The sequence below is a fragment of the Abramis brama genome, assembly GCF_963993115.1.
Source record: "Abramis brama genome assembly, chromosome: 12".
NCBI lineage: Eukaryota > Metazoa > Chordata > Actinopteri > Cypriniformes > Leuciscidae > Abramis > Abramis brama.
Genome location: NC_139974.1, coordinates 26457272 through 26701064, shown reverse-complemented (window position 1 = coordinate 26701064; position 243793 = coordinate 26457272). Strand labels below are relative to the sequence as shown.

The 243793-nt window shown below is 36.9% G+C and overlaps 7 protein-coding genes across 9 annotated transcripts; 3 read left to right on the top strand and 4 right to left on the bottom strand.

Moving 5' to 3' along the window:
• Positions 1-14991: 14991 nt before the first annotated feature.
• ctdp1 (CTD (carboxy-terminal domain, RNA polymerase II, polypeptide A) phosphatase, subunit 1) lies at positions 14992-115607 on the bottom strand. Its single transcript, XM_084130062.1, has 13 exons — positions 115136-115607; positions 113626-113709; positions 113307-113400; positions 110955-111083; positions 108197-108347; positions 107018-107108; positions 103938-104104; positions 102229-103176; positions 94981-95122; positions 93146-93370; positions 84640-84796; positions 55142-55356; positions 14992-16984 (listed from the first exon to the last, which is right to left on the bottom strand). The coding sequence occupies exons 1-13, from the start codon at positions 115405-115407 to the stop codon at positions 16834-16836; spliced, it is 2826 nt and encodes a 941-aa protein (XP_083986188.1). The 5' UTR covers positions 115408-115607; the 3' UTR covers positions 14992-16833.
• A 295-nt stretch (positions 115608-115902) lies between these two features.
• On the top strand, positions 115903-129021 carry adck5 (aarF domain containing kinase 5). Of its 2 annotated transcripts, XM_084130060.1 has the most exons (15): positions 115903-116707; positions 118710-118801; positions 118929-119078; positions 120238-120313; positions 120463-120663; positions 122043-122183; positions 122426-122539; positions 124080-124211; positions 125191-125274; positions 125359-125440; positions 125567-125645; positions 125755-125846; positions 126616-126868; positions 127083-127199; positions 128196-129021. In XM_084130060.1, the coding sequence occupies exons 1-15, from the start codon at positions 116684-116686 to the stop codon at positions 128296-128298; spliced, it is 1740 nt and encodes a 579-aa protein (XP_083986186.1). In that variant the 5' UTR covers positions 115903-116683; the 3' UTR covers positions 128299-129021. The 2 variants fall into 2 exon arrangements, with proteins under 2 accessions (XP_083986186.1, XP_083986187.1); XM_084130061.1 differs by lacking the exons at positions 115903-116707; positions 118710-118801 and having other exon boundaries at positions 119016-119078; positions 120468-120663.
• Positions 129022-130228: 1207 nt separating this feature from the next.
• On the bottom strand, positions 130229-157840 carry cpsf1 (cleavage and polyadenylation specific factor 1). Its single transcript, XM_084130059.1, has 38 exons — positions 157675-157840; positions 157195-157372; positions 154423-154450; positions 154197-154330; positions 154021-154101; positions 153777-153928; positions 153061-153207; positions 152089-152228; positions 150704-150814; positions 150507-150600; positions 150320-150407; positions 150065-150196; positions 149196-149247; positions 149018-149109; positions 148793-148867; positions 147290-147370; positions 145976-146068; positions 145737-145850; positions 145453-145594; positions 145181-145359; positions 144108-144247; positions 143826-144012; positions 143210-143416; positions 143033-143122; positions 142798-142941; positions 142150-142302; positions 141834-141950; positions 140960-141050; positions 140792-140876; positions 140051-140192; positions 133904-134056; positions 133627-133803; positions 132673-132739; positions 132541-132588; positions 132288-132443; positions 132002-132131; positions 131398-131536; positions 130229-130517 (listed from the first exon to the last, which is right to left on the bottom strand). The coding sequence occupies exons 2-38, from the start codon at positions 157336-157338 to the stop codon at positions 130470-130472; spliced, it is 4353 nt and encodes a 1450-aa protein (XP_083986185.1). The 5' UTR covers positions 157339-157372; positions 157675-157840; the 3' UTR covers positions 130229-130469.
• Positions 157841-163670: 5830 nt separating this feature from the next.
• Positions 163671-173435, bottom strand: parp10 (poly(ADP-ribose) polymerase family member 10). The gene is made up of 12 exons (XM_084130220.1): positions 173328-173435; positions 173032-173099; positions 172307-172479; positions 171943-172185; positions 171062-171292; positions 169976-170976; positions 168994-169209; positions 168777-168906; positions 167686-168633; positions 166832-166965; positions 165173-165347; positions 163671-164298 (listed from the first exon to the last, which is right to left on the bottom strand). Coding segments are annotated over exons 2-12 (3552 nt in total). The 5' UTR covers positions 173034-173099; positions 173328-173435; the 3' UTR covers positions 163671-163999.
• A 59-nt stretch (positions 173436-173494) lies between these two features.
• polr2k (RNA polymerase II, I and III subunit K) lies at positions 173495-174734 on the top strand. The gene is made up of 4 exons (XM_084131361.1): positions 173495-173601; positions 173937-174000; positions 174151-174243; positions 174583-174734. The coding sequence occupies exons 2-4, from the start codon at positions 173940-173942 to the stop codon at positions 174603-174605; spliced, it is 177 nt and encodes a 58-aa protein (XP_083987487.1). The 5' UTR covers positions 173495-173601; positions 173937-173939; the 3' UTR covers positions 174606-174734.
• Positions 174735-176881: 2147 nt separating this feature from the next.
• On the top strand, positions 176882-199452 carry spag1a (sperm associated antigen 1a). The gene is made up of 8 exons (XM_084132070.1): positions 176882-177393; positions 178810-178909; positions 179422-179574; positions 180184-180338; positions 185714-185855; positions 189994-190120; positions 190314-190440; positions 198708-199452. Exons 1-8 carry the CDS (start codon positions 177036-177038, stop codon positions 198710-198712), a joined length of 1167 nt encoding a protein of 388 aa, XP_083988196.1. The 5' UTR covers positions 176882-177035; the 3' UTR covers positions 198713-199452.
• A 2229-nt stretch (positions 199453-201681) lies between these two features.
• Positions 201682-237269, bottom strand: rnf19a (ring finger protein 19A, RBR E3 ubiquitin protein ligase). Of its 2 annotated transcripts, XM_084131511.1 has the most exons (11): positions 237082-237269; positions 221727-222570; positions 215076-215284; positions 214642-214786; positions 214296-214458; positions 211281-211395; positions 207497-207658; positions 206071-206284; positions 205447-205590; positions 204306-204906; positions 201682-202719 (listed from the first exon to the last, which is right to left on the bottom strand). In XM_084131511.1, the coding sequence occupies exons 1-11, from the start codon at positions 237110-237112 to the stop codon at positions 202639-202641; spliced, it is 2709 nt and encodes a 902-aa protein (XP_083987637.1). In that variant the 5' UTR covers positions 237113-237269; the 3' UTR covers positions 201682-202638. The 2 variants fall into 2 exon arrangements, with proteins under 2 accessions (XP_083987637.1, XP_083987636.1); XM_084131510.1 differs by lacking the exon at positions 201682-202719 and having other exon boundaries at positions 204061-204906; positions 237082-237242.
• Positions 237270-243793: the final 6524 nt, after the last annotated feature.

Below are 243793 nucleotides of genomic sequence, written 5' to 3'. Positions count from 1 at the left end.
TATATGCTAAATATATGTTGTAAACAGCACGTCTTTAATGTACAAAATGCATAATTTCAGTGGGCAGAAGAGGGGAAAGACCTGAAATACATGCTTTTTGTGTAATTTAAGCAGTGGATTGATAACAGTGCTTCTGATTCATTAGTCCATTGTCCTTTTTTTTTTCCAGGAAATTACAGCCGTGGGCCATTTTCACTATCTTTATGAGTGATGGTGGGGTAATTGACTTTCACCATTATTTCTACTCTCGGTTGTGAGTGAGCTACTGCACAATCTATTCAATGTTTCTGCAACTTTATGATCTCCCACAGCATATCTAAAAGCTCTGCTCATAAACCCTCTAACACAGGCACCATTAAATATCATGTGCAAACATTCGTCGTATATGTTTGAATAATCACACACAGAGACTATCAATAACACTACAAACACAATATGACTTTCCAATGTCCTGAATGGGACGCTAGCCCACCACTTCGTGATGCATTTTTCTGCCAGTTGCATCTGATAAACAGAGAGAGTTGGTCTGTGGATGCTGGATGAGAAACCCAATTTTTTTTTTTTCATTTAGTCATATTTAAACCAGATTCAAACAAACAGAAAAACCTACAAACACACAAATTATTTCTTACTTCATTAAATCATTTCTAAAGCTAGGGTTTTTAAACGATAGACCGCGCACACCTAAGGCGGTCATTGTAAATTAAATGATCACAGATAATAGTTTTGATATACTCTGCCAGACTGAAACCTGGCTTAAACCAAATGATTATTTTGGTGAGTCTACTCCAACAGGCTACTGTTATTAAGCATGAGCCCCGTCTGATTGGTCGTGGCAGCGTTGTTGCAACAATATAGAGATATTCTTAATGTTTCTCAGAAAACAAGACACAGGTTTTATTCATTTGAAGTGCTTGTGCTAAATATTACACTCTCAGATATAAGAAAAAAAAAAAAATCCCTACTATCTCTTGCTTTGGCTACCATGACCTCCAGGGCCCTTTGTTGATTTCCTAAAAGAGATTGCAGATATTCTCTCAGACCTATTGGTCAACGTCGATAAAGCATTGATTGTTGGAGATTTTAACATTCATGTAAATAATACAAATGTTGGGTTAGGGGCTGCGTTTACAGATTTTCTAAACTTCTTTGGGGTCAAGCAAAATTTCACTAGACCCACTCATTGTTTTAATCATATACTAGGCTTAATTATATTGCATGAAACCAATCCTACCGATATATATATTCTACCGCAAAGTGATGATGTCACTGATCACTACCTTGTAACGTGCATACTGCGTACTGCTGATATTTGCCATATTGTGCTGCGTAATCTACTAGGTAGAACAATTATCCCATCCACTATAGATAGATTCAAAAATAACCTGCCTGATCTGTCTCAGCTGCTCAGTGTACCCAAGCACACAAATGAACTAGAGGAAATGACTAGCAATATAGGCACAATTTTCTCTAGTACATTAGAAACTGTTGCACCAATCAGATTAAAAAAGGTCAGAGAGAAAAGTTGAGTACTGCACCATGGTACAACAGTATTACTCACGCTATCAAGAGAGAAACTCGTAATCTAGAGTGCAAATGGAGACAAACTCATTTTGAGGTCTTTAGAATCGCGTGGAAAGACAGAACTTTCCATTATAAAAAGGCTCTAAAAGCAGCCAGGGCCGAGCATCTCCAAAAACTCCAAGGATTTTTTTTAATCACCTGAATTACATATTCCATCACAGTTTAGTAGTAATGACTTTATGAATTTCTTCACTGATAAAATCGAAAGTATCAGAAATATAATTGTAAATGTACAACCTTTGACAGCATCTTATGATTCAGGTTCAATTATCGCCCCTCAAGAACAATTGCAGTGCTTTACAACTATAGGACAGGAAGAGCTAAATAAACGTTTCATTGCTTCTAAACCAACAACATGATTATCAGATCCAATACCCACTAAACTATTGAAAGAGTTGTTACCTGTTGCAGAAGAGCCTCTTCTAAATATTATTAACTTATATTTATCTCTGGGTCATGTCCCAAGACCGTTCAAGCTGGTAGTTATTAAGCCTCTCATTTATAAACCACAATTAGATCCAAATGAATTAGCAAATTACAGACCCATTTCAAATCTTCCATTTATGTCTAAAATACTAGACAAAGTTGTGTCAGCTCAATTGTGGTCCTCCTTGCAAAAAAATAATATCTATGAAAAATTTCAGTCAGGCCCCATCATAGCAAAGAAACTGCGCTCGTTAAAATGACTAATGACTTACTTTTAGCTTCTGACCAAGGTTGCATATCAATACTAGTTTTACTTCATCTTAGTGCTGTGTTCAACACTATATATCATAAAATACTCTTAGACTACAAAATGACACTGGTATTCAGGGACAGGCATTAAAGTGGTTTAGTTTCGTACCTATCAGAGCGCAACCAATTTGTCTTTTTAAATGGGGAAAAATCTAAGATAACATCAGTAAATTATGGAGTGCCGCAAGGATCTGTGTTAGGCCCACTGCTATTTTCAATATATATGCTGCCACTTGGTAATATTATAAGAAAACATGGAATTCGTTTCCACTGCTATGCCGATGATACCCAGTGATATATTTCTTCACGACCAGATGAAATCTCTAAATTATCTAAATTGACAGAGATTATCTAAGTTGTTAAAGATATAAGATACTGGGTGACCTGTAATTTTCTTCCATTAAATTCAGATAAGACAGGTATTGCTTATTGGACCAAAAACATAGGTGTTAGACCTAGGTGTTATATTAGAAAGCAACTTGTCTTTCGAAAATCATATTTCATGTGTTACAAAAACAGCCTTCTTCCACCTCAGAAACATCGCTATGCAATGGAACATGCTATCTGTTACTGATGCTGAAAAGTTAGATCATGCATTCATGACCTCTACACTAGATAACTATAATGCATTACTAGCTGGTTGTCCTGCATCCTCAATAAACAAGCTACAATTAGTCCAAAATGCAGCTGCTAGTTCTTACTAGGTCAAGAAAATATGATCATATAACACCAATTTTATCATCTGTACACTGGTTACCTATTAAGTTCCGTATCAGTTATAAAGTATTGCTATTGAGAGGCCCTAAATGGTTTAGCCCCTGTGTATTTAACTTAACTTCTATCGCCCAACAATCCATCACGCTAAACTCAGAGGCTTCTGGTAGTACCTATATCTAAGTCCACTAAAGGAGGGAGAGCATTTACACATTTGGAATAGCCTTCCTGATAATGTTCAGGTCTCAGACACACTCTCCCAGTTTAAACCTAGATTAAAGACGCATCTCACTAGCCATGCATGCACATAGTGCATCTCATAACCTTGTACTCCAGTTATATCAGATCACATGCACACGGTTATCTTTGCTTAATGTTATGAACAGCAGCTATGCTAATTATTTTCAATTTGCTATTCTGTTTTATCTCGGGATGCCCAATACCTGTGTAGAGACAGCTCCAACTCCTGCGAGGACTACAGATGATGCAAACTCTGAATCAACATGCACCATTTTTCTATACATCCTAATAATTTGTAACACAACATGTATTCTTTACTTCAATGAGCTCATTGTTTTTTACTTAAATTAATACATTGTTTAAATTAATATTGTTAGCTAACTGCATGATTTGTATATGTACATTTTGAAAATACATAACGAGGACAGTTACCTCTGATAACAGATCACTCTAAATTGTAATGTAGACACATGGATTTTCTGTAAAGCTGCTTTGAAACGATGTGTGTTGTGAAAAGCGCTTAAACAAATAAATTTGAATTGAACATGAAGTCTCCACACCCCAGTTAAAACAGCTGTTTTTTTGTGATGTAAAAAAATAAACAAAGATAAACCATATCAGAACTTTTGCAAATAACTTTTAATTACAAAATGCCTATGCAAAGCCAATGGAAACCAGTGACACATTTTAAAGAAAAAAAGACAAAAACTTGTAATAAATAGCAAATAGGGGGTTGCCACCTTTTGTTGTCTAAAACACATACCACTTTTTGGATCCAACATATTATTAGTATTTTTTTTTTTTTTAGAAACTTTCCCTATTAAAGAGTTAGTTCACCCAAAAATGAAAATTCTGTCATAATGTATTCACTGTCATGCCGTTCCAAAACCTATAAGACTTTCGTTCATCTTTGGAACACAAATGAAGATATTGTATTGAAATCTGAGATATTTCTGTCCGTCCATTGACAGTCCATGCAACTACCACTTTGACTCTTCACAAAGTTCATAAACAGATTGTAAAAACTAATTGTGGTTAAAACGCTAAAAGTGGTTTAGCCCAAAGTTTTTGAAGAGACACGGTCGCTTTATATGATAAAAATACTTAATTTAGGCTTTTATTCACATATAAACATTCTTCAACACAGTTATGGCAAACGGAAGCTCAAGCATGTTCGCATGACGTGCAAGAACCAATAATTCACACTATTACTGTTTTATTGTATTTTTGATCAAATCTGCATCCTTGGTAAGCATAATAGACTTCTTTCATTTTCACTTCTTTATTTTGGTGAAATGATTAGCTTGAAAAAATACATTATAGCAAAATTCAGCAATAGAAAATCAGACAGCAAAACATCTGCCCAGTCCTAATAATTTCTGTTCCCATCAGGGAATTGCTACAATGCCAATTTACATGCCAGAAGAGTCGGCCCTCACCTGCCAATCAACAACACAAAAAAACACTTTATTGGCTTTTCTAGATTCTTATATTTCCCCTGGCAAGCTTACATGGCAGAAAATCAGTGATGAGAAGAAACAATTCACAGAACTCCATTCATACAGCTGTCAGTCAAAATATAAAGCAGCTGTTTCTGCTGGACTGTGCTGACCTTTCTCACAGCAAACCCCAGAGATCAGACGATGAGAGAGCAAGAAAACAGCAAAAGAATGGGTTCATGCAGACTCACATCTCTGAGAGCCAAACAAAGATCCATGACAAAGCATATACATTTTTATAGCATATAGCATAGTTTTAAAGCATATAAATATGAATTTATTATGCTAAATTGGTGAAAATACAGATTCACCAGCTAAATGAAGCTGATGAAATATTTCAAATATTATTTGGATACTTAAGCTATACTCTTAAAATATCTAAATTTCATGGCATTGGATCAAATATAGCATCTACAACGGTTTTTAACACTGATAATAATAATAAATGTTTTTGAGCACCAAATCAGCATATTAAAATGATTTCTGAAGTATCATGTGACACTGAAGACTGGAGTAATGGCTTCTGAAAATTCTGCTTTGCCATCACAGGAATAAATTACATTTCAAACTATATTAAAATAAATAAGTTATTTTAAATTGCACTAATATTTCACACTATTGGTGTCTTTTTTTAATCAAATATCATGCATCCTTGGTAAGCATAATAGACTCAAAAACATTAAAACATCTTAATACCAACCCCCCCTTTTTTTGTGGTAGTTTACATAGTTCTTAAGTTATTTAGGTTAAATGATTATAGCTTGAAAAAAAAACATTATCCTTCTCTATATATTACAGTTTTTCTCAATTTGACACATTTCTACAAACTTAGGCAACTGCTTTCAAAACAATTAATACAGTGATCTGAACACTTTGTAATTGTCCTAAACAGATCATAAATTATATATTTCCGATCTAAAATATATCTATAAATATATCTCTATATATCTATATATATATATATACAGACCCTTTCCAAAAAATTAGAATATCATGAAAAAGTTTATTTATTTCCATAATTCGATTCAAAACGTTAAACTTCCATAGATTATAGATTCAGGGCCCACAACTTGTTTAAACAAGTTGTTTATTTGTACATAATTTGGGCTTCCAGCTCATAAAACCCACGAAAACAGGATTTCAAAAAATTTGATTATTACATGAAATCACACAGTAATTACACAGTGATACCATGGTCATTGAACCAGGTTTTGGTTCTTTTGGCAGTGTGGGCAGGTGCAAATCCTGCTGGAAAATGAAGGAAGCATGAAGTGCTCTGAAAATGTCCTGGTAGACGGCTGCGTTGACTCTGGATTTAACTCGCAGTGTGTGTTATCCAGCTGATCTGGGCGTTCACAGGTTTGCCTGGATCACCTCAGATTATTTGCGTTTGAATAGCGCGCGCTCTCCGTGGGCGGGGTCACATTAAAACATAATGAGATGAGATGAGAACGACTGACATCTCTCTCTTTTCATACATATTACATAAACTGAGAATATTTGTTTTTTATAAAAATTACTTCATTTAAAAGAAGAGAATTCAAGCTTCATGCCTGTGTGTCTGTATGCCTGTTTGACTGAGTATTCGCTGAGTTATAGTTCATTTTCGGACGCGTTTCAGAATGGACTTCACTGACAGAGAGAAAGCAGAACTCACATCATGTTTATTTTTTTTATTTGGCAAAAAGCAAAACACGTTGTTTTTATTGTGAGTATACACAAAAATAATACACACTTAACAGGATGGATTGATGTATAACACAAGCATGTAAGATAAAAATCAACAGATTATTTTGAATCTCTTTTGCACTGATAAGGGAAAAAACGAGCAGATCACGCCGGCGTGATTGCCGACCCCAAGGGGTTAATAAAGCACAGTGGACCAAAGTCCTCTTTTCTGATGAGAGCAAATTTTGCATCTCATTTGGAAACCAAGGTCCCAGAGTCTGGAGGAAGAATGGAGAGGCACACAATCCAAGATGCTTGAAGTCCAGTGTGAAGTTTCCACAGTCTGTGCTGGTTTGGGGAGCCATGTCATCGGCTGGTGTTGGTCCACTGTGCTGTCCACTCAACGCAGCTGTCTACCAGGACATTTTCAGAGCACTTCATGCTTCCTTCATTTTTCAGCAGAATTTGCACCTGCCCACACTGCCAAAATAACCAAAACCTGGTTCAATGACCATGGTATCACTGTGTAATTACTGTGTGATTTCATGTAATATTCTAATTTTTTGAAATCCTGTTTTCGTGGGTTTTATGAGCTGGAAGCCCAAATTATGTACAAATAAACAACTAAATACTTGAAATCGTTTAAGTTGTGAATCTATAATCTATGGAAGTTTAACGTTTTGAATGGAATTATGGAAATAAATAAACTTTTCCATGATATTCTAATTTTTTGGAAAGGGTCTGTATATACAGTGAGGAAAATAAGTATTTGAACACCCTGCTATTTTGCAAGTTCTCCCACTTAGAAATCATGGAGGGGTCTGCAATTGTCATCGTAGGTGCATGTCCACTGTGAGAGACATAATCTAAAAAAAAAAAATCCAGAAATCACAATGTATGATTTTTATTTGTATGATACAGCTGCAAATAAGTATTTGAACACCTGAGAAAATCAATGTTAATATTTGGTACAGTAGCCTTTGTTTGCAATTACAGAGGTCAAACGTTTCCTGTAGTTTTTCACCAGGTTTGCACACACTGCAGGAGGGATTTTGGCCCACTCCTCCACACAGATCTTCTCTAGATCAGTCAGATTTCTGGGCTGTCGCTGAGAAACACGGAGTTTGAGCTCCCTCCAAAGATTCTCTATTGGGTTTAGGTCTGGAGACTGGCTAGGCCACGCCAGAACCTTGATATGCTTCTTACAGAGCCACTCCTTGGTTATCCTGGCTGTGTGCTTCGGGTCATTGTCATGTTGGAAGACCCAGCCTCGACCCATCTTCAATGCTCTAACTGAGGGAAGGAGGTTGTTCCCCAAAATCTCGCAATACATGGCCCCGGTCATCCTCTCCTTAATACAGTGCAGTCACCCTGTCCCATGTGCAGAAAAACACCCCCAAAGCATGATGCTACCACCCCCATGCTTCACAGCAGGGATGGTGTTCTTGGGATGGTACTCATCATTCTTCTTCCTCCAAACACGTTTAGTGGAATTATGACCAAAAAGTTCTATTTTGGTCTCATCTGACCACATGACTTTCTCCCATGACTCCTCTGGATCATCCAAATGGTCATTGGCAAACTTAAGACGGGCCTTGACATGTGCTGGTTTAAGCAGGGGAACCTTCCGTGCCATGCATGATTTCAAACCATGACGTCTTAGTGTATTACCAACAGTAACCTTGGAAATGGTGGTCCCAGCTCTTTTCAGGTCATTGACCAGCTCCTCCCGTGTAGTTCTGGGCTGATTTCTCACCTTTCTTAGGATCATTGAGACCCCACGAGGTGAGATCTTGCATGGAGCCCCAGTCCGAGGGAGATTGACAGTCATGTTTAGCTTCTTCCATTTTCTAATGATTGCTCCAACAGTGGACCTTTTTTCACCAAGCTGCTTGGCAATTTCCCCGTAGCCCTTTCCAGCCTTGTGGAGGTGTACAATTTTGTCTCTAGTGTCTTTGGACAGCTCTTTGGTCTTGGCCATGTTAGTAGTTGGATTCTTACTGATTGTATGGGGTGGACAGGTGTCTTTATGCAGCTAACGACCTCAAACAGGTGCATCTAATTTAGGATAATAAATGGAGTGGAGGTGGACATTTTAAAGGCAGACTAACAGGTCTTTGAGGGTCAGAATTCTAGCTGATAGACAGGTGTTAAAATACTTATTTGCAGCTGTATCATACAAATAAATAGTTAAAAAATCATATATTGTGATTTATGGATTTTTTTTTTTAGATTATGTCTCTCACAGTGGACATGATTTCCAAGTGGGAGAACTTGCAAAATAGCAGGGTGTTCAAATACTTATTTTCCTCACTGTATATATGGTCAAGACAATCTCCTGAACTCCAAACTGAATGTCAGAATGGGAAAGAAAGGTGATTTAAGCAATTTTGAGCGCGGCATGGTTGTTGGTGCCAGACGGGCCGGTCTGAGTATTTCACAATCTGCTCAGTTACTGGGATTTTCACGCACAACCATTTCTAGGGTTTACAAAGAATGGTGTGAAAAGGGAAAAACATCCAGTATGCGGCAGTCCTGTGGGCGAAAATGCCTTGTTGATGCTAGAGGTCAGAGGAGAATGGGCCGACTGATTCAAGCTGATAGAAGAGCAACTTTGACTGAAATAACCACTCGTTACAACCGAGGTATGCAGCAAAGCATTTGTGAAGCCACAACACGCACAACCTTGAGGCGGATGGGCTACAACAGCAGAAGACCCCACCGGGTACCACTCATCTCCACTACAAATAGGAAAAAGAGGCTACAATTTGCACGAGCTCACCAAAATTGGACAGTTGAAGACTGGAAAAATGTTGCCTGGTCTGATGAGTCTCGATTTCTGTTGAGACATTCAGATGGTAGAGTCAGAATTTGCCGTAAACAGAATGAGAACATGGATCCTAGAGCCCTGCACGGGCCTCAAATCTAGGCCCGAGCCCGGCCCTGGCCCGAGACGCTCAGGCCCTAGCCCGACCCGTGTCCGACAGCTCATCAGAATTATCAGCCCGAGTCCGACCCGAGCCCGTTTTTTTTTTTTTTTTTTTTACAGCGGCAGACTGCCATTAAAATATGTCTGTTTTGTTAGTTATGTTTCTTTTCTTTTCATTTCATTTCTTTATTAAGCTAATTTAGACAAATGTTTGAAGCATTTAAAAAAAAAAAAATGACGGCCAAGCAAGCCGAGCCAACAGCGAGTAAAACATGTTTGATCAATTTAGCCTCTCAAATCAACGCTAATACTTTACTTAGCTACAATAAAATCCATAGATATAAAACACTACAAGCATATCACACAGACAGTTAGTTTAATGTTTATTTATTAAACCACAGTGAGTAATTTTTTTTGAAATAGCCTACTGAGGCAGGCTCAGGCTGCTCGCAACAGCGCTCGCAAACGAAATGAGCAATAGTCAATCTAAACAAATTAAATTAAATAAATCAAAAACAAACTTGCAGGTTATCTTACCTCAAAAATGCACCACAGAACATGGCCATTCTTTTTTCCAGTAGTTTCCAACAGTTAAACGAAAATAAAGTCCAATCGAACGAAAAACGAAAAACATCAGTAGTTTCCAACAGTTAAACGAAAATAAAGTCCAATCAAACGAAAAGTTAGAACAGTCTCTTACAGAGCATCGTGGAGAAAAAGAATAGCATCCACAGTGGAAGAGTTTAACCCAGTCCTCTCTTCTATCACTTGCGATTTTTCTCTTAATATTCTCCATTATTTGCACATGAGGTGAATCGTTGGTTCCGCTGACGGGAAACCTTCTGTGTGTGTGTGTGTGCGTGCGTGCGTGCGACTGTCATGTCAATCATATGTCAGTGTGTGTAATTATAAGATTATGAAAGTTATGAGGTTATTAAATGTCTTTCTATGTTTGTTTTTCTATCGTCGACGTCAACTTCTCATATTTTTTTTATTAATGTCTAAAAATATAAAAAGAAGGATAACTCAAAAGAGGCCCGAGGCCCGGCCCGCATGTGAACTATGACGTGAAAATTGGCCCGAAGCCCGGCCCTAGGGGCGTAAAAAAGTCGGGGCCCGTCGGGCTCGGGCTGAAATGCAGGGCTCTAATGGATCCATCATGCCTTGTTACCACTGTGCAGGCTGGTGGTGGTGGTGTAATGGTGTGGGGGATGTTTTCTTGGCACACTTTAGGCCCCTTAGTGCCAATTAGGCATCGTTTAAATGCCACGGCCTACCTGAACATTGTTTCTGACCATGTCCATCCCTTTATGACCACCATGTATCCATCCTCTGATGGCTACTTCCAGCAGGATAATGCACCATGTCACAAACCTCGAATCATTTCAAATTGGTTTCTTGAACATGACAATGAGTTCACTGTACTAAAATGGCCCCCACAGTCACCAGATCTCAACCCAATAGAGCATCTTTGGGATGTGGTGGAACGGGAGCTTCGTGCCCTGGATGTGCATCCCACAAATCTCCATCAACTGGAAGATGCTATCCTATCAATATGGGCCAAAATTTCTAAAGAATGCTTTCAGCACCTTGTTGAATCAATGCCACGTAGAATTAAGGCAGTTCTGAAGGCGAAAGGGGGTCAAACACAGTATTAGTATGGTGTTCCTAATAATCCTTTAGGTGAGTGTATATATATATACACATATATACACATATATACATATATATATAATTGCAGCTTTTTTTGTCGGGGTACACAACTGTTATTTTTTCAGTTGCACATGGTATATGTTTTCAAGTAAGTCCCAAATTGATATCTGCTTAATTAGTAATACACACAACACAGGAAATGCTATTTTTTTGTTTTTAGGATTAATAGATTGTCTCAATTACAACAATAAAAGGGTAAAAGAAAAACAACAAAGAATAATAATAAGACGACGAAGAAGGGTGAAAAGGAAGAGGTGTAAAAGTGAGTGGTGGTAGAGAGGGAAGAAGAGGGGTATTACAAGGTTTTCTCAATCACTTTGGCTCAATTCTCAAATTATATATTTTTTCTCAATAGAATAAGTTCAGATCTCTGAACAGTTAGTTTCTTGTTCACATCAGATTTGAATTTCTTATTGATTTGGATCTGGATTACAAAAGCTCAGTGATACACAAGAGCATTCAGCTAGACAAACCTGACATTCTTGTATAATGTAAAAAACAGACAGCGTCAACTAAATGTAGAAAACATTATATTTGTATATAACATCTAAACATGAAAAAAACATCTAAACATGTTGAGCAGTGTGGCTCACACGATGATAAAAACACTTATTTTGGTGGCATTGGCCAATTTACAACTACATTTTGCAGACATGCAATAGAGTTCTGATGTTCAAGCAAACAGTTGTGACATTTGAATTTACAGTTTAGGGAATGTTAAGACTTTCAAAAAATGTGCCAAAGCGATTGAGAAAAACTGTAATGAGAGAGAGAGAGAGAGGAACAGTGAAGATGAGAGATGAGGGGACAGGGATAGAGGGTTTAGGACGAGGAGAAGGAGCAAGAATAGTTTACATTTACATTTAGTAATTTAGCAGACGCTTTTGTCCAAAGTGACTTACAATTTAGAACTAAATTAAGCGAGTCATCGTGAAGAGGCAAAAACAACGCAAGAAGTGCTCAAAATACAAAGTTCAGGCATTGTTCAGAGTAGCATAAGCCCGATAAGGGAGGATTAAAGGAAAAGGAAAGAATTCAGTTGTCTTTTGAATGCTGTCAGGGATTCTGCATTCCGGATGAGGGTGGGGAGATCATTCCACCAGCATGGAACTGTGAATGAGAATGTTCTGGAAAGTGATTTTGTGGCTCTCTGTGATGGTACCACGAGCCGTCGCTCGTTGACCGATCGTAGGCTTCTGGTAGGGATGTAGACTCGTAGGAGTGAGTGAAAGTAGGAGGGAGCTGAGCCTGTGATAGATCTTTAAGCAAGCGTCAATGCCTTGAACTTGATGCGAGCAGCGAGTGGTAGCCAGTGCAGAGAGACAGAGGAGTGATGTGGGCCCTTTTTGGCTCATTAAAGACAAGACGAGCTGCAGCATTCTGAATCATTTGTAGAGGTTTAGTTGCACATGTTGTGCTTTAGTTGTGCTTGTTCAGTTGCATTATGTCTTTTCCACCCTTTTATCTATACCGGGTCGTCCAATCCGGCTCCTGGACTTACTCTGAGTAGGCCTACATGTATATTAACGAAGCTGGCTTCAATCTTCACAATAACAGGAAAAGAGGGAGAAATGTGATTGGCCATCTTGCCACAGTCAATGTCCCTGGACAACATCACTATGTGGGCCGTAATTTCAACCAGTGATGTTGTGGCAAACAATGTTGTTTTGGGGCCAAGTAATACTGAAAGGCTCCCAAATGTTTCCCCTCAATAATATCCTCTTTCACCAGGGTGATCAGGACCAAATGGAGCAACATTTTGTAGTTTTTGGTACAGGTACAGGTACAATGTCCAATTCCACCATTCATCACTGGCGCAAGAGTGGTTTGAGCATCACCCACATTTCAGGATGGTGTTCTTTAATCTCCTCTCCTGAATCCAAATGAGTTCTTCTCCTCTTGGAGATGGAAAGTAAATGATCGCAACCCTTACAAACAAAGTAAGTCTTCTTCAAGCAATCAAAGAGGCCGGTGGAGAAGTTGAGGATGTCAATATGGATGTCATGGATGGATCCAGCATTCACAGTTTTTTGGGCAAAATCTCAATATACTAAACTAAACTCCTCATTAAAGAACTTCACGATAAACATGTATTTTCATTCATGTATTTGTGTATCTACAGTCGAATTTGTTATCAAATAAACAGAGAACACAAAGTTTTGACGTTAGTATTTATTTCTAATAAATGCATTACTAGAATAAAATGCAGTGCTTCATTATGCAGGGAATATTGAACTGTTTTGCTAACATAAGAGTGTGGTTAGTTTGCTGTGTTAATTGTTTTGTGAGCAATTACATTCATTTGTAGAAATGTGTCAAATCGACTGAGAAAAACTGTAAAGGCAGCACTTCAATTGGAAGACGTTTGAAGAGAAAAAAGTTGAGATTTCACATTGAGCTTTTAATTACATTCAAACTGGGACAAAATACAGCTAATATTAATCACATTGATGACAATTTAAAGATTAGTGGTATTACGCGGATTATTCAAAGAGGATGAGCTGACTGAAAAGCCCACTGAGGTATCCAATCCTTAATCTCAGGATTAATTCAGTGCCGTGTTATGAGATTTTCACACAATCTCAAGACATGCAGCAGTGTAGCTGTGGGATCTGTAATGATTCAAACATGAAGACAAGTCAATGAATCTTAAGCGCAAACCTGTCACTAGAGTGTTTTCAGAAACTCATCCACTCAACTGCAGTATAAATCAACATCGGCATTCCAGATGTAGTAGTTGAGAGTAAAGCTGAGTTCACCGCACTGAAATACTATTAAGTGTGTTTTATTGAGCGCTTTCAAGCGGGTGGATTAAACAAGATTAGACAGGAGGTGTCCAGACTGATTTCCCCCTATTCAACACAGCGGCCAGTTGAATCACTACTGAAGCAATACCTAATGAGCTTTCAGCTAATTTTACTTTAGGGAAATCCAGCAGAAACTATTTGTATTCAGCATTAGTTTTTATTATTGATTTTCATTTAGTCCTAGTGAATAGCTGTTTGTAAACAGGCAAAAATCAATTCAAAAAGTAAAAAAAACACATCCAGTTAGTTTTTATTTATTTATTTGTTTATACTTTAAAACCCCCTTCTTTTTTTATGTAATACATTGTAAAAAAAATATATACTTTTTTCCACAAAGTATTATGCTGAAAAAATACGATTTTATTTTATTGAATATGAGTAACTTAAAATATTAAATAGGAAAAACTTGCAATGTCATTTACTGACATAAATATTTGTACTTAGTAAAAAAGTTATATAATAATAAAAATAACTATATTAGCCTCTACACCAGCAGACAATATCATTCTGTTTATTCGAAGCACGTGCTGCAGTTTAAAGCAGGATGGATTCTGATTGGCTGTCAATGTTTTTATCGTTGATCAGATGGAAAAAAATCGTTCTGAAAGTGAGTGCAGTAGTTGTTATCGTTATAGTTGTGGTGTGGACTCTACTATTCTTTTTATTTAGAACATTTTTTTTAACTATATAGTTATTGTCCTTAATTCTATAAAACATTTCCAGTTTGCTCAACAAACTGATACATAAAGTTAAACAAACTAAGAAAGTACAACAACTTTATTATGTAATGTAAAATGCAAGATTATTGACCTTAGATCCACAAGTTAAAACATTATTATTTCTACGTTTTTATGTTTGATGTTTGCATAGTAGATAAAAGTAGATTAGTAGATTAAGTAGATAAAAATAAGTTAAAATAAGTTGAGACTAATCAAAGTCCCGAAGCTAGTTTTCTCAAGTTTTTGGAGTTCTCTTAACTTTTTTTTTTTTTTTTTTACAATGTAACCTAGTTCATCAGTGCTACTGCATGATTTTTTTAATTGTTGCTATAACACAAAACACTGCATTCAACAATACACAGAAAAAAACCTGAAAACACTGGTTTATAAAACAAATCTTTATTAAATGAAAAGCATTTTCTTTGTCAAGTACGAAATAGAATGTACAAATACTTTACATTGTTGAAAACAATCATTGTTGAAAACATCAACACGATGAAAATGAAAGAAAATATCAGTCAAAAACAACACAGGTTCCATAACTGCACAAACCTCTGAGAAACATTTGAAACTGAGTTAGATCTGGACGTCTAGTCGTTCAAGCAGCTCAGCGGAAGAAAACCACCTAGAACCAGTATAGTATGGACTCAAAAAACTGGACTTAAACAAGTAGTCTTAACGCCTACAGGTCCAGATCTGATCAGTGTGTACAGTGATGGTTCAGGGTGGCACGAGAGCCAACCAAACACCCGGTTTAACGCTGCCACAGTGTTCACTATCAGCACCTGAAGCCAAATGAAGACGATGATATCTGCACACTGCGACATCATCACAGAGTAAAAAGTGGCATTTCAATGTCATCTTAGGACCAGGAAAGGTCATGAGTATCAATTTGGAGGTAGTTACAGGAAGAGTTCACACAAACATTTACTCTCGCTCATGCCGTTCCAAAGTGTTATTTCCTGTCTTTTGTGAAACATGAATGAAGATGCAGAATGTCCGAGCAGCTCAAGTGTAACAAAAAACATCTGTAACAACATTGGATCGTGAATTGTGATGTCAAGCTCCAAAAAATAACAAATGCATATGATATTTTAGTGTGAGTAACAAACCGATAATATTCCCCTCCACAAAGCTCTGAAATAGACTACAAAAGCCACATGGACTATAAAAATGGTGCGTTGATATAACTGATGTCTTGTGACCAAACGCCATGATGTCAAACCTGCATCAAAAGCCTTAAATATTAAGTAAACAATGATTTTCCTGCATTTTCTTCATCTAAAGTGATCATATGCCTTCAGGAGACCTGAAATATGGATGCTAGTTTTTGGACTATGACATTATACCATTATTACCATCCACTTTCATTGCTTAAACATTTTTTTTAAGGCATTTTGATATCTCATTTTGTGTTTCTTGAAAATAAAAAAAATAAAAATAACACAGGCTTGTAATGACATGAGGGTGAGTAAATGATGACAAATTATACCTATTTTTTGTGAACTATTTCTTTAATATGCAAACAATTGTAACAAGCCAATCACAAACGGTAAATGGAAATTTTCTGTTGCAAATGCATTACCGATGAACTCATTTTACAATTCCTATTCTCACCAGTTTCTCACACTTTCAAGCAGTTGTGAGTTTTTTGGTAATAGTGGCTGTGGGCGTTTCTAAAGGTGCTGGTATTCTGGGATTGGTGCAACACAGTGTCAGTCACACACAGAGGCGTCAACGGCACTGGACGACGCACAAAACAAAAAGGAAACAGACAACACAGGACACATTTGGACGTCTGAGTTTGACTGCTGGTGAGGAACACAAACCCCTCCAAACGTCTTCTGAGGTGTCCATGAGCAGAGGTCTCAGCTGCAGGCCCGCTTCAGACTCTTTGGCATTCATCACCAATTAGTGGAAATATTTCTTTTCATTTACATTTATATAAAAATTTGTTTTGAATCGGGAACAAAATAAGTAAAACATCAGACACAGAAGCTCTACTTCCCACACCGCTATGTACTGTAAATTCACAATAAAACGACTTTGTGTTGAGCCCGTCCTACTAAAACTCTATCTGTACATGTCTATCTACTTAGTAAACCCCTTTGTTTTATTCACACACACACTTACTTGCGCTGTATAACAGCGACACGAACACACGTTTTGTCTCAGGTACCTTATGAGAACAGAGTCAAGTTTATAACCATCGGCGTCCAATCAGCTCACATGAAATCATTTAGCTCCGCCTCCAGCGCGGCAGCCATCTCATCAGCCTCTGAGCTGCTGCCCTCCTCATTGGAGTCTTTACTGGAGCCGCCACAATCATCATCATCATTGTCATCTCTGGCCTCTTCCAGTTTTCTTTTGCGGCCCCTAAAGATAGAAAATACAGAGGCGTAGGTGAGTGATGCTCACTAGTCAAAGAATTTTAGAGAGAAATGCTCATTGGTTCATAGTGGTCTGGTTGCCAGGGTTATGTGTTGAGCATGGTTGAGTCTGACTGGTTGCCTCTGCGCATGAATACTGCTCCTGAGTAGATGAATCATTTAAAATGTGATGGCCTATTGACCAGGCAAAGAATTCAGGTTTAATGCTATCTGACACAAATAGCCCATCAATCATTGCTCTGCCTGGAAGAATATACACTACGTTCAAAATCTGAGGTCAGCAAGATTTTTTAAAAGAAATTAAGGGTACGTTTATACGACAACGATATGCTTAAAACGGACAAGTTTTTCCTTTGAGTTTTCCCGTGTACAGGCGACACCATTGTCAAAACGATCACCATTCACATGGATTCGCGAAAACGACTAAAAACGCTGTATTCTGCTGCCAGGCCAGTAGATGGCGATGAAACACTATAGACTGAACACGTAATACGCATGTGCATGACGTCATCGTTTTCAGAGATTAATGTTTTTGTTGTTTACATGAACACGGGTTTCAAAGTGCACATTTTTGAAAACGGTCTCCCAGTTTGCGTTTTCAGGCACCCAAAACGCCGTTGTCGTGTAAATGAACGGCCAAAACGCACAAAAAGTTTTACGTTTTTAGTTGAAAACGGTGTCAAGTAAACAGCCCCTCAAACTTTTATTCCGCAGGGACACATTAAACTGATGAAAATTGACAGTAGACGTATAATGTTACAAAAGATTTCTGAAATGATGTGCTTTTGAACTACAGGTTTGGAAAGACTGAATGAATTTTCATTTGTGGGTGCACTAACGTGTTAGATGAAAGCCATTCGTATTGACACTGACATACACACACACACAACTACTTTGTAAGCCAGTTTTGAAGAAGACATAATAATGCTCTGCCAGAGCTAATTAACCGATGGCTGTCATTATATCTGCTGATAGTACTGACAGCTGTTTTGATCATGGACAGTATATGTCTCTCATTTAGTGTAATGATGAATCCACTACCACCTGCTGATAAAGAACCAGTCTGACTACATGAATAAAAGATAAAAGCAAAAGAAGGACAGAAAATGGAAACCATCAGAAAAGAAAGTCAACCTGACAATGGAACAGTCCATGCGTTTAATATTATGGACCGAATATGGGGGAAAAGAAGCTCAGCATTGCGTTCACATCACCTAGCATAATTATAAGAAATAAAAGCAAGAAGTTTGTCTCACAAAGTTTTTAAAGCCTTTTGAGCATTGCAGTGTTATCATGCAAGTACACTGTGCATGTACACAAACGGCAGACTTTAGTTTAACAGTGATTCATAGCACCACACAAATTTGAGTCTTTCATCTTCGATCAAACCACAGACCAAAGCACAATGCTGTTATTCAGACTGCCATTATTCCTCAGTCCTTTTCTTTATGTGATATTTAATGTGGGTAAATGTGAAATCGGCTATAACTCCAGGAATAAAGCAGAATATGAAGGTAATAAAAAAACTGGTGAAAACTGCACATGGGAGCTCATTAAGGTTATCATCATTAAATAAAACAATTATGAAAGCGAAAACAAGCCAACAAAAACATTCATTAAATGAAAACTAAAAATGGGTTTTCAAAACTACAAAAAGGACTTGTTTGTCATATTTTCAATCAATGCTTGATTCCTCTCTCAAGTTGCACTTGATTTTTTACCACAATGAAATGAAAATAAAAAATAAAAATAAATACAAATTATGCCCCAGTAAAACTAAACTGCAAACAAAATAAAACAAAAATAAAAAATATAGTGATGGTTTCCATACGGAAAATATGAATACATTATAAATCACAGAATTAATCAAGTTTGAAATTATGCTCTTGTCTAGCACAAAACAAAAAGTAAATTTACTGAAGCCAGTGAATAATTTCACCTCACGCACATACACAAACATAGTTTAATACACATGCATTATGTTTTACTTATAACGTGACAGTGTAATTATTCTGGGAAATGCACAAGGTCAGTCTCTTTGGCAAAGCTTGAGATTTTTACATTCTTTTGACGTGCTCATTGTAGCAGGTTTGAAAACATGACTTTTCTGGTGGACTGATAAACCTATACAGTCCTGACTCCTGGAACTTGTATAAGAACTTGTATAAGCATTTGGCAGAAGTTTTTTTTTAATCCAAAGCACCTTACACTTCATTAAAGTTATGCATTTTATCAGTCCAGGCATTCACTGGGAATCAAACCCATGACATCGGCATTGCAAACACCACACTCTACTGTTTGAGCTACAGGAATCCGTGAAAAGAAATAGCAACATTTTTTATTTTTGTGCAATAATGCGCTCTCGTCCCCATAAGTGTGCGAGCGCTCTGTGAAGAGCTTCAAAGGTATCTATTTACAACGTGTTTTTGCAGTGTTGAGCATTGTAGCCAATCATAGACATGTTTGTTGAGCATGTAAACGCAACGGCCAATCAGAAACATTTAAGTTAGTCAGAATCTGCTCAATAAACTAGTTTGTTCAGTGTAAGAAAATAATATTTTGGTTATAAAAACACGTTTTGTTATAACCAAAAAAAGTATAAACACAATGCAAATAAGAGATCCATTGTGCAGACAGATTTTTTGATTATAACGAGAGTTTTCACTCACTCATTAAGCTTGCAATGTGGCTGAACTTCGCTCTTTGCTTGGTTTCTATATATACAAATTTGCTTGTTTTCTGTATATATCCCAAATATACAACTGGGAATGACAACTGTATTAAAATTCAGAACTGAAACAGAAATTACGATGTTTGACAATGTGACCATAGCAAAGGACAGGACAAAATAAATAAATAAATCATAATCTGATGTGCCAAAACAGATCTGTGCATTAAGGCTGGCAGTGTACAAAAGAAATATACCAGCCACTTTTTCTTTTACCTGTAATGCGTTTCTTTTTTAATTTTATTGCTAACTTTTCATTTGATCTTTTTAATGCAATGTTTACTTACTGTAATTGAACAATATCTGAAGGCTACATGCTAATGTTTTAATGTATTATTTAACAGCAATAACAATTAACTAACTTCATGCATTTTATTTTTATTTTCAAATAGTTGAATAAATAAATTTAAAAAAAACAATTGAAATAAAATAGTTACAATAGTTTTGCTATGGTTTGGTACTGAGAACCACAAAGTTTTACTGGTATTGGTGGTGACTATTGAAAATGTTGAATTGTGACAACATTACTTCAGACTACAGAGAATTGCTGTGTTCTTGATTTGACTGGAGAGTTTTCCGACAACGCCTCAACTCTCACCCACCAACTGACTGTGACCCTGCTGACTCAACAACACCCCACACAGCATGTCTGAAAATAATATGCATGTTTTTGATGCCTCAAGAGTCAAGAAAGACCAATTTTCCCATTGGGAATAATGCTGTCAGGCTGGAAAACCAGCAGGACAGATGGAGGGTTTCTTTTTAAACTGCAAATAGACGCTAATGGCGCAACGGCATAAAAAAAAATAAAGGAAGGAATATCCCTATTTTCAAACAAGCTGTCTCACTCCCTCGGTCTTTCACTGTCTACAAGAAACAGATTACATAACCACAAAGGCTCTGAGAATGAGAGAATGGGCTTGTGGGAGGAGGATGTGACTGCAGAGCTGTTGAAACTCGGCCGGCTCAGAGTTTGTTCCTTCTGAATGCACCTAAAAGATTTAAACAGGACAGAGCTCTCACAGCCAAGAGAGAAAGAAACAACTAGAGAAAAAACAGTGCGGTGGCGAGGAGAGAAAGACAAATAAGGAAGGACAAGACAGAGAGAATGAAAAATGTATAAATAAAGAAAAAATAAATTCTCTTTCATCTGTAGAACTCAAAATAAGATTTGTGGAAAACTGAAGAAAGGTGAGTAAACGATGACAAGCGGGGGTTTTTGTTCTTGTCTGAACTATCCTTTTAAAGCCACAAAAGAGGCATTCAATAAACCGTGGAGGTTTAATGATGCGTGTTCGATTAAACCCACATGGCTTCATTCGTTCTCATACAGCCACGTGTTAAGCACCAGGATGGGGTGTATTGATTGAAGATGGAGGGAGGGTAATTGATGGTCGTACATGCATGTACTGTAACAGACAGCGCTGGTCAATAAGTGTCACATTTTGTCCTGATGCATCCTATAATTGTGAAGATGAGTTCAGAACGGGCGAAGATCAGCCTAATGTGTGAATGAGGCGTGAATGTTCCCAATCACCATTCAGAAGATCATTTCAGACATCATGGATTTTATTTAAGACAGACCGCACACACTCTTGAGTACTGTGGCCCATCAATTACTTGGAAAAAGCTTCTGTTGGGATTGTAGCTTGAACCAAAAAATAGATCAAAGAGAGCTTTTGTGTCAACTAAGCACACACTGCAAAAAAATAAAAAGAGTTTAAATGTACCCAAGCATCATCACTGCATCACTGTGTTTCCTCTGTGAGCAGCCACCAAAATCAATGTTTGTAGCTTTTAGTCCGTGCGCGTTTGTTTTGGGGTCATCTACACTATTGTTTAAAAGTTCAGGGTCAGTAAGATCTCTTATGCTCACTAAAGCTGCATTTATTTGATCAAAAACACAGTAAAAACAGTAATAATGTCACATTATTATCATTTAAAATAACTATTTTCTATTTGAATATATTTTAAAATGTAATTTATTCTTGTGATGGCAAAGCTGAATTTTCAGCAGCCATTTTCCAGTCTTCAGTGTCACATGATCCTTCAGAAATCATCCTAATTGGTCAAGAAACATTTATTATTGTAATCAATTTTGAAAACAGATGTGCTGCTTAATTTTTTTTTTTTTTTTTTGTGGATACCGCGATACATTGAGTTTTACAGGATTCTTTGATGAATGAAATAGAGATATTTTGTAGCATTTTTGTAGTCACTTTTGATCAATTTATTGCATCCTTGTGGAACGTTTACAAAAGAAACCAAATATTGATGACACATTTAAGTACAGAATGATCTTTGATGCAACATTCTGTGTGAATAGGATACATGTCAACACAGGACAATTTTTGTTCAACTATTTCATCTTATACTTGCCCTTGTAACAGATTTAAGGCTCAGTGATTTTACAATTTTTGTTCAACTATTTCAATAAAAAAAAATTCGACAATTTTTGTTCAACTATTTCAGTGATTCAGTGATTTTAAGATGGCAACCACACTGTGCAAAGCCAGAGCTTCTGATTAAAAATAAATAAATAAATAAAGAGAGAAAATAGAGGTATTGCAATGTAGCAAAAGGACAGTATGAATGTTTTAGGTAAGTTTAGTTTTTCAACAAGTAACTGCTAGTAGATAGAGGAAGTTGGTATGGAAGGGGCATGCATAATGGTTGTTTACTACACACTTTTGGAAATGAAATGCCACTTTCATTTATGGCTCTATCCCTCTCCATCACTCTCCCTCCTGTTATTCTGCTAGGAGGCTTCCTGAAGTGGATGTTAAGCGAGTATAATGACCAAGTAACTTTTTTTTAGTTAAATATTTCTATGAATACACTACCGTTCAAAAGTTTGGGGTGAGAAAGATTATTTGTTAAGAGAAATTAATACTTTTATTTAGAAATTATGCATTCAATTAAATTAAATTGATCAAAAGTGACATTAAAGACATTCAGAAATATTAAAAAAAAAAATATTTCAAATACAGTAAAATGCTGTTCTTTTGAACTTTCTATTTGAAGAATCGTAAAAATATATATATATAAAAAAATAGCACTGTTTCCACAAAAATAAGAAATGTTTCTTGAGCAGCAAGTCAGCATATAAGAATGATTTCTGAAGGATCATGTGACACTGAAGACTTGAGCTCAAGTTCGTTATTTCAAATGTAGGCGCGCGGCAAGCATGCTCATTTTTCCAGGTGCAGCGAGATGAAAAAATCTCAACTTTTCAGAATGCCGCAAGTGTACCGCAGGTCATGTAACAAGAACCAACCAATCAGCTTCGCCCCTTTCCGTAATAACATTGAAAGCTCAGTCAACATGATGCGGAGAGTGCAGTTCATGGTTGCATAGCAACGGCAGAAGCCACGTGAGCGCAAGCACTTTGGAAAAAATTAGACAGTGACACAGTGAATGGGCCCCTTAGTCAGCATAAGAAACTTCTTTCAAAAACACAACAAAAATCTTCACAGCCCCAAACTTTTGAACGCTAGTGTATATAATTCTAAGCCTTAACCGCTGAAAATCAACTTTGCACTAAACAGCTTAGAGAGAAGGGACCCTGAAAAAACATCCCGTCACACTTGACATGCTGCCAGCACTTATTAATTTAAGAAATTTAAAATAACAAAACTTTCAAGCTCATTATAAGCCAATTAAACTCCAGCCCTGAAAAAATAAAACACACATAATTAACCCAAATGCCTATAAAAGTCAAGTTTCTTGACACTGCTCTCATTAGAGTTTAATGTAGGACAAATGATTGTTCCAACATTACCCCAGTGTGACCTGTAACAAGCAAAGCGAAGATTAAACGAAACAACAGATGAGCCGCATTCCATAACTTCTAATAAACATGTATTGGTGAGTACTTTTCAAATAAAATTTGCTGGCAGATGACAAAACAGGTCATAAATCCTATAGATTAGTCATCTTATATTGCCAGACAGAAATGTAAGTCATTGTTCTCTATAAATTTAGAACAACATGAGGGTGAATAAATGATGATAGAATATTTTTTTTTATTGTTGGGTGAACTATCGCTTTAACGCAGCGCGAAATTTTGGCACCGTTTTGTTCATATCGTGCTTCTAAACAAACATGTTTGCAGAAATGTAGCTCCTGCTCAGAAGTACAGTACACAGGGAAACAATAGAGAAAAAGAGAAGCAGATATGAGAGGGAGGAAGTCCATGCACCTTCTCATCTATTATCTCAACAGCCGTTCACAGTGTTTAATCTATCAAAGGTCTGTTCTGGGAGGACATAAAAAGAAGCTGGCCCTATTCAAAGATCATCCATTTACCCAGAAGCCCCCGGACATAGCGGCACTGATACATCAATTACAGCATGCATTAGAAATGCTGCTACACTCATCTACAGTAAGGGGAAAAGTCACCATTTAACGACAATTACAAAGTAACCAAGGAGTGATTGCTGTGGAATTTCTCATTTATCTTTATTTAACCACTGGAATAAAATATGAAAATGTACATCCACAAGGAACCTTATATTTGGAGAGCGTTGCTCACGAACACCTTCATTAAGCAGTCAACAGGCAAATTATTTCTGCCTCATTAACTTCATTAACGTGCCATTCATATTTCACTCTAGTGAAATGATCATTAGTGAGGAAATAAGTGAAGTGGAAGGATCTTCCAAACGGATCCCATGGAACATTACAAATCCATATCCATTTTAAACTACGCTCACTTCATCCATTGTTTGTTTCCATGGAGAATGGACCCAAGACAAGGGTAGCAGTAATTAAATTAGATTGGCAGTATATCATACTCTTATTCTCACTCTATATGCCTTTAAAATCATGCGTGGCTATTTAGAGAGTTCTGATGGATCCATTAAGAGTGCAATAATGGGCTTCTTCTGTGTGTTATTTCACAGCCCATAATATTCACCAGCTGAGGAGATTGAATGTAAAACAGCACCTACAGGTCTGTTGCCATGGCATTAAGTGGCCTTACGCCTCGAAAATCCTCTGAAAGCGTTTGGAGGAACTATACAGTGCAGATGGGTGAAAGCTTATGAAGCTCAAGGAAATCCATTAACAGCAATGTTCTAAAAGCACCATCTTTAATACAGGTTTGACAAAGAGGAGAACAACTTACTGTATGGTGTATCATGCTGTATGGTGATGAAAGGGATAGTCCATCCAAAAATTAACACCCTCATGTCGTTCCAAAACTATAAACCTTTATTCATCTTCGAAAATTCATCCCTCCACTGAAAGTCCATACCACCAAATCTATAATCCAAATGAATCGAGCAGAGTCCCTCATGAAGTCCCTCATGAAGAGCCCCTCAAAGTCCCTCATGAAGTCCCTCAAGAGGCACGAGCGCTTTATATAACGAACAGATTTAATTTAGGCTTTTATTCACAAATAAACATTGATCAGTGTACATAGAACATATCAAATATGCGTGCTTGACAAGCAAGAACCATTGAGGTTTGTTCTTGTGTGGTAAGCAAGTATATTTGCGCATCCATTTACGGTATTTGATGAGCTCTATGTATATGTGTTGATCATTGTTTACTGTATATTCTATGTTGGAATCAACTGCGTAATTGATATGGATTTCTTTTACAATGTCTTCATGAACTTTTTGACCTGTCAAAGTTTTGGTTCCGTGGACTCTCAATAGAGGGACAGAAAACTCTCAGGTTTCATTAAAAACTTCAAGATGAACAAAAGTCACACAGGTGACAAAAAATGATGACAGAATTTTTCGGAGGTGCACCAACCCTTTAATGCCTTTTAATCTTCACAGCATATAGTTTTAGTTAAATGGATTTCTTTGTCAAATTATGTAAGCACAATTCCTTTAGATAAAAGATTTTTAAAAGGATTAGAAAAGTGTGTTCAAGTTAAGTATCCAAATTTTCAACTACTTTAAGACATACAGTAGTATCCAATACTGGATTTAAAATATGAAATAGTATAATTTAATATATTTGTGCAAGCATACATGATAGTGCTGCTCAGCAGTATGCATCGATCTACAAGACTCGTGCGCATTTCTCTAGTGGATGAGCATTGTATGCGTTTATGAGCATGTAAGCCTAATTTACATGTACTAATTGACACTTTATCAATAAAGACTTACAGTACAGCAACCGGGACAATCCCCATGGAGCAACCCAGGGTTAAGTTCTTTCAAGATCGCCATCCAAAGAGCAGCATGGACATTCCGCCTCCTTTTGTCGCCATGGAAAAAATAACAGCAAACGGACTTGCAAAGACGTGATGGTGAGTAGATGACAAAACATTACATTTTGGGTGAACTATGGGACTCATTTTAAACACTTCAAAACAAAACACTCAAGAGCCAAGGTTACGTTTGGATTATTAAAAAAGGGATTTCATTCCCCAAAGCAAAATGTCTAATATAGTACTGTTGTTGTAAAACATTTCAAAATGTTAATTATCAAGCTAACAGTCTGCTGCATATCCCATAGTGTTCCCGAACAGTGCTCTGTTCAGACTAATAATGAATTAATGAAAGCTGATGATGAGCACTTTTGAATACTTGATTCTGTCCCCTTTCTGAACAAAGCCGTCAGCGTGAAGAGTCAGGGGAGGAATGCGTGTACACTTTCGGTGATAATTAAGTTAATATGGTGACTGGGGCCTTTTCACAGACAAGCAGCCAAAATTAATGCCCATGAATGTGTGTACACATACACAAAAAAACACACACATAAGTATGGAGAGACAACAGTTTTCATCTCTCCTCCCACAGAATGCTCTAATTGGCCCTCAGGGAACCGCTACGCTCCGAATCCACGCGACGTACACCACACATTTAATTTGCAGGAAACGCGTCTGAGAATCTGCAATCCACATGCAATGTAAAGTGAGACATTTGTTGTCCGCATGCATTTATTTAGCAACATGGCATCTGCAAAAGCATGATATTATTGTATATTTATATTAGATGAGTGGTAATTACTGGTATTTACTAAGACAAATGTCTTAATTACTACAGCTCATATTTACAGATTTTGACATTTCATAAGTGTTGAGGCTAAATTAGAATATTCTTAAACTTTAGTCAGCATTTCACCATTTAGTCAATATTTCATCAATATTTCAATTTAAACCATTTTACTACTTTCATTATGTCAATTTTTCATCTCGTCTAGGGCTGTCACTTGATTATTTTTGGCGATTAATCAGGTAATTGGTTGATTATTTTGATGATTTTTGTAGTAACAAAAATAGAACAAAGAGAACAATAGGTCTTTAAAATGACTTAAAAACATATATAACAACAATTGGGTAATAATAATTGAATCAATAACTGTTAAAATACATAATTTAATAGAGAGATAAATATGCTTTTCACACAAACTAGTCGTCAGAAGTTTTTATTATAATATTTATGTGGATGAAGTCATTGCATTTGGAAACAAAGATGAAGTTCTCAAGGTGAATGCATAACTCTTTAGGGGTCAAACAACTAAAAATCAAGTCAGGAATCTCGGTGTGATTCTGGAGTCAGACCTCAGTTTCAGTAGTCATGTCAAAGCAATAACTAAATCAGCTTACTATCATCTCAAAAATATTGCAAGAATTAGATGCTTTGTTTCCAGTCAAGACTTGTTCTTGAAACTTGTTCATGCTTTCATCACCAGCAGGGTGGATTATTGTAATAGACTCCTCAAGACAGTTGCAGCTCATACAGAACACTGCCGCCAGGATTCTGAGCAGAACCATATGAACACATCACATCAGTCCTCAGGTCTTTACACTGGCTCCCAGTTAGATTTAGGATTGATTTTAAAGTATTATTACTGGTATATAAATCACTCAATGGCCTAGGACCTCAATACATTGCAGATACGCTCATAGAATATAACAGATCACTAAGATCATCAGGATCAAGTCACTAAGAAATACCAAGGGTTTCACTCAAAGCAAGGAGAGTCTGCTTTTAGCTGTTATGTCAGCCGCAGCTTCCAGAAGAGATCAGATGTGCTCCTACAGTAGTCACATTCAAATCCAGACTCAAAACACATCTGTTTAGCTGTACATTTACTGAATGAGCACTTTGCCACTGTTCGTCCGACTGTTTGCACTGTATTTTATTTCATTTTTATTCTAAACTGTTCTTATTTCTTTTGATTATTTTAATTTCTTCTATGTAAAACACTTTGAATTACCATTGTGTATTAAATGTGCTATATAAATAAACTTGCCTTGCCTGAACATTTAGCTCAAAAGGTCCCATCACTGTCATTCAATATTTGAACCCCCTTATAAAAAATAAATGCTACAGCGACTGTAATTTCTTCAACATCAAACATGCAAACTCAAAGGAGGGTTTGGACTTTTTTTTTTTTTTTTATCAAGATGAACCTAAATGCATATTTAGAAACTTGATGTATTGACACATGATGACGTATTTCTACGAAAGATAGACTCTCGTCTGTGGAATGTGTCACTTTTTTTATTTTTTATTAATAGTTAATTCAGATACATTTTTTAAAACCAAGAACTCAAATTTAATCAAGTAATTGTGACATCCTATGCTTGTCTTTGTTATCATTGAGGGAAAAAAAATCCATCATTAATCCAGTAATTGCCAACCTGATAACAACACCAGCATTGCAGTTTTACAGTCAAACAAACTCACACTTTTTTTTGTTTTGTTGAAAATGTACAAAATCTAGAATTATACAAAGGGTTCAAAGGATAATTTGTTCTTCAAAGCCAGATCTTGAAGCATTAGTCAACTCCGTCTCAATTTAAATCTCGTCTGGCTCAGTCTCCAATGGCTTCAACTTCCAATAAAAAGTAGCCAGATAGGCTTCATAGACTGAAAATCAAATATAAGTGTTAGGTTGCCATAGAGATAATGAGTACATGACAGATACTTTTCCTGGAATCGATCACAGGATTTGCCGTAAGAACAGCAAGAGTAAGAGTCAAAGACCCAAGGGCTCTTTATTCACATGTGTCAGCCCTGTTTCATTAGCACCGAGCACAAACTCAAAACCACCACTACAGACTTCGTCCCTCAGGTTTCAACCTGACGATCCAGAAAGATAAAGTGAGAGAACTCCCAAAGATCTGCTTGGTTTCCTGCGGTTGTTCAGAATCTAAAGATGATGGAGTGTGCTGCGGACAACTTTGGTCTCAGAGATCATTAAAATCCTAAGCAGGCAGGCAGCCTCATTGTAGTTTAAATTATGAGATCTTTATGTAGAACAATGCTCTCGCTCCCTAATTGAGAGGTCCTAAATCCAAGGCTGCACTTCTAACTTTCTCTTGCCCTGAGGACACAAGATCAGGAATTTCCTGTCGCTGCCATCCTGCCAGTGTCAGAACAGGGATACTCCTGATAGGATGTAAGGGGACGTGGCAGAGTTTGGCACTCCAGGGAGGAATGACGCCTCTGATCACTGCACAGTCCTTCATGAAGCGAGTCCTGCCCTCAGGCATCTGCCAGCCGATGGTTCAGAGAGAATCTCCCAGGGTTTAACACGGTCAGTGTTTGGGAGGAGGACACAGACCTAACTCACGGCTGCTTCGTAACTGTCTGCTTTACAAAATCTGTGTGGGTTCCTCGAATAACATTTTTCAAATATGAATAACATAACTATGAATAACATTTTTCATGATCAAGGGTCAAATGATTAAAAATTATTTGAATGCAAAAAGGACAGAAGCTCTTTCTACATTTTAAGCACGTTTTAGTAGTTCACATTGACAGTTCTGCAGTGTGTTTTATATTAATTTCAACAACAACAAAAAAAGTTTTCATTTAAATATATTAAACTACAATTAAATAAAAACATTTGTTTCACTATACAAGAAAAATATACAATGACCAAGATTATTTCTACAATAAACATAGGTGTGATTGGCAAAGGACAAAAAAGCAGGAAAATATATGGCGCACCTACCATGACCTACGCACAAAAAACGTTGACAGCGGTGAGCGGTCATTATGTTTACCAATACCCGACCTGTGCTTTGCTCATTGACCCGCAAAAAAAATAAAAATAAATAAAAAAGCCGATTTGCATGATTTACGAGAGCATCATTTTCGGCCGGATTTCCGGATTTATCCGGAAAAATCACACCCCTGAATAAAACAAGAACATTAATATTTATATGCCAATAAAATTGTTACCAGATATGTGAGCCATAAATCCTGGAAACAAATTTTCAAATGTTTTGTGTTTCACCCCCCTCTTTTAACAGCAGTTCTACAATATTACATGAGAAGCTAATTCCCTATAACTTTTAATGGACCGTTCAATGAAATCACTTATTGTTCAATAAAATCTTATCACATGGGTTTGACATATTCAGTCCATTTATTTAAATAATAATAAAAAAATAAATCCAATAAACACACTAAAAGAAAACCGAAGTTGGTAACAGTTTATTTTACACATTGCATAGCTACTATAGTAATTACTAGTGTTGCACGGTGTACCGATACTTCAAAAGTATCGCGATACTCGGAAATTAAAAACGTCACGATACCTAAATTTATCAGTATCGATACTTAAAAAACAAAACAAAAAAAAAACCAACGCCTCCCTATGGACGTCTGTGTTTTTTTCCTGACGCACGCAGCAAAGAACCTGCCGCTGTCAGTGTCATGTGACAAAACACTACAGCGAGATGGCTGCATGTGCGAGCACAAGTGGTCCACGACTCGTAGAAAAAGATGACGCGGGGAGTGACATATGGAAGTACGTTGCCTACCTTGCTCTGTTGCACGGTGCACCGATACTTCAAAAGTAAATCGGAAATTAAAAACGTCACGATTCCTTAATTTATTAGTATCGATACTTCTAAGAATGACCGCGTTCCAGATGGCCGGCGACACACTGGCTGCGTGTCGTGTCCGTTTTTATTTCGGCTCCCATGTTAACTGCCTGCGTGACACACGAGTCTGGGCGCAGCTCGAGACGCGTGGAAAACGCGTGCATTCTAGAAATAGAACCGACGCCTATTTTTCACGCGACACGCAAGCGTGTTGGAAGCGTTTCCAGGCAAAATAGAATAGGAAAAGATGTTTCTATGTCATTTTGACACGAATACATATTAATAAATGACATTTTGATGTTTGAAAGTTTTGACATAAATACAATATAAATGTAATTTAAAAAAATATTATCGATTTTCAAATATTGCACCTCTTAATACAGAACGAATTATTCTGTAGCCTATTTTGCCGTCAACACTGCCGACGTTGTCTTTGCTGCTATAAATTTATGTTTAACATGAAGTATAGGCCTTCCACAACTCTCTCCCCATATGCCAAATATATCACCAATGAGGCTTATCATATGTTACCAATATTAAACATTGTTTAATATAATCACTGTTCATATTTTTATTCAAAGTTCAGAATCAAGATAAAGCTCTTATGTTTCTTATGATAAATGAGATAATGCTGCTAAATTTATAAAAAAATGTACCTTGAATGTCATTGCTCTAATTTATTTTTTATATTTTGATATTTCATATTTTGTTCAAATGTTTAATATATCTGCTGTTCATATGTTCATTTATTAGTGTGTTATATGATTAGAATGTTGTCCCGGTTTAAAAATAAAGCACAGCAATGATATTTGAGAGTGTTTCTCCCTTTTCAGGAAAAGTATCGAAAAAGTATCGAAATCGCAATTTTGGTATCGTGACAACACTAGTAATTACTATAAATTGTGCCTAATTACATGCAGCTAACTTTAACCACACCCTTAATACTACCCTAACCCTATAGTAAGCACATGTAGTTAATTATTATTACTCAGTACTTAAATATATAATTACACTGTAACAATGACACCTTAAAATAAAGTGTAACCCTCAGTACTTAAATGTATAATTGCACTGTAAAAAGGACACCTTCAAATAAAGGGTTACACTTTATTGAAGGTGTCCGTGTTACAATGTAATTATACATTTAAGTACTACTGAGCAATATGAACTACATGTGCTTACTATAGGGTTAGGAATCGGGGTTGGTTTAGAGTTAGATACATGTAATCATGCATAATTTATAGTTATGACAGTAACTACATGTAACGTGTAACAAATACACTAAAATAAAGTGTTACCAAATAAAGTGTAACCAAAAACTTCAAAGAAAAAGAAAGGCTTACATACATAGTGTGTAATATATCTATCCATTCTTGCATTTTAAATGATTTTAAATAATCCGTATATAAATATGATAGTTTTAAACATGATATAATGTCGGGAGCTGGGATTCGCACAATTCACTACATGTCGGAATGCTTCTTATGAGGCTATTGGCTGTGACAAATAATTCTTTAAATGATGGCATACAAATAGTTCAGATTCCTCCTTCAGAGTAATTCAGTGTTTTTTGTGCACATTTTATTGTCTCCTAAGCTGTACAAGTTACTCTCGGAGGTTTAATACTGTACTTGGGAGTAATAGTATGCATATTAGTGATGCGCATTTTTTTTAAAAAGGGGAATAAAATATGAAAACCGTTTGAGATGAAGCACATAATGCCATACATTAACACCGCTGTGACATGTCAACTGTCCTGCTTGTCAGGTGACCACATGATGACAGGATCATATGGCACTAGCAGCGAAATTCATTCTCTCAGAGGATCAAAAAACAAGGTGGGTTGGTTGATTTAATTAATCAGCATCCCACATGCACACATTTACATCACTGCAGTACTCTAAAACGCCCATAATTCAATCTGTTCCCGGTTCTTTGTTGAAACAGTAGTCACATCAGCAATATGCTTATAAACAGGAAGACTGAACTAATTTAATGTGTTGCAGAGACGACGACTCGCAGCACTGTGAAGACATGAGGGCATCCTTTCACTCTTACCGCAACAAAAACAAATACATGAAGAAAATCAAACTACTAACATCCCACAGCATTGTTTGTGCAGCTCTGTGATGCGAACGTTAATTAATCCAAATTTGATCCTTTTCACGCTTAGATAATAATTAGCAGACATAAAAGGACTATTTTTCCCACTCAAAATGTAGTTGATAGCTAATAGTTATAACTTTTAACTATACTGTATGACTTGTGTCATCAATTCTTCCTTCTTTCTTGTCCTCTAATGTCGCTACCCATTTTTATGCTAGTCACAAATAGATCAATAGTTTTTTTTTTGACGAATAGTTCCAATAGTTTCTAATAATTGATATTTAGAACCAATTTTGTTTTATTCCTTATTTATGACACAATAGCTTTACCAAAATAACACTATTTACTATAAATACTTATTATATTAATTTTGTTATTATTATTATTAATAATAATAATGAAAACCATTACAATTTATTAATACATTTTTGGTGTGTAGCATTTATCTGATGTTCTGTGAATGTGGACTATATTTGTAATTATTTTAATTTTTCTCAATATTATCAATAATGAAAATTACAATTATTAGTTATTTTGATTTCCATTATTATTAACTATTTTTAAACAATTTTATTAATAATAAATCATCCCTTTTTAATGTAAAAGTGTATCTTTTTATTATTATTATTATAAAAAATAATAATAATACTTAATTTTAATAAATGATCTATTTTGTGTGCAGTATCTGATGTTCTGTGAATAACAGGCTGTGGGTTGATAATTTATTGATAAATTGGTGGTTTTTGTGTGCAATCTGATGTTCTGGGAACTGTGGTTGACCTGTGGATCTTGATGGTGAATGGGTAGCGAGGGCGAGGCGTACTGTATAGAGAAAAATGCTGGTCTGTGTTTGTTGTCTCCACTGGACCTGCTTCAGACTAGATTTAATGATGAGAACATCCCCTCTGGGGAAATGATAAATACTGGGCTGAATCAATCCTGTCATCGATGACTGAACAAGATGAGCATCGAGAGGTCAGTAAAATGTGCTCTGCTGCGTTTTATCTCGACTGCAGCTGAAGACAGTTTAACTGAACTAGGGCTGGAACTAACAATTATTATTCAATTAATCGAATAGTGTAAGGAAGAAACTTGGATTTTTTTTTTTTTTTGAGTACCATCAGTGTGACAGGACGGGACACAGGGTTTGAGGGGAGGGGGGTGTTCATATATTCTCAATTTTCAACATAAATTGGTTGTAAAGAAAACAATGCAGTCACATATTTTTCAGAATAACTCTTAATTTAAAAATGTGTGACACATGGTCCTTAAGCACATGACTTTATATTACTTTGCAAACTTAAATGCCTGTAGAACAAGCAAGCTAGCTTGCAATTTACATAGCGTTAGGATAATGTTATTAATGTTAAATATTTTCCAAAGGTAAGCAAGTCACACACACCTTTGTGCTATTCCAGTTATGGCCATTTTTTAGAGTAAACACTGGTCATAATCTAACCACAACTAGGACAAAACTCATTTACTGTATGAGTGTCTTTAATTTTTTCATTCTGCCAAAACCCAAAACACTTACTACAGTACAGTACAGTAAAACCATGGTCAATTTTCGTAAGCATTGATTTATAAACGATTCTGATTACAAATCAGGGGAAATGTTTGAGCATCTTGCCAGCAGAGCTAGTGACAGCAAGAAAGTTGATATAAACTGAGGATGAGGGGCACCATGGTACACATTAGTGTCTATGACAATAGCGTTTGCATAATGACTTGATCAGAGTGCTTTAACTACTGTACACTTAATCTAATAGCTTTAAAAGCGCTCACTTCAGTGTGAGAGAACAGGCTTTAGTTACGCAGTAGTCAATTAACTTTTTAGAGCTTTTCATTAAAACAGTTTCGGCGGCGGACGCTAGCCTTTTGCCTTTAGAGCACTGATGCACCACTAATGGAGTGTCTTCAGTGTTTACAAGAGCTGATAAAAGCCCACTGGTATTTTCCTTTTGGTAAACAACATTTTAGTCAATAGCGTGAAACCCCTTCAAGTACGAAAAAGAATCAAAATCTCTGAATCGCTACTGCATCATAAATCACAGAAGTGAGCAAAAACAGGTCAGTTTATTTAGCATCTGTGTATTCTGAGTAAAATGCCGCAGTCAGTGTTGGTTATCTCTGTATTATAAGACTTATAGTGCAAGCTACAGCAATGATCTAAATTAAACAAAGTATATGATTAACTAGAGAAAAAAAAAAAGAAATCAATAGGTTTGGATACAATTATTTATGCTTTTGCATTTAATTTCAGTTTGAAATAACCTTTTCCCCTAAATATTTCCCCCATTTTTTTTCTGCATAGGCATTTGAAAAAAAGAAAAATCTAATCTAATCTAAGCTATGAACCAAACCATCCAGCTTCAAGATGAAGCATAACATTATGCCATTTGATTCAATCATTTAAGGTAAATACAAAATTTAAACAAACAAATGTTAATACAGGCACATTTCATGAAAATCTAGGACTTCCAAACACTTTTTCCAGGACCATTTCCCCCCCAAAAAACTGAATTGACTATTTCACGCATTCTCTTCACCCTACATAGAATATATAAACAGAATATAATATACTAAATGAACACAGATAGACAGAATAAGGAATTAACTAATAAATAAACTAAGGAATTATATTAAATAATATTATATTTTTATTATATAAAAAATAATTATAATTAATATTTAGATGTATTATATATTTAGCTATTATATGTATTAAATAAATACAGCCTGTTGGGCTTTGTATTTCATGTATTTGTATTTCATTGACAGCCTTGAACAACATGTGATGACATGAGATAAATTCTACTCTTAAAAAAAAAAATGCAGTACTTCAAATGTCAAATGTAAAAGTTCACATTTACTTCTATTGCACATTTAAAACAACCTTGGTTGACCAAAGTGCTGTACATAAAATAATACATAAAAACCGTTCCAGAGGGTTAAAAGCACAAGAGATAAGATGAGTTTTTAAGCATAGATTTGAAGTCGGACACCATGGGAACAGCTCTAACATATAATGGCAAGCTATTCCACAGGTTTTGGCCAGCCACTGCAAAGGCTCGGTCTCCTCTACACTGCAACCTGGATCTTGGGACACACAAAAGATACCATCTAAACCACACAAACGAAGCCATCTAGATGGATTATGGATAGAGATTAAGTCTGAGAGGTCTTGGGTGCTAGATTAAAGAGGGCTTTATAAACAAACATTTATAAATGCACATCAAATTCATGTGCCCTCATAATTTTAATCTAAAATATGAACTTCCCCTCCCCCTTGCAATGAGAGGGCAATAATCCATCCACTCCAGCAACCTGTCACTCACACAAGAACGCAGCAATGGCAAATGACAACGATCCAATCAATTCCCAACGGACAAATAAAGCCTATGTTTTTTCTCAGATATACATCACAATATGGAAGAAAAGACAATCAAAACTTCCATTTTATGCCAACTCTAAAACAATAACTACAGTCAACACTCATAAGTGTCCACAATTCAGAGATGAATACATCCAGTTTAATTCCTCTTTTACAGCATTTTATACAGTGGCTCACTGCTGATGTAATGACTCAGTCGGCCACTCAGCATTATATCCTGTTTAATGACGAGAGAAAGATAGCATGAATGTAATGGATACTGATAATTGCATAATATAAACAGAGCTGTAGAGGGAATCTGGGAAGCTCTCTTGAGAATTGCCTTCATCTGGACCCATGTGATAATGCTCACAGTAATCCTCAGCAATAGTGGGCCTGTGCCAGATCTAAATGGCTACAGTCTGAGAAATAGGCTCGCTGCGGTAGTAGGTGTTACCGGTGTTATATGGTGTTCGGCCGTACACAATTACATTACTGGGCCACCATGTCCCCAACTGTCGTTTTGCATTTTTATAGAAATACAAAAAAGTTTCAACTACAAAAAATACTTTTATTAGTTTCAAGCAGGAGATAAAAATAGTACAAATGTTTCGGCTACTTGCCTTCGTCAGGGTTTTTATAGAAATAAAAACTATTTAGGTCAGTTGGACAACGGACGTTACAATTATAAACTGAAAGCGTCTGCTCCATATAGAGCAAGCACAGTGCAGCCGGAGTCAGATTTCACTTATGTGAAGAGAGAGTAAGGAGAGATGACTGACAGGACGATGGCAGAGGATTTGGTGCGCAACCGATCCGGAGCGTCATTGACAAATATCTTATCTTGTAAAATCTGCAGTCAGTTCTGCCACTCCCCACACACAGAGTAGCTTACGCCTGATCACAAAAAAAAAAAAAGGTAATTGCAATTTTTTTTTCCTCAGATTTGCGAGATATAAACTTGCGATTGTGTGTTATAAAGTCAGAATTGCGTGTTATAAAGTAATTGAAAGATATAAACTAGCAATTCTAACTTTTTTATTGCAATTGCGAGTTTATATCTCGCAATTCTGAAAGAAAAGGAGAAACTCTAATCATGAGTACACTGTTTTCTCTCCTCAGCACACAGAAGTGGAACATTACTTGTGTCGTTTCATCCTAGTGTATGGAATGGTCTCCATTTATGAAAACTCTGGGAAACCAAAGACATGTAAGACGCAAGATCCAAATTTGAATAATCTTCCTCTGAACAGCAAAATGCAAAAGCCCTGTTCTCTACAAAGGCATTACTGGAATATTCATGAAGTGGGTGTCAATTTTATGCACCGTCCTCGTTTTGTCATTCAAATACAGGCCGTCTCCACAGGAGCCTGAGTCATAACACAACATGGTATTTGCAGTGTTTTAAAATAAAATGTAATAAAATGTGACTGTAAGAAAGACCTTTTTTAAAACCTACACAAATTAAATTGAAAACCATATGTGCATTTTATACTGGAAATGTATATAATAATGTGTTTAAGAAAAGCAATAACCAGATTATTGTGCTTATATAATGTTAAGTCTAATAATATTTTAATAATGTAGTCTAATGTAGTAGTTTTAATTATATACAAGTCTGAAATGCACAGAGATTCTTATTTTGAAATATTTCTGCATTTTAAGACCCTGGCACAAACAAAACAGCTCTAAACACCATACTGATCACATCCTGTGTGTAATGATATCATGTTATATTTGAACTGCTTTTTGCTTAACCACAATTTTTTACATTAATACACACACGCACTGGTCATTGATACAGGTAGCATCAGGAAACCAACTACTGCAATTTTGAAGCATTTCTTACACTGCAATCAATCCCTCATCCATAGTAATATTTATTCCTCAGCAGTGACTTCGGTATCCATCACCAAACATGGCCTCCATCTACAAATATGGCTTCATCACCAATCAAATCGTCCGTCACCCAGTGGCTGATTGATTTTCTTGTGAAAACAGCATCCATCACCTCAAGCACATTCACAAGCTCTACGAGTACTGAACAGCACAACGCACCAATTCTGACTCCATCTGCTGAGATCTGCTCCAATTCCACTTTTTGCTCTTTCCAAAATGTTATTAGCCTGGTTTAGCATTATTTTAGGACATTAATGAGCAGGATTGATTCAAAATGTTAAGGCACAAGGGAATGAACTCATGCCATGTCCCATTTTTTATAAAAAAAATCTGGGTCCTTTTTCTCCACTAATGAGCACATTATGCCTCCAAATGCGTAAAAAAAATTAGACAAACATTAGACAAATAAATCTGACAGGACTTACACTACTATTCAAAATTTTGGGTCCATGAGATGTTTTTGAAAGAAGCCTCTTTTGTTCACTAAGGCTGAATTTATTTGATTAAAAAATACAGTAAAAACCGTAATATTGTGAAATATTATTACGATTTAAAATAACTGTTTTCTATCGTAATATATTTTAAAATGTAATTTATTCCTGTGATGACAAAGCTGAATTTTCAGCAACCATTACTCCAGTCTTGAGTGTCCCATGAGCCTTCAGAAATCATTCTAATATGCTGATTTGCAGTTGTGCTGCTTCATATTTTTTGGGGGGGAAACAGTCATAATTTTTTTCTGTCCCCTGATGAAATAGAAAGTTCAAAAGAACAGCATCTATTTGAAATAGAAATCTTTAAATCTGTTAAATTTAAATGCCTTTGTTACTTTTCTTTGCTGAATAAAAGTATGAATTTCTTTCATTAAAATGTTGCTGACCCTAAACTTTTGAATGGTAGTGCAGTTGCATGTGATGTAGTTGTGAAGTACAAGACTATAAGAGAACGATCAAAGTCTAAAGGTTTAACTCTGGTTGGAGCAGTTTTTAGAGCACAGACTAAAAGACAGGTCCCTGCATTCTGCTGACATCAACTCTATTACTAGTGTTCACTAAAAACTGACCAACAGTTCATCCAGATTGCTTGGGGGGTGGGGGGTCCACCATGGCTGTAAGATAATGACTTTAAACTAAAAAAAACAACAACTTGAAATTAAACTCCTGTGATAGAGTTATTAAAGACTGTGTGTGACAGGAGGCTAGTGAGACTGCAGATTTAAGACATGGCTGACATGACTGCTATCACTGCAAGAGGACAGTCTAACATTAACATCCCAGCACAGGAGACAAGAAGTGACATGTGGACAGACTGGACCAAACACTTGAGCAGCTCCATCACTGCAGTAATCCAGCTGGACCTGTGACAGATAAGACCCTGCTGCTCAACAGTCACACACTAACCCACCCAGAACACCTGATAATAAACCATGGAAATTATATAGTAAAATATATATGTGTCAAATAAAGTACATTTGCTTTACAGTACACTCAAACTTCTATAACTTTTTATATGGTTTAATTTTTTGAAGTGCTACTTCTGCAATAATCTGCTGAGTGTCTTGATTCAAAAGGACCAACCTTAGGTCTGTATTCATAAGCATTCATAAATTATAACCATATAAGTTCAGGTCTATGCTTTAAAAGAGGGGTGAGAGTTAACAGGTTAACCAATAGATGGCTGGTGTTAAAATTCTATACCATTTGGCTTTAGATTCATCTCTAATAATAATGATAATAATAATCAATTTGATCAAATATCTATTGCCTGCTACAGATATTCAGTACTTCACCTGATCTTCCATTATACATGTGAGAGGACACACAACTAATAAAATGGGATCACTTGAGAATCCATAGGTTTTTCCAAGCTTGAAAAACGATACTTTTCCCATATCCCGCAGATTTTGTGCTATAGTAGGGTTTTGCAAATGAATAATGCAATACAATTTGCATTTTTATCATTACCCAAGGGTGTTATAATGGACATTAGCATAAACATTTAATCTTGGGCCATTCATCTTGTAGGTCAACTACAACAGTTTAAAGTCAGTTCAACAGAATAACACATTAGGTTTAATTGCACAGTGAAATCAATACTTTGCACTGAGCTCAAGTATTGTGTCGCATCTGTTTAGTAATTGGAACAGATGCGATTCAATCATTGTTGGTTTAACACATCATGCATGATGAGAACACATTGTTTGGATCAAGACAACACAGAGATTTTCTAAAAGAAAAAAATAATAATAATAATTCGCATATTTTGAGAAGTACATATTTCATTATCCAATTGGACTCTGTGTGCTTTGATGGCTGAATCTGACATGACTAGCAGCAGATTGTCAGTCGCCTGGAGAATGATACTGCATCATTACTGCTCTGACAGACAAGTGTGAAATCACGATGTCAATATTCATAAGAGGAAAAAAACAATGAGCACCATCCTGGGAAATATCAGCAGGTGTGTGAGAGCACTGAGCTTGTTTCTGTGTATTTGGTGTAAAACCCCCTGCTGTACACGAGTAATTAGCACACTGAAAGACAAATTACACATGAAAGTTTGAGAACAAAATGGCTGGTTGGAGGTCTATCTTAACAGGCCTCTTAAGCCATACTGTAATGTTTAACAGTTTGTAAAACCATATTTTGTGTTTTAATGATATTCATCTGAATGCATTCCTTACTGCAATACAAACAGCAGACCTTCTCTAGACTAGTAATGCACCAATCATGATTTAAACGGCCAATTCTGTTTGTCGACTTTTTTTTACAAGCAAATGGGCCAATTCTGATACTGGTTACCATTTTTTCTTTTTTAAAGCAAATATATGTGTTGTTTATTTTCGCTATTACAGGCCAAACTGGCCTTAAAGGGTTAGTTCACCCAAAAATGAAAATTCTGTCAGTAATTACTCACCCTCATGTTGTTCCAACCCCGTAAGACCTTCGTTCATCTTCGGAACACAAATTAAGATATTTTTGATTAAATCTGAGAGCTGGATCACTCCTCCATAGGCTTCTAAAGACGTTATAACTTGCTGGCCCAGAAAATGCATTAAAGACATCGTTAATATAGTCCAAGTGACTACAGTGGCTCAATTTTAAGTTTATAAAGTGACGAGAATACTTTTTGTGCGCAAAAACCCCCAAAAATAACGACTTTATTCCACTATTCATTTCCTTCTCTCTGGGCCTCGAGTTTTTTCACGTAGTGTTTTAGCGCAGCGCTTCTGTGACGTGCAACACAGACACGCTGTGCTATTATAACGTCTTTACAAGCCTATGGAGGAGTGAGCCAGCTCTCAGATTTAATCAAAAATATCTTAATTTGTGTTCCGAAGATGAACGAAGGTCTTACGGGGTTGGAACAACATGAGGGTGAGTAATTACTGACAGAATTTTCATTTTTGGGTGAACTAACCCTTTAAACAAAAATATCTGTAGCCATTTAAAATTAGATTGCATTTTATTCACGAAACAAACAAAGATGCTACACACGTCACATGAGCAGTTGTTTTTGATTTAAATTAGATTGTGTAATTTCAAGATTTAAAGCAAAAACAGCCTGGTCTGACTTTAGCTTTGTGAAATTATGCTACATAAAACATTCCTGCACAAAACAAACTCATATTCACTCTCTGCCAGTAGGTGGCGCTTAGAAGCAGCAATTTAGTGTTTCCTTGGTTACCGCTGTACACAAAGCAGTGCTGCTTAATAAACACTACTTTAATAGTCATTATACGGAAGTAAGAGGAAAAGGAAATGCAATCAGAAATTTTTTGAAGATTCCCTTCAGAGATACATTCATATAAACCCAGACCAATTCAATATTTATATTTTTCTTCCAGTATTTCGAGCATCACAAACAGTGAGCTTGCTGTGTCTGGTACAGTATTTTCTCTGCAGTCGGGTCTTTAGCGTGTCCCGTCTCTTGGCCTGTGTTAACATCCTATTTATAGACTTCTCAATATTTCCACACAAATTACATTTTGGGAAATTATTGCAATGCAGTTGTGAAAGTCCGGAACAGATATTGACCAAAATAAAAAAGAAATAAAATTTTTTTTTAGGATGGCTAACCGGTGCATCTCTACTCTAGACCCTATATCAGGGGTGCCCAACCCTGCTCCTGCCGATCGACTGTCCTGCAGAGTTTATCTCCAACCCTAATCAAACACACCTGAAGCAACCAATTAAGGTCTTCAGGATCACATGAAAATTAAAGGCAGGTGTGTTTGATTAGGGTTGGAGATGAACTGTGCAGGACAGTCGATCGGCAAGAGCAGGGTTGGGCACCCCTGCCCTATAAGCTACAAAGTGGACTAGACTTTGTCGTTGGCATGAGGATAGCGATCATAACTCTCTCTCATTGATCTACACTCTGATCCATCTGGCCAAAATGAGCTCAGGTTAATATTTTATATCAGAGCGAGAGCCACAGGTCCTTTAATATACGCAACCTTCAGAGAGCAGAGCATGTCAACTGCTGTCTCAGGAGCGTGTTTGTAATGATCCGGAGGAAACTCATTCCCTGCTCAAACCATATTTCTATGGCTATTTCCTCATGATTTATGCTGACTTCCAGTTTCCCATCCAAAAAAAGCACCGACACAGAATTCCCAATGTATGGTAGATGAATTCGCATTGATTCTGCCAGCGGCTGTTTGCGTGACTGAGGAAGACGAAGCAGTTATGGAAAGGAGAAAAATAAAAGACGACAAGCTCTTCAGAGGTTTTGATCTTTGTTCAGAGCCTGCAGGGTTTTGCCCTGTAGCATTTGCATCTGTCAGCACAAATGTAGTACAAGTTTCCCCAGAGAATTACCACCAGAAGCTGTGCTACAAACAATCACTATTCCTCACTTTGATGGGCTGAACGTTTTCTGTTATGCTGTACTTTTAACCCGTCATTATTATTATTTTCCTGAAAATTCCATAGATGTTCACTACTGTGGGGTTGGTAAATATTTTTAATGTTTTAGAAAGAAGCCTCTTATGCTCACCAAGGCTGCATATATTTAATCAAAAATACAGCCAAACAGTAATATTTTGAAATATTATTCGAATTTTAAAATTATTTTCTATTTGAATATATTTTAAAATGTAATTTATTCCTATGATGGCAAGTTGAATTTTTTTACATTACGTGGTGAGGCTTAAATTAACTTGGAACATTTTGTATTTATTTAAACAAAATAGCACTGAATTATCATTCTGGCAATTAGATCACCTGATTTGTTGAACATTATTACATTAATTAGTTTTCCCATTGGTCCTCACTCACATCTCTCATTCTCTTGGTCTGCCTTCATGGAGTGCTTTAAAACTTTATTTTCTCTAAATTTCTTTACTTTACAAAACTTTTTCTGTACTTTTCTATTTTCTTTGCTATCAGGATTCAAAGCCATACCCCTTGACTGTATATTGCTCTGGGCTCCATACCTTTTTAATATGTAGACACTGTTCTGAGATCATCTTAACCCATAACTTCACCCTGCTAGCTACAGCTCTGATCCATATTAGCATATTCTACTGTGGTAATACCTAGGGAAAGGTAACAGACCAGGTACCTTACTGTTTATCTGTCAAAATGATGCATTTTGAATTATATTTTTTACATTTGGAGATTTTCGTGTTAACTCAACCTCTGTATGCCACAATGTTGTAAATGAGAAACAGACACACTACACCTCCGGCCATAGTGCTCAATTCCTCGATTAATAATGGGTCTTGTTAATCCAGTTCAGCTTGTATAAGTAAACAAGCCCTTTTTTTTTACTTTTTTTTTAATGGAAACATTAATATTACCTTTCTGTGTCAAAGTGATATGCTAAACAGGTCATCTGCCATAGGCCAGAGAACTGTAATTCCAGTGAAGGAGGAAGAAACACAGGCCTAATTAACCCCAGCTTGAGCGTGATTTTGCTCTTGGCAGTTCTGTAAACTGGTTGTTGTATCTTTCTCTCTCTTTAAGGTAGAAGGAAGTTCTTCTAAAGTGGAGGACTACAATGCTGCTATCTCGGCAGGGGTGGGAGGAAGAAGTCACACTCTTGTTTCATGTCCTTTATGGGCTTCAAGCTGTGGAGCTCGACAGAGGTTTAATCGCATCAAACCATTACCCAACTGCAGAGAGCCTCCATGCAGCCTGTGTTTGGCTCCCTACCAGTTATGGAATTATTTCACCCAACAATTTTTTTTAGTGGTGTTTAAGGCAAGTATCACTATACTATTACTTATACTTAGGGATAGAGATTTAACTCCAAATTAGGGCTGTCCAAAGTGCAATTTTTTCTGATAAAAATCACGAAACGTCTAGGTGTGTAAGCCACAATTATGGAAGTAAAATAATGCCATATTATTTTGAAACAAAAAAGCTAGTTGAATTGCACTACTTGAAAAAACATGCATTGCATTAACCATGCTTGCATTTTTAGGGCTTACATTTTTATGGGCTGAAATTCAACATGGTTATATATTTAAGCTATGAATATTTCAATTCAAAACATTTCACACACATTTTTCATCATTATTAAAAATTCAATAATCCATATTCACCTTTCAGATTTCCCTTCCAAAATATTAATTTCGTTTAAAAATACAACCTATAATATTCGACAGGCAATTTTCGGTCCATTTTATTTCGCTTTACAAATTTGCTTCCACAAATTCAGTGGTTCAAATTCGACAGAAAATTCAACATTTCACACCCAGGAACTGCAGGAATAGCAGTAGATTACCAATTCATAAACTCCATCTGCTATTAGTCGACCTCACCAACAGGTTGTCCAAGCGGTTGTTAACTAAGACCAGAGCAACAGGTAATGAAACAGGTAACATTCATTAAATGTTAAATTAAAATGTATTCAATGAAGTTAGAAACACGTACACCAATGTCGTACGCAACTTTAGAGACAGCCCCTAAATGTGCGAATATTGAACGTTCAATGTCATTGTCAAGCCAACTTTATGCCAGTATATCACTGGGAAACACTTAGAGTGAAACTTTGCGTGTTACGTTCATATTCGGAGTCCATCTGCTTACCTGTAGCCCACAGCGCCGCGATATAAAATTAAGGAAACTAAACAACCGAGAGAAATATATGCCTACCGCAGATGTAACGTTTGATCTGTACATCCGCATCGGGGAATAACATTATAATCTCGTTCACGGTAGAGAAAGCTGCTTACAGTACAAAAGTAACCGTGAAGACTTTATCAGCGTTTCCAAATATACACTGGCCCTGATAATCATCACAAATATGCTTGCTTGTGATTTCAAAATAAAAGTTTAATCCCACTCTCTGAGTTTGCATGTTTTGATGTCCACATATTCTTGTTCAAGAAATTACAGTGGCTGTAGTATTACTATCATAAAGAAGTGTACAAATATGAAAATTAAGTGAACATTTGAATTAAATGTCGTTTGGCCAATATTAAACAAGGATTTGATCTGCTCTAAAGTGGGACAACAACAACAGGGATTTGGCCCCCTTTGCGGGGATTAGTTATAATATGTAATACGTTGAATAAATAAGTTGATTGTTTAATTTATATTATATTATATTATGTATTTTAACAGTATTGTTCTATAAAACCATATGATTACTTGCTTTAGTTTTAATACTTTATTTGAACCAAAAATGATTGCCTCGTTATATATATATATATATATATATATATATATATATATTTTTTTTTTTTTTAAGACATTATTAAAGGCTATTGTTTGCTTAGGTCTATTTTTCTTACAAAAAAAAAATATCTGAGTACTAGATTAATTGTCAAAATAATCGACCGATTACCAAAATAATCGTTAGTGACAACCCTAAAGACAAGTTAAGTTTATAAGAGATTATTATTATTATTGTTATTATTATTATTATTACTATTATTACTACTACTACGCTGCTTTGCTTGAACCGAGGTGCTACAGCAATCTGTCACACTGCACTGCAGTCGTGTGTCAAAACGACTGTTTGAATTTCATTATAAAATTTACAGACTTTGTTACTTTTGATACAAAGCAATGTCTGAGTTTTCAAAGCACAACTCTTATTGTGATTATTGGATGGTAGACACACTATATATTGTTTAGTGAAGTTTTGTTCACGTGTCAATAGAAAGCCGCATAGACTAAAAGATCTGGGCTAAAAAACCTTTCTCATTAAAATCGAGACATTTAAATTGTCAACCCAGTTCTACCAGCTTCCACACAGCTGACACGTTTACCTGATGCATCTTTTCCATGATGTGAGAATGAAATAGACCATGACAGTCAAACCATGGCATAATCACTAATAAAGAAATACATTTTTGGCCGCCGAAATGTTGGTGCATCACTAATGGGAACCACCCATAACACCTTAATCTCGTAGGTAGGCCCAGATAACCACCCACAACACTAACATCATGACGGTACATTGGTTGCATAGGCCAACACTTGCTAACACAATCTTTCTTTCTGTATATTTGAAAAAAGAAATCTTGTTTTGCTGAAATCATGTCTTGTCTTTTTCTGTGAATTGCATTTGGATGCCTGACCCTTTGCGGCTCAGTCGAGGTGTTATTGATCTGCGCATTACAGGCCACGGGAAGAACTGAACGCAAGCTTATGCAACAATGCAACACTGTATAAACATGTATTTCTCAAGAAAAGTGAGACGTACTGTTTGAAATAACAGTAAGAAAAGTCTTTTTTAAATCTATATATATTTTTGGAGATGGAGTTTATCGCACCTTTAAACAAAATATTAATAAAAAAAAAGAGGAATATATTACACAAAAGGTTTAAGTACCTTACATTAGACTTTTATGGCTCATATAGTATGGTATAGTGAGAATATGGAGTTCATATTTGAGGAGTAAAATAACACCCCAATTTATTCAAAGGCTCAAACTGAGCAAAAATATGCAATTTGGTTATTTATTTGGCAAAAAGTAAGATGAAATTCTAACAGCTTATCATGTAAATCAATGAAATTACCAGTATAACGGACTACATACATAAATTGCATTTAATTATCAGCTCTACTGTATATCTCTCTCCCAATAATATGTCTTATTAAGATGATTTAAATCATTTAGTGCTTAGTTTTATGATCAAAGCTATGTATTTGTTTTTTTGTTTTTTTAAATGTTTACAGTTGGGTCAAAACAATGCAAAGCAACACAATGAGGATTGAGAGATGCATCATATTTGATCATATATATTAAAAAAAATCGTCATTTATGTCACGCGCACCTTCATGCTCGTGCGGATGCAGAGAGTATAAACCAGGCTTAAGGGTCTTACATCAACTTTATCAAACAGCATTCCTCCAGGACATGCAGTGAATGGATTATAACGACTCCAGTCCAAACGATGATAAAAAGAGCTTTTTAATGTAGAGTAATTGGAGGTTTGATCAAAAATGCATTGGGAAATAAAAGCAGCAGATTAAAGGGGAAAAGATTAGATATCTAATATACAACAGATGAGATTTCAGAGCACAACAACAGGGAGAATGTAATTAAAGAATCAGGGAGGACTTTGTCTAATCATGCTAATTAAGAAGCATGCAAACTGGGACCTACAATCGTCTTTTAAGCCGGATCTTTTATTGCCCTTCGGGTTTGTGAATGCGGGGCAGGGTTTGAGGTGTGATCTCTGCGGTGTGGAGATTATGGCAGATACATATTTAATTCTACAGAAGATATTCAGCTCTTTGGAGGGCTGACAAAACAGCATAAACCAGCTAAATGAGCATTAACTGACCAGCTTTTTTATTCTTAACGAACAGAATGCAAACAACATTGAAACTTTGAATTATTTAAAAATGATTATGACCAATAACAATTTTTATTTAATTTTTTATTTAACACCCCTATTGTCTCTTTGAATCGGTCATTTATGTCATTGTGGTGATGCTCATTTCTTAAATATGATCATTCTGACATGACTTGGGGGGGGAAAAAAAACAAGAAATTAAGGAAGGGAGGAGAGAAGGAATGACTAAAAGACTTGGGGAAAAAACGTGTTTGAGGAACGTGATTTACTGTCCTTCAATACTTCCCTCTACAGAAAAAGGAAATCAAAATGACATTAGCTTCAGTAAATTACAGGGGATGTCAGGCAGCAAGAGAGAGGATAACATTTTTCCATTACGTGAAAATTTTCATATCAACATGAGATGCCTGGATTGAAGAAAGTGATCAACATGATTGATATTCAAAATGGTAAGCAAACGCTGCTTTGTTTACAGTTTGTATATCTGCAGTCCTTGTTTCAGTTTAACTTTTTTAATTGATGAAAATAGACTATTGATACCTTCTGAAATACAGTTATTTCTTTACATGCAGGTGCTGGACTAAAAAGGGCCAGACGCAGCAGACGCGAGGCAAAACTTTTCAGCATTGTTACTAGGGCTGTAATCTCCCAGTCGATTAGTCGATTATTTGGTCGATACATTCTTGCTCGACCAAAATTCTGATTGGTCGATTTTTTGCCGCGTTCATTTCATCAGTTTTTACCTATTTTTTTTACAGTCTATGGTTTTGCTGCGTTCATTTCATCAGGTGGAAAGCACTAATTACTAATGGGGGTGTTTTCAGAGCACCCCTGTTTCACAGGTAATAGTCTGTCTTCAGAACACCCCCCTTTGTTTTCACTTCTTTTGGATTAACCCAAACCACTGGAGAAGAGAGACAGATTGAAGAAAGTAGGCTACTAGAAGGTTTGCTGAATATTACTTGATCTGGTTTGTTTAATAAACATTTTTTTTTTTATTAAAGTGGACGTGCCTTTTGTGTTTAAGAGTAAAAGCTTTAAGTTAATAGTCTATTCGTGTCTCAGCCGCGAAGCTGAGCTCCTATGTTCAGCCTCGCTCTGTGCGAGCTACAATGAAATGATAGTGTCTGTCAGTTATTATAATACATATGACAAAAACAATTGTCTAAATTATGTTGCATATTCCTCAAAAGTTCTTGTGATGATATCACTAGTTGACAACAGTACAGTACAAAAAAAGTTTACAACTGGCAGAGAACGCAATAAACAACAAAAGGAATCAAGATTACAGGAAAACAAGACCGCATGCCGTGTGTTATTACTGATTTTACAGTTTAGGGTACTTGACTTGAAATATGACATGAGTGAACGGTCAGCCTATGTAACAGCAGCTGCAGTGTATTGTTTATCACTTGATTATGCTGTTCATGTCTCCGCCTGGTGATATTATTTTAATGACCATCATATAAGCAGTGGTTTTAGTGCCCACACACACTGATCAGCAGAGAGCCCTACAACTCAACAGTCAAACCTTCTTGACTCTCTACAGCCACCAATGACGTAAATCAAATCATCTCAACCGCACATGACAGTGAGTGGAGACTGATTGCAATTGCAGGAGCTCTGAAGATGCAGAGGAGGAGATGTGAAGGAGAGCGCAGAGGTGGATACAATTAGTTATGCTTCATTCTTTTAAAAATTGGTTGTTTCTCAATGCGAAAAACGGACTTGCATTCTTGTGGAAATTGGTCTTGCCAGGTTACCTTGAAAGAATGAACTCGGTATAACTCAAGGACACAGAACGCATCAACTGATCATCCGAGGGCATTAGAATCAGCGGCCTACGCACAAATACAACATAACATCACAAACAAATGTCATAACCTATTAAAACATTTATTTCATATTATTATCTATAGACATTTTTTCATATTAATTTATATCTTTCTATTTTACCTTGTGTATTTGTGAAAATGAGTTTGTATGCTTTGTCAATGTTAATATTCTTTTTAATATGGCAATAAAAATACTGCAGGACTTCTCCAGGTATTTATCAAATTATGCACACACACACACACGCACAAAAAAAAGTTTACTTTTACATGCAGTAGCCTATTTGCAAGCTTGCAGCGGGAATCTCTTAAGCGAAAACGAGAAGTTTAAAGAAAATATGATCATATAACACCGATTTTATCATCACTACATTGGCTACCTATAAAGTTCCGTATTAATTATAAGGTATTGCTACTGACTTATAAAGCCCTAAACGGCTTAGCTCCAGTCTATTTAACGGATCTTCTATCGCCCTATAATCCATCACGCTCTTTAAGATCAATAAATTCGAGGCTTTTGGTCATACCTAGGATATCCAGATCAACCAAAGGAGGGAGAGCATTTTCACATTTGGCTCCGAAACTCTGGAATAGTCTTCCTGATACTGTTCGTTGCTCAGACTCGCTCTCCCAGTTTAAAACTAGATTAAAGACGCATCTTTTCGGCCAGGCATTCATATAATATTGTTAATCTTACAGTTCAAACTACAATCCGGCCTCTAGTTCATAAATGCCAGAGGAGAACTGGCCGCTGACTGAGCCTGGGTTCTCCCAAGATTTTTTTTTTTCTCCATTAGGTCACTTGATGGAGTTTTTTCGGTTCCTTGCCACTGCTGCCTTTGGCTTGCTCAGTTGGGGATATTTTGGGGATATTTAATTTTTATTCTATCAATCAATAAATTCCACTAGAAACAAACCTTGTTGTATTATTTTATTTTAATTTAATACTGTGAAGCTGCTTTGATACAATCTGTATTGTGAAAAGCGCTATACAAATATACTTGATTTGATTTGATTTAAAGACCGTATGTCGACCACCCGCAGAGTTTTCTGGGATTTCTAATGGTTGATGTCAAGTACACATCCGGGTACTTTCATGCATCTTATGTACAGTACTTGCGCTCATGAGTATTAGAATGGAACATCAACGGTTGATGATGACGTAGTACGAGAACACAAGGACTCAAGATCTCTTGAGAACGCATGAGAAAAGGCCAGAACCGTTCATCCTGTTCTCAACCAATGGGCCTTCTCCATCCCTCTATCCTGGAACTCTTTTAAAGAGACAGCGCACAGATAAAGACGGACTCTCTTTTTAAAACAGTTCAGAACACCTGAACTAGAGGGGGATGACTAACAACGAAAGTCATGAGGCTGCGTAAACAACACTATGCAAAAACAATTTAAAAAAAACATCATAACACTATTATTGATGACTCATCAACACTGAATACTGATGACTCATCTTTTTTGCATAGCAATTTTTGACCAACAAATTGACATCTAGAATGAAAATGTCCCTTACCCTACTTCCACCAGCCATGATACTGAAAACTGTTTAGCTGTCATAACACTTATGGCTTAATTTCCTTTGCCAGCCATCAACTGGTTGCAAAATAAGTAGCTGGAATAATTCATTTTGAAAGGGACTTTATTGCTTTTGTCTTTAGATATACTCAATACGTACCACATTTGTTATCAGTCAACACTAGAGATCAGTATTAGCTGATACTGGACAGATTTACAATTGCATAAAAATACTGATAATTTCATAACTCTGTTAAACGTAATCTTTAATTACATTTAGCAAATCTAATTTTATATCTATTTGTCACCATGTACATTAAAAGTTAAAATGCCTTAATTCTCTTAAATGTTTGTAAAATTCATTAAGACAAATTAGGGTAGAATTTTATTATCCGCCATTTATCAGTTACTGGACAACATAAATATTTAAATCAGGCTTATAGGTCTCAGACACATTTTTCATATCATGCTTTCCTACTTTTGTCCATGTTTAAACAGGAAAAAGGAGAGAAAACTGTGCTCGTCAAACATTTCATGCAATGAAAAATATTTGGTGTAGGATTTACTTTAAAAAAAAATTACTCAAAAATTGCAAGTGAATTTGAATTAAATACATCAAATTAAACAAGAGAGAAAAACTGAAATAGTATATTCTTGTAAAAGAGATTATACTCCGATAATCTTTTTAAGCTCTAGGGTGCATATGTGACTAGCTGTCGATTATCAAATACAATGATTATGACTCATATCTTACTTCGTAAAAAAGAACAGGAATTGAAACTGATTTCTTATTAGATACATCCTACAGGCCCAGTGACTGGAAAACAACTGAAAAACAACAACAACAAAAAAATTATCACAAGAACACAAATTATGCGCATATTCTGAGAATAAATAATTCATAAACAGGATTTGATTATCTCCAAAAGTGCCGTTTGTCTTGGCGGGAAAAGGCGCTATTTACGGAAGCTAACCTTTGGCCGCCGGGCAGAGGAATCAGTCTCAGGTGGGCTCTGTGTTTGAGATAAGCGGTTTTGCCCATCTCTATTATTCAAAAAGCCTGCAGCTGCCAGTGGCTCTTCTTCCATAACCACTGAGCATTATCTCTGCCAGTAAAACAGATGCTTGAGTTGAGACTGGTGAGCCATTCTGAGGAACAACAGGAGTGATTGTGACTATCGGATGACCTTATCTACATTTGGCAGTAACTTCAGTTTTTCCTCAACATGGCAAAGGCCAGTTCATAACTGCGGTCCACCAGACAGACAGATGTTATCGCTCAATCAGTATGAAGCTAGACGATTACAACCGCAGAGAAAAGACAGGCTTGAATTTTGCCACCAAAAAACATGATCATTTATGATACACTGCAGTAAAAATGCTGTAAAGGTGCATAAAACACAAAAGAGACACAAAAACCAATTACATACACGAGCATGACTGAAATATGAAAGCTGTTATAGAGGATATAAATCGAGTTAGATTTTGTCACATTAAATGTATGGAAACAAGCAATGTGAACACTCTCTAGAGATCTCCTTTTACGTTCCACAAAATAAATAAATAAAAAGTCATTCAGGTTTGGAACGACATGAGGGTTAGAAAATAATGCCATAACTGTTGTTTTTGGGTGCAAAACTACCGTCCAATACACACTGATACGGAAACCAAAACTGAAAGAACTTTCATGAAAATCCGTCAAAATAAAAGTTAGGTTTAACTTCAAGAAATTATGACTAAAATATATCACTACTGTATAAAATGTATTTCTCAAAATGATAATAATATTATTATTATTTCCAAGGAATATCATACAACCAAGATATTTTTTCATCCATGTTTTAAACTTATACAGTTCTGTTGTGTGCAAAATGCAATGTTTTGTTGTAAATTAATGGTTATACTTTCATTTGTTTACATTTTAAAAGCTTGATTAAATTGTTAAAGTTTATAGGATTTTAAATTAAATCATAAAACACAGCATCTCGAACAATAAAATGGAAAATACAGAATTTAGAGAAAAATAAAATGGATTTCATGGGGCCCTTAATTAAAAGAAACAAAAAAGTTTCTTGTTTACATTCATTCTCAAGGTCTAACAAATATGTGGAAAGCATTTCCTTCTCCATTAATAGTAAATTAATATCTTGATCAATTTTGATATTGTATGATTTGGGAAAAAAATATTGTGCTAATATTTTTGACCATATCGCCCAGCCCTAGACTAAAGTTAGAGAGTTGTGAGTTGAACTGCGACTAAATTCATAGTCATTGTGATTTTAAATTGTTGCTTTTTCCTCCTAACCCGGCAGTATCTCAGTGCACATTATTTTTTATTCACAAAGAAAATGTGCTATTCACTCCATCACTTGAATGAGCTTGCTTCATGGAGGGAAAAGATTTAAAATCAGACTTTAATGAAAATTACATTTCTCCATCACGAAGCAACGAACACAAAGAGTTTAGATATGGAGTGTTTCCATGGCATCAAATCCTGCTACAGCGACCATTTCCTGCCAATTTTAAGGAAATTGGCAGGCCAACTTATTAGAACACTGTGGACTGACAAACTTTATATTGCTCCCAAGTGAAACTAATGGCAATTAAGGCAAATGTATGTGCTTTCTCTGAAAGATGAAACCAAGGGGTTCTCTGAGTTGAAACTTTTTGTTTAAAGAGCTAATGTAAGTATGGTAAAGACAAGACTAAATTGTATGGAGTAGGAGGATGTTGCTGTCACCCCTGTTACACAATACATACATAACAGAGCAAAAGAGCTTTGCTAATGGTGGAAAGAGTTGCTGTCATTCAGCCTTTCATTTCCATCCTAATGAACAGACACATGGCTAATAGCTAATGATTTATATATCATCTTTATGTACATCAGTTGTCACTTTAAATCAAGACACTGTGGTGAGAAACCAATCCAAATGCAATGCACTGACGGACCAAGCTGTATCATAATTCATAACGGGAAATGTGTGATGTAAAAATAAACTTTAACACTGACAAACTCGACCGCAAAATGGATTACTGTAGGCAAATACAAGCTAATGTTCAATGACAAATGGAATGAACCCTAATAAAAAAAAAACGGGCCGCAGACGAAACTGAGTGTTGCAAACATCTGGTGCCAAAACCTAGCAAACTCTGTAAAAAAATCCAAGTCCAAGTTTTTTTTAACTTGTTCAACCTGACTTGAGAAGCAAAAATTACAACTCCAAAACAAATAATGGGTTTGTCATTGAGAAAGCAATAAGTACAAAAACCTTTACCACTTTCTGATTTCACTGAAATGTTTCTCAATGGAAATGGTAAAAAAGAAAGAACACGAGGAAAACTCAGCTGAGAAAACCAGGTTCTTCTGAGAAGCTGTAATCACTGGATGCAGGACATCCTGAAGCCAAACAGACAGTCTGAGACACTCAAATAACTTCTTTTTCTCCTTCACTCATCTCATTGTTCACCGCTCTGAACTCCTAACGATTACACTACTGCATTCATTCAGTTGACACAGGTGGTAGATACAACGCTGTGGGCTCTGAGTCACTGCTAATGACTGCTGGAGAGTGGAGAAACTAGATAAAGTAGGACAGGTCTAATATTCCAGTGGAAAATTGGTTGCAGTATGAGCCATATGATAAAAGGCTAGCATGCTTTCCTGTCCGTTTAGCTCCTCCAGACAAGAGCAGGCCGGCCCAGAAAGCAGCTCTCCTCACACATGCTGATCTGACAACATCCTGCCGACTACACTAATGTCGGACAGAAGTCTGGGCAGCGGGTGGGGCATTTGTGCTTGGACAGGAGGATGTAAGAGGACGTGACCCCACCTTCTGCTAGATATCTGCTTCCAGACATTGCCATGACAACTGGCAGTGCTATTTGCTGAAGACAGTGGCAATTTCGGGAGTACAAGGGCCTGCTGGAGATCGGGCACAGCAGTGTGTTACTAATCAACTCTCCACACCACTGAAGCAAGAGGTTTAAAGCTCAATCACAGAGACCAATTTTGTGCGTATTATAGGTGCTATTATACAGTATGCTTGAGTTTCGCCAATTTGAAAACAAAATTCAAATTTCCCTTTACTAGTACTGGAGATTTAATACCTGAACATGTTCCCTGTTACAGAGACGTCTTCTCTGGTTGATGTTTGGGCAGTTTCCTCAACAACAGTGGCAAGTGGCGAAACGTGATCTGATGAAGCCTTCTGCTTGCTCGTGGGGGGCCTCTCTTCCTCTTCCTCCTCCTCTGCCTCCATCCTTTCCTCTTTCCCTTTTCCATCGCTTTCATTGTCACTCTCCTCCCCGAGCATGTCATCCACCTGCCCAAAAGAGGAGTTCAATGCACAATTAAAGGATCTGTTTATACAACAGAGCTAGATAAGGTTTGCCATATGGCAAATTAAGTTATGCTGCACATTTATTTTATTTATATACTAGCAAAAAGTCAATTTAGCTCAAGACCATTTTCCGCTCTATCCAACTCATACTTAAATAAGGTGTTTTTATTGCTTCCAAAACTTTAAGACTTCTATGTAAAACAGCCTCTTTGCATGTGAAATAAGAAACGTGTAACAATAAGCCTCTTAAAAAAAAAAAAAAAGCCACATTACATTGTGAGAGAATTTAAAAAAAAAGATTACCAGAAATTAAAGGGTAAGACTATACGTACAAAAGATTCATACCCCACCATCCAGAGAGAGAGAGAGAGAGAGAGAGAGAGAGAGAGAGAGAGAGAGAGAGAAATATATATATTTATTTATTTATTTATTTTGAATATAAATTCAAGAATTTGGTCCAAATTTAAGATCGATTTCAACTTTCAACTTACACAAATTAAGGTGAAATTAAGAAATGTACATATCTTTTTATTTACAGAAATTAGTGTTATCATTAAATACAATTTCAAAAAAAAAAAACTATTCTTTCACTTTTCTGGGTCAAAAATGACAGCGAACAGCCATAGTTTGAACATTTTTAAACAGCCTAAGAGGGTTAGCCTTGAACTTCTATCCTTAGGTTCTGAACACCAAAAAGTTGTTTAACATGTTAATGTGGGATTTCACAAGTTAGTATTTATATCAGATAAGCCACTTAGTTTGGTCTGGGATTTTGACCTACGAAAGTAACGATGCGTGTTCATAATAGAACTCTTCCAAAAAATGTAATTTGTCATGATATGACCCCTTTAACGTGTATGAATGTTAGCACTCAAGTGTTTAGCCTTGGTCTGAGCTTTCACTGATACATGTTAGTGCTTTCATAAAGGCAGACCAGGGGGCTCAGATCACCCCAATTATTCTTAGCAAGAGTTGTTAGACAGGCACTGGCAAAAATGATCAGCAACTTCACATACGACTGATCTCTCAGCTAGCCTAGTGTAATTGCTCTCTCCTCCTCACACACACACACCATTTCTCCCCTTCCTTTTATTATTAGAGTGAATGGAGCATCTGAAAAAGCCTGCAGGAATATGCCGAAGCCCCGTACACAGGTTATAAATGAGCTCAAGGAAGGATGTTTAAAAAAATAGACCCACAGAACTTTTTCCAGTTTAATCTGACAGATAAGCATAATGAGGGGGGAAACATTTAATTAAAAGTCGATTTTTTGTGAGGAGCGTTATCTAGAAGCATCTTAGTAGATGGAACAATCCCCAGGCACCCATGGGATGCAATTATGAACGGCACTATATTAAATCTAAAAAGTGAATTAAAGTCATACTTTACAGCAAATTCTAACGTTGAAGGAGTCATTTACTTTACCTTTACCATCAGACATTTGTGTGACAAAAAACAATTAAGGATGGGACTTAATGGATTATATCCATTGACTGGATAGTGAAATATAAGCGACACTGCTCACTTCCGAGGAGACTTTTTGAATAGGATGTGGAAATTGAAGGTTAAATTCACCCTCAAGAGAATCTCAACGTATCCAAATGTTAATGTTTCTTTTCAAACATATTGTAATAAGTTGTTAATGCCATTAACATTACATTAATGTTAACTAGCATTAAAATGACTGAATAACCCATTGGCACGAATTAAAAAAAACCTGTACCAATCCACAACAACCAGTACTTAAACTGGCTATTGGTTTACATTATTTATTCCACCTAGGTTACGTCAGCCAAGAAGCATAATGTATTTTAGAGGGGGTGCATGTTATTACATCTCAAATGTGCACCAACAAATCATGCATAATGAGAACAGCAATGTGTATTCAGAAATAAATCGGCTCAATTTTGATTTCATGTTTAATTTAAATTACTACCATTACTGCTGGCTTAGTTCATAATATACAATATCCCAGCGCACAAGCACATTCAAAAGAGATTTCTAAAGCTCACTCAATCACTCAGAAGTCAAATGACATTTAAACACTGCCCCTACTCTATTTGCATGGCTTCTCACTATGGGTGTCGTAATATACGGGTATTTGATTTTTAAAAACTGAAATATTGATATCATGTTAATGCTACACATATGATATTGTAAATAATTTAGCACCATTACAGTGAGGAAAATAAGTATTTGAACACCCTGCTATTTTGCAAGTTCTCCCACTTAGAAATCATGGAGGGGTCTGAAATTGTCATCGTAGGTGCATGTCCACTGTGAGAGACATAATCTAAAAAAAAAAATCCAGAAATCACAATGTATGATTTTTTAACTATTTATTTGTATGATACAGCTGCAAATAAGTATTTGAACACCTGAGAAAATCAATGTTAATATTTGGTACAGTAGCCTTTGTTTGCAATTACAGAGGTCAAACGTTTCCTGTAGTTTTTCACCAGGTTTGCACACACTGCAGGAGGGATTTTGGCCCACTCCTCCACACAGATCTTCTCTAGATCAGTCAGGTTTCTGGGCTGTCGCTGAGAAACACGGAGTTTGAGCTCCCTCCAAAGATTCTCTATTTGGTTTAGGTCTGGAGACTGGCTAGGTCACGCCAGAACCTTGATATGCTTCTTACAGAGCCACTCCTTGGTTATCCTGGCTGTGTGCTTCGGGTCATTGTCATGTTGGAAGACCCAGCCTCGACCCATCTTCAATGCTCTAACTGAGGGAAGGAGGTTGTTCCCCAAAATCTCACAATACATGGCCCCGGTCATCCTCTCCTTAATACAGTGCAGTCGCCCTGTCCCATGTGCAGAAAAACACCCCCAAAGCATGATGCTACCACCCCCATGCTTCACAGTAGGGATGGTGTTCTTGGGATGGTACTCATCATTCTTCTTCCTCCAAACACGTTTAGTGGAATTATGACCAAAAAGTTCTATTTTGGTCTCATCTGACCACATGACTTTCTCCCATGTCTCCTCTGGATCATCCAAATGGTCATTGGCAAACTTAAGACGGGCCTTGACATGTGCTGGTTTAAGCAGGGGAACCTTCCGTGCCATGCATGATTTCAAACCATGACGTCTTAGTGTATTACCAACAGTAACCTTGGAAACGGTGGTCCCAGCTCTTTTCAGGTCATTGACCAGCTCCTCCCGTGTAGTTCTGGGCTGATTTCTCACCTTTCTTAGGATCATTGAGACCCCACGAGGTGAGATTTTGCATGGAGCCCCAGTCCGAGGGAGATTGACAGTCATGTTTAGCTTCTTCCATTTTCTAACGATTGCTCCAACAGTGGACTTTTTTTCACCAAGCTGCTTGGCAATTACCCCGTAGCCCTTTCCAGCCTTGTGGATGTGTACAATTTTGTCTCTAGTGTCTTTGGAAAGCTCTTTGGTCTTGGCCATGTTAGTAGTTGGATTCTTACTGATTGTATGGGGTGGACAGGTGTCTTTATGCAGCTAACGACCTCAAACAGGTGCATCTAATTTAGGATAATAAATGGAGTGGAGGTGGACATTTTAAAGGCAGACTAATAGGTCTTTGAGGGTCAGAATTCTAGCTGATAGACAGGTGTTCAAATACTTATTTGCAGCTGTATCATACAAATAAATAGTTAAAAAATCATATATTGTGATTTCTGGATTTTTTTTTTTAGATTATGTCTCTCACAGTGGACATGCACCTACGATGACAATTTCAGACCCCTCCATGATTTCCAAGTGGGAGAACTTGCAAAATAGCAGGGTGTTCAAATACTTATTTTCCTCACTGTAACTATTCTGGTTGACACTCTAATGGCGCTTTTCCACTACACAGTACCAGCTCGCCTTGGCTCGGCTCGGCTCGGCTCGACTCGGCTTTGTTTGGTTTTCCACTGTGTAAAAGTTGTACCTGTACCTGCTTCCAGGTACTTTTTTTTCGTACCACCTCCGGCGAGGTTCTAAGCGGGCTGAGGCGAGCTGAGGCGATACTAAAATGTGACGTGAAAACACGACAGACTGCTGATTGGTCAGAGAGAATCATCACTATTCACTGCGTCATCATTGCACGCGCCAGACGGAGTATCCTGAATAAAAAAACAGCAAAAACAAAAACATCCAAAAACAGCATACACTCGATTTCCTCCATTGTCCTGTGTGTGTGGGTAGCGGGTGCGTCTCGCGTAGAAGATTAAGTCACGGCAGTTTCCTGCGGTACTATTGTGGAGGTACTATCTGCAATGGAAAACGGAGCGAAAAGCGAGCCGAGCCGAGCCGAGCCGAGTCGAGTCGGTACTGGTAATGGAAAAGCGCCATAATATAATAGGTAACGGTATTGCACCTTAACGCTGTTTCTCACCCGTTATAAACCGAAAAATAGAAGACAGTGTGTGTAGCTACTACTGCCGAATACTGCTGGATAACATGTAATAAAAATCTGATATTGTGACAGCCCTACTTCTCGCTACTTACTAATACATAAATCAACCACAGTCCACATTCACTAAAAACAAGAATAGCATCCAAATAAAGCAAAAGCCAGTGATCAAATAGACCAGCACCTCTAAAGTGACCTAGCGCTGCAGTAATGCAAAGCCATAAATAAGCGAGGAAAGTGATAGGACAAACAGATGGAGCAAAGAGAGAGGCAATTCCCCAAAAGCCCCATCACACAGATGCACAATCAGTAGCTTGTTAACACAGCATTTTGCTGGCTTCACCATGGCATGAAATGTGGTATAAAAGCACTGCGATTCTCTCTGAAGGGTGCTAAGGCAGTTGGTTTCTCATTATTGAGGTCTAATCTGACAGCAAATTTGTGCCAACACATATGGACTTGAACATACAACTTGCATTAGTCATAAAAAAAAGCAAACGTTACATGGAAGATTTGGATTTGAACACTGGCTCTAGGTTGCCATTACCAGAACATATTTAGGTGAGGCACCCACATATTTGGAGGCGTTATATTAAAACGTTTCATCACAGTATAATTACACAAAGATGCATGACTCTATAAAGATTAAGGTCATAGCCTTTCAGAAAACCTCATTATACAAATACAAACAAATAATCTTCCAAATGCATATGCTTCCGCCTTTGCTTTGTTGGAACATTATGACTTAGCAGATTCCGGTAAGCCATGGTCTACATAAACAGGTGTAAAATCATAAATTGTGAAAGCGCAAAGGTGAAAACATTCTTTATGACAGAAACACAGTATCAGGGTGCTAGTAGCTTCAACTTTTTGGTCAGTCAGCCGAACAGCAGACATTTATCAATCAAAGTAACTGGGAAACAGTATTACATGTCTTTGCTAGGGAGCCTTATATGTTGGCAAAGTATGAAATCAAAGCCTTTCACTTCGTATGGGCCACAAAACAAACTCTGTCAGCGTCATTCACAAGTCAATAAAAGCAGAGACCCACCAAGTCAATGAAATGTCCCCAATTCACTGTCAGGCAGAGAGATATTGGGGATGTGATGGTGTTTGCCAAGGGAGCTTTTTTAATATTTCAAGATTTACTTTCAGACACTAGACTCTGACAAGAGTGCAATCAAACATAGATCTGTAAAGTTAAAAACCTCACTTATATTACATGTCTTCTCCACCTTGAGTTTGGTCTTTGATAAAAATGTCTCACAGTGACAGAACAGCAATGATAATCTTGGTCTTGGGATGGAAAAGCAGAACAAAAAGATAAGCTCACATTAATGCTGTCATAATTTCTAGTGGGAAAGGTTATTAATTACTAAAATTTGTCTCAATGAGCTAGTTTATATGATGATAGGCTTGCACAAATCAAACTACATTTCCCATGATTCTCTGTGACAGTTCACAAAGGGTAAAATAGATAAAGCTCTTCACAATATTGCAAAGTACTAAAAGTCAGGCTTCGTTATTAAGTTAAAAAGAGAAAAAATTGGCACATTTGGAAACGTCATATTTCATTCTAACAAAAACCATATTATAATTACAATTACACTTCATAATTACAACATCCGTGTTTGTAAGCATGAACTTCCCAGAAGGATGTCGGCATCTTTTAAGAACACTAATGTGATGTCGAGGGAACAGGAAGCTCTCCAGCACACTGGATTTCTCTCTCTCATTTTCAGCTCAGCAAGGAGTCAAGCACTGATATATTAAAAAAGGTAATTCAATTACATGTCTCATCACTCTTTCTGGGTAAATGCATTACATGCTGTCTGCGACTGTCTGAAGTTTAAGGCGGCTGCTTAAGAGGGCCACCAGAATCAGCACAGCTCCATGCTGACACATGGCTGGAGTAAAGTTGGTATATTTGAGATCGCTGCTGTGCTCTCAACCGAGTTCACACTCAAAGGCTCTGCTCAGATGTGGCCACGGCAAAGCACTGTGGTAAAAATGAAGTAAAAATAAGAAATATCCCAGCAATTAGCACATTTGCTCCTTGTCAAGCTGTGATCTTTAGTGCTTACTTTAGATGTTTGCGAGTGTAATGTGATGGGGATGAGGGTCAGCACTTCCAAATTTGAATCCATGGTTCTCGGATGGAAAAGGGTGGACTGCCAACCTTGAGTAGGGACTGAGTTGCTTTCCTGAGGTGAGGAGGTTTTGTTCACGAGTTCACGAGGACAGGTCAGGGAATGACGTCGATAGGAAAATCAGTGTGCCGGCTGCAGGTATGTAGAAGATGAAGAGGGAGATAAGACTGAGGGCAAAGCTCTCAATTAACCATTCAATGCATGTTCCGACACTTGTTGTCATAAACTTTGGGTAGTGACTGAAAGAACAAGATTGCTGGTACAAGCCTCACCACAAGGAGTCTGGACTAGGACACAAGGTGCTAAGCTCTGACAGACAGGAGGGACTTGGAGAAGAATCACCACTTCTCTGTGTCAAAAGGAGCCAGTTCAAGTGGTTTTGGGGTGGGGAAGCATTCTGGATGGCTTTCTGGGGAGGTGTTCCTGGCCTGTCCAATTGGAAAGAGACCCAGGAGCAGACCCAGGATGCGCTGGAGAGATTACATCTCATAACTGGCCAGGGAACATTTTGGGATCCCCAATTAGGGGCTGTAGGAATTTGCAAGGGAAAGAACATGTGGGCAGGCCTACTTAGCTTGCTGCCACCACAACTCAGTCCCAGATAAGCAGCAGAAGAATGAATGAATGCTGAGCTGTGGTGTTTGTGTAGGAAATCCAGGTTCTATTCTTGTCCATGTTGAATTCTGGGGTCTTTTTCTCTTCCTGTTACCAAGATTTAACACTTGTAATCATAAATATATGGCAACACGTGACCATCTGACACAGGCTTCATGCCTGTCAGCATGTCGGATGAGGGGTGCCTAATTAGTATGAGCATATAACATTAGCTATTAAGGGGTGAAAAAAAGTTCATAAGTACGTTTTTGTACTGCCTTATAACTCATATATTCCAATTGAGTTTGACTCTGAAATAAGGTCTGGATGAGACTGACAAGGGTGTCTGGCAAGACAGCATAACTTAAAATTTCCCAAACTAGTGGAAGACTAGTGCATGACTACCCTCACTTCCATATGCACATATCTTGCAGAAAACAAATTAGTGAAGACATTTCTTTGCCCGGAGCATGAGGGCATAAAGGCTTAAAATGAATGCGGTGCAAAGTGTCAAATAGGGGGCCATGCAGATTTGCCTGCCAAAGCCTCGCGTCCAAATAACTGTCACCCCCACTAATTTGGAATGGAATTTTTCATAATATGGCAGCTGTCTGGGTGAAAACATGAAGGCTGACTAGGAGAGTTTCACAAAGTGCCGCTGGAGAGGAAAAAGCATTTGGACACATTACATTATTCATAACCTATAAGGTAAAAGATATTGCATGAACTCAGTCATGCTATGTAAAGTTCCCCAACACCAAATGTTAAAAGTCACCTCAAGGCTGAAGTCGAGCTGACTTACTGTACAGCCCATCACAGCACAGATGAATTATTTATTACAGCTCCAGTGAAATATACAGCACATATTTGGTAATATCTCAGGTTCCTCTGAGTCCACACAGTTTCTCACTATAAAAGACGAACACCAAGAGCTTGAAAGAAGTCTCAGGAGAGAGAATATGATGGAGCTCCTGCTACATTGAGAGCTATGAACTGTAATATGAGGCTTACATGCATCATTTATTTTAACACAACCAATCTAAGATAATATTGGTCTCCTTAAGACCAAATCCAAAGAATAAATATTTTTTTTGAGGCGGAAAATGTGTATCATGAAAAAGATTAAACCTAAATAAAAACATCACAATATATTATCAATGCACAAACAATATTTTTAAAAAGAAAAATCTATAAAGAATATGATTGTTTTAAATAATCAAATCATAGCCAGGCATTTACCTGCTTGACCTGAATCTAAACAGTGAATGAACACTGGTAAACTGAAACACCTTGCTAGCGGGTTAATAAATAAAAAAAATAAAAAAAATCGCCCTAACACACTCATCACAAATACCCACAACATAAAGATCTTCCATCTACACAAAATGACATAAATGCACAAGTAAACATAGTTAAATGGCTAGTCTGAAGGTATAAGTCTCTCTTTCCATAGCGCACTAAAACACGGAGAAGATTGTAAATATTATGAAGATGAAATACTCCAAGGCACTCACATGGTTAAGTAAAATGCCTTTAATTAACTGGGCTAAATCATTAAAAACAGTTTAAAGTGTAGATCTACGTGTTTCGGCAATACGGCCTTTTTCAGAATCCCGTGTAACCGAAACGCGAAGATCTACACTTTAAACTGTTTTTAATGATTTAGCCCAGCTATGTAAAGGTTTTTTACTTCACCACGTGAGTGTCTTGGTGTATTTCATCTTCATAATTTGATGTCTACCTCCAGTTTATCCAACGAGCACCAGTGGCTAAGTAAAGACACCTGTGTAGCAATGTCTGCTTCTGTTGTTTTGTAAGATTGTACATATATTATTTTCATTATTAATACAATTCTATTATATATATTATGTATATGCATGCATGCACACACACACACGGATGGGTTTCAGCATTCAGCACATCCACTAAAACACAGCATATTTATTGCAATATTACCAATAGAAAAGAGCAGAGAAGGTCATCTATTATTATTTTATCACTGTTTGCCGTGTGAAAGAACACTCACAATGAGACAAGGTCGACAAAAAGTACACTACACTCACTGAGAGCACAATCAACCTTGGTACCCCATTCAGTGGCCTGGAATTGGAAATATATGAGGCAGTTCAGGTGAGGTTTTGGAAGTGTGAAGAAATAGAGGATGTTACATAAATCTTCTGGGCATAGAGTTTGTTTATCTGCTGCAATTTGCTGGAGAGACAAGACTAAGTTATTGAGCCTGGACTCACGGTCAGGTTTACAAATTCTCTTTTGTTTGAACAAAGGTCTGATGTGAACTGGCGGGGTTGGCTGCAATAGGGAAAGCTATTGAGCCGAGCCAAGCCAAGTGTATTGGGCCGATTTAAGCCATACATGGCAACAATGAAGCCTTAGGAATAAAGGGAAAGAAGAACACCAACTTCATTGTTTTTTTTTAAAAGTGTATGTTCAGCCCTCCATGTGGAATATTTTAGGGCTTCTACATCTCACAATAAAATCTTCAGAAAAATCATTCTCTTTGAAGCCACAAGCTCAAGCTGTCTTCTGTGTATGCTATGAGCATATGTGGGATAAATGGAGAGCTTCAGTACGCCCTACAGAGACAGCGGCATAAAGACCTTTAGATCTTCAGCAAGACCTGAAGCAGCACTGCAAACATTCAGGCCATCGGGTTTATGATTCTGGTCACGTTTTTATTAAAAGCCTAACAGCTTTGTCCACAGAATAATAAAAAGAACACGAGTACGACTTACAGAATTTAGCAAATGGATCACAATTCAGTGTTTTTTCTCTTGCCAGTGGGGTGCAACTTCATGTGGAAAAATTGGATATACACATATCTCTAAGACATGCACACATAAAATTAACATTGCATATCCATACAAAACAAACCCCTACAGACAATTCACATATAAAGTTTAATAATCGCGTTAATCCATATCGTGAATCCTGATTTTCCACCCCCCAAATTTAAGGGCTCTTAAAATGATAATTTCAGATATTTAAGACTTTATATTGACCTATATTGATCAAATGGCATTTAAGACATTTAGACTTTAAGGACACGCAAGAACCGCCTTACACAAAGCTATAGTGTGGCTTTAAAAGATTTATTATAATGTTTATTATAAATTATGGTAACATTTTACTTAAAGCCTTTATGTATAATGCATTATAAAGGTATTCATAATGTACGTTATAATGCATTATATCTGGTCATAAATAATTGTAGCCAAAGTTAAAATGCATTATATTTGCTGATTCCCTACTACATCTGAAATTGGTTGTTTGTCATGCGTTTTAATGGATTATACTTTCTAAAGGTGTAACATGAGTATTACAATGTACTATAACTGTGGTTACAATTATTTATGATATCAAACAATGCATTATAAGGTGCATTACAAGGCATTAAACATACTTTTACAATGTATTATATTTAAAAGCTTAAAGTTTTACCATTATTATTAATATTATTAATTCAAATTATAATGGAATTTATGTACAGATCAGGGGGCAAGATTAACTCTTTTTTTTGTTTGTTAATTTGATCATTCATTTTAACATTTAAATCTTACTAAATTTACCTGATGAACTGACAACATTGATTGTGGATATTTGATACAACACCCAGCTCAAGAAAAGAGCACAAACATTGTTAAAGATTTGGGGGTTTGAAACAACATTAGAGAGAATAATGACACCATTGAGAAGAATGTCATAACAGGGACATGTGAGCCAAGTCACACCATCAGACATCAATCTGACCCTAAATTTCATTTCTGAAACTGTTCTGAACAAATCCAGATCAGAACACTAAGACCAAAGCAGTTTTAATTAAACTGAATCTATGACGGAAAAAAAAGATGGCAAAATTAAACCTAGACCAAAGTCTCCACTCCATTTATTTTGCTCAGCATTGATAGCTGAAAAATGTAAAGAGCTGAGAGACAGAGAAAAAGAGTTTCCAATCTTCTTCCATGTTGCTCAAAATGACAACTTGAGAGGATAATTTCATTCCTGTCTGGAAATCAGGCTTTTTAATTAGAAACAGTAGAGCTTTGGCTTGAGGAGAGATGACGCATTGATGACAATGGCGACGATGATTACAGAACCACACAGTGACCTGAGTGACAATGTGCACTGTTCCACAGAGCTTCCTGACCGATGCTTGAGACATCCTGACATTTTCAACACTTTCAGCTACAGTGAAAAGGACATTTTTGTCACTTAAATGGGGTGGAAGATAAGATAAAACTAAAGAATATGCAAATATTTATATGAACATCATAAATATTCATAAAAAACTGATTAGTTGTTTCATAATAGAGTTGCAAAAAGAAAGAAATTTTAAACAAGACTTGAGTTGACCGCGGTTGAGCACCGCTGAACTAACAAAAAGGGAACAGTGAGAGGGATCACCGTGGCATTTGCAAAGTCCTTTATGTCGTAATGCAATGTGATGTGTGGCCAGTGCTGAAGATCAGATTCACATATGAATCGTGATTCTATGTTCTATCGATTTACATCGATTCACAAATTTCAGTGTTACACTTCTTCAACTTCGTAATACTAAAAGTTACTGACACGTTAGAGTGTTAATCACAAGCCATGAATAAGGACACGCGGTGACAGACACACAGCATATTTTTTCTATTGTATTTGTCCTATTTTTTGTAATTTGCTTCTTTGTTCCTATTTAAATATCAAAAATAAAATAAAATTGCCTGCCTTGCTATATTGCAAAAGCCTGCCAGTCATGTGAGTAATGATTGCAGTCAGTTTAATAATAATGGTTTGACTAAAATAGGAAGAAAAAACAAAATAAATTTCAAGGTTTACATTTAATTCAGTGAAATTTCTTTGTCCAAAACTGTCTACCATAGTCAAATAGGAAAAGTAACACAAAACAGTAAGCTAGAATCACATCTATACGTATATCGAATTGAAAAACCGATTTCAATCGAATTGTGAGGTACCGAAAAATTATAATACCGAAAAGGTGCCAAAGTTAACTAAATCTCACTTGCATTCATGTAAGGGATAATCGACGGCTAGCCATGCATTAAAGGATTTTAATGCACGACGTAGAGGCGAAGAACCACCCGACGCGAAGCGGAGGGTGGTTGCCTCTACGAAGTGCATTAAAATTCTTTAATGCATGGCTAGCCGTCGATTATCCCTTACATGAATGCAAGTGAGATTTAGTTAACTTTGGCACCTTTTCACCTTTTTATACCCGCTTATACCTTGGTTATTTGCCAAAGTTAAAAATAAGTTAAAGCTGTAACTGATGTTTACAGTGTAATTTTTTAACAGACGTGTAAAAATGACGGTTACTTCTTAAGTTAAGGCTTGTCAGTTCTTGCACTCCGTCCGCTTTAAATAAAGTAGAGCCATCGGATTGCTTTTATTTGAATGAATTCACATTTATTTAAATTCATTATTAAAAGAGAGAGACAGATAACTGAAGGAGAAGGAACAGAGAGAGAGAGAGAGATGCGTGCGCGAGTTACCTGTGTGCGTCGATCTCTTCTTTAAAGTCTAGCAGCTACAGTCCCCTCATTGCTTAAGCATATAGCTAACTTAATGATTCTTTAATGGATTTATTACAATTATTTATGAATGACAGGCAACACTGATACAAATTAAACGATATTCAAAAATCATCCATTTAGCCTACCTAAACGTTTTCATATGCGTCTCTCACTCTGCTTGCAAGTGTATCTGTGTTACTATGGTTACCAATGTAGCGGATTAATTTCGAACTGTAATCAAACTGACTGGAACTACCTGTGCATTAAAGGTTTTACTGCACACCTTCCAGCCAATCAGAATCGAGTATTTAAACAGCCCATGGTATAATGATAAATAATGCACAAAGATGCTCTTAATCGACAATTCATTAAGGGAACCCAGTGGCCAAAATGGACACCAAATTAACCAAATGCAAATAAAAAGTGTAAATCTGCATTTGGCTTGGAGCAGTTAAAAAAAAAATGGCGCATAGAATTTTTAAAGAAAAAAACAGCTAAATAATCCTATTGTCTTAAAACATTATAAAACAATGCAAAACACAATTTCATGACTGGAAAGAATAATTGATGGCTGGTAATTTCTTTCACCCACCATTGGACCCTTATCAGACTGGACTTGTACGGTGGAATTTAATCATCAAGAAATACATATTTTCTTCAAAGATGTTAAATGGCTAGTTTACCTAAAAATAAAAAGTCTGTCATCAATTACTCATCCAAAACTAAATGTATTTATTGACACACATACATAGATAATATCAAATATGGTCAAAGGCAGCTCAAACATGTTTTCACAATGCGATAAACCTCATTGATTCTTGTGCTTCAAGCGCACATGTTTGAGCTCCAGGCTCCCATTTACTATAAATAATGTGCTCTATGTATGCGTATTGGTCAATATTTATATGTAAATAAAAGCCTAAATTAAATCTGCACTTTTTGAAGTTTTTGTTGCATGGACTCTCAATAAAGGGACAGAAATCTCTCTAATTTCATTTAACATTATCCTCAGTTGCGTTTCGAATATGAATAAGTGTTTTTTGGTTTGGAGCGACATGATGGTGAATAAATGTTGACAATTTTTATTTTTGGGTGAACTAAGATTTTAATGTCAAAATTTTGCACTTAAATATTAGTTTGACCTGAAATGCAGGACAAAAGAACTAAATTCTCTGAAGAAATACATGTTTTTTTTTGGACACAGCTTGCTTAATAAAATTAGAGGCACTTGTGGGTGTACAGGGCATCTTTGAACAGCCTGTGATAGAAAAGCCATTAGCTGTAATCAAATTTCAGAATCACTGAACACAAACAGACCTCTATTATCAAATCACTGCTGACTGGACCTTAGTGATAAAACAAGGAAAGAAGCCGTGTCTTCGAAAAACAGCAAATTACATAAAGATATAGTTCTTGGAACTGTTTTTCTGAGAGAAGAAAAGGCAAAGGCTGGTATGAAAGCATTTCACAGCTGATGTAATTTCTAATGTAATATATATCAGCAGTGGGTGTTTTCTGAGGCAATGGGGTGATAAAGCCTTATCGATCACACATTTCACTCTCGATGTTAACTGATGATCACAGAATCAATGCCTCCAGGTTTGTTAAAAACATTTGGTGTCAGTCTGGATAACAAGTGGGTCTCAGCCTCAGACACCACACTCACAAACTGCCTACGAAGTTCACTGCTTCTCTGATGCACATAACTCAAATTTGCAAACAATTTTCTAAATCACAAGCTCTGATTTGACTGGCTGGCATTATGCAACTTATCTATCAAGGCCACGAAACTTCAGAGCTAAGACAAACTTTGCTTCTCTAGTTACAAATAAGCAAGGTTAAAAATTGAAGCCTACCTTTTCCCCAAGAAAGGCACATCTAAGTTGACATTTAAGTGAAAAAATTGCTAAAGTATTACGATGATTTATAGGCCTACTTTAAACTGTATAAACTATAATAAACAGATTATTGTGCTGACACTAGTAAAATCAATATACTGAATAATATGTTAAATAATGTTCTTAGTCTTTCCTTCCAGTGATGGAGAAGACCAGAGAGAAGCAACAAGTGTTTACTTTGGATTAAATGCCAGATATAGATTGTTGTGTAATCAAAATAACAATAATAATTGGACTTTTAATTATTTTAATTGTTTACTATTGTCGGCTACTCATTAAAAAAGAAGAGGGAGATAAAATACGCAGCATATTACATATATAAACACCATAAAATAAACATTGTCAACCACCCATATTTGATTCATTTAATTTAATCACAGCCTTAATAATCACATTAGGCCGTAACGCAGATTCCTGTTTTTCCATTCCCAAATTTAAGACCTCTCAAAATGATGTCATCTGTTATACCATATCAAATATTTAAGAGTTATGACCTTAAATTACATCAAACTAAATTTTAGACCCACAGAGACTTTTTTATTCGCACATAAGCTCCTATTTTACAGTTTGCACACATAATTTTAGTGGCAAATGCAAGTGAAACGCTTGCACTGTCGAGCCCTGCATTTGACAAGCTCTCCTTCTTCACTTTATACTTACTTTCCTGCCACTTCATGCCCTACTGCATCATGCAAATAAGAACATCCCGTGACAATTATATTCCTCAGCTCCACATCCAACTTCATTTCAGAGCTTGACTACTGCAACACCCTCCTTTACCAGCCTGAATCTACCATACGTTTCCATGAGTGCAGACACAATGATTGTTTTGAATGTATAGAAATATCTTTATGTCTCTCAGGTCTCTGCACTGACTAATGGTTTGGATAATATTCATTTTATGACACTGTTAGGCCTGCGAGGAAGGAATGGTAGGAGCAATTGACCTCCATTAGGCACTATAATCAGCCAAGTATCTTTTCACATGAAGGATTCCTGTAGGTTCAGGCTGAGTACCTTCTCCATCGTGAACCTCAAAGGTTGAACTAACAAGATTAAGACCGTTTCTCGTCATGTGTTGATACTTATTGCTTTTTCATGTCATAATGTCACTTTGTTATGCAAAAAACACACAAAATGTGCTATAAATATAATGTAACATTTTAAAATGTTCGATTCCTGTGATCGCAAAGCAGCCATTACTCCAGTCTTCAGTGTCACATGATCCTTCAGAAAATCTATTTAAAATGCTAATCTGCTGCTCAAGAAACGTTTCTTATTATCAGTGTTGAAAACCGTTTTATTTCAGGATTATTCAATGAGTAGAAATTAAAACAGCTTTTATTTGAAATAGTAATCTTCTGTAACATTATAAATCACTATTCATTTTGATTCAATTAATATGTCCTTGATGAATAAAAGAATCCCAAGATTTCTGAAGCATCATGTGACACTGGAGACTGGAGTAATGTCTGCTGAAAATTCAGCTGTGCCATCACAGGAATACATTACATTTTAAAATATATTTAAATAGGATACAGTTATTTTAAATTGTAATAATATTTCATTACTGTTTTTACTGTATTGTTGATCAAACAAATGCAGCCTTGGTGAGCAAAATAATTCTTTCAAAAACATTTAAAAATCTTACTGATCATGTTTGAGTCCAATTGAGCTTTCAAAACAGCCTTCAGTTCACACTCATCCTGGATGAATCTGAAAGCATGTGACGTGTATCCATCACATCAAATAAGAACCACTTACTCTCAGCGAATCATAAAAACGGTTACCAAGAAGGCTTTTAAAAAGTTGAAGCAATGTTGCTCTTAAAACTCCTGAGACGAGTATAAATCTGTATCGTCTATTATTTCAACTGGTTTTGTGTCATACAATTATCATCAGCTATAATTATGCACTGCTGCCCTATATGGCCCTCTAATGTCACTCTGTAATGCAATCCTACAGTTGCAAAAATGGCCCGTATTCTTGACAACTTAAGTGCTGCGTGTGAAGTGGGTGGGTTTATGGAATCATTTATATAAAACCATTGCTTAATTATATGAAAGTGAATATATTTTGCGGAAATCATGCATATGAATACAGACCTTTAACACCCAGCATGCATGACTTAAATGACAATGCATTTGTTATTCCAGGTTTGAGGTTCCATGAAAGTACTTAATTTGCATTTTAAAACATTTGAAAGTGACAAAATAAATATAGTGCAACTCTGATGGCATAATGCAGAAAAGAAATTCTATGATTCCGTTTCATTTTTGTCGCTGAGGACAGGCGACACTTAGCTTTGCTAATAGCAATCTTTCATTTGGAGCAAGGTGAATTTAACGCCCCTCGGTTTTAACTTTCAGCATTTACTCACTGAAGAGAGTTTTTCCAAAGAAGAGGCAGAGTTGAAGTGGAGATAAAGGGCAAAAGACAGAGAAGACAGTGTCCTAATTTCTCAACTTGTTAGCACTTAGCGTGGTGCTAGCAGAGGTGAGGCGGGTCCTAATGAAAGCTGAGGTGTGAAATGTGCAACGAGGCTGACAACACTGTGCTAGAACTGCAATCAAACACACTTCATCACACAAAGAACGGACTCACAATAACAAATATACCAGCTCACTCCTGCTTTCAGAGTAAGGCACGATTCGCATCACAGACACAAACACAATGTGACTAGGTTCACACAGACACACACACACCAGACTCACGAAAAAAGCAGCAAGAAATGTCTTAGGCGTTGTATTAATCTCAAAGCCACAATTGTCTGAGAGCTCACCAATCCTAATCCGTGGTGCCACAAAAGAGATACACAACAATATGAGCTAGATTTTTACATTTTCTAAACCAAAAATGTGAGTGGCAGAAACAAAACTCACCACCGCAATACTTGAGATTTGTGGGTGGCTGCCAAGGCCATTGTTATGCAGTTGCTAAGGTATTCTCAAGGTTGATAGGGTGTTGCTTTATACTATATACACCCACAGCGTATATTTATTTGATAGCAAACTTCCAAAATAAAAGTTTAACATTTGAAAATGAAGAAATTAAGACGTTAATATTTATATTGTAATTTTCATTTCATAATTTGAATCCCAATAAAATCATAATTACTATTTTATCGTTATAATTAATGAGTAAAAAAACTGGTGAAAAAAAACTTTGACTATGACTGAAAGGAAAAAAAGCTCACCACTAAACCGCTACTGCTTTTCCGCTATCTCCGTTCTCATGCAAGAGACAGTGATTGACCAGTGCAATATGGGATTCTATTGCGAACGGATTTCAACTAACCGTTTTAGCTTATTTTTGAGAAAACCAGACGGCGACGTAAAGTATTGCATGGCTGTGGCAGATTGCCCGACTGGAGCTGGTGTTCAAACTTTCTTTCCATATCTCCTTGTAAACTTTTTATTTTTTTTACTTAAAGTCCACAAACATCACCAGGCCTAATGTGCAAAATCCCTTTTCACATGTGGGATGCCTTGGGTAAACTCCACACTAGTTTGGGTAAACTCCATCACAAATTCGCATCCGATCTCATCACGAAGCAGCAGAAACCATGAACACATTTCTAATGCACCCCAACTGCCAATCCTCTGGGTCACAGCACACAACTCAACTGATGCAATCAGACAAGTGTATGCAGCGGTTGTTGTTCGGAGAACGACTGCCAATGTGTGGAAGTGTGTATCCGACCGAATCTTTGCCTCCCACTGAGAAAACACCAAACAGATCTGATAAAATATTGCCCTGAACATATCTCTTCCCCCCACATGGCACAAGGACATTAAGCCATAAAGAAATGACCATTCAAAACAGCAGGCCAATAAATCTTTGAACGTTGAACATCTAATACAGGACTTAACATTTGTAGATGAGATGTCGTATTCCAGAGTGAGGCCACGCTCCTATCATACACTATTGTGTTAATGCAAGCTGCTAGACAAGATAGTAAGACGTCTGGATGAGAGTCACGTAGGCCACATGCACATTATGGTCTCACAGTCCCAAAATGCTTCATGGCAAACCAGATTGTGATTTCAGAATGTGGCTCATTGGTGACATTTCAATGCTGGGTTTCATACCAGAGTATAACTGCCAGACAGCCAATTAGGGCTTTTTTTTTCTTTCTCATCCAGAGCTTTCCAAACATTTGAGAATGCCAAAAGGCATTTAGGCTGCGGAGCTAATAGAAGCAGATTGACATTTGAAAACACGCGTTTTCTCCCTACCTCAAATTTCTCAGAGCGCAAGCATATGTGCAGCTTTTCCCTTTAATGGTAATGTTTCAGGACCAAACCAACCCGGAGTAACTGCTATTAACTCGGAATAACACAAGGATGTTGTTTCAAATCTTTAAATTAAATGAATAAATACATATCAAATAAAACAAAATGTTTTTTAGTAGCCCAAATGAAAAGAGCCTACCTAGCACTACCCAAATTCACAGCATTCAGGGTTACATGTACATGCTCATTGTCATTTACTTTGAAATTGTAACTTTTCAGGACCAACCCAACCTGGAGTAGCTGCTACTAACTCTTTGTTATTAAGAAGATTAATTTGTTCAAAATCTCAACTATAAATAATTCTGTAAAAAAATGAAATAATAATTACATACAGTATTTAGTGCAAATGTTGATCAATAATCAATATCATAAGAAAAGGGAATCCACTGATTTTAGTCAAAATTTAGACTAGTTGGCAAAATGAACTACACTACTCTGAAGTCCAGCGAACAGCTTTGGCATTTAACTGGAAACCTTTTGATCTTAATGTATCCTTTAGATCAGGAGATCCCATGAGACCGCAGTTCACTCAGACCCTGAACTTATGTGAACTTTATGTTCCAGACATGGAAAATGTCACATTAGCACAAAGTGCTCCAGGTGTCCTCACGAATAAAAACCTTGGTCAATCTGTCAATCAATTTACCAATAGATTGATGAGATGCTAATACAACAATTGTGGCATAAGCTGGATGTTAAACTAATAGTTGATGAAAAAATTAACTCTGTTGGATGTTGGACACCAAGGAAGGTGTTTAGTTGCGCATTAAATGATTTTAATGCACAACGTGGAGGCAAAGAACCACCCGACACAAAGCAGAGGATAGTTGCATCCGCAGTGCATTCAGATCGTTTAATGTACTCTAGTTTAATGCAGCTGTGAGTTTAATTACTTCAAAAACAGCTATGTTACAACCTCCCTGCTGAGTGATATAATGTAGTGATTCAGTAGCAAAGATAATGTTTCTGTGTGCACAGCGCTAGAGCCCTGCATTTCAGCCCGAGCCCGACGGGCCCCGACTTTTTTACGCCCCTAGGGCCGGGCTTCGGGCCAATTTTCACGTCATAGTTCACATGCGGGCCGGGCCTCGGGCCTTTTTTGAGTTATCCTTCTTTTTATATTTTTAGACATTAATAAAAAAAAATATGAGAAGTTGACGTCGACGATAGAAAAACAAACATAGAAAGACATTTAATAACCTCATAACTTTCATAATCTTATAATTACACTGACATATGATTGACATGACAGTCGCACGCACGCACGCACGCACACACACACACACAGAAGGTTTCCCGTCAGCGGAACCAACGATTCACCTCATGTGCAAATAATGGAGAATATTAAGAGAAAAATCGCAAGTGATAGAAGAGAGGACTGGGTTAAAATCTTCCACTGTGGATGCTATTCTTTTTCTCCACGATGCTCTGTAAAAGATTGTTCTAACTTTTCGTTTGATTGGACTTTATTTTCATTTAACTGTTGGAAACTACTGATGTTTTTCGTTTTTCGTTCGATTGGACTTTATTTTGTTTAACTGTTGGAAACTACTGGAAAAAAGAATGGCCATGTTCTGTGGTGCATTTTTGAGGTAAGATAACCTGCAAGTTTGTTTTTGATTTATTTTATTTAATTTGTTTAGATTGACTAGTATTGCTCATTTCGTTTGCGAGCGCTGTTGCGAGCAGCCTGAGCCTGCCTCAGTATTTTAACAAAAAAAATTACTCACTGTGGTTTAATAAATAAACATTAAACTAACTGTCTGTGTGATATGCTTGAAGTGTTTTATATCTATGGATTTTATTGTAGCTAAGTAAAGTATTAGCGTTGATTTGAGAGGCTAAATTGATCAAACATGTTTTACTCGCTGTTGGCTCGGCTTGCTTGGCCGTCATTTTTTTTTTTAAATGCTTCAAACATTTGTCTAAATTAGCTTAATAAAGAAATGAAATGAAAAGAAAAGAAACATAACTAACAAAACAGACATATTTTAATGGCAGTCTGCCGCTGTGAAAAAAAAAAAAAAAAAAAACGGGCTCGGGTCGGACTCGGGCTGATAATTCTGATGAGCTGTCGGACACGGGTCGGGCTAGGGCCTGAGCGTCTCGGGCCAGGGCCGGGCTCGGGCCTTGATTTGAGGCCCGTGCAGGGCTCTACACAGCGCAATCTCTGTGTGTGAGTGACATGTTTGTGTGTGAGCTTCAATGAAAGCAGCACATTAATATAGAACGGCGATTAAACTGACTTGAAACTACCTGTGCATTAAACGGTTTAATTGCACACCTTCCAGCCAATCAGCATCAAGTATTTAGACAGACCATGGTATAAAGATGTTAAATAGAACTTTTCCATACAACCCCTTTCTCTTTTCAATACAACAAAAGGGATAAAAAGTAATAGTTTCATAAACTTCGTCCATATGACTTGTGTGCTATTTTTGAAGTTATATGACAAATATACTAAAATATATTTTTATAATGCTTTTTGGACGTTTTGGAGGAAACTACTACAATATATGCTGGTGAAAAAGAGCAGTGTACAAATTTGGTAACACTTTATTTTAAGGTGATGTAGTTACATGCTACTATAATGTACTTACTATAGTAATAACAGTAAATTATGCATAACTACAAGTAACTAACCCTAAACCAAACCCTAACCATAACTCGAGAGTAAGTACATGTAGTTAATTAATATTACTCAGTACTTATGTGAGTAAGTAAGTGAGTTTAACCAAAAATAATTTTGTGTTGCATGGTCAAAACAGTTTGGGTAGGTAAATAATGCCAGAATAATTTTTGGGGTGAACTGCAACTTTAGTAAAAGGTGCTAAAAGGACATAAAAATTAAATATTTACTGAAACGGAACATGAATAATTAGCAAACTGATTAGCGTTGCGTGTGGATACTTCTTAGCACAAACATTTATTGTGTGCAAAACCCACACTTCCCAACAAGTGAAATCACTGTTGACCTCCTACATCTGATATGGAGGTAACAATTAACATAATTAACCTTGCAGGACTCTCCGCTTGAGTGGAAGTCACCGCTGTTTCAAGTCAAGACTATGAAAGAGAGTGAAAACAGACTGAGGAGGACGCCCAATTAGGGCTGGGTTGATAGACTTGTAGTCAAGACCGCCTAAACCGAGACCAAGACACTACCAAGACCAGAGGGTATCGAGACCAAGACAAGACCAAGACCAAGACAGACCAAGTCAAGACCAAGACGAGACCAAGACCGAGACCAAGTCGAGACCGGAGGGAAAAAAAAACAGACTAGTCTTGAAGCTAAGCAATAACTTGTATGAATTCAAGAACAGCAGCATAGGGTTCAGCCGCAGTTTACATTCAATGCATATTAGACGGTATTACTTCAACTACACAGGCAGAACAATACAGAGACAGACCATGTCATGTGTGTGACTGTGAGCTCACTGTAAATGTTTTTGCAGACTGGGTGAGATCAACTATGTGTAGCAATTGCATGACGGCTGTTACTGCACTATTAGAGGACTGAGACTCCCTTAACTTTTGTGTACTGTTGAGGACTGACATGACTGGTACTGACTGGTTCATCTGACAAAACATCAAACACCTCCAACACCATCTTGCTCCTCCAACAACTGTCTAAAGAATGAGAAATATGTAACCAATTGAAATTATACTTAATGTGTAGATGAAATTGTAACATCAAATTAAAGATACACAATTATAAACTTGGATTAGGCCTAATGTTTAGTCAACACAACGGAGATATGCAGATGATATTTAAAAGACCATTTATTTAGTCTAACACCATCTTAAATATACTGTAATCAAACAACACACACACACGCACACACACACAGAGAGATTTCAAAGACACAAATTCATCTAAGCAAATGCCTGCCTATCTCTGCCGATTTCAGAGTCTCCAAATGAATCCATTCTGCAACTTTTAAATACATAATAAAATGTTTAAAAACGAAATTATAGGCTTAAGTGCAGGATCCGAAATTTGGTCGTTTTGTCGTTGTGGTTACACACACACACACACACACACATACACACCGTTGGTGGTGCGCTCAAAGTCATCTGTCAGTTGTGCAGTTACCCAAAATCTCCTGAATGAAGTTAAAACCCATCATGTCACTGATATGTGTTTTTTAAACCAAGTGATCAAACTGCTCGTTGCCGCTGCGATCAGTGGCCGCGGATACAGTGTTTTCTCGTGTGGCTCGAGCACACGCCGCACTGTCAGCACTCGGACGCGCGCTACTTTTTCCGTTGCGGATAATAATGTCGCATTATCGAACGTTGTGTCGTCGTGGATATTGTAGTATTGTATTATTGCTAAATCCCCCGACCACTATGTCGGTCTGAGACAGCGAGACCTAGACAAGACCGAGAGGTCCGAGACCAAGACAAGACCAAGACCAAAGACCGTCAAGGCCGTGACAAGACCGAGACCACGTAAAAACATACATCACTATGGGTTGACAATGAGCATGTTTACATGCACACCAGTACGCTGACAACTCACAAACATCATCTTGAAATAACCTGGGTCTGGGTTTACATGCAAACCAATAACCCAACAAGGCAAGTAAACCACGTTTACAAGATTTTAAATCCTAAGAATCTTCTAGTCTGCTGTTTTCAGTCGAGTGAACCAAACTTCACTAAACATTATTTATAGCACGCCTCCCATCCAATAAATCACAATAAGCTTTGGGATTTGTTACTTTTTATATTAAAGTCTTTGCTTTCAAATTCTGTCAATTTTATTACAAAATTCAAACATTAAATGTCATTTTGACACTCTTTAATCTGGCATGACAGATCACTCTCGTACTTCAGTTCAAGTGGCACGTGAACTCTTCCTCCTTTACTGCTTATAGTATGAAATAAACACGAATGAACATCAGAAGGTATGTTGAAAGATACAGTACAACTTACTAAAATGCATCATTTGCAGTATTTTAACCACAGAAAGATGTCAATAAAACTGCTTGTAAATGTCACATAATGCATAGCTGAATACAGTATATGCACTATATTACATATTCATTATGTTTTTACTTAATCTGTTTTTCAATATTTAATGCACATTTTAATAAATATGGCAAAAACAGCCACTGTTTAAATGTTTATTTTAAAAAAAACTAATTGGAGTATAAGCAATTATATCAATCAAAAGTTATGGTTTCACTTTATTTTGATGGTTCCTTTAACATTCTGCTGACTACAAATAACGTTGCACCTACATGTCTACTAAGTCTCATTAGAATGTTAGTAGAGTATTAGTAGACTGGTAGGGTTAGAATAAGTTGATATGTAGTTGCAAAGTTACGCATAGTTAGTAGAATGTCTGTTGGAGGACCATCACAATAAAGAGTTAGCAGATATTAAGCAGACAGTCTACTAATACTCTATTTAGAGTTAGCTGACGTGTGTACTTATTGTTAACAGAATGTTCAAAAGGTACCATCAAAATAAAGTGTTACCAAAGTTATTATTATTATTTAAAAAAATAAAGCTTTATGTGCAATTTAAATGTGTGTATACCAATCACATTAATATTAAAGTAATGTACCAACTGACAGGGTTCCCTGTATAGTTTATGGCATTAGTTTGTCAATACCCAGCCCTAGCCGCAATTAACAAACCATTCAAACATTCTCAGAGTGATCAATTAACATTTGCTTTCATTCAGGTCAACATGCTCATCACTTCATTCACAAGGTCCTCCCAGAGCCTGTAATTATTTAATTTGTGTGACGAAAAGCTGTTCTGCAATGTATGAAAGGAGAACATAAGTGCTACCAGTGTCCACGCCAGAACCCCAGCCATTCAACAAGTTAATTCCTACTTCCTCCGAGCAACCATGCAAAAAAAAAAGTACATATGAATGGATCCCTTTAAAATGTGACACTTCAAATAGCAATTTTCGTTCAATCAAACTCAGCTTTGTCATACATTATAAGCCTGCTAGAGCTCTCTCCACGTGCTAAATTTAGAAACGATTCTATTTCCATTCAGCAGGTTTAATGAACAAAGGACAAACCCCCTAGATATCCCAATTCGCAAAGTCCCAGAATAATAATGCTGTGGTTTCCTGCACCTCAGTTGGGATGTTATATTTAGTGAGTAAGGGGGGCTATTCAACAAAACCCCTGTTATGCTGATAGAACAATGGGGCACAAATTGAGCATTGGCAAATTGTACCCATAAGTGACAAAGGGAGAGAAAATGAGCTTAGGAATGGATCCAAAACAGGTTTTTACAATAGTCTGACTGCAGTCTCCCTCTGAAAGTGCACAATGTGAATGACATTTTATAGGATTTCCATTTTGGGATATTTACGGCCTTAAAGTCCTAAAATAGAAGGTTGCTATAAAGCTGGAGGTTGTTAAAGCTTGAGGTTCCCAGTCATCTAAATATTAGCTGCCACATCTGTCACCATTGATACTTCTGGTAAATAGATAAATCCCACATCATCATGAAACATGACCTTTTAAAAGTTCAACATGCATTATTTCCATACAAAGCCACTGTGCATTTTAGTAACATATAATCCACACTACTGTTCATAAGTTTGGGGTTGGTAAGATTTTTTAAATGTTTTTGAAAAAAGTCCCATATCCTCACCAAGGCTGCATTTATTTGATCAAAATATAATAAAAACAGTAATATTGTGAAATATTATTACAATTTAAAATTACTGTTTGCTAAATGATTATATTGTAAAACGTAATTTACGTTTTACAGCCATTACTCCAGTGTCACATGATCCTTTAGAAATGATTCTAATATGCTGATTTGCTGCTCAAGAAACATTTCTTATTATTATCAATGTTGAGGAATACATTTCAAAAGAAAATCATCTATTTGAAATAGAAATTATAACAGAATATAAATGAAACCAAATTTGCTGTCACTTCTGATCACTTTTAATTTTTGAAAGAATTTAATTCTGTAAAAAAAAAAAAAAAAAAATCGTACTGACCCCAAACTTTTGAACGGTAGCATATTAACGTATTATTTTTCAGATAGGCTAAATCTAAAATTTGACAACATAAGAGTCATATCAATGGCACAAGCTAATATGTATGCTCAACGTGAACCTGTCAACGTGTCATGTTTTCAATTGTGAAATTAAAGCTTTTCATTTCCTTTTATAGAATAAATGAACTTTATCTTGTGATGCTGTCAAGCTCTTAGGTTAAACTTTGTTTATGTCTGACATATTTGTTCTGACATGAAGCACTGCAGACTGCATGTGCCCTTCAGAGGCGTTGAGAGGTGTTTATACTTTATCCGTTGACCCTGGCATGACTCTCAGAAGTGACAAGCAGCAGTGTGGAGAAAATATAAGCTGAACCAGCAAGAGTAGTTTGCCAAACTTTACCCTACCAAGGTATTATATTACTTGTTTAAAGGGAAGTTTACATGTCCCATACAGGCATCCCTAAAGCTTAATTGGCAAAGCATGACAACGTTCAGGTCATTGGTTTGACTCCGAGAAAACACATGTAGTATGTCATCAGTTGTCATTAGTCATTGTAAAATAAATAACTTAAAATAATAATCATACACTACTGTTCAAAAAGAGTGGGGTTAGTAAGATATTTTTCATGTTTTTGAAAGAAGTCTCTTATGCTCACCAAGGCAGCATTTATTTGATCTAAAATACACAGAGTAATATTGTTAAATATTGTTAAAATTGAACTGTCTTCTATTTGAATATTTTTAAATGAAATCAATTTCAATTCAAATTTAAAGCTGAATTTTCAGCATCATTACTCTAGTCTTCAGTGTCACATGATCCTTTAGAAATCATTCTAATCTGCTGATTTGCTGCTCAAAACACATTTCTTATTATTATACATTTTAAAAACAGTTGTGCTGCTTCATATTCTTGTGGAAACTGAGCTACATTTCTTTCAGGATTTTATGACTAGAAATAGAACATTCTTCAATCAATTCAATTCAAAGAAGTTGTCAAGAACAACTGAGCAATGGGACATTTCTAAATGTCCCTATCAATCATCAAATCCCTTCACCTGCGTAGAAGTCACTGCTGAGTTAAATGGTAAGACGTGGCTTTGCTTCAGCTGTGTGTGTGAGCATGAAGGTGAACAGAAAAAAAAATGAAGCTATCTGACCCTGTGAAGCGCAACACCGCTGTTATGAACAGTGTCAGCAATGACAGGATTTTTGACATGGACTGCTGAGATGTTATAACTGCTAAGCGGAGAACTGAGACAGGCCTGACAAATGAGAAAGAAGTCAAAGAAGCTCTGAAGCGATGTTTCTAGGTCAGTGATTTTAAGAGGGAGCCATGAGGCACATCTTCCTCTTTCACACTTCAGAGAAAAAAAAAGTGGAAGACAAGACAAAATGTAAGAGGAAAAAGCTGAAGGGAAAAAAACAACTCATTCCATTTAAAGCCTGACGCAGCACTTTGAGCTATGAAAGTGTAGCTTATGGCAACAGAATTGGGATAAAAGAAATAATACATGCAGGGCTAATAATTTCATGCACACAGTTTTCTTTTTTCTTTTTTTAAATCACACACCCATGACCAATTTTTAAAGAAATCATTAAATTAAATCATTAATAAAGCAGAGCCAGCCTGCAGGAAGATGACCTTAAATGAAAAGCAGGGTCAGAAGAGGAAGGCTGGGTGGAGATGTGCTCATAATACATAAGCAAAGCAATATAAGGGCAAAGATTCATATAACACAGCAATAATACTGATCCAGTATGCTGGCAGGAAGATAGTGCCCAGTTATCCTATAGTCCTTTATATCCGTGTATGCTCATGAAATTGTTGTTCCAGGGAAAGGTACACCAATAAATATGTGTTTATCATGGAATAATGTCTTCAATTTCACTCACTAAATTAAAAAAGCAAACATTCGCTTGCATGAGCTTTACATTAGCTTTAAGGAGTAAGCTTTAGTATTACATTCTTAACATCTATTGAACTTTCTATTTAGCAAATGCATTTTTATTTGGCAGGAACTTCATTTTAATTTTCCTTTTTAAAATTCTTAGCAATTCAATTTGCGCTTTGCTATGATCACAGTAATTTGCTTCTTACATGTCCTCTTCAAACAGTCTTGGTATTAATATTCAGCAGCTTCTGATCTCAGAGGGTGATTAACATTGGCTCACCATCAGGGAATGTCTTTGGGATATTTGTTCAGGATTTTTAATTAGCTTTTATGAATCTTAAAAGCTTTGTGTGGGGGGAGGAATTTAACTGTGGCTGTCATGATTTAAACATGTAACGCCACAGTAAACAATTCAGTATATGAACTATCAACACAAACATCAAGCAGGACAACAGAACAGCATTGAAACAAAAGAATAAACATTAACAGGAAAACCAAAATTGAAAAAAAGTTGAAATGTCTTTGTGTCTATATATATACTGCCCGGCCAAAAACAAAAAGCCGCTGTTTGGATTTAGGCAAATGGTTAAGAGGCAAATAGGCAGATGCTATGATTGGATCATTATGTTTCTAGAATGTTATGTTTGGCAACAGTTTGATTGTAGATTGTACATGTACCTAGTACTTGATTGATGAGTGTGTAGCTTTTCATTTCTTAAACAACCATGTAGGAAGACACATCATGGCCATATTCCAGAATGACAGTGCCAAGATTCATTAGGCTCAAATTGTGAAAGAATGGTTGGGAGGGAGCATGAAGATTCATTTTCACACATGAATTGGCACCTCTGCTGCACCTCTTGATGGAAATAACATTACAACATTTATTTCCTTTAAGAGGTGCATCAATTTTTGGTCAAGATCTTGTATTGGCAATGCAAGAGTCAAGCACTCAGTAAAGTCAACTCCAGTACATCCCAAAGACTTTCAATGAATTTAAGTCTGGACTTCAGGTCTGGATTTGCCAAATTCATGTGTGAAAATTATTCTATTTTTGGCCGTGGCTCCTAGTAACATCTGTACTTGCATGTGTGCAATTTATTTCTTTGTATTGTGTTTGTAAAGTAAAAACATACGTAAAAATTGTGTGTTCCAACTTTACCATATTTTGGGGACAAATCTGTACCCAGAAGTGAGCTAAATCTAACAAAACCTCCATTTGGAGAGATTTAAAATTGTAAAAATGCAGAAAGTTTTCTGTTAGGGTAACTATATAAATTATTATCGGTCAATAACGATCGGTGGCTGATCAATCGGAGCACCCTTAGACAAAACATTCTGTCAACAGTGCAAGTTATCGTAATGCGCAGCCGTCAACCACGTGTGCTCGCACATAAAATAGAGTATACTTTGAACAAAGTATACTTTGGGCTTTAGGGTTAGAGTGTGGGTTATGGTATAGTAGTTATAACTAGCTATTTATAAAAACAATTGAAGTTTTTTAGATAGCTAAGAAAACGTGTGTATGCGTGTTTGACCTCTTTGTCCATGCTGTCCAGATCTTCTTTGCAGAGTGTGTAGAGTGGCATGGATTCAGACATGCTGGGCTGCCGTTTCCTGCGTGAAGGTCCAGGCTGCTCGTCGTCAGCACTCGATCCTGCAGCCTCGTCCCGCTGCTGAGACCCCTGAGCTAACCTGAACAAACACATCAACAATCAATCGCTCAACATTCATACTCCAGATCAGCAGCTGGTGAAGCAAGTTACAGTGTTATCAGTCACTGGGTCAAATATGTTTCTCAAGCGCTACTGGCAGAGTTTGCTCTGACGGAACAGCAGCTCTCTCAGTCCGAGCAACACTTAAATAAGCAATCAAACATACACACACACAGAACAAGCCTGTCCACAGCACACAGCAAACATTCAATCACATCTTCTGTCAGAGGAGCCACAACATGATAATTATGATAACTCAGCACAGGGAGAGATGGTCAGAGCAGACAGCTTGTGAAATGAGTAACGTCATTACACATGCTCCTGCTGTGCAGTCTGTTTAAACCAGTGGTCACTCACCACCCTTTTCAAGCCCAAGATCCCTTACCTCGGCCTTGATAACAGGCAAGATCTACCTATTAGGGATGTCAATTTACATAAATTCCCATATTTGATCATTGTAAAGGTGCTGTATGTAAGTTTTTGACTGTACTAAAGCATAAAAATACCATAATTTGCAGATATTTAGGAAACATGCTGAGTTCACATGCTGAGTTCGTTTCTCTGAAAAACAATGTGCAATACCGCACATTGCCAGTTCACCCAATAATATTTCACCACCACAGGTTGCCAGGTGGCGGAAAACACAGCATATTGCAGCCATGGAAGCCAGCGAACAAGAGATGGGTCAGAGATCGCAGATTCTACCCGACCTAAAAAGCCTCCGCACCAATCTAAAAATCTCTATGAACGGGAGCATATTAAAATGTGATATCAACTCATCATAAATCAAATCAATCAACACAAAATAGATGTTGTTTTAAAGCTTAGCTATACAGTGAATATAGAGAATGTGACCACCACTTTTTTTCTGTAAATTTTAAGTGCTTTAAATTTACTGACTTATTAGAAGTGCTCTATTTTAATAGAGTATAAAAAACTGCTTTACATGAAAATGTGATCTGTAAAATCATAGTACATAACAGACAGACTTGGCATATATCGTTGAAAAGGTCTCGACCGCAGAATACAAGCATATTTGTTTCAGTTACATCGTGTTCCAAATTACTATGCAAGTGACATATCAGTAGGATTTCAGTACAATAAACATTCAGATATTTTAAAGAAAGTGTTTGTTTTATTTCTCATATCTTTTTAGATAACTGGTATCAATCTCAGACAGGTTTGTTAAATAGTTTGCCAGGTCTTCTTAGGTAAATGGGAAACCTACTTAAAGAGGTTGTTCCACATCATTAAGCAAATCACAGATCTAATGCAATATGGGGAGCAAGAAAGAGCTTTCTGAAGATGAAAATCATGATTTAGAGCACAAAAGAACTCGGTCAGATAAAGGTTTAAGGAAAGTTTCTGTCAAACAAATTAATAGTTTAAAAAGGGAAACTATCAAAAAGCCACTGTTGAGCAGGTAATTTGCTTCTGCTGGTGTCTCTGGAGTTTCAAGAACCTCTCCAAGAGTTTTCAGCCACCCCTAGCCAAAGCTCACTAAGAGAAACGTTTACAGTACAAACATTTTTGTTTGTAACATTAGTATACCATAGTAGATCACATATATTTAGAGCAGTTGGTCTCGAGCGATCCCAAACACAACATAAATCTATGTAGCCTATAAGCTATAAGACCTTCGGGATCCGATCGTGTCGAGATCATGACGCAGTGTTTTCCAACACCATTTTAAAGTCCAACCAATGAAAACTGGATCTCGGGTATGGTGGCCTGGTATAGTGGGTAAGGACAATGTATAGAGACCAATTGGACACTGTTTTACAGCTGGAGCTTGGATTGGTTTGATTGCTCAGATTGACAGGTCTTGATTTACCAGGCGCCGTAGAATAAGAGCGCACAGCTGATACAGCGCTGGAAGATCAGTCATCCACCAGTATCTTCACTGTAAAAAAAGAAAAGTTGACTTAACTTAAAATTATAAGGCAACTTGCTGCACAGATTTTTTGAGTTGACTCAACTAAAACATCTCTGTAGTTGAGTTGACTTAACATCTCCAGTTGAGTAAACTCTATTAGTTGAGTCAACTCAAAAAAATCGTTGCAGCAAGTTGCCTTATAATTTTAAGTTAAGTCAACTTTTCTTTCTTGTTTATTCTATGCACTTTTATTGTAGCATTTACGCAAGCAAGTAGTTCTTATGTTCAGTAAAATCACTTGTTTGGAGGGTTTTTTGGACCCTTGACTAATTATGTTTTGAAATAAACAGCTAGCCTGCCAAATCCGTTGCATGGCTTATCCGTTGCATGGCTTAAAGACATTAATACATTTAGAATACGTAACTGCAGGGCACTCACTTCATTTGTCCTTGTGTGTCTGCTGCATGTGTTTTGTGCATGAGCCGCACACACCTCAAAACTACACACTTGCTTAATCAACCATTATCATTATCAATCATTATCAACAATTAATTGATCATCGGTCACCTATTGAAGAATAGATATAAAAATACAGCCCAGATTGTACTTCTAATTTGCAGCCTTTTATTTAGTATTTTAATTGCATTTGAATTACATTAAATGTTTTGGTTGTAAACTTTAAAATTGATGCTGCCAATAATTCTCTGCATCAATTTAACAACACTTCCAGTGAGCAGATCATTTGAAGTGCCACTGTTAACAATAAAAAATGCCATCGTTAGCAGTAAAATGCTTATTCACTGAAGCTTCTGAAGGTACCAACTACCCATTGGCATTTTATAAATTAACCGTAATAAAATTAACAACAAATCAACTGCATTTCTATGCACCTTCTTATGCAGCATCACTTTTCACAATGCTATCAGAAGACAAAACTGCTGCAGTGATTTTACCGCCATCAACTGGTTGGCGTCCTTAATATTTTTCAACAAAAACCATATTGCTTTTGATCAATAATTTGATTTCTCATTAATAATAAGTGAATATGCAAAAATGTCTGTTTTGAACACCACCATGTTATTACATTTACCCATTTTGAATTAATTAAAATGTAAGAAAAATATATTATTTAGTCTGTATTCATGGGAAATTTTATTTCAATGTCTCATTAAATTGAAAAAGCATAGTCAGTACACCACGGCTACAAAAATATAGAAATGTATTGACAGACTCTCACAAAAGTGACGTTTCGAGCACACAGGCTCTTCACCAGATAAAATGAGCTCATGAAGAGCCTGTGTGCTTGAAAATTCACCTCTGTGAGAGTCTATGAATACATTTCTATATTTTTGAAGCCGAAGTGTGCTTGCTTTATACTTTTTTATTTTTTTTTTATTTTTGGCTAAGCACCCACTTTGAGCAATTTGCAAGTGACGTGCATGCTTTTGCTTTGCTGAATATATCATTATATGAAATTAATATGAACATATTATATAATAATAATAATAATAATATGAGAATTACACGTTTTAACTATTGAAATCAATGTATTTAATTCAAATCTAACCTTTTATCTCATTACTGCTCAAACAGTACAACATTTTTGAAACCTACGTATACATTTTCAAATAAAACAAATATTACTCTGAAATGTTTTCAAATTAAATATATTAAATTATATATGCATAGACCTTCAATTTCATTGGTTCATCAATAGGCATGCATATTCATGTTATCTATCTATCTATCTATCTATCTATCTATCTATCTATCTATCTATCTATCTATCTATCTATCTATCTATCTATCTATCTATCTATCTATCTCATGTATAACATCATGTGTAAAACCCATTTCAAAACATAGTAACAGTAGACCTAGATACCACATGACCTGTATATCTCAACAGCAGTCTTGGAAAGGTCAACATGTCAGCCCATCAGAAATAATCACTAGCCAACCTACTGACAAATCACACCTACGGTACAAACCAGCAAGACATAGACTCACTCAAGACATTGATGTTCACAGTGTAGACAATGTACACTGATGCATCATGGTAATTAGCAACAGCCTCTAATGCAGCACATCTATGCTTTGAAATTTCCAATCAAACGTTTAACTTCCTGTACATTCTAGAGCTGTGGAAGGCCCAATGGTTTCCGTAGAAACAATCTAAAAAGGTCCGGTGGGAAAGCTGTAGACTTGGCTGTAAAGCAAACAATCTCTGAAAGCACAAAGGAGACAGAGGGACGATGGAGCTTAACAAACCATGTCTTCTGCTGATATGAGAGAGACTGTGACTGACACTAGACTGCACTGGGAGCTTTGCTGGACAGAGCAGCTTCAGGGATACAGGTGTGATGACTCTGTTTCCTTTTGTGCATGGATATATTTTATCGGGATGCTCCAATCAAGATTTTTTCAGGTGATATTGACAACAGATTTCTAGTCATTATGATTGGCCGATACCGATCCCAATCATTCAAGTTGTATATAAGATCTCTGTTGGCTGTTACTTTAAACCTCTTACATCCTAAGGGCATTTTCATGTACATTTGACAGAAAACCTTTAAAAAAATTAAGAAAATGTTTGGAGGTTCTTATGTTACAACACTGGACACACAACATGGATAAGTTACAACAGGTAAATGTCAGCTCTGTGAATTAGGTTGACAAAAACCATTTCTCATTGTTAATCAATCTTTATTTTGATGAACCGATCTTTTTATCTATGCTTTTTTCATTTGATGTGTGAACAAAACTTCACCAAATATTATTTGTAACATGTCTACCATTCAATAATCGCAATACGCTTTGAGTTTTCTTATTGATTTGTTATTGTTTTGATATAAAACAAAGTCAAATCATTCAAATTCTGTTAATTTTATAACAAAATTCAAACCATAAATGTTATTATGACACTCTTTGACACTCTCACAAAGAAAATCTAGTTACAGATCTAGCGGAATTTCTTGTTATCCTTGAAGAGCTTCAAACTCTCAGGAGAGCTTAAAGAGCTGGTCCTGGATCAGGGTCAGATATTAAATGCTCCGTCAACCACAGTGAACATCCATACTAAATCAGATAATTCCCATTGCCGTAGTTCAGCACCTCATATGTATGATGTTGTGCCGTGTGACAAGGCCCATATGAAATCTGCCACCTTTTCATATATTTTTATATTTAAAATAAAATGCTGAAAACTTAGGGAATGAACTTAAGCATGGTTTAAGTTATATAAAACTGGGAGATTTACACTTTGATAGAAGAAAGCATGATCAAATGATATTTCTCTGATATTTACAGGTTTCCCATGAGCATAGAGACTCTGACAAATTGGCAAAGTTTTTAGACATCTGTCTTCCCATTCGCCTAAAAACATCTTTCAGTGGCATATACAGTCCTTTTCTATTTTGCTACCTAGCAACAAAAGACAAACATGGATGATTTTGTATTGATGCTTGTGTCCTCTCATTTTCTGTTCTTGAATCATTCAACAAGGCCTGTTGCCTGGAGACATCCTCTCGACAGCAGCACAAGAGCACTCACTGCCAGCCTACATGTGGCGTGCCGTAGCAGGGCATCGTGCAGTCCAGCTATTCATTCAACATATCAGGCCAGCTGTAAAGTTGAGCGCTCATTATGATATATTAGTTCAGCTTGCAGATGCCCAGAGTGTATCTGTCTGGAGAGTTAGTCAGGTAGAGCTGTGGTTTAACTATTAAATTTAGCTGTGAACTCTTGTAAATGGCTCCTAGAGGACAGAGAATTGCTTTATTAAATCTGCAGCCCCCTACATGGACAGCAAGTGCAAGGATAAAGCAGAAACAAGACAAATGGAAGGAGACTGTGATCAAGCTAAGAGCAGTAAACAAATGTCTTAACACAAGATCAGGAAAAGTGTGCCCAATCCTTCTCCTGCAGAGTTGAGATCCAGCTATAAACCACACCTAAACCAGCCAATCGATTTCTCCAGGTTTATTTCAAAATCACAGGCAGGAGTGGCACTACGGGTGTCCGATGGACACAACTGGCCAAAAGTTTGGAATAATTTTTTTGAAAGAAGCCTCCTTGCTCACAATAGCTGCATTTATCTGATCAAATATATAATAAAAACAATAATATTGTAAAATATTATTACCATTTTTCTTTTTTTTTTAAGTCTGTTTCAAAACATTTTAAAATGTAATTTATTCTTGTGATGGCAGCAGCCATTACTCTATTCTATATTGTCACATGATTCTTCAGAACTCATTCTATGGTGATTTGGTGCTTAAAGGGATACTCCACTTTTTTTGGAAATAGGCTCATTTTACAACTCCCCCGGAGTTAAACAGTTGAGTCTTACCGTTTTCGAATCCATTCAACCGAACTCTGGGTCTGGCGGTACCACTTTTAGCAAACTTGACTCTTCTGTAGTTACATCGTGTGCTAAGACCGACGGAAAATGAAAAGTTGCGATTTTGATATGATATATCAAATGATATGACGCAGCGCCTGAAAATAGGTCTAATAGGTTAGACAAACTTAGTCCCGGTCACGTTGGAAGTTACCGAGCTGGGGACTATTTTCAGGCGCTGCGTCATATCATTACGCCTGCTGGACTCATAGTACGGCAGCAAAGTTTCTTGATTATTACGCAGGAATGGGAGTATAGTTCCTAGCCATATCAGCCTAGAAAATCGCAACTTTTCATTTTCCATCAGTCTTAGTACACGATGTAACTACAGAAGAGTCAAGTTTTAAATAGGAAAAATATCGAAACTCTTTGGTCATTTTTTTGAGAGAGATGCTAATGGTCTTGTCCGATTCAATGATCTATGCTAAGCTATGCTAAAAGTGGTATCGCCAGACCTGGAGATCGGCTGAATGGATTAGAAAACGGTAAAACTCAACAGTTTAACTCTGGGGGAGTTATGAGCCTATTTCCAAAGAAAGTGGAGTATCCCTTTAAGAAACATTTCTTATTATCAATATTGAAAACATACCCTCAGGAAAAAAAAGGTGCAAAAGCTGTCACTTGGGATGAGGTACCCTTTCAAAAGGTACTTATATGTACTATTTAGGTACTAATATCAAAGACTTTAGATATACAAAGACGGTGCACTCAGATTACTATGAATGGGAGAGAGTGCAACACGCAATATGGCATAATAGTCCCGCCTTCTAAATAAAAGAGCCAATAGCTGATTGTTAAAATTATTGCGTCACTGAAGCTTCCGTTAGACACTCCAGTTGCTAAAGAAACAGTCAGTGTTCCGAGACGTGCTCTTACGATTGTGCATGCGCATTGGCTACTCCAGCCAGAAAAAAATATTTGACGTTTTTTGTCATGCTTTTGAAACAAAATTTATGAGACAGTTGTCAGATTTCATTGGTGATTTCAAACACGAAATGTAATGGTTAGATTGGTGAACAGCTTTAGAGAATTTGATGTTTCCCCAATCAAAGAGATAGGAACTGCACTTGCATGACTGAATTTGTTGAGCACAAAATAAGACGTTTTTAATTTTTTCCATAAATTTAAAATTAATGGAGCTGGAGCTTAGCACCAGAAAAAGCATCCTTAAAGTATCATAAGTGGTCTATACGACTCACGCATTTTATTCCAGGTCTCTTTTGAAGTCATAAAATATCTTTGTGTGGGTAACCAATCAAAATATAAGTTTCAAATATAGAAGTTGTATAGACCAATTTTTATGATGTTTTTTATAGTAATTTTGTATTCATTCACATTATACTAAACAGCATGGGCAGGACATTTTTTAAAGTTCTCATTTTGTGCTCCACTGCTGACAGAAAGAACTCATGAGTAAATAATAACTGTTCCTAAGGTGAACCATTTCTTTTCTAATTTATTTCTCTCTTCTCAGATGCTGACGCAGTGCTGTTTTTTTCTCCTCTTTTTCGATCAGCATTTACAAGCTTGTTTTTATTATTCCCTTGTCACAGCAATGACCAAAGGTGCTGATGGAATTTGCTAATAATTTCTGTTTCACAATCTCAGAGCTGCCAAGGCGCAATGCTTTATTTCTCACAGATTTTATTTAGAGTTTAGAGATTAATGTGAAATATACTGCATGAGAAATCCAATAGGAGGTGGGGAAGAAAAAGGCAAGCACAGCATACGGGCCTTCAGGGAAGGTCTCACTGGCCAGGCACATTTCCCACTGGCCTTTCATACAAATGCCTAATAAGTATAAAATCAAACATCATATATCATTATATTCCCTTGCTCTTTAAAAATAAGAAGTTTTATGTACTGTGCCAAAAGTGTAAAAGTAGACCCATAAGATAGATGCATGATTCTGATACAACCATGAGTTCATTAATATGACTGTTATATTTACACATCAACATCTATCTGACATTCAGTGACAGGTTTGAAGAAAATCAGTGTGAACTGCCAAACATAAAAAAAAAAAACAACATAAAAAGTACATCAAGTACCTGAGGGTGGACATATCTCCCTCAGTCGACATGGACGATCCATGTGAGTGCAGATAAGAGGGCGGACGGGAGGCCTGGGGACCCCGGCGGATCAGTTTGCCGGTGACGGGGTCATAGGTCCGCATTTCCGGTGGTGAGAGGGACTTGTGCTGAACAGGAGGGGCCTGGAAGAGAGGCCTCGGGACGGACCCCTGGAGGTCTAGAAATGCGGCGGGACTATTGCTCCTGAAGGACAGTGAAATATGTTACACATTTTCGTTTGTTCAGATTGCATCAAAAAATGTCACCAAGTTATGAACCACTCAGATGGAAACTTTTCTTTTTAAATTAATAAACAACAATAATAATAATAATGTCAAATGAAATCAAATAAAAAATCGTATAAGGGGTTAAGTGGATGGGTTACATAAAAAATAGGTTACTTTATATCTTAAGTGGAACACAAAAGGAGAAGTTTTGAAAAATGTTAACAATGAAGTGAGTGAGGACAGATGCTCCCATGGTAAAAAAAACACACCATAAATGCACAGTCGCACCAATAACAATAACTATATTAGTGTACACGTCAATGGACAATAATTTTCTGTTTATTATAAGCTTGAGTTGCATTTATGTCATTTAGATGTTTAAATGCTCAAACTCTTTAAAATTAATTCAACTTAATTTTTATTGTCCATCAGCTATAGCCTAGAAATCTAGACGCACCCTAGCGGCAGCAAAATGTATTTTGCAGCCAGGTGGGTCTAGGCACTCTCAATAGACCTTCTAGCTGCAAAAACCTAAATTGGGTCAGGCCAATCACGTCGCTTATAGAGTAGGCGGGGCGGGCTTAACATATGACGACAGAGTTGCGACGGTTACCTGCCTGCGACTTGAAAACAAAGAATGACAGCTGCTGGAGAACAGTCTTTCGAATCGGCTTTGTCCGCGACTCTGGAGGACATGGAGTTAAGTTTTTCTTTGAGAAAAGAGCAAAGAACGGCATTAAGTCATTCTTTAAAAAAGGAAGATGTGTTCGTCGTTTTGCCGGCCAGATATGGCAAAAGTTGAATGAATCTATCAACTAGCTCCGCTGTTGGGAAAACGCTCTGGTTGGTTGAAGCGCTGTCCTATTGCGTGCAGAGGGAATTTGAAAGACAGCCGTTTATCCCGCCCCTCGGAGTGAGCGTGTCTATGGTGAGTTGCCAGACTAAACATCTTGATGTAGTCTGGCTTGCCAGGCTACATCAGCCAGGGAAAAACTGGTCAAAGTGATTCCAACGATACTATTCCTCTGTGTGTCATTATCATTATAGTTGTGGTGTGGACTTCTCTGTTCTCATAGAATTAGAACAATTATTAAAACTTTATAGTTATAGTTATCATTTTTGTTGCGCATGGCCTTTAAAGGTAACAAAAGTATTTGATATCAATAGTTCAGTTGTGTGCAATATTTCAAGTCATCTGAAGCCATATGATGACTTTGTGAGAACAAAGACTGAAAAATCACGCTTGACAGTCGTGGTGACAATTCACTTTCCATTGACATCCTTTTATGCGCCACGAGGGAAATTCATGTGCATTTGGAACAAAATGAGGGCCATTTTTAACTCAGTCATTTAAAATTCTTTAATACTGCAAAAGTCAGTAAACGCTGAAAGATTTCTTGGCAAATGTGAGAAGTTCAGTGTTTCATATTCTATGTATGAGAGTTGCAGTTCAGCGAGTGCAAAACACAATGAAAATACTGATAAAACGGAATGTTGTTGTTACAGTCTTAATACTGCAAGGCCCATTGAACAAAGGATAAAAGAAAAGCAAGAAAGACAGAGGCGAAGCCTGCAAGAGATAAATACCTGTGAGATTTGTTATAGTCCTCTTTGAGAGGAAAGAGTTGCTCCTCTACTCGCTCCCAGCGCTCCAAGCAGCCCCACAACCAATCAGGATTTACCACATAAAGATGTTTACAGTCCTGAGCTTGACGAACTTTCTCTGTACCTAGACAGAGACACACACATATAGAAACTGAGATAAACAACACCACACTTTCAATGTGCAAGTTTCTTGCCAGTGTCTCTCACTCCACTATCAACTGAGAGGAATGTACAGAGCCACAGGCAAAAGAAAACTACCAACTGAACTGAACATGTTGAGAAAAAAAAGTTTACCAAATGACCAATCACTGCTACTGGCTATCAAAAATACAGTAATAATTTGTCAAGCTTAAAAAAAAACTAAACCTTTGGAATCGAGAACTGATGTGATTCTCGAATTGATCTGTACATACGATACAACAGTAGACAAGTGGAATGAGTAACATGCTTCTCTAGATAGCGACTAACAGCGGTAACTAAATTGGCACAGCCATATTATTATATATCACAGTCATATATTAAAACATCAAACTATTGTCTTATATTGCTGCCATTTTATAAAAGAATACAGTACTGTTCAAAAGTTTGGTTAGAAAGATTAAAAAATATATTACTTTATTCTGCAAGGACACATTAAAATGACCACAGTAAAGTTACAGTAAAAACATGCAACAAACAATTTATTTTTCAAATAAATGCTATGTTTATCTTTCCATTCATCAATCATGAATTAATACAGACCAATTAATACTAGCACTTACCTTTTCTATTCCATTTGCTTTGTTTTTCTAATAAAAAATAAAATAAAAAAAGTGTACTGTGCTAGACTAACTTGTTACAGCACTTGTACACTGTTGCCCTCTTGCTGGCCTAATTGCTTGTATTGTTCTCATTTGTAAGTCGCTTTGGATAAAAGTGTCTGCTAAATGATTAAATGTAAATGAAAAAAATTATTTAAGCAGCAAACCTGTTTTTAACATTGATAAGTGTTTCTTGAGCAGCAAATCAGCAAAATTTCTGAAGGATCATGTTACACTGAAGACTGGAGGTATTTCAGCGTCGTCATCACAAGAATAATTACATTTTAAATGATATATAAATAGAAAACTTATTTTAAATTGTAGTAATATTTCAGAATCGTAATGGGTCTCATTCACTAAACATGCAAACGCACAAATTTGGTGTGAAATCTGTGTACCAACGTTATCATGAACAAATGATTCAAAAACGTTCGTACTAAAATCTATCTTAAACTTACGCAAAGTGTACGCAATTTCATCTTAAATATATTCCATCATATACTGTGAAAGAGTAAGAAAAGCTGTGTTATAGCTTCAGCTGTGAGCTTTCTCTGAATAAAGCAGCAGACATACGCAGATATTTGAATCTGGGTCTGTATAAAATATGAAAGCCCTTATATGGAAATGTTTTGGGTGTGTTTTGCGTTGGTTTTATGCAAACGAATAAACTCATGCATGCGGCCGAATACTTTTGAATTGTAGTGTATAATTTAATGAAAGTTTCTAAAATATCTGCAATAAAAATAAAAAAAACATTCAGAGAATCAAGACTTGACATTTGAAAACACAACAGCATTAAAACTTTCTACAATAGCTTTTATGACGGAATTGAATTGTCGAAACCCAGCAGCAAAAACATCTTGATGAAGTGATTGGGTTCATAAAGTATTATTATATTACAGGAGATTTGTATCGATTTTATTGTTTTCAATCTCCTTGCATTTTGATGCAATTTAATGCATTACATTGAAAATGCAATCAGAGTGTTTTGAGCATGTGATGAGTAAAGAACAGTTACACAACTCTACCTCTGCCTGCTGTCTAGATCTATGCATACATATTTTCCTACCATTGTAGTCAAAATTGTGTGTTGCCATGCGCAAAAGTTATGCTTGTCTTATCAAACACCACTAATCATGTTGGTCCAAATAGGACATGAATAAAATCTGCTCACATCCACCTACTGACTTTCATTATGGAACGTCCTGTTTCGCAGCTCTTGTCTGAATTGATCATGTGTGAAGTTGTGTCTGTAAAAGCGAGGGATTAGAAAGCGGGAAGGACATCCACGCAATTACACAATCCAGCCACCAGACAAATAATTTGGCATCAAAGGCTGAGATCTGTAAAAAGCTGTCAAAAAAAAAAAAATACAGTACAGGGAGAGAAAATTTGGCAGCTCTTCGCTTCTTTTTTCTCCCGTATGGCTTTGTGGATTTCCTTCCACTCTTCCTCTCATTAGCCGTTCAACATTTTAAACTGTCTTGCGGTCGCTGTGTTTGGCAGAGCTGAGGCTGCTGTCGGACAAATGCGAGGGGGGGGTGTGTAACAGTTTAATATGGCAGTGTGGTGACATTGGAGTGTGGAAATGTTTGCTTAATGCTTAATGGTGACCAATTAGACAGCACTCGACAGTAATTACATTTGCACTTGATCGTCCAAGTGTGTGTCTCAGTGTGTGTGTGTGGGCTTTTTCGGGGGTGGATAGTGTCAAGATGAGCACAGAGGAACATTAAACTCATTTGAGTTTGAATAAATAAAGTTCATGAAGCTCCAAGACTGTGTGTCAGACTTGATGTTGACCTTCGGCTAATTCCCGTCCTGTTATTTACACTTTAAAGTGAAACAGCAGGTTATGTCATCTAGAAGCCAGAGAAGAGGATGACGCTAAAATAATAAAGCATCATAAACCGCTTGATCTGCATGATGCATAATTCAATAGATATGTGCACATCCAAAGTTGCGAAGAAGAATATCGCATAAAACATTTGCAAATAAAGCACCGTTTCAATTCCACGTGTCCAAGAAAACAATCTTCACTTCCTAGGATACTGGCGCAAAGCATAAGTAATAAAAAGAATTCAAATTTGCTGCAACCAGGAAAGGCTGTGAATCTTTTTTCCCTACATAATAAATGACTTGCACCTCTGAGCATGTAGATGAAACGCAATAAAAACTCATGTTTGTGACGGCAATCATGAGACAAACGAGTATGACGAGAAACGTAATTATACCAATTTTTGTTGCACATCCAGGAATTTATTTGGTAGACGTGTTTCTGTTGTAGTTTATGTACGTTTTGTTACCGAATAAAAAATAATAATATCCGAATAATAATAATATAATATTTTATGTGCATCTTGACCTTTCCACCCAGTGTTTTTAAAATTCACCAAAAAATATGTGGATGGAAATCTTTAGTCATTAGCAATTTTTTGTTTTGTTGCGAATGACAAATAAGACAAAGGTAAGAACAAAAAATCGAGTTTAAAACATGCATACATACAGCCTTGAAATTTTTAGTCTTTGTTTCATATAGTTTTTTAACTTTAATTTTATTTTCAATAAAAATTTCATGTCATGTGGTTTAATTTAACTATCAAGTAAAAAGTAAAGTTTTCAGTAAGTAAGAAAATACCAATTGGTTGCACCACATGACTGATTTGGCATACTTTTTTTCTAATTATAATAATTCAAAATAATTATTTATTTATTTAGCAAATAATTGTTAAAGATCATTCCAAACTACTTTTTATCTTTTCAAGAATTTTGATGTTTGTCCGCCAAAAATATTAAATAATAAATAAATAAAAACTTGTATAAACTCTAAAAAAAACTTTATAGAAGTGAATAAAAACTGTGCATCATGTCATTGATCCATATCATAGTGCAAACTACATAGACTGTATAGTCATGATTGTAGGGGTGTAACGATACCCTCATGTCACGATTCGATACATATCACGATACTGAACTCACGATACGATATTGTTTTGATACTCCAAGACATATAGTAGAAGGTTAACAAAAAATGTACTGTTGATTAAAATGCTAAATTTAGTGTTACATTGGGGGTGGAAATGAATAAGCTTGGACTTGGTGCTGGTGCACAGGACAATAGTGACACCAGAATACAAATATTCATGATTCTGAAGCTGAAAATACAGAAGTATTTTAGACAAATATGCTTGTACTCTGTCACTGACTAGATATATTAAAAATAATGCAGGCCACTTACTGGTAACATAAGACATTTGGCATTATAAGGACCCACAAACATTCCCCCATTGCATTATCATACATTATATTCAACATTAGGCTATATGTAGTAGTTTAATGTAGTACTGACACTAAAACTCTGTAAACTTTAATCTTTTCTCACAATAATTTTAATTTTGGGTGAACTATCCACGATAAATAGTTGCATTTTTGTATTGCGATATATTTTGACACAATATATTGTTAGGCTACACCCCTACATGATTGTCAGTGTCTCATTCGAACACCCTCACGGACACACACAATTAAAATTGTGGCGTGCATATAAAAGAAAGCCATTGTGCTACTGCTGGAAATGTTTTGTCTGGAAAAGAAAAGGAGCCTGGAGTGTCTGCACTCTGCAGTCAGTCATGACTTGACAAAAGAGGGCATCATAGTAACAGCGATCTCTCTAATGGTGCTGTGGTACACCTGGACTGATAAAGGACTGTACAGGAACTGTCATTCAAATCCTGTCCTGCTACAAACATCAGATTCAGGTGAGAAAGGTGAGAACTGACAACTTTTTTTTTCTCTTACAGATAATGAGCAATTAGAGAGAAACAAACACAGCGCTAATTATTTCACTATGCCAATCATTTGTGCTGACCTCTCTGATTAGCACAGAGTTGAGACAAAGTTCATCTCCACTGCTTATGACACAATGCACCAATCAGGCGAGTCAGATATATCTCTTAAAAAATTACCAATCAACACCTCTATGAGATCTGCTCATCACATTAACAAAAGGATCAAAATAAAGCACAACTTCACAGAGCACTGTGCGTTTAAATATAACACAGATATGAGTAAGCAGACAAACCTGTCAAAAACGTCTTTTTTTGAGGACTGTGATCAAACCCTTTTGAAAAACTGCAATTAAATGTCTACTTATCAGTAAGACGTGTCTGATCGGTGTCTAGTGAACAGCTTAATTATACAGGACATTGGGGCTGCATGACTTAATAATTGTAATCTAATTGTGATTCTTCTGATAAAAATTGTGATTACGATTAAAAATTAGCTGTTTGTTTGAAGGGCTGCACAAGTTGGCCAAACATTTTATGATATCATATATAATATGTATAGGCCTATACTAACTATAATATAATAATAATGATAATAATTTTACAGTACAAACTGTAAAATTACCATACTGAAATTTACGCCTGTTCATTTTCAAACATTAAATCTTTGATTTTGCCAGAAAACCTTAGGAAGACCTTAAAGCTTCTATTTTGTTGACAACAGTCAGTTTATAAGCGCTTCTCATTACAAGTATGGGTAGATGGTCAGCGCATTTTCCCAAATGCACATTATAGCGACCCAAACTCAGATGCAGAGTTGAGGCTCGTGTGGAGCAACATTTATTGTGAACCGAGCGGCTGAGACACTGAAAACACTGGATCATGAGCGACACACGTGCAAATGAATAGAACTACGCTTTGCTCTGAAACACGAAGCACATATATTTATATTTATTTAATCAAATCACAGCTTTTGAGATTTGATAATCGCAATAGACCATAACCCCAATTTCAGTTTTATTTGGATTAATCATGAAGCCCTTCAGGACTTACCTAAGGCCAACTAGTTGTTCAGACAACCCGCTGACTAGCAGTGCTAGGTAGATTACTTACAAATTGTAGTCAGTTAATGATACCAAATTACATGACAAAAATTGAAGTTAGTAACATAGGCTAATCCATTCCATTACATATTTAAGGTAATATAATTTGACTACTTTATAGTTTTAGATTACTTTTGACCCAACTCATTTTTCACATTGATTTGAATAGGATAATTTTCTACCATATTGATATAAAATACAAAGATAAAGAAAATATATGACATTCTTTGTTATCAACAACATAAAGTGCATTAAATATTACATTACGTTAGGGTTTCCCACAAAGGGGTTCATGATGTAACTGCAAGAAAGCATAAAAATAAAAATATTTATGTTTACCTGCATGTCATGTGACCTTTAACCGACATCAGTGGACCGCAAACTTAATTTTATTATTTAATTAATTTTATTATTGACTTAACTTGTTAACTTAAAATCTCAGTGGGTACTTTGTGTAAATATATTAGGTCAAAGAGGTTCAGCTCAGCTGACAAAAAAAGTTGGTGAATACCTGCATTGCATGTAAATATGAAATGACGTGAATTTGTGCATTTTAATGTGTTTGAAAGACAAAAGCTTTCCTAAGACTGTAAACATGGCTAAATGACTCACTGAGTAATAATTTAAATAATAATGAATGTGTTCGTTAAGCGCTGATTAGATATGCAGTGTTGAGAAAACACTTCTTAAAAGTGAAATGATTTCTGTGGATCTCAGTTTTCAGTGATAGGCTCATGACTAGTGGCTGGTCTGTGTATGCAATTCCACAAACCTGGAAGACCTTCTGAACCAATACAAGTAGTAGGCTTGTTTAGAAAGGAAAATGGAAAAGATAATAAATAAATAAAAAGTAGTATGGAGAATCAATAAATTATGCATAATTTACTGCCACTGTGAGAATAACATGTAATCAATAAAAAAGTAACAGAAGTCGGATTATTTTAAAGTATTTTAAAACGTAATCTAATGAGCATTTCACTGTCCAATGGTCATGCCTTAACTGCAAATTCAAGTATTGCATCCTTCTCATGGGCATTTCACAATTTTTGACTTTTCAGTGTTAGTTAAATCTCTTTTTTGGCTTATTTTATCTATAAAAGAAAACGTGCCTAATAATTCTGCACACCCGAATATAAGGCGTTTTTCATGTCCAGCCTTCATGAACAAGTATATATCACTAATAATTATTAATGATTAAATACAAAATTAATAGTAGTTATTAAGATTAATGTGGTTTGGAATTGTCAAAATGTGCCTGAAAAAAAAATATGATCAGAAAATCAACGTGCCTAATAATTCTGCACGCACTGTAATTATAAGTACTTAATCTTTAGAATCTGATTATGTAATCCAGATTACATGTAATCCGTTACTACCCAGCACTGCTGACTAGTCACTTTTGAAAATATCCCTTCTTTACTAATGTGTTTTTAGCATGCGTGACTGTTAATATTTTCTTATATCTCCAGCTTCCACTCATTTTGACTGATATCATCAAGACTTAAGATAGTCTACCAACAAATGAATCTAACAGTGACTCACCTGCACGTGCAGCAATAAGGTGGGTGGTGCGGTTAGGGTCTTTGGCATTGAGCACCAATGTCTTGCCAAGCTTGGCACCCAGTGCCTTGGCATGATACCACTCTCTCGTGCGCTCCATTGGGTAGTTGGTGGGATACAGGCCGCTGAAAATGATCGTAGTGCCCTCCAGCGAGCGGCCTTTCAGTTCCGGAACGATTTTTCTAATGTCCGGAGTCTCTGAACTTTCTTTCCTAAGGAAGGCCTCATAGCGTGAGTAATACTCAGTGTGGATTCGAACCAAAACCTCCTCCAAGTAAATGAGGTGGTCGTCCTGGTCAGTGTCTTCATCTTCCTCATCATCCTCATCCTCCATACTATGATCTAAAGACTCCTCACCCATAGTGACACCGGACTGCTCACTGTTTTGAGACTCTGTTTCAACTTCCTTCTTGTCGGAACAGCCGTTGCCTAAATCACTGAGACCCTCGGGATCTGTTTCTGGGACATCATCCCCCTCTGTCCTCGGTTTGACCCCATCCCCATCATCCTCTTTGCTTTTACACTCCTCTGTTTTTGTTTGTTTGGTTTTCCCAGCGTCCACTGGCTGTCCTTCGCCATCACTGTCAGATAATCCCATTTTACCCTCGCTTTCACTGTCGCTCGAAAGGTCAAAATCCAGATCATTGGCAGTGGCGTCAGGGGCAGCGTTTGGGATGTCAGTCTCAACTGAGGTAGATGTCACACCTGAGCTGCCCTCGCCCTCCGTTTTCAAATTACACTTGTCATCTCTGCTCTCACTCTCCCCTGTGGGGTGAGTCCTCTCATTGGCTGAAGCTCCCTGAGTGGTGGTGGCAGAGGACAACTCCTCATGCCCAGTTTTTCTGTCTTTGTTGGATTTCCTGAGGCCGTTTCTCTGTTCCTCCTGTCCTGATGATTCCAAGTTCTCTGCAGGTCGCCCAGCCTGGCTACCTACAGCATGGTAACAGAAGTAATGCTTGGTTATCATTAATATAACAATTAGTTCTTTCAAACATTCGCTCTAGGGCTGCACCATATTGGAAAAACTTTTTTATCCTGAGATATATTTTGCAATATGAAAAAAAAAAAGTCCAGATGACTTGAATAGTTAAATTTGTAAAAAAAAAAATATATATATATATATTTATACTGGATTGATTGGCGTGATTTTTTATGGAAGTGAATCTGCATAGAAAATAATAAACAAATTACTCTTTAAAAATTTTACTATAAATTTGTTTTACTACAAATTACTATAAATTTATAAGCATAGATATATACAATAGAACCAGAAGAAAAAATCTTTTCGATGAAATCTAAAGGGACAGAAAGGACTGAGGGACAGAAAGCTTTCAGATTCCATCAAAAAGATAATTTGTGTTCCGATGATGAACGACAGACTTACGGGTTTGAAACGAAATGAGGGCGAGTAATTAATGACAGAATTTTCTTTTTTGGGTGAACTAATCCTTTAATAGAATGCTAATCAACATCAAACTCTACTGGAATCAATTGCATGTCGAGTCTCTTGTGCATTTCATATGAGCAGCACTATTGCTCTTTGAGATGCTCTTGTCACAAGTCACTTTAGGTTAGGATACGGTCTTAGAAGGTAGCCTATATAGACAAGACAATAGGGCAGGTCACTTTGGCTAATTTGCAGTTCCCCGAGCTATTACGTTAAATAGAGTCACTGGGAAAATGAACATTACCTTTTTTGGCCATCTGGGCCTCTCGTGAGCCCGGTGGGGCGTTGATGTCACCGGTTCCCTGGAAGTAGATATATTTCTTCACTGTGATGAGGTTGGGGGCGAACTTCCACACATCCTCTCTATCGTCTATGATGCACACCATGGAGTCTCCACAGGGGAACAAATTTCTACAAAAGGCACACCAGTTTTTATACTGACATTTGTATATGCTCATATTTAGCAGCTGGTGGTCGGTTATGACTAAATGAACAGAACCCAGACAGTGCCAGCCTGCCAAGACCAAAATGTCAATGAGCATTTTATAACATTAACATAATACCAAAAATAGGGTGTCCAAAAACTGTTTGGATAATTAACTGGTCTCAAGGTGATTTCTAGTGGATATATGAATTCAGTTCTTCTCAAGTTTACACAGGTGTCCTAGCAGAGGAACCACAGGTGTAGAGAATGACATTAACTAATGTGACCCTGGACCACAAAACCAGTCACATGGGATTTAAATTGAGATTTATACATCATCTGGAAGCTGAATGCACTGATGTATGGTTTGTTAGGATAGGACAATATTTGACCGAGATACAACTATTTGAACATCTGGAATCTGAGGGTGCAAAAAAAAAAAATCTAAACATTGAGAAAATCGCCTTTAAAGTTGCATTCACTCACAAAAATAAATGTTTTATATATTTATGGTAGGAAATGTACAAAATATCTTCATGGAACATGATCTTTAATTAATATCCTAATGATTTTTGGCATAAAAGAAAAATCGATAATTTTGACCCATACAATGTTTTGTTGGCTATTGCCACAAATATACCCATGTGACTTGTGATCCAGGGTCACTAATGTTAAATAACGTTTGACAACCACAAAATGTCCCAATGCACTGGAAAATTATTTTTGTGCGGTCTCCCCTTCAAATAAATACCTTGATAATTTGTTATTCAGACATCTTGAAGTATCTTGAGCATCCAAACATGTTTGGGGCCACTGGGTATGCACAGTAATGAGTATAGATTTATCTGTAAATGTCTGGTACATCTAAACAGCCCCTGAACATCTTTCTAACAGCTTGAGTTTTGAAATGGCAAACAACGCCATTCACACTAATAGAAGCATTGGGCTGCAGAGACTCGGCTTCTGTGGGTTTTATCGACCTAAAGAAAGTAATCTGTGAGCAGTTGAAGTTTTTGTATGACACTGGCAGCTCTGTAAGACTGTTCTTCCTTCAAGGTCAGTATAAGAGCTCCATATGAAGCCCACACATATTAAGAGTCTGTCCTGAGGAAAGTGAACTGGATTTCCTTCAGTGTAGTTAATGCATAAAACAAGAAAAAACAGACTGTGCCTGGAAGCCTTCAGATGTTTTTGTCGTCAAAGCAGGATAATTCATGCTTTAATACTATGATATAATATACATTCAATGATTAAAATGTTCAACATTCAGCTTACAAGGTTTACGGAGTGTTTCACCTCAAAGGAAATAACATGAAGGATGTACATGAGAGATGGGATATATTTTCAGAAAGAATGGAAAAATACACCTAAAAATGCCAGGTTTAAAAAATATGGCGCTTGAAAGCAGTCTCAAGTTGAGTCAGCTGTTCTCTTCTGTGAACGTGCATTCGTGCAGAGAAGCTTTGTTCACACTGCTGGAGTCAAGAAAATAACTGGCAGCATTTTCACATGAGGTTGACTAAGCTTTATATTTAACAAGAAAACCTCTTTGGATGCTTGGCTTTTATAATTTAAGAAAGAAAGAAAGAAAGAAAGAAAGAAAGAAAGAAAGAAAGAAAGAAAGAAAGAAAGAAAGAAAGAAAGAAAGAAAAAGAAAGAACAAACTTCCCTTGCCTTTAGCAAACACCACTAATAACATCACAGCCCAAATCAAACACTAAAAACAAATAAAATCAAATATCACATTGGGGAACTTACACTACCGTTCAAAGGTTTGGGGTCTGTAAGATATTTAGGTTACACTTTATTTTAAGGTGTCCTTGTTACAGTGTAATTATACATTTAAGTACTGAGTAATATTACTTAAAGGGATGGTTCAACGTAAAATCAACCTAGGCTCCTTTGCACCATGACATCAAGCCAAACACCCCCCAGAAGCCTTATTTCGAGATATCAGCCGAATGGCTTAGTGCAGGCGCTATTGGCTCCAAATTTGTATATCATAAATTACCACTAATAACGTTTTAATAATGGTTTGGCTCGATGTCATGGTGCAAAGGACCCTAGGTTGATTTTACTCCGAACCATCCCTTTAATTACATGTGCTATAGGGTTCGGGTTAGGATTAGAGTTTGGTTTAGTGTTAGTTGCATGTAGTTATGCAAAATGTATAGTTATTGATATAGTAACTACATGTAACATATGTAACAAGAACACTAAAGTAATGTGTTTCCGATATTTTAATGCTTTTGAAAGTCTCTTATGCTTAAAGGCTGCTTTATTTGATAGTGAAAACAGGAATACTGTGAAATAGTATTCCATTTTTAAACTGTTTTCTATTTGAATATGCTTTAAAATGTAATTTATTGCTGTGATGACAAAGCTGAATTTACAGCATCATTACTCCAGTCTTCAGTGTCACATGATCCTTCAGAAATCATTCTAATATGCTGATTTGCTGCTCAAGAAACATTTATTGATCTTTTGTAACATATAAATGTCTTTACTGTCATTGTTGAACAATTTAATGCCTCCTTGCTGAATAAATTTGGTAACACTTTATTTTAAGGTGATGTAGTTACATGTTGATGTAGTTACATGTACTTAGTATAGTAATAACAGTAAATTATGCATAATTACAAGTAACAAACCCTAAACCAAACCCTAACCATACCTCAATAGTGAGTACATGTAGTTAGTTAATATTACTCCATACTTATTTAAGTACAGCGTAACTAAATCACCTTCAAATAATGTGTAACCAAAAGTGAATTTCTTTCAAAGACAAACTTTTGAACGGTAGTGTAAACGAGTTGAATTTGATGCTTCATATCAAGAAAGACAATGGAAGCTAAACTACTCCAGAAGTGTAAGACTGAAATGAGTGAAACATATCTCACCTGAGGTTGCCGGTCTTAGAGTAGGGGTCGATACATTCATCTCTAGACATGATCCGATGAGAGAAGAGTTTCTTTTCAGGGTCTAAAAAACCTTTTTTTTAAAAGAGAAAACGTGGTATGAGTGAGAGAAAGAGAGAGGAAAGGATAAAGTGTAAATTAGAGCTGGAAGCAGAGCTATAAACACGGTGATTTCGCTCAGACCGCATTGAGACTATTTACAGCTATAATAAAAGGAAAAACAGGAAAAATAAAACGAATCAATGCTTTTATGTTTTCAAAGGTGCAGCGCTGATAAGCTTTCAATCTCCTGTGCGCGCTTCCTACGTAAATCAAGACTTTAAATCAGAAAAGTTGAGCCATTTCCTTTATTCGGTTTTATCTACTGATGTTGTGTCCACAACCAGACTACAGAATCTGGGTTTATGGGAAGTACTGATGCCAAGATGCCCAAAACTCGAGACCTCTTTAGGTCTCGTTCAAAAGGTGGTACATACACCTGGAAAAGAGAAACCTGAGGGGATCTACTGTGCCAAATAAATCCTGCAAAATCCGACCTGAACTAAAACCAGACTGTACACTCTCCAAGCACACCAACTACACGTCCCATAATAAAATCTCTGAACTAGATAAGAGAATGAATGCGTCACACATAACGATTGCCATTATAGCGTATAGTTTATATTAAAGATGCCAATAGAATGGAACATCAGTTAACAGATTTTGTTTATTGGTCATTAAGCAGATGCTTTTATCCAACACAGTTAACGGGACACTGAATGCTTGCAGATGACACTTTTTCTGTGTTTGTTGTCAATTTGTTGCACTAAATATCCAAACACAGCAAACAATGTACTTATCCTCAAACTCAAAATACTGAGAATATGAACAAATGCTGCCACCTGGTGTCATAGTGAATTCAATCCTGCTGTCATAGACAATTCAATCTCTCACACAAACACTATTATAGTTATAAGACTGTTTTGCATGTTTACCATTCAAAATCCAAAAGTCTGATCGCATAGATAGATCACAAAGATCGCTTCTTAAGCCGCATGAATTGAAGCATCATGTTTGTAGCACAAATGGAGCAGGACAAGTTCCACATCTAAGTTTAATACTTAGGGTTAGGGGTTTCTTTGCACTGAGCCGTACAGCGTCCGTCACATCATAGTTATGTACCTGCAATGGTGTGAGCGTATAAACGGCTGCCAAAGGTGAAGACGTGCAGCTCATAGAGTTTGGCGATCTTTTCTAGAAAGTCTTTGCAGTGAGGCCGCAGTCGTGTATGAAGCATAGGCTCCCCTCGTCCTAGCTGGAAATGAAAGATTCCCTGGGGAAAAAAAACCCAATGCAAAGCAGTTAGAGAAAGGAAAAGATCAACACCGTTAGAAAATTATACAATATATACAACCGTTCAAAAGTTTGGGGTCTGTAGGATTTTTTTTATTTTATGTCTCTTTTGCTCACCAAAGTTGCATTTGTTTGGTCAAAAATACAGTAATAACAGAAATAATAACTCAATTTAAAATGACTGTTTTCTATTTTAACATATTTTAAAATATAATTTATTCCTGTGATGGGAAAGCTGAATTTTAAGCAGTCTTCAGTGTCACATGATCCTTCAGAAATCATTCTAATAGGCTGATTTGCTGCTCAAGAAATATTTCTCATAATTATCAGTGTTGAAAACAGTAATGCTGCTTAATATTTTTATGGAAACCGTGCTTTTTTTTCAGCATTCGTTGATGAAAGAACAGTATTGCATCTGCTTTAGAGTGAAAAGCAAGAATGTATGAATATTCTGCTGCATTTCAATCCTGTCCAGCTGTAGCAGGGGCTTTTAGGAGCATTCATTTAAAAAGAAATGTTCTGGAAGCTTTAAAAGCAGCACGCTGACAATTTTTCTGAAAGCAGACATAATGCGTTCTTTGAGGAAACCATTTGAGCATTTGATAGCTCAGTTAATGGTCTGGTAATTGTTGGGTATAAAGATCTGAAATAGATTTTTGTTTGAGCTGATCTACTGAGTGAATGCACGCCGGCAGAATGAAAGTATTACTCCTACGAGAAGAATGAATCGACAATGGAAGATAGCAAAGAAAAGGAGCATGATGCAGTCATTTAAAAGAAATCAATCAATGCTCGGATGCATTTAACAGGGTTCTTGCAGGTTTCAGTAAGTCAAATTTAAGACTTTTTTAAGACATTTTAAGACCATAAAGATTGAAATTTAAGACCTACACGACGCATTACCAAATAAATATTCAAATCAAAGAATTAATTTTATTTCAATGAATTCAGTAATTGAAAAAGCATTAATTTAATTTACAGATAAATCACATTAGTAACCTTCCACACCCAACAACGCGTGTCAGAGAAAAGAACAGAATCTATTTATTTTTTTTATAGAAAATTGTACTTTGCATATTATACTGTAAAAAACACATAATTAGTTGATTTTAGTTGATCATAGTTGATCATGACTAGAGATGAAATGGCATGAACATTTAATTTCATGATTATAGTGACAAAAATGATCATGGTTATCACAGAATCCTGTTCAAAAAGTACAAATACTACACAATGAAATCAATTCACCATGTTTTATGTCGAAAACCAGCAAATAACAAATAAATTTCCATTAAAAATTAATATTTGTGTCTTGCATGTTATATGCTAACATGTACAAGTTAAAATAAAGGTTTGAAAAAAAAGGTTTTATAAAAAGATAAACCTCACATATTTCAGACTTCAAATATTTTTTTTATAAAAAGAATGAGTCCAAAAGATAAATTACTGACATTTACAATGTACTTTAGCTTATCTTTTATTATTAATAGTAAAATTAGGTCTGATTTTCCCGTGGCGTCTGTCGTTGCTATGCAACCATGCCCTGCGTCTCCACAATGACAAAGAAGTTTTAGTGGCTAATGGATTTCCCACCACCGAAAAACACTTGCTGTAGCTCTGCTACAAGATTTATTTACGGAGAAGAGAACACCACCCGTAGTGTTTGGGTGCACCCCCATCATTCCTGTTGACTGAGCTTTCAGACAGCGCCTGGAAAAAACGAGCGCGTCGCTTCTATTATGAGCACGCTCATAATTTTAGACTTTTTAAGACCCCGCGGGAACCCTGATTTAAGCTCTTCACAGCAACGCTTCTAGTTACAAGCACAATCGCTTGAGTTCACAGAAACATGCAAATTAGATCACTAAAAAGTCTAAAGAAAATCATACGGCTGTCTATATTTTCTTGTATTGCTGTTGTTCGTGTTAAACTCAAACAAAACAAAGGTACAGTGGATAAATCTGTTGAAGCCATCATAACATACAGTAGCACATCAATGACGGGTTAAACTAATGCCTTAAAAATGGCATAAGAGCACAAAATAAATCAATGGATGAACCAAAAGACAATCAATGACACTCGGAATAAATCACTAAAACCAGCTAAAATGGTACATGATCCATGAAAAATAAAATACTGAGTAATATCATTCATGATTTTACAAAGTTTAACAAAGTTTTTAAAAGTTTACAATCAGCAAGATTTATTTCAATTGATCAAAAGGGACAGTAATTATATTTATAATATTATAAAAGATTTATAGTTATTTTTGCTGAATTCTAAAAAAAAATAAAAATATTTATGGTTGAATGAAAAATTAAAAGCATGGTTTCCACAAAAACATGAAGCAGCACATAATAAGAAATGTTTCTTGAGCACCAAATCAGCATATTAGAATGATTTCTGAAGGATCATGACACTGAAGACTGGAGTAATGATGCTGAAAATTCAGCTTTGCCATCACAGGAATAAATTACATTTGAAAACATATTCAAATAGAAAATAGATATTTTAAATTGCAATATTTCACAACTTTTTTTTCCTCCAAACATTTGAATGCTAGTTTAATGTGATCTTTTACTGTTACCTTGTTGGACATACGCTGGCAGTGCTGTTCAGTGGTGTGGATCAGCGTTTGGTCCAGATCCACCATCAGCACTAACTTCCTGTTCCTGTGAAGTCTTTGCTGGTCCTCTCGGCCAAGCTGCTCTGCTTGCTGCTCACAGAGAAACAAGGACAAAAAGACACAGAGTATGTACACCGGACACTGATGGTGCGAAGTAAAGGTTCCGTTCACAAACCGTTTTATGCCCCATTGAAATGGATTTGACCTCACAAGCCATTATTACAACACCCAGCTTTCTGTATTTAGACGCACACGTCACTGCCTAAAATACAGCAACACTCAAACATGAACTTGAGAAAAAAGTTTGTTGGATCATAATGCTTTCACTTTTCATCCTTAAAAGTAGAGCTGCACATTTCTGGATAAATTGAGAATTTGTTTTGCTTAAAATAGAGATCACTATTCTCCCACGATTCTGAATAGACAACAAAACAAAATAGCATGTAATTTAACACAGGTTCTGACTAAATGTTTATTGCTGAAATCTATGAAAAAATATTTTATTAATTTAAATTACTTTTAAAAAATCGGTTTCAATGAATTTTGACTCAATAATTCACTCGTAAAGACCTGTTTAATTAGCATTTTTGAACAAATCTCTTAATAATTCAATGACAAATAAAATTAAGTCCCTTGTCGCCACCTACTGGTGTAATGATGTAATTGATCATTTTTTTATTTGATGCATCAAGTTACTTTCAAAAGGTGATTTACTCGATTTTGACCGCTACCGTAGACATCAGTGTTTTGTTGTCTATAAAGTTGTCTATAAACTTTTATCCTAGTGTTTCTGTAATAATTTGAATTACTGTAATACAGAAATAATTCTGTGTGGACACTCAGTGGGAGTCTCAACGGATTTGAATGTTCGCAGTGATCATACTAGGTTTAACAGACACAGACGAACCGTTTAGGAATATGATCGTGTGGGTGTTTGAATCGAGATCGCAATCTTTTAACGATTAATCGTGCAGCTCTACTTAAAAGCTGAAGTGTGCCATTTTTAAAAAGCTCAAAATACTGCCCTGTTTGTTCGAGTTTCCTGACCAGCCCAACACAGCAACATTGGCTCAACCAATGGTGTGAGTTTGGGACGGGACTATCTTTTTGACTGACCAATGGTAGATGAGGGGTGTTTTAACTCTAATTAATAGAGAGGAACTGTCAGGTTCTGGAAAGAATCGACTGAAATATCCATTCATTTCTCCATTGGAAAATTTATTCTTAATGATAACTTTTAGATATTTTCAATAAACATTTAAAGACAGCCCTATTGTGAGATGAGAGGTTGTTAATCAATGGTACATGCTTTTGTTAAAGCCATCAGCCTGCATCATTTCAACTTATTTTAAAATAATCATGTTTAACAAAAGAATTTCTGGTGAAAAACTACATTACCCATGATGCTGTACAGAAAATTCCACCAAACAGAATCACGGCAATCAAATTGCACCAAAAGTGCTCTGCAGGGACAGCCCATTCGCATTAATGATTCAATCGAGTCGACCTCCCTACGTTCTCAAAGTAATTAAATATTGGTATAAATATGCAAATTTTGCAATAAACGTAAAGTATATTGGCCCTCATTTACAAAACGATTGGGAGGATAATGGGCGTACGGTCGTTTCCACACAAAACGTAGCATTTATCAATATGGACGTGAGCAGTCGCTATGATCAAATCTCACATAAGGTCTCAGCTTGTGTAGCACTACACAAGTTTTTGAGTTAGCGTGACCTTGTGTGCAGCATAGAAATCTGGTGGAGAATTTAGATAATTTCGATAATTTTTCTGACTGACAACCGAAGCTCATCAGTCGATCATTAACCGTTAAGATTAGAATGTCAAATTAAAATCAAATTAAATTAGAATAGATGGGTGTCTGTGACCCATTAAAAATAACACAATTATTTTTGGAAGATATTTTGAAGAATGTCGGTAACCAGTCCATTAACTGTTTGGTTACCGACATTCTTCAAAATATCTTCTTTTGTATTCAAAAGAAGAAAGAAATTCATACCGGTTTGAAACAACTTGAGGTTGAGCAAACGATTGACAGAATTTTCCATTTAAATTAAAGTTTTTAAGTACACAGTGTTGTACCTTTGTCTTTTTCTGATTTTCATATACGTTTTTACTTCAAATAAAAGTTTGTAATGTAATTCACCTCACAGCTGCTTGATTTGGTTCATAACGAAGACTTTCTAAAAATCCCTATGAAAAAAATTAATGGAAAAAATACTTCTAAAATCTACCATCTATCTGCACTCTAATACACACCTTTCAGAATCTCCTTTCAGCAAACTCACTCACCTCTGAGCTGACCATCAGCTCGGGAACACTGTGCACCATGGAGACGGTCGCTGTAGAGATGGGCACCTGCTGCTTTCCGTTCTTGCTCTGTAGTCTGGAAGGCAGAAAAAAAAAGGAAGTGCATCTTCAGGACCATCTAGTTACTTAAGCACACTACCAGAAATATCTCTAAGAGCTGAGACTAGATAAAAACAGGAAAAGACAATAATAGCTTCTTCTGAAGGTCACCTGACAGACGTCATTTCACTTTTTTAAGGTAAGAGGAGAGAAACAATTCTGTACTGGAGATTAACAGTGCAACAACAAGATGTAGACTCACTGAGTTAAGTCCTGGCCACATTCTGCACACAAGCCCTTCATTACAATGGGATGACTGCATTCTTCCACTTTTGCTATCACACCCCTGCCAAAAAGACAAAAATGTGAAGAAATAAACAATACAGGTACAATAAATGCACTTTATAGATTATGCTTGTTAACAAGTAAAATAAATAAAGCTAATTTTCAGTAAAAAAACAAACAAACATTTGACCAATGTCTAATGATCGCAGCACCCTCTACTGTTAAAGACGGCAAAAAAGCAATCAAAAACGACATTAATTGTCATTAAATAAGCTGGATCGAAGGACTGGCTACATTCAAAAAGAAATTAATACTCAATAATAGGCATAATTTACATCACACCCATGAACCATCACCTAACTGCTAGTCGGTCATAGGCAGTAAGCTATTGGAGAAGGCAATCTTTAAACTGTGATGTTGAATTTTTGGTTAATAACATTGTGGTTTTGGCCAATTATTTTATACATAAATGCAGTTTATTTTTTACTTTCACTTTTCCAGAAGGACCTGGTGATCATCTTCAAAATCCTTACAACTTACGCATAACAAAAAATACCGTAAGCTGTGTAATCATTTAGCAGTGTTGGCCTAATTTTGATGATTAACCCCCTTGTGTAAGATTTTTCTGTTCTTTATCTTTATTTATTTATGCATTTATTTAAAAAGTCGTTATGTTTTGCTGTTATCAGGATTTGTTGTAATAGTATTAAGTTTTGTGTTTATTGAGGCATGTTTTGTATTTCACTCAGCAATACTTTTAGTATTAATACTAAAATAGTAATAAAAAAAAACATTCTCAAGACACCATTTGAATCTAATAGACATGATGAACTAATATTCACAAAACTCATTTTAATATAAGGGGTCTTTACTCCCACAACTTAAACATTTCTGCAACAAACCTGCTGCTGGACACGTAAACAGTACGGTATCTTGTGGAAAGTTGATTTTACGTTTCTCTTCCACTACTAGACTTGGCTGAATTATTCCGCCTGCATGCATGCGTTCAACGACACACCCTCTTCCAAAGCCCCGCCCTGTAGAGTCATGTCAGCCAATCCGACGGCCGCAAAGAACGACGAACAAGATGATTGACTGGCAGAGAACGTTTCTGATTGGCTAAAAAGGGCGGGCCGCTCCCCCAACTCTTGTTTTGCTGTTTTCAGAGCATAGGGCTATCAGAGCTTATCTATCTCTCAAGAACACTGTACAGTGGTATATGTCAGATAATACGAACAAGTTATTGATGATATTAAAACAGTCAATTCCAACACCTTTACATGTCATTAAACGTGTTTATACTAGACGCGTGGAAGTTTAGCTGCTGCTGTCACGAGCCCAGCGTGAGCGCCAGTGCGCGTGCCACTTAGCTTAGCGCGAGCACGCTCAGCTAATGAGCAAAGGCAGCCAATATAAACGTAAAACGATATGTCAACTGTTAAATCGTGGTGTGTGATGGCCAATAGAGCCATGAGAGCGCGACTTACCCGGGCGCGATGACCTGCCCGAGTTGACAGCACAGTTCCCGCACAACTCCAGCGCGGTCCGACTTCAGCTTCCTCTCGGGCGCTCTCGACTCGCTTTCGGCGGGTATAGGCGCACAAACCGCGATGACAGAGTCAACGTTCACCAGAGCTCCGGGTTTCACCTTCCACTCGAGCAGCCGCAGGGGACGCGCTCCAGCGGGGTAGCGGATCTCCGTCACCTGCACCGTGGGGCCCTCTGGTGCCGCACCGCCGGAGTCTACAGACTCCTCCATCACAGCTTCACACTTCAGCCACACACACGCGGCGGACCGCAGCGAGCGCGTAATGACAATTAATAAAAGGAGTAAAAAATCTCTAAAATAATCCAGAGACGTGCAGGACGATAAAGCGATGAAAACGAGCTGTAATGCAGGACAGGCTGAAGCGCAGGTTCACTCTTCCCGCCCGTAAACAGGAAACACAAGGCTGCCGCACGAGCGAGATTTCTTCCACTTCCGGGAGACTTTATCACTCTTCATCTAAAACTAAATTCATATAAGAGTATAATCTCTATGATTTAATAAATATACTAATAACAGTTATGTACGTATAATAGAATTGTATATAAATATAAACAATATCAATTTATTAAATAATGCATTAAATAGGTACAGTCATATCAAACTGGTGGTTCAAAGTAAATCTGACTTGAGCATTTGTACCAAACTGTATTTATGTATCCCCTCCCCCTTCTGAGACAGGCAAACCCCTGCTTTGTGATGTAATCTGATGAAATATCATGATCATACCATCTGTCAAGGGATTAAGCAGCGCGTCATCGCAACGTCTAAACATTTTGGTTTGGGGTATATTTTCACTTTGGTTTTACTTTGGTTGAATTTCAAAGCTGGATAACATCATCACTAAATCATTTATTCAAAATATGATCGAAGAGGAATGCATCTGTTATGTATGCATTTGGCAGACCTTTCTATCCAAAGCGGTGCTTTTAAGGTGTACTTTTAATCAATACAAGTGTTGCCATTTTGCACGGTTCTAAATCTAAATATTATCAATATTCTGAAACACTGGAGAGAATTACTCCAAAGTAAAGAAAATGCAGTAGAGTCATCTTTGCAGATTAATTTAACTTACTCTTTTTATTTAAACTTAGTTTAAATTTAGTTTAAGTTTACTTATATATGATGTACGTATGTAGGTTTATTTTTGTAATTCTGTGTACTGTCCCTTTAATTAAAGGCTTAACAGTTACACTGCACTTCACGTAAACATTTTTTTATTTAGAATTTTTTTCTGTATGTTAATATTTTTTATTATTTAGTTGTTTATTGAATTTGAATGCTTAAGTTTTTTCAAAAACACCATTTTTTATGAGGTGGAGCGCGATGTCGCGTCAGACCACTATCACGTGACTGATGATGTCACAGCAGGCTCTTTCCCAACTGTCCAATCAAACTACACGCGTGCGTGATCTTGAAGCGCGAGGAAGTGTCCGCGAGAGCGGACAGTCACTCATGCGATCATTATCAGCCCGACCGGACCGGACACATGGCGGCAGAGACATTTAGATCGGTAAGCGCAACATCGTCGTTAGCCGCTCACTTCTGCTGTTGTTCAGTCGATCAGTGAGTTGCCTGATCAGTATGATACAGTCAGATTCTCTATGAAACAAAAGGTCACTGTATTTCGATTTTACACTTCAGGATTTAATACAGATGCATTTAAATGGAAGATATATTCCATGTCATTATCCAGTCTGGAAGTGCATGTCTGATCCTGAATCAGCAGTCAAAGCCAGAGGAAATGTCAAAGCATGCATTGTTCTTTATCACTGTAAGCCTTAAATCCCAAACTAAAGACTAATTGTTATGTCCAAGTATAAGAATAGAAGTATAAAGAATGCCTGTCCTGCAGTGGTGGCAGCTGACAGCACCAAAACATTACCATGGTAGCCATAGTTTAAATAGCATAGTTACTACTGTTACCGTTTACTATTGTAACAAGTTCAGAAACTTCATTATGATGAATTTAATTTTTGATGACAATGGTGACTAATAATACCATAGACTTAAAGGGACTTTGCTAATACCAAGTTTTACAATGGTAACACTGTCTGTAGTGCAGTGCTTCTCAACCAGGGGACTGGGGCCCACTAGGGGGCCTCAAGATGACTTACAATGATATAAAGTCGGCATGTAACCGAAGTTGCGATAGTATTTTCTTCTCTATTGTGACAAATATCAGAGTGAAACGGCTTCTCGAACAAGAAAAAATGTAGGGTGCGACATTAGTTTATCAAGTTTACTATGGTTTGCTATTGCTGTGATGTCATGTGAGTGTCAGGTTGTTCTGCAAACACGCAGCAAGAGAGAGGGGAAAGTCATTTAAATGAATACATTCTCCATGGCCATTTTTTCTTAAATAACATATCTTTTTCTAGCTATGTCAAGCTCTAAAATATTTTATTGGGTAGAAAATGTCATTAAAAGTAGTTTTAAAAATCCTTATTATACTATAAAAAAACTATACAAATCATGGGATTTTGTAGTGGACAATGAGTAAAAAAGGTTGAGAACTACTGCTACACTTAACAAAAAAGTACCATGGTACTACTGTGTTTCATTTAATTGTGTCTTTTACATGTGCCATAACAATCCCACATATTTTTGATATGCAACACAGTTGTACCATGGTGTTTTTTAAGTACTTTGTTGTGGCATGTCATTACCAGGGTACATGAATAGTGTAATTTGCCCATCAATCCTGAAAATGTGCTTTCATTCATGTACTTAGTTACCATCTGATACCATGGCACTGTCATGGTACTTTTGTCAAGGTTACAATAGTATTTAGGCTGGATCTGTTGTTACCTAGAACATTTTTGGAAAGGGATTGATTTAAAGTCTCTTTCTTGGACAGAAGCTCTCTGTTTGGAACATTGGCTCGCAGAGATTTTGCCGACTTGTGCAGTTGTGTGTAAGAGAACGGGGGGGCTATTGATGGGCTGTTGATGGGCTGTTGTTTATCATACTCTATAGAGACCTTTAAGCTGGAGCACATCCCTGACCTGTCCACAAATCAACCCGTCTGAGTAAAAACATTTTGTTCCCTGCTTCTATAAACATTCCCCCTGCTTTCACATTTCCCGCACGGCCTTGATGGGGAAACTCTTGTGTTACAGTGTACAAACTGAACCGAATCAGCATTGAACTGAATTTAGCTGAATAACGACGCTATTGTCTTCTGTAGACAGCTGAATTTGAACTGGCCCCATATTTGATGATAAAGTTTGCATCATTGATCATTATTTTCCTGTTTATTACTGTGAAGCTGCTATGAAAACACACCACACAGATCATCTCCGAGATATTTTGACATGCTAGCAGGTGTCAAATGTGAATTTTCTTCCCACAATTCGCTTGAACCTTCAAAATCTAATAATCTGTGTCCATAGAGACTAAATGCAAATTTTACCTAAATTATTATGTTTGTTGTTCTCTCAACATGTAACGCATTACCTGAGTGAACATGCAGTTTGACTGGTGTTTAATTTTTTTATTGTCTTTGTCTTCAGTTAAGGCTGTGTCGGCGTCATATGTCTCTGTTACGGAGGTGTCCTCGGCTCATAGGTCCACAAGAACATCAGAAGTTCTTCTCCTCACACAGGTTGGTTTCGTTTGCTTTATGGGGTCTGACTTCATTTTAAGGGTGAAAACACTCTGGATGTTATAGTAGGTACTGTATATGAACAAGATTTTTGCCAGTGATGCTGGATTGTGTTCTGTTCCTCTAGAGTTGTAAAGAGTCACAGGCTCTTTAGGAAGCTGTTGTTTGGCGTCTCGGCGGGGGTGCCGCTCGTGGTCGGGGTGCGATATGTGGTCTCAGAGCCCAGAGAGAGGAGGAAGATGAAGATACTAGCAGAGGGAGTCGGCCGCTTCTGCAGGTCAAGCTCTTTCTTGTGTAAAATAACATTATTTAATATCAGAAATCTGCTTTGCTAATATTAAATTCTGTTATATACACACTACCATTCAAAAGGTCAGTATTTGTTTTTAAAGAAATTAAGACTTATTCAGCAAGAGTGCAATAAATTGATCAAAATAAAGACATTTATAATGTTACAAAAGATTTCAGTTTCAAATAAATGATATACTTTTTAACTTTGTTTATCAAATAATTTACTTTTCCACAAAAATATGAAGCAGCACAACTGTTTTCAACCTTGATATTAATAAGAAATGTTTATTGAGCAGCAAATGCTGAAAATTCAGTAATAATAATGTAATAATGCTGAAAATTCAGCTTTGACGTCACAGGAATACATTTAAAGGGATACTCCACTTTTTTTGGAAATAGGCTCATTTTACAACTCCCCCAGAGTTAAACAGTTGAGTTTTACTGTTTTCGAATCCATTCAGCCGATCTCCAGGCCTGGCGGTACCACTTTGGCGGTCAATACTATGCTGGACTCATGGTACGGCAGCAAAGTTTCTTGATTATTACGCAGGAATGGGAGTATAGTTCCTAGCCATATCAGCCTAGAAAATCGCAACTTTTCATTTTCCGTCGGTCTTAGTACACGATGTAACTACAGAAGAGTCAAGTTTTAAATAGGAAAAATATCGAAATTCTTTGGTCATTTTTTTGAGAGAGATGCTAATGGTCTTGTCCGATTCAATGATCTATGCTAAGCTATGCTAAAAGTGGTACCGCCAGACCCAGAGATCGGCTGAATGGATTCGAAAACGGTAAGACTCAACTGTTTAACTCTGGGGGAATTGTAAAATGAGCCTATTTCCAAAAAAAGTGGAGTATCCCTTTAAAGTTGTACAATATATTTGTTTTGCAAACGGTTATTTTAAATTGTAATAATATTTCACAGTATTGCTGTTTTTGCTTTATTTCTGATCTGATAAAAGCAGTCTTTGTGAGTATGAGACTTTTTTCAAAAACATCTTACCAACCTTAAACTTTTGAAAGTTAGTGTATGGCATTATATTACCCATCAGGCTCTCTGATCTCTAGATGTCAGATTTTGCTTTTGGTTTTGACATGCCTGTATCGTGGCTGAAATTGAGATGTCTGATTCTGCGTCACGTCAGGTCTCTCTATGTCGGGCTGATGATATCAGCAGATTACTGGTGGACATCCAACATTGTTCTGCGTGGCTTGGATGAGGTAGGTTTATACCCCCGTAAAAAAAACATTTATTTTATGACGTTTTCTGCACAAATATATCCAGTGCGAAACATTGTTATAAAAACAAGTAAACAGTAAAAATGCCAAACACTGTGAGCTCTAAACTCTGTTTCCGTCCCTGTCGCCAGAGCAGTCCAGAGTACGAGGAGCTCATGTCAGCGTGTCATCAGAGAGCAGCCAGTAATATGGTAGATGGGGCCATCCAGAACGGAGGCCTGTATATTAAGCTGGGACAGGGACTGTGTGCATTCAACCATCTTCTACCTCCAGAGTACATCCGCACCCTGCATGTGCTGGAGGATAAAGCGCTCAACAGAAGATACAAAGAGGTGAGCAGCTTCAGGTTAAAGGCACACTATGCAAGATTTGTACCTTAATATAACAGCTTCGAAGTCATTTCGATCACGACTTGCTTTACGGCACGACGTCACGTACATCAACAACATATGAAGCAGCCTCTATGGAAGACACTAGCACGTATTTCAGATGTGAATCATGGCAGAGTCGATGAAGAAAACGAAGAAAGGGCGGTCGGAAGAGTGCAGAGACGGCTCTGCGTGAGTGGTATTTACGACAGTAACGTTAAATACAAGTACTCCACAGTGACTCTAGAGGTCGCTGTTTGAGAAAAACGGAAACTGCATAGTGTGCCTTTAAGAAGCAGAAAACATTAAAGGTTTAGTTCACCCCAAAATGAAAATTTCCTAATAATTTACTCACCCCAATGCCATCCAAGATATCCATGTCTTTCTTTCCTCAGTGGGAGAGAAATTATGTTTTTTGAAGAAAACATTTCTGGATTTTTTTTTCTAACAGTGGACTTCATTGGTTACTATCGTTTTTAAGTCCAAATCAATGCAGTTTCAAGAGTCTTTGAAGTGTTTAAACGGGCTGTACGCGATCACAGCTGAAGAAGAGGTTGTTATCTAGCGAAACGATAGGTCATTTAAAAAAACAAAACATATAATTTATAGACTTTTTACCTTCAATAGTTTGGATTGAGCTGATCAACAAACGGACAGGGAACTACGTCATCATGTTGAAAGGTCATATTTGAACTACTATTCATATTCATCAGAATGTTATTCATATACTATTCATATTCACTGAATACTATTACTATATATATAATAGCAAACAATACTATTTGAACTATCCTCCTACATATGGTCGCATTGTAAACAGTGGGGCGGTACTTCTGCCGGCGCCAGCGTGGCCTTTCAACGTGATGACGTAGTTCCCTGTCCGTTTGTTGATCAGCTCAATCCGAACTATTGAAGGTAAAAAGTCTATAAATTATACATTTTTTTGAAAATGACCTATCGTTTCGCTAGATAACAACCTCTTCTTCAGCTGTGATCGCGTACAGCCCGTTTAAACATTCAAAGACTTTTGAAACTGCATTGATTTGGACTTTAATACGATGGTCACCAATGAAGTCCGTTGTTAGAAGAAAAATCCAGAAATGTTTTCCTCAAAAAACATAATTTCTCTCCCACTGAGGAAAGAAAGACATGGATATTTTGGATGGCATTGGGGTGAGTAAATTATTAGGAAATTTTCATTTTGGGGTGAACTAATCCTTTAAGATTCAACTGGAATCTCTATCTATCTATCTATCTATCTATCTATCTATCTATCTATCTATCTATCTATATATATATTTATCACTTTTATATCAAATCCATCTCGATCCATGTTGTTCTAGGTAGACGCTTTATTCCAGGAGGACTTCAGCATGACTCCAGATAAAATGTTCAGGACGTTTGACTATGAGCCTGTGGCTGCTGCGAGTCTGGCACAAGTACACAAGGCCGAACTGCATGATGGGACACCTGTGGCTGTAAAGGTGTGTTAGGGCTGCACATGATGAATGTTGATAAAATACAGTTTATGTGCATTTTACTTGATTCATCAGTTTGATAGATATTATTTTAATTGGTTTAACGTGATTTGATAGTCCAGTGCAGTATTGTACTTTTTTTTCAGTATTTGCATGAACAGGTGATATACAAACAGTATGAAGAGATGATCCAGTGGTTATTGATGCATTTATGTTGTTACGAGGATCTGTTGATGTGTGTTGTTCAGGTGCAGTATATCGATCTCAGGGATCGCTTTGATGGTGATATCAGGACTCTGGAGATTTTGCTGGACATAGTGAAGTCTATGCACCCCAGCTTTGGCTTCCGCTGGGTCTTGCAGGTCAGTGCGTGAAATATAATGCGTTTAAAACTGCATGAAATCAAAACTTACTCTCAAAACTATAGACTGAAAGGAATGTTAAATCATCCCACCGCTGGCCAGATGATACGCAAACTACGTTTCATGACTGGATAAAGCAAACCAGCGTCTCGCTAGTAAATTTTTGATGGATGCGGATTGTAATCAAGTTAAATACAACTGCGGTGATGTACAGGAGTCGTACAGCACACATGAGTCCGTTATCAATGCGCAAACAAACCGTGTATGAATAAAAGTAAAAAAGAAAGAATAGTTAGAAAGAAAGAAAGAAATGTTAGGAAAAAATAAAGAAAGAAATGTTAGGAAAAAAGAAAGAATAGTTAGAAAGAAAGATAGAATAGTTAGAAAGAAAGATAGAATATTTAGATAGAAAGAAAGAAAGAAAGAAAGAAAGAAAGAAGGAAAGAAAGAAAGATGGATTAGTTAGAAAGCAAGAAAGATGGATTAGTTAGAAAGAAAGAAAGATAGAAATGTTAGGAAAAAAGAAAGAAAGAAATGTTAGGAAAAAAGAAAGAATAGTTAGAAAGAAAGAATAGTTAGAAAGAAAGATAGAATAGTTAGAAAGAAAGAAAGAAAGAAAGAAAGAGAAAGAAAGATGGATTAGTTAGAAAGCAAGAAAGATGGATTAGTTAGAGAGAAAGAAAGATAGATTAGTTAGAAAGAAAGAAAGAAAGATGGATTAGTTAGAAAGAAAGAAAGATAGATTAGTTAGAAAGAAAGAAAGATAGATTAGTTAGAAGGAAAGAAAGAAAGATCAGTTAGAAAGAAAGAAAGATTAGTTTGAAAGAAAGAAAGAGAAAGAAAGAAAGAAAGAAAGAAAGAAAGGAAGGAAGATTAGTTTGAAAAAAGAAAGAAAAGTGAAAAAGAAAGAATGGTTAGAAAGGAAGAAAAGTAAAAAGAAAGAAAGAAAGATGGATTAGTTAGATAGAAAGAAAGAAAGATAGATTAGTTAGAAAGAAAGAAAGAAAGAAAGAAAGAAAGATTAGTTTGAAAAAAGAAAGAAAGAAAAGTGAAAAAGAAAGAATGGTTAGAAAGGAAGAAAAGTAGAAAGAAAGAAAGAAAGAAAGAAAGAAAGAAAGATGGATTAGTTAGATAGAAAGAAAGATAGATTAGTTAGAAAGAAAGAAAGATTAGTTAGATAGAAAGAAAGAAAGAAAGAAAGAAAGATTAGTTTGAAAAAAGAAAAGTTAAAAAGAAAGAAAGAAATGTAAAAAAGAAAGAATAGTTAGAAAGGAAGAAAAGAAAGACATGGCAAACCGGGAAACAAACCGTGTATGTGCGCTCTCGACGCACTGATCACACGTATTTATGCATCGACACATTTCAGTACATTAACGTTGTTTCCACACACATTCAGGATAATGTTTTATTTGTCATGTGTATGTTTCTGTGTTTAGTAATTCTGAATGGATCCGTGTATTGTAGTAGATAATGCAGTCAGGTCAAGGCGGATGGAAACAATCTCTCATTGCTTCTTTATTTTTCTCCATGATGCTGGTAGGACTTGAAAGGAACGCTGGCACAAGAGCTGGATTTTGAGAATGAAGGCAGGAATTCTGAACGTTGTGCAGAGGAACTCAAGCATTTTAAGTTTATAGTCGTGCCCAAAGTATTCTGGGATCTGACCAGCAAGGTGAGACTTCATATGACGGTGAAGTCTTTCTTTGGTCTCCAGCTTTCACACATGCTCTACCAGTCAAAAGTTTTGGATCGATATGATTTTTAACGTTTATAAAAGAAGTCTCTTCTGCTCACCAAGCCTGCATTTATTTGATTAAAATACACAAAAAACAGTAATATTGCGACATGTTATTACAATTTAAAACTTTGAATTTTCAGCATCATTACTCCAATCTTCAGTGTCACATGATCCTTCAGAAATCTTTCTAATATGATGATTTGATGCTCTCAAGAAACATTTCTCATTATTATCAATGTTGAAAACAGTTATTTACATTTTTATTTCAGGATTCTTTGATGAATAGAATGTCAAAAAGAACAACATTTATCTGAAATAGAAAGCTTTATTAACACTACCATTCAAAAGTTTAGGGTCAGTAAGAATATTTATTTTATTTTTGAGGGGGAAAAATAAAAGAAATCAATACTTTTATACATCAAGGATGAATTAAATTGATCAAAAGTTACAGTAAAGACATTTATAATGTTACAAAAGATTCTATTTCAAATAAATGCTGTTCTTTTGAACTTTCTATTAATCAACGAATACTGAAAAAAATTGTACACAACTGTTTTCAACATTGATAATAATAATTAATGGGTTTTTTTTAGCATCAAATCCACATATTAGAATGATCATGTGACACTGAATACTGGAGTAATGATGCTGAAAATTCAGCTTTGAATTTCAATTTTAAATTTTAAATTCAACATTTTAAAATATATAAAATAGAAAATAGTCATTTTAAATTGTCATAATATTTAACAATATTACTGTCGTTGCTAACTAATTTTTATTTATTTTTTTAATCAAATAAATGCAGCCTTGGTGAGCAGAAGAGACTTCTTTTAAAAACATTAAAAATCTTACCGATCCAAAACTTTTGACTGGTAGTGTAAATGGATACTAACTATGACTTGTGCCCATGTAGAGAGTCCTCACAGCAGAGTTCTGTGATGGATGCAAAATCAACGACGTGGAGGAGATTCAGCGTCAGGGACTGAGTCTGAAAGACGTGAGTTCAATGCCATCTGTTATAAATGCACGGGCTCACATCACATCCATTAAATGTCCATGATTTCCTCTGGCTGAGTTTCAGGCAGCTGATAAACTCGTCCGTACATTCGCAGAGCAGATCTTTTACACCGGCTTTATTCACGCTGATCCTCATCCTGGAAATGGTGATTACTGTCATTATATGGCTCTATTTCTTATTGGGAATGAATGAATACATATAATGATGCTAAAAATTATGACCCAGACGTTCCTTCATGAGTGTCGCCCATGTGAAATATTGCTCATTTTAGTACTGGTAAGAAGAGGTCCAGATAAAAAAGCTGAGTTAGTCCTGTTGGATCATGGGCTGTATGAAAACCTCAGTAAAAGGTGAGAACATGAGAAACAAACACTTCAGTCACTGGAATCAACGTGAAACAGAAGGTGACTCACACTCTCTCTCTCTCACTCTCTCTCTCTCTCTCTCTCTCTCTCTCAGTGACAGAGCGGCTCTGTGTCAGCTGTGGCGATCCATAATCCTGCGGGATGAAGCCGGCATGAAGAAATATGCAAATCAGCTCGGGGTCAAAGGTAAAGCAGTTTTTCCTTACATATTTTATCATGACAAAAGGCAGTTGTTATGTAGTTATTAATATGTATACTATTTAAATTCTGATAACTGAAACTACTTGAAAATGTTTGTTATATCACAGGAATAAATTACATTTTAAAATATATTACAATAGAACACTAAATTGTAATTGTATAATTGTAATAATATTTCACATTACGGTTTGTAAAAAGTAGGGGTGTAACGATACCCTCATGTCACGATTCGATACATATCACGATACTGAACTATTATTTTGATACTCCAAGACATATAGTAGAAGGTTAACAAAAAATGTACTGTTGATTAAAATGCTAAATTTAGTGTTACATTGGGGGTGGAAATGAAGAAGCTTGGACTTGGTGCTGGTGCACAGGACAATAGTGACACCAGAATACAAATATTCATGATTCTGAAGCTGAAAATACAGAAGTATTTTAGACAAATATGCTTGTACTCTGTCACTGACTAGATATATTAAAAATAATGCAGGCCACTTACTGGTAACATAAGACATTTGGCATTATAAGGACCCACAAACATTCCCCCATTGCATTATTATACATTATATTCAACATTATATAGTAGTTTAATGTAGTACTGACACCAAAACTCTGTAAACTCACACGGTAATTTTAATTTTGGGTGAACTATCCACGATACATATTTGTATTGCGATATATTGTTACACCCCTATTAAAAAGTATTTTGATATTATCATATTCAATGCGTCTCACTGGACCTTCCCAGAATACTTCCTGTTCAGTGAGATGCTTCTGCAGCGGCCAATCAACATGTGGAAAATGGGCCTGGGTAACATCCTGACTCGAGAGGAGACGTCGTACATGCGCGACATGGCCATGAACCGCTTCGATCAAATCATGCAGGTGTTGAAGTCTATGCCGCGGCCCATGCTGCTGGTGTTCAGGAACATTAACACGGTCCGCTGCATCAACATCACTCTGGGAGCTCCAGTCGACCGCTACTTCATCATGGCCAAGTGGTAGGGGACTGGGAAAGGACTAGCACCTGCTGGGCTCTAGTATTGACCCAAAAATCTTTGTATTTATATTCTTTTCATTGTCCTATTCCTTCTTGAATACTGTAGAATAACTGCTGCCCCTTGTAAGTTTTCGTATTTATGGTTCTGTTTAGAATTTTGATCTTGTTCACCCTTCTGCTATCCATCTTTTTAATATAAAATAACTTTGTTTCAGTGCTGTGAGAGGATGGGGCAGAACTCTGGCCGATGACACCAGGATTCTTCCCAGACTGTCGGTCTTCCGCTGGTTCTGGTCCTTTTGGGAGGGCGTCAAGTTTGAATTCGCTTTAAGGTGATGACACTAGAAACTATGAAATCTGATTTATTTTTTTCCCAAAATTTGTTTTATTTAGTTATTTCTAAAAAAGTTAAATTTCTGGATTCCATTTTAATAGTTAAATTCAATTTTCAGTAATCAAAAAGCATGTCTAATTAATTGAAAGCATAAACATATACGATTGAACTATTTATTAAAAGTTTAACAAAAATTACATTTATAGGGGAAATAATTTTTTTTTTTTTCAAACATTTTTTTTTTCATACATTTTTTTATGGATTCTGTTTTAATAGTTTAATTCAATTTGAATAATTAAAAAGCATGTCTAATTAATTGGATTCATAAAACTTTAATAATTTAGTGATTTATTAAAATTATATTTATTTTAATAATGTTTAAATGATGTTTGAATTTTTCTTGATTTATAATTTAATACAAATGTATTGTAAAAACAAACCAAAAAAAAGATATAATCAAATGAAGGCATGAAAAATGTAACTGTTCTTTACATTTTTTGGCAAACAAAGTGATGAACAACAGTTTTAAAAATTAAAACTTTAAAATTGATATTCCTTAAAGTTGTAATAGTTTTATTATTATTATTGTTACTTTAAATCTACTCTACATTCTACTGTCGTAGTTTCTTCAAATTAAACCAAACTTTTATTTTGGTGAGTTGTAATGAAGACCTTCACATTAAATGGTGAAATGACTTTCAGAGCAGCTCTGGAGATGAAGCTTGTGTGTTCATGAGACGGCAGACGCTGAAACACAAGCATCATGCATAATTGAGTTTGTGTGTACTGACTGTACCACTCTTCAGAGACATAGAGAATAAGCAGACTTCATATTTAAATGTTTTTTTTGTGCTTCAGTATTCACAGACACTAGTCCATATCATGATTTGATGAAACTAATATTAAACTGGAATCAAGCTTGCAGTTTTAGCCCATATGGCAACCATATTGTTTGTGTGTAATAAGCATCAGACGTCATTCTGTGTTCCTCCAGGTCAGAGATGGCGCTCATGAGTGTCACTCACTCTCTGCTTAAGCTGCTGTCTAACTGCAATATCATCACGCTGGACCAGGACGTGTATCAGTTTCTGAAATGAAGCGTCTCCTCTGAGCCTGGTTTCACTCATGTTGGATATGGCTTTGCTCTCAGTGCTGTTTGTTCTTTTAATGAGTTTCACTTGAGCTTGGGCTCTCAAGAACCCCTCTCTCTCTTGTGGTTTGCTTTGAAATAAGCGCTGGTGAGCTGCATTTCACAGAAAGCCAAGCACTTTTTTAATTTTGCTTTTACCAATTACGATGTTCCAGCATTTAAAAGACCTCTTTCATTCAAGAAGCTGTGAGACCTACATTAATTTCTTCTGTAAGCCTCAGAAACACTAAAATGGTTCATGATGATCATTTAATGGTGGCAATAATGGACGGAAAAATCACTTTGAACAAAGTAAATGTTTATGCTTAAAACCTTTTACCTCATGAGGTTTAACAATTTATTGCAATGGCAATTATAGAAAACTTTTTACTAATTACAGTTAAAAAATTGTGCCAGGTTGTTTTGTATTTATATGGATTTCACTGATTAAATTGATGGCGAATATGCAGTTGGAGCTGAGAGGTGTTGCGCTGTCAAACAATTGTGTGTAATAATCTACAATGCAATGTATTTTGAATATAAATCATTTATAAGAGGCTATTATTTCAGTTTTGTTTGTGTAATGTTTGGATTTTCCAGAGTCCAAACTGAAGCTCTTGTATCTCCTGGAGTCTCCATTACAATTGAAATTGGATAGTTAACTCAAAAATAAACATTTTGTCATCACTTACTCGCCCTCAAGATGGGGTCAATCAATCAAATCATCTGGATGACAGAATGGTGACGTATGCAGGTCTCCTCCACATTCGATTGCAAAGCTTGCATTCATTTTTTTCGTCCTTGCCCTACTTATTTTTTTTCTTCTTTTTTGATAATCTATTACACTCGGATGTACGTCCCAATACAGAAGAAAAGATTTGTCGCTACTTCTGTTTCGCAGGAAACAAATGGAAAACCATCTCTTTCGATTCCCTTATGAACACTGCCAAACAAATTACATGGTTTATGGATTATATTGTTCTTTTGGCAGTTTATAGTAGGGGTGCGCCAAAATATCGATATGGCGATATCTCGCGATATTTTCTCCCGCGATCGATTCTCGATGCGCTCTTGCCAAGTATCGATCTTAAAAGCCGTTAGGGCGGGCGTACACGGTGCGAGTTCGGACACTCGGGAGGTCGTGAGATATTGCACACGTTGCGAGTCACTTTAATTGATAATCGCTCAAAGCAGCTGGTACACGGCACGACTGTCCTGCATGAATTTTATCCCGAGTCGGCAGCAATCACGTGGGCTTTCGAGCTAAACCGTCATGTTGCGAATGGGAGAGAGAGAAAAGTGTGTGTGTGTGACAGTGTATGCGCACGCTGTATGGTTGCTGCCACTGAGGTAGCGCCATAGACGTGGTTGTGTATGATTTGGCAATAGGGGACAGCTGGTGAAAAAACATGTTTAAAAATTATCGGGAGGTCGGGAGGTGCTCGTAACGTGCTCGGCTCGGCTTGTAATTCCTCTCACACGCTGCGAGCATCGATTCCACTTGATTTCTCCCGAGTGAAAAAAATCATCTGCAGCAAAACAAAAATAGTGTCTGTGACTGTTTTGTTGCAACTGATAAGACAAGTTGTTTTTGTTATTGTTTCATAAAAAAAAATATAAAAAAAAATTAGCGCTTTCCTAATTAAAAAAAAAAAAATGTATTTCTTAAAACATGATAAATTGTGAGTTATTACTGATAATATATCGATTATCGCCATATCGTGATATTATCGGTATCGTGAACAACGTATCGTGAAGTACCCAGTGATTCCCAGCCCTAGTTTATAGTGTTTTTGACAAGGAAAGTCTGAGAGAAATCTGCTTCTTAGTTGTACCCTTCTAGTGGTGCAGACAGAGAAGGACCCGTGTCTGTAGGGAAGAATGACACTGAAAGCATGTTTGTCTGTTCTGAATGTCAAGATGCAAAGTATGTTCATTTTCTTTTGGTTTTTACTTACAAAATATTCTATGAAATACAATACCATTTACTGCATTTCATTCTTTCACTCAACAAAAAACAACAACAGTATGACAAATTTTAGTTTTCTGATTTTCTATCAAAACACTGAAATATAAAACAGCGGGCAGAAAGGGAATCTTCAGGTGACGAAATACATTGAGAATGAGAGCGGAAGCTCTTCAGAAGTGAGCAGTTACTCTGTCAATCTCCAGAAGATCATCCAAGATCTGAAACAAAGAGAGAGCAGAAAAGCTCATGAACAGGAAGGAAGCACATGTGGAGATTATTGCTGTCATTACTGTAGTATCCGAACATTAAACAACGGGTCTAGTTCTCTCATTTGATTGGCTGAGTGGCATTCAGTGATGCTGATATTTAATGCTGCCTTTCATATGCAACCGGAATTACTGCAAATATGGAAACAGATCATTTTAATACTTGAATTTCCAAGTTTGAGGGCCAGTTTTTATGGTTAACAAACTTTTATTTTATTTTTATAAAATTAAAAGGGGGGGGGGCGTAAATTATAAAAATAATTCAATATTAGAACAAAATTTGATGCATACTGTATGCATTTCTAATAGTGAGAATTGCATTTATTTTACTTAATTTCCAGAATCATTAGCAAGCTCTTCCCCAAGAAATAGGCAAGAATGAACCTTGCACTCCATGATTCCTATTCTTTCCAACAACAAAACACTTGGAACGCGACAAACTCATAATAATTCCGATTTCAGAAGTGGGAAGTAGGACAGTTCTGATGGCAAATGAAGACAGCATTAGTGTTTGTAACAGTATGTGACCGTTGTTTGGTTTTTGGCCAGGTTCAGCTTAGTGCTTTGGCTTCTTTAGGAACTATTTTCATTCCCAGAGGAGGAAAAAAAGCTGAATTTATCAGAAGCACGGGTTCATTTATATCAAGTTCTTGTTTTTTGAATATAAAAAAGAAGGCACTAGGTTCCAGCACAATGCAAGTACTGCTTAATTATATACAATGATTATTCAATATATTTCCATCACTTCTCCTCTGCCCTGCACTGAGGGTGTATCATTCACTGCTCACTGAGGTAAAGTGTGACAGTGAGTGTTTTAGAGTTCAGCACTCACAATGTCTGACGTTGTGCCGATCTTCTTGGCCAGTTCGCTTCGCTCCATGGTGCTGAGGTACAGGTACTTATTCAGCAGCTCTCCGTCCAGAATGTTCTTCACAGCGTTCTGCAACGTCCGCCGATCGTAGTGCAGCATCCTGCAGCAATACACAGTAGGAAATGCTGAGAGGGTACAAAGAAGTGCACTAAAATATGCAACAGAAATGTCAAATGTGGCCTGGAAATGTCTTACTGAATATAACTTTTTAGTTATGCTCTGCCCTAAAATATTTATTGGCTTTTTATGAAATGCTCACGTAGAGTAAAATGTGCTCGCACGTCTCTCCATTGAGGGTCTCATTTGTAAAATGTTAAGTATTAATTAATATTAATTGTTTAAATCTGTTCCAAAGACAATTCCAGAGATGCAAACAAATTCCCTGAGATGCAACTGGAAATCTACCCCAATCTCTAAAAGCAATTCCTAAAAAGTTCATGGAAATTCATTGGTCAAAAGCGTTGAATCCCAAGAAGTGGTGTAATGTGATAAGCTGGAACGTTGTGGGGTTTCGCTGATTCGCGTCTCTCAGGACGTCAGCAGAACTAATGAGAAGAATCAGTACCTGAAGGCCTTTGGGTTGAGCCCAGCATGATGTGGCAGCATTGTGGTGAGGGCGTTCTGCAACATCAGCAGTCGGCGGTACGTCTTCTCCTGCATTGGCAGAAGCAAGCCGACGCCACCGTCCAACGTAGCTGCACAGACACAGAATCACAGTTAGGTTTCTAATGAACTGGTTTAACTAGGGAATTCTAAAATAATGATGGCTCAATGATCATGTTTCATGAATGTTGGTTGCTAGGGTGCGAAGGTGTTCAAAAGCCTCAAGAGAAGCAGGTGAAGAGACCCACCGAACCAGGTGATGTGTTTGTTATCCCAGGTGAGCGCTTTTTTGCTGGCCGTGTCCAGAGTTCCGCGGCATGGCATCCTCCATAAGGCGTTCACGTGAGCGCCCACGTTGAAGTCTGCTCGTCGCAGCAAACGCATGCCCCCGAAACTCTCTTTGGCTAAAGATGGTACAATGAAGGACATGCGTTTGATGTGGGACACTGGGAAAGAGCATAGTCTAAAAGTATTGCAGAAAGGATCAAATAAATGACTCACCTTCAGGCAGGTACATGTAGACCAACAGGTTTTTGTCTCTGTCTGAAACTAAGAAAAGGTTTAAGAGCTCAAATGAGTGATGTTAACAAGAGTGTTTAATCATAAAACAGAAGAAGATGGTAAGTCACTTACCTAGAAAGCCAAGCTGGTTATTGTCCACCATAAATTCAATGCTATAAACTTCCAGGGGCTTTGCATCCTATGATGAAACAAAAAGAAACATGGGACAATCAGACCTAGTGTTCACATCTAAGTATTTATCAATTTGTCACTATAAGCTGCATAAAGCTGGTGACATCTTTGCGTTCAATTGACTCCGTCTGGCTGGTTCCTCAAGTGAGGACCCTTATAAGAAGTGTGCTTAACTGGACTGAATGTGCACTTGTAGTGTACTTCAAATCTTAAAAGTGTATTTAAAAAAAAAACGGACTTACAGATAACATGATAATGAAATAGGCCATCATTTTATCATTGAAAATATGCCATTCTAAATATATATTTAAATAAATGACAAGTTTCAATAGAAATAACATTAAAGTATATTTTAGTTTTAGTTAAGTAACTGTCAGTACATTCGGCAGTATACTTTAACCATGTCAAAGACAATAGAAATAATTTTGAAATAACATATAAATGTCGGTAAAAAAAGCACTGTAAAGTTCAGCTAACTATTAAAATCTAAATGTAAATATAATACATTTTCATTATATTGTAAATAACATGCAAATAAGTGTTTGAAAACATGCCACGGTCACAATTAAGTATATTCTTTTTAAGTACCGGTATATTATTTACGTAATGAGTACTCTTTTTTTTAAAGTATGCTAAAGTGTATTTCTGGACTTTTATGATCAAATTTACAGTGCTATTTTGTTTGACTGCTTTCATCCTCATTCATTTTGATTGTATGAAAAGTAACAGCGAGAAAATTCTGTTAAACTTACTTTGTATTCCACAAAAGAAACGTATGTGTTTGGAACTTAGTAAATGACAGCATGTTAATTTTTGGGTGAACTATCCCTTTAAATCCAACTAAATCAAAAAAGGAATTGACTGATATTTGACTGCAAACTCATGACAGGTTACCCTGCTGACGAGCGAGAGCGTCTTGCTCTCTTCCTGGTAGCGCAGCAGAGAGACGCTCTTCATGACATCAGCAGCGAGGATGAAGTTCTTGATGCTGTGCATCTGATGGATGTAGAGCTGCGTGTCGATGAAGGCCATGCCAGTCAGGTCATTATCCCTCAGGCTCCATAAGAAGATCTGCACACACACACACACACACACACAACTCCATCATACAGAATGAACAGAAATGGCATTCTATTTCATGTGATGCAGCACATGTGAACGTGTGTGGTACCTTCTGTCCGATGGCAGACACCAGGTATCCACTGCAGTGACAGAGAGCCGTAACAGGTCCTTTCTGCTCCTTCTCATACAGCACTTTAAACTTATTCTTGGTGAGGGGCTGACCGGGCTCTGGCACGACCTCAATCACATCCACAATCAGGATCTGTCAGACGGAATGAACCCAGATCAGAAGCGGACTCTACGTTTGCTGTGCTTGTTTGCAGGGCTGCACAATTTTATAATTATATATCATAATTATAAATAATAATTATTAAATATTAAACAAAATAAGAAATATTACGGTTGCAATATTGCACTGTAAAATAAAGTATTTAGGAAAAATATATAATATTTTTATTTTTCAGTACAATAAAAAAAGAGAACTGTAAAATTACAATACTAAGATTTCGCGCTGTTAACTTTTAAGCTGCTTAAAGCACAGATTTCTCTTTTGTTTATAAGCCTTTCTCATTACAATTATGGAAAGATGATTGGCTCATGTCACGTTCACAGTTGCACGTTAAAGCGACTCAAACTCGTATGGAGTTTGTGTGGAGCAGCATTTACTGCTTGTGTATAAATGAACGCAGTACTGCGCTTCACTCTGAAACACAGCTGTTGCAATTCATTATTATATTATAAATATTTTATTTTTCCCAATTTTGAGATCACATGATCTCAAAAAAATTTTTTTTTTTATATATATATACACAGTGAGGAAAATAAGTATTTGAACACCCTGCTATTTTGCAAGTTCTCCCACTTGGAAATCATGGAGGGGTCTGAAATTGTCATCGTAGGTGCATGTCCACTGTGAGAGACATAATCTAAAAAAAAAAATCCAGAAATCACAATGTATGATTTTTTAACTATTTATTTGTATGATACAGCTGCAAATAAGTATTTGAACACCTGTCTATCAGCTAGAATTCTGACCCTCAAAGACCTGTTAGTCTGCCTTTAAAATGTCCACCTCCACTCCATTTATTATCCTAAATTAGATGCACCTGTTTGAGGTCGTTAGCTGCATAAAGACACCTGTCCACCCCATACAATCAGTAAGAATCCAACTACTAACATGGCCAAGACCAAAGAGCTGTCCAAAGACACTAGAGACAAAATTGTACACCTCCACAAGGCTGGAAAGGGCTCCATGCAAGATCTCACCTCGTGGGGTCTCAATGATCCTAAGAAAGGTGAGAAATCAGCCCAGAACTACACGGGAGGAGCTGGTCAATGACCTGAAAAGAGCTGGGACCACCGTTTCCAAGGTTACTGTTGGTAATACACTTAAGACGTCATGGTTTGAAATCATGCATGGCACGGAAGGTTCCCCTGCTTAAACCAGCACATGTCAAGGCCCGTCTTAAGTTTGCCAATGACCATTTGGATGATCCAGAGGAATCATGGGAGAAAGTCATGTGGTCAGATGAGACCAAAATAGAACTTGGTCATAATTCCACTAAACGTGTTTGGAGGAAGAAGAATGATGAGTACCATCCCAAGAACACCATCCCTACTGTGAAGTATGGGGGTGGTAGCATCATGCTTTGGGGGTGTTTTTCTGCACATGGGACAGGGTGACTGCACTGTATTAAGGAGAGGATGACCGGGGCCATGTATTGCGAGATTTTGGGGAACAACCTCCTTCCCTCAGTTAGAGCATTGAAGATGGGTCGAGGCTGGGTCTTCCAACATGACAATGACCCGAAGCACACAGCCAGGATAACCAAGGAGTGGCTCTGTAAGAAGCATATCAAGGTTCTGGCGTGGCCTAGCCAGTCTTCAGACCTAAACCCAATAGAGAATCTTTGGAGGGAGCTCAAACTCCGTGTTTCTCAGCGACAGCCCAGAAACCTGACTGAACTAGAGAAGATCTGTGTGGAGGAGTGGGCCAAAATCCCTCCTGCAGTGTGTGCAAACCTGGTGAAAAACTACAGGAAACGTTTGACCTCTTTAATTGCAAACAAAGGCTACTGTACCAAATATTACCATTGATTTTCTCAGGTGTTCAAATATTTATTTGCAGCTGTATCATACAAATAAATAGTTAAAAAATCATACATTGTGATTTCTGGATTTTTTTTTTTAGATTATGTCTCTCACAGTGGACATGCACCTACGATGACAATTTCAGACCCCTCCATGATTTCTAAGTGGGAGAACTTGCAAAATAGCAGGGTGTTCAAATACTTATTTTCCTCACTGTATATATATATACACTCACCTAAAGGATTATTAGGAACACCATACTAATACTGTGTTTGACCCCCTTTCGCCTTCAGAACTGCCTTAATTCTACGTGGCATTGATTCAACAAGGTGCTGAAAGCATTCTTTAGAAATGTTGGCCCATATTGATAGGATAGCATCTTGCAGTTGATGGAGATTTGTGGGATGCACATCCAGGGCACGAAGCTCCCGTTCCACCACATCCCAAAGATGCTCTATTGAGTTGAGATCTGGTGACTGTGGGGGCCATTTTAGTACAGTGAACTCATTGTCATGTTCAAGAAACCAATTTGAAATGATTCGAGCTTTGTGACATGGTGCATTATCCTGCTGGAAGTAGCCATCAGAGGATGGGTACATGGTGGTCATAAAGGGATGGACATGGTCAGAAACAATGCTCAGGTAGGCCGTGGCATTTAAACGATGCCCAATTGGCACTAAGGGCCCTAAAGTGTGCCAAGAAAACATCCCCCACACCATTACACCACCACCACCAGCCTGCACAGTGGTAACAAGGCATGATGGATCCATGTTCTCATTCTGTTTACGCCAAATTCTGACTCTACCATCTGAATGTCTCAACAGAAATCGAGACTCATCAGACCAGGCAACATTTTTCCAGTCGTCAACTGTCCAATTTTGGTGAGCTCGTGCAAACTGTAGCTTCTTTTTCCTATTTGTAGTGGAGATGAGTGGTACCCGGTGGGGTCTTCTGCTGTTGTAGCCCATCCACCTCAAGGTTGTGCGTGTTGTGGCTTCACAAATGCTTTGCTGCATACCTCGGTTGTAACGAGTGGTTATTTCAGTCAAAGTTGCTCTTCTATCAGCTTGAATCAATCGGCCCATTCTCCTCTGACCTCTAGCATCAACAAGGCATTTTCGCCCACAGGACTGCCACATACTGGATGTTTTTCCCTTTTCACACCATTCTTTGTAAACCCTAGAAATGGTTGTGCGTGAAAATCCCAGTAACTGAGCAGATTGTGAAATACTCAGACCGGCCGTCTGGCACCAACAACCATGCCACGCTCAAAATTGCTTAAATCATCTTTCTTTCCCATTCTGACATTCAGTTTGGAGTTCAGGAGATTGTCTTGACCAGGACCACACCCCTTAATGCATTGAAGCAACTGCCATGTGATTGGTTGATTAGATAATTGCATTAATGAGAAATTGAACAGGTGTTCCTAATAATCCTTTAGGTGAGTGTATATATATGAATGTACTTCCATTTCATTAAAGGGATAGTTCACCCAAAAATTTAAATTAGCCCATAATTTACTAAGTCTATGTATATGACATTCTTCTTTCAGACGAATACAAACGTTCGTATTAAAAGTTAAATTAAAAAATGTCTTGGTTCTTCCAAGCTTTATAATGGCAGTGAATGGCCGTTTCTATTTTGAAGTCAATAAAAGTGCATCTGTCAATCATAAAAGTGCTCCACACATGGCTCCGAGGGGTTAATAAAGGCCTTCTGAGGCGAAGCGATGAGTATGCAGTCTCAGCAGTATGTCACATTACGCATAAGTTGCGCTTTAGGCTTAAGTCGAATCCATATGTTCATTTGGCCGGAAGCTAGTTATTTCACTTGATAAAGTTTTAAATATGAATATTTTTCTTACACAAACTCATCGCTTTGCTTCAGAAGGCCTTTATTAACCCTCTGGGGACCAAGCTGTTTTTGGGGTCCTTGAGATGTTCTGACATGCCTTGACATTTGTGCTTTTTTCAGTTATTTATAAACATGTTAATGGCTAAGGTGTAAATTCACTCTATATAGCACAAACAGGGCTACCATAATATGCGAGCAACGTGTATGTAGATGTTTGTATTTTTAAGAGAATAATGTTTATGCGTGGTTATTGGAAAAAATAAGAATGAAAGTTGCTGAATTAAGACCACAAACCACATATTAAATATGTGTCCACAAGACTTTTGACTAATGGATGTTGTCCCTTTGAGTTCTAGCTTCAAAATGATGTGAAAATAGTCTTGCTTTATCGTTCACAAAAAAAAAATACATTGATTTAAATGGTGTAAAACAGGTTTTGCTTGGAAAGCCAATATGCGAGGGGGGGCGTGAAGGAGGAGTAGTTTACACCTTAGATTACAATGTCCCACCCACTCTGCATAATGACTCTGCATAATGAGCCATTCATTCAGGTGTGACACTGACTGAGCCACAATGCAAGGACAAAAGATGTATTTAGAAGAAGACTTATATTGACCATTTAAGATTTCGCTTACATCTCTCTTGTAAATATGTTTTGCTATTTTATTAAAAATGTTACAATTACAACAATTACAATTTCAACAATATTTCAAGTGTACTCTTTCTTTGTAAAAAAAAAAGAAAAAAAAGAAGATTATAGGCCTACATTTTATCATATGTATTCATTAGTTTGAATATAGCCAACATTGGAACATCTAACATCTTAGTCTATGACTTTATTTTTGACAAAAATAGTATCACACGGGGTACGGCAGCGTCTCGCACACCTTCTGAAGCTCGTTCATATATATAACGTTAGATATGAGCAGAAATTGCTAAACAAAAGCTTATTTGATGTGGCAGTATATTCTACAGTAGCCTAAAAACTGTACCCAAATAGTCAACAAAATGTTGTCTTTCATACTTCGCCTGACTGTAACGTTGTTTTTATGAAATATTAGGGCATATAAATGCTAATTTGCAGTTTAATACGTTGCTTATACAAATACATTTTATTTCAACATATTCCAGTTGATTTTTACTCATCTCAGTAGGCTATAGCAAAGCAGTTTATTCTTTCACACGCAGGCGCGCGATTCATATAGGCTAAACAGTCTTTACAAATATGTACCCTTCATTCATCTCACAGAAAGGCGAGTCATATTATAGAAATGCGATTCATCTTTTTGCGGTTTACATAGGCCTACACTAACGTTATTCCATAACGTTATTCCACATCAACATTTGAGAAAAGAAAACAGCCTACCTCACTCCTCAGCGGGATCTGCTCCTCATATCAGGAGATATTGCTCCTCATATCAACACTGTTCTGAGGAATCTTTTCTCCATAAGGTAGGCTATATTATGCCTCACTCGCGGCGCTTTGTTTACAGCTGATGTGGGCGTTTCACAGGTCTGAAAGGGTTCTCAGAATTTGCGTTTGAATAGCACGCGCTCTCCGGGGAGTGGTCACATTACTTTTGAATGAGCTCGTAATGAGCTCGACTGGAGTCGCTCTCTTTTTATACAGATTACAGAAGCTGAGAATATTTGTTTTTTATATAAATTACTTCATTTAAAAGATGCGATCTCAAGCTTTATGCCCGTGGGTCTGTTTGCCTGTTTGACTGAATTTTCGCGGAGTTATAGATCATTTTCGAACGCGTTTCAAATGGGAGTTTACTGACAGAGAGAAGGCAGAAATCGCATCATGTTAATTTTTCTTTATTTGTCAAAAAGCAAAACACTTTATTTTTATTGTGAGTATACAGAAAAAAAATAGAAACTGAACAGGATCGATTGATGTATTACACGAAAATGAAAGATCAAAATTAACAGAGCATTTAGTGTTTATTTTTCATTGCTAAAAAAAAAAAACGAGCAAAACGCGCGGGCGCGTTTTTGGTCCCCAGAGGGTTAACCCAGAGCCATGTGGAGCACTTTTATGATGCACTTATAAGTTGCACTTTTATGGACTTCAAAACAGAAACGGTCTTTCACTGCCATTATAAAGCTTGGAAGAGCCAGGTAATTTTTTTATATAACTCTGATTGTATTCGTCTGAAAGAAGAATGTCATATACACCTAGGATGACTTGAGGGTGAGTAAATCATGGGCTAATTTAAATTTTTGGGTGAACTATCCCTTTAATGTACTACTACTTACTGCACCTGTCAGGAGTGTTTACAGATGTATGTAAGTGAAGACTCACTCTGCCCCTACAGGTGACCTCCTCTCCCTGCAGGAGGCACGTGCCCACGGCCACGTATCCCTTCAGCCCTGATACGGTCTCCTGACTCTTCAGAGCCACTGTCTTCATGCACGTCACATGCTCCCACTCCTCCAGGTCAATGCTGACAAAGACAGTTCAACAATATCATACAGACTGTTCGGTTTATTTTTCATGATAGTCATCATTTACTCACCCTCATGTCATTCCAACCTAATAAGACTTTTGTTTAACTTTTCTGTCCCTCTAATGAAAGAACAAAACTTTATGCATCATAAAGAGACATCAAATATAGTAAACTGAAGCTCAATTGTACTTGCTTGACATATGAAAGCCAATGAGAGGTTTGAGCTTCCGTTTAACATATTGATGTGCGCTTTGTATGTGTTGATCAATGTTTAAATGTGAATAAAAGCCTAAATTAAATCTGTTGTTCGTCATATAAAGTGATCGTGTCTCTTTAGAAGACTTGAATGAAACCAATATTCATATGGATTACTTTTATGATTTTTATGAACTTTTTGAAGCTTGAAAGTGTTTACCTGGTCTTTCAATGAAGGGACAGAAATCTCTCAGGTTTCATTAAAAATATCTCCATTTGTGTTTTCGAAGATGAACAAAACTCTTATGAGTTTGGAATGACATGAGGGTGAGTAAATGCTGACATAATTTTTATTTTTTGGTGAACTATCCCTTTAAGTGAAACATGAAGGTGGTTCTCACCGTGTGTTTGGGATGGCCTCCCAGCTGACCGGAGAGATAAGCTGAATGGAGAATTTGTCCTGCTGAGGGTGGATGTACCGTTCATCTGAGAGAACAATTAAACTATTAAGACCCCATCAAATCAGACACTTTCACTTTCTCCATGTACACATCCAAACAAAGTGTCACCTCTTTCAATGGTCTCAAACTCCTTCTCTTCTCCAGTCATTCTGGGAATACGAGTGCACTGATCTTTAACACTGCTGCACACAGCATATACCTGAAACACACACAATGGACCACGTATGAACACATGACTGCACGCATTTACATAGCAACACTCATTTAATGCTGAATACTATTGTTATTCATGCAAAGAGCAATCATAACAGATCTCATTTACATATGAAATATTAAAGGTACAGCAGCAAAAACAGCCAGCCTAATTCTAAAGATGCAGTCACAATAGCGAAATTTTGCAGTCACTGTCCATTGCCAATAGAGTAGCGATGCCTGAAGCTCCGGCCACACAGAAATAACTTTCAAACAAAGCAGCTTTCTGTTGGTCAACACAGCCTTTTTTGTGCGACTAACTGGAACACGAGTGAAATATGCTAACTTTTTCACCCTAATGTGAATTTTGTTGAAATTACTGGATTTCGCATGGCAAAACTTTCGCAGAGCGGCGATAAATGTGACTGTGCCTTTCTTTTTTCTGCGGAACACAAAAGAAGATATTTTGAAGAATGTTGGTAACCAAATGGTTTCTGTTCCTATTGACTTCCGATGTATTTTTGGCAATACAACGGAAGTCAATGGTCACCAAAAGTGTTTGGTTACCAACATTCTTCAAAATATTTTGTCTTATGTTTCAGCGAAGAAAGAAAGTCAAACAGGTTTGGAAAAAACATGAGAGTTAGAACATGATGACAGAATTTTGATTTGTGGGTGAACTGTCCCTTTACGGGTCATACATAGTTTAAAGTTAAAAGTTTAAAAATGATGCTAAATTATGACTACATTCAGTGAACTCCTTATGTACATCCCACAGCATTTGTACTACCTTGGATTCCATGTGGTACGACACATAGTGGACGGTACACCTGAGTGGAATCTTGCGGACAGGCCAGGGAGCATCGTATGAGAGGTAAGTGGGTAACACACTAATCCTCAGCTCGCCCTAAAGAGGCAAATGCACTTCAGTAACACATTTAACCTGTCAAAATCATCTTCCCAAGATATCCTGATACATTGGAGGGTGAATAACACTTTTAATATAATATTAAACGCACATTATATTATTTAATATAATAACAGTCATTAAAGTCATTTAACATCCAATACCAAACGCTAATGTACATTTTAGAACTTGTTTGTACCTGTTTGTTGAAGTAGAGGAATCCTTTGGGGCAGTTGATATTGTGAAAGGGAGAGAAGGACTCGATAGCGCCATCTATTGTCATGGGGTGGAGCCGCATTGCCCCACGAGAGGTCACCAACATCCAGTGAGGAGACGGCCCGCAGATAAACACCTGAAAAATAGCGCCAACCTATATGTAGTGCTTATTTTACAAATTTAAGCTTGGCATTAGAAAGAAAAAAATTGGATAAACTGTTCAAATCGGTGCCAATGTATTGTATGCCAGCTCTGATAACTTGCCAGCAGTTTTGTTATTGTTAACAAAAACTATTGAAAATAATTTTGGGTAACTGAAATTAAGCTGAAATAAAATAAAAATATATAAATATTAGATATTTTGCCTTGGCAACTAAGTACTAAAGTACTAAGAACTCAAATTACTAAAACTGAAACAAGAATTAATTAAAACTAAAAGAAATGTAAAAAAAAAAAAAAAAACAGATAAAAAAAAAATACTATAATAGTATGAAAAGAATACAAAAATAAACTTTATTACCTTATATACATTTAGAATTTAACACAAAGTAAAGGCACCGATAAAAAAAGAAAAGAAAAAGAAAATGACCAGAAATATACAGTTTTTAAACCAAGTCACAGACAGACGTACCCCTGCGTATCCTGAGATGTCCTGGAAGTATCTGAATCTGGCCACACGACCCTTGACCACCAGAGTCTCCTCTCCCTGACCCTCAGGCTTCTTGTCCTTTCTAATTTTAGACTTCTTCTCTCTGAAGTTAATGTTATGAGGCATCTGACAGGAAGAAAACAAAGCCACCACTCTTCATCATTCAAGCATCATTAGAGTAAACGTCCAGAGGAGAGTATTTAGTGCTGGCTTGTACCTTCTTAAAGCGCACTTTCAGGTTGCTCTGAGCTTGCTGCTGGTCGTATGGAAAGGCCTCATATATCAGAAGCTCTTGATCAACATGTGCCTGTTAGGATTTGATTGACAAATTTAGTCAAATTAAAACCGTAAACTTCATCTCATCCAGAGGAGCAGGTTTCTGTGATAAACTTACCAGCAGGTAAGGACGGCTGTGGTTGTAGCCTAATGACACAAGAGAAACTTCTTTGACCAATGGGATGTCTCCCTGCCTCGTCACTTCCTCCTTTTTGAGCTCCCCTTGAGTAGCCGATTGGCTAGCAGAGCTGTCAACCAAAACACGTTGACCAACAGGGAAATTTTTCACCAGGAAAACCAAGCGCCAGTCGGGAATCTGGTAGATCTGATTAAGAAACGACAAAAGAATCTTAACAACCGATAATAAGAACAAAACACTAATTTTATGTTTTACATGTGCTATATATGAAAGCTTATACCATGAAACAGCCTCTAATCACTAATTTAGTGTCATTGATGTATCATACTAAGCAACCATAAAGGAAGATAAACTTTTCATCTTTGTATTTTTGGGTAAATTATATGGATTTTAGAGTCATAAAAAGGGACATTTTAAAATTTAATATGAAATAATAAAATATTAAAAAAGTAAAAAAAAGAAATATATAACTATATATCACTTATTTTACTTAATTTTTTAATAATTACAAAACATTCTTTTCACCACAAATCCAACTTAAATCCATACAGCTCTTTCAAGGAAATCTCTGTGAATCAGTGAGTATGTTTGTCACCTCCATGACTCCGTTCTCTCTGACCAGCAGGCACCAGTGTGACGGCTCCAGTCTGCTCTGGCCGCCCTCTCTTCCAGTCTGAGACGAGTTCCCTGCTGCAGAGCCGCGGCCGGACTCTTCTTTACCAGGGCTGGTCAGAGGGTGCGACTCCCCATACAGCATCTCCTCCTCATCATCCAACGCATTACTGGCACAGAACATGAGGGAAAGAAAATGAATAATTATAGACAAAAGTCACAAGACTGGAAATAATAGCATTTTAAAAAATGAGTGTGTGGATACCTGATGTCCTGGATAATGGTCTCTGTCTCTGATTGGGTTCTGATGGGAGCTTCCTCTTTGGCCAGGAAGTTGGCCTTGTTCTCAGTGGTAAACATGCCACTGACATCACGGTATGCACATAATGTAATAACACGTGATTGCTGAGAAAAAAATTGAATTGGTCATATTGAGAACACTTTAAAAAATATTCAACATTTAATATATTTCAGTACATTACTGTATTTCAGTACATTACTGTATTTCAGTAAAGAGAATCTAATGAGATTAATGGCAATTACAAAAAAACTTTTTTTTATTTGTATTATTGTGCGTTTATATATGTATACGTGTATATGCATATATATATATATATATATATATATTATTTATACTATTACCATTTGCTACTATTTGAACCAAATAAAAGCAAGAAAAAATGTGAAAGAAAGAAAATGTGTTTGTCATGAAAAAAATTAAAAACAATTTTTTTTAAAACTTCGGTCCTAAAAATAGGAATCATTTTCTTTATTTGCTTTAGATTTAAAGTTAAAATACAGGTTTTCAGAAAATACATTTCATGAGTTCAGCATAAAATACACTACTGTTCAAAAGTTTGGGGGTTTTTTCAGCAAATATGAACTAATTGGATCAAAAGTGATGGTAAAGGCAATTATAATGTAACAAAAAATTCTATTTCAAATAAATCTTTTTTTTTTAACTTTCTTATTAAAGAATCCTGAAAAAAATATCAGTTTTCACAAAATTATTAAGCAGCACAAGTGTTTTCAACACTGTTTTGTTTCTTGAGCAGCAAATCATCTTATTAGAATGATTTTTGAAGGATCATGTGACACTGACTGGAGTAATGATGCTAAAAACTCAGCTTTGTCATCACATTTTAAAATATATTTAAATAGAAAGACACAGAATGTATTTTAAATTGTAATAATACTTCACAATATTTCTTTTTTAACTGTATTTTTGATCAAATAAATGCAAACTTTGGTGAGCATTAGAGACTTCTTTCAAAAGTATTTTAAAAAAATCGTAGTGACCCCAAACTTTTGAACGCTGAGATATCTGCATGGACTGACCGTGTGGATTTGTGGTTTCTGCAGTGCCAGGCGGTGGCTCTTCCCCATGTACGAGTCACTCTTCAATACAAACATGGTGACCACTCCCTCTGCTGTCATGATGACCACGTAAGGATCGGCCACAGAGCAGTGCACTATGGGAGAGCCCAGGTCCACAGGTATAAAGTGGAGCTGTGTCACTGAGTTCAAGAAGAAACAGAGACCAGATGAAATACAGGTCATCCATCACACGGTCATAGTTAAAAAAATACACTGATGATGTGCTCCCTTACCTCCCTCTAGCAGTCTGATGCCCATAGGAGACACCTGGATGATGTATTTATTGTCTCCGATGTTGCCTGCATACACAGTGGGACCCTGTGTGGCGAAACCACTAGTGTCCAGCTCCATAATCTCCTGACCAGTTTGCAGGATCTGAACACACACAGCAAGAGCAATGAAACACTGTAAAGCTGAGGTCACATTAGCAATATCTCCTGCAAAATATATACTGCACACAGTCAACACAGTAAAAGTAATACGGTAGTATGTTATACAGAATATAGCCTGTGAATACCATAGTAGAGTCTTCTCTACTGAGGATGAGGAAGCCGTGTTTGTTCTTGTCATCCTCCACTGTGGGCTCGTGCTTCTCCTCCTCAGGACCCTCACTATCGCCCTCTGCTGGAGACTGCAGACATGGAGAGTTTCAAAGCAAAGCAGTTAAAGTAAAACCGCTTAACAAGACTACTATTTGTGATTTATCAAATAGAAGACATAAGAAAAGTGAAATGTGGCTGTCACCAAAAAAATCACCTTTTCAGGTTTCTCCTCACAGTATATGACTGTCCACATGTCATGGCATCCAGGAAGTTCAAACGTTGTGACCACCTGCGGTCTGATGCTTTTCTATAAACCAGCAAAATATATCACAAGTTTAATATAATAAAGTAATAATGGTTGACATATGTACTTTTCACTTGCCAGTGGCCAATATATTGTCAACATATATACAGTATGTGAGGCCTATAATGCCAACACTGCAAAAAGTGCTTTTTTTTACTCCGTATGTCTGTGGTTTTGCAGAACGAATATATAAAACACTCTTAAATCAAGACATTTAATTGAAATGCAAAATGACATAAGATAAGAAGCCTTGTTTCTGAGAAATGTATTATTAAAAGTGCAGTAAGCAATTTCTGAGAAACGCTGTTGAAAGTGGATTGGACCGAGCACCACAACACAATTTTAGCCAATCATCAGAAGGGGGCGTATACACTTATGATGGAGGAGAGAGAGAGAACAAGAGGGAGATTTGAAGAAAGACTGTAGAAAGACAGAGAGACATTACAAAAGAGAAAAGGTCAAAATATCACGGGAAAAAAAAAAGGGTTATGATCAGGCAAGAACTTTAGGATCCGTGTTAATATTAGAAAATACTCAGCAAATGACTTTTGAATTTCACATGGTTTGTCTTTAAGCATATTAAAAACATCACATAGACATATAAACAAAATAAAAAAAACTTGATCGCCATTCAAATCTGGTCTCCATATGAGTTTCATATGCATCTCCTGAGACTTGCCATCAGATTTTGAAGGAAGGGACACACCTTTTCATTCTTTATTACCGTTTTCCACATTTTAATAGTAATAGTAAAATTATTAAAACTATATAACATAAATAGAATTATGGGAATTATGTAGGAGACCAAAACTATCTTATGTTTCTTCGTCAAAGTCGTTTTTAAGACACATTTGAGATCAAAGCACCTGAGATGCATGTTAATACCAGGTGTAAATGGGGCCTCATAATGAACGCGTTTGCACTTAACACTTGACAAATAACACTAGTTTCATGCATCCTGTGTGAAATGCATGAGCAGTGCATCAGCAGTGTGCCTCTGCTGTATCTCGGGTGTTTTAAAGGCCTCTCCAACCATCTCTGAGGCAGCCCTGGTAAAGCCCAGACGTCACTGTAGCACCCGCACAAACCTGCGGCAGACGAGCCTCACCGCCGCAGGACAGAGTGCTGTGCATTTCTGCTTCAAACATGCAGCACATGCAATTGCCATCCATGTTTACAGGACCAGGAGTACACAGGTGGCAGTGTCTGCAGTAATAACCATACCTGCAGTACAGAAAGAGCTCCATTCTTGCCGTATCCTGAGCACACCACCACCTCCAGATCCGGCTCTGGGTTACTTTGAAACTGATGGAAGAATTGACATTGTATCACAATTAATCAGAAAACCAATATTTTTTCCCAACTCAACCGTTAAATGGAACTAATAATGTTTGAGACTAAACATGTCTCACTTTTCATGCTGTGTCTCAGGGTTCAGTATTAAATACCTCAACTCAACTGCAATAGAGTGCCAAAATCAAGCAATGAGATGCAGTTTGGCACTTCCGGCTCCATCATCCTGAAGTCAGTAGGTTTTTTTGAATGAGTTTTTAGTTAAATGCCTGAAATAGGGTCTGTGATTAACTAGCTGAAGGTATTTTCTTGTTTTATACTACAACATAAAATACATCAGTAATACCTCCTTGTGATTTTTTTTTACTTTTAGGGTTTCTAACAAGTGTCTAAATGGGACTACAGAGGTTGTCGGGGACATTAAACTTCTTCATGCTGAAACTCATCTAGGCCCTAGTCCACTTTCACAGCCTCAATGGTTTTATAATCGCACTCTTGCAATTCTAACTCAAACTTTCGGGGGGAAAAGTTTTTAAATAAAGCCTGAAATGCCATGTACATACTGCAGTTAAATTCGGTTGTCAGTTCACCTTTTAGTGTTCCCATTCTGACCACACACAGTTCAGTATTTTACTGGAGTGACAAACCCTTTCTACAACCAAATGAACTCCTGAAAATGCAGGTAGTGACAACCGCCTTTACAAAAATCCTGTTTGTACGGAATTAAAATTAACAACTAGTTGTTAATATCATATTTAAACATGAATCAGACATGTGTCTCTCATCTTTATGTGTGTGGTACAAGAAAACCACAGGGAAAATGGTCTGAGCTTTGATTTGTGTTGCCAGATCTTGCTAGAAAAAACAGATTGTGTCTCTTCAGAAAACTAAACCGCTCAATTCATTTGGATTAGTTTCATGATCTCTTTATGAACTTTTTGAAGCGTCACATTTTCAGTTGTGTAGCTGTCAATGGAGGGACAGAAAGCTCTCAGATTTCATCAAAAATATCTTCATTTGTGTTCCGAAGATGAACGAAAGACTTACAGGTTTGGAACGACATGAGGGTGAGTAATTAATGGCAGAACTTTAATTTTTGGGTGAACTAACCCTTTAATGGTGACGTTGAAGTCATGCAACCATGGTATAGTTCGTTTAGTATCTGTAATTTTCACCTTCATTCAGCTTTTTACTTCTGGTGATTGAATTTTGGCTTCAAAATTCATAAAAGTTGTGTTCATTTGTGAAGATTATCATGATGATTATCATAAACTTTAGTTGGTCACAGAGCTTTATTTTCTGCAATAATCCAAACAACAATGGAAATATCCTAATGGGTTTTTGTCAAGGGAACCAGGGTGATGTGAACTTACGAGGGTTAGCTTACAAAAATACATCATCACTGCAGTACTCCATAGAGAAAATAAAAGGTACCTCTTCAGACAGGAAGGCCGGTTCTCCCATGGAAGCGCTGGCACAGGGTCCAATGTTCAGTATGCTGTCACAAACCTGGACATAAACATCAGATGGCCCGTCAAATCAAGTTCAATACATCGTTTCGTACAGGCAACAACATTTGAAATGTACATGCGTTGTATTCACAGTCCCTAATATTGTAAATGAAATGTGTTATAGAGATCAGATTAGATAGGACCTCACCTCAAATGAGTATGTAGCCAACTGAGTGCCTGACTGAGCCTCACTCCCGTACACCTCAATTTCATCAAGCTCATCAGGTAGATTCGCCTTACCTGAACACAGCAACTCACACACATATATCCAAAACACACTAACACAAATATCTGTTCATGTAAAACACTGAGATTAATTACACTACCTGCCCAGTTAGTCGTGGAATCCACACGCTTCTTTTTATTTGGAGGCTCTTCCTGGAAGATAGAGGCATTTAATATAAGGAAAGAAGCTTCAGATTTCTTTTTACAAAAGATTTTATATGTTTAAAGGGGACATTTCATGAAAATGTATGGTGAATGACAAAACTATCATTTGGCTGGATCTCAGCATTAGAAAAAGAGTGGCTAAATCTTATTTTAATATATAATTGCAGATATTAATGAAATAAAAGGCCACAAGTGTACTTAAAGAGAATTCAATTTCATGACTATGTTTCTTAAGACACTTAAGTACACTTTTACAAAGTGCACTTTCGAATAATGTAAAATTAAAAGTTTTGTTTTAAAGTACATTTTAAATCAATGTCCTAATCTTTTGTCATGCTTTAAAGTACACTTATTTCGATGTGTTGACTAACATACTAAAGCACATGTAAAGAGCTTGATTATAATTTTAACTGTAGTGTAAAATGCAATAAAAATTAATAGCCTTTAAATGTAGTAAATTGCAACATTATCCTTACAAATGTGTAATTACAAATATATTAATACAATTCATGATATTAAAGTATATGTTAGTTTCCCATAACTGCTTTCCAGTACATTCAGCAGTACTTTAACCAGATTTCAAAAATACAATAGAAGTAATTATGAATTTACATATATTATAATACATTTTCATTTGCTTGCAAATAACATCAGATGACCTGTCAAATCTAGTTCAATTAACATGCAATTAAGTGTAATTTAGTTTGCACTGGAGTATATTCTATAAAAGTATGTCATTTCCGTAATAAGAACTCTTTTAAAAGTATGCTAAATGGATGTTTTCTTCACAAGGGATCACACACACCTGTTTCTCTTTATCCTCATTCTCTTTGCCCTCTTCTATAAGTGTTTCCTGAATTTTCTCTGTGTACCTGAGCAGCAGTGAGTTACCCAGACGAGAGCCTAAGAACAGATAACCGGCCTCCATTGTCATCATCTGAGAGGAGAGAGATGGAAGGAGCGTGTGAGTGTCTGTGAGCAAGCACAGAGGATTGAAGTCTGATGATTTCTATGACTGTGAAGTATGTTTTAAGTGGTTTTGACACAGCGAAACACTCACACAGGTGGTCAGGACACTGGCGGCAGCCTTATCGAAGTGGAACGCCCGCACACTCCTCATGCCATCTGTGATGAGCGTCAACACGTAACTGCACACACGAAAAGACACTCAGTCAAGAAACACTCGAAATAAAATGAAAATGTTTACACCAATCCAGTTTTATGGTCATAAAAACAAAAGATCTCACATTTCTCCTCCTTTTAGTGAGATAACCATCTTATCGGAGGTAATGAAGGATGCTTGAGAACAATCCAGTGTGATCTTCACTTCCTCCTGTGGCTCTAAAGAGCAAAACAGATTGAATGGAAACATCAAAGTGAATAAAACTCATCAATTAGGGTAGTAATCATAAAGACTTAATGAAAAAGTCCCAGAAGTACTTACTCAAGGGGAAAGCTGTGGTGCCATTGGTCTGACTGTTGAGTGACACTCCAAACGGAGGAACACTCTGGTTTAGATACAGCAAGGAATTCACAGCGAACACCACAACTCCACCTGAAGAAAAAGAGCTTCACGGGTTGGATGCTGGGATGTTTTGAAGCAGTATTAAATGAGTTTTCATGTATACTGGACACTGACTTGCTGTTCCTTCATTTTCTGGTAAAAATCGTCTAATTTATACATGTCTACAAAACTCAAAATTTCAAGCATTTAAGCAGGACCATTTGAATCAGAAGGTCTTCATGTTCCTGCTGTCACATTTAAATGTTTAAATTATATTAATCATACTAATGCATTTAGAGATAATATTGGTTCAAATTCATATAGTTGAAATACAGGCTTTTGAAACATTAAAAGTTAAAATAAGACTCAAAAATGTAAACATTACACACGAAGAACTCTAAATATTATTTTTCTGACATGATATAGTAAAATTTATTCATTAAGTGTAAGGAAACTGTTCCCAATCTCTATAAAATACAAACTGTCACCATAATACAGTGGTTCTCAACCAGGGGTCCGGGGTCCACTAGGGCCTCAGCAAACTTCCAAGGGGTCCTCAAGATGACTTACAACGAATTAAAATACGACAAAATATAAAATATTTCAAGATGTGTCTTATTTAAATTCACCCCCATCAACAACTGTTTGTGTTCTTTTGAAGAACCAGAATTCCAACAGTCGTGGAAAACTTGGGTATATGAGGAAGGCTAATTTAAAAAGTGTGATTTCTAGACCCATAAAAGTCAGGTCAATTAATACAATTTTATAATGAATAAACATCTTACTAAGTAGTTCTAAAATATTTTATCGGGTGGAAATTAAGTTTAAAATATTCGTAAAACAATCCCTAATACTTATCCAGTAAATAAAGGACGACTGGTAGAGTCCTAAAACTCCTAAAACTTCTTGAATCCTGAAAATGAATTATTCTAATGATTTTATTATTAATTAACAAAAACAAGGGGTGCAAATAACTGTAACTTCCCAAAATAACTGTAAAAAGGACGAACTGTACACTTTACAGTTCAAATAATACCTTCTGAAGGTTAATAATCACATTAAACCATATCTCAATTCCTGTTTTCTGTTGCCAAATTTAAGACCTCTTAAAATGATAATTAAGACTTTTCTTAAACCATTTATATTTAAGATATTTAAGACTTTTTATTGCTTTAAATTTGATACAACTGAATTTAAGATTTTTTTAAGGACCCACAGGGACACTGTGGGGGAGTCAAAAAGGTTGAGAATCACTGCCATAAAACCAGAGATTAATGTCTACATGAAGCTCTTGCAGGTAGAGGCAAGTATGGAAGACATTTTACCGATGGGTTTGGGAACAGCCATGACCTGAGTGCAGTCAAAGGGCAGGTTACTCAGCGACCAGATGACTGGATGAACCTTCTGCATGATGTTTAGAGAGATTGCCACGATGCTGCACGTGTCCTGACGAACTGCTACACGCCTAGCCACAACAAACACATCTGTTTATCAGCATGTGGAGAGGTGCCTCAATAAAACTCATACCCCTGGATTTCACAGACAAGGCTTAAGCCTAGTCCCTGACTGAAATGCATGTTTGAGCTGTTTTAAATGAAAGCAACTTGCACTGACATATTTTAAAATATGTTAGTGTCATTGTTTTGTCTCAAGATGCACACCAATAATTCTAAGGCATGTTTATAAAAGCTACTTAAAGCAACACTATGGAACTTTTCCTCTGCGGCCCCCTTACAGTTTGGAAGCGGAATTGTCCATTACCGCTGTCGTAAATCATTTAGCCTACAGCAGCCTACTGTAGCACGCACGCCCTCTGTTTATCCAGCACTGGCTTTGGAATGAACGACGCCAACAGACAAGGTAGAGTATGATGCATGATTTCATGAAAGTATGATGTATTGCGACATCAGAAACGAAGAAAAACTAAATAATGACTATTGTAACGCTTGCCGTAAAGCAAGTCAAATTTGTAGTTTTCTTATGTCTCATTAGAACTACAGAAACGCGACCCGATCTGGCAATCTTACATAGTGTGGTTATAGAAGATAAAGGATCGCAAAGCGGAGGCATAAGTGCCTTTCACCCTGTTACGACTTGATGAACCACTGAAACGATTTTGGAAACATTATTTTAAGGTAAAAAATGTTACATAGCGTTGCTTTAAATGCCCTAATTGAACTAAGGCCTTATCCTGGCTTAATCAAAGCCCTGTCTGTCATGCTAAAGACTCATTGCATATGATTGAGACAGGAAATGTATATGTAATGAAGTGTTGATAAGCAGATAAACAGTCATACCCTGGCCACGTCTGATTGGGCTCAAACAGAATAAGAAGTGTGGGCTCGTAGTAACCATGGAGAAACTTCATATCGATGATGTTTAGGAGCTTCTCATCCAGTTCACGAACATCAATTATGTAACTGGGTAGAAAACTCGATTTCTGCCTGAAAGAAGAGAAACATTGTCATTGAAATCATGCTGCAAAAAATTACTAGTTTCATTTTAATAGTGTCTGATACACTACTGTTCTTTCAGTCTTTTTTGAAAGAAATAAAGCATTAAATTGATCAAAAGTGACAGTGAAGACATTTATGTTACAAAAGATTTCTAATTCAAATAAATGCAGTTCTTTTGAACTTTCTATTCATCAAAGAATCTTGAAAAAAAATCAGGTTTTCCACAAAATTATTAAGCAGCTCAACTGTTTTTAACATTGATAATAAAAAAGAAATATTTCTTGAGCAGCAAATCAGCATATTAGAATGATTTCTGAAGGATCATGTGACACTGAAGACTGGAGTAATAATGCTGAAAATTCAGCTTTGCCATCACAGGAATAAATTACATTTTAACAATATATTAAAATAGAAAACGGTTATTTGGAATCGTTATAATATTTCACAATATTACTGTTTTACTGTATTTTTGATCAAATAAATGCAAATTCATACAATAACATAAATCGCAAATTTTGGAACGGTAGTGTAAAAATTTTGAAAATATTTGTTTGTACCCCTCTCCCACAATCCCTTCTTGATCATCAGTCAGCGTGTCCCTCCTGAACGGCAGAACCACCAGGCAGGTGCCGTACACCAGCATGACAGCGCAGCGGTTTTCTGGGTCCACTCGCACCATTGGAATGTGCACATTCTGAACAAACCCTTCCTAAAGTGATCCAGAGATACACCACAGATCAATCAAAACACACATCTTCGCAGAACAGCAGTTCAAAACATGCTCATGAAGGCAATACACACTCTCAACTCTGGTTCCTCAAAATAGTGCAGTGACAGAGTCTTGAGGTCATGTGTGCCTGGATCATACTCCACAATTGAGAGCTGAAACGGGGAAAAAAACATGTAAACATTAGATTGACTTATTATTATTTAAACTCTTTTTTTGCAGGAAGTAGCTTTGATGTAGTCAAACACACCTTGGCATCTTTGAAGCTCAGAAGCAAGGCGTCTCTGTTGGTGGCCGCGAGCTGAACACTGGCCATGGACATCACATTTCCAAAGAGAGAGAAAGACGCCACCTGCTCCAGTTTCTCTTTACGGCTCTTGCCATCTACAAGGTTTATTATTGAACATAATAATAATCAAATCCATCTTAATCTACAGAATACTTTATTATGGACAATAAAATTAAAAGATGGCTACCTGATGGCTTTTCTGATTTGGAAGTGCTCTAGAATGAAATTAGAACAAATGATTAATATTTACATTAATGACTCATATATTTTAAAATCAAAGAAAACCAAACAACATTTATTTTACAGTAAATTCAAACTCACACTTCAGGTTTAAAATGTTAAAAACAAATACTCGTAATAATTGCGATTTTTAAAAATGTTTTTGAAAGAAGTCTCTTATGCTCACCAAGGCTACATTTATTTTGTCAAATACAGCAAAAAAATGTATTATTGTGAAATATTACAATAAGGCTATATATGGTGGTCATTGAGGAGATTCCCCCTTCCATATGTAAAGCGCTTTGAGCAGCCAGAAAAGCGATATATAAATGTGACGAATTATATATATATATATATGTGTGTGTTACCCTGGATCACAAAACCAGTCATAAGTCGCACGGGTATATTTGTGGCAATACCCAACAATACATTGTATGGGTCAAAATTATCGATTTTTCTTTTATGCCAAAAATCATTAGGATATTAAGTAAAGATCATGTTCCATGAAGATATTTTGTAAATTTCCTACTGTAAATATATAAAATATTTATTTTTGTGAGTGAATGCAGCACAATCGCGAACATAAATGGACAACTTTAAAGGAGATTTTCTCAAAGTTTCGATTTTTTTGCACCCTCAGATTCCAGATTTTCAAATAGCTGTATCTCGGCCAAATGTTTTCCTATCCTAACAAACCATACATCAATGGAAAGCTTATTTATTCAGCCTTCAGGTGATGTATAAATCTAAAAAAAAATGAGATTTCTCAGAAAAATTATTTAAGTTCAGTAATTTCACTTAAATGTCAATAAAAAAATGACCTATTAATTGACATTTAAGTGAAATTACTGAACTTAAATATACGAGCTTGATAAAAATGATCATTCTAGAAGAAAATTTCAGATGGCACTTAGAGGCTTTTGCATCTGAACTCTTTATATACAGTGAGGAAAATAAGTATTTGAACACCCTGCTATTTTGCAAGTTCTCCCACTTGGAAATCATGGAGGGGTCTGAAATTGTCATCGTAGGTGCATGTCCACTGTGAGAGACATGATCAAAAAAAAAATCCAGAAATCACAATATATGATTTTTTAACTATTTATTTGTATGATACAGCTGCAAATAAGTATTTGAACACCTGTCTATCAGCTAGAATTCTGACCCTCAAAGACCTGTTAGTCTGCCTTTAAAATGTCCACCTCCACTCCATTTATTATCCTAAATTAGATGCACCTGTTTGAGGTCGTTAGCTGCATAAAGACACCTGTCCACCCCATACAATCAGTAAGAATCCAACTACTAACATGGCCAAGACCAAAGAGCTGTCCAAAGACACTAGAGACAAAATTGTACACCTCCACAAGGCTGGAAAGGGCTACGGGGAAATTGCCAAGCAGCTTGGTGAAAAAAGGTCCACTGTTGGAGCAATCATTAGAAAATGGAAGAAGCTAAACATGACTGTCAATCTCCCTCGGACTAGGGCTCCATGCAAGATCTCACCTCGTGGGGTCTCAATGATCCTAAGAAAGGTGAGAAATCAGCCCAGAACTACACGGGAGGAGCTGGTCAATGACCTGAAAAGAGCTGGGACCACCATTTCCAAGGTTACTGTTGGTAATACACTAAGACGTCATGGTTTGAAATCATGCATGGCACGGAAGGTTCCCCTGCTTAAACCAGCACATGTCAAGGCCCGTCTTAAGTTTGCCAATGACCATTTGGATGATCCAGAGGAGTCATGGGAGAAAGTCATGTGGTCAGATGAGACCAAAATAGAACTTTTTGGTCATAATTCCACTAAACGTGTTTGGAGGAAGTAGAATGATGAGTACCATCCCAAGAACACCATCCCTACTGTGACGCATGGGGGTGGTAGCATCATGCTTTGGGGGTGTTTTTCTGCACATGGGACAGGGCGACTGCACTGTATTAAGGAGAGGATGACCGGGGCCATGTATTGCGAGATTTTGGGGAACAACCTCCTTCCCTCAGATAGAGCATTGAAGATGGGTCGAGGCTGGGTCTTCCAACATGACAATGACCCGATGCACACAGCCAGGATAACCAAGGAGTGGCTCTGTAAGAAGCATATCAAGGTTCTGGCGTGGCCTAGCCAGTCTCCAGACCTAAACCCAATAGAGAATCTTTGGAGGGAGCTCAAACTCCGTGTTTCTCAGCGACAGCCCAGAAACCTGACTGATCTAGAGAAGATCTGTGTGGAGGAGTGGGCCAAAATCCCTCCTGCAGTGTGTGCAAACCTGGTGAAAAACTACAGGAAACGTTTGACCTCTGTAATTGCAAACAAAGGCTACTGTACCAAATATTAACATTGATTTTCTCAGGTGTTCAAATACTTATTTGCAGCTGTATCATACAAATAAATAGTTAAAAAATCATACATTGTGATTTCTGGATTTTTTTTTTTAGATTATGTCTCTCACAGTGGACATGCACCTACGATGACAATTTCAGACCCCTCCATGATTTCTAAGTGGGAGAACTTGCAAAATAGCAGGGTGTTCAAATACTTATTTTCCTCACTGTATATATATATATAAAAGGGCGTAGAAGCAATTTTGAACCTGGGGGGGGACAGTAAATCCTCTGATCGGACACCTATGTGAACTGACTTCACTTATCCACTTTCTTAAATGACAGTAGCTGTGTCTAAATATCTTCGTCCATTTCATTTGACACCTTTACTTAAGCAGAGACATAAAACACTCTCCAACCTTACCTCCACATCATAAATGATCCTGTAGACATAAAGCTGAGATGTCCCTGCCACCACCAGGTTTTTCTCCTGGCTGGAAATGAAGTTGCAGTACACGGCAAACTCCACAGCAGTGGGCGGATGAGCCTGACGGTAAACTGCATACATGATGAAGAGCAGCTCCTCTCAGAGTCAGCAGCACCTTACGAACCAAACACAGTGTGAAGACTAACGTTACAGTTGCATACTAATGATGTGTGCTTCATATCTGACTCTTTACAAGCTGTACAGTGGGACTTTATATTCTCTAACACTAACACACAACCGATAATGCGCTAAATATACACACTCGCTGATTTATTTGATCGGTTTAATGATTTCTACGCATATTTTAACGTTTTATTGACATTATTTGCATCTCAAGCATGTCCTGCTAACATGCTAGCTAGCTGTTTTTGATCATAATAAACAATTTGTAGATACGCAAAATAAACTCTAACATACCTGCGAATTATTATGCAAATTTTCAAATGAGCCCTTTGACCAATGGGTCTCATGAATATAGATATTTAACACCAAACTCAGCACAGTGGACAGCACTTTTTATTCATTACACATCCCAGAATTACTCGCGCCAGCAGTGCTGCGCTGAAATGTGTCCGACATGCGCAATGTGCGCAACATGAGTTCCTGCCACTACGAGGAATAATCTATGGGAATAATGCGCATTTTTATTCACCCTACTTTGAATTTATCGATCGATAAATAGAGTATTATTAGTAATTAGTAATTATTAGTAGTATTTTAATAAATATAAAGTCAGGTAAACAGTCAGTAATAAAATAAGAACAACTGAACAAATTACAAGCAATAGCACAAATAAATACAACCAGTCCTGTGACTGAGGGGGCTGGGGGCCCCTGGGCTTGAGTTTATGTTGGGGCTCTGCCTACGCTACAAATGATCTCAACTAGGACATTATGGAGTAGCACAAAATAAACTATGATTTGAGATTCCTAGAACAATTAACATGCAAGTTTAGAGGTAATATTAAATAGACATTATAAAATACAGGATGTGCTCTCTCAGTTGAGAAAAGATAAAAATCCTGAAATAACACTGAGCAATAAAGCCAGAGATGAACAGTTTAAAAAAAAAAAATGTATTGTCATATCTGTGTCCTCTTATGTCAGATTCTTACATTTAATCAATAAATTCAATCCGAATAAAAAGTATGGCTATTACCAATCAAATCAAATCAGTATTAACAAAATCCATCTTTGTATTTACACTTAATGCAGCTCAAACAGAGCATGAATGGACTTACACTGCAATCATAATCGCATAATCAGTGTTAATGCATTAATAATAAATTAATTCATTAATTACTGTTTTTTACTTTTCCTCCAAAAAGCAAAGGATTACTCATAATCTTTCCAATTACCTACTTCCGATGTAATTCCTGTATAGACTACATAACAATTCTATATACACTGAAAAAAATGAGTCGTTGGATCAAAGTTAAAAAAAATACGTCAACTTGTTACATGTAATCGGTTTACTTTAGCTCAACTTAAAAAATTTAATTTACACAAATCACATTTCTATAGTCAATTGAAAGTAAAAATACTCTTTCAACCAAATAGATTTGTTTAATTAGCATTAAATTATTATTTGGATTAACTTAATTTTTAAAACTTTTCTATATTAAATATAAAAATAAATACAAAACAAAATTACACACAACATGAAATATCACCGAATTTTTGTCTGAAAAAAAAAAGCCTTTTACACTCTGGAATCAAACATGTAACTGTTTATTTAGTGCAATCTTCCAACAAACTCACAGAAACCAGAATTTCCACTTTGTTCTAAAAACATTTGATGAAGAATTCATTTGATTTACAAAAGTCAATACTGAAACCGTTTTAGTGCATGACTTAATAATAAAAAAAGATACATTCAATAATAAAACCGTCAACAATGTCATTTTGTACAAAAAAAACAAAACATCCATCAATAAATGTATACATCAATTCCATTTGCTACAGTAAAATTGTCACTCGGACATTTCAGATTATCTTGCATTAAATTTAGGAATGTAATTATTTATCATCAAAATTGTACATGTTAAAATGTAATGTAACCTTCTTCCTTTAAATACTTTGGTCAGTTCAAGAATAATTTCTGCAATTTTATATTAATTATTTGAAAGAATTAAAAGAGCAGTTTCATGTCTAGCTTTACATTATTCAACTGCTCAAGGTTGATATGGGATTGGGCAAATAATTAGTAGGCTAACAAGTAATGGAATTCTTTTGAGAGAGAGTAATTAGTAGTAATCTAATTAAACTGTTGAAGATGTTATTAGTAGCTTGTAATTTATTACTTTTTTTAGAGAAACTTACCCAACACTGTGCATAAATTATGTTTTAACAGATTTGGTATGGGTATGGGTATTATTACAAAAAAATAATGTCCAATAAATGACATTATTCCACTAAAAATGTATTTGCCCCTCTCTGATAAATGTAAATGTAAATAATAATTATTATTATTATAAATATTATAATAAATAACAATACACTTATACACCATTGCCACTAACAGTAATAATACAACAAAAATATTATATAAAAAGTTTTTTTGGCGGAAGCATTTGGCGGAGGTGCAGTGGTAGGCGGAGTTTCCTTTGCAGCGCTAGCGCTACAGCAGTTCGCCGCGAGTCTTCAAACTACACGGCCAGCAGGTGGAAGACAAGTATATAAGCTAATCAGGGACGTGCGGTCAGGGTAGGCAGGGTAGGCAGTGCCTCACCAAAGGAAATGTTGACATTACATTTATTAATTCCAAGAACTTTATTAATTCACCACATTATTAATTGCATTTATTTTATTCCAAATATTATTTTTTGTAACAAAAATTCTCAGGAATACACATATAATATACTCATTTTGCCATTGTTTGCTCCTAAAACCATTGTTTCATGCAGGAAATTCAAGGCCATGACCATTGAGGCAGAGGTTAGCAGTGCCTCTTTGGTCCATAGAACGTAGTTTACGTAGGTTTGCGCATGCGCAGTCAGTTCTCATGCTGTCTTGAATTATCAACATTGAGGCAGAGACCGAGCTTGCTTCATGTCACGTGATCCACTCGCTCTCACTCAATCCGCACTTCCCGATCTAGCGGCGCCTAGCGTTGGCTGTCAACAGGCCCGGGGTGGGTAATCGGGAGAATTCCCGGTGGGCCGCTTCACTTTTGGGCCGGTCGAGGATTTTTGTTTTTTCACATTTGTCACGTTAGTTACATTAGGCTACACACGTTCCGCATTCTGACACCGCAGCGCGCAGCCTCTGCATAGGTTGTACCATGTGAGGGAGTTCTCCCCTCCCCTCCTATAGAGTTGGTTGGGTCCATAGTAGCCCGTCTTTTCCAAAATGTTTTCTCAGGAAGGCTACCGCGGCACCGCCGGCGCCTACCGATAGCTGGGCCGGCCCGGTAGCTATGCGTCAGGGAGGATGGATGGGAGGAAGAGGCCAGGAGGTGTGGAAGCTTGTTTCCGCCACAGAATAAAACATTTTAAAAGATAATTGCGACTTTTTATCTCACAATTGCGAGTTTACATCTCGCAATTCTGTCATTATTTCTCAGAATTGCGTGAAATAAAGTCGCAATTGCGTGTTATAAAGTCAGAATTGCGTGAAATAAAGTCGCAATTGCATGTTATAAAGTCAGAATTGCAAGATATAAAGTCAGAATTGTGTGAAATAAAGTCGCAATTGCTTCTTATAAAGTCTAAGTGAATTATTATTTAACCTTTACATTATTTTTTGAACCATGGCATTAATACAAACTACACAATAGTGACTAGGCTGCTTGTCGGTTCGCTGACACCGCGCCGCCTCCCTCTCTTACTGTGTCCCGCACAAAACATTTGTTTGTTGTATAATATATATCTATCATAAGATAGATGTGTCAATTAATTTGATTATTAGATTTGATTGTGCATTAGCCTCACATATGACTTTGCTGTATGCAGGCAGCGATGTGATGATGACTGATATGAACTTGGGTTGCTTCATTAACTGAATGAATATGAACATATGCCACATTGATAGGTCACAGCCTACCCATGACAAGATTTCACCGCACGTTACTGAAGCTAATACTAATAATAAAAATAAAACAACATTTATCCTACAGCAGGAGAAGTATATAAGTTAATACTAATTTAAAAAAAATATAAAAAAATGTATCCTACCATGCTATTGTAAAAGTTGCGTCAGCATGCGAGTTATGCTTAATAAAAGTAGGTATAACTCGATGTCAGCCGCATTCTGAGTCTGACAATGTCATTCGTTTCTATCCAAAGGCCATGCAAGTGTTATTAGCTTGGGGAAATACATCTAGTGAAAGGAAATTTTAAATCCATGTCCAACTCCAAATTGTAAGGAATTTAAATCTTTGATTTCATTGTAACACTTTACAATAAGGTTCATTTGTTTATTATTCATATTAACTAACATGAACTAACCATGAGCAAAACATTTGTTAGGCTACTGTGCCTATTAATAATACAACTGTAAATTGTTTGTTCATGTTATGTTACAGTCAGTGCATTAACTATAGGTAACAAATACAACTTTTGATTTTAATAATGTTTTAGTAAATGCTGAAATTAAAATGAACTTTATCGAAAGACTTTTGAGACTTTCTGCAGATATCGACGACAAACATTGAATTCAATTGCAGCATTCGGTCTCCTGGCGCTGTTTAGCAGTGTATTTAGACAACTGTTTGAGTGTTCTGCTCACTTGTTTCGCAGAGAGTGGACACCTCAGAGAGCACAGCAGTGTGCAGCGCAAGAATTAGCGTGAGTGTGAGGCCTTCGACGCCACTGCCAATGACAGGAAGTGCAGGAGGAGACGCCACAAGGTAGTCCACAGTCTGGAAAAGTTAATGGAGGGAGGAAGTGAGCTTAGGGAAGCTAGAGAAAAGAAAAGGAAGGAGAGAAAACATAAGGAACGGAAGATCACAGAGCCAGTGCCACTTCTTGTGGAGGTCAAACCTCTGCACTGTAAAAAATTTCTAACCTCTCCAAGTCAAAATTTTCTAGTGACTGAACACATCTAAATTTTTTAATTGGCCCAAGTGCAATTCTTGTTGCAATAGTCTGTTAACATTGGCTCAATGAGAAATAATACGTCAGACTAATTGAAAAATTTAGATGTTATCAGTCACTAGAAATGTTTGACTTGGGGATGTAATTTTTTTTACAGTGTGCCTACTACAGTCAGATGTTCCTTCCTGCCGCCAGTGACTAATGGCGCTTTTCCATTACCAGTACCAGCTCGACTCAACTCGACTCGAGCTCCAGCACCTGAGGATGTGTTATCCCTGCCATGTTCTCCGCTTCAAGTGGATCCTCCCAAACTGTTGGCGGTTCCTCCATGTCCTGATGAAGTTGTTTCCCTCCGACACTCTTCATCCCAAGTACATCATCCCAAACAACTTCCTCCAAGCCCCACTCCTGCACATGATGAAGTCGTTACTCTGAGACGTCCTCCCAGCTTGAAGCCTCAGCCGTTCACTTTCCTGTTTGTTTCACCTTCACAACTCAGCCTGGTGGACATAGAGGATGAGGAGAGCAAGTATGTGGAGTACACAGGGAAGACCTTGTTCTGTTCACCTGGGTGGAGGAGAAGGACAAGAAAAGGAAGGAGAAGAAAATAATCAAGGAGAGGGAGCGAAGAGAAAAAGAGTTGCTGCTTGAACGCATGAACGATCCGAAACTGAAGCACTTGTGGATCAACAAGCACAACCGCAACTACAACTCCTCCTAATGCAGATCTTCGTCCCTCTTCCCCTTTAATCTGTGTAAATAAAAAAGTGTGCAAACTAAAAGTTTAAAGATCCATGACTCTTCCTGACAATTAAAACAAGTGTAATATGAAGGGAATCAATTTGAACTAATTTGAATAATTGTTTAGAACAGCAGCAGAAAGTGAATCATTCAATGCAGTTCATAACAGTGGAGTTCACAGATCATTATATTCTCTCAGATGTGGATCCATCAAATCCATCACCTCCATGCTCATCTTTTCATGTTTCTTGTCTGCTGTTGTTTTGGGCAACAATTGTTTGTGTATATATTATTTTTTTACGCTGTCTTATTCAGAGTCAAAGACTGCACACTTCATGTGATCAAATAAATCTATATGAAAGTAAATACATTTAATTTGTCTAAATAAAAGTTGTGTTAATGAGACAAAAGAATGTTTTACATGAAAAACAAAGGAGGGGGCAGCAAGTCACTGCTTAAATGAGTGAGTTGAATCCTTCATTCAACTGATTCGTTCAAAATAGGATAGATAGATAGATGGATGGATGGATGGATGGATGGATGGATGGATGGAAAGATATAGATAGATAGATGGATAGATAGACGGATGGATAGACAGACGGATGGATAGATAAACGGATAGATAGATAGACAGATATTTACTTTGTTCCAGCATTTATTTACTTTATTTTTGACATTCAAAAAAACATTAATGTGAGCATATCTTATATCTTAATGTCAACATATCTTATGATTTAATACATTTATTTAAATCCAGCAATGTATTTCACTATATAAGAATTAAAAATGTTCACAAAATTAAAGAAAACAGAGTGAGTGACAACACTCAACTGTTGTTAAGACAAAATCTTAAAGTACAACAGTCCATCCTCAACAGTAAAGTAAGAGCAGATCAGTTTAATGATTAGACATGATTGCCAGTGATATCATGAATGCATGCCAACATAAGCATTTGAAACTATGTAATTAACGATAGATCTTCTTGCATGTGATCAGGTATTGTGGATAAGCTTGTGTGTCATTGAAGATGACAAATAAAGTCGGGGAGTCGATCTGATCTGTCACGCTGTGGTATCTGACCGGTACGCCAGAATTCTCCTTGAGCGGAGCTGTTTTCATCTCGTGTTTGCCCACGGTGAAGTCTCCGGTGAGCACTTTGGCCACAAAAATAAACTTGTGCCCATCTGCATTGGGTGGGGAGTAGGTGTCTGACACAGAGAGCACAGCGTTTACCGCAAAGTAGACACCCTGACCATACACAGTCGCTGTGAGGGAAAAGAGAAAATTCATATCAGTGATATTTTAGTATGAGTACAGGTCATGTTTTGAATTGATTTTATTGTTAGATTTTTTTGTTTTAATTAAAATGTCAAAATTTCAATCATTTTGTTGTGTTTTTTTAATGTCTATATGTTTTTATTATTATTAAGTTTTTAGTTTATTTAGATTTACTTATTTTAGTACTTCTACTTAAACTAAATGAAAATGACAAACAATGCCTTGGTATGAAATAAAAAGCTGAAATAAAAAGGTTAAAGTTTCCTATAGAAAACGAAGGGCATGTGCTTTTGATAAAGGGCATGTGCATTTGTACATCTTTCCATTCCACAAAAAGTTATTTATAGTGTAATTTATTTTTTTAAAGTTCTACACAAATTTTGGTTTCACCTTATTGAGGTTTTATCAAAAAGTTTGAAATCCTGAGATTTTGAGACTTTGAGATCCTTCTATATATTGTTTTGCTCACAGTTTTATTTTAATTTCTTGTCATATTATATATTTATTTTTTATTTAGTCTTATGATTGTGGGCAGATCTTGGGCTTTGTTGTAAACAGTTATACATATAAAATGTTTAATAAATAAAGAATCACAAAAAAAAAAAAAAAGTTCTTCACACTTAGTAAAAATGGTTCTTTTAAGAACTGGTCACTTAAAGGTTCTTTGGGGAACCAAAAATGGTTCTTCAATGGAATCGCTGCAAAAAACCCAAAAAACTTTTAGAATCTTTATTTTTATGAGTGTAACAACCTTCTATGCATTTGGATGATTAGAATGTTCCTGGTTAAATCCCAATGTATGAGCAATTCTAACAGTAATGCTTGGCTCAGCAAACTCTAGCATACTTAACAGCATAATACCATTTTTCCCACAGAAGCTCCTGTTGAATCCATGAATGCATATCTCCTTCACACTGGTTTCACTGGTTCCGTGGTAGAGGATGCGTTCCACTTGTTGCTCTGAGGAGCTCCGTTCAATGCTGGCCTTTTTCAACCTGTACTGGTCATTCAGAAGTTTATTCATGAGCTTCTCAACCTGAAAGTCAGTGTGAGAAAACACAGTCAATAGTGGACATCCAAGAAGATTTCCAAAGCAGATAATCATTCCTAACCAATAATTCAATGTGCAAACATTTTGATTCTGAAGAGAATTCACAGGTTTTCACCTAGAAAACTAAAAGAAAGATTTGTCTTGTCTTGATGTCTTGCTCATAGAAAAAAAAAACCCTCTCAACTGCACATGCACTGACAGATATCAAGGTGTGAGACCAGGGCTCGATTTGAAGGGAGATGGCATCCCTCTTGTTGAAAAAAATGACAAAAAACATCCCCTCTGCAAAATCACCATCCCCCCCTTATCATCCCCATTACATTAAAAGTGTTGTGTATAATGTAACCTTATCATGCAAATTAAATATTAAAATTATCTACATATGATAATTAACAAACTATAAATAACAGCGACTAACCAATCAGAACTCAATATACGAGCTGCGCACTCTCAAGCGAGCTTTCATCATTTTTGCGCTGTTCAAAATGGCCAAGAGAACGGTTCAAGTGCACCTTTTGATGAACTTAAAAAGAAGAGAACAGAAGGTATGACATTGCCCTGACATAACATTAGAAAGAATAATGAACATAGCTAGTGTGTTGATTTAGTAAGGGGTCGTTGTCAAAGTTACATTTAATTATTGAAAGTGAATGCAATCACCGAGGTGATAATAAACATATGCATAGGTTAGCTAAAGGTATGTGTGTCTATTGTGTATGTATTTTCTAAACAAGCTATGAGCTATGTAACTACACCAGTGAGAGGATGAGTTTCATTCAGAAATTATCACCCTGTTCTTTTTGTCTTTACCATTCACAGTTAAAACTTTGGATCCTAGAAAATTAAGGGGCTTAAAGGGATAGTTCACCCAAAAATGAAAATTCTGTCATCAATTACTCACCCTCAAGTTGTTCCAACCCTTTATGAGTTTCTTTCTTCTGCTGAACACAAAAGAAGATATTTTGAAGAATTTTGGTAACCAGTTGACGGTAGCCATTGACTTACATAGTATTTTATTTCCTACTATGGAAGTCAATGGCTACTGTCAACTGTCTGATTACCAACATTCTTCAAAATATCTTCTTTTGTGTTCAACAGAAGAAAGAAACTCATAAAGGGTTGGAACAAATTGAGGGTGAGTAAGTAATGACAAGATGTTCATTTTTGGGTGAACTATCCTGTGGCGAATTATTTTTGTTTAAATAAATCTGTTGATAATGATTAGACTATAAACAGTCACACAATACTACAGTCATATAAATTATTTCATTAATACTGCCTATGTAGATTTTTATTCTACTCTTTAATCCTAAGTAAAATGTTTTAAAAATTACACAATTAATCATTGTAATTATTAGCCTTAACCTGTAGTAATCAAGGTTAGCCCCCATCCACCACAATGGGGTGAAAAAAGACCCTTGAATTTCTTTTACCATTCAACCTCTGTGTACGTCTATGTTGAATCGTACCTTAATGATTTTGATTTTGTTGTGGTTGTCCTGAAGGGTGTCATAGAAGTCTTTGACCACCTCTTGAAATTCATCAGAATCTACATCCACGGTAGACACTTCAGGCATGTTGGACAGCAGGCTGTAATCTTCATCTAAAAAATAAACATCAGTAACTAAATAATATCATTTCTATTAGGGATGCCAATTTAACATTCATTTAGGTGTTCAATTTTTAGTTTTCACATTTTTTTCACACTAAATGAAAATGAGGCATCAACAGCAAAAATGGCGGATAAACCATTGAACTGGACTTCACACTTCCACATTTATGCCGCTTTTCCATTACCAGTACCAGCTCAACTCGACTCGCCTCGTCTCGTCTCGGCTCAGCTCGCTTTTCGCTCCGTTTTCCATTGCAGATAGTACCTCCACAATAGTACCTGGTCGTAATAGCGACGCTGCAGGAAACTGCCGTGACTTAATCTTCTACGCGAGACACACCCGCTACCCACACACACAGGACAATGGAGGAAATCGAGTGTATGCTGTTTTTGGATGTTTTTGCTGTTTTTTATTCAGGATACTCCGTCTGGCGCGTGCAATGATGACGCAGTGAATAGTGACGATTCTCTCTGACCAATCAGCAGTCTGCCGTGTTTTCACTTCACATTTTAGTATCACCTCAGCTCGCTTAGAACCTCGCCGGAGGTGATACGAAAAAAAGTACCTGGAAGCAGGTACAGGTACAACTTTTACACAGTGGAAAACCAAACAAAACCAAGTCGAGGCGAGGTGAGCTGGTACTGTGTAGTGGAAAAGCGCCATAAGTATTCTCCTTTTTGGGGATTTCATAGTGTTTATATAATTTGTACCTGTAGCATCCGTGTACAAGTCCTCTGTGCTTATCATTTTCCGTTTAATAGGCACAGATTTCCCGGATGCCAAACTATGCTCTTCCATCTTCTCCAAGTCAATGCTGTATGGCTGATTGTTGAACAAAATATCAATCTTCTTCTGCTTTACTCTCCAAGCATTTTCAATGAACACAGTAGCATCTGGTGGGTACGGCATCGCCTTAGATGACCCCTGCTCGTACCACACCCACTGTACAGCCTTTACGATTTCAGCATCGTTCATCATGTTCTCTGTCCGTCTCAGGACATTCTTTAGGTCAATCACGGCCTCAGAGACGTAATCTTTAAAGCCAGAGAGGATGGCGGTGGTGCCCTGGATGCTGATTTCTACGGCATGCTTCCTCTTAATGAGCTCTATGCATTTCTTCTGATGGGAGGAGAGTTTCCTCAAGTTTTTGTTCTCGATCTTCTCCTCACACTGTCTCATTCCAACCTTTTTGCCCAATGCAATGTCCACCCTTACAAGATCATGGTTGTAGTTAGCATATACGAAGATCTCGGCTGTATTGGATGACTGGATGGCGTCTTGCAATGACATTTCAAATGCTCTCTCCAGCTGCATGTTCTCCTCGGTTGGCATGGAGTCTCTCTTGGAAAGTTCTAGAGCCGCCTGGATGTCCTCTGTTTCCGTTCTCTGGTTGTTCTCCATTGATAGCTGAATCGCCAATAAGAGGCTTGCGTCTTCGTCTAGACTGCAGGCGTTCATGGGTGTAGAGGAGCTCTGGAGGTCAAGGGTCTGCAGTGAACGGGGTGAGTCGGCCTCATCTTCTGCCACTGCTGAGGTATCTTGGCTCGGGTCTGAATACAGATCTTGAGATTCTATGTCCATGGATCCTAAACTTGAAGGTTGAGGGTTTATATCGCTGCCAATAACTGCCAACATCTTCTTAGCTTCTTCAATACGAGCTGAAAGACAGAAAACCTTCAGTAACCATTGGGTTCAACAGATTACCATTGTATTTTATTTCATAAAGAAAAGAACTGAAACAAGAGGATCTCCTAATTCAAACACTGGTAAAGAATTAATCAGGACAATGATCCATAATGACCTGAAGTACGTGCATCAGTAGAGTTGCGCCCATTCGGTACTCCAACATTGGATTCCTGAATGAAATTTGCACAAGAACTTCTCTGGAAGTTTTGAGAGTTTGTCATTTTCCATGCCAGCTCCAATATGTCCTGTGGAAAACACAACCACAATCAACTATAAAGTATTATTGAGTATTTGAGATACATACAGATAAAGAATGAAGCTGGATACATTACATTGTCTTCTAGAGGCTCCCAGTGCACTTTCGACATGTCTATGTAGACTTCGAATTTAGCTGTCATCTCTGCCAGTATGCTGACACCCTCCTCATCCTCCAGAAGGAAGCGGGAAATGCCAGGCTGCTTGATCACAATGTTCTTTTTAAAGATTGAGCCAATAATAGCACTTAATAATTCTGCCGCCGATTGACACACAGTCGAATCTCCCTGAATCTGCCAGTGAAATAAAGAGATTATCAGATGCATCTGTAAGCATTATAGAAGACATTTAAAGACAACGATCGCACAATTCATAGTGGGATTGATTGTATATGTAAAAATTATAATACACTATAATAGAAATGAATACACATAGGAAGGAATTATGAGTAAAACAATTATATTAAATATATGAGTTGAACAAAATGTAATACATATAAATATATATAATATAATTACTATACTTTAATTCTATATTGCATAATTTAACTTTATTATTTCAATTCTTTCTTTTGTTTCTTAATTTATTTACATTTATTTATTTATTAACAAATTATTTTGTGAACATCCTAAATAAATTCTACAACATAGCTCAAAAGTTTGGGATCAGTAAGATTTTTTAATGTTTTTGAAAGAAGTCTCTTATGCTCACCAAGGCGGCATTTATTTGATTTAAGTAAAACAGCAATAATGTTAAATATTATTACAGTCTTCAGTGTCACATGATCCTTCAGAAATCATTCTAATATGCTTATTTGCTGCTCAATTCATTCTTTGTTGAATAGAAAGTTCAAAAGAACAACATTTATTTGAAATAGCAATCTATTGAAACATTATAAATGTCTTTGCAGTCATTTTTGATCAATTTAATGCACCCTAGCTGAATAAAAGTATTAATTTATTTAAAAGAAAAAACAATTTTTTTACTGATCCCAAACCCACCACTAGTACTGCAAATGTCAATTAAATAAGTCAAACGAATGCAAACTTGGTAACTAACACTTAATCCATCTCCAGTCTCCAGTGGGAATAAGATGACCTCTCCCATGTCTGCCAGTAGATCTCGATGATGGAGTTGCAGAAATTTGAGCATTCCTGGTTCCATAGACAGGACTGTCTCCTTCTGGTGTGGTGTGCTGAGAAACTCAACGATCTTGTCTTTTTTGTCCTTTTCCATCCCTGTCAGGGTAACCACAGTAATCACTCCACCAGTGTCGGATACTTTGACACAGCAGAAGTCCAGAGCCACCAGAAAGTCCGACCACTCCTCTGAGAAGACCACACTCTCGTATTCTTTGGCCATCGGCACAGTAAACTCTGCTATCTGGGACTTTATCAGGTCTTCGGCCTGTTTGGCTGCGCTACGGGATGAAGATGTTATAGTGACCATACAGTCTGACACACTGAAGGTTGATGCTATATCTTTTAAAGACAAATTTAACCTCTTTTTTACATCCTCCCTCTTAAGAAACTCAGCTTTGAGTTTGTCATATGTCAGGTGCTCCTGCGCAACACCAGTCAAGAATTCCAGAACTTTGTTCTTAAGTCTTTCAACCTCAATTTGGTCAGGGCCTTTGATTTGGATGCCATCTTTTGCTAGACTGACATTAAATTTCGGGTGAGCCTTTGTGAGGTTCTCAGGCAAATTACTCAAACTGAGCAGCTGATGTTTAGTGGCATCAGGCACAGATATAAAGCTAACACATTCCTTCTGGATAGATGGCTCAGTAGCAGACACGGTAGTTGTATTCGCTATACTTGTGGTGTCGTCCGTTAGAGCAGCGCCGTGTGCTGAGGTGGTGCTCGCCACTGGGTCAGAAACAGTAGGACTTTGGGATGAGACCGTGTCAATTTGGTTAACCCCTTCCATTAATGTTCCCTGTCCGTCTTGAGCGCTCACAGATGACTGATCCACCACAGCATGCAGGAAGTCAAAGTACGGCTTGACTACTAAATCGGTACCTTCCAAATTATGGGATTTTTGAAGAATGCAGTCCACAGCTGTAAAAGACAAAGCTCAATTGAGATTCAGAACTGTAAAATAGGGACTTCAAGAAAGTGATTAAAGAAAAACATCTTGGCTTACATTTCACATCCTTGAAAGAAACTTTAGCACATCCGTTAGACAGCATGCTAACTCCGAGAACATCTGCCCCTCCACCACGACTACTCCCAAAGTAGAGCTCCAGTATGTCCTCTGTGTGGGCAGGGGACAGATTGGCCACCAAAACCGAGTCTGTAGATTCTACCTGCTCCAGAGTGACCTTTGCTCCATTTAGACTCTTCTTGGAAACTTCGTCACTAAGCATCTGAAAATCTATGGAATCACGTACACAATGACAAAATATTTAAGACAGATTATTATTATACGTAATTATTATTATACATTCATTGGTGAATTTATTTGAAATGGTTCTAGATATGTCACATGATCCTTGAGAAATCATTAAAATATGCTGATTTGCTTCAAATGTTTTGGTTGCACTTTATTTTACAGTACATGCACTTTCAATGTACTTACAGTGTATTTAACCACGAAAGTACTGAGTAATGTAAGGTTACTACATGGGTTAAGGTTAGGATTAGGGGTAGGTACAGGGTTGGTAACTAGTTAATACTCAGTTAGTGTTATTACTATAATAAGCACATAGTATGTACATGCAAAACAGGACCGTAAAATAAAGTACTGCCAATGTCTTTCCTGTCACTTTTGATTAATTCAATGCATCCTTCCTGAGTAATTAATTTCTATTCTTTTTAAATTTAATTTGAGACAATTAGATTGATACTTTATCTTTTAAAACCATAGAAAATAAATGTTTTGCCTGAAAAGTAGCTTGTGCAATATTTCTTTTTTCCTTTTTATATTTCTTTCCAATTGGTTTAATATTTTATTATCTACCATAAAGACACATTTTAAGTGTGGCTAAAGTGTACCTATATACTGTACAATGTAAAGCAACAAACCTTTAGGCAAAGGTCTTTTTAGGTGTACTAGAACCAGGTCCTTGTTTAGAGATGGATACAAGGTGAAGTCTGTTTCAAAGGTCATTCTAGTAATGTTTTCCATAAAAAGTTCCACATGGTCCAGGGAAGTGTTTGGACTGAGCCCTCTTAGCAACAGTTTCCCAGGGTCTTTTGGTGGTTTCCTTCGCAGTGTCAGAGGGGTCTTGTTGAGGACATGGGACCTGGAGAGAACTCTCACAGCAGCTGGTGTAAGAGAAACAAGTTCTTTATATGTTTCACTTATATATGCCTGTAATACTGTAATTTTATAGAATCCATACAGAGGGAACTCAATATCTAAAACAGTATGGTGATGATGTCTTACTCTCAGCATCTTCAAAAACTACCAACGCTTGGTTTCCACGTCTCTCCAAAAAGACCACGTTCCCTCCCCCAGAGCGTCGCTTGTTGTCAAAGTAGAGATTGAGAAGGTCATCGTCCAAATCATCAGGAATATCAAGAACATCCAAACTCCGCTCCTCCAGGCTATCAGCCATCCTAATAAAACAGTAAACACACAGGAAGTATGAAGTTGAGCAGGTTTCGGATAACTGACATTCCTGCCACAGTTACCAGCAAGACCTTATATGGTTTTATTTCGTTATTTTTTTTAGTGAAATGGGCAGATTTTGTGAAATTTACCTACCTACCTATTGTGTAATGTCTACTATTTGTATTGTTTTGTGATTTTATTTATTGCTACAGTGTGTTTACGATAGATAGATAGATAGATAGATAGATAGATAGATAGATAGATAGATAGATAGATAGATAGATAGATAGATAGATAGATAGATATCAATAGGTAGTATTAGATTATTATAAATAGTTGGTTATTGGATGTTACGGAAATTGGATAATGGAAATCTTATGTAGTGTAAGTCCAATGCCGAGAAAGAGAAACTGAAAGGCTTACGACGGATCATGACATACGGTAACTCAAGAGTATAATACAATATGAATATAAAATATGCACGAAAATGTTTGACAGTAAGTACATAATAACAACACTGAATAATATATATTGACAGTTAAATTGAGCAGACTCACATGAAAACTGCACATTCGCAGGCCAACTGCCGCGACTCACTAGCGTTACTTCCTGCTTTGAGACAACACTGACACAACAAGTGACACTTTGAGAAAAAAAACTTAGATACAAATACAAAAAAATATATTATAATAATAATAAAAATAAATGTCTATTTGTAAATAAATGTTTATCGTATTGTAAAAAAAAAAAAGTACATTTAATGACAGTGCTATTGACATATTCTTAACAGTCAAATTTTCAAATAATTAATCAAGTTAAAAATACTTCATCAATATCTACACAAAATACGTACGGTTGCCGATTAATGGACGTTTAATGACGTCGCCGCGAGTTTTTCGCCGTGACATCGGGTATAAAATAAAAGTTCCCTGATAGACCAGTAACTGCGTATAATTATAAGCTCCTCCCACTACTGTATGACGAGCCCAGCTCGGGCGTTAAATTTTGTGTCAATCATCCGCTTCAACCAATAGCAGCGTGTGTTACTTTGATGTCGTTCTATAAGTAATGCGCATGCGTGAACGACAACAGCGTTTTGTAGCAAACTGAGACCTCACGCGTGAAAGGTAATGCTTTTAATGTGTACTTTAAATAGTTGTAGATTCTGATAAATGAAATGAATACTGATAACTTAATATTCATATGAAGAATAATACAATTAGCTTTGTGTGTGATAGCAGCACGTGTACATACACACATTAGACAGTCCATCAGCACTGAATAGAATACATCTCTTAAATGTTTTTTGGTAAACTATAGGTCATATAATTTATATATACATAATATAGTAAACTAATAAATAAATAATATAAAAATAATAATTTATACCTAATAAATTCATATAATTACATTTGATAGCACATAAAATATGTAAGAAGTGAGTTGTGTATCTGTGTTTCAGGCAATGGATCCTCCGAAGGATATTCAGCCTCCCAAACAACAGCCAATGATCTATATTTGTGGAGGTAATAACACTCTTCATGCATTATGTCTGTCATGTGTTGTGTATTAGTCATTTTATATATATAACCATGTCTTTCATAACTATGCAAACACAATTCCCATCATCATACAATATGTCTGAGCAGTTGTGTATTTTTGCTCTTGTGTTTCAGAGTGTCACACAGAAAATGAGATCAAAGCTAGAGACCCCATCAGATGCAGAGAATGTGGTTACAGAATCATGTACAAGAAAAGGACCAAAAGATGTATCCTTTAAACTAAATAATGCTTAGTGGTTGAAATAATTGTTCACCCTAAAATGTCACTCACTTACCCTCATGTTGTTCCAAACCATAATTGTCATAGTTGTTCCAAACATCATATGTGCTTAAATATATATTTTCCCATTAAAAAAAACGAGAGAATTCTGATAAGTTTTTTAATAATATAGGGGCTGATCATTTAAAAATTGAGCTCTTGGCATGGTTCTGTGAATCTGATATGCATGCCATTATTAAGTCAATATATTATATTTAGTTTTACTTTTTTGTGGTCTTGGTTTATGCCCGATGTTCTTTATATTTACCCTTGACTCCTGTTTCCAGTGGTCGTATTCGATGCCCGATGAGATGCATCCTGCTGTTTTTTCTATTATGATTAGCTTTTTTTTTTTACATCTTTGATTATGTAAATACATGTATACAATTTGAATACGCAGTAATCAAAATTGAGTAAAAAACTGTTTACAAAAAAATTCTTCAAGTGTTTGTATTTACATTTTTGAGTTAGAAATTGATATTTTGGGGAGAAACCACTGATTGAATCATGTGGAGTGAGTTGTTCTTGTAAGATTTAAAATGGATTGAGGGTTCTTTTCATTACAAATAGAAATATTATGAGCCATCATTAAGGTGTGGTTACATTCGTGAAATATCTTGAGCCAATAATAAAAAAGTTGCCAATAGTATAGAAATGATATGAAGCACAGCTCACACAGAAGTCACTTTCAAATCAAGTAGTTTTGTGCAAGTTAACATGGCAAATTTGTGCGACCAATTTGATCCGGAAGCGAAATCTGTGTGGGAAAATCTTTTGCCCTTTTGTGAAATTCCTGATCACGTGGAATCTTACTGAAATGACTGGATTTGCCAAGAATGATAAATGTGATTGCACCTTTATTGGATTGTAAAGTAAATATTGGATTGTAGAATGTAATAGTATTTGGTGTCATTATAGTAGATTCCACAAGTTTGTGTGAAACGTGATGATCATGTGATCCAGCGTGATTTCGGAAAAGAGTATCTTGTGCTTCAGTGGAAGCAAAAACAATTGACCACCTGTACAACTGAATTCAGATGATTAAAATTGCTAACATTTGGACAGTTAAATGTTTTGAAATCCAATATTTTTTATTTACATGTTCTTGATGTGTCTGGGAAACATTTACTACAGTAAGTTTTACTAGCAACTAACATTCACTACAATATTACAAAACTATCTATCTATCCAATGTAAACGCACTGTAGCAATAAATCAAACCACAACAACAATACAAATAATAGACATTGCACAATAGGTAGGTAGGTTAATCTCACAAAATCTGATTATTGGAGTGTTTTACAAAAAAAATACTATTTCAGTCTTTCCACTTAAGAGATATTGTGTTTAATTCAATGTGTTACTTTGCTGTTTCTTTGTAACTTCTTACTAGCAGATTTTGAGTGAAAATTGTTTCTATACCAATTTTAGTTTTCTGTGTTTGGCAAATTTAAAAATTACTGTGATCAATTTAATATTTTTTTGTATTTGAAAACGACGTGTTCTAGCAGGTCTACACAAAAACAAAGTGAATAGTGTCTACAGGGGTGTAAATACAAGGGACAGTGAATAAATTCAAGAAGATAAAAATATGAATGAATAAAACAAAAACGTAAATTTTTAAGTCAAGCACAGAAGAGGAAACGATAACACACCATGCTTGTAGACAGAGGTGTAAAGTCCAGGTTCAGAAAGTAAAATTCCTCCTCGGTATTTTGTTCCAATCACCTGGATTTGCTAATTAGCACAGTTTTTCAGCCAGGAGATAGAAGTAAGAACTAATTAGTGAAATCAGCTGGCTGAGTTCATGGGTGGAATAAACATATGGCAGGACTTTTACTTTCTGACCCCTGGACTTTACACCTCTGTTTATAGATATGTATGTGATTGTACTCACATTTCTGCTCTCTCCTATGTGATAGGTTGTAAATTGGTCTCTATCTTGCATCAAAAGTATTCAAATAAAAGTGATAGTTCACCCAAAAATGTTTGTCATTATCTACTGGCGCTCAAGTTGTTCCGAACCTGTATGAGTATCTTTCTTCTGTTGAAAACAAAAAGAAGATATTTTAAAGAATGTTGTAATCAGACAGTTGATGGTAACCATTGACTTACATAGTATTTTTATTTTTTTTTCCTACTATGGAAGTCAATGGCTACCGTCAACTGTCTGATTACAACATTCTTTAAAATATCTTCTTTTTGTTTTCAACAGAAGAAAGAAACTCATACAGGTTCGGAACAACTTGAGCGATAGTAAGTAATGAAAAAAAAAATCTTTTTGGGGTGAACTATTCCTTGAAGTCTAAGGGAATAAGTTATTTGTTTGCTGCTTCGGTGAGAATGAACAGCGAAGAGCTATATTTAGCTTTTGGATGACAGTATAAAGCACGGAAATGGCATCATAAGGACATTCAGGAGCCATAAAATAAACTCAAGTCTTCGAGAGCACAGAGATCCTAAGCGGTGTCGGCTGATTTTCTGCACAGTGAAATCCAGCAGGGCCTTTTGAACTCCCCTGGCTGCTGTTTCACAGGACACCACCCCCACTCTGCAGCAGCAGCGCAGCCCCTCCCCCTCAGTGATGTCACAGCTCGGTGCACCCGGCAGGAGGTGTGTCTTCCTACTTCTGGCTTAGCCTGTACAGTTTGCGCAGGGAACAGGAAGAGAGGGAGAGTGTGTATGAGTGTTTGCGTGAGGACGAGAGATCGCTTTACTCTGGTAGGGACTGAGGGCAGCCATGGGGAATTCACAGAAGAAGGCCCCCGGTCACGGAGAGGGAGGGGGCCCGCACTCTCAACCTGGGACCCCGGGGCGCAGGAGGAGCCATGGAAACAACACAGCCAACTCAAAGGAAGTCCAGGGGAAGAACACGGCAGTGAATGGCAACCTTCCAGCCGACAAGAGCCAGGATGAGCCTCAGGGCTCTGGTACTGCGTTCAGTGGTGGGCAGAGCTGTAATCTGGACGCCCCGTGTGGGGCCCTTCCTCCTCCATTGGCCAGGCTAAAAAATGAGGGCAATATGTTGTTCAAAAATGGACAGTTTGGGGACGCGGTGGAGAAATACACGCAGGCCATCGACGGATGTATAGAAGCTGGTAGAGTACAAATATTCTGTTTTAGTATTTTATTAAAATCATGCATGACATACGTGTTTAGACAGTAGATGTAACAGTCTTTGATGTTACCAAGATTATATATGTGTTTTGGTAAGGTGATTGTTTTGGCAAGGTGATTTTCTAGCGTACAGACTTAAAAGTACTGGGTTTTAAAAGATTAAAGCATTTTGTGTTTAATTATCTTGAAATAGTACACCCTATGCTTGTTAAAACAATATATTTAACAGGTTTTGGTGTTAATAAACTGTCATTTATAGTATAGTATAACTTAAAGTACTGGATATTTCTAATTAACCAAAATATTCCAAACATTCTGGTGGGGTAAAAGTATTTATCTAAAAATTATATATATATGTGTGTGTGTGTGTGTTAAACAAGTATAACTTTTTTTAATATTAATGTTAACAAAATTAAAAAAATTTGGCAAGGTGACATTTTATTGTATATATTTTCATATTTTTTATAGTATACTGACTTAAAAGTGCTGGATTTGTCTAATTAATTAGCATATTTCAAAGATTCTGGTGGGGTAAAAGTATTTTGTGCTTATGTACCTTGAAATATATGATGTGTGTATAGTATATTTAACATTTTGATGTAACCAAGATTACATTTTTTGGTAAGGTAATTGTTTTGGCAAGGTGACCACTGTTTTTATAATATACTGACTTAAAGTATACTGTGTTTTTCCAAGTTAACCAACATGTTTTAATGAATCTGGCATGCTACTTAAGTATTTATTGGGAAATAATATATATTATCTGCATGTTAAAATATTATATTTAACAGTTGTTGGTGTTACCAAAATGGCACTTTAGGCAAGGTGACAGTTTATAGCGTGTATTTTCATACTTTTTATAGTTTTCGATTTTTCAAATCAACCAACACGTTTTAATGAGTCATTTTGCAATCAAAAGCATCAAGTGCGCAAACATTGCATATATCCTGTTCAGCAGCGCTGAGTAATACAGGGGTAGGTTTCCAAAGCCGGTTCATTGAGAGGCTCAGCTGTTCAAATTTCCCATGGAAAAGGTTTTGAACTGGGGTTCATCGATCGAGCGACTGCATTTTAGGGACAAGAGCCGCATTTTTATATTAGAAGTGGAAGTGTTTCACAAGACTGTTGCTCACTTCCGCCACATTGCATTGTGGGTGTGCCCACTAGTTACGTAATGGGCCTTTTGAAAGATGGGATGTACCGTCTTTCTAAACTCAGCTTCCCCAGAGTGTTTTTTCTATGACTAGTTGGGTTTGTAACATACTATTAGGTGACTAAACAAAATGTTTTCCAAAATGAATGGCTGCCTGCACTATGAACCCTTCCTCCCACGTGTATCCATGCAGAACTAAAGCTGCTTTCTTGGTCTATTTTCAGTGCTGTGCTTGTATTTGCAGGTATTGACAGCCCAGAGGATCTTTGTGTTCTGTACTCCAATAGAGCTGCATGCTACCTCAAAGATGGAAACAGCACAGACTGCATTCAGGACTGCACCAGGTTAACCGCACATTTCTATGCACACACTGTTCAATGGCCAATGACCAGACTTTCACCAAATAACAAGAGCCACGATGCTGCGTTTAGCTTGGATTTATGTGTGAGGTAATACTGCAAGTGCGTGCGATTGTCTCAGTAAGATTAACACCCAACGCAGTTATTTGCACTGTAAGGAGCTTTACCAGCAGACTGGTTAACCGGCATAAAGAACATCGGCAGTCTGTTACCACGTTCTGCTCCGTTGGAGGGAATTCAGGGAAATAATACTATTATTTTCATTCTGACAACGAGTCTTGTAATCGTACTGTACTTTCCACTGTCCTACTAAACACCATAGAGGAAAGACACAGGACAGTTTCAGATTGCTATTCTATTTTAACAGGAATATTTCAAAACACTCAAACACATGCAGCTTTATGAATGGCTACCAATGTAGCGTTAGAGAGTTAATTGTAGGGCACAGGATCAGAGAAAGACCTTGATCCTCTGTGTCTCATCCTGTTTATTTATAGGTCCCTCGAGCTCCACCCCTTCTCCCTGAAGCCCCTCCTCCGGAGAGCTATGGCGTATGAATCTCTGGAGCGCTACAGGATGGCGTATGTGGATTACAAGACAGTACTGCAGATAGACATCAGCGTGCAGGCGGCTCACGACAGTGTGCACAGGTATAATTCATTGCCCACAGGGAAACGTACATTTTCTGAGTATTTTAATGTTTAAAAATGCAGTTTATTACTGTCATTATACTTTAAAATAAAAACCTAAACATCCTTAAGAAGACAAATTGTATAAGAAGTTAGATTTGGAATGTTTATGCTTCTTGTCCCATTTGTAGTTTTTTCTAAGAACACTGTTAATGTGAAGACATTTTCCTTCTAGATTTTTCACGTGTTTTTTTCGTATTTTGCATTATGTTGTGTTTTAGGGTTACATGAAATGTCTTTAAAATGAACAGATAATGTCCTGGCAGAAGCTTAGCAGTATCTTTTTTTTATTTTTTTTACAGAGTTGTTTTCATTGTTAAAAACAAAACAAAATAGGCCAATAGGATATCAGCCAACAGGATGAAAAGCAAACTTCAATATTCAAGATGTATTGTCTGTAAATAAGTATTTATATATTTTTATAATTTTTTGTCCTCAAGTCAATAGATCACATTTCAAGGATGTTTAGATATTTTCAAGTACTTAAGGAATTTTTTTTTAGTTTTTTTTTTTTAGGTGAAATGGTAAAAATTCCAGTTATGTCTGATTATGTTTGTTATGTGTTCTCAGAATCACAAAAATGCTGATAGATCAGGACGGTCCTGACTGGCGAGAGAAGCTTCCGGAGATTCCAATGGTTCCGCTTTCTGCCCAGCAGCACCGTAAAGATGAACCCAGTGCAGAGGTTCTGCAGGCCCGCGCAGACAGAGCAGAACAGGACAAGGGTGAGTTTAGATCGCAACTGAACCATAACCAACACCAAAAGATAACAGCGGCCAGATAGAACAGTTTTGTACTCAATTATGAGCAATAGTGATGCTTCTCTTTAGAAAGCACAACCCTGCTGAAAGATCCAGCTTGGGATGCCGGTGTGCTGGTGGACCAGCATATGTTGTCTTTTAGGGGCTAATATGATCCCAGACAAAACAACACAAAACTTGTGTATTTGTTACATAATATCACATTTTTTAGTGTGTGTTCATAGTTAAAGGGGTGGTTGATTATGATTTCACTTTTTAAACTTTAGTTGGTGTGTAATGTTGCTGTTTGAGCATAAACAACATCTGCAAAGTTACAACGCTCAAAGTTCAAAGCAAATGGAGATATTTTCTTTTAAAGAAATTGCTTTTTAAGGACTACAACAAACGATAGGGACTAAACGAGCTTCCTCTCTAAAATGTACATAAACCCCGCCCCCGAGAACTCGATTTATAAATGATCAAGACAGAACATGCTAATCAATGACTAGAAGATAACTACACATAAGCTACCTAAATTCATCAACTAACAATTCAGAAATGTTGTCTACATGTCTTCTTGAGTCTCTCCATCTTTGTCCGACTCCAGTTTGGACATAAAAGGCTAAACGTTTTTGAAATTTTCAGTGTGTGTCTGTGAGGTAATCGAAGCTGCTAAGGACACAAGCTGTTGTAGCTCCGCCCTCTGTGCCGGGAGCAACAGCTCATTTGCATTTAAAGGAGCACCCTCACCCTCAAAAAGTAACAATTTTAACATGCTATATAAAAATATGTGTTGGGTAACTTCACATACACACTCTGGGGACATCAGAGGACTTATTTTACATCTTGTGAAAAGGGCATTATAGCCTACCACCCCTTTAAAGACCAAGGAAAGTTTGACTGACAGCTGGATTTGACTTCCCAAATAAGTATTAAAGTCTTTAAAAACAGTAACTTTCAGTTTAGAACTTTCATTATCAAGTTGTTATTAACCAATCCCATTGAAAAAGCTCTTCTCATAACCCCTGTTATTGAACAAACTGCTTATGATAATGCTTTTATTGGGCATTTTTCTTGGTTTTCATATCTCTAAATGTTTTTGTTATGCAATGTACACAAGTTCCTTTTAACTTATTTTAACTGATTTGTGTTCAGATCTTTTGAAACAGGAGACAATTCCTTTGCTTTGAAACGTTTTACCAGTTTACCACTGACATTGATTAATAATGTAATCTTAACTAAAATAATTAAAAGTTTCAGTTCTACTTTCAGCAGAGGGAGTTATAAGGGTTATAATCATATAATTCAATAAATATTTATTTTTTACCTTATATTGTTCTTTACATCATTAATATGGAGGCAAAAACTATGCAAAAAACTATGCAAGCAAAAACAATGCCTGTGCCCAAAAAACTGCTTGCATACAGAGAGCTGGCCTACTCACACTCAACCCTGCAAGAGCATGCTGGTGAACCAGCTTCACCAGCTCCGTTTTGCTTGAGATCAGCATGCATATGCTGGTTCACCAGGTAGACCAGTATCATACCAGCATAAACCAGACTGGACCAGCACAATATTCCAGCACTTACCCTCACTATACCCTCACTAATCAGCATAAACCAGCCTGGATTTTTCAGCAGGGAACTAACTAATAAGTGTAAACAGTACAGATTATAATTTAAAATTGCTAACTTCATTAGCAATCTATAAAGAAATTAGGTAGGCTACAATACTGTCTTTCACATCTGAAATGGTCCATTACTGAACATATATCTTATTTGCATATTTACAAGGTTGATAAGAGCGGGTCTCACCCATTGATTTGTGCGTACGAACGTTTTCACAATTCACGATTCAACAATGATTCATCAATAACTTTCCTACTTAAAATTATTCAAAATTTCTGTTTTTAGGAAACAACTGAAATCACATGTACGCAAAAATCACATACTGGCCATATAAATGTGTTGGGATGATTGTTATTTAATCTTGAATATATTTCATCATAGTAAAAGAGTAAGGAAAGGTGCAGTACAACTCGAGCTGCAAAGTTCCTCTAAGTATGCAGATAAGCATTGCTTGGCTAATGAGGCCTGCATCTGGGTCTGTATAAAAGATGTTTATTGTGTTTGAACTGGTTTTGAGACTGTGTCCCAATTCAAAGGCTACATCCTTAATTTGATGCAAAGGTAATATAATACAAAGTATAGTGTTATAAAAGTACATCATTTTTTGCAGGATTTATAATGCTGTTGACCATTAAAACGCGTCATCACAGTCTGTGAAAAGGGTCCATTGGGACATCCTTCGTTGTGCCGCGGTGAGGCAATCGGCCTTTGAATGCGGCCTTTGAAGGATGCAGCCTCTGAATTGGGACGCAGCAAAAGAGTGCAACAGTGCCTGCCCCCTTTTAAGCAGCGCTGGTTCCTGAAGTATTTTTTTCACTAATGTTTCCCATAGGGATTTTAAAATAGTCTTCCTTAAATAGTTATAACCCATGAACCAAACCCTTCAGCTATGAGGTGAATCATAACACTATAAACTTTGATTTGAAGCAAAACAAAGTTTTTGAAAATCGGACAAAAATACAAAGGTACAAGACTGTGTACTTAATGGTTTTAGTGAGGGAAAAAACTACAATCCCATGAAGCATTGCAAACAGCATAATCGAATTAAAAACGATGGAGCATTATAAAACTACTCATTTACAAATGTTGATTGTATAAAAACAGTATATTTCAGGTTTATTGCAAAATATGCATATATATATATATATATATATATATATATATATATATATATATATATATATATATAGGCCTATATATATACACAAACATTTCAGTATTTTAAAAGCATAGGGAGATTGACTCAATTACGTCATTCACAGTGCTTCATGGGAGTGGGCGGAGCTAAAGAGATATTTTGGAGCATAGAAATATAAATAAATAAAAATTATTATGCCAATTCGTGTGTCCTGGCGCCAACAATATCTATATCTGCAATAGACTTCAGCAGATGATTTTGCTAAACTTACTCCATCCAACAAGACGAAGGCGTCAGCTAACACAACATTAAAAAGCTACCCTAGTTTAAAAACCTGTAATATTGAATTAATACATATAAAAACACAAACCAACACATTCTCACCTGTGAAAGGTTATCCAATTTCTTTGGGAATTGTAATTTTGGCGGCTTCACAACCAGAAGCTGCGCAATGTTGTGGCATCATTGATTCTTACTGTGAGTGACGACACACTGACTGTTCCAAGATGGCGGTTGATGTGGATCTACGTATACATATCTATGTTTAGGAGCGTGTTACTTTTTTCGACACTGTGATTTGTGTAATTTTTTGAATGAGGAATGTAGTTTTCACCAGAAATTCCACTGTTAAACATGACTATTTAAAAGCTGAAATAATGCAGGCTGACGGCTTCAGCGGAAGCAAATACCATGGATTACCAACCTCATAGCTCATATTAGGTCTGTCTTTAAAGGTTTATAAGATACCGTTCAAAATCTTCAATTCAAAATTTGAGTTTTTACTTCCCGAACCCAACTGCTGCACTCTATTGCTTGAGGATTTTCCTGCACAACATGCTTTCAGTTTTAAGAGCGTCATGAGTTTTCTGAGAGTGACGAAAGACTGTAAAGGAAAGGTTGTGCGGAAAACCTTTATATATTGTTTGGGAGTGTTTTATGCAAAATACTATCCATGGGTATGCAGTCGCTCGTTTAAAAAATGCAAATCCATTAACATTACAATAAGGTTAAGAACAAGTTTATTTGCATAGACATAAATGTTTCGTGAGAAGTTCTCCTGTGCATATAAATATGAATAATCCACGCAATTATTATTGAATGAGATGCACTGATTGGACAAGTACAAGATGTAACAAGCACGGTTTTAATAACTCACAGTGGTTCAACGCTAACCAACATAAACCAGTCTCAACCTGCTAGGATATTCATGCTGAGGTTATGAAAGCTGGCTGCATGGATTAAACAATGCATTTTAAAAACAAAAATCCATGCCAGAACACCAAAGAACTGCAAATGCAGGCCGGTGCTGATGAATAATACAGTATGATGCTGACAAAAATAAAACTGAACAATGATAATAGACATCTGCTGGAAAAACATTATAAGGTTTAGCATAGCATGTGGCGTTTACATTTTTGCTGTTTCCATGTTTATAATAATTATGTTCAGTTTCAGTCACAAGCAGCATCTAACAGCATTTGTCAGCATGTATGTACAGCACTAGATGGCAATCAATTATGTAAAGCTGTAACATAGTCAGCTTTCATCGTAATGGAACCAGACAGCTCCGGTTTCATTCTGAACTGAGAAAGGAAAGCCCACATGATCACACAGCACACATCAGCACCTGATCACATTAACAATGGGGTGACCTTTGCTCTGTTGTACTATGAGCCAGATGATGTCATAATAATGGGAGTATTCCCACAGCATTTGCTGCCTTTACTGGAAATGAGAAGAACTATTGCAAACTAGCCAAACATTCTACCACATAAGCCTGCACACGTAGTGAAGTGCATCTCTTTTGTGCAACTCTTACGATAACATGTCCAGGTCTCATTTTAACCTAAAACCAAAATAAAAATTCCCAGTGTTAAAATTATTTCTGTAATTGAAATAAATACTGCTGAAATAAAATAAAATACAAATATTAGATGAAAAACACGTAAACAAAATTATAAATGTTGCAATGGCAACTAACTGAAATTTGAAGTTTTTAACTGAAGTTTTTTTTTTTTAGGTTCAACAATTAATAAAACTAATACTTAAATAAAAATGCTATAATAATAAAATAATATAATAATAATAAAGCTAAATACAAAAAAAGACAAAAGCACACAACAATATTAAAATGAAAACAAAAAATATACAGATAAAAGCTCATTCAAAATATCAATGAATACTGTAGTGCAATAGTATATAAATATTACTAAAATAACACTGGAAATTAAACTTTTCATAAAGAAAAAATTAAGCCTATTTGTATGAGCCTTAAGATTTTATGCATTGTGACATTATTTCCATGACAATTCTCACTACCTTAATACAATAACTTTGATCTTTGATTTATTTACATTATATAAAAAAGAAAATTGATAATTCTCAACGATAATGAGAATTTGACTGGGATATCTGCTTAAAAATCATGAAAATGTCAAAAAAAAACTATTTTGAGTTGACAGGTTTCGTTACATCCGGCTTTTTAGAGTGGATAATGCTAATTTACTGAAGAGGGACATAAAAATAAGGTGACGGCTCTCTGTCTTGGGACGGAAGTTGGAAGTTTAATTCTACTGTATCTACTTTTTCCACAGCCAGAAAAGCAGAGGCTCGATTCACACTGATGAAACAAGAAGGAAATGAACTAGTGAAGAACAGCCAGTTTCAAGGTGCTGTGGACAAATACAGTGAGTGTCTGGCTATCAAATCTGACGAATGTGCCATCTACACCAACAGGTAAACATGCCCAATTGACCAGGTGAAAACAGGCTTCTATTTAAAATGCTTTACAACTGTTTTTAGTGAACTGTGTTCAGAAATGCACACCACATTGCACATACTATTTCAGCAATATGTATATTGTACTGTGTGCAGTATGCACGTTTTGGTATGCATGGAAAAGCCAAATTACTGACTAAGTGACTTACTACTTGCCAAAATGTTAAGTAATAACACAGCACACTGTGCAGAATACTGTATCCCACAATGCAATGTGCATGAATCAACCTTACACTTGACAAATATTCAGTCGGTGTGTTCAAGAATGGTCCAGTATGACGACTTATCAAAAAATTGCTAAACAAATGTTTAATTTTGGAAACACTGAATTAAACATGGAATTGAACATACAGTGAGGAAAATAAGTATTTGAACACCCTGCTATTTTGCAAGTTCTCCCACTTAGAAATCATGGAGGGGTCTGAAATTGTCATCGTAGTTGCATGTCCACTGTGAGAGACATAATCTAAAAAAAAAAATCCAGAAATCACAATGTATGATTTTTTAACTATTTATTTGTATGATCCAGCTGCAAATAAGTATTTGAACACCTGAGAAAATCAATGTTAATATTTGGTACAGTAGCCTTTGTTTACAATTACAGAGGTCAAACGTTTCCTGTAGTTTTTCACCAGGTTTGCACACACTGCAGGAGGGATTTTGGCCCACTCCTCCACACAGATCTTCTCTAGATCAGTCAGGTTTCTGGGCTGTCGCTGAGAAACACGGAGTTTGAGCTCCCTCCAAAGATTCTCTATTGGGTTTAGGTCTGGAGACTGGCTAGGCCACGCCAGAACCTTGATATGCTTCTTACAGAGCCACTCCTTGGTTATCCTGGCTGTGTGCATCGGGTCATTGTCATGTTGGAAGACCCAGCCTCGACCCATCTTCAATGCTCTAACTGAGGGAAGGTTGTTCCCCAAAATCTCGCAATACATGGCCCCGGTCATCCTCTCCTTAATACAGTGCAGTCGCCCTGTCCCATGTGCAGAAAAACACCACCAAAGCATGATGCTACCACCCCCATGCTTCACAGTAGGGATGGTGTTCTTGGGATGGTACTCATCATTCTTCTTCCTCCAAACACGTTTAGTGGAATTATGACCAAAAAGTTCTATTTTGGTCTCATCTGACCACATGACTTTCTCCCATGACTCCTCTGGATCATCCAAATGGTCATTGGCAAACTTAAGACGGGCCCTGACATGTGCTGGTTTAAGCAGGGGAACCTTCCGTGCCATGCATGATTTCAAACCATGACGTCTTAGTGTATTACCAACAGTAACCTTGGAAACGGTGGTCCCAGCTCTTTTCAGGTCATTGACCAGCTCCTCCCGTGTAGTTCTGGGCTGATTTCTCACCTTTCTTAGGATCATTGAGACCCCACGAGGTGAGATCTTGCATTGAGCCCCAGTCCGAGGGAGATTGACAGTCATGTTTAGCTTCTTCCATTTTCTAATGATTGCTCCAACAGTGGACCTTTTTTCACCAAGCTGCTTGGCAATTTCCCCGTAGCCCTTTCTAGCCTTGTGGAGGTGTACAATTTTGTCTCTAGTGTCTTTGGACAGCTCTTTGGTCTTGGCCATGTTAGTAGTTGGATTCTTACTGATTGTATGGGGTGGACAGGTGTCTTTATGCAGCTAACGACCTCAAACAGGTGCATCTAATTTAGGATAATAAATGGAGTGGACGTGGACATTTTAAAGGCAGACTAACAGGTCTTTGAGGGTCAGAATTCTAGCTGATAGACAGGTGTTCAAATACTTATTTGCAGCTGTATCATACAAATAAATAGTTAAAAAATCATATATTGTGATTTCTGGATTTATTTTTTTAGATTATGTCTCTCACAGTGGACATGCACCTACGATGACAATTTCAGACCCCTCCATGATTTCCAAGTGGGAGAACTTGCAAAATAGCAGGGTGTTCAAATACTTATTTTCCTCACTGTAGGTCATGTGACAACCAGTGTTGTTATTGTTGATTAAAATTCAGTTTGATTTCGTTAAATGAACTAAAGCTGAAATAAACATAAATATTAGATGAAAAACTTAAAGGGAAAAAATTGGAAATGTTGCCTTGACAACAAACTGAAATAAAATGTACAAAGTTGAAGTACTAAAAGTCACATGAAACAGAAGTTGCGATTTTCTTCCCTATTGTGACGTATATCAGACAAGAAAAAATGTAGGGTGGGATTTGATTTTGTCCATAGGGAATTGATTGGATCGTTGTGGTTTGCTATTGCTATGATCTCATGTGATTGACAGGTTGTCCCTAGCCTGACTATGTCAGACTTCGTACTTCCGCTCAATTTCATTTCGCTTCTGTACTCAGTCTGAGACAGCGTCATAGCTTTACGTTTTCCTCCGGCCTGAAAACAGCCGGCCAATCAACGGAGGGCGAGCTGAGAGCCGTGACGTAGACGCTGATTGTACCGTGGATGCGTAGATTTACTTCACATAATCTGCAAAAGTCGTTCACAGCCGTGTTCACTCCGGTATTTCGCTCGATGGTTTTGTTTTCGCATCATACATGTGTTTACAGTGGAAGTTAGATGCGGCTGAGCATGCGCATAACACACGCCATAACCAAACGTTATGTGATTGGCTTACGGGTAACCAATGATTTTAAACTTCAGACTATAGAGAGTCCCTCTATAGAGAGCCTAAGTCCCTCCCCTTCCGGTTGACCACCATGGGACCTTACTTCGGAAAAATATTGTATGGTAGTCAATGGCGCGAGACAACAAATATTTTGATCTCGTTTGAATTGTGCCCTGAATTACACATATGATGTTTGTCAATTTAAAAGATACATTTTAAAGTCAAGAAAGTCGCAGTTTGATGTAAAACTGTTGAGGTATAAGACTGTGAAAATACGTAATTACAGAGACTACAAACCCAAAAGGCGCACGTGTGACGTCATACCTTTTCTCTCAATGAATGAAGCTAACTTTACTGAAGCTAACGTCTGTCTGTTTCTATAGTCTTACGTTATAATCGTAACGTTACGCCGTCATGCCTGAGTGTTTTGTACCAGATTGCACACATACGAGCAACGGATCTTGTGACGTACATAGTGCGAGACGAGAGATGTAGTTCATTGAGCGATTTTCACATAAAACTAAATGTTACTCTTCTGTTTTATGACAAACTGCGACTTTCTTGACTTTCATAATTATCTTTTAAATTGACAAACATCATATGTGTAATTCAGGGCACAGTTCAGACGGAATAAAAAGATAAGTTGTCTCTCGCCATTGACTACCATACATATTTTTTCCGAAATAAGGTCCCATGAGCCGGAAGCGGAGGGGAGGGACTTAGGCTATCTATTACGCCATGCCAGACTCTGTCTACGAAGCAAAGCGAAGTAGCAGAGTTTGGTATTACCAGACTAGGTTGTCCCATCCTCGCACCAGTAAACACATAATGATGGAGAGGAAGTTATTTTGATGAAATATTGAGGGCACATGATTTTCTTTTTTTTTCTTTTTTAAATGATGCGCACAGATAAATGATTTATAATTTAAAAAAAATTGTGATTTCTTGGTGACTTTAAATCTAAAATTTTAATCTAAATTCAAAAATTGATAGAAAATTTGACAAAAAAATGACAAAAGCACATAAAATGACAACAAATTAAATCAATGTAATAAAAACTTAAAATATATAAATAAAATGTACTTAAAAATATAAAACAAATACTATAATTGTATATAAATAATACTAAAATAGCACTGGTGAAAACCGTATGCATATGAATGTTTGAAATGTTGCATAATGCATACTGTCTGACATACTGTACGTGGGTTAGTATACACTGCGCAGTAAGAAGCAAGCCATACTCTAGTATTTACAGTCGCAGTTTGGTGCTTTGCAGTTCACACTAAATACGAGCAATGAATCCTGAATAGCTGTACATGTTGTCCTGTCTCTCATTTGATCGAGCCTTCTAAAAAGTGCTGAGACTGGAGCTGCTCAGACGAAGCTATTCAGTCAGCAATCAGCTCTGACAACTCTAGCATAAAGAACCCAAGGAGAGAGCCAGGCCGCATTGCTGAATGAGAAATGTCTGTTGTGTTTTCCAGAGCTCTGTGCTATCTCAAGCTGGATTGTTTCGCAGAAGCCAAACGGGACTGTGATTCGGCACTTCAGATCGAGCCAAACAATAAGAAAGCATTTTACAGACGTGCACTGGCACACAAAGGCTTGAAGGTTTATATTTTGTCTTAATGGTGGAAAGAGAGTATCTCTCCTTTATTTTTGTGCGTTTTACAGTGGTTAAACAATCCATTTAAAACATTGTAAATAGCGATTTTGTGTGCAGTAGAGAATAAACTGACTAAGCACTACTGTAGAATTCAGTGCAGTAAGAGTTTAAATGGTCTATCTATATGTTTTCTCACAGGACTACCTGTCAGCCAGCACTGATTTACAGGAAGTACTGCAGTTGGATCCAAAAGTGCAGGAGGCCGAGCAGGAGCTGGAGCTGGTGACTAACCTGCTAAGAGAAAGTCTAATGGATAATGCCCAAGGTAAACTCTCACTAGCCAATGAACCGGAAATCGAGAATCTAATGTAGTTTAGACTATATAGGAAATCAGTTCCTTGGTACAACATTGTTTCATAAATTGCGATGTGATATTATTCCAGTGACAAGCTATTTGTCTGGCTGTATCCAAAATCATTATAGAGCGCTGCAGTGATGACGTATTATTGTAGGCCAACCCGGAAGTTCGCTTCACCCTTGTTCCCTCGACAAAACCCAATAGGATTTTTAGAGTGGACTTTGGATTATTAAAGAAAATAAGCTCTGTCACCAACAAAAGTTTTGTTCATCATAATAATTTTCACAAATGAACACAACTTTTGATGCCAAAATACGATCGCTAGGAGTAAAAAGCTAAATGCAGACTATTGCTATTCGTAATTACCGTAAATAAAGCTCTGTATGCTTTCGAATCGCTTTCCCGGTACTTTGATGTCTACACACTGATCGGTCTACACAGCTGCGCTTCAAATCGAACACACATTAAAGCTGCAGCGGTCAGGTGGCATAAGTCATAGATCTCAGAAAATTGAGATTACACATTGTAATTACATCTTCTACATGAACGTGAAGGCTTTTTACAGTTCAGAATTGTTATGGTAATTATGACATGGAGTGAACACACCTTATAGAGTGGTGCAGGTATGACATCACTTTGTAGGCCAAAGCCCGGAATCGAGTTGGCATTTTAGCACTTCCAGTTCCATTGTCCCAAAGTCAATGGGTTTTTTTAATGGGATTTTATAAGATTTATAAGATATATCCTTTTATAAGGATTTAAATGGCTGAAATAAGGTCTGTGGTGAACACAAGCTCAAGACACTTTCAAGTTTTATTCTACGACATAATATTCATCAGCATTACCCCACTCGTGATTTTTTTAGGCTGTTACGTTTCTTGAAAAAGGCGGTTGCTAACAAGTGGCTAAATGGGACTACAGAGGCTGTCGAGGACATTATAAATCATCACGATGGACAGGTAAACTCAGTCCGCTTTTACAGCCTTGTTATGATTATAATTGTGCTCTTGTAAACTACTCTCTGGATAAACTAAACTCAAACTTTCTTGGAAAATGTTTCTTGCAAAAAGCCTATGGAAAAATCCTATTGGGTTTTTGTCGAGGGAACCAGTGTGATGCTAACTGCCGGTTGGCCTACAAAGTGACATCATACCGGCACCACTCTATAAACAAACTACACCACGGTCACATGACAACAACATCACCATTAACTCTTGCAGTCTTTATTTAAAAACATTTTCCCTGAAAGTTTGAGTTAGAATAGTTTGCAATGGCATGAATATAAACACAATGGGACAATGAAAGCGGACTAGTAAGGTGATGATTTTTTCTGTTCTGTAGTCCCATTTAGACACTTGTTAGAAACTGCCTTTTAAAGAAAAAAATCTTTGAAAAAAGCACAAGGCAGTCAGTATTACTGATGTAATTTATGTTGTACAATAAAACATGGAATGGATATATCTTGAACTTCTGTTAAACACAGACTTTATTTCAAGCATTTATCCAAAAACTCATTTAGAAAACCAATTGACTTCAGGGGGATGGAACTGGAAGTGCTAAAAAGCAACGTATTTTCAGGTTTTGGCCTACAAAATGTCATTCCTGCAGAACTATATAACCTAATTCACTACTCACTATTCACAACATTACTCCACTAATATAGTCCACTGAGCAAATGAAAACCAGTGAATGAATTCAGAGACTGAGTGCACCTTAAGTGCTGCAGATGGTATCTTTAGGCAATATACGGAAACTCATTCTGCGTGACGCTCACAGAGCATGGGTCTTCTCTGGTAGCCAGCCGTTGAGTGTACATCACTTGTGCACTCCTTATTGCGGTGCATTATGACATTGGTTCCCAACCCTAGTCCTGGAGTACACCCAACACAGCACATTCTGTGCCACACCCATCTGAGGTCTTGGAGTGTTAACTAACGTGCTAATGAGTTGAATCACCTGTGTTTGATTAGGAGACACCCAAGGGGTTGTTGACACGACACCATTTTTAACTAAAAACGTTAAACTCTTTATATGTTTTGGCCGTTTCTTTACAACGCCGTTTTGGGTGCCTAAAAATACGCAAACTTTTGTAAACAGGTTTCAAATGATACATTTACACAACGACGATGTACTAAAAATGGAAACGTTTTTCCTTTCCGTTTTTTGTGTAGACATAGACTATAGACTGAACACGTAATCCACATGTGCGTGACGTCACCGTTTTCACAAATTCGCAAACTTGCACTTTGAAACCCGTTTTCAAAAGTTTGCATTTTCAGGCCCCCAAAAGGCGTTGTGTAAATGAACGGCCAATACTCATCAAATTTAAGGGTTTTAGTTGAAAACAGTGTCGTGTAAACGACCCTAAAGTGCATAAATAAACGATACCGTTTATTGTCTCCGTGTAAACTACAAAAACAAGAATTTGTGAAAACGGTGATGTCACGCGCATGTTCATTACGTGCTCAGTCTATTGGCACGTAGTTTTGCCAACTACTGGCCTGGCATACATAACACAGCATTTTTAACCTTTTTCGGATCCGTGTAAACGTTGACCATTTTGACAACGTTGTCGTCTGTACCCTAAAATGTGCAGTGCTGGGGGTATTTCTGGACCAGGGTTGGGAACCACAGGCGGAGGGTGAACCAACTCCAGGGCGAGGCTATATGCGCCAAGATATCAAAAACACATTTAAAAAGATTTCCTTGAAATAGTTTCAAGTTACGTGTCGTCGCACAACCTTCATATCCCAGCATAAAAGCTCCCGAAAAATGAATTGTTATTAAACCATCTACGTTCACAAACCACTGTTAATTTTAAAGCATACTGTATGCAGGATTTGGCATGGCAAAAAGCACACTCTTTATAACCACTAAAAAGCTGTCACTGAATCTCTTACATGTCTATACTTTATAATGAGAGGATTTGCGAGCGTGCAGAACTCAGAATCCACTCACAGCTCAAAACACGGGGGTTTTTGTTCAGACCTAACTTAAACACCTCTGATTGGCCATTGCGTTCTAGAATTGGCTAGATTGCTAAACACTGCAAAATCACAGAAACTTTTGATGGTCTCCAGAGCGCAAACACATATATGCACAGGATCATTTGCCAAATCTGTTTTGCCAATATGCTATTATTACTGAGAAAACTGATATGGGTAGCTTTTCCCTCTAAAAGCAATCAGAAGCAGCAGCAGTCAGTGGTTTGAGTGAGAAAACTCCATGCTACTAGTCTCAAGTCTGAAGGCTAAGCCTTGCGCAACCATACACACGCTCCTGTCATATGTGAAGGGGGAGGAGAATTTACAGTACCAGTCAAAAGTTTGGAAACATTACTATTTTTAATGTTTTTGAAAGAAGTCTCTTATGCTCATCAAGCCTGAAGTTAAAAAAAACACACACACAAAAAAAACAGTAATATTATGAAATATTATTACAATTTAAAATAATGGTTCTCTTTTTTAATATATTGGTTCTCTTTTTTAATATATTTTAAAATGTAATTTATTTTTGTGATGCAAAGCTGAATTTTCATCAGCAAGTACTCCAGTCTTTGGTGTCTTATGATCCTTCAGAAATCATTCTAATATGATGATTTGATACTCAGTTATTATCAATGATGGAAACAGTTGTGCTGTTTAATATATTTTTTTGGAATACTTTTTTCAGGATTCATTGATGAGTAAAACGTTAACAGCATTTATTCATAAAAACAGCATTTATTCAAAATAAAAACATTTCTAACAATATAAATCGTTACCATCACCTTTTATCAATTTAATGCATCCTTGTTGAATTAAAGTACTAATTTCTTTAAAAAAAAATAGTTATTGTTCCCAAACTTTTGAACGGTAGTGTATATTGTTACAAAAGATTTCCATTCTAAATAAATACAGTTCTTTTTAACTTTTTATTCATCAAATAATCCTGAAAAAAGTATCTCAGGTTATAAAAAAAATATTAAGCAGCACAACTGTTTCCAACATTGATCATAAATCATCATATTAGAATGATTTCTGAAGGATCATAAGACACCAAAGACTGGAGTACTTGCTGATGAAAATTCAGCTTTGCATCACAAAAATAAATTAAATTTTAAAGTATATTAAAAAAGAGAACCATTATTTTAAATTGTAATAATATTTCATAATATTACTGTTTTTTTGTTTTTTTTTAACTGCAGGCTTGATGAGCATAAGAGACTTCTTTCAAAAACATTAAAAATAGTAATGTTTCCAAACTTTTGACTGGTACTGTATACGTGCGTCAGGTTTCTCGAGAAGAAAGACTTCCACATAGGATACACCCGTGTATTCTCACTCATAGCTCCTCTAGAAGCTTCCTCACTCGTTTCTCGCCTCCTCGCGGAGCAGTTAGAGAATTAAGATGTCATTAAAGATGGCTAACTTTGATCGGTTTCCGGGTCACAGGCTGGAGGAGCGAGGAAACAAGGAAGCATTTTTGGGTGTTTCTCAAATGGAAGGCTGCATCCTATCAACACCGCGTCCCTCCTAGTTCAGCCCTTCGGAGACTTGTAGGCTAGTGTCCTCCTCAGCAATTAAACGCTAGAATGAGACGGTCTAGTAAGAGCGCATGGCAACATCACACGTTTCCGCCCCCCACGGTCACAGCACGAAAATACTATTAAAACTTAATTTTGGGAAAATACTTAGTATTAAAAAAAATTCTTGGCTTTTTATTAATGCAATACAGTGAATGACAACCGTCTGCAGTCTCCCAGTGGCTTACATTATTGTCAATTTAGTGTTAGTGATTAATTTACAGCAAAACAAAAGATAATGTCCAAAAACATTTTTCTCTTACATTTCATAATAAACCCAAACAAGCTCACCGACACGTTTTCCGTTTGGGTGAAGAGATGAGTCCCACCTTAAGACCCAAGCAATCCGATTGGTTCAAAGCACATTTTATGGGTAATCGTTTTAGTGCCTGGTTACAAATCAGACAAAATCACTTTATTATACAAGACATTTGAACTACGTTATAACAACCATTCATGTCTTTTAACTTATATGTTTCATATAGTACATAACCGAAGCTACAGATTGTGAAATCAAACAGTTTTTTTAGTTAGCTATACAACTCAATTACTATACAATAGCTGTCTGTAGCCTACTGTGAAAAGCGCTATACAAATAAATATATTACTTGATGGCAGAAAACTGCTAGACTACCTGCTTAAAATGTTTTTACAAAATGCTTTTATCTTATCTTGTACATAGCAGTGTGATTTAGCATGCTGCATAAAGCTACCACCACATGGCCTAAAGCTAAAACCGCTCACGTTAGAAGTTATGGCAAGGTGGGACTCATCTTCACCACACCGTCATATTATTTTTGTGCATTGGAATGTTTGCAAAGGATTGTGGGGGATTTAAGGCCGCGAAGGATCCATCTGATACAAAACAGGCCGAAGGAAGGACGCGAAAATAAGGCTGAATCTGAAATCGCCCCCTATACCCTCAAAAAGGGCGTTATTTGAGTGGACAGCCATTTGTTGTGGAGTGGTGTCCGAAACCAGTGGACGTTATTGAGTCCACTTATTCAATGAATCCCACATTGCACCGCAATAACGTGTGTAACGTTACAACGACGTAACGTTACGCTCAACGGCTGTCCGAATTCGCTCACTCGTTTTCATTCACTCCTTCAAGTAAACAGTATTAGGGGACTATGGGTTTAGGGGGCGATTCATCCGAAGGCCACCTTCCAATGATCCTTCAAACTGAGATAGCCTTCGTAGGATGCAGCCTTCCGTTTGAGAAACACCCGTTGTTGAGTATTGAGAAGCGGTCCGTATCATCATCATCAGAAGAGCGTGTGGGCACGCGGACTATCGCACTCGCAAAGACAAAAGTAATAAAATCAATGAAAATTAAACTATTTTAACATAATTCAACATACTTACTCAGTGATTGATACAATATTTGTCATGGAATAACCTTTGTTTACAAAGAGTTAGCTGCTAAAGTTTGAACGTTCTTGTTGCCTTTTTTTCCCCTTCAAGATCTGAGGTAAACCATTGTCGCTTTTATTATGGCTGTTAAAAGTTTAAACTGAAGCAAATATGACATTCGAACTAAAATTAAACAATTTTAGTATTGTACAAAACATTTTGGCGTACCTGAGATCATCATTGAGGTGTCAGCCACGACCTCACAGAAATAGAAACGATTCCAAAAAAAAAGAATCCTTGTTGCGGCGTCTAGTCTGGTTAGGACACGGTACAGTTATTACTATTTTAGCCTAACGTTACATGTTTATATTTAAGCAATATCACAACAGCAAGTTAATACTGAGTAACTTACATGTTAGACACAGTCCTTTTACTTTGTCTATTCTTATTTCACCAACAAAACAATTAACAGCAGTGGCGCTATTGAGTAAATCAGTACTTTTGAAGGAATCGGTTAATTCACTGATTCGTCGCCACCTACTGGCGTAACAGCGTAACCTGCAGAAAGAGTCACAGAAAAATCACCACAACTAATGCATAGACTGGAACCAGAACGGGTTGTATTAAGTTTATAAAAATATTTGATTGCAAAATGCAGCAACTGACCAATCAGCCATGTAATAAAAACACCTAAACTGTATTTAGCTTACAGCCTCTAATCAGCCATCTTACCTCAGTGAACTTTAATCTTAGGTTTAGCTGATTAGTGGTGTATAGTGTATACTGAGGCAAGGGTCATTATTACTAAATTGCTCACAACTGAACAAATCCCAGACCTGGCCTAGGTACTAAAATTTGGCCCGTAACTTGTCCCATAATGCATAATGTTTATGCAACAGATATGATTGATACCTCCAATCGGCAGCTTTTTGAAATTGACCATCCGCATATCATCATGGTGGTAGTGTATTTATTGCTTAATTAGCTTTTAGTCATCTTTTTTTGGAAATATTAACTGGAAAAGAGTTTGAATAATAAGAAACAAATACTTAAGAGGTCTTTTATAGGCCTAGAATCTATCCTGTTAAACAATCAATTGAACAATTTAACTTGGATATTGAAAATTCTTGCAAATTTTGTGGAGTTACGAAAGCAACTCTTTTTCCAAAGTGTATACAATAATTTTTCTGGATAGTGGTCTCTAACAATTTGTCAAACACTTTTGCAAACACAATGAGTTTCAAGATGTAATTTTATTTTTTGTACATTTCAAAACTAAATGATTTATTTTATTATACAATTGTTTATTCGACTTGAAAAGTATCATATTCATAATGAGAAAATAGACAAAAGCAAAGCCTGAACAGTTTATAAAGTCACCTTTATTTATATAGTGCTTTATACAATTCAAAATCAGAATCCACCAAACTTTAAAGGTTGCGCATTTAAAATGACAGACGACAAAACTGCAGCACTCGCTTATAATAAATAGTTATGTGTTGATGTGGACGCAAATATCGTTCTGGATGTGAATGTGTCTTTATCCTAAATGATTAGGAAAAACTTTCACTCTTTTGTGTATTACGTTTATTTTTGTCTTTCGAGGTTCAGCATACGCACCAAATCAAATCGAGCATTTAAAGTCGGCATGAAATGGAAGTTGTGATTTCAGTAGTCTTTTCTTCCCTGTTGTGACGTATATAAAAGTGAATCGGCTTCCAAACAAGGAAACATCTCGAAATCTCGAAAACGCAAATTATTTTGAAAACGCAAAAAAAAAAAATTTATTAAAAAAAACATGTTTCTAAGTAACTGGGTTAGAACGTTTGGAGTGTGAGTGTCTGTAGTTACAATGTAGAGCAAAACATTTAAGTATCGTCCCAGACAGCAACATAGTGTCGGCCCAGATCCGGGCCACATTTGGTACATGTGGAATCCATGATGTGGGCCGGATCTGGGCGACACTATGTTGCTGTCTGGGGTAATGTTTACCACAGACCTTATTTTACTCATAATTAAAAAAAAAACTCTATTATAAAACCCCATGGGAAAATATTGAGGGAACAAGCTGTGAATTAGTCTTCCAGGTTTTGACTTCATCCCTGCACCACTCTATTGCTGTGATGCCATGTGAGTGACAGGATATCCTGCCCTTGCGCCAGTAAACATCATCAGAGAAGAGAAGAGATGTCATCGGGGTCAGAGGGAGGGGAAGTTATAAGATTATGAGGGCACGGATATCATGCTGCCTTTAATGGCAATAGTTGTCTTTAATATGACATACATGATGCTGATGATTGTTTCCTTTCTGTAGGCTGACATCAAGACAACAAATAATGAAGTGAACAGAGAGCTACAGGAAGAACAGAGCCTCCTTCATTAAAGCCAGACACAGCGGATCCAACGAGCCTGAGAGTCCCAGCTCTGAGATCCCACAGTCCCGCCAAGAGGCTCCATTCATCTTTGTGTAGACTGTCATGCGCCGCAACTAAAGTTTCCCTTCCAACAAAACACTCATCTCACGTTCTTCTAGGAATATTGTGTCTGATGCAATGCTGACATGCAGCGCATGCAAACGGTTCATAATCTCTAACTCTGGCTTCAATAGGCACGTGTGAGCATGGCACGGCTGGGAAGCGTGTAACAAACGGGATTATGGGGTTGTAATGTGGTTGTCGTGTGTATAAGAGAATGTGCCTTTTATAAGAAGCTGTGGCTCACATATGGAGTGATTTAACACTCACAGATGAAATTGTATAGGAACGTTTAATTTGCTACATTTAAAATGTCTCATTTCTCAGGATTTAATATATTTTTAATAGCTATTCCATTGTAATGTGTAATTTAAGAATACATGTAGCTCATGTAGTGTAATTTGTTTGACATCTTCCAGCCTTCAGCCCAACTATTGTCTCAATATGCATAAATAAAACTAGATCTCACAAGGTATGAATGTACAATGATAACATAAGATGTAGTTTTTTCTTTGGGATGTCAGCAAAAGAAATGTTTCAGTTAAACAAATTTGCATCAGCTAAATAAATGGCTTTATAAACTTCTAGGTGATAAATGTTTGCCATTAGACATGATTATGTCTTGTAATTATAAAACAATCGTTTCATAATTGAAAAAGCACTGCAAATATTAAGGAAAAAGCTGAATTTTCAGCATCATTACAAAAACAGCAATTAAAAAAAAATAGAAGTACATTATAATATAGAAAACATTTATAAATGTCCTTAATATCATAAATAAAAGTATAGATTTCCTTCAAATAAAATATTACCACAAACTTTATATATTAAGTTAACAAATATAACATTTTCATGATATAAACATTTAAATTGAGTAACATTGTAACGTTCAGCCAATTAGGTTGAGATTACAAAAGTTAAAACGGGGTCAGATTTTATTGTGTGGGGAATTGGGTGTTAAAAGAATGAGACAAAACTGAGGTTAAAGTGGTAAGAACGGTGTATTTACAATCTTCACAAGAGACTTTAAAACAACACAAAAGCAGGAAAACTCAGGCTGTTAAAAGCATAGTCCATCGCACCATTGCCTAAAACAGTCCATAAGAATCCTTGTGTGTTAAAGCGTCCTAATGTGAGTGTCCACCAGTGTATATACAGTTCACAGAGTCCGGAGGTGGTAACTCCACACTCCAGAAAAGTGATTGGTATCTGTTGAGAACCCTGTTTGTTTACGATGCTGCGCTCTTTATACAAGTGTAGTTCCTGCTTTCGGTCATGTGATCCCTCACATGACAGGCCAACCATACCTTTCTTAAAGACATACACACTTAAAATGTTAAGAGGAATAAGGGACCCAGGAATAGACTTTTGTCCACTGTAGTGGACGTTATATTTTAGTGAATTTCTCTGACATGATACATGTCACATGTCACAACCTGGGTGTCCTGTAAAGAGCACATTCAGGACTTACAGGGCCTGTAGGAGATACCAAATGTTTGGAGGTTTCACCATGAAAACAACTTCTCCTTGGTCTTTAAAAATGTCTGACATTAATTTAGTGATCAAATTTAGTAAATATGATAATATATTGTAATTATAATTTAAATTGGACTACTTTTCAAATTGTATTTCATAAACCAACATCTCAGGAAAATGTTGTGGGGTTTCAAATCAAAAAATGACTTTCTGTTCCAGAACAGGGCATTGATTTCATACATGTCCACTGTAAAGGACATCAGGACTTAAATCATGTTTATCAGGCATTTTGGGAGACACAAGAAGTGAATATGGAAATAAATTATACATCAATATTCCTATGAAATATTAGATATTATTATTAAAATGTTGACAATTATTACACTTCTTTTTTCATTAAATGTTGCTCCAAGAACACATTAATGTGCAAATTAGTGTATAGATACATTGCATTGAATGGGAATATTAATTTATGGCCATTTTACCCACATATTGCATAAAGTAAAATGGTGTATCAATTAATTCCGTTATTTCTTTCATAACATAGTTGAGAATCCTCTTTATACAAATTTTGGTTAAAAAAAAAAACCTGAAACCCCCAAATTTATTGGTGATTGAAAAAAAAAAAATCCCATTGTTTTTGCCTATACATATAATTTCATGTCATTTTATTTTTTAAACAACTTAGTCCTGGTGTCCACTACAGAGGACATAGCATAACATATGAATTAAATATTTTTCAAAAATGTTTTTTACCATTTGTTTCTTGTGCTCTAAACAATGTGATGACATGGAAAAAAACTAAATTCAAAAATCTTTTTTTTTTTCTGGGTCTCAGGTTGATAAAATGGACATGAACAAGAAAACACGTAAACCAATTAAAACTCTATTAGACATCAAATAATTGTACTGGATAGAGCAGTAAAACATGTGACAGTGTCACAACATTATATTAAGGTTTTATATAACAGTTGCAATAGCCATCACAAAATAATTACTACTTTTATTAATCGTTTTTTCTATTAAATAGATGGATTGTAGGATTTTAATAAAAAAATACATATTTAAGATTCTTTCTATACATTTCAAATTATTTTTAGGTCATGAATCAAATTTGTGATATTAACCATGAACACAAAATGTGTACAAAAGTTAAGTTTAGTTAATGGTCACTTTGAGAGCTGCTGTCTGTAGAGTAAAAATTCAACCCAGATTAGATTAACCAAATTAATATTGATTTAATTTCAAATTATGCTAATATTTTACACCCCATATAATACATTATGCATCTCAATATTGAAGTTTTTTTTTGTTGAACAAACACTCAGAGAAAACATCTGGATTCATGTTTTTATTTTCATTTATATATGCATTTACACGCATATTATAAAGCAAATATACAAATACCAAGCTGTTCTGAACAAGTTAGAAATCAATCGGCCCTAGCCTCTGAAGTAATAATCGTACAGATATGGGCAGGAAGGCTCAAAACATAAGAAAAAAAAAGAAAAAACACTAAAGAAATAGAAGGGAAAAAAACAAACAAAGCAGCTTGTGGCATTGGAACAGTCCCGAAAGATTTACGGAGCAGCACCAGAACGGCAGCGAGAAAGACGAATAGAAATCAACTCTTGAACTAGACCCGTGCGCTCACGGCACGGCTGTACACGCGGACAGAACTAGGATGAACAGTGCAAACACACGGGTCAGAGCCTCGAGTCCGAGGAGGCGTCTGTAAACTGTGAGTGTTGAAGTGTGCAGGGGTCACAGGGGTGACGAGTCGTCGTCGGTGAGCCTGAGTGCTGTCTTTGGTAGGCGGTCGGTTGGTTGTGTAGTCCCCGACCGTTTAAACAGGAAACCATGCCACGCCGCCTCGCTAACATTCAATTCAGCCTCATCCAATACATCTGATTTCATAAGACACAAACCGGAGGAACAAACATAGTTCTTCGATGATCCAAAAGGCACCATGAGTCAATACAGATACAAAAAAAAAGAAAAGAAAAAAGAAAAAAAAACACTTAACTGGTTGAAGACCTAAATGTGATTACCATCATAGCCTTTACAATGCAAGTAGTTTGACTTTTTTTTAAAACAGGATGCAAATTCTTCTGAATCATACATACAAACCCTTTGCATCCATAACAGTTGTTCTATTGAGAATTATTAGTGGACTTGGCTTTGTAAGAACAATTTTTTTTTTAAGCATGCCAGACTTGCTTCTCCTCATAAATGGGTTTGGTCAAGGGTCCCCATCCTACCAGCAGGGGGCGCGACACAGCTTCATTCAGCTTCTCACTGGCTTTTCAACTCAGAAGCAGCACCCTGCACAGGGCTTGAACATCTTTTCCCAAAAATGGAAAATGAGCAGTGACACTAGATGAGAAAAATGAAAAGAATCCCAAGAAAATTAAAAACACAATCATGTACAAGAATCATTGCTGTGAAAAGGGAAATCTACTATTGCCTGGTCCCTTATGGGCTCATCTTGTATGAATATCTCAAAAAGAGCATCAGATTCCCCCCCTGACTTCCTTGGTGCCTTTGAATAGATGTAAATTCCTTCAACTAAAGCTATATGCTGGGTAACTGAGAATATATGAGTGTATATGTGTGGTGAAGGTGCGTACGAGGGGTCAGTCACATGGAATCTGTCAAGAACAAGTCATGGTCATATTTCATCCCAAAATCACAGAGTAAGAAATTATATTTAAAGAAAATGAAGCCAATTTGAAAATAATACGATTTTTTTTTTAAATCATGAAAATTAAATGCATTTCCCCTTCTAATTCTCATGACCATAATGAAAAATAAAATCCCATTCTAATTACTGTAATGCAAAAAATGGTATTTATTTAAATCACGGTAGTATTTATTATACTGCCTTTATGCAGATTTAAATAATTGTTTTACAGTAATACAGAAAAATACTGTATTATAGTAATAAAAAAAAAGCTAAATTTCAAGAGGAAGTAGTACAATTAGTACTTAAAGGGATAGTCCACCAAAAAAAAAAATATTGCCATAATTTACTCGCACTCAAGTCGCTGTACAACTTTCTTCAGTGGAATACAAAAGAAGATATTTTACAGAAGGTTAGGAACCAACTTCAATTAGAAGTCAATGGGAACCAAAACGTTTTGGTTACCAACATTCTTCAAAATATCTTTCGCGTTCTGCAGTAAAAAAAGTCATGCAGGTTTGTAACAACATGAGGGTAAATTTCAAATTTAAATTTTTAGGTGGACTATGCTTTTAAGTACCATGAAATTGTAATAATACAAACATAAATTGTCATAATACTAACTTGTCCTAAACAGAGGCTTCATTTCATGTATGAAAGGAATGATTTTTCCCCCATTTTGATTCTTTTAATTTTGGCATGAATAATGAGCAGGACCCATTTTGTAAGATTTATCCATATACTCGTTCCTCACTGGGGAGGTGATTCATCGCAGCGACCCTGAACACTGAAATAGAGGCATGTGTGATTGACAGCTACATCATCATCATCATTATCATCAGTATCAATTGCCCTACATTCATCCGTTGACTTTCTGAATCTTATCTGAGCTTTAGTCTAACTGTATGCACAGACACAACCTGTCAATCAAACGGTAACCTTTGGTCACGGTCAGCTTACTTAAACTTCAAGGCAAATCCTGCCCTTGACTAGTGTAAATAGTGGCGTTCCATCTCCAACATTCGAATTATCAACCAACCGGGACGTTAAACCTCCACGAAACCCATACAAGCATTTAAATCTTGAATTCAGTGTGCAATCCTTGGTAATAAAGTGGGTGTTGAGGTTAGCTGTGAAAGCATTTAGGTCAACTCAACCCATCTGGTTATATCTCTGTTTGAATGCAGGCATTGCGCACAGGACTAGCTGGCTGAGGAAGGTTGTTATTGTGTTCTTTAGGCGAGCTTTGGCCCGCGTCAGCCGCACAGATTAAACTCACATTCTCCTCTGCAATATAGCACAGTGGACGTTCTGCTGCCCCGTCAGGGGTAAGAGGGGCTACCGCAGCTTGTGGGAGGGTCCCAGAGGCGGGGCAGTTTTCCAGCCGGTCGTTCTCGACCTCAGGAAGAGGGCTGACCGTTCCGCCTGTGTTGGGATGTCGGATGTGAGACTCGTAGCAAGAGGGTCTGCAGGCATCCAGGTCGGAGCAGCTGAACTCGGAGAAGTGGCTGGAGTGCGAGTCGGCCACAGACGGCAGGCTGCCGCTCAGGGAGGGCGAGTCCAACTCGCTGGAATTGGTGCTGCGGCGCTCTAGCAGCTGGGCATCCATGTCTTCGCGCGTCTCGTTGATCTTGGTGCCACCGCTCTTTTTGCGCAGCTTTCCTTTACTCTTCTTCCCGGAGGAAGAGGACGAGGTGGAGGATGGCTCCTTGGCCCAGCGAGAAGACACGCACTTGCCCTCGTGCGGACAGCCAGAGGGGCAAACGCTGGCCCCGTGGCCTCCGCTGCTGCCATCGTCCATACTGCTGCTGCCGCTGTGGTGCCTGAGCTTCCCTCGTTTAGATTCCACGTCCACCTGCACCTCCATACTGTTCCCATCTCTGCTCCACAACAACAGAAAACTATTAATTACAGCCCAACTTCCTACAGGCCCTTATGTTACATCATTATTACACAAACAGATTTGTTGAGAAGTCTCAAAGTGCTTGTAAACTACAATTCTGTCATGACAACTCTCAGAGTGTGTGGCATGGTAATGGATATGACAATGTTAATATACATTTGGTCTTGGCGGAATAGATCTGCTAGTACGGGACTTGCTACTGCCAATACATATATGGCACGCTGCAGTGAGCAAGTAAGACATGCTTCTGCTGTACAATATAGCATACATGAATTACCCATAGCAGATCTATACAGGTGGAGGGTTTCTGAAAGCACGCTGCACTGCTAAGGCAAACGCTAACCAATAATTTGAAGGTTGAGCATGCCAGCTCATAAGCTACTGATACAGTAGGAACTAATCAGCTGTAGAAATATATAATTGCAAGCGTTTGAGTTAAGAATCTATTAGCCTGCACCATCTAGAGTTTCATTACAGAACTTTGCATTTAAATTCTTTCAGTTATACAAATACAGACCTGTCCAGAGGCAAGTAGGCATTGAGAATGGATCCAGCCATTGCTTTGGTACTAGCGTTGTCACTGATTGTCCCCAGACTGACGGTACCAGACTCCCCACTCAGACTGCAACGCTCCTTTTGAACATCAGCTTGAACCTCCAACCTGAGACAAACAAACAACAAATAAAAGGCTTGTTCACACCAACCTTAATGTTTGGCATACATTTTTTGCACTTTACCATTGGCTTTTGGATTAATGCAGATAATAGGCTCTGTCACCAGCTACAATGTATGATTTTTAGCGGTTTTGTTCATCATGATAGTCTTCACAACTATGAATTTTGAAGCCTAAATGCAATCAGCAGTAGTGAAAAGCAGACTAGTGAGTAGATGAGAAAAAGTGTTTTGCGTGAAGGTTTTTAATGTCCCAGAGAATGTCTGTATTCCCATTTAGCCAATTAAAGTTAAAAGCATCAAAATGTACTCACATTCTTGCAGAGTATGTATAAAATGGTCTTTTTGGACTGGGTCTTTTGAATTTTAGTTCATTTTGCACTGACTTCAAGAGACATGGCCCTTTAAGGTATTGTTTTTGGCCAATAATTGTGCACATGACTTGACATGTAAACCAGGTGTCACTGACCTGTTAAAGCAGTTGACCATGGCACTTCCTGACAAGCTGCCAGTGATGCTGGCCCCAGCAAGTGCCATAGTGCTGGCGTTCTCACTCAGGTTGTCTCTCATTGCTCCAATACGCTCCATGTGGCTCCCGCTGGCACTCAGGCTGCCCGTCAGACCCCCTACACTGCCCTCACCGATGCTGGGGTTATGCCTGGTCTCTGCTACTGAAGTGGTGTCTGTTGAGGTAGAAGGGGGACATTACAGCTGTTAATAAAAACTCTGGAGCTGTACTGTTGATTGTATTTTTTTTCCCATAATGCTTCAAACTTTTATTTGCACCTTCAAAACTGATTAGGCCCCTATGATTTCAGTGATGTGGAAAATGCAGACATAATCGTAGGATCTAGCCATACAAATGGAATGTGGGTCTACTACAAACTCAAGCACACGTAACACTCATGTTTTGTCAGCGTCTGCCTTCTCAATATATGAGTGAGGACACAAGCTTCATTTTCAGAGCTGCTCTGAAAGTCACACTCACCAGCATTTCACCATTTAATGTGATAAAACTATCATCAGATACACACAGAAACTCAAAGGTCTTCATTACAACCCAGTTGGTTTAATTTAAAACTATGACAGAAATATATTACTATTATCCAGTAGAATGTACTTCTCAAAGTAACAATACAGTTTATTAACATGATTTTTGTTTATGGAATATCAATAAACTATAATTAAACTATAAACCAATCACTTTGTTTGCCAAAAATGAATGCGTGTATGAATGTGTGTGTGAGTATATGTATGTATGTATGTATGTATGTATGTATGTATGTATGTATATGTATATGTATATATATATATATATATATATATATATATATATATATATATATAGATTAATTAGACATCCTTTTGATTATTAAAATTACACTATACATTATAAAAAAACAAAAACGGAATGCAGAAAAAATATAAATGAAAATTTGAGAAACCTGATTCTAGCTTACACTGCACATCAAGACAAAAGCTATTTGTTCCCAGCGTTATTTGAGCTTCATGGGAATTAATTGGTGTTTGAGGAAAACAACAACAACTTGATCCCTGTGTATCAGTAGTTGTGTCTGGAAAAGGATAAAACTCAAGGTCTCTAGTGGAATTTACTTTACCCTGTAAATTGTACACATTTTAGCAAACTCCAGGAGAAGCACTATAAACTAGAACACATTTCACAAATTTGCATTAAGCCTGAGCAAGGAGTAGAGAAAGTGTGAAATGTGATAGACAAATCCTGGGGGAGAGACAACCAAGACAGACACTGTGAATGAGAGAATAATAGAGAGAATGCCAGATTCTTAAAGCTTTTCAACAGTTTGCCTTCGGTGCACTCCATTACAAAGCTGTTGTGAACAGCAGTGTGTTTGCCTTCAGTGAGTTTCACTCACCAGTCACAGCAGCTCCAGTGCCCACATTCATGTCGTTCTCATCATCAAACTCGATGCGAACACCTTTTCCATTCCCCGCAGACACGCCGCAACCACCGCTGCGGCACAGAGAGATGGGCACCACACCATAGACGTATGCCAACATGATGGGCACTCCTATCCCTATGCAGACACAAAATATAATGGTTACTCAATACTGCTACACAAGTAGTACAGCCACCTTTAAACTAGATCGATTATCAATTAAATTTGCATTTCCTGGAGGAAATGCCAGGACTTACAAGGCAGAAAAAAAGAAAAGTGTTAAGGGCCATTCACTCCAAAGATAATAACTATAAAGTCAGAGTCAAAACGGAAGAACAACATCGTTGCAATCACTTTCTGCATTTTTCCCCAGCTGATCAGCAATAAAAACATTGAATCAGCCAACAGCAAATCAGAATCCCCCAGAAATACGGAAATGTACCAGTGCGTGTTTGCACTTTAGAGAGCTTGATGAGAGAACGTGTTATTGCAGCGTGGAGCAATGTAGCCAATCACAGACATATCTGGTGATTTCTTGAGACATAATGGCCAATTAGAGGCATTTAAGTTAAAACCCACCCCCTGGCTGGAGTTTTTTCAGTGCCGAGTCATGCAAGCTCGCGAATCCTCTCATTATAACAAAGTACAGACACGATGTAAATAAGAGATTCATTGAGGAGTTTAGACAATTTCATTGAGAAGGAAAGTTTGTGAGATTGCGATGAACTGAGACAAGTGACAGCTTTTTAATGATTATAAGGGAGTTTGCAAATGTAATATTGATTTTATACAACAATTCAATAAACATGAAGTTAATATTAAGTGACTCACATTTTAGGAACTTTAGGAATTTAAGGTTTTTGTCAACAAAAATAGTCACAGCTGAACCGCTGCGTATCTCCGAGCAAACACGGGTGTTTAGTTTATGAATGAATCTGCGTTTTCAAATGAATCTAGTGAGTCAATGACCCATTCATAAAGACAGTCGCTTGCTTTGTTCCTGAATGAATTAGCCGTTTGAATGAATCGATTGAATAAATGATTCAGTGACAAAGACATCGACTTGCCGCCCCCCTCCTGGTGGTTTTAGTTAAAAAAAATTCAAGTATTATTTCAGTTATTTAAATCATTTAATATTTCTATATTCAAAAACTTCCATTTAAAACACTAATCTCATAACATTGTTGTTATGAATTTAAATGCATTCAAGCCACTTCTGAGCCTCATTAAACAGTCTGTAAATATACCTTTTTGTTCTTCTATGCCACCTCTGCAGTGGAAAGATGGATTTTGTTGATACTGATTTCACTTGTTTGGTAACTTATTCTTCCTGAGTGCGTCTTCTTATTCTAACTCAATTTATAAATATAAATTAGGGCCGGGACTCGATTAAAAAAATTAATCTAATTAATTAGAGGCTTTGTAATTAATTAATCGAAATTAATCGCATTTTAATTGCATATAAATTAGGGCTGTCAATCAATTAAAAATAATTGTGTTGAACATGTTATTGAAATAATGTTCAAATGTTCAAAGGGTGAGCATTGAAATAATTGTGCCTAGCAAATAATCAATACAATACAATTGAACATTATTAAATTATTGAACATTATTAAATTATACATTTAATATTAAACATTAAACTATAAACATTATTTACACTTGCTTTACAGGTTTTTAACATTACTTCGAAAATGCTGCAATTTAAAGTTTGAGATGTTTTTCATCTGTTTTAGAAAGTATATTTAGACTTTTGTTTTTTCAGAATAAAACTTGTTTTACAATCTTGAGCATGTGTTATATTTTTATTAAATGTGTTTAATTAAGCCATTGCTGCAAGTAATTTGACAGTTAACAATATTTTAGTGTACAGTTAATCACAAATTCAGTAAGCATTGTCATGACTCATGTTCCAACTGCAAACTAGGTTGTAATTGAATGTACATGTTAATATTATCCCATGATGAAAGGTAAGACGGTGAAACAACGTCACGATATCAACGTTGATTCAATTTGCAAAACCGAAGCATAATTCAAAATTGGTTCAACGTCGACATACAATCTTTATTCACCCATATTGAAAGAAGAGACGGTGAAACAACATCACGAAATCAACAATGAAACAACGTCACGACATCAACGGTGAAACAACGTCACGATTTCAACGTTGATTCGTTTTGCACAATCGAAACATAATCCAACATTGATTCGACCTTGGTCCCTTACGTTCACCGCTGAATCAACGTTGAAATGCCGGTAAATGTTCCAATCAATGATCCAGGCAGCGCCAGCGCGTTCTCGTCTCCCTCCTTCATTTTACAGTCGAATGGTGGCTAGAACGGCTCCAGGTTCAAAGGTCAATACGGAATGGATTAATCTGCGTTATTTTTTTTAACGCGTTATTTTTTCTCAGATTGATTAATCGAAATTATCGCGTTAATGTCACAGCCCTAATATAAACATATAAATTTGACATTAAAGATGACATTTAATAAAGTAAAAAAGAAAGCCCTTACAAAAGTTTAAAAAAGAAGCCCCTGCAAAGTAATTTTAAAGAGTCAAATAATCGCCTCATAATGGCAAGGTTAATTTCTGTCATTGATCAGAAGATGCTCCTACATTTTTGACTGTGCTCCTAATTTTTTTTTATTATTATTATTTTTTAAATGCAAGCATAGAGCCCTCCAAATATTTATTTTAAAGTTTAAAGGCAGATTTTTGCACCCAAGTGAAAGTTGTAGAAACCAGACAGTTAATTGTGGTTTTAAACTACTCTTTATTGTCAGAACATGACAAACTTCACGTTTTTGAATTCTTAAACTTCTCCAGTCATTTTTCCTTAAAATAATTCATCCTTAATTTCTTATTTTCTGCATGTTCTAACGGGTGATATTGTTTCAAATCATAAAACAGGTATGTGTTGCCTGATGACGCGTATCTTCAGCACAGCTTTTGACAGTAGCTTGAGTTGACAATAGTAGCAGCTTGAATTAGGATGCAGATGTAAATTTATGTTCATTAATAAAAACAGTAACATTGTAATACTTAATTTTGATATGGTAAGATTTAAATATTCTGAAATTAACCATTGGTCTTCCATAGTAGCATACATTTAGATCATGATAACCAGTTAAAACCATGCATATAGCACCTCAATACCATGGTAAAATGTAACTATATGGTTTCTATGGTGTTCGTATGAAAAATAATAGCCTAAATATATTTAGTATAAATGCAAAAATGCTATAGCTTAATCAGAAATAAATACTGTAATTATATTCCCTTACTCCTTTAATACATTTAATACATGTCTTCATTAATAAAATTCAATATGAATATCCCACATTTGCCAAAATACCATGGTGCAGTTAGTGCTACTAGTAACTACTAGCTACTAGTACAGTAAATCCATGTTAAATGGTGATTTGTAGATCGAAAAGCCTTCTGACTGTACTGTTTCACACAGTATTGCTCAGCGTTGAGGCCGATCAGTGAGTAAATCAGCTCTAGTAAGTCGAGCAGACAAATTGTCCGTGTGACGCAGTTCAAATGAGTAGCGCCGTTTGATTCCGCTTTATATCGAACTCTAGTAATCGCTTTATTTAGAAATTATATTGCGATAACTAGTGTTTTTTCGCCCAGTCCTAGATCAGAACAAACAAATTAAAGTTCTTTAATAATAATACAAATCAAACTGCTGTAATTCAAATCAAAGAGACTCATTAGGGAGAAAAAAAGAAAAGAATTTGAGTCTGCTTACCAACAGTGACAGCAGCAACCACTGGAGACACAATCACTGACAATGTCACCCCGCCGGCAATGACAAGGTTCCTCTTGTGCTTGGAGATGTCCTTTCCCTCATAACGATTATGAATCTGAAGTAGATGGATTCAATGAGTGAGTGAACACTGCTCATGCACATTCATTATTCTCGCTTAAATTATGCTAGCGTTATGAGTAAGCAAAGTGTAATTTCCAACTTGATCTAACAAGAGTCTCTTGAAGATCAAACAAGGTGGATAAGTGTGTGATAAGACATGTAGGTCGTCATATTTCACAATGCACAGCTCCGTCAGAATTCAGGTCAGATAAACAGACCGTTATGGAAATCCCTTCATAATAAAATTCAGATTGAACAGCACATATCTGAAGTGCTATTAATCATTGTAAAAAGTAACCCAGTTTGAAGTGGGTTCATCTGGTTCAGAGACAGGGCTGCATATTAACTCGAACACGAAACCAAATCCTAAATGTAGGACACAAATTACACTTATTTGCTGGACATCAATCTCAAATCTATTAATACAGATGTAAGAATAGCAATTGCCAAACTGATTTCAACATGCTGGCACCATTCTAATAGGGTTTATAATAAGCAGCAGTGTTTTTCTAGTCAGATAAAATGAAGGCCCTTTATTATCTTGTCATCATGACAAAGGAATTTGGAGAAACTGACTGCATTTTCTATGACAGCTCACTTTGTGAACCAAATTTAAAAGAAATCATCTGACGTATATTTTTCCTTAATTTAACCCATGCTATGTGCCAATTAGTTGACATTACAAGTTAAGGTTGATAATTGTAATGGTTTTCTAATGATAAATTATATAAGATTGTCCATGATTATCAGGACAACTTAGCATTCATGAAAGGTTTGTTGAAAATATATGCAGGCTTTGTACACACAGGCAAAAAAAATATTACAACATACAATATGACTTTTAAACTCATAAAATAAAAGCGTATGGTTTAACATTTAAAGAAATTAAAATATATATATATTTATTAAACCCTTTTTATTTTACAATATAATAGCTTTATTAATTATTATCATTTAAACAAATTATTAATCATTAAAAAAAGATTTTTGTATAGTCCTTTTGAATTGGTCAGTGGAAACAGTAGGATTGTGGTCTATGAAAAATCTCATGTCGAAAGATATACATACACACTTGACTTTATGGTTACTGAAAGCCTTAACAGGATGGACTACACTCAAAAGCCGCTTTCCGACCAAGTAGTTACAGGAACTTAGTTCTAGGAACTGTCCACTTCTAAACAGTTCTAAGAACTACTCTCCCCCAAACTCGGTGGCCATAGGAACTGGTAGGAGGGGTAAGGGAGTGACGCAAGCACGGTGACTTTTATTTTGACGGCGCTGAGAACGCCAGAGCAAACAATGCTCACATTCTCTGTGTTTATTAGTTAGCGATCTGTCTAACAGTACTGTTTAATATGTTATTAGATAGAACTGTTATAGAAAGTACACAGTAAATGAAAAAAAGGTTATTAGCCTATGCCGTGTGGTTGATGTCCAGTGTTGCTAGCTGGGCAGAAATACATAATCATGTTTGACTTGGTCCCCTCAAAGTTGCGTTGGATTTTCTCTTCAGCATAAAGGTTTAGAGACCCATCTATCACTGTTTTCCATGTTTGTATAGTTAGTTTATGGAGTAAATATATAGGCTATAATCTGTGTGTTTACATTCTGTTTTAAAAATGGCGGGTGCTGGTGTTCCGCGTGCGTTTGGTCAATCAGCGTACACTAACGTCACGGGTAGTTCCTATAGTGCTGGTTTAGACCCTACTCTGAAGTAGGACCTAAATTAGTTCCTCCAAATGGAGTTCCTAGAACTAAAATCGTTCCTAGTTCCTGCAGTGCGAACGCCGACATCCGGGTACTTTAGCCAATAGTTCTAGGAACTGTGAAAAGGTTCCTCCGGTCGGAAAGCGGCTAAAAACAAGTCTTCAGAATAAGATTTTTTATAAGATTTATAAGATTCTTTTTTTATCATCATTTATTTATTATGCAAAAGCACTTCCCTACAAATTATCCCAATGTTTTCTAGAATCATTCTTTCTTTCCTAATATAACTATTCAATTCATGTATCTTTTGATATCCCAATATACACTGCATAAAAATAAAATATTGCAATGTCAGTTTTCAATATCAAGCATTCCTAATTGTTTTGTAATTCAAGCTACAAGTATGTAATGCCACAAATACTGCACTTACGTTTGTATTTCAAACACTAAATGAAAAGCCAAAGTTTCGGCTTGAATGTATAAAATTCAGTAATCCTCTAATAGTTGTGCTATCGTTACGCGTTCAGCATCCTGCAGGATTATCATGATAGAGTAAACAGAGATAGAATGTTCAGTTCTTAGTCCTCTTATTCCACAATGACAGCTACTCTCAGTTGTTGTAGAAGAAAGGCTTTTGGCACCATGCTGACACTCATATTAAGCACTTTCGCACCAGAGGAACCTTTTCATAGTTCCTAGAACTATTGGCAGAAGTAACACCTTTTGGCTTATTCGCACCGCAGGAACTGGAATAGGAACGATTTTATTTTTTAGGAACTACTGTTGGGGGAACTAAATTAGCTCCTACTTCAGAGTAGGGTCTAAACCAGCACAATAGGAACTACCAGTGACGTAAGTGTACGCTGATTGGCTGAACGCATGTCAAACACCGGCACCTGGCATTTTAAAAAAGTTCTCTGGGAACTATCCTAGTGGCTAGTTCCTATAAATAAGTTCCAAGAACAACCTGGTGCGAAAGCCTCTTATTACTTTGGCAACCAATGTAGATTTAGAAAATATGTATAATAAAAAAAATAAAAAAAAGGATCTGATTTCATAACTTGCGAAAATGTGTAGACAATCAATCCAAAAGATTGGGTTTGAAAAACAAATCACAATTGGGTACAGCAGAATTAAACCTTACTTTTCATTCTCAACATTCAGAGATTATTTGGAGTAGTCACCCACCTTTCTACCCACATACACAGGAATCCCAATGATCATTGCAGGTATAGCAATGCCAGCAATAAGTGCAATGCCAACTGGAGCGCCCACGAGTGTCCCCAACTGCCACAGGATTTTCTTCTTCCTGCTCCAGGGCTTCTTACCCCAGAACGTGCATCCTGAAGGACTGTGAAAGAAACAGAAATTAAACCTTGAAATAACCTTAGCACACACACAAAAAAAATAAAAATAAATAAAAAAAATCTACCACTCTTTGACCTTCATCTGTTCTCACACAGTGTCAATAATGCATGATTTATGTCATTTGGCCTTATATTGTGAACGTTGCAGTGGTCTTCAGTACACTGACCTTAAGTAGTGCAGGTCAGAGATCTCCTTCATACACAGCCAGCAGAACTCACAGCCACACACAGCGCAGGTCATGTGATTACAGCTCCCATCGTTCATCTTAATGATGTAGGCCGCACAGCGGGGACACGGCTTTATGTCATCGGCTTTAGGGACACAAGACACAGCGGTTAAAACCACTCCTCGTTGAAATGTATGAGATTTGAAAACACAGTATGTGATTTTATAAGGGAGAGATGCCATTTTCATTCTAGACAGCATTTGATTTGTTTAAACTGATTGATTGATTTTAGAGCAGTGATTCCTAAACTTCATGAATCAAACTTCAGTGAGGCCCACATCTGACATAAGATATAGCACCAATAAAACAGACCAAACTTTGATGTCAAGTGGCCATGGGTCTGCACTGTGTTAGTGTGCGTTTTGTGGGCTTACTAGCAGCGCCGCTCTCCTGGCTGTAGCTGAGTGACGATGATCTGAAGGGTCTCAGACGGAGGCTCTGAGCTCTCTGCTGTCGGGCGGCGTCACAGGTCTGATTTGGGTGCCACAGCTGTTTACAGTGGTAACAGAACTCCGTTCCGCAGCCCTCACGACCACACGTGATCTTTGGACAGCTGGCACAACCGAAGGCAATGACTGCATACCTGTCAAATCAAACAGACAAATACTTTCACAGCTATACACGAACATACTAGAAAAGATGCATTAGCTCATACATATCTGAGGGCACCAATCTAGCATGAAAAATCAAGATCAACATTAGTACGATTACAGTAAACTAATAATTAGTAAACTAATCATTCATGTTTGTTCATTATCCAAAACAAATATGCCATGTTACATAACTACAGCTATCTGGTGACAGCATGGAGTCTTTTTGACCCATCTAGATTAACAGCCCTGCTAATTCAAACTGATGGCATCATCAATTACCGCTGGCAATGGCCATTGTGACCCGATCTCTATTAATAAGAACTTATTAAATGATGCTGGAAGCTGTGCTTGTCTGCAGGGATAATGGTTGTTGGAAAGTCACAAGGGGGCAGATGGAGTGATCTGACAGAAAACAGTGACAGGATCCCTATGCTAACTGATGTGTGTGCTAGACAGAAAAGTTGCATAAGAGCCTACAACAGTCCTTGTAATGTGATAAAGCACTAGAAGCTGAGAAGCTTGAATGTGCGCAACAGGATCAGTCAGTTATTCCAGCAACAAAGACGACATTATCTCAAAACCTCATGAAAGAGTCTTATGTTTGCATGTGGACTGACATAATTACACAATTTAATTTGATACAAAAGAAGCTACAACTCTTTGGTGCAAACCAGATGCCATTTGGTGAACTGTCGGTTTTCAGCCTGAGAAACACCACGACATCTGTTTCCACAAACAATGTGGCCTTTGTCATTAGAGTTTGCCATTTTTCTAGAGGAGTCTGAGAGTGTAAGAGTAAACACAATGCTGGAGACATAAGACACCCCCCTGCCTGATCTACAGTCAACGCTAACAAAAAAAATAGCAATGTCAAAATAAGGATAGTGACAGCACAAGAACAAAAGTCACAGTATGAAACATGGCACAAAGCCTTTCCACTAAATAGAAAATATGTGCAAATTTTTAAACATGTCTTCCAAGACTTTAACCTTACCTAACCTTAGCCAGCCCTGTAGTGCAACAATGCAGAATCAATGCAACTCAATCCGTCTGCTATTCACATTAACTATGAACATGCTCTACTAAATGTCTGACAACCAGAAAGTGTCTGAAAAGTATGGCTATATAGTTTTATTTTTTAAAAGCCCAAATACTTTTTGCAAAATGTTTGCTGAAAGCATTCAACATTCCTTTAATTAAATATAAAGGTCGCTTGCTTTAATACGGTTATCTAAAGCAGAGTTTTATAACCTGGGGGTCACCCGAGTTCTCTTGTAGCTCTTTTCCACCAGAATAGTTTGCGTTCTTGAGCCAGAGCCGGTTCTCGGCCAGGCAAAATGGAGCCTGTTGCGAACTGGCCGCATATTTCCACAGACTTGAGGAACAAACAGTGATGTAATGCTGCTATGTGTTGTTTACATGGCTATAAGGAATCTAAAATCAAACAGTGTGCATCCCGGTGTTTATGCAGGCAGTGTGGCCATTCACAGTAGCAGGAGTGATTCTAGCTTATCGGCAGCTTAACTCTCTTGCACGCACAGTTTTATATATTTAGATATAAAGAGCAATGTTCTGGCCAGGAATCCCCTTTTCTGCAGTGGAGATACGCAGAACAGATCAATAACGCACAAAGTCCAGGAACCTGCACCGGAACCGTATCGTTGGAAAATCTCTCTCTGATCACCCCTCAAAGCATACCACAATATATAAGTGCAACCAGCCATGACACATTGACTAGTTCTTGTTTCCTCCATTCTTGATGGTGCTTTGGCACGTTTAAAAAAATACCTAGAAAAAGTACCTAATTTAACTGGAAGAGCTCTTTGCCAAACACAACAGACATCCTCTAAAGCAGAGGTCTTCAACCCTGCTCCTGGGGACCCACTGTCCTGCAAAGTTTTTCCAACCTGCTTCAGCACACCTGCCTCTGAATTTTCAAGTGACCCTGAAGAGCTTGATTAGCAGCTTCAGGTGTGTTTAAATAGGGCTGGAAATAAACGTTGCAGGACAGTGGGTAGCCAGGAGCAGGGTTGAAGACCTCTGCTCTAAAATGACAGGTTAATAGTACCTACTGAGAAAATAAACAAGTGTAAATGATTATCAAAAAGGACAAGAGAAAAAGGCAGCTCAAAATGTTGTGTTATTCAAACACAGGGCACAGCTGGATGCAGATCTGAGTGCTTAGCATGACAAGAAATGCTGCCAGGCTCTCCACTGGCCTGATAAAGACTCCATTCAAAGTGACAGTGTCACCAGTGTCAGGCCTTCAAAAGAGCTGATCACAATACAATACTGTGCCTTTGGCTTGTGTTAACTTCAAGATGACGTCCCAGACAGATCTGGCTCAGAGTGCAAGCCGATCAAAAAAGAGAAAAGCTGAATCCCTGCCCAATATATCAGTGCTCATTGTAAAAGTCTCTGGGGCCTTTTTAATAAGAACATTTACACTACTGTTAAAAATGTTGGGGTTAACACTTATTTTGAACTTACTATTCAAAGAATCCTAAAAAATAATCATCATCACGGTTTCTACAAAAATAAAGCAGCACAACTGTTTTCAACATTGATAAGAAATGTTTTTTGAGCACCAAATCAGCATATATATTCAGGATCATGTGACACTGAAGACTAGAGTAATGGCTGCTTAAAAATTCAAACTGTCATAAGGATAAATTACATTTTAAAATATATTCAAATAAAAAACACTATTTTAAATTGTAATTAATAATAATAATAATAATAAATAAACAATATTACTGATTATGTATTTTTGATCAAATACTTGCAAGTCTTGATGAGCATATAAAACATTTAAAAAAATTCTTACTGAGCCCAAACATTTGGATGGTAGTTTACATTCATGTATACTTTGACAGAAAGATTAAGAATGTAGCTCGACTATGTGAAACCTGGTGTAGCTTAGCTTGATTATAACTGTGCATGTAAACATACATATTGACACTTCTAAAGTCAATTTAGGTAAGAGGCTGTTTATAAATGCTTACACACACACAAAATGACCTCTACACTCGCACGTCTAAACAAACAGACCACAAATAAGCAAATACACACAACATGCAGACATGGCAGCTGTGGCAACACAAAGGCAGCTGTGGCAACATCACAGCCATGCAGTTAAAAACCAAAGCAGCGATTTTATTTTTTTAGATAGATATTCTAAAAAATAAAAAGTGTCATGAAAACCCCAACTCCCATCATGCTGCTATAGCAACAGGATGTTAGCAGCATTGTCAAAGTCCCTTTTCAGGCAAGTGATTTCACTCGGCAGCCATCTTTGAAACGCCTCTCAGGCAGCTATTTCAGTCATGCAAGTGCAGCTCCCATCTTTGAATGGGGAGTATCAAATTCTCCAAAGCTGTTCACCAAGCTTACAATTCAATTTCATATTTGAAATCACCAATGAAATCTGACAACAACTGTATTATAAATGTAGTTTAATATGTTCAAAAAGCATAAAAAAAGCTTATTTTTCAGTCTAGAGCAGCCAATGCACATGTGCAGTCCTAATACTTATCGCAATATTTAAAGCCAAAACAGTGTTAATATTTTTAACGAAAACTATGACGAAAAATGTTCGTTGACGACCTTTTTTCCCTGACAAAGACAAGATGAGACACCCACGTCATTAAACGATAACTGTGACTATATCAACACATGCAATATCGTTGACGAAAAAAGACGAGACTGAAATGTGTTAAAAAATAAATAAACTTGACCAAAACCACTTATTTTTGTCGAACAAAGGAGGAGACAACATTACAGACTGTTTTTTACGAGAGTTCATGCTTACGGTTGCCAGATTTCAATAATCTAAACCCCCAGTCAGAGCTTTTCTGTTAATAGAACGCGTTTTCTACCCGGTCTTTTCAATAGTATCTGGCAACCATGCGTACGCGCTCTCTCTACGCTGCTGAAGAAGCGCGGATGATCTGAAAACACAGACAAGTAAGCTGGAGATTCATTCGAGATTTTTTGAGTGTCATTCAGTCGGTCTGTGTTCTATCACGAGCCGCTTGCGCTGTTTGTGCGACTAAATCTGTGATAAAAATGCAGGCTGATATCCAGCAGTGTTTTTAATGTTGATCATATTATTCGAGCAAGACCAACTTCTGGAAAGGAAAATAAGGGACAATCGTGGTTCTTTATAGGAAAATAAGGGACAGAATAAGGAACACTCAAAACATTTGTTCTGTACATAGTACATGTCATTGCAGTGTCTGCAGTTAAGTACGTGTATAAAAGATGTATAAAGGGTACAACAAGGGTAACACCTGAGATTTGGAGTCAGATTGCAGGGAGATAATGGGCAAAAGCACTAGTCTACTTTTGTTTTTTGACCAAAGTTTGTAGGCTATGCCTGCAGCCTGTACCTCAAATTAAAGAAATCTTAATATCCTTTTAGATTCTAATTCTTAAACTTTTCTTTTGGTTTCTTAATTTCAAAGGCCCATGAGTAACACATCGGTATACATGGTTGCACATTTTCTCAAGAACAAATAATGTTGAAACTAGAAATGTATCTCTTTTTATTTTATTTTATATAAACAATTAAACATTCCTGAGTGCCACAAATAGTAGCCTAGGCTATTTTTCCAAAGTTTGTCCCTGTAACTGTAAAAGTAATCTCAATATCCTTCTATATACTCATTCTAAATAAACTTTTCTTTTGTAGGCCTAATCTTCATTTTAAAGGCCCAATATGGTTAAATTATTGAATTATGTCTAAAATGATTGAATTTTACCCATTTTCAATATAGGCTATAGCTACACCAACAGATATTATTGTAAATATCATCAACCTCTATTCAAAACGATAAGCTTAAAATTTATTTATTTTTGGTCTGTCTGTCATGGCATGGCATATTATTTAAAAGCACAATAACTGGACGCATTTAGACAATGGCACTTTTTTTGAACTAGGCCTATATGTTGTTGCAATCATGCATGAATAAATTAAAAGTGCATACTTTCCAGATAAAGAGAACTTGGATGATTAGTATGGGCTGCTTTTTAATGATTGAGACTTTATTGGTTATTTTGTGTTTCAATAACGCGTCCAAGAATACGCTACAAGTTACTTTAATGAAAAAGTTTTTTCTCTATTTAACATCAACTTACAGTAGCCTAGCCTAGTAAAAGATGACTTCCCTTTTTGATCACGTCTTCCCTCAGGTTAGGGCTGGGCGATATATCGCATGACATTATGTGCATCTCGCCAGTAAAGCCGGTTCCTTGATTAGTAGTAAATCGCCATCACCTGCTTTCAGATGGAGCGGCATTTACTACACAGAGCCATAGTTCACTGACAAGATGAGCCATATCGCATTAATTATCGCAGGCGATACGTCCGTGATAATTAATGCGATATGGCTCAGCTTGTCAGTGAACAAGCTCTACTTTACTACTCTGTGTAGTAAATGCCGCTCCATCTGAAAGCAGGTGATGGCGATTTACTACTAATCAAGGAACCGGCTTTACTGACGAGATGAGCATAACAATGTCATGCGATATATCGCCCAGCCCTACCTCAGGTAGATTATGTGCAGTCGCCCAAACTGATTAACGTTAGCCGGCATCAAAACGCAAACAGTGAAAGAAAATTTAAAAGCAAAAATGCAAAGTTTTAATAAAAACTATAATAGTATCTAAAAGAGCACTGCTGTTGACCTATATTTGTTTTTTGACCTGGCACTGACTTCATGCATGTCTGAGCTTGGACAGTAATGATCTGTCACAGGTCCATGCTACACATTTTTGTTTGCAGAAAGTCTGCATATACACTACCATTCAAAAGTTTTTGGTCAGTAAGATATTTTTTGAAAGAAATTAATACTTTTATTAAAAACAAGGTCACACTGGATTAAAAGTGTCAGACATTTACAATGTTCAAAAAGATTTCCATTTCAAATAAACGTTGTTCTTTGCATTTGTCGTCTAATGGCTCTTTTCCATTACCAGTACCAGCTCAACTCGGCTCACTTTTCGCTCCGTTTTCCATTGCAAATAGTACCTCCGCAATAGTACCTGGTCGTCATAGCGACGCTGCAGGAAACTGCCGTGACAATCTTCTACGCGAGACACACCCACTACCCACACACACAGGACAATGGAGGAAATCGAGTGTATGCTGTTTTTGGATGTTTTTGCTGTTTTTTATTCAGGATACTCCGTCTGGCGCGTGCAATAATGATGCAGTGAATAGTGACGATTCTCTCTGACCAATCAGCAGTCTGCCGTGTTTTCACGTCACATATTAGTATCGCCTCAGCTCACTCAGAACCTCGCCGGAGGTGATACGAAAAAAAGTACCTGGAAGCAGGTACAGGTACAAATTTTACACAGTGGAAAACCAAACAAAGGCGAGTCGAGCTGGTACTGTGTAGTGGAAAAGCGCCATAAATGTGCACTTACCCGCAGTCCGGAGCAGGGCACCAGCGGCAGTCAGGGTCTGCCACCAGCCAGCGGCGCAGCATGAACTCCTCGTACTTCTCCATGAGCACACGGTCATTGAGTATCATGCGGATGTCGTGGGGGTTGAAGCGCTCTGAGCACTCTGGGCAGCTGATGTTGACCCTGCTCTCAGATATCTCGATGCGTAGATACTGTCGAAGGCAGTCGGCACATGAGCGGTGGTGGCATGTCATGATGTCAGGGAAACGGTCTCTGGTGTGACGCAGCAGGCACAACGGGCACTCCAGCTGCTCAGAGGTGGAGGCTGAGGATGAGGAAGATGAAGATGAGGTGGAGGCCACACCGGGTGCAGAAAGTGCAGAGGCGTGGTCCTGCTGCTGGCACATTTCTGAGTGCACGCTCTCCACACTAGCGATGCCATCCACTCCAGCGGCTAGTGCCCGTGATTTACGAGATTTGGGCTCCCCGCAGCGACGACGGAACAGTGAGCGCAGCGAGATGCGGCGTTTTTTAGGCGTCTTCCGTACAGAGGGCAAACTGACAGATGAGGCGGCAGAGGGAAGGTCCCTCTCGGACCCTTGCTGCTGCTGATGCAGGCTCATTTCTCCAGAGGAGGCACTGTGGTTTCCAAAGGACTGGGAAGCTTCTACAGGGAGGGCAGGGAAGGAAGAGGAGGAGGGGGAGGGAGGGGAGAGAGAGGGAAAGGGGGACAGGGTTTTCAGAGGGGAGCGCGAGGTGTTAAGACATGGTGGTGAACTCTCTGCAAGCTGCTCCCTTGAGCCAGGCAGCTGAAGTTGAGACACGCGTGTCAGTTTGGAGTCACCAGGCTGGATCTCGACCTGATCTGTGAGAGAAACAGAGACAGAAACTGAGTGAGACACATCTTACACGGTGGAAGACAGAAGACCTCATTTAAAATATTTTTTTTGTCAACGATTCTACATCATTTTCAGATGTCAAAGCATTTATGACTACAATTTTTGAGGAAAGTTTATGTGGGAGTGAGGGTAGTAGGAAAAAGGAAGTGGCGTGAAAGCAATCATTTGAAAATTAAATAAATTGTTGACATTTACTCATATCATTTCAACTATAAGACTTTCTTCAGTGAAACAAAAAATGTTTTGATAAAGTCAATGTGCACCAAATCTGTTTAGTTACCAACATTCTTCAAAATATCGTTTTATGTTCCACAGAAGAAATAAAGTCACAAGTTTGAAACGACACGCACGTAAAGAAATGACAATTTTCGTTTTTGGTAAACTGTTCCTTTAATGCTGCTAAACCATTTTTATAGAATGCCACTGTAGTAAATGATTTGCTGTACACTGAGCAGTTGGAGTGACGTTCTTTACCCAGAAATGAAAAGATATGCATATTAGATAATGTAATTCCAGCTTTAAATCTACTAGAAATTAAACTGATTTGATACAGCAGCCCTGATAATGATGAGGGTGTGGTTACTCAACAACTGACGGTAATATATTTACACACATAAACAATATAAAATTGTATTACAAAACAGAACTGGGTATAGAAACACTAGTACACATACTAGTACGCATAGCAATAGTACGGTTCATAAATTTCATGTGAACAGCAAGTTTAAAGGTTGAAATTGATTCCTGCTGTCTGAAAACACATTAAAACACTGCCAAGATGAGAAGAACTGACTCAGTGGAAAAGTTAATGAAAGGCTGAAAACAGCAAGTTCACAGTAATGAAACTATTACAAAAAGACTGGAGAACCACTTTTGAACAGGATGTGACATCACTGATACTGTACGGGATAGAAGAAACTACTGCGTGGCAGTGAAAGCCACATAAACCATGTTAAGGAACCTGAGACAGACCAGCAGAACAAAATGTGACCGGAGAAGAGAATGAGAATCATTCTCGTCATTCACAGAGAAGTTCTTCTCGCCCTGCCTGCAGGCCTTTCACACTGTTGTAGGTATACAACACATCTGCACTGCCTCAAGAGTTCTGAGAGCTCACATTTCAGACCTCAACAGTAGTGATGATGAATCAAGGTGAGTGATGAAGAGTATCAGTCTCAATTGATTAGCACAAAGACTCTTAAACCAAATGAGGAAGAGACACTCGGCTGACATGAATCATCTGAGCTTCCCAAAAATGCTGCAGTCTGTCACATGAGAGCTGAGAGTTCATAGGAATAAAAGGTAATTTACTTAATGACTCACAAAAATAAAAGGCGTTTTCCCACACACTCTCTTTGGCAGTGTGCACCAGCTGTTTCTCTCTCTTATAATCTAAGACTCTGCTGCCTCTAAGCCATACCAGAAATACTTCAACCTCCTTGTGCAAATACAAACACACTTTCCAGCTGATTTTTTTCTTTTCTTCACACTCTCCATTCAAAACACACTAGAGTATTTGCTCAGTTGCTCAGTTTCTCAGTTTGCTCAGCAAGCAGATAGTCAGCCAAATGAGTCCCACTTTACAATTTGATAGGAACTGTGATGCACATTCCCACAACAACAATTGTTCTAAGAATATTCCAAAATATCCAGTGAAATATGTTTGAATTACAATTAGTTTTCCCCAAATCATATGCTGAAATGAGCATCTCTAAGGTACCCGGATATGTGCAGATCCATGCACACTCAAATGGCTAATATTGCCAACAACCTATTGTGCTTTGGAGAAGGATTCAGTTTAGCGTTCTGAACAAACAAAAAGTACTACAAACTAGAGCTGCCCCATAGGAGTCAACTAAATGTTACTTGATAAGAGGTGGTTTGGTCTAATACATTTTAATTCGTTGGTTGATCGCAGAAAAAAAAAAAAAAACACTTCACAGAGCACATGAAGTGAGCCATTTGGGAAAGGGCCAATACTGTTTGGTTATTATCATAGGGCCTGTGCACGGCATATTGAAAATATTCCACTACATAATAGAAAGTTAGTGGCACATCCAATGAGATTTCAAATAGCCGATAAATGCGCATCTGTGATCAAAATCAAATTAGTTGAATTATATAGTTACTTTATTGGACTGGACGAAGAACTGTTTGTGACTATTTTAAATAATAAATTGTTGACTTTCATCATGTTAAAAGGCTGCTTTAGGGAGTCTTTACTGCAACACACGTCTGGTGGCTTAAACCTTAGGCCTATATTTCACAAGCAGGCAGCCAATGAGTCTCAACATTCAGTTAGTTGACCAGAGCAAGTTTTTGGGATCATCATTAACAACAGATGCCAAGAGCTCTGTGTGTGTTTACGTAATACAAGGAAACTGAGATAGATTATTGTTCCTGAATAACAACTGAAAAAGAAAACTTAAAATTAAACTTTTGCAAAAGCACGTTAGGCCAAATATATATTTACATGTATTCAAGGCTGATTCCCTTTGTCTAAATTTGTCTAGATTCCCTATTTTTTTGCCTAAAATACACTTAATACCACTCAGGTAACCTGTCAAAACACACGTAAAGACACGCATGAACCCTTAAGACAAATGCCATGGCAAGCTGATAACATTCAAGAAAGATAAGATACCATTAACAGCCACAGTGAAGATGCACATTACACTCATTTGCGGTGCATCATATTCCCAACACAAAACATACAGATAACATCTACACTGTTCTGCTCAATGGGTTTAGTCTAGTCCTGATAACAGTGACTGGTATGCGCAAACAGATCTTGTTCCTTTTATTCAACATTTGATGGTTGAGCTGCTAAAAAAATAAAGAGCACACAATGAAATAAAACTGATTTGGTAGCTGCAATGCAAAACGGCTGACGCCGTTGAACACATTCCCACAACACACCTACATTGTCTAACCAGTATGGCATGCTGTTTAGACACATAACAACAACATTACTCAAATTTCTCTGGTCAATCAAGGACAATTTCCCCTGCTTGATTTTCCCCAAGACTGCAACAACTGTAAACATACATTTCTAATTTTTAGATCTGGTTCTTTTCAAAAACCCTTTTACAATAAAACTACATTATGGAATATTAAATCACATATTAGAACCCCAGGCACTGCTATGTCTATGGATGAAATGACAATTAAAGACATCAAAAGCATTAGCTTTTAATATTTTAGTACAGGTGCTTTTATGAAGAAAACTTTTTACAACGTTACAGTAAAAGAAAAAGTAGCGATGTTCCAGTGATGGGGTCTTTGTTTACAAAAGGGGTCGGAGTTCATGTAAACACTGGAGGAGTTAATAAGGCTACATCTGGAAGAGCTTCACAGAAATTAATTTACTGGGTGTAAATGCTTTTACAGTAAACAAACACACAGTGCTCCGAGAGACAACACATAAACAATCCCGCAGGACTTGCACAACCACAATCTTTAACAACTCAGAATCTGTTTATAGCCAGCATAAAGGCCGCTAAATGGGTGGCTGACATACAACTGTGATGGTATCAAATTTTCATGTTGCGATAATTGCTGAAGCTTTTGTCATGACATATGATATCACAATATTGAAATAAGTTACAAAAAAGTGTTTTCATACTATAACAGGTTTCATAATTTTTCTTATAACAAAAAGAACTAAACATTTAAATAAACAAATGTATAGCCTACATTAAACAGATTAAAGTAATAATCTGTTTCAAACAGATTAAAGTGCAAAAGAATTATAGGCTAAATAACAACAGGTAACCCTTTACAATAAAGTCTCATTAGTTAACATTAGTTAATGCGGAATACTTGATTCTGATTGGTCAATTGCGCCATCCAGCGGTATGCTATTCCCCTATAACAACCGCTGAAAACGGATAACATGCGCATTACTGAAGCATGTTACAGCACTATATGCTAGCTAAGAAAGTTTTTTCTTCATGGAAGTTGTGTTTGGTGAGCTAATCAAATATTAAAACTAATATTAAAATATTGATTTGATTATTGTGTAAAGGTATTTAATTAAGTAATCCAGTATAGTGGACCCGCTCTCTCGTTTGATTCAAATGCAGCTGCTGCCATTTTGGAACTATTGTTTTGTACACTGTTTGGATTACAAACATGGTAACAAACAGATTTGAATATTTATCAAACCCATATTTATTTATGTGGCGGAAATAACAATCGGCTGGATGTACATTATCCTTTACTTAACAATGAGCAATAGCTACATTTGTTACAGAAGTTATTATTCTTTGTTAACGTTAGTTAAAAAGAAAATACAACTGCTAGTTCATGTTAGCTCAAGTCTATTAAATAATACAGTTACTACTCTTGATTTTAATATGAAAAGCTGAAATTAACTAAGATTCAAAAATGCTTTAGAATTATTTTTCATGTTAACTAATGATTTAACTAATGTTAACCAATCAAGCCTTAATGTAAAGTGTGACCAAACAATATCTAGGGCATGTTGTAGTCCAGATTAAAAAGGAGTTTGAAAATAAATAGCCTATTAAATCTAAGTATTTAAGTATTCAGTGCTGCGATGAATGCCATTGCAAATACAAAAATTTGAATGGCTGATTAAAAGCGGCCTCGTTTAGTCTCAGAAGCAGTCTCAGAGGTCGCATTCGGATTTTTTTTCAAAATTATGTCACAGTTTGATCTTCAATTTCGCTTGAAGTACTGTATATCGGGGCTTTAAGCCCTCCAAGTTTCTGAAACTTCAGTGCATCACTAAAGAAATCCCAAAAAGTTAAACAAGATAATTACACTTTTTCATTAAGATCGTGAGAAGAGCAAATTTCTAAAGACTATATTTCTACCCAAATCTAATAGAAAACTTTAAAACTGACATAAAAAAAACAGGTCAGTAATAAAGCGATAACCCATAATATACCACTTCCCCACTACCTGCTGAAAGCACCATTCAAATTTGCAACTCCATTTCTCACATGCATTTCCCATACATTGAATTATCTGTGTCGGCTCGCCACAATATCAACATTGATCGCTACAAATAGATTTCAGTGCTTCCCATTCATTAAAGCTGCAGTCGGCAAGTCTGGCAGATTGAGTGGACTTAGCCAAAATTTTGAATGTTTACAACTCTCATGCCCCTCCCCCACTACCAACGAGCACCCGCCCATCGTCAGTGCGTGTGTACCTGATTTTCTGTGAACGCATCCATCTCTTCAGCATCGATCAACACCATGGACTCGGAGGTAGGCTGCCCTGGCTAATCTATGCATAGATAGCAATAACCGAGGAATTGGAAGCTTGTTAGTAGATTTTCTCTCCGCCATCACGCTTCGTACAATCTTCAGGCGAACTTCAGGCGTGTCGTGTGCATGTGATATTGTAATGTGCGCGTCTGCGCGAGGGAGGGGGGATCTGTGGCGTGTGCACGAACTGTGATTGACAGTCAGATCTCACACTCCCCTGCGCTGATTGGACCCGATGAGACGGGAGCGGTGGATTTTTGCAAAACAAATAACACGCTCCAGGTGGAGTTAGAAGCTCGGGTTTTTTTCTAAAACCACCTTATTTATGTTGTTCTGTCGGATTATAGTGTCAATTTCACTGAATTTGATCAAAAAAATGTTGCCGACGGCAGCTTTAACTAGACTGTAGCAAACCGAAAATATAATTAAACTTTTCATAATAACATAAAAGCTCTTTAATGTCGTGTATTGCGCCATTGATGTAAAACAAACTGCGTTGAGCAAAGAGAAGTGCGCACTTCACTCACGCAATCAGCACGTGATCAGCTTAAAAAAAAGTTCACACAGTGAATGAATGCAGTGAACTCCATCTGTGCATGTGATGAGTTTAGCGTGCATTTGGGAATGCAGTTACGCATTATCTTCACATTTGCATATTTCACGATTACAGCATTTCACTAGATTCGTAATGAGTAGCGTTTGTAAACTTGTTTTCCGCCAAAATAAAAGCTCGACTGCAGTTTCCGTCAAAATAAAAGCTTACAGGTTTATCTCTTGCATGGATCGAAATTAGGACAAAACTAATTATAAAAGTTTAATTTATTTTTCAGCTCATTTGTTTTATGGCTCTTACTGTCATAGGAATAATATAACATTATTATTAGTAGCAGTAGTATTATGTAGTCTACTGTAGACAGTGTCACAACTGAAAAGAGATTTGAGTCCAGATTCAAGTCAAAACACATACTTTTTCTTTGTTTAATTTGCACACTGAACATGGGTTGGATCTCTTAATTTTGAACTCTCAAAGTGCACAAGATAGATGAATTTAACTTTGAAGTGTACAAAATTTTCTTCCGAGAGGGGGAAAGAAATTTAGGGTAATTTTCTTCTGCATACCCTAAGGACCGAGGTGCACCTACCACAGTTTCACAAAATCCTGTGGGAAACACTGCACAAGGAAGCCATTTGGCTCATATAAAATAGCAGCCAGCATCATAAAGAACAGCTCACATAAGCGAGACATTTTAAGATTTATAGGGCCACTACAGTAACTACATGGAAGCATGTAAACCAGCTAAGTTGCTAAGAATTACCCTCTACCCAAAGCAACTGAGAAAGAGCAGTCAAAGTAACAGCCATGGCGGAGACACCAGCACAGTATAAAACATTCTACTCCTACCCTTCTTTTTTCCAGTCAGCTGAGGGCCAGGAGGAAATGATGTCAGCAGCTAAGCATTTTGTGAGGCTAAGTTCATCTGCTCTGTGTTTGTGTGTTCACAAAGATACCAAATAGGCTTTTCTTCATCAGCACAATTGCTGATTATGCCAGCAGGAGACTGTCCGCTTGCCACTGTCCCAGCTGCTTCAGGACACACACGCACCTCTCAGAAGCTGGCATCCTGTGTGCAGCTCCGCAGAAGCAGGCATGTGTACAGAATGCAGTGGGATTTCTGTAATGAGCTTATTAAAGCAATTTCCTAGAACATTCTTCACTGAGGACAGACTTCCTCACCGTGACAACGTACATTCGGTCTACTCCTAATGCCTGCCCTGTTACTTCTTGATCACTTACCATGTTTCACCTTGTATGATCACACTGATACTTATACTGGACACAGAGCTTTGATCAGATATTAAGCATGACACACCAAATCCAAAAGCCCTGAGCTTTCTAAACTGCTGTCAGCTGAGCAGCTAAAATAAAAGGCTTATTCAGGTTTGGTATAATCCGTCTCCATTCCAATCTAACCATAGAAAGTACACAGGATACTTAACAAGTACAGGTAGAGCTACAACTAGCAGTGTTCAATGGCCCTTATACAATATTTACCAAGCAAAATGACCTCTGGCTAGCAGGCGGTGCTTGTGCCAAGAGACAAAATAAAACCAAAATAGCTCAGTATCCTGTGCATTTACATACAGAACAGAACAAACGGTTAAACATCAATACTTTGTCTGGCAATGTTGGGGAGTAATGATCCAACTAACTTAACTTTTCAGTAAAACTTTTTTTAAACCGCTTTTCCAGTAATAAGCTAGTTTTCCAACAAGTACTGAGTATTGTGATAACCGTCAGCGTTTATGTCATCACACTTTATTGTGCAAGCTGCTCATGAGACAAACTGAAGAAACAATCTAATGCCCTCCTAAAAAGTTCACTCAAAATGGCATTTGGAGGTACAATTCATTCATTCAGTTGGCTAGTTTGTCAAGTAAAACCAATACTTAGCAAAAAAAAAAATCGAATTTTCAACTCAGTTATATCCACCTTATTTTGCAACGCATAAATAAGCTACTTTCCATAAATGTGCGAGACTTCAGATTTATTAGCCACTATAAGTAAATAACTAATAATTACAAAATGCAGTAAACTGTAAAACTATTTAATAATTGGAAGCGGATGACACCAGAAGCCTTTTACATTCAAGTTACAAATGGCCACAGCCAATCTTACATTAAAAACAAGGTGAATAAATTAGGGTGTCTTTGAATTTTTATTAGTTGCATGTGGTGTAGCCTATATAAAGCTGGAAAGTTCACCCAAAAATTTTAATTAGCCCATGATTTCCTCACCCTCAAGTCATCCTAGGTGTATATGACATTCTTCTTTCAGACGAATACAAACGGAGTTATATTAAAAAATGTCCTGGCTTTTCCAAGCTTTATTATGGCAGTGAATTGCCGTTTCTGTTTTGAAGTCCATAAAAGTGCATCTGTCCATCATAAAAGTGCTCCACACGGCCCCGAGGGGTTAATAAAGGCCTTCTGAAGTGAAGCGATGAGTATGCAGTCTACTTGTGCCTAAAGCGCAACTTACTCAACTTGTGACGTCAGAAGTAGTGTAGTGCGTCATGGCGTAGCGTAAATATCAGCAGTATGTCGCATTACTCGCACAAGTTGCGCTTTAGACTTGAGTGGAATCCGTATGTTCGTTTGGCCGGAAGAGATATTTTACTTTAAAGTTTTAAATATGGATATTTTTCTTACACATACTCATCGCTTCAGAAGGCCTTTATTAACCCCTCAGAGCCGTGTGGAGCACTTTTATGATGGATAGATGCACTTTTATGGACTTCAAAACGGAAACGGCTATTCACTGACATTTTTTAATATAACTCCGTTTGTATTCGTCTGATAGAAGAATGTCATATAGCCTACTAGGAACGTGTACGAATATTCGAATTTTCAATCTGTAATTATTATTTGAAAAATAAAATACCATTTGAATTTTAATATGTTGCTTTGCTGGCCGTAAATGCAGTGAATCCATAATAATTACCAAGCACTAAAACTCGCAGTTATAATTAATTGCACTGGGTGGCGCTGTGGAGTGCGTTTAACAATTGGATTGTATTTGATCTCATAATGTCGTCATCTGACTCGTGAAGTTTGGTATTACTTACATGAAAATGATCTTACAAAATGATATTACAAAATGGAATTACTTTTAATCAAATTAATTAATGAAACTGAATTATAATATCACCACCACAATGAGAAATCACATGAAATCCAAACACTAGTCGAATGAGGAAAGACAGCTGTCCACCACTGCATTCACGACTGCAGGTAAGCGTAGCTGTAGCGCGAGTGATCAGAGATGATAACTTATCTGATAGCAAAATTATTGAGATATATGCTTCCTTTAAGTTTCGTCGAGGGAGAAGGGTTTAAGAACAGAAAATGCAAAGTGCTGTTAGAAACTTAGCTTAGCACACAGTTATCTTTACGTCTCTGCAACGTCTGTTAGCGCAGCGCGTTTTCTCACCCGAACATGTGGATATTATTGTTTTTCTCAACAAGAACGTGAAACAATATAAACACGATAACCATATTCTGACTCGAGTGTATATGTACGTTCTGCACGATAATTGGCGCAGTCTGCTTTTAGCGTTTTTTTTTTGTTCGCCATGCTTGAGTTTTGTTCTTTATATTTTTTGTTTACACATTGTTTAATGTTTTAAACTAAAAGAAAACCTTAATATCATAAGCTTGTTGTGTATATTCCCTAACGGTAAGCTTGTTCAGAAATGGTGACAAAAACTTAAAACTTTAAAAATAACGTCTTTCTCATTAAACATCATTTAAATAAACGAATATTTGGTTTTTATGAGCCAGAATGTTCAAAAACAATATTTTAGAAAAATGCCCATCCCTATCATATACACCTCGGATGACTTGAGGGTGAGTAAATGATGGGCTAATTTTCATTTCTGGGTGAACTATCCCTTTAAGGCTGTTACTCTAAGGACCCTAACTTTTTGTGCCCGATAAATCAGGCTCTGACTGCATCAAGATACTATCTGCAGAAATAGCTGCAATGTATTTTTAGTAGCTTGTTAGTAACTTATTAATCTATCAGAACAATGGCTTGACTGTAGTGAAACTTACCTTACAAACTGACATTTTGATTGGGAATCGACAGATTTCAAGCTTCTTCCCCAACATTGCCATCATAATATCATGATACACAGCAAGATTAACAAACTCTATTGAATGATAGTAATACTGCTGTAGGTTGAGTGGCTAATCTAAAAGGAGCTTCCCTCTCAGATCCTGAATGAAGGACGGAGATTAAGACGTCACCACCAGATCCAGACGCTGCAAGTTCAGCTGGCCTCCCCAGGTCATTCAGCAGTAAGATTTAGCTCCAATTGATGAGAGCTAAACAGAGACTTTCTATAAGCGGCTGCTGTACACAATGTCTGCTTGGGAAAGTGAAGCTGAAAATATCAACTGTGTGTGAGCATGAATGCAGAAGTTTAATTTTAAACTTCAACTGGCAACTGCATTACAAACAAATTGAAACAAATGTAAAAAGCAGTCATGCCTCTGCATCAAAATAACTGCATTCATGTGGCTTTCATAACAGCGCGTCGCCATCATGTTCCACTAGTCTCCGTATATAGAGCGCTCTTGCGAAAGTGAAAGTGTTCGGGTCAGATTTATCTGTAGCTTTTAGGAAATTACAGCTGAGCTTTCATGCAAAATGACGTAAATGCATAAGTGGCTTACGTGGAAAAATTCAGTATACATAAATCAACAATATCAGTTGCGTTTATTCTCCTACATGAACGCCAAGTGAGTCATGTTCATTGTCCTTTTCAAAAGGGCAGATTCTGTTTACAGTACATATACTAAAGCCTTGCCAGATTAAAATTCATAGTAGGAGTTACACAGACACTATGTACACACTTCCTCTAACAAACACGTGTCTCCCTGGATTTCCTGAACACTGTGTCACAAGACACAGTCACCACAGCGGTAAATAAAAATTCTCCCTTTCAGAAATGTGGGAAGAGGAGCACAGAAAAGCATTTTCATGTACAGTAAACATTGGAACATGGAACAAGTAAATTTAACTAACAAAATAAAATGCTATTACAGCGCTATTTAGAAAAAAAAAGAAGAAAAAAAACACCCCACACCAAGTATGGCAACTATAAAGCTAACTATAACAATATAATGCTTGTGTATCAGCAACAAAGTCACAATACTATATGTATCCCGATACAGATGCTACAATACGATGTATACTATCATGACTCGGCACTAAATTTCACTTCAGCAGAATTTAGTAAAACAGCTGTTTATTAAACACTGCATTCTATGGGGCCAATGCTAAGTTGCCCTCTGCATTATGAAGGGCCTCTGTAGTAGGGATGTACACGAGTACTCTGACGTGACAGCGACAATCGATCATGAAAACAATGATCACCGTACTTAGGCCTACATTTTTTTTCTTTTTCTGATTGGTTATTGCAGAATTTTGACCCAGGAAAAACCCTGATATAGGCCTGGCCTAAAGGAAAGAACAGTTCATGTTTAATCTATATAATAATGTGTAGGTCATACTATACAATTATTTATTGATTGTCTTTGTTGAATCCAGAAGTTAAGAGCTTTATTAAAAAAAAATATATAAAATAGCATATTAAATCACAATATTGGTAAAAAAAAAAAAAATAGCAATTCGATTATTTTCCAAAATCGTTCAGCCCTATGCGCCATATAGAACGGGCTTTATTTTATTGGCGTTCATCCACTCTTTAAATTCGGTTGGATTCTGATTGGCTTTCAATGTTATCGTTCATCAGCTAGAAATTTTTTTTTTTCTGAAATTGATTCCAATGATGTCGTTCCTCAGTGTCGTTATAGTGGTAATGTAGATTTAAAATGATTATTAAAACTAACGACCCTTGGCAGTACTATTTGGAATGCTGGTACATTGAATCCTCAGCTTGAAAGTAGCCTAAGTCATAAGAGAAATTAAAAAGTAACCAGTTATTAGATAAGTGGCTCCAGCACTGCCAATGAGGTCTTTGAAACCATTGCATTGTGGGGCCTTATGAGTGCACACATAACGCTATGGTCACTATAATGAGGCCCTGACCTCTACACACAAAGAATTCATCAACTACATTACAAAATGAGAACCAATGCTCATTTTGACACTCATACCCGAGGCAGGCAAAAACACATTACATTATTAAATCTTGTAGGAAAAAGTTTTCTGTCACATTTTAACTCTGCGTTAGCACACATTGGCCATAGTGGTACAACAACAACATCCCTTGCCATTTTGAGGCATGTCTGGCCTTCAACATACACAAACTCTTATTAGCTCAGTTTGGTGTGTGTTTAGTAAGCCACCTGACTGCATGGCACTTCCAGATCAGGCATAAAGCGCCCATTGTTCTCCCACTACGCAGAGAGAAACAAGCCCAAGACTTTGATTAAGGTCAAGAACAAGACCATGGGGAATTCGTAAACAAGATAAACACACACGGATCACAACCTCAGACTGGTTTTCTCCTAAAGAGCTTCATAACCTTCTCACGCAGATCCTCTGCTCATTTGTGGTTTTCCAACTAGCCAAAACTGGTCTAACCTGTGGCAGAGTGAGATCTAGATTGAGGACATCTGAATCCTGATTTGCATGACGCACATAGGCATAATCAGGGTTTTTCCTGCATTGAAATTATTTTGGCAGCCACCAAAAATGAATTTTTTGTAAATGTACTTGATAATTTAAAGTGAAGATACTGCAGTACCAGTACCTGCTGATAGCTGGCAGCTTTAAAATGCTCCCGCAAGTGTTTAGGTAAGCGCTCTGTGAAGAGCATTAAAGGTTTCTATTTACAATGCTTTTTGCAGCATTGAGCAATGTAGGCAATAATAGACATATCTGTTGAGCGTGTGAACGCAATGGCCAATCAGATGCGTTTAGTTAGTCAGAATCCACTCAACACCGCTCAAAACAGTGGTTCAGTCAGTGCAAGAGTGCAACTTTGTGTACCTTGCGTTGTAATCAACAGTTTCAGTGTGATTACAAAGGCAGCAATCTTTGCCCACTTTCTGTATAGAATATATTTTTTTCATGCTGCTAACTAGGCTACACATTTTAAAGTTTCTGGATTGGCAACCATATTAAAATGATTGAATCCGATATGATAGTGATAAACCATAGCAATGGACAGAACAAAATGATTTGATACTGTACGTAAAATGCTCTATGCATTAGGCTAAGTCTTGGAGTGTAAATGCAAAATAATAGACCGGTCCCTTTTCCATGTAATGTGTAACTTTGTTGTTTTTTTATAATTCATAATATTTCTGATAAATCATTAAATACTATAATGCATATCCTGAATGCAATGTCTCATTGGATAGAGTCTACACAATATAATTACATACATAAAATATATAAATAAACATAAAATAGTAAATGAAATATATACTTCCATATAAATATTTTTTTTTTTAAATAATAATTTAAATTGATTAGGACAAATGTCTATTTTGTCCCAAGATAATAATTTCAAAAACACTATGTGATCCACTATGATAAATGTCTGTGGTCAGCCGCTGTTTCTCTGGGGTACAACATGACCCGTGTCAGACCACATTGGTAGACATTGAAGATAAGCTGCTTCCATGCAGGATTTTCACCAAATGCCGATCCTCCATTTCCCCACTGCCAAAATGATACAAATAGACCAAACTTTTTGAGATCTTCATTTTTGGGGGGTTTGTCACACGAAAGTATGTTCACACATAAGGCCACAACTTCACATTTCTTTATCTCACACCTCTAACAGTGACCTAGAATAATATGTGAAAGTGGATGTTGAACCAGACTCAGGTCAACACCTCTCGACCACCAGTTTCCATAGTTCTGAGATTAACACTAGTTTTAGTCTAAAACATTTGAGGGGAATCCTAGAGCTATGATCCAAGAAACAAATTAGCTCATTCTCACTATTACTACAATAAACTCTCTTGGGGAATAACCCTTACACTAAATAAGCCTTTGAACACACACAGACTGGATGACGTAAGACATTTATCAACATATCTGAATTCTCGTTTACAGCAAAACACACTCGATTTCTACAGAAGTGTACTGGTTCGTTTAAGTTAAGTTAACCATTACATGAAAAAAACCCAACGTACAATATGTAAAAGCAACAGTCTAAATACACTCAGCAAACGACTCAGTTACAATTTGGTGTAACTTGCAATAAATATTAGGCGTGCAATCTGTTGCAAAATGAACCACTGAGCCATTAACAATGAGTCAAGAGAAAAACAATCTCACTGTATAAAGCAGATCAAAGGTTTAGTGACATTTAACCGCAGCGATAACGCTAGGTAAATGTTTCATTTGAGCAGACTTCCTGGTTACAAAGGTGTGAATTTAAACTGATCAACAGAAACAAACGGACAATGCGATAGCTGGCTACATGCCTACGGAAGGTCCATCTAATGTCGGACCACCACAGGCCCTTTAAAGCGATTTTACTTCCCTGTACACCAGCTAGCGGGCGTACAACATTAAATAGGCGGTTATTCGTTGTAATAATACAAATGTGAGAATCGTCTTTGTATAATTTTAGTGTGAATGTTCGCTTTCACATTCGCCAGCGAGAGCAAACTGTGAAAGCGAACACACGACCGTTAGCCAACCCGTCAAACTAGCCTTTAATACCATGAAATACAACGGCGACTCACCTTTCAAGTCATCCGCGTAAAAGCATTTCATTCCAAGTAACAAATAAAGGCAAAAAACTCCGAGTGTAGTGTAAGAAGTAGGCTACTTTAGGGAGTTGTTTTGTAGGGCTGAAGTCGGGCCGTCCTGTGTCCCGTCCTCCACTCGCTCACTCTGAATCACTGGCATCCGTCTCGCTCTCTTCTCACATATCAGTTCAAACTCAAATCTCGCGAGAGTCGATGTGAATTCCTCAAAGCAACAATAATTGTAGTAAAAACGTAAATCAAATCTGTTTACAAAGCCCTATTTTCCCAGACTCAAGGTATTTGTTTGTACTCTTTAATCCAATGTGTTTCTTTGCTAATTTCTTAAAATGAGCCAAAAACATCTCTTCTTTTATTCAATTATTTTCTTTAACTCAAATACGACAGATATAGGCTATGTTTATAAATGAGAAAAATACGTTGATTTAATATTTTAATCAGGTCTACTTAATATTTTTAGTAGGAATTGTACTGAATCACCCGTTTTCTGCATGTTTTTGAAAATTAATAAAACCAAATGATACAAATGTATTCACATGCTTATTTCAGAAAAGACAAGGATCAATAAAACATAAATTACATTTTTTAAAAGTATGATATTATTATAAGTTTATAAAAACATTCTTAGATGGTGTTTTAATTTTTTTCATACCTGATTTTCTCTGAAATACATTGGCATATGGTAATCATTCTTGACCATATCATCAAATATTACATATAGTACTATAATTTGTTCACTTTCCTTTATCTAAATATAAAGCTTTAAAAGTGCAAAGTATATTTAAAGTACCATGGTATTACTATCACTGTACCAGACAGTCTTTTTTGTAAGGGTATGTTATTTATATTTTCAAATAAATGGTTTCATGTGTCCATTAATATTACATGCCGGGAAACCCAGGTAATTTGGATCATTGTGGTCAAAAGTCAAACAGTTAAATGGCAAAAGCACTCAAAAACTTATTTCCATATGGAGCAAAGGGTCTAATTATAGAGAGTTTAAACACAAAACTTTCCTCACATGAAGTTAATCAGAGCCAAGCAAAATATTCAGTTATGTCGGATACTGGTTAATGATGACAGGGCACATGGTTCTATTGGGTTTATGAATACAGTAAGCTTTTGTGAATACAGTAACCCCTATTTACAGATGTGACATAATCTGCTGTTTTTATGTATTGCAGTGATATTTTCCAAAAGGAAAACTTAAAGGAATGATGTGCCTTGTGTTAAGAGAGCTAAAGATGTCTCATCACACACGCCCAGTTACTCATGCAAACAATGGCATCTTACAAAACAATCACAGGGCCATTTGCATCTCAGTGTTCAATGCATCACAGCCTGTGTGCATATGCATGTGTTCTGTAGTTCCTTTTTTATTCTAATGTGAAAGAGAGTGGGGAAACAGCTTTTACCTGGGTTTAGACAATATGCATCTCAGCTGCTAAAGAAACCGATAGAAACCCTACAACCTAACAGGAACCAAAAATGGGCCACAACATCAAGGCTTATCAAAGAAAATAAGTAATTTTACCTTTGCTAGTTAAAGTTTGTTGAGTAATTTCTACTTAGTTGAAGTTTACTTTGCAATACTCTGTTTCAAGTAAATTTTTACTTAAACTATATAACACTGCATTAAGCCATGCTTTTAAAGTGCTTTAGTTTACTTTACTCAGAACATCCAAGTAAACAATACATTAGATTTTATGTAGCCTAGGAGACAACATATCTACATAATAGAAATAATGTGACATAAACTTGAATACAGAGATCTCAATACTTAGTACACAATGCACAATAACGGTAACATTCGTTGGAGAATTTTTGAGTATGAATGACATTTTGAGTAGAAAATGAACTCCACAAAACAGCAAGTTACTAAACCTAACAACAAAAGCATTGATAAAACAGTGTAAATACAGCTGGAAAACAGTGGAAAAAGGAACCTTATTAATTATTCATGCCTCAGTGCATGATGGGAACACCAGTATCAGAAAGTTGGAGTGTTGAGTAGAGTTGATATGTAGGCTTTAATTTCTACAAGCTTAAATTGAGTGTTTTTTGTTGTTTTTTGCGTGTGTGTGTGTGATATTATTCTTGCCTGAACTTATTCAGGTAGAAATTACCATTTTATCTGTAGTATTTACTTCACCACAGAATTATTTTCATCAGTGGAGTGTATCCTATGTTCCTCACAGAAGGGACACACATTCATTCATACAAAATCAGTATTAGGACACAACAAGATGTAGGAAAAACCTGAATCATTGATAATTTACATGGATCAATCACAACTCATTTTATTCAGTCGGAGAGATACCAGGGAGATTGTATTATGTCTGAAGGTTTCCTTGCCTATTTTGCTGTGTTGGTTGACAAAGGTAATGAATAAAATGAACTAATGACCTCATGATCTAGAGGTAACGTGAATGTAAGTAGTGTACACTGTAAAAAAATTGCTGTAGTTATGCAGCTGCTTGCCAGTAACTTACTGTAGATTTAAATTGATGTTATTTACTGGCAACAGTTTGTTCAAAGTTAAATGAACACTAAACATTAACAAGTCTTTATCTTTAGAGAATAAAACTAAAATAACAGCCTCATGCAAAGCATTCTGGGAACCAAAATCTGAAGGAAAAAAAAACAGAAAAAGGTTGATGAAGATTTCTGGTTCCCAGAATGCTTTGCATGAGGCTGTTATTTTAGTTTTATTCTCTAAAGATAAAGACTTGTTAATGTTTAGTGTTCATTTAACTTTGAACAAACTGTTGCCAGTAAATAACATCAATTTAAATCTACAGTAAGTTACTGACAGCTGACAGTAATACTGTAATTTCTACAGATTTTTTTTACAGTGTAGGCTATGTTATTTCTCATCAAGTACTGTAGTAAGGAACCCTGCATGTGCTCAAACTTGTAAAAGTCAAGCAATTTAGCGTTATATTATGTAACTCAGTGGGCAAGCAAAGACTTATCATCGACTGCAGACTGTACAAGAGAATCATCAAGCTTAAGATGTACATTGTCGTAAAAAGTTTGTGATCACGATAATTTCTTTTCAAAAGAAATTATTGATTTCACTCAGCAAGGATGCATTAAATTGATCAAAGGTGACTATATATATATATATATATATATATACAACAACATTCATCAAAATTTCTTCTTACTTCTGAGATCTGCATAAGATCATGCAGATCTATCTATCTATCTATCTATCTATCTATCTATCTATCAATTGTCAGTGATGAATGCCATATATTCTCATTACTTACAGCAAAAAACATAATATAATATTTAATTATTTGTATTTTAATCATAAATTAAAATGAAAACAAATACTAAAATGTATCTTATGTATACATTTTTAACAATTCAAAAACAAGAAGAAGAAAATAATTATCTCGCTAATTCTCATTAATACTAAAAATAGGCTTCATGTTCTTTCAACAATATATAGTCTTTTATTTTTATACACATTTCTTTTTTAAGTGTGGGTCAGGAACTCAAATGCAGCTACTTATGGCTGTACACTCCGTTTAATGATCTCTGAATGTCTGTAACAGCAGGGCCATAATGGGCATGTTCATTCATGTGTACCAGGTAAACCGCATGACCATCTCACAGTATTGCCCTGCGCATAGCAACTGGTGTCAATGGAGATCATGCTCTTCCCTTTCAAGATGTTTTTCGACTCTACACCCGAGTCAGAATGTATTCTCAGTCAGAATGTAAGGCAACTCAATTCAACTTTAGGGTAGGACAGTCTTTTTTTTTCATATAAGCTCAGCATTACTCTTGTGTGCCAATAGGTTTTCTATCACTGTATTACATCATTTCTACTGCAGTGTAGATGTAAAAACAGGCTGTAGGCATTCATTTAGCTAGATACTTTCATCAAAAGTGACTTGCATTGAATTCAGTGCATATCAGTGTTTCCTGTGAAACAAAACCATGACCTTTGCACCACTAGTGCCATACAAGTACCTTTCTGATGCTCGAGGCATTTCACGGAACAGCTGTTGAGACAACATGTTATGTTCACCTGGTTGGGAGGGAAAATCAAGAGCGTGATTGTAATGACTGGCCCTAGGAGAGTTGTTAAGGGTTCAAGCACTCAAGCGTGAGCAAGCAGTTGTGGCCAGGTAGATACAGACATGCGCATTTGGTCTCAGCCTTATGGAGACAAACCAGTGACTGAATGCATGATATAAGTTCTACGTATTTACAAAGATGTGTTGGCATTATGGTGACGTTAAAGGGGTGGATGAGTATGATTTCACTTTTCTAACTTTAGTTAGTGTGTAATGTTGCTTTTTGAGCATAAACAACATCTGTGACATCACCAACCCTAAAATTTACATAAACCCCACCCCCGGGAACACGCAGTCCTTGTTGAGAAGAGGAAGAGTTGCTGTAGTAGTCGAGCACATTCGTGAGTCAGCTCAAACTGTAGCATCCGTCTTTTCACATGCAATAAAAAGTCACTCTGTGTGCATCTCACAACAGTTCCTATACAAGTGATTTATAGATTTATCATGATAGAATATGCTAATTGAAGATAGTTAACTCCACATCAGCAACATAAATTCATCAACTAACCAATCAGAGACGTCCTGTTGCATTCTACGTGTTGTCACTTCTTCTTGAGTCTCTCCATCTTTGTCTGACTCCGTTTAAACATAAAAGGCAGAACAGTTTCTGTCATTTTATGCCGCGTTCCAGGCAACCTGTAACCTGTGTTTTTCCAACTCGTAACTGGGAGTACTTCGTTCCAGGCAACCTGTAACCCGTGTTTTTCCAACCTTATACCCGTGAAAGTGCACTGGAACGGCAGTCAAACCCGTGACTTCCCACCAGTGAACTCGTACTAGATCGAGTTTAGAGTTGGAAAAACACGGGTTACAGGTTGCCTGGAACGCGGCATTAGTGTGTGTCTGCGTGACGTAATCGGAGCTGCTAACACATGAGCTCTTGAAACCCCGCCCTCTGTGTCGGGAGCAGCAGCTCATTTGCATTTAAAGGGCCAGACACAAAATGGTGCGTTTTTGCTCACCCTCAAAATGTGACAACTTTAACATGCTTTATAAAATATCTGTGCGGTATTTTGAGCTAAAACTTCACACACACACTCTGGGGACATCAGAGATTTATTTTACATCTAGTGAAAAGGGCATTATACCACCCCTTTAAGCTTAGGGTTAAAGATTTGAATCAAAATTCAGTGCACAACTGTAAAAAATAAATAAATAATACATTCACTTACATTTGAGAAGTGCTGAGCCATGTCAAACCAATATCATTCATCACTCTTTTGACTTGGGCCAGTATAAAGGCAACCACAAAGCCAGAAGACCCTAGCAACCAGCAGACAATGCCTTCCTTTTAGAATCCAAACCTAAAGCCTGAAGTGCTACATTATTTCAACCAACCCTTGTGAAAAAGAAGTAGACTTTAGCAAACTCTTAAAACTTTTAGAGTATTATGGATATAATAAAGAATATAAGTGCTAACTGAATAATGTTTTCAGAACGTAGTTGCATGTTGTTAATAATTAAATGAAAATATATCAAATGTAATTAGTTCAACTTTTGACCAACTCAAGTAGGACTTTGGTACATTTTATTTCATATTTACTTCTATTGTCTTTTTGAAATATGGTTAAAGTGTACTGCCGAATGTACTGACAAGCATTTATGGTCAACTTAAATATTCTTCATTGTCATATTGAAACTTGTATGCCATGCATTTAAATATATTTTTAATTACACATTTGTAATTATACATTTGCAATTTGGTATATTTAAAATGTATTTACTTTAAATGGAATATTAAATAACACTACAGTCAAAATCATAAATTTAACAAAGTCATAAATTAAGTACTTTACATACTTGAGTACTTTTTTATAGCACAACAAAAATTATTAAACAATGATGTAATATTCACTTTTAAGAAAAACTTTTAATTTCACATTATTACAAAGTGCACTTTTTAATAATGTACTTAAGTGTGTTATAAAAACATGGGCTGCATCCGAAATCGCATACTTCACTATATAGTAGGCAAAAAACAGTATGTGACAAAAGAAGTATATGTTCGAATTCATGGTACACATTAAAGAGTAGGTAAAAAGTACCCGGATGACCTACTACTTTCGGCGAGATTACAGGAAATACGTCATGTAGGTAGACAAGTGGTCAAGTGCAAAAAAGTGTGGGTATTTGGGCAGGCCCAAGTGTACTTCTCTTTAAGTACACTTAAGTGGCCTTTTATTTCATTCATATTAAATTATCTGCAAAAAATAAAAAAAAAAATATATATATATATATATACTTAAAGGGATACTCCACTTTAAAATGAAAATTCTGTCATCAGAATTCACTGTCATCAACCTGTATGAATTTCTTTCTTCTGCTGAACAGAAAGGAAGATATTTAGAAGAATGTCAGTAACCAGACAGTTTCTGGTCTCATTGACTTCCATAGTAGGAAAAAAATATACTATGGAAGTCAATGAGACCAGAAACTGTCTGGTTACTGATATTCTTCTAAATATCTTCCTTTCTGTTCAGCAGAAGAAAGAAATTCATAAAGGATTGAAACAACATGAGGGTGAGTATATGATGACAGAATTTTCATTTTAAAGTGGAGTATCCCTTTAAGATCTGAAGTATAGTGCACATTCA

What these genes read in the sequence shown, in the direction of transcription:
- ctdp1 (XM_084130062.1), bottom strand. Translation starts at nt 115,407, where the DNA reads ATGGAGGAGTCTGTAGACTCCGGCGGTGCGGCACCAGAGGGCCCCACG. An exon ending in TCTAAGACCGGCAACCTCAG is followed by an intron (nt 104,105 to 107,017) that starts GTGAGATATGTT and finishes TGCCTTTTGTAG; the next exon opens with AAATTTGTTCCCCTGTGGAG. An exon ending in TGGACAGCATGGACAAAGAG is followed by an intron (nt 55,357 to 84,639) that starts GTCAAACACGCA and finishes TCTTTTGGGCAG; the next exon opens with GTGGATGACATGCTCGGGGA.
- adck5 (XM_084130060.1), top strand. Translation starts at nt 116,684, where the DNA reads ATGGCGGCAGAGACATTTAGATCG. An exon ending in GGACACCTGTGGCTGTAAAG is followed by an intron (nt 122,184 to 122,425) that starts GTGTGTTAGGGC and finishes TGTGTTGTTCAG; the next exon opens with GTGCAGTATATCGATCTCAG. An exon ending in AAATCAGCTCGGGGTCAAAG is followed by an intron (nt 125,847 to 126,615) that starts GTAAAGCAGTTT and finishes GGACCTTCCCAG; the next exon opens with AATACTTCCTGTTCAGTGAG.
- cpsf1 (XM_084130059.1), bottom strand. Translation starts at nt 157,338, where the DNA reads ATGTATGCAGTTTACCGTCAGGCTCATCCGCCCACTGCTGTGGAGTTT. An exon ending in CAAATCAGAAAAGCCATCAG is followed by an intron (nt 154,331 to 154,422) that starts GTAGCCATCTTT and finishes TAAACCTTGTAG; the next exon opens with ATGGCAAGAGCCGTAAAGAG. An exon ending in GTTTGAGACCATTGAAAGAG is followed by an intron (nt 140,877 to 140,959) that starts GTGACACTTTGT and finishes TTGTTCTCTCAG; the next exon opens with ATGAACGGTACATCCACCCT.
- parp10 (XM_084130220.1), bottom strand. An exon ending in AGTTTTTGAAGATGCTGAGA is followed by an intron (nt 172,186 to 172,306) that starts GTAAGACATCAT and finishes CTCTTACACCAG; the next exon opens with CTGCTGTGAGAGTTCTCTCC. An exon ending in TTCTTTCAAGGATGTGAAAT is followed by an intron (nt 170,977 to 171,061) that starts GTAAGCCAAGAT and finishes TGTCTTTTACAG; the next exon opens with CTGTGGACTGCATTCTTCAA.
- polr2k (XM_084131361.1), top strand. Translation starts at nt 173,940, where the DNA reads ATGGATCCTCCGAAGGATATTCAGCCTCCCAAACAACAGCCAATGATC. An exon ending in AATGATCTATATTTGTGGAG is followed by an intron (nt 174,001 to 174,150) that starts GTAATAACACTC and finishes CTTGTGTTTCAG; the next exon opens with AGTGTCACACAGAAAATGAG. An exon ending in CAAGAAAAGGACCAAAAGAT is followed by an intron (nt 174,244 to 174,582) that starts GTATCCTTTAAA and finishes TCCTGTTTCCAG; the next exon opens with TGGTCGTATTCGATGCCCGA.
- spag1a (XM_084132070.1), top strand. Translation starts at nt 177,036, where the DNA reads ATGGGGAATTCACAGAAGAAGGCCCCCGGTCACGGAGAGGGAGGGGGC. An exon ending in CAGAGCAGAACAGGACAAGG is followed by an intron (nt 180,339 to 185,713) that starts GTGAGTTTAGAT and finishes CTTTTTCCACAG; the next exon opens with CCAGAAAAGCAGAGGCTCGA. An exon ending in TGTGCCATCTACACCAACAG is followed by an intron (nt 185,856 to 189,993) that starts GTAAACATGCCC and finishes TGTGTTTTCCAG; the next exon opens with AGCTCTGTGCTATCTCAAGC.
- rnf19a (XM_084131510.1), bottom strand. Translation starts at nt 237,112, where the DNA reads ATGAAATGCTTTTACGCGGATGACTTGAAAG. An exon ending in TGCCCTGCTCCGGACTGCGG is followed by an intron (nt 215,285 to 221,726) that starts GTAAGTGCACAT and finishes TTGATTTGACAG; the next exon opens with GTATGCAGTCATTGCCTTCG. An exon ending in TCTGACCTGCACTACTTAAG is followed by an intron (nt 214,459 to 214,641) that starts GTCAGTGTACTG and finishes TTTCTTTCACAG; the next exon opens with TCCTTCAGGATGCACGTTCT.